The sequence below is a fragment of the Anas acuta genome, chromosome 11, assembly GCF_963932015.1.
Source record: "Anas acuta chromosome 11, bAnaAcu1.1, whole genome shotgun sequence".
Taxonomy (NCBI): Eukaryota; Metazoa; Chordata; class Aves; order Anseriformes; family Anatidae; genus Anas; species Anas acuta.
Window position 1 is genome coordinate 17,259,949 of NC_088989.1, and position 288,358 is coordinate 17,548,306.

General features: G+C 38.6%; 3 protein-coding genes and 1 long non-coding RNA gene across 22 annotated transcripts; 2 read left to right on the forward strand and 2 right to left on the reverse strand.

Moving 5' to 3' along the window:
- Nucleotides 1-7,113: 7,113 nt before the first annotated feature.
- LOC137862638 (uncharacterized) lies at nt 7,114-22,850 on the reverse strand. 2 transcript variants are annotated; one of them, XR_011100446.1, is made up of 3 exons: nt 22,490-22,850; nt 10,997-11,123; nt 7,114-7,680 (listed from the first exon to the last, which is right to left on the reverse strand). It is a non-coding gene; the product is annotated as an uncharacterized lncRNA (long non-coding RNA). The 2 variants fall into 2 exon arrangements; XR_011100445.1 differs by having other exon boundaries at nt 10,942-11,123.
- A 28,447-nt stretch (nt 22,851-51,297) lies between these two features.
- Nucleotides 51,298-70,998, forward strand: HRH1 (histamine receptor H1). 6 transcript variants are annotated; one of them, XM_068694336.1, is made up of 6 exons: nt 51,308-51,839; nt 53,199-53,445; nt 58,307-58,386; nt 63,500-63,625; nt 64,171-64,266; nt 65,789-70,998. In XM_068694336.1, the coding sequence occupies exon 6, from the start codon at nt 65,908-65,910 to the stop codon at nt 67,327-67,329; it is 1,422 nt and encodes a 473-aa protein (XP_068550437.1). In that variant the 5' UTR covers nt 51,308-51,839; nt 53,199-53,445; nt 58,307-58,386; nt 63,500-63,625; nt 64,171-64,266; nt 65,789-65,907; the 3' UTR covers nt 67,330-70,998. The 6 variants fall into 6 exon arrangements, 3 of the variants coding, with proteins under 3 accessions (XP_068550438.1, XP_068550437.1, XP_068550436.1); XM_068694335.1 differs by lacking the exon at nt 53,199-53,445; XR_011100193.1 differs by lacking the exons at nt 53,199-53,445; nt 63,500-63,625; nt 64,171-64,266; nt 65,789-70,998 and adding exons at nt 58,705-59,122; nt 59,853-61,598 and having other exon boundaries at nt 51,298-51,839.
- A 3,147-nt stretch (nt 70,999-74,145) lies between these two features.
- ATG7 (autophagy related 7) lies at nt 74,146-179,257 on the forward strand. 10 transcript variants are annotated; one of them, XR_011100122.1, is made up of 20 exons: nt 74,146-74,300; nt 77,586-77,775; nt 78,010-78,064; nt 79,577-79,694; nt 80,970-81,047; nt 81,628-81,744; nt 82,941-83,090; nt 84,029-84,117; nt 85,193-85,314; nt 86,339-86,429; nt 88,420-88,564; nt 89,138-89,296; nt 92,311-92,505; nt 96,203-96,406; nt 96,660-96,775; nt 97,505-97,580; nt 100,714-100,794; nt 115,951-116,073; nt 121,110-121,246; nt 174,396-179,257. XR_011100122.1 is itself a non-coding variant. In XM_068694044.1 (20 exons), exons 2-20 carry the CDS (start codon nt 77,598-77,600, stop codon nt 174,410-174,412), a joined length of 2,205 nt encoding a protein of 734 aa, XP_068550145.1. In that variant the 5' UTR covers nt 74,146-74,300; nt 77,586-77,597; the 3' UTR covers nt 174,413-179,257. The 10 variants fall into 10 exon arrangements, 9 of the variants coding, with proteins under 9 accessions (XP_068550145.1, XP_068550151.1, XP_068550152.1 ...); XM_068694044.1 differs by lacking the exon at nt 121,110-121,246 and adding an exon at nt 133,055-133,145; XM_068694050.1 differs by lacking the exon at nt 121,110-121,246 and adding an exon at nt 154,938-155,000.
- Nucleotides 179,258-195,883: 16,626 nt separating this feature from the next.
- Nucleotides 195,884-286,136, reverse strand: VGLL4 (vestigial like family member 4). Of its 4 annotated transcripts, XM_068695160.1 has the most exons (6): nt 285,826-286,136; nt 278,690-278,766; nt 220,464-220,653; nt 203,802-204,027; nt 200,493-200,613; nt 195,884-198,706 (listed from the first exon to the last, which is right to left on the reverse strand). In XM_068695160.1, exons 2-6 carry the CDS (start codon nt 278,751-278,753, stop codon nt 198,438-198,440), a joined length of 870 nt encoding a protein of 289 aa, XP_068551261.1. In that variant the 5' UTR covers nt 278,754-278,766; nt 285,826-286,136; the 3' UTR covers nt 195,884-198,437. The 4 variants fall into 4 exon arrangements, with proteins under 4 accessions (XP_068551261.1, XP_068551260.1, XP_068551262.1 ...); XM_068695159.1 differs by lacking the exons at nt 278,690-278,766; nt 285,826-286,136 and adding an exon at nt 242,069-242,583; XM_068695161.1 differs by lacking the exons at nt 278,690-278,766; nt 285,826-286,136 and adding an exon at nt 241,310-241,328.
- Between the last annotated feature and the right edge of the window lie 2,222 nt (nt 286,137-288,358).

Below are 288,358 nucleotides of genomic sequence, written 5' to 3' on the forward strand. Positions count from 1 at the left end.
TTTCTGGTTTGTATTCTTTTTAAATCTTTCATTCACATCCTTAGTCAATGGTTCTTATTTTAAAATAAAGGAAACAAATTAAGTTACCACAGCACCAGGCAAATGTAGGAACAAACACAGACTTCAGCCAAGCTGATACCGACACGTAGCAGCGCAACTAAAATGAACAGTCAAGGAAATACAACATTTTCACAGAATCCTCCCTTCAGATTTTTCCATGCTCAGACGCGTAAGGACTGTGTTTGGTATTTACAGTCACTAGCTTCAGATTACTTGTAACACCACTAAATCCTCACTATGGTACTGTGATATAAATAGGATGGGAATTGTAAATAGTGACACCTACGGAGAATCTCTAATTAAATATTTCCATTCTGAGGACTCTTAGTCAGCTGTTTAACGCTTTCTTCATTCTATTTTTCTCTACTGAGATTAAGCACATTGAGCCTTTGCTTAGCAATGAGTCGTCTTTAAAATAGTTTCAGAAATTTCTTTAGCTCTTTGGGAACAGAGTTAGAACTTTCTGTCCCTTAGAGAGGTGGGGGAAGAGAGAGAGCAATTTCCTCCTAATGACCAGCTCTACAAATATTTGGAGGGAGGAAATAGAAGTTTAACAGAGCTCATGGTACATGACTGCGTTTTTAGAAGCTTAGAAGTGACAAATGGTCCCATGAAAGTGGCTCAAGTTTGGAGAAACAACCTCCAGGCTTTATGTTGCTCTGAAGCAGAAAACCCAATGCTACTGCACACATGATGAACTGTTCAAAGCTTCCCCTCCTGGCTGGTTATGAAGTTTGCTACCTATCTCCCATATAGCCATATTTCCCCAGGTTAGAAGCTTATATGATTCCCTCACTCTAGGAAGAGTTCCTGACTCCCCTGAAAAAAAGAAACAGTTGGCAGAAAAACTGTTAAAAAGACGTAGCACTACCACCAGTGTCACTTCTGTATGGAAAAGGTGATCTGATCTTGCTTCTTCCATTTCCCCATCTCACCTAGCGTTACAGACATATTTCCCAGGGCTCATGCTTGCCATATTTGTAGCCAAACTGCTGTTAGCTTAGGTACACTGCCAAGAGGAAAAGAAAACAAAGTTTTTGTGATGCCTTGGCACCAAGGAGGGGACCACACAGACACAGGCTGTAGATAACCTGACCTTGAAAACGAGGCTTCATAGCGCTGCAAGTAGCACCTGAACAGAGCAATATTCTCTAAATACTGTAGCACTTTGATCTGGACAGGCACAAAAAGAAACAGATTAAAATAAATCCGAAGAAATAACATTCCTCTGATCTCCATTAGCAAAGCTATAATTAGAACTTCAGAAGCAGTCTTCTCTTCTTTGCTTCATAATTGCAGTAATCCTTGAACATCCTATTGAAAAGACTTCAAAAGTTTCTCTTTGCGGTGTTAATGCAAGCAAACTTTAAATGGAAATATAAAGAGACCTAATTTCCCAGCATGTGGGAAATATCTCACCAGAAAAAAAAAACAACAACAACAAAAAAAAACCTTTATGATACTTTACCAAGTACAGTTGAGCTGGAAAGGATACAGATGTGGATTCACATGAGAAAGTTTCTAGACATAGTATCTGTCAATCACATAAAGACAGCATTACCATACTTCATGCTACACCTTTCCTGTTTCTATTGTTATCCCATTCCAAACCCCTCTGATCTCAAACACAGACATTGTCTTGGTGTTACAGTAGGGAGCCAATAAAAATCATAAGACTTGCGCTTTCCTTCCTTTTGCTTCCCTGCTTGATGTCTCAGCAGCTACAGAACAGCCGGGAGAAGCAAATGAGAGCAGCCTCTGGCACATGGGCACTGGCTTATGCTCAGCACGGGTGGAGTCCTAAGAGATTCTGGCTGCCCAAACCTCCCCGTCTTTACTGAGGCTCTTAACTCTGCCATACTTGAGCAGATCATTGCAAGGATCTGAAAAGGTCCTGGCATCAAGGCAACCTTTGAAGTGTATGGCAAGACCTTGCACCGATAAGGTTCTAGAACTTCTCCATGAAAACAACGTACTGCTACGTTATGTAGACAAAATAATTCATTCCCCTCAGCATGTCAGACTTACAAATCACTCAATTATCCTATTTTACTTGCATTGATATTCTATAGAATTTTATTTTATTTTATTTTTTAATTCCAGGCTACTAAACAGGGTCTGACAATGGAGAAAAAAAAAAAAAGAAAAAAAAAAGAACCATCTTAACTACGCAATGCATTTTCTACCGCTTATTGACCCTTAGCAGCCAGGTAACATTGTTCTGCTTTACTTAGCACTTGTCTCATTCCTTTGTATTTCCACCAACAACTTGAACCAATTTGATACAGAGCCATCTCCATTGCTGCTTCTACATTTGTACTATTGCTTCTACAAAATTCACTGCAGAAGCCAGCTTAGGGATCAAAATCACTTTTTGCAGCTTGCTCTCCCCCTGTGTTTAGATTAAATGACAAAAAGTTTCCTCTCCTCTGTTAAAATAGTCTTCAACACTACTGCTCGAAGGGGAAAAATAGGCTGTTTGACAGAACGAAAGAGAAACTTCCGCTTTAGAGACTTCCACTTTAGAGAGAAAAAAATGTCTAAAATTGAACCAAACACTCAAGAGGAGCTGACCTTACAGTGTGCTTGGAAAGAGCAGATTGCACTGGATGGCTGTGGTCTGAGGTTGGTCCCTGCTGTGAGCCAGGAGCTGTTCTGGGTCCTACTGTACTCAGATGGCACTAGTAGGCAGGATATCCAAGTTCACTTCATGTGTGGACATCTGGGTATATCAATGCTGTACGTGTTATGCATGTTGCACACTGCTGGAACACCTCTGAAGTCCGTCTGTAAGCCTTACAAATGCCTTACAGATCTGGCTCTTCCCAAAAGCATGAGTCACGTGGGAATTTTTATCAACAAAACAGTTTCATAGCGCACAAACATCAGACAGAAGTATTTGGATGTTGGCCACCTCAAGTAGAGAAATCTTGGCTTCTTAGAAACAGGACAGGAAATAGAGCATTATCAAGGATCAGGTACACCGCACAGTAAGCTAGGTAGAGGATGTGCACTGCGCCAACTCTCAAGACTTGAATGCTTTCAAAGATAAATATATCCGAAAATTGTCACTAAGTTTGTGGTTAGGAGTCAGAAATAAAATGCCATAAAATTCAAAGCATTAACCAAGGAAGAAAGAGCCTGGTGTTTATTTGCAAAGTGTCTTTTGACATCCTTGAAAGCTGGACTCCAGCTTTTATTTTATTTTATTTTATTTAAGTATCTATAGCTGGTAATTTTGTGTATGCAAAGGCTTGGATGGTCATTCCAGGCATTCTGGAAAACCCATTGAGTTCTACCGTCCAGAGATTTTTTGGAAAAAAAAAAAAAAAAAAAAACGAAAAGGCTATATAATGATTCTCAGAGCGTTGGTGAGGAGATCATTTTTGAAAACTGGCCTGTTAATGCAACTATGAATTTATTGCTAAGGCTAGTCAGCCAGTTATTTATGTGCCCTCTAAGCACTTACCTCTCCCTTTCCTTAGCAGCCCCTTCCTTAGGATTTTACAAAGGTATTTTTGTTCTACCTTTCCATCACTGTCAGCAAATATTACCAGTAACATTCTATAGCCTTTGCAGCTGATAAATCAAGGAAAAGAGCCCCAGCAAAACATCCTGTCTTTTTCTTACTGACAAAAGGTATGACATTATATAACCGGAGAAAAATGGAAACGCATTCTGCATAGCTTGGAGAGAACAGCTCACTCATGGATTACATGTAGCACAGCAGGAAAAGAAAGGCCAGAACAATGTATGGCTTCATCTATGTGCAGGGCAGGTATGTGCATTATTCATTCTCCCATCCAGGAACCTGACATTCTTTCTGACCCTACAGTTTCTCTATTTGAGGAACCTAGGCCAAAGTGGAGCTTTTATACTACCCTGCATGATAAACATACTTCTTGCTTGGCTTCGAACAGAAGGAAAAAAATAAGGATGTAGCCACATGCCTGTTTCTATGGCCTATAAGTTAATAAGAGCTAGCTACAAAAAATAAACAAATAAATAAATAGAAAATGGGAGGGGAGGGGAGGGGAGGGAAGGGGAGGTGAGGAGAGGGGAGGGGATGCTAAGTTTATTTCTTTAAGAAGTGAAGCCTCCCTTCTGTGGACACTAATAAAATCTGAGAAAGGGTGTCCAATTTCAATTACATAACTATAATAATGCCAACTGACAATGACAGCCCACTTGTTTCTGGAGGAGAAACAAAAGACTGAATCTTCATCTTCTCAAAAGAAATTTTGCTCTGTACATAGCATTGGGACAGCACATTATTTCCATACACAGAAAACATAACATGTAAGTACATTCAAGAAGATATTATTTCTCTTCCTGGGTTTATTAGTGGAACAAAAGGCTGTGAAATATGCTCTGATCTAGTTATAATAGTATCCATTTTCCAGTTCCCACTGTTGGCTGAATCACTGCCTGGATTACAAGTGCATTGCACAAAGGTGCTTACAGTTGAAAAGAGCAGTTAGAGGGGCTGCAAGAGTCTCATCCCAGTTTTCATTCTGACACCAAGACATCTCCCTACCAACATCATCTTCCCAACTACAGTTAACGTGCTGGTATATTGTCAGGACTACATCATAGTCAACATCCTTTAACATCCTTTGCAAAATTCTGTTTCCGTTTTACAGCATGGCACATTTTAAAAGAAAACTTCGCTGAAAAAAAAAAAAAAAAGAGCTTATATTTGCAGCTTAACATTCATAATCTTAAAAGAATATATTTATTAAATGAGCCTGGATTCAGTGGAAGTTACTGAATTCTCATAGCATGAAATGATTAACATACATTTTCTAAAGCATCTAACACTGAGGCTCAGGACCCAGGAGGTTTCTAAGCACTACTGGAATAATAGTAAATGGTTAGAGCAGAGACACTTGGTTCAGTTTAATCATACAATATTTTCCTTCTCTTCAGATTTAAGAAAGCCATATATGCCAAGGAAGGTGTGTACCTCCTCTGCCAATAATAGAAGGTATCAATTTCCTGTTTCATTTCCTCATATTTTGTCAGGTTCTCTGGTCAGACATTGCCATCCAGTGGCAGGAAGAATGGTGGTGGAAATGCCATTCTTCCAGTACTACCTGGCCTCAAAAATCAGATGGGCAAATTAACAGCTTGATTTTGTTCCCTGCTACCATGTACACTTCTAATTTTAGATGTGACATATGAGTTCAGAGTGCCAAATCTCATCACAAAGATTATGTAAGAACAGCTCCTTGCTAGAAGCCCCTCATCGTGGCAAATGTTGAGAGTTGAAAGTTTTTGTTGTTGTTTCTTTTACAAATTTTTGTCATTTAAGTCCAACTAGTTTTTTCCTTGTACCAGTCTGACATGTAAGGTAGCCTAGAGCCTGTCCCTTTTTATGCTCAAGGTGAAAATAGGGAATGAAATCTGAGCACTAGAAGCATACTAAGGATTCCTCCTTAGCTATTCACATGTCATCTCAGAAAAAGATCAGGCTCAGCCTGATGTCTTAGGAAGCACAACCCTTGAAAACTCAACTGCTCTAAAATAATTAAAAGCTGCATTCAAGTCAGAAATCTCTTCCTACCACAATAGCCCTTTTCTCCCCCCGAGACTTCCTACTGTCCACACCTCTGACTACAGAAACAGCTTGCTTTGTTGTAGCTACCATCTTGATGGCACCGACCTTTACCCTAGCAGCAGCACAACTACAGTGCATCCTGGACTTCACACACCTTCCCCACCCTGTAACCCATACAATGAGATTTCTTTCTTCTGGGTCAAGTTCTAGAGTTCTGCTCCAAGTCAGCCCACCTTGCAGCTTGCCCCCGTCCAACTGCGGATGTACCCACAAGGCTAGCTCAGCATTTTCCCAACAGGAGACTTGGAACATCTCACCAGGCAGATCAGGGAGATTCAAAACAGCTTCATCAAAACAAACAAAGTCACTAGAAACCATTACAGACATCAGATCTCTCCTTCTGTTTGTTTGTTTGTTTGTTTTGCTGCTACTGCTGGTCATTTTGCTTTAGACAACATCTTTTGGAGGAGCAAGATACGCTGCTTCAGTCTAATAATTGAATCTTCATGGCTACCTGATCTTTCCTAGCTCACATCTTGTGTTTAATAACCTGAATGTATTTTAGAATGCTTAAAATTATTCTCTATTTCTGTTATATGAAAAAAAAAAAAAAAAAAATCTGATCACTTGCAGATGGAGGCCTTATTTCCTTAGTAGGATAGGATTAAATTCCCTCCATATCACAGTAAATTTACTGGAGTGTTTAACTGCTAAAATGAACACTTGAACGATGTTCAGTTTCCTTAGAAGGAAGCTGTTTTAGAGTCGCTGACAGAAAGAAAAGTGTTCAGTTTAAGCAATGAGGTGTTTGTTCTTTTGTTTACATTTTTCATGGAACTATGCTATCCATTGGGCATCCCAGCCCTGCAGGACCTTTGCTTGTTTGTTATGTCACCTCACAAAAACAGTCAGCACAAATTTAGCTGGAATTCTGCCTAGCATGTGTTCCCATTTCATCAGTAGACTTCAGCCACAGCATGGCACCCTTGTTTCACTGTCATTTGTCAAAACCTGTGCCAAAGGTGAACACCCAAATAAGAAAGATGACAACCAAATGACAAGACTAAAAATACACAATGCAGAACCAAACAGTGAAAAGTGGTTTTAAAAGTGGCCATAAAATGCAAACAAGCTTCTTAGAAGCTGGCAGAGGTAGATGCTGTCTTAGTAAAGCTCACACTTCTATGCAGCAGTATCCCAAGTGAGTTAATTGATTTTAAACACCAAAGTAACAGAATAAAAGGCAGACATATACCTCTCCCTTTGTAGAGGAAGAGGGAGGGAGGAAGAAAAAGGAAACACGAACATGCACTCTACTCCATGCTTCTGAAAAGCTTCTTTTCTTTGGCAACAGCCTGTATATAGAGTGCAGCTGCTTAACACAATGACAATTCATTTGTATATGCATAGTTTCAGACACACTAAATACATGCTGGTAGAAACAGCTTAAAAATATTTTTTCTAGAGTTTTTTTGTTTTGTTTTGTTTTTTTTTTTTTTTTTTTTTTGCCAGCAGAGGTTGCTGTTTCCTTTATTTACTTCAGAAAACATGCAACAGCTGTACAAACCCTGAAATACTGGAATACAGGGAATGCAGTATCCATGGAAAATGCTGTTTCTAAAGAAATCCATGATGTTTGGAAGTTAAGTTAACAAACAAGAAGACTATTCTAAATTCTAGACTCTTCATTCCCCAAAATTTTTTCAACAGGAGCCCATCATCTGTTTTCATTTATCTATTTAATTCAGGTACAAAAATATTGAAAGTTGCAATAAGCCTACAGCTGAACACCACTCAACAGCTGTATTACATCTCTGTAATATTTATAGCCTTTTCTGCAACCTTAATCACTGGTGCATGGGAACACAACTCGCATGGGAACTTTTGCACATCAGGGAAATAGATTAATTTCCTCAGCTCCACTGCATGGCAAGAATCCTTATGTGACTTTGCAGGTGGGGAAGGTCACAAAAACCCTAATTTGCCTGAGAAGGATGTCCAGATCTCCAGTCTTCTCTGCTAGCTCTTTAACGATGTTATTACTTGCCCTCGACTTCCATCTAAGGATGTAATGCATTGTGTTGTTTAAAAATAATAATAATAATAATAATAAAATATTTTACTTATGGCAGCAGCTTTCATTCTATTAAAAGATGTAGTTAGTCATTGAATAGCCTGACTAATCCAGCTTTAACAACTGTATTACAGCAAGACTGAAGTCCCAGTCACACGTAACAACAGGTTATACGGAAGCAAGCATTGCATAAACATGAGTATTACCTAGAAAAATGCTCATCTTAGAATATGCCAAGGCAGGCAATAAACAGATCAAAGATAAGGCACAGGAAGGAAATTAACCAATAAAGACAGTGTGTTATATTGTAATTCTACTTACACAATATCCAAATATACTTTATAATCATATTCTTAGTATTTTTACAGCCTAAAATGCCCTCCTCTAGCATAAGACTTCAGCTTGTGGGATTTTAATACCCGATGGTTTGCCTGAGCTCAAGCCCACCGATGCCAAAAAGAAGTCCTTCTCATTTTTTGATCAGGGCTAAATTTTAGCAACCAAGAACTTGATCAGCTGTGGTTCAGGTTTCAAAAATATAGTCTGCACTTAGACACACTAAAATGCAGACCTACAACATTTTCATTTCAAAAACCATTGGTCAGTCTAATGTTGGAAACCTCTTTGATCTTGGGTGGATTTTTAAGAGGCTGAGACTCATAGCACTGAAGGTATACCAGCTTGTTCTAACTACCAGGTAACTAAAACACCAGGATGGTTTATAGAGCAGAAAAACTTGACGTTCCACATTTCACTTCTTTACTTTTAATGACAGAGTGCAGTTAGCCTACAGAGAGAGAGCGGATTTCCTAACAACCAATGCTTTAACATAGTCTTTAAGTAGTTAGCAAGAGAAAGGACCCTTTTGCTTCCCTACGCAGGAATATCCAAGCCACGTCAGAATCTGTATGACTATACTTTTAAGAGAACTTGTTCTCATTAATAAAACTATCAAAGATTTGTTTGACTTCATCTTATTTGCTCTTTTCAGCTCTTGAAAGATTCCTACAGCAAAGGAGTTTGTCTATATCAGAAAGTCAAAAGCAAATATAAATAAAATGAACCCCAGTAAGATGACAAGCAGGGAGAGTTTTCAGAATGAGACCTTTTGACTACTTTTTACTGCTTTCTTATAAGGCTCTATCCGGATTCTCTACTCCCATTAGACCTTTTACATTGTGCACATTGCCAGCAGATCTTCCATATCAGTGGAGAAAACCAGCAGCAAAATAATCATATCCTCCAGCTTACAGAATTAACATCCCATGAGGAGCAAGAATTACTGCTTCTATTCCAGAAGATACATCTGGCTGTGCTCTGCAGACTAGTCCCACTCCTCATTAGCACAGACATCCATTAAGTCCACTCTTACTTCCTCTTGAAACATTTACATTGACCATTGACCTGCTCTCTAGGAGTCTGCATTGTTTGGAGTGGAAGAAAGTTGGGTTTATTTGTGCGTTTGTATTTGGTTTATGTGGCAAGATTTTGGTAGCTGGGTGGGGGGAGGCACAGGGGTGGCCTCTGTGAGCAGAGCCCAGCAGCTGCCCCATGTCCGATCAGAGCCAGCTCCAGGTGGCTCCAAAAAGGACCTGCTACTGACCAGAGCTGAGCCATGAGCAGCACTGGGTGGGCCTCTGGAAGAGGAGAGCTAAGATAGGGAAAAAAAAATACTGAGCAATAGAAGCTGGGAGAGAGGAGTGAGAAACCAGGGAGAAGCAGCCCTGCAGACAGTGAGGTCAGTGCAGCAGGAGGTGCTCCAGGCACGCAGCAGCAGTTCCCCTGTGGCTTGTGGAGAGGCCCCCGGTGGAGCAGGCTGTCCCCCTGCAGCCCATGGGTCCCACATGGAGCAGATCTCCACGCTGCAGCCCCCCCCATGGGTGGAGGAGCCCCCCGTGGAGCAGGTGGATGTGGCCTGGAGGAGGCTGCGGCCCATGGAGAGCCCCCGCAGGAGGAGGCCCTGGGCCGGAGCTGCAGCCCGTGGAGAGGAGCCCACGCAGAAGCAGGGAGGCTGGGGGAAGCTGCCACCCATGGGGGACCTGTGCTGGGGCAGTTTGCTCCCAAACAAACTGGGGGATGGACCCTGCGGTGTGGAGCCATGTGGGAGCAGTTCTTGAAGAGCTTCTGCCTGTGGGCAGCCCTTGCAGGCTCAGTTCAGGGACAGCACCCCTTCTCAGTTCGGGAAGGACGGGAGGGAGCCCACCTGGAGCAGGGGCAGAGAGGGACCGTGAGGGAGCAGCACAGACAAAGCCTTAGGGACTGACCACAGCCCCCTTCCCTGCTCCCTGTGCCGCAGGAGGGGAAGAAAAGAGGCTGGGTGGGGGGGAAGGTTATTTTAGTCTGCTTTTGGTTCTCGCTGATCATGTCTGTCAGCAACAGATAATAAATTACATTAATAACCCTCATGCTGAGTCTGTTTTGCCTGTGACAGTAATTGGTGAGTCATTTCCCTGTCCTTATCTCAACCCATAAGCTTTTCTTTAAAAAATTAAAACTAAAAATCATCTCCCCCTTTTTTGTTGAGGAATGAGAGAGAAATATGGTGGTGCTTAGCTACCCACTCATGTTAAGCCACTGCAATATTTTATTCCAAACATAAAAAGCAAACCCTCTTACTAAAATTAAAGTGGAACTGGCTCAAACCTACAGCAGTTGGTTTTCACTGAGGCAAAATTCCTTTTCAGTAGAGTGGCATTTGGGAGGTAAGCCAACTGACCTGTGCAGAGGGAGACAGTGATAGTGCACAGCACGATGTACACAGAACAGCATAGAGGAGAACTTTTCCAACAGAATCATCATCAGTTTTATCAGACTGCTTTCCTGGTTTTAGAAATGATTACAGGAAAGGCAGTAAATCAACATCCAAAGGAGAGCCAAACATCAAGAACATCTCTTATAACCCAAGAATTATGTAACAAGGAAAGGGAGTAGTGGTTATGATACTGAGCACACAGAAAAGGTTGAACATGCTTGCAGAACCTGTACAGCTAGAATTTAAAATCGGGAAAAAAAAAAATAAATCCATGGGACTTAAATCCTAAACTATCAAAGTAAGATACAACTACTTTATAGGCATCAGACAAACAGTTCAAAGGACTCAGACTGAGTGGCTGCAAATTACCAATACTCTGTCATATATGGTCTATGGTCAAATTATCATGCCAATCAACCATAACTGAGATTTCCAGGATTAGAATAACAACATTTAGTTGTTACTTTCCAATTTGAAGAAGATGCTGTGGCATACCAACCAACCAACCATTTGGGAATCGCGTGTTGCTTATCCTTTGCAACTCTCGTACCGCACTGGAGCACAGGTCTGCCTGCTCAGAGGGTTCTTGATGGTTTGGAGAACAGGCTGATGGGTTGAATGGGTTGATGAGGCTGGAACCTTATGAAGTCAGTAAGGGTAAATGCAGAGTCTTGCACCTGGAATTAAATAAACATTACACAATAATAAATGCTGCCTAGGTAGCAACTTTGCAGGAAAGGACTTTGGGCCCATCAAATGAGAAGCTAAACATGAGGCAGAACCATTTCTCTGAGACAAACGTTTACCACACACTGGCCAGTATTACCAAGAGGGAAGCCAGCAGAACAAGCAAAGAGCTACTATCTTCAATTCAGTACTTATGAGAGATTACCTCTGGAGTAGTGCCTTCAGTAGTATTTTGGTGCTTCCTATTACAGGAATAACACTGACATACCACAGCAGAGTGCCACTAAAAGCTAAAATGCTTAGGCTTTAAGGCTTTAAGATGGTAAGGGGACCGAAGAACATGACATGACACAAGTATAAGTGTGCTGGGTTTGCTTAGCCTAAGGATGAGAAGGTTAATGAAAGACCTAATTACTATTGTCAACTATCTAAAAAGTAGTTACAGAAAAGAAAGAGCAATTCTGAGAACCATCTGGCTCTACAAAAGGGTAAGAGGCAACAAACATAAGTTGCAGCAAAGTAAATTCCAGTTACAAATAAGGAAAAATATTCTTCACAGTGGCAGAGGTCAAACACTTGAACAGACTGCAGTGATATAGCAGAGTTTTGTCCTTAAAGATATTCAAAATTTGACTGGACGATAACCTGTTCTTACTTCAAAGTTCGATACAAATTCAGTGTTGGCCGTGCTTAAGGTAGGAGATCATACCAAATGACTAGTCAAGATCTCCTCCTTAAGTAATGTGTTTTTATCTTTCACATTCAGTGTGTGAAGTCAAGGCATTAACTCCCCGGTGGCAGCATTCTCCAGCAGAGCTGTTAGAAGCTAATTACTGGAAAACCTTGTACATCTTAGAAAAAAATAAAAACAGAAGGCTTTTTACAGCTTCTCAAAAAGAAAAGGAAATAGCAAGCTTTGTCAGTGTGATTTAATACTATATTGCACATAATGAATTATGTTTTGGATGATCAATACACTGCACGATCGTTGTGTAAACTTCAGAGGTGAATCAGAGGCTGTCAGAAAAATGGGAGAATTTGGCAGGCACTGTTTGGGCTTCTAGCACATGAGAAAGAGGCTGAAAGGTTATGGAACAACCATACAGGCAGCTGGTTATGGTATGATTAAAGGTGACATACGAAGCTACATGTTGAGGTAATTATTAACACAAGTTTCAAGCAATACTTCATGGTTTGCAACAGGTGATATCCATGATTGAAAACGTGATAATATATTATTGTTTGGTTAATAATGTAATGAGTTAAACCCTTACCATTTTTATTTCAGGCTGTCCCTTGTTATATAGACTTACTTGTCCACAAGCTGTAAGTGTAGACCTGTAAGCTTTCAGAAATATGCCAAGTTCAACAATGCTAAGTGTAAGAGTGCACCTAAAGCAGATCTCTCACAGTAAAATCCTCATGGGAACAAGGATCCCCATCAGTAATAACCATCAACACATTCATTGGTGTTATCAAGGGAAAAAAAAAAAGGGGGGGGGGGGATTTTTCACAAGTATTTCCATACATTTTCAAACAGAACAAAGCCGTACAGATTTCAGCCAAAATCAGGGGAAGAGAAAACAAGAAAAAGGAAAAAAAGAAAAAAAAAAAAAAGCCACTTGTTCTAATCTCAGGAAACTTGTTAGTGAATATGTTTCAGTGACAGAGGTCCCCTTCAACCTCAAGTATTCTGCAACCTTTAGGGAAAACCCACTTCTGTTTTAAGATAGCTAAAGAATAGCATTCTCTGCTTGTTTTTCTTTTTCCACGACTATTACAGGGCACAGCATTTCCACAAAAGAAAAAAATAATAATAATAAATAATGTTCCTCAGATTCATAGGAATTCTTACAATTGTATGTAATATGTCTACAGGCAATAAGAACTTCTGCTCCAAGAAACCAAATTCCTGGAAGAAGTTAAAGGGAAGGTTAAACACCAGAGGAAGACAATTCAACTGTCAAATCTGTTCTGTAGACAGTAGAAGTCTAAATTATGGTTTTAGCTAAGTCCAGGAAGTAGCTAGAAATTGAAGTGAACTATTTTCAAATAGCTCATAAAGAAAGAGCTGTTCTATTTTATTTTAGTTTAGGTTTGTTGTTGTGTTTTGTTTTGTTTTGTTTTTATGTATTGTTTGCTTTAATAAAACAGCATAGTTCATAGCACTGTTGCTGAAGTGTTCCAAATTATCCATTTAATTCCAATGCAGTTTACAACATGTCATTTTATATTAGACTACTTTCTTTTTTACTTTCAGTTTTGAGTATGTCTACATTGGAAACTTGACCCTATATAATGTGTTTCTGTCTTCTTCTGTAATTAAACATTTAAAGTGATTAAATTAAATTAAAGTAATTTCTATAACTTATTCAAATTTTCGTAAAGTCTGTCACATGTTAGGCCAGGCCACACAGTGCTTGTTTAGGCATAAGTTTGTCTATAAAAATAATAGTTCTGAAGTTTGTTCCAAATAGAACAAGTTTAAGATACTCCACAGTTAAAAACAGGATCACAGCTGTATGGAACTCAACACACTGTAAAAATGTTAAATGTCTTCATGTAATGTATAAATAACAAGCATGGACTGTAAAACCTATCATTTGCTTCTTCACTCTACTCAGTCCAAAGATTTCAGGTTAAATCCTTATTTTTGGATTAAAAAAAAAAAAAGTCAATAGGACCATCCAGAGAAGAAAAATGAGATGTGTACAAATGTCTCAAAAATACAGCCTAAGATAGTAAAATTGGGTTATTTAATGATGGAGAAGAAGCAGATGCAGAATCTCTGTTCATAGAGAGATTTTCTCATACCATCCACGATAAAACAGAGAGGTAACAAAGGGCTTAGCTCTTAGAAGAAACCCTTTTAGATCTCAAGGAACACTGTACTAGGTGATTTTGAAAACTGTCAAGACTTTTACCTGTAAAATCTTGCACATGGACAAAGACAGCCAGACTATGAGTGCTACAACAAAGTCTGTAGTCACACCACCATGGATTATTTAGCCTCCCCTTGCCAGTCTGAAAGTACTTGACAGAAATCTGAATCACAGGAGACTACTGCTGGCCTGCTAAAGCGGGGAGAACAAGGAAGGTCTGGAAGGCAACTGATGAATTCCTATTGGTATTATATCGGTATATAAGGAATTTACAAAGTGCTTTTATTTTTTATTATATTTTTTAAAAATGAACTAAGGTAAAGGGATTTGTGTAGAACAGTGTCAACAAGAACTCACTAACATGAGTTTATGATCTAAAAGCACAGGAAAAACAATTAAGTTATGACTGAACAATATCATAATCTCTGAAAAAAAGATGGAGAAATTACTAGTGTACAGAAGTCAATCTATGCCAGATTTTTCTTACAGACTATTTTACACTCAGCCCTGTCAATTCTTACAACCTAGGTTATTCAGCTGCTTCTCACTCCTCAGCCATCACTCCCTGGAATCACAACCTGTCTCCAGCCTAAGAGAGCACAACGTGAATGAGACTGGCTCATAAGATATTCCGCTATTCCCCATCCCACCCAACAGCTGACAGGGTTATGTAGTTCTGCCAGCTGGGTAAGAGGTTCTTTCCCTATTGCATTAACTTTAGGCTTTATGGCTACATCTAAATGGGGAGATGCTTCAGAAGTTCTGAACTCTGAGCACCAAACATACTCCTTATTTGCAACCCAGCCCAATGTGGGAACAAGAACAAGCAAAAACTTCATATCTTCATTTCAGCTGTAAGGAAACCTGCTCACACAGGCTGAAGGGAAAGCACAATACTTTGCTACTTTGGCTATGGTTTCCTGTCAACAGTGGGTGGATAACATAGCATCAAGGTATCCATCCAGTGTTTGGTTTAAATATTGCTTGTCTGTTCCAGAAAACACAGTTTAAGTTGTTTACTCAGCTAAGTATCCTTCTATTTTGCTGTTTTACTTGTATCTCGTAGTTTAGTGTCTTGCTGTTTTGCTATTGGGGCATCTCCAAATGCACTTATTTCAAGAAGCTTTCACTTAAAGTAATAAGGGAAAAGAGGAGAAAGGGTAGGAGCTGGAAAGCCTAATAAGAGGCTCCCATATGGTTTATATTACTAAGACCCTTTAAAGGGTAACAGTTAAGAGAGACTCTTGTGAAAGCAACCCCCAGAGGAATGCAAGGGTTATGTGGACCAGTCCTGAATGCATCTGAAATACCACAGTCCTGTTCTGGACTTTTGTAGAGCATCAGTCCATGTGCAAACCAAGACACAGAGCCAAAGTCATCTCGTAAGACAAAAAGGGTATTTGTTTTTCCATTTGAAGTATTGCTTAATAAGATTTAACTATCAAAGCACAGATTAAGCAGACTTCAAAACTGCTTTTAAATTGGCTTGTAATTTTTGCTGGATATATACATGACTTCCCAGGAAAATAACCTCTTATTAAACATCTTCTTTCTTCAGAGACAATGAACCTTATTACTCACACAACATCTGCTTTACTGCCATAAGGGAAGTTCTCCAAACCTGAAGCATACTTTTCATATGCCTGCCTGGCCAGCAAGAAGTGAAATAACTTGGAATTCACAGTCCCACTCTCTACCTGCATTAAATCGTCTTATCACCCATGTCAGTCATTTTTATACCCTTCCTTGGTGTCATAACCAGGCTCTTGATTGAATTCACCAGTACACATCTGAGAGATAAATATTTACACGTTCGATCCAAATTCTATCTCTGTTAACTTACTATTGAAAGGTAAATGTATAAGTAGCAGAAATTGACAGGGGACAAAGTGGTTCTGAAGACAGCAGAGACTTCAAAACAGTTTCTTATGGAACAGACTTCTGAATTGTTTTCCGAACTTTGGAGAACTTCATTTCAAGAACTGTTGAAAATAACATTGCAATTACTACATCAACAACTTTCAAGTAATACACAACATTTAAACCACTTTAAGAAGTATGTTCTTCAGAACTTAAAGACATGCCTCAAAACTATGCTCTGAGTTTCCTCAGAATAATGCTGGCGTTTTCCAAAGCTAACAAAATTTGAAGTTGAAGCCATATCTCATCAAAAGTTCTACATAAATAGACATCATTCTTCTTCTTGCTCATGAACAGATCTTCTAAAAGACCCTCTTTCTTTTAAACAGTAATAGCCAAACTTCTTGGCAAAAATAAATAAATAAGTAAATAAATGAATAAACCAAAGTATTACAAGATCACAGGATATATTACCAAATTTAAGGCAGCTGTGGGAAGCAGAGCTTACAGATGGGCTCTCAGGTGAGCAGCAAGAGTAGCAATGCCTGAAAGTGTCACTACAGGACTGCATGGTGCAACTACCACAGATTTTCAGAGGGATTTCAGAGCTCAGATTATCAACCAGTTCCAACTTCTCTCATGTCAATCACCAGTCACATAATGTATATCTCTCGGTAGTATAGAATTATAGAATTGTTAATGTTGGAAAAGACCTCCAAGGTCATCTGGTCCAACCATCCCCCTACCATCAATGTCACCCACTAAACTGTGTCCCTAAGTACTACATCCAACCTTTCCTTAAACACCCCAGGGATCATAGAATCATAGAATACCCTGAGTTGGAAGGGACCCTTAAGGATCATCAAGTCCAACTCTTGACACCGCACAGGTCTACCCAAAAGTTCAGACCATGTGACTAAGTGCACAGTCCAATCTCTTCTTAAATTCAGGCAGGCTCGGTGCAGTGACCACTTCCCTGGGGAGCCTGTTCCAGTGTGCAACCACCCTCTCTGTGAAGAACCCCCTCCTGATGTCAAGCCTAAATTTCCCCTGCCTCAGCTTAACCCCGTTCCCGCGGGTCCTGTCACTGGTGTTAATGGAGAAAAGGTCTCCTGCCTCTCGACACCCCCTTACGAGGAAGGTGTAGACTGCGATGAGGTCTCCCCTCAGCCTCCTCTTCTCCAGGCTGAACAGGCCCAGTGCCCTCAGCTGTTCCTCGTACGTCTTCCCCTCCAGGCCTTTCACCATCTTCGTAGCCCTCCTCTGGACACTCTCCAACAGTTTCATGTCCTTTTTATACTGTGGTGCCCAGAACTGCACACAGTACTCGAGGTGAGGCCGCACCAGCGCAGAGTAGAGCGGGACAATCACCTCCCTCGACCTACTAGCGATGCCGTGCTTGATGCACCCCAGGACACGGTTGGCCCTCCTGGCTGCCAGGGCACACTGCTGGCTCATATTCAACTTGCTGTCTACCACCACCCCCAGATCCCTCTCTTCTAGGCTGCTCTCCAGCGTCTCATCGCCCAGTCTGTACGTGCAGCCAGGGTTTCCCCATCCCAGGTGCAGGACCTGGCACTTGCTCTTATTGAACTTCATGCGGTTGGCGATCGCCCAGCTCTCCAACCTATCCAGATCCCTCTGCAAGGCCTTTCCACCCTCAACAGAGTCCACAACTCCTCCAAGTTTGGTGTCATCAGCAAACTTGCTCAAAATACCTTCTATTCCTACATCCAGATCGTTTATAAAAATATTGAAAAGTACCGGCCCTAAAATGGAGCCTTGAGGGACCCCACTAGTGACCGCCCGCCAGCCTGACACAGCGCCATTCACCATAACCCTTTGGGCCCTGCCCGTTAGCCAATTGCTCACCCATCGTATGATGTTTTTATTTAGCTGTATGGTGGACATTTTGTCCAGTAGGATCCTATGGGAAACCGTGTCAAAAGCCTTGCTGAAGTCCAAAAAAATCACATCAGCTGGTTTCCCTTGGTCCACCATACGGGTGATCTTATCATAAAAGGAAATCAGGTTAGTTAGGCAGGACCTACCCTTCACAAACCCATGCTGGCTGGGACCAATGACTGCTTTGTCCCCCAGGTGCACCTCAATAAGTTCGAGAACCATCTTCTCCATGATTTTACCAGGCACTGACGTGAGACTGACAGGCCTGTAATTGCTAGGGTCTTCTTTCTGACTCTTCTTGAAAATCGGCACAACATTTGCCAGCTTCCAGTCTACCGGGACCTCTCCAGATGGATGATGACTCCACCACCTCCCTGCGCAACCCAATGCCTGACTCCTCTTTCTGAGAAGATATTTCTCCTAATCTCCTAAACCTCCCCGGTGCAACTTGAGGCCATTCCCTCTAGTCCTATCACTAGTTACCTGGGAGACCCCCAGCTCCCCACAGCTTCCTTTCAGGCAGTTGCAGAGTGCAATGAGGTCTCCCCTGAGCCTCCTCTTCTCCAGACCAAATACCCCCAGTGCCGTCAGCTGCTCCTCACAGGACTTGTGTCCCAGGCCCTTCCCCAGCTTTGTAGCCCTTCTCTGGACATGCTCCAGGGCCTTGATGTCCTTCTTGTAGTGAGGGGCCCAAAGCTGAACACAGCACTCGAGGTGTGGCCTCACCAGAGCAGAGTGCGGGCGAGCGATCACCTGCCTGGCCCTGCTGGCTACACTGTTCCTGACACAAGCCAGGATGCCATTGGCCTTCTTGGCCACCTGGGCACACTGCTGGCTCATGTTTAGGTGAGCATCAACCAGCACCCCCAAATCCTTTTCCTCTGCACAGCTTTCCAGCCACTCTGCCCCAAGTTTGTAGCACTACATGGGGTTGTTGTGGCCAAAGTGCAGGACCCAGTACTTAGCCATGTTGAACCTCATCCCATTGCCCTCTGCCCATCGACCCAACCTGTCCAGGTCCCTCTGCGGGGTCTTCCCACCCCCTGGCAGATTGACACTTCCCCCCAACTTGGTGTCATCTGCAAACTTACTGAGGGTGTACTCAATTCCCTCATCCAAATAATCAATAAGGATATTAAAGAGGATGGGCCCCAACACCGACCCCTGGGGAACACCACTGGTGACCAGTCTCCAGCGGGATTTAACTCCATAAAACCAGGCACTGATTAACTCCATAGTAACCAGACACTAAGGAGTACAAGATACTTGCAGGTCAATAGCCCATATGTTTGTAATCACTGCACCAGAATATCAAGCCAAGAGAGTGATATCAATTCTTTGTTCTTCTGATGATGAACTTTTACATCTCATGGTCTATTAATTATGCAACGCAGTTAAAGACTATAAAAGTAATTTGGTAAACCCACAACTTCAGTGTAAAGTGATGTGAAATTTTCTTTTATTTCCAAAAGGTGTTTGTACACTTGTGAAAGAAGCCAGAAGAATGGATATGTTTACACAGCAAAATCAATCTCCTCCAAAGGACTTCTCAAAACATTCCATAAAGAAGTGAATTATAGAGTTGTCAAAATTAGTTTTCAGTAAGAGACTATATCAAAGATGAACAAGTTTATAAATAAAAGGTACCAGGAGGTGTTACTATTTACTTCAAATAAGACCAAAGGCATCAAGAGAAATAATACGCCATTGTCAACAAGTACCAGATGGTGGAATGATTTCTTGAATGCCTTGTTCAATTATGAGTAACCATGAACACAGACAAACACCATCAAACAAGAGGAGGATATGTAGTTGCATAAAACAAAGGTCAAGGTCTCAATTATATTTTTCCCCAACTATTTCCTAGGAGTACTGAGAAAAATAATAGAGCTCTTCATTTTTTAAAACAGTACTTTTAAAAGTAAGTACTGACAATTACCGGTGGCTCCTCTTCATTGTTTTCCACATTATGGGCCACGTTCCTCCATTATTATTCATCCTGAATATCATCCAACATCACTAAACTATTGTTTTTAAACTGAACACACTCACTGCTAAACTATTTATTCAAAATTCATAGCATCAAAACCTAGATTTGTTATTTCACATACTAGGAGTTCCAGAGACCGTAAACGTTGTTACTTCCGCTTCCTTTGTCCCTGGTCCAGTGGTGCCTGTAAGAGCAGTTCAGATTTCCTATTTGTACTTGTTCATAAGGGGAGGCCTTATGGTCGTCCAGGAAGGTTCCTGTTCTGTAACAGATTAGGTTAGGAAGTAAAGCAAGAACATGGCGAAGCAGGAAGGAAACGACAGCAAGGTGAACGTGTGCTATATCCACGCATACATGTTTATCTCTTAACTTCCCAACAGTAACAATGAGAAACAAATATGTTTTTCTTTATCTGTAACTTGACCTGCCTGCATATCTCAAGAGGGTTTTAAAACATCCTTCCTTATCACACACTTATTCTTAATATATATTTTTAAAAGTAGAACTATGCTTTAAACATATTTTTATATGTTTAAATGGAAAAAAAAAAAAAAGACTGTATAAGGGAGAAAAAATAATTATTTTTCCCAATTGCATGATGCTCATGCCTAGATTTAGATCAAAACAATCTCTAACAAATTGATTATGAAGCTCCAGCTGATAAAGAAGTAAGTTAAAACCCATCTTTTGCAACTTCACAATGTATTAAGTATGTTAGTTACAATCTTTGGGACTAGAATATCCAACATTATTAGCTACAAAACCCATGACTTGCTAATGTAATTCCATTAATGAGACATTTTCTAACAAGCACCTTCTCTGTCAACCTGTAATTATTAGAATGCTTAACTACTTCCTATGTTCATTCCAATACAACAACATACAAGTTTCCAAATCATGTGATTATAAATGACAACCCCTAGTTCTTAATATGCACACAAACAAAACAAGCGATATTTTGCAGCTGCATTATTTCTTTTCCTTCTCAGATTCTCCACATGCAAACTTAAAGGAATAAATAACCCTAGACAAAGTGTTTCCTATGGGAATGCTCTTAAATTTTCATTTCAGTGGCAAGCTCCCCACCCTCTTTTATTTTGTACTTTGTTGTACAAGTGTGCACATTGTCCCAAATGCTCTACGAAAGGTCATGCTCTCAGCAGTTCCTTCACCTTGGCATGTAGCACTTCTCCACAGCTGCAACACATCCTACAGTTTAATCCTATCTCAGATGCAGTTAAATCTCTGATAAAACCTTACTGGCAAAAGTGCCACATGAAAGTAATGTTTTAGAATCCAGCTATCATTCACCCAAATCTCACTTCCTGTAAGAATTCTACTGTTTCAAAAACCTCAGTGGTTGCTAATCAGTCAGCTGAAGATTAAACGTAGCAGCATGCCCAGCAGTGTCCTGGCACACAGCACCTTACTGATGCTGCCAGATCCCTTCCACAGAGCACTATTGTCTCTGAAGGTAGCTTGGAGGCCTTTGGGATTCTGTTGATAGCAAGAAGCACTTAACAGTTTCCTTATTTCTACCACTACAAAGCAATGAGAACTGCACCATCTACCTCTGCTCAAAGCACAGGAGGGCACAAAACCATCTCATCTTTGCAGGCATCCTGTCTGCACCCCTCCCCACCCCACGCACACCTTTGTAATCTGCAGTATCTTCCTAAGCAAGAGAGAACAATTCCAGTGAGAACACAAATGTCCTTTTTTATTGTTGTTTAGAACTCTCCTCCAAACAAAAATCACTTTTGTACTGAAATACAGAATATTCCATAAGCTTCTTTGGATGATTTCTCTCCTCTTTTTTTTTTTTTTTTTCCTTTGGTTAAAACTTGCAAGCTATTTGTATCTCCAGAGCCACAGCCAGCAGCTTATGAAAAATGAAACTAACACTTCTAAATAGTTTTCTTTCCGCCAGCTGCACTTCTCCAAAGAGGATGGAAAACAAATACAGTTGGTACAAGGATAGTCCTAAACTATTGCATATCAATGTCAGTGTGGCAGCACGATGGCAAATGCACTGTATACTCTAGCTGCAAAGTGCTATCAATCACTTTAAGACAATTTCCCTATCCACATCTGTAAACGTGTAATACAAATCACTGTCACTAAAGATAGAAAACAAAATGAGAAAATCTTACAGAGCTATTTTAATAGGGCATGAGCAAATCTTTCTGAATGTTCCAGAACAGCCTCATGGATTTTCAGCAAGCAACTCTACAACAAGAATGGAATGAGAAATATTGAGGGTCATTGAACACCAGACTTCATGGAATCTTATGCCAAAGTTATTTTGCTCGGACTACATCTTAATCATTCTGAACAGGAAAGCAAACAGTGCTACTTAAAGCACATATTCCATGCACGTGCCAGGAAGACCACCGTACACCATACCATACACCACAGCAAACAATAAAGCCTTGAGAAACTCTGAGACTCAAACACTCTCTGTGCCGTTAGGTTTCACTGGGACACATTTTTAGCTCATCTCATATTGCCATACCATTCATTCCCTCACTTTAGGATGCATCACTACAAAGAGCTTTAGCCCATTTTATATATACATGCAATAGTCCATGAGAAATACGCAAGTTTTTTCATAGCTGCAAGTTTTAAGAGCCTATATGAAAATTGCTTGGATTTTCAGCAAACAGTTATAGTTTCATAGTTGTAAATTTGTACTGAAAAGAAGTGGAAAAGAACTCACACAAAGAGCACAGAAGTTTGGCTGGCAGCCGGCCAGCACACAAAGGCACATACAGCTCTCTGCATTCACTTCGGAAGGCTGTATGAGTGCCCTATTGCACATTCCTCACTTGCAGGTACATTTTCTGAAGCTGGTTTTGAAAACATAATCCCATCAAGTTGCTGTGAAAATGGTTCCCTACACCAGCAACAGCCTGACAGCTACTGGTATTAATAGAAAGAAAAGAAAAAAAAAAAAAAAAAGTTACTGAAATCTGATCAGGCCATGGAAATTGCACACAAAGACATTCAGGTATCTAAAAGACAGATGGATTTATAAAAGATGTTGCAAATTGTTGAGGCAAATCAAGAACTCCAGAACCAAATTAACTCACAGGATTTTAACCACACAAAGATGCCTCAAAGTGTAGCCCAACTCCATTAATACCGATGCAGCACAGCAAAGGTTCTGACACTGCAGACTAGGCATGCCACTAAATGCCCTCAGCTGTGAGTCTATCTACAACGTGCATTTACTGCTTTCTAAGCAACACCTGGGTGCAATTTGCACATTTGCAAAAAGACAGTCTGCTCTTGGACACTGCTGGCCCACACTGCTAACCCCCTGGAAGTGGGAACTCTTAACAGAATTAATATGTAGCAGTCCTTCATAATCTACGATGTTGGCATTTTTTCCCCACATATTTCCAACTTGTTTATATTCTGTTTCATTGAGACTGAGACTCTCTTCTCCTTCATTACCTTCATGACCCAAAGCCAAAAACAAAGGGTCAGTGAATTAAGCTCAATGACTGGCTTCTCTTGTAAGGTGCTATTACTCAGATTAAATTTCAGGTCTCATTTAGAGTGTTCATTTACAATGTCCAGTGCCCCTTCTAGTCATAGCCATAGATGTGTATTTATTGGCAGCTTTATTATTTTTCTAAAACCATTTTACTAGAAAATAATTGTATTCTTGCCTTTTCTTCTAAAGCTATTTGTTAGACAATGCCTGCTCCATCCCTTCTTCATACATTCTCATTCAGTATTAGACCTTAGTTCCATTTCCCATCCACACTGCAGGATTCATCCTGAAAATAAGGCAGCTTGTCACAAAGCCAAATGCATTGACTTTATTTCAAAATATTTCCTGACCAAAATCAACAGTGTTGTGTAGATTACAAGCACTTCCCGTTAATGCCATCAGTAAGGAGATTAACACCTATTAGGACAAAGAAAGCATTCCTTGCTTTCTCAAATCAGAAACTATTTTTTTTTCCAACTTTATTCCTTCTTCAATTCTTGAACATTCCATTTAAGTTCACTGAAATATTTGTAAAACCACAACTCAGAACAGTATCTCCTATAGATTATGTTGCAGTTTATGTTAAAATGTTGTTTGTTAAAATCTGTTAGAATATTTATATTATTACAAAAAGTCAGTCTGCAGGGCAACTGAGATAGTAGCAATCATACTGCTAGTCAGGCTATGGATATCTCACTCTCTGTAACCCTATAGCTGCAAAGACCAGTTATAAAGCTATGTTCATCCATGTTGATGAATCAGAACAAAAACATCATCCTGTCTTATTATGCTCTGATCATATTTTATGTCTGAAACATAAGATTCTTATACAAACACTTCAAAGTGTAGAGTGGAAAGGTTTATTTTACACAGTGAAATATATTTAGCATCAGTGAAAAATATTTTAATATAAAAAGAGACATAAGTGTATCTTCTAGTTCTACCACCATCACTGAGAAAAAAAAAAAAATAGCATAAATCTACCTTGTCTATTACTTTGTGGGCAACCATCCAGGCAGGCGCTTAGGCATGAGGAAACTTTAACACCCACCCTGCCTACCTGCAAATGTGCTATGTCTCGCAACACCAACAGAACTGATCTATGCCAAGAGAACTGGCAACATAACACACAGAATGGAAATTTGCTTTCTGAATGGCCAGTATGGATCACCTCGTATAGAGTCCGGATAAGCAAAGCAAAATTTTTCAGTAATATTTGCCATAATTTCAAAACCAAATTTTTTTTTGCCTCATTAATGCTTTTTTATTTTTTTCTCTTCAAAAACAAACAAACAACAACAACAAAAAATAGAACAGTTAGAGCAGTTAATTTATAGGCAGGAATGTCTAACATAATCTGAAATTGTAGGCATCTATTGGAGACTAGCTTAGTAAAAGCCTTGTTGTGATTATATACTTCCAGGTAATTTATTATTCAGACAATTTAGAAGGAATCCATATTTGTCTTGCCTTGAGCCTGGGAACTTGGTTCAACTAGGATTTCTGTCCATAACAGATCAAAACAAAACAAAACAAAACAAAAAACTACCACAACAACAAAACAACAGGAACACAAACAAACAAATATTTCTTCCCAGCGTCTTTTTCCATGTAGCAGTTCCTATTTTTTTTGCTAGGAAACAGGCTCACCCTCTGTTCACACAGAGCTGCTCTTTAATCACAAATTTCCATAGCTTATCATGGGGTTCTGACCATGGGGAACCTACCATTCATCATCAGGTTTAGCCCAGGAGTACATGGGGCCAAGTTAAAATTTAGTTACCCTTGCTGGATTTGTTTTTGACCAGCCATAAACAAATGAATCTAAGACATAAAAATTACAGGAATGTTAATTTGAACTTATTATCATTTATTTATCTTGATATGCCTTCTTAGAACCGTTGTTGTTTTTAATTTGTGCTTACATTTCTGCAAAGCTAGAATTTTAATTGTTCACTCTCCGTACTACCGTGCTCTCACCTGGGAGCAGACTTACCTCCTGCACAACCTTCAGCAGATAAAGTTGGAGCTGCCTGACATTCCTGCTCCTTTCCCTTTGAGGAGCATATCTGGCCTCAAAGGTCATTTAAAGGGGATTTTCCACTCTTCTGTAAGATTAGGATCTTAAAGATCCTAATACAGACATTTCAAGGCCAGACATCAGTCCCTACACTGAGGTTTACCATCAGTGAAGCCATACTATTTTTCTCTTAGTCTTTGTCAAAGCAATATCTTACTATTTCTAACAGTATCAAGAGACTATATTCAAGAAAAAATGTTGACTTACTAAGCAATGGTTGGCAATGTGACATAGATAATAATAGCAGTAATGACAGAGTGGATTTGAAAACAAAACAGCAGTATGGAGCTGCTCTGGCAGCCAGCATTCAGCCTACCCTGCTGAAGTTCCAACCATCCCAGCTTCAACACCACCCTTATCCCTGACAGCTCCGTTACTGCCAGCGGAGTTTGCCTGCCAGTGCTACAGCTGAATCTTCAATTCGCTAACCTGCAATAATTAGCCCACTCAGAACGGGACAGCTCTTAACAGCATTGCCAAGGCTTTGTCATTGGAATAAATAAATTAGTTCCTCTGAGAAATTAGGAGTCTAAGGAGAAAATAGGAGCTGAAATAAATTTTTAGTGTACGCCCTTGTGCTATCAGTCTGAAGTCATTTTGCCCTTCAGATTGCAGCAATGAATAACTTTCACCTGAACTCTGCCACAACCTCTCAGCTCTATCTCAGCACCATGATGAGAAAACAAATCAGCAGACAAATCCATCCTCATGCAAAGCCTGGAAAATACAATACTGTTTTTGTTCTTCACTCTAGGTGGCCTCACTAAAATGGAGTTTCCTTTAGTCGTCTGAGTGGACCTTCTCTGAACACCCTGGTTGCTCCACACCTCTCTTGTACTGGGGGCACAGAACTGGACAAAGTGCTCCAAATGTGCTCTTACCTGTGCTGAGGCAGGAATTGTCTCCCTCCACTGGTCACACTCCCAGTGCAGCACAAGACAGTGCTAGTCTTCTTTGCCACAAGGCCACGTGGCTGGCTTATGGTCAATTTCCCGTCCACTGGGACCCCCAGGTCACTTTCTAGAACGCTTCTTTTTAGCTGGTCAGCCCTCAGTATATACTGATGCGCAGGGTGATTTCTTCCCATGTGCAGGATTTGGCACCTCCCTTTGTTGAACTGCTTGAGATTCTTGTCAGCCCATTTCTTCAGCCTGCTGAGGTCCCTCTTGATGGCTGCACAACCTTGTAATATACAACCACTCTTCCCAGTTTTGTGTCCTCAGCAAACTTCCTGAGGGTACTCTGCCCCATCATCCATGAAGACGTTGAACAGGACTGGAGCCAGTACTGGCACCTGGAGTACTCCAGCAGTTACTGGCCTATAACTACACTTTCTTCTACCGATCACCATCCTCTGGGACCAAGCATTCAGCCAGGTTTCAGCCCACCTCACTCTCTGCTCATCCAGCCCATAATCACCAGCTTCTCTCTAAGAATTATGGGACACACCATCAAAAGCCTTACTGAAGGCAGACAATATCTACTGCTGCCCCCTTACCAATCAAAGCAGTCATTTCATTATAGATGGCTATCAGGTTGGCTAAGGTTCCCCTTTGTGAATTGACAATGATTAATCGCAGTCACCTTCTTGTCCTTCATGTGCCTGGAAACTGTTTCCAGGATCACCTTGCCAGGAGTCGAGGATTGGCCTGTAGTTCCATGCACCTTTCCTGCACTTTTTGAAGATAGGAATGACATTTGCTTTCCTTCAGATCTCAAACACCTCTCCCAGTTGCCATGTTCATTCCAAGACTATTGAGAGAAGACTCAATTACATCAGCCAGTTTCCTCAACACTTCTGGGTGCATCCCATAGGGTTCCATGGATTTATGTACGTTCAGTTCGCTTAAGTATTCTCTAACCTGATCCTCCCTCACCAGAAGTAAGTCTTTCTTGCTCCAGACTTTCTCCCCCGTTCTCCAGTGTCTGGGTTTTCTGAAGGTGAGTTTTTCTAGCAAAGACTGAGACAAAGAAGGTACTCGGTACCTCAGCATCTTCCATGTCCCATGTCATCAGGGCTCCAGCCCCATTCAGCAGTGAGCCTGTATTTTCCCTAAACTTCCTTAGGCCAGTTATTTACTTACAGAAGCCCCTTTGTTGCCATTGACATACCTCATTAGACTCAGTTCCAGGCAGGCTTTGATTTTCCTCTCTGCATTTCTGCATTTTTGGGTACTGTCTCTATATTCATTCCAGCTTACCTGTCCTTCCTTCTACCTCCTGTATACTTCCTTTTTATGTCTGAGTTTTGCTAGGAGCTTTTTGTTCATCCATACTTGCCTCCTGACATATTTTTTGCCCAATTCCCTGATTGTTTGGGTGGACCACTTATGAGCTTGGAGGAGCTGATCCTTAAACATTAAGCTGTTTTCTTGGGCCCCTCTTCCCTTCAGATTCTTATCCCATGGGGATCTTACAGTTAGATACTTGAAGGGGCCAAAATCTGCTCTCCTGAAGTCCAGGGTTGTAATCTTGCTATTATTTGAAAGAGAGTCAACACACTTTTTTTTTTTTTTTTTTTTTTTTTTTTTTTTTTATATCAATACAAGTTATTAGGAAATTGTAAACATCAAAGTTACCACCTCTGTCACTGATTGGACTGTCTGCTCTGAAGTTGGGTGCAACTCAGCCCCAGGGTAAAGTTCTTAATCCAACAAAATATATGTTTTGCCTTTTGCTTGCCTTAAACTTGGTATATACCTCTCCTGTTGCTACTTTACTTCTCCATGTACCAAAAACTGTTAGTGGACATGTGCTTTCCTGGGCAGATCATCACCTGCCTGCAGAACCCAATGAGGTTACAATTAAGTAAGCAATCTTGCTGGCTCTCATCACTCTCTGACCCAATAGACAGAGTGGAACTAATGCACACTAAGAGATTAGAACTCCTCCTCCATGATGTGTAGATGAGATGTAATTAAGGCTGTGCATGAGCCTTTCCTAACACTTACCAAAACAGAGGCTGGAGTTCAATTTCCTCCTCATTCCAAGTGAGGGATTTTATACATTTACCTTTAATAAATTGTCATATTGTCAGCATGCCAGCAGTTCTCTCCATAGGATTAGTGGCTCTCTGAGGGGACAGTGAGAGAAGAAACTCTCACTGAAACTGTGCTAAGCGTCAGATGAATGAGAACAGAAGGGAAACATGAATATGTAGAAGGAATCTAAATTCTCCAGCCCAACATTCCAGAATTTTCTCCAGTGGATGAAGTCCTCAGTTCCAGTACTGACTCAACAAACTGTTTCCAGATTTTACCTAATGCCTGTTGTTTGCTTATAATATTACTGAAATACCATTAGATATTAAAAACAAAATATTTTTCTAAAGATACATTCTAGAGAATATGTAGAAGTCAGTCCTATTTCTCCCATGTGGGCCATTTAAACTATACTTTACCTCTGGAGTTTAAGTATTCTTATAAACAAAGAATGATAAAACATTAGGCAAGTCTGAACATTTAAAAAATGTATACATTGAAACATGAGTAATAATGTACTCCGTCTGTTTTAAGAATTCATCCAGACTTGTAATTAAGAGAATATCTACACATTTTTGTCTATTTTCACTTTTGTGAGTAAGTTTTTTCTCCATTGTTGAATTTTTGTGGAAAATTTCAGAGAAAAGGGGCTAAAACATGCAAGCTGTCATTTTTGCAACAAAATGTCTTGTTGTCTCTGAACAGTAAGCCAACCATTTCCTCCATTAGCTTACCATACCTATTTGTTGTGGTAGCCCATAGCACTTCATATGCTCAGCTTTTTATTATTATCTTTTTATAGGACGAAAGTTCGGTGCAGTTACCTCACTGCACACATGGGCTGGCTTTTTATGTACTGCCATTCTGCCAGCCTGCATATAATAAATCTTGCGACAACAACAACAACAAAAATCAAAAAAGAGATTTATTTTACCACTGGTTTCTATTTCCAACCTTTCATCAAGACCAAGCACACTCAGAGATTACAGTACTGGACCTATAACAGTTCTGCAGATTCCCTTCATTTAGTTCAAATGAAAACATCCATCACTTCTGCAGAGACTACAGTATGTTTTTGTTTCTATTTTTGATAGCCCATGATTTCCTTTTACTACTCTACTAATATCTACAAACAGCTGCAGGAACAGCATAGTTTCTTAACTTGAAATAGTCTTCTGCTACTCCTTGTTATGGACTTGTTTGTCTCCTCATTATGGCTGGTAGCTACAGAGGCTAAAATGAGAAGAGCATTTTTTAAAAAAATGATATATTTGGATGTATAAGTTCTACTAATTAAAGTAATGTAAGCCAATCTTCTCTTCTCTTTCTAAATTTAGAGTATACTGCAGATAATTCACATAAGAAGAACCATAAAAGGTGACCAACAAGGAGTCAGAAAGTCCCCTCTTCTCAGTAGTTTATATCTGGCTTTTTGAGGAGGCATTGCTTGCAGTATTAAAGCTGTGACACTTGCTAATCTTGTTAAATAGTTCTATCAGAACTGAGTACTTGCCAACCTGAAGATAGAGCACAATGGGCTAATCAGGGAATTGCGTTACAATAATATACAACACCTAGTACGTATTATGCATTCATACAAAGTCTTAGGCTCATTATGTTCAAGACATACTTCATAAGCTATTTCAAACAAGATTTTTTTCCTGCCACTGAAGAATCAAATCCAAGAGCAAGCCATCATCTTTTGCATCTGTCTCTCTGATTAAAGAGACTCTGAGTGGTGGAGATATCAACATTGCCTAGTCTGAGGACAGCCAGACACCAAATTATTATACATAACTGTACTGTCCAGAATCAAATCTTTTCATCATATCAGAAGAGTGGAAACAGAAGACATGTAGTCAGCAGACGATTAGGAAGATACTGATTTAATGTTAATCTGACTGCAATGCAGTTGAGTTTCTATCTGTTGTCTCAGATTATCAGAGAGCTGTAATTTTTCCTTGGTCTTCATTCCTTGTTTGTTTCTTTGTTTACTCTTCAAAAAGGGCACATGGGTTACTTTCCAGTCAACTACAGATGTAATTTCTAAACTAGCTTTGAAAGTTTAATGAATCATCAAGCATTAGTCAACACAAATACATTATTATATTTCTATTCCTTGAAGCTTCCTAAGAAACACATTTTCTATCTTCCACTTCCCTCTATGTTCCTATCATTCTTCCTCCGTCTAGTTGTCATTATGGCATTGTCATTATGGCAAGGCAAATGGACCTAATTTCTTTCTTTCTCCATTAAGAAGAAAAACAGAAAGCTCCTTCTTTGCTGTAACTCATAAACACTCTATCTTTTTTTTTTTTTCCTCCTTCATTACTTAGAGCAACAGATACATCCCAGAGTCACTGGAAGTTATGGTCAGTTCTGTTCCTTCAAATATGTTTATATTAAGGACATATGTTGCTCTGAGAGAGCAGACAGAGAGGGGAAAAAATACGGCCCTATCAAAAATGTTTTTTGTGAGCTGTGTCTGTGCATCTCTTTCTACCTTATACATCGAACGTTCCTTGGTAAGAAATTCAGAGACAAGACTGGACATTTTTCTGGCTGTGAATTAAAACTGAGAAACAAGACTTTCTGAGCCAGAATCACCCAAAGGATAGGACCTTGTTATAAGGGGGGGGAAAAAAAGAAAAAAAAAAAAAAAAAAAAAAAAGACCCAGAAACCCAGAAACTCATATGGAAAGGAATCAAGAAGAACACAAACTCCCGGCAAATTCCAGCAAAATCCTGGAATTTGCTTTTGGTAAAAGAAAAAACAACTCACTAAGCTTCACATTGATAAGGCCTTTGATTTTGTCAAATTTGGCACTCTGTCATATGACAGAGGCAATGATACAAGTAGAGTTGATCTTGTCTTGGTACAGAAACACACACCAGAAGACTTCAAAGCATCTTTTGACCTTACTTTCCACAATGATGATTTACAATTCTCATAAAAATATTTAATGGACATCAACACAAAATAATCTCTGTGTTCTGTGACACAGTAACACAGATTTATTTATTTATAAAAAAAAAAAATATCAAAAAAACATGTAATTGTTGAGCATACCTCCTGAAAACAGAGGCTGAAAAGAAAGAGGAAGCAGGACCAGCTCATTGGCATCTCACTAGCTGTAAACAAATTGTTTGCTCTCTGGGAGGCAAACATTTTTCCTTTCACCTGTCTGGACAATGTTAGTCCCAGTGTTAAATTATTTTGCGGCTTGCAACCGTTGTCTACATATACATGTAAATAATATTTTGTGTAATGATAGAGAAAACTCAGTAGTGCTGGCCACTTTGCACTCCCTCCACAGCTGTCCCACCTATAAATAGCTATTCAGTTAGAGCAAGCCCTGAACCTGCCAAGCAAGAGATTAAGTCAAAAAGTCATTGACCAAAAGGCACCTTCTACAGGATTAATTATCTGATGCTTCCTCTAATTAGGTAGGCAAGATGACCACTGTGCAATCCTACAATCAAATCAGCAACACAAGTTTCCTGTATTTGATGAAGTTCCATCTCTTACAGTACTGGTGCTAACACTCAGATTGCTTTACAACAAGGATTTAGAGGATATTTTTTGTTTCCTTTGAAAACAAGGATAAGAAATGATAGAATAATAAAGGGATACAATAAAACTTTTTTTTTTTTCTTTCATATTTACCATGGACTTGGTATGTTATTTCTCTGAAATTATTTTCTCTTATTTGTATGTAGTGGAAGACCGTGTTCAAATCTTTCCCTTGTTCAAAATTTGAGATGCTCTATTAAAGGGAAACAGTGTTACAACAGCAGACTGGGAGTTAGGACAGGCATGTGTTGTCAAAGAAAGCAAGCAAAGAGGCTTTGACTAAGCAGTTTGGTAGAAGGACATGGTAGAAAGTTGGTAGAAGGACCTAGACTTCTTAACGGTGTTTATGAGGGGGAGGGCAGAGATGCTACAGCTTCATTAAATTCCTTGAAAAGTTGCTCTCAAATTGTCAACTGATCTGTGCACCCAAAATTAGCTGAAAATGACCAATCTGATATATTTTGAATGTGAAGCCTTCAACATTCAACCAAGACCTCAAGTAAGCTGTTGTCACAATCACTGGACAAGTTCCAAATCAATAGCAGTTGTGAAGTAACTCAGAGATGGTGGGTTCAACTTTCACTGAACAAAGTTCCTACAAAATACAGGGATAACAGCCAAACTGTTTCTATGCAAGTCCTCATTGGGATTATCACTTAAGTTCTTCCTGATCAGTTGTATGATGTACGTTAGAAATTATTGCCTTCCACCAGTATAATTTTTATCTTTATTGTGTAAATTTTTCAAACAAGTAATTTGTTCCTACAAGTTTTATGTAATCTCAGTCAGATGCTAGAGAGAATTAACAAAGAATTATTAGTCTTGGGAAAAATTACAAATCCTTCCCATCTAGAATCAGGATTTTTCTTTAATTCTAACACAACAATTATTAACAAATTATATAACTAATTTAATTGCACTGTAAGCGATTCACCTGTGGCACTTCTTGTTTCTAACCCAAAGTTTTAAATATTTTCTGGTGATGAGCACTGTGACTGTATTAGCAAAGCAAAACAAACTACTAAGGCTCTCAGCTATGAAGCAGAAGAATAAACAACACGTTGTAGAAGATGAATACAAATGGATAAAAGTTTTCAAGGGTCATCTATATTTCCACTGAAAGGCTTACTGTCTACTTGAATCCCTCTTACACTTACTAAAGACACTTTTTACCACTTACAACTATTTATTATTTATATAGATTTTATAGCCAGGCCAACATCTTTTTTTTTTTAAGCAAACTATTAAAAACAGTGGAGCAGGATGAATTCTACAGACTCCACAGCCCTGCATAAAACAGGGTCAAAACACTTCAACAGTTTTTAGAATACAATGCATTTGTCAGTGTACTACTTTTTGCCTCTCAAGCAGGATCCAAGCTGTTTCCCACAGATTCTCCTGGGTGGCCTAATTGCTTTTCTTTCCTTCATAAAGCAGAAAACAAAGTCAGTCTAACCATCAAATCTGATTAGTGATGAAAACAATTTCCAGATATAGTCAAGATATATTGATGCTACCTATTCCTTCTTATACAATCCTAAAATTAGATTATTTATTCTAATGGAAAGTGTCTAAAATCATTTTGAGAAATAGATTTATGTCCGTAGCAAAAGGATCTGTCAGAAATTTTCTACCCAGCAATTGCATCACACATTTCAAGAATCTATGTAAGAACCAGTTAGGACATCAAATGAATCCTGATTTTAGTATCACCTTCACTCATACCAAACAGAACTGAACGCACATTGTTCAGAATATGAACCACGTGGTATCTCAGCATTCATCAACCTTCATCCCTGAAAAGCTTTAGGGACAACTAAGAGGGGCTTACTTACTGACCTTAACAGAATATTACCAAAGAAAATACTTCTAGAAGAAATACTGAAGTTTTTTGCTAAAACCAAATCTTCAAGTGATTCATGTTCTCTCTAAGACAAGACTGCTTCAAAAACAAATGGAAAATCCCTCCCCTCAGAAATTCAGAAATAACCTTCATTAAGTTCTATAAGAATAGCTGAAACTCATGCTTTTATTTGAGGTAATTTAATACTAATACGAAGGGGTTTGAAATTTTATTAAGTTTTTGTTTCAGAACACTTACACACAGCTTTACAGACTACACACGAACTACAAGGGCAAATATTTTTCAACTACATAGCTATGCTCCCCAGAACACAGATGTAGTTCATAACAGCCTAAGATGTAGTTCATACCAGCCTAACAGCTAAGGTTTCTTGAAATGTTTTTAGCACAATCACCATCCTTAGAAATTATTAAGGATAAAACATTTCAAAAGCCTTGCCTATGGGAGCACCATAGCGATTTGTTCTTTCCTCTCACTTCTGAGCATTGCTAAACCATCAGTGTGAGCTCACAATCTCATTTATTCCTCTGTCACAAATAGCATAATGGAAAATTAAATGACATTTTGTTCTGGCTGCCAGGCTTCCTCCTATTGCTTCTTCAGGACCAAGTTAATAGTTAGGAAAAAATGAATTTATGTGGGAGTGTAGATATGCAAGATCCATCTCAAAGAACTGCAGCTGAAGAGATGTAGCCTTCATTTCTTTCACAAGTAGCCTCTTCATATTTGAGTTTCGTTGTTCAACTACTGTAAAATTCTAATCAGAAAGTGAGTACTAGTTCACAAACCAAGTATTAGAACAGGCTAGGGGACTGCTACAGTACCATACTATGTCACTAGCTCCATGCTGTAATTTAAATATCTAAAAAAGCATATCACAAGGTGCTAAAAGAGTTTAAAAAAATAGAAGTCACAATCTCCAAAACCTTCCAGAAAGAAACATGACTCTAACAAGTAGATACTACATAATATTTTGCCCAGTTATTCAAGCTGGAAAAAGTTTTCTCGTGAGTCTTTCCAACATAGACTTCAGAGGTGCTCAGAAACATGTACCATGTTTCTTCTTTACATCTCAAAATAAAAAAGGTCGGATGTCTCCCAACTCAAAGTAGAGGCAAAAACAAAAATGTGCGTGTGTCACAAACTAAACACCTTCGGGATTTAATCTCTGAACTTCTCACAGTGTAAGAGCTTGATCTGATATCATTCAGAGTGCTTCTTTTCAATATGTCTTGGTGCAGCTCAGCTATTGCATCGTTTTGCATAAGCAAACATATTCAGAGTGGTATTTTATTTTATCTTTTAAGATAATCTTCCTCACAGAAAGCGTTGACTTTGTTAGGAAGACTTTGATTTGAGCAGCCATAAAGTTGTCCTGGCTGTAATGGGAAAAACGTGAACAGAAAATGTTTGCTAAAACACTGATAGAAGAAAATACCTGCCAGCCTGGGAACTTGGAGCATCCCTGAGCAGCACAGCTGGCCCCTTTGAAGTACAACTGGATACCTAACAACCAGAGATATCCTGAGGATATCATCAAGAAGGGCAAAACCAAGGAACTGTAACAGCAGTGTATCATCTGAAAAGGTGAAAATAGCCTGGAAAAGGAAAGTTTCGAGAGAATAGGAAACATCATTGTCTACTTGTTGACTAAGGCAAAACAGAAATTAGCAGTATCTATCGGCTGCTCTAAGACATAATGTCCTATGTCCTCTTATGTCTCTTAGAAGAATGACTGCTTTTCTATCAAAAAATGGAGCCAGCCTCTGAGAGCTTCCTGTGTTGCATGAACTCCTTTTCATACAGAATTTCCTAAACAAATTGAACCTTCGCTGGGGATACCTGGCTAACTCCAAACTCCATTACATGGATCATCTTCAAGGTGAGGCTTTGGTCATTATTTTGTTGGGCTCAATCCTGGGACCACTTCTGGTGGTTGTTTTCTTCTGATATACGTGTAGGTTTTCTTAATTTGAACATTTTTAGGTCATTTTGATCCCCCACTTCTGGCATCTGTTTGATGCACTTGGTACAGGCAATCTTATGAAATACATGCACACACACACACACACATATATTAACTGTAACAATTATAATCTTGATAAGAATGAACTATCATAAGTATATTCAATCTTATACATTTGTAATCCATAAGTACACTGCCATAGTACAAGTCCATTGACCCTATAATATTAATCCTCATTTATTGCTATATACTGATTCTGATTTTTGCTACCCCTAATTGCCTTTGTACCACCTCTAATTGCTGCTGCTATTAATTAGTGCTCTTTCCTCAATATATACTACATATATGCACATATATGTGTGTGTATATATACAAATATATTCACATATTTTCTTACTATTAATATCTGCAATAGCTTGTTATTCTTGACTTTTTAATCATAATATATTTTCCAGTGGTGTTTTGTGGTAGTTTCTAATAAACAGATATTTTAGATTATAAAACCTCCATATCCTTGTAAATTATGGAATCCTACAACCCCACTGTTGTGAACTCTATAGACCTGCAGGCCATGTAACATTTTAGATCATGACAGACATCTTGGCTTTAACCTTGGTTCTTAGTGCTGACAGATTTCCCACTCCCACTTTTCTACTGAAAACATCCATCAGCACTTTCAAAGAAACAAATATAAATGCAGAATTGGAGTTATTCTGGTAAGTCCAGTCAAATTTGCGTTGAGGATTTTAGAGGATTTGAGGTTGGGTCAAGTTACATTTTTAGAATGTTTTTCAAATCAAAATTCCCATCAATTTGAAAGCATATTCAATATTTGCTGTGTTACAAGAACAAGGATATCCTTCCTCCCTTTCCACCTCTGAAGTATAAAAGCTGGAAATATAGAAGGCCATTTACAAGAAAACCATCCTAATTTTAGCTGTGTTGTCTGGATCAAATATCTTCAAGGCTTAAATTACAGAAAACATATTGCTAACAAGAAAAAAATATAAATCCTAGTACTATAAGACCAGTCATGCTTACACTCTTTCATTAGGAAAAGAGGGCTACATTCAGACTCAGAATAATATTCACACAGCTTTTCAGATAAATTAAGACAAACTAATGTTTCAGTTCTTGCAAATGAAGCAATTTCAGTACATTTGCTACTTTGAAATTGAACTACCATACAAACCACAAATCTTAATAGCCATTAGCTACTGTGAAGCTCATTAAGATATCAGATACTTGCTGCATGGCCACATAGTTTTTCCCCAACATCTACTAATTTTAATGAAAAATTGTTCTTCATGATACAGATTTGTAGGTGAAGCAGTTCTCTACTCCATCTCAGAACATTTCTACATCTAGTGTTCACATCATTAAAAAGACAACAGTCAAACTAGTGACCAGTTACCAAAATACACTCGTGCTGGAGGTTCTCCATCTAGTGGCTAATTTCACTAGGTTTTGATTTTCACTCAATTACATCAGTGCAACACCAATTAAAACACTAAAATCTGTTCATCATTATTGAATATTAGAAAGACTACAGTGTACCAATAGGTAGTCTACTGAACTATTACCTTTAAAGGCATTGATAGGATGAGATGATACCTAGCCCTAGCACATAAACCCAATATTTTTGTTCAGAAAATGAAGTGTGCAATTTAACACTATCCTCAGTCTACAGTTCTCTTTCTCTCTTCCTTATTTTTTTTTTTTTTAAAAAGCAGTATAATTTGAGATTCCAAATATATTTATACATGAATGATACAGAATTACTCTTAAAAACTGGTAGAATCAACTGGAAGTCACCCTATTCACCCTATTTCTACATCATTTATCTGAAGGTTGAATTCCGGGAAAAAACAGGAATCTGTTCTTCGGCATCAAAGCTAAGACCCTTAGTCTTTAATAGGGTCAATAATAAAAACAAATTAAGATTATTAACACAGCTCATACTTGTTTTTAAATGTAGAGAAAATGCACAAGTTTGAATTAGAAATAGCTTTCAGTCATGGCACTAGCTAGGCACAGACTTGGAGCCAACAGCCAAGCATTTCCTATTCAATTCTTTCTTGATCAAGGAAATAGGATTTATGTCCTATTTACTTTACAAAAGAAGAACAATAATGTGTACCAATGTTTCCTTCTAAGATCCACACTGACACACCTACACTAACTGAAGCCAAAAAGATGTTAACATTGTACGATATTTATAGTTCCAACACCAGTGGGAAAGAGTCTTAGAGATGAAACTATATACCTGGATCTGGGAGTGAGTATTGCTATCAAAATTTCAAGGGCAAGACATTAATGTCCGACTTTCAGTTAAAAATTAGGTTTAAAGCTATGTTAAAGTCTCATTTGAGTATTTGAGCTTTTTTTTTTTTTCCACTTGGATGATAAAGAAACAAATGAAAACCTACTCTTCATAAAATCATGTAAAATTATAGCACTTTCCATGAAATACAGTAATAAAGAAGTAACAATGACAGATGGAATCAACCTTTTTTCACACAAAATGAGACCTCTCCATTGTGTAATTACAGAAGGGTTATGATGTGAAACAGGACTTACAGCCTCCTTGTATCTGATTGAGTCTCCTGTAGTCTTAAGCCCAGCTGTGCAGACCCACATAGACCCATATTTCATACAGAAATATTTTCAACATAAAAAAAAAAAAAAAGATTACACAAAAAATAATCAGAAATACATATTACATTACCTTTTCTTTATTCCTTTCCAAATGGCAGGGAAATACTTCAAACACTTTTGAAGCAATGTAAAGAAAAGTATGGATAGCAAAAAATGTACAAAAAACCCTATTAGACCTATTCTGAATGATCAAATTTATAGGACTTTTTTCGTGATGAGAAGTTACGTAGAGTGACTATGAGGCATCAAAGAGTAAACATTGACATACCAGCTCAGCTTCTGCTTTTCATATTAGAACTATAAGGTAACTTTCTTTTTTTTTTTTTTTTAATAACCTTGTGCTCCCATACTGCAGTTAAACCTATATTAATATGGGGAAGAACACCATCCTTCAAAAATATAGACCAAGATTCAGCTAAAAATGTAATACTTGGTCTAGATAGCACAACGGAAATGTTGACTAATGAATCCCGTTTGCATCTCTGTGGGGCAAGTATAGAATTATTGCTATTCCACACTTTACTGGACATTCAGCACTATCACATCTACTTTTAAACTATTTGGGTCTATTCTTCAGGTTACTAATATTCTGTGCAAGCTGATATGATAAACTGATGCAAAAGGTGGGGGGGAAGAGGGGGAAGAATGAGAAAACAAACTTAAGACCCATGATTTTTAAAATCCAATAATCATAAAAAAACATTCCTCTGACTTTCTGAAAGAAAAGATGAGCACATCTAGAAGAACTACCTTAAACGCTGTTCTACTCACCAAAATGAAGCCTCAGGCAAGCAAGAACACCCTATTAGCATTTTCCAAATACCACGCAGCACAATCCAGTTAGTTACATGATGTTCCTTAAGTTTCTCTAAAAAATACAGGAATCTTTGAAACAAGCTTTGAAGCTTAATCTATTACCCATCTGTTATGAAAAGCTGTATTTTTCTCAGCATTCTATGACATAAAATCATTCCACAAAGTATATGCAATTTACATCTCTGCAAAAGCGCTGTGAAGTATGTGCTACAATTACTATGCATTTTCATAGATTACATACATCTGTGTGAAAAGGGGGCAAAAGTTAAAATACAATTAGAGAACTATAATCAAGAGCATGAAAAATAAGTGAGATAAGTTAGCAAAGGCAAATTAAGTTAAAATTTCTGTACAATGTATTAAGTTTACTTATTTGCTATCATAAATTCATACATATAGTAGTTGCTTCCTTTTCTTCATAGAGAACTTAGAAATTTAACTAAGAGCAATAGGATGTGATTGGAAAAAATGGAAGAGTGACTACCTCACTGATTAAATTGTATTTAGAAATCAAAGTGTGATTAAATTGTAACATCACACAGATGCAAAGCCAAACATATAAGGAAACACCAACTTAACATTACATGCTAAATAGAACATTTACTAATATACATCTTCACTGATTCTTGCTCATCAGTGCTGTAAGAATTACACTTTGCAACTTCACATTGTGTTTTTCAGCATTAATAAAATGACTATCACATGTTATTGTGCTGTGTAAAGATCAGAATAACCTTCCACTGATATCAGTAAAGCTTCTCCAGACACTAAGATAAGAAACTGTGAGTACAGTTAACGACCACCATTGTGAGAATCATAGCAAAGCAAAACCAAAAACAAACAAAAGACATCTCCAAAGTCTTCACAATACTGCTCCCCCTTAACGGACACATTAGCCTAAATATTGCTGTTACAAATCCCACATGTATTCCAGTGGCTACCCTCTATCCCTGTTCTAGATGGCCTTTTAATGCATATGAAATCCGAGACAGCTTTCCCTTAGTAGGTACCACATTCTTGCTCTGAAGGTAGCAATTTTGTACCTGTTAGCCAGTGAATTAAACATAGTCCCTTCCTGAATCTATATGCAGAAACTCTCAAGCTTTAAATACAGACAGTACAGAAACTAACTCACTGTCTAGTGCAATTTTTTGCATGAAACAGAGTCCAGGCACCACTGCCACTTGATGCCCCTTGGCATCACTCTACAGGATACTGTTATACCTGTCCCTCCATTACTTTTGATAGCAGAACCATAACCTTATCACACCAGCTATATTAAACTGGGGAAGCATATAGAGGTGGGTAATAGGAGAGTGACTCCTCAACACGTACAAGTGCTCTCAGAAGTGTATTTCAGGCCACTATGCTCAAGCACCCCCCGAAGCAAGTCTCTGAGGCTTTGTGATCTGGCAATATTACACAGGAAATACCACCAGCCAGGTTCCCACCTACTGAAAACACCCTAGACTAGCATGCTGCACATTATCGACAAGTGAGCTTTCCTATCAGGGTCATATAATTAACTACATGTTTATTTCTGACATATATATGTCATATATATGAATATATATATATATATTTAGAAATATGTATTAGTACAACATTACAAGCTGAACTTCCGGTAGTGAGGACTCTCTGGAAATGTTCAACATGATGGCCTTTTCAGAAACTTCTTCCTGAAGAAAAGTGGGAGTAGGGAGGAAGCAACTGCATGGTTCTTTTCCTCCTTAACCTGTCAACAAAATTAAATTCAGCTCCCACCTCCTCCAAGCCCTTTCAGGAACTAAAATCATTTCCTTTGCTATTACTACTGGGACCCTGCCAATGGAAACCAACTGGATTTTCCCCTCTCCTACCTTTCTCCAGTACAGGGAGAGGCAAAAAGTGAGTTGTATTCCCTTATCTTGAAAATAAGAGTCTTCCTTTTTCCTCAGCAAAGCAGTTACTAAACCTCAATAACTTCCTTAAACATTTTAAGCCCATTTATTTTTTTCCTTTTCAGAAGTTCTTTCTCGAGCTTGGAAGTTCTCCCAGATTGTTTTTGTTTCCAGTGTGTAAAATATTCTCTACTGTCAATAAGAAAGAGTTATATCAATTAAAAAATGAACAAACAAACAAACAAACAAAAACCACAAGCACTAGATGGTGGCCTATGAGCACTTTCATATGATCTTATTGGTGGTTTAATGGCAAGAAGGAGTTGCTTCACACATGGAAAAGCACTTATGTATCTTCGTCTGTGGAATAATCCTCAACTTTCAGCTTAAAAATATTTTAAAACCTCCGATGAGATGTTGGACTATTGACAGTTTCACAAGTAGTCCTGAAAATAACTCTACTTATATTAGAATATAGCAAAGTCCTTACAATAGGTAGGTTATATTGATCCACAGGGGATCATCAAGTACTGCTAAAATTCATGGACGATTACCTACTTTTTAAATAAAAGCTACAGTACTGAGAGAAGAATATAGATAATATTTATGCCAATGTAAAAACAACCTTCAGCTGATGTGCATCAGGAATAAAGAAATACAATGGGAAGGAGCGCTAGGAAGACAAGCACAGCATTTCTGGAAACAGGTTTCATACAGAGCCAACAGCTCCAAGCTCAAAAGCAGAGCTACAAATTACTTCCTGCCAATGTGCTGAAACAGTTCTTAGCAGAAGCATTTTTAAGACCAATCAATTCATATGGATGACTGAACACCAGCAAGTACAAAGAAAAAGTCATTTATGTTCTCTGAAACTACAAAAAGATAGAAATGAAACAGTCACAACCAAAAAAAAAAAACATTCTGACTCGGTCTGAGTAATATTAATGTTATCTCTATTGCCAAAATAAAATGTGAATGTGTGTATGTACACCTACATATATATGTATGGAAAAATGGAAATACTTTAATTGGAAATTATAATCTGAAATTGTATTAGAAAAGTGTATTGTGGTTGATTTATTTGTCATTAATTATAGATATGATCTTTTAGTTTTGGATGGTATTCCTTAACAACAGAGAAGATGAAGAATCTGGAAATATGATTATTTTATTTTGCACCAGAAATTCAGTACCTATATTTTATATCCCTAGGCATTCTATGCAGCAAAGTTTAGAATGAGTTGAAAGTAACCAAAGACAAAGTAATGACAATAAAATTTTGGTCAGTCTTCCAAAACTGGCTTGCCTTGTGACTCACTCAATCATGTCAACAGACCATCATGATAGGCAAGTTACCCCCAAATTACACAAAGTTTTAAAACACCATTTGAAATAGTGAGCTCATGGTGAAAGTATGTTTTTGAGTGCCATATCTGAATACTTACACAATCAACTGCATAAACAAATGTCTTTCTCTTTCTCTCCAACTGATTTAAATTAACTAACACTACTTTCCAAGGTAAAAATGAGACTTATTGCCTCCTTACCAGGAAAAATATCTGCCTTGACAGCAAATAAGTTACTTGAGCGAAAAAATTATGGATATCAAGATTTCTTTACAGGTTTATAAAGTTATGATCTTTGCTGACAACCATTCAGCATTTTAGCAGAAAATTATTTTGCACCAAGCATTCACTGAGTCCAACTTAATATAATTTTTTCCAGCTGAAGTGCAGGGACTTTGGCTTATCTTAGTCTTTCAAAGAAAATTTATTAAGTGCTCACATTGCAACATTTTGAACTAAACATGGATAATGGGTTCGGTTTCCAAATGCCATGTTATTACTACAGTAGTTTTGCTTCTACTTAAAACTGACTCCAACTCTTTTCAGATGAATGTGATAAAGACAAACTATAAGAAAAGGCTGTGACACTCTCTGAATTACGCTAACATAATTTGACTACTACTTAATTCCAAAAGCAAAAATCCAGCTCTTCATAGTTAAACATAATAGACTTAATACACATTTTAAAAATAATTTGAAATGACACTCCCTTAGCCTTACAGTAAGATGTGCAAATCCTGTTAAATATATACACTGTCATAATATGTTTATCTAATGGCATTTAAAAAAAATAATGAAACTAAAATATTTCCAGGCAACTTACGTCATTCTTTTTTTTTTTTTTTCCCCTCCAATATGACCCCTTAACACAGTAACTAAATAGCCTTCCTAGAAAGCATCATAACATTTTCTGATGTCTTGCATCATCATTTCTTTTGTTAAGGGCCTGAACATTTGGTTTCTTCTGAAAGTTCTCACTGGGAGAGTAGTGCAACACAGGTGGTGGAATCTCTCCGTGCATACTTTGAAGACTTGTCTAACAAAGCTGTGACTCACCAGCCCCAGGACCAGCATTAGCTTCACTCTCTTGAGGAGGCTAGACTGTTCCACTCCACACTTCCACGAATCTCCTTCCACCCCAACTGTACAGAGCACAGAAAGAAGAAAGAAGATGTCACATCTGATTCTGACTTACAAAGCTGCTATTGAGAGACAAGGGTGTAGTATCTCAGTTCAGTCAATCTCTGCTATCCACTGGGAGATGGATGCAGGCGTACAGGGTATGAGTAGACTTTTCTGCCTCTAATAGGCTTTGGATGCCTGCAAGTCTTCATGCTGGATGATTACACAGAACCTTGAGGTCTTTCCCTATTCCAGACCACAGGGACATTTAAACATCAATGTTCCCTTTCATCCTTTTTTTTTTTTTTTCCCCTCCTGGTGATGGCTGACATGTATTCAGCCCTTGTGACATAACGCAGTCCTTTCTGGAACTAGAAGTCTGCTACTTTCCCAGATTGTTTTATCTTTACTGCTTAGTTTCTCTAACAAATTTGTCTTATCCAGTTCCAGAAAAAAATCATTCATTGTAAGCACAAAGAAAAACTGACCATATTTACAGATTTATAGAATCACTTAGGTTGGAAAAGACCTCCAAGATCATCAGATCCAACTATTAACATGCCACTGCCAGATCTACCACTAAACCATGTCCCCAAGCACCAACCATATCTACACGTCTTTTGAATACCTCCAGTGAAGAAATTTCTCCTAATATCCAACCTAAACCTCCTGTGGTGCAACTTGAGGTAATTTCCTCTTATCCTATCACTTGTTCCTTGGGAGAAGAGACTTACCCCCACTTTCCTACAACCTCCTTTGAGGTAGCTGGAGGGAGCGCTGAAGTGCCTCCTGAACCTCTACTGTAGGCTACAAAAACCCAGCTCCCTCAGCTGCTCCTCATGAGACTTGTTCTCGAGACCTTTCATCAGCTTCGCTGCCCTTCTTTGGACACAAACTTTGTTATAAAACAGAACTAATTTCTCCCGTTACAAGAAGAGCCTGTCAAAGATAGTGAATTTACAAGACAAAAAAAAAAAAGGGCAATTTCACAGTGATAGCTGCCAAGTTCTCAAGTGTTTTATGAAGAAGACTATTTTGAGAGTTCCAGGGAAATTTGTCTGCACCACAGAGCTTGAAGATTGTTAGTATCATTACTAAGCCTTACTTTTTAAAATGTATTTATTTTATTTTTAGGAACTTGAAGCTATCTTTCTGCTCCATAGCTGAAATATGCTGACCACCCATATGGGCAAGTAGGATAATGACCTATATTTAAACAGAAAATTTCCCAGGTGTACCTAGCATAAGACATCTACATTTGCACCCAAAAGTCTGTTTCTCAGAACCTAGCACTCTAATGCGGCCCAAAAATTAATCTTTATTTTAGCTTTATTAGCCAAGAGAACAGTCTCAGTTCTAGCTCTGCTTCCTGTTTTGTTACCTAGTTACCCAAGGCTACAGCCACAACTGCACCATTCAAAACTCACGCCATAGACGTAATGATAAATAGTCCTTCATGTGTCACTCCATCCAGCACTGCAAAACTAGAGTGATTCCTACGAGGCAAAAGGCAGGATGTTATTCTTGCATAAGGATAAGCTAGAATATACATTATGCCTATATACAACTGGCCACGTAGGTGGCAACAACTACAAAAAAAGCCTTATAATAAATGTTCTACATTTATATAGCACTTTCATTCTTCCACTGATACCAAATCAGCCTACTACAGATAAAAGTAACACTTAACAGATGAAGAATCTGGGAAATAGATTGGCTTGTCTAAAGTGAAAGATCAGGACAAATGGGAAAATCTGGAGTCAGAGTCTGTATCTTTTGAATCTTAACACAGAACTCCTGCTCTACCCACTATGTTAGGCTTACTATGCCTATCTATCTCATTCCCCCTCAGCTATGAGCAACCAAGCACATATGAGTGGACCCAGTGATCTTCATGGAGACACATCTATAGCTTCAAAAATGCTACAAGTATGGCAAACTCAGATTTTTCCTGCTTCAGCTATGGCTAACAAATATATGAAATTAAACAAGCATGGGCTGTGTGCGTCTAGAATTTCTCTGAGACATTGTAAGACATATTACACATCTGCTTCTGCTGTGCAGCAGATGCTTGATTTGAATTGAGACTAGGGCTTAATTGCCCAGTCTCAGAACGGCAATTCAGAATTTGTACTTTACAGGCACACTGATTCGAATTCTGGCTATTATTCACGGAGCACAACAAACTTGAAACAATGGATTCCTTTGAAGCCAAAGTTGGGCTTCATATGTCTACACGTAAAGTCCATCCACACAGACACAAAGAATGTGCAATGTGTTTTAACTACAGCTTCCATTATTTCGATCTCTGACTATTGCTCTATTTTGGGTTACAATGCACATAGTAAAATGGAGCTCTGCCTTTCAAATAGCAAGAGATGAATATGATCCCAACAAAGCAAGCAAGAACATTTCCACCCTTAAGAGAGTCATGTCTTGGTCCTTAATCACAGATGGACTAGTTAACATTAGAGCTGACACAAGTCAGTAAGCAAACATTGCAAAGGGAGCACATGTCCAGCATGGTGCAGAGCTGATCTTGTTAACAACATTTTCCAAAAGCAGAAGGATGGCTGTGGGGCTAGGTACTTGGACACGTGTAAGGAGATCCTGAGGCAGAGCCCTGGACTCAAAGCTCAACACCAAACAGAGCGACAGCTTTTTACAATTTCCTTGTTCATAGTCCATGCACACCAGCTACGGGTTGACTAAGGAAACACCTGTTCTGGATCAAAGCCAAGGGGGAAGAGCCTCCCTGTCAGGCTCATTATCAGTTCCCCAACCCACTACAAACAGACAAGGGTTTCCAAGAAAATTTATTCACAAGATAACAAGAACTTACTGACTGGTGCCACAAACAACATACAGACAACACTTTACAGCTTCTTATATCTATAAAAAGCAAACAAACAAACAAACAAAAAAACCCTTGTAATATCTGACCAAGTTGTCTGTTTACGTATAACGTCCTCCATAATCATATTTTCTCATCTGGAAATGGCTTTAGTCTAGTATCTCTCCTTCAGTTTGTTGTTACCTGTGATATTTTCACTTTCTGCTTCTGCATAAGTGCATCTGCTCATCCATTACCCATGGCAATTCAGAGCTGTAATTGCAATAGTTACAAAGGGAAACATATAAACTGATTAGAAATATGCAAGTCCTTGCTCTTGGTAACAGATAGGTGTTTGTTTCTAATTACTTGGCTTAGTTAAATGAATCTTGACAGCATTTTTTTCTTACATGTAGCTGACTCATCTTTATTAGAGTGATGCGTCTCATCAAGGATGGTCAAAACCTTCAGGATTTTGAATTCATTAAAAAAACAAAAAACAAAAACAAACAAGCAAACAAAAAACAACACCCATGTATTCAAATTAGTCAGATTTCTGGATGTTGTCAGAGCTCTTGCATCATCAGTATATTTCTCTAGAAATCCTAGGTATGTCTCTCCCACAGAGCAGCATAAATATTTTTTAATTTCATCCATTTGTAATCCAAGTCGAAGCCCAGTGTAGCATATGAAACACTACTGATCTCAACTTTACTTTTAACTTTCCCCATCTATGCAATGGAGGTATGCACAAATCAGTTAACAGTTTTCCATACAGTGGCGATACGTTGCACAGTTGTGAATAAAAAGCCATGGCTCCTGGCTGTTACATTTAATTTGAATAGAACACAGTGCATCTCCTCCAGATTTTTCTACCTTACTTCACAATAGTTGTTAAAGTTGGTTAACTCACCTGTCGTTGAATTTCAACAATGGGTAAACTACACATTGGCTAAGTCAGAATAACTAACTTCAGCTGCATAACAACTCCTACATTTTCTTCCTTGTCTAGTAAATAGATTTTCATGAAGACATGAATTTGCTGAAATCTAAAAGCACCATAGAACAATACAGACAGAATAGCAAGGAGTTGGCGACAAGCACTCTAAAAATTTAGACCACCCTTCCATGACAGCTTTTTAATTATTGGAATGTTGTTTGCCATTAACCAAACCACAAGAAACTTGAACAATCACTAAGTACTTCCAGTAGCAATTCAGTGTAAGAGGTATTTACCAATAAAACTTTGTCTGATGTAATATCACTTGGAACATAACAAGAGAATACTTCTGAATTGTAATAAGATCACTTATACTGCATTTTTTCCTAAGATATGCAAAAAGGGATTGCAATAAAATAAGTAGCATCAAAAATGCAAGGGATAATAAAATGTTTGTGAAATTCTGCAGAAAGAAAAAGTTATTCCTGCAATGCAGATGGCACAGCTTCAAGATATTCCTTGGTAAGTCAGAGGATTTTCCAGAAGAACATTCAAATGTGTAGTGATACAAAACATGAAAAAAATACACAGTAAACATTACTAGGAAGTAACGGTATTTAAGCAGAGAACAGATTACTACTGTAATATTATTTGTTAAACTTAATTTTCTTCTGAACATATTTTATTTTACTAATGAAGATCAAATTTCTTTATAGCATCACTGTTCTCTTGTTAATGATAGAGATCTGAAATCCAAGAACAGACACACAATAGGGTCAAAACATGTGAAAAAAAGTGTTCCAGGGAGATTCATGCGGTCACTGGCAAATGGAAAAATAGGAGAATCCCAATTTCTCCTGTAAAGCAGATTAAGTATTAAAGCACCGAATCCAAAGCCAAAAGCCAAGTATCTTCAGAAATAAGTATTTCTGGAATTAAAATAACAAGGACTGGTTTAATTTCTGTAGTACTTAATGGTGGGGGGGTTGCTTTTTTTTTTGTCTTTTTTTTTGTTCTTTTTTAACATCTATAGATATTAACAAATAGATTATTTTTTATAAAAAATAGATTATTTATAGATATTATATTATACCATTATTAATTTTATTATTTTTATTTTTTTATTATAATATTTATTATATTATTTATTTTATAGATTATTTATTTATAAAAATAGATTATTTTTAATATCTATAGATGTTAAAACATAGATGATTTTTTTTTAACATCTATAGATGTTATAGATGCTACACAGTTTGCATTTTCCCTTACTTGTGCCTGCACTTCCATCTGTAACGTCTGCCAGACCATTCTAGTCCTGTCTAACAAATTTGACCTTGTTGATAAACTTCAGTCAGCAATGAAAAATCTCACAGTTCTTACAAGCTTAGTGAAGCATAGGGGCTGGGTCTACACAGCTTTGAGTTGGCATTGTCAGTGAGGGGAAGACTGCAGAATATGGTCAGAAGTTTCTAGTCTAGGATGGTCTAAGCACAAGCATGCATTAGTAAGGGCACGCACCCACATGGACATTACTCTGTCTGCCCAGGCATTGACTGTAAGCATATAGGAGGGATGGAATGGGAAAAGGGGCTTATGCAACAAGGCTGTTTCTTCATCGTTTTTCTTATAATGGCACTGATGCTGAAGTTAAGATAAACACTTGAGGACAAATAAGTCTTACAGTGAAGACCGTCTCCATAGGCTGTTTATACTGTCCTTACAAGTCTTCTAAGAAAAGCTTCTCACTTACATTGGAAATCATAGAACATGGGAACACAAGTGTCAGAAGCCTATAAGCTCATATCGTGGGTATTCATTTAAGTCACCTGAAAAATGTAAGCTAAAGGGGATAAAGCAGAGCACTCAAAGGGGCACATTTGAAGGGAGGATAAAGTCAAATCTAAACGTATCTGTAGAAAGAAACACAATTCATTGTTTTTTCATGTTAAACATAAATATGAATATGAATATGTTAATAATAATTAACATATGAATATGAATGTTAAATATAAATATAAATATAAATATAAATATAAATATAAATATAAATATAAATATAAATATAAATATAAATATATTTTCAAGGATATTTTCAAGAACCAAATTGTTTTGGTTAATTTTATTCATCTTCAGGTAAACACAGCATGTGGAACCTTAATCCAAACTTTATGAATACTCACTTCTGTCCTTGGATACCTGTCGAAATTGAAATAACCTTTCCATATTTTGAAATTCATCTCTTAATAGGCTATTTTTCAATAAGAGCAGGGAAAGGGGAGGGAAGGGGAGAGGAGGGGAATCTATCACATACTACTACTTTTGAAATATATGGCATGAACAAGGAGTTGTGACGACATTTACTCATATGAGTTTACTCAAAGAGCTACAACTTCAGAAGAAATATAGAGGTATGGAGCAGATACACAGCATGACACAATAGAGGCACATGCCCCAAAGTCCTCCCCTTGGGAGTTGTAGCACTTTACACTCCCAGCCGTGGCACATCACTCAACAGCATCCCAAGTCTCAGTTTACATCTGCAGCACTACACATAACAAGGGATAATTTACATTCAGGTCCTTTCTATAGAAATGCCACCTTCTATCTTCAACAGCACAAAGCCCCAGACATTGTAAGGGAAGCTACTAATGCACTGTTCAGAACAGATGTCTTTACTTGGGGGAGGAACATCACAGCAATGCTGCAGCCCTAGTTTAAGCCTCCACAGACTTTCTGGCTTTGACGCTTTTTTTTGAAAAAGAAAAAAAAAAAAGAAAAAAAAAAAAACAGTTTGTATAGAAGAGGTCAAGTGGAATAATCACTCAGAACCATTGCAACTGGGTGCTATAAGGAAAGTTATAAACACTACTGACTTTTGATGCTTTTCCAAAGGGACCTACATCAAGCCTATTTGGATATAATGAACATGTCAAAACAAAAGCAAAGGAGACTGAACTTCGAACTGGCGCAGAAGCAAAATTAAACATTATTGGAATAGATAATAGGAAGACATAGGCTGGTAGAACACAAACTGTTCTTCAAGTCTATAACAAGCATGACGAGTATGAAAAGACTTCGATCTCTTGCAAAGCTGTTTTCCAGTGTAAAACCTCCCCTTAGGATTCAGCTGCTGCCTGATGCATGCAAGCACACATTTGTTAAGTAATGATTTTGTCATAATTTAATGGGACAGTTTATTGAAGAGCAGAAAGATTTCTCTAGCAGCACAAGAAATCAGCTTACACTTCAGCGCTGAGAGCACTTTTGGGGCAAATGGTCTTGTCCCCCGAGGGCAGGAACATGGGTATTTCCCACTATTTTGGTGATAGGCCTGGGGGAGGGAGGGCATGCAAAATTAACCGTACTGTGCAGCACTTCTACAGACAAGAACATTACTAAGTGCCTAACAATGCTGTTTGCAAAAACATCAGTGCATGAATTCTTTATGACTTGCACAAGATGTAACAAAATGTTGCTTTTAAGTCCATACACAGTTTTGTGCAATTCGTTTCTAAAAAGGAAAAGGAAAAAAAAAAAAAAAAAAAGAGAGACAATTTTAAAGCAAAGAGTGGAAATGGGTAAGTCGCTTTCTGCAAAACAAACCAACCAAACAAAAAAGCTGTGTGCATGTTTAATACAAATCAGACACAGTGGACATACGGAAATCACAACCAAAAGCCAGTTCAGCTGAGGTACGCAATGATGTGTTCGACACTGGAGCCATCTCGGGTTTCAGACTGCTCCCCTAAAAGCACCGAGCCACTCGGGAGGACACCGGTGACCCTGTGGCTAAAGCAAGCCCGGGGACGATGGCAAACCAGGATTTGAGTTCCGATGCTCCACAAACTCCTGGCGGTATCTCGGATCAAGGCGCCTCTTCACCCCACGAGCAGCTTCCCCTCTGCAGGCAGCAGGCCTCTCAGCTCCGCAGATACTCGGCACACCGGGGCTGCCACCTACCCGTGAAAGTCTTCGGGACATGTCTGGCGCCCTGTCGTGACAGTACAACTGCGGCGCTCCTTCCTCGCCGGGGGACCTTCCTCGCCCAGCACCGGGAGCTGCCGCCCGCCGGTTCCCAGCCCCGGCCGCTCCGTGCCGACGGGGGGGGTCTTGGCAGCGACCCCTGGCCGCCTGCTGGGCTGGGCCGGGCCGGGCGGGCCCGCCCCCGGGCTATTTAGTGCTCGGCACAGCCAGCCGCGCTTCGCCACCGGCGGGGCTGCACGGCACGGCTCGGCTCGGCTCGGCTCGGCTCGGGACGGGACAGCTCAGCTCGGGACGGGAGCGGGCTGCCAGCGCCCTCGAGCGGCACTGGGGTCGAGGAGGGGCAGCCAAGCCCTTGGGCACGAGCCGAGCTCTTCCTCCGGGTGCCGGGCAGGGCTGCTGCCAGCTCCTTACCGGCGGGGCGGGACGGGGCGCGCAGCCCTCGCCCTGCCCAGCCGAGGAACGCGGACACCGGCTCCGAGAGCTGGGAGAAGAGAGGCAGCAGCGGGAGCGGCCGCGGCCGGTGAGCGAGCGGGGTCCCGGCGGCTGGGCGGCGGGGCAGGGACCGGCACCGGCGGCGTCCTGGGCTCGGGAGCCGTGCGCGGCATGGGGCCGGGGATGGGGATGGAGCCGGGGCCGGGGTTGGGACTGGGACTGGGGCTGGTGCCGGGGCATCCCGGTTCTCCAGGGCTCGCTGGCAGCGCTGCCTGCCGCACCGAAACACTTAAGCAGCTCTCCTCCCGACAAAGGGGTGTGCTGAGGGAGCGGAGCAGGGAAGGGCTGGCTGGGTTGGAAAGCGACGAGGGAGATGTGCCTGGGTGTGAACTCGCACGCCTGTCTGAAAACGTCAAGCTTTTCCAGGGAAGGGTTCTAGAGCCATCAGCTTACACGCAGACCCGGGGACGTTTCTCTAATACATCCAGGTTCACCCCATCCCGAGAGGGGCAATGAAGCGGGGTGACAGCAGGGCCCAAGTCACTCTCAGCCCGTCCCGTGGCAATGGTTAACTTCGGCTCCCAGCCCTCCCCAAACAGCCACGGAGCGGGACTGATGGAGACAAGTCAGGCTTCTTGGATGAGCTGCTCTCCATCTTTTATGGCTATTTGCAAGGCACCAGGCCCCCTATCTATACGAGACCTCGGGCTCCACCAGCTCATCCTAATCATCTGTTTAAAATCCAATGAGCAAATTACATCTGCCTGGAGGAGGGCGGAGGTGGACAAACACTGCACCAGATACGTTCGCCGTCCCCAAAAAGGGAAGACTGCACATTGCTGAGTTCCTTCGTATAGTACTAAAGTAAGGTTTCCAGATGTTTAAAACGACTAATAGCTCAGTATATATTCTGAATTAGAGATCTGAATGTTGAACATTGGCTTACATAAGTGAGCTGAAACCAGAACTTACAGAAATAAGGTTTCCTTTTATTACCAGTACAAGGAGTCAGTAAATTCTCATATCCATGAGGATCTTACAAAGAAAGGTCTCTAGATAAGTTTGTGCATTTCTATGATGAAATCTTTCTCATAACTTAAAAGCACCAAAGATTCACTTGGGTTGAAATTTATGGTCATTTTGGTAAACTCCCAAATAAATTTCTTATTGATAAGAAATTCAATAACTTCAAGAACTTCAATAGCTTTTTTCTTTTTTTTTTCTTTTCTTTTTTTTTTTTTTTTTTTTTTAGGGAGGAGGAGAGTGAGGGGGGGAGTGGAGTGTAGGAGGAAGATTTGCAATTTTTATCTGATTCTTTGACCACAAGAGATCAGTCAGTCTCTTTTATAAAACCTGGCTACTATTTTGCCTACTATTGTGGCTTTTTTCTTTTTTTTTTTAATCCTAGTAAAGATTTATTTATTTATTTATTTATTTTTAATCCTAGTACGGAAGTATTATGAAGACATTTTCTATTATGAATTGCGGTATTAGTGTGATCATGGACTTGTCTGTGCTTATCCTGACCAGACACTAACTCTGGTAAAAGGGAAGCTCTGCAATTTTCCTTTAAAAAGAACAACATTGGATTCTTCATTGGGTACACTAAGAGTGAGAGAAAAGAGGATATCTTGAAGGATCTCATCCTGAGAAGTCCTCCCTTGTTAAAGTTAAGTGACTTCCTCTGTAAAACAGTAAGTTTCCTTTATATTTCTAGTGTTTCCTCAGAATTCAGAGAAGTTTATTCATAGATGAGTCTATCAGGCGTCACAAGCGACCAGCATTCTCTATCAGACAATGAAGCTTCCTTTATTCAAACCCAAATTTCTGTCGGAAACCATAAAACTGCAAACAGCAGATAGGTTATCAGGTTATACAACCTCAACATCTAAAGAACAAACTGTTTTATATATTTAGGCTGTTTTTTTGGCTAGTAATTCTCCAATATTGAGTCACTTGGAAACAGATCTCATTTGAGAGACTGGTTGAGATAAAAAAAAAAGTGGTTAACCGTACTTCTGATGCAGAAAGATTAAAATCAGCCAGTTTCACAGTCAGTCAAGTGTTGGAATAAGTAACACAAGGGGTAATCCAGGAACTCTAAAAATGTTTGGCTGTCCCTGTATGAAAGATGTCCTGGTTTGGCAAGTTGGTTTACTGTATTCCAAGAATAGAACAGATTCCCAGAAGGTGAGAAGGCACCGCTGTGGCTACTCAGCTTTAAAGGCACAACAGCATTGGAAAACTCCTGTCATCCATGAGAAACTTACAGTTGATTAGTCACTTTGTTTACTACATCAAAACACAAAGGAGTTTTCCTCTATTGCAACACTTATTAATGGTGATTAGAGTTATTAGTTTTCACTCCTACAGCAAGTCTTTACAGATAGGCAGTGGAATAGAGAGCACTTAGCTGATGAGATTTCTCCAGCACTGCAGAACTTAAACCAGTGTTTCAGTACGGTTGCCATTAAGCGATCACTTTGATACAGGTCTTTGTGTCGAACTGGACTACTCCAGCAATGTGCTTAGGCTAGAAAGACTAATTAAAGCCGTGTCTGGAAGCTTTAGAATTCCAGGCGCAATGGTCTTTCCACCCCATCGACTCATCTGCAATCTGTGGGCAAAAATAACCCATACATGGGAAACACAACCACAGAAGAAAGATCAGGTCTATCCTCATGGAAAAACTGATGTTTAAGACTTAAACTGGAATGTTGAGTTACTGGAAGAAGAGTTTAAGAGAATTCTGAGCTTACGTTTTGAAAGACCAGAAAGTACTTTGGAATATTTCTGTCTTTTGTCAGCTAGCCTGTATGAGTAATGACAACTACAGAAATAGTATCAGGGAATAAATATTAAATTTCTGTTTTTAATGCTCATAATGAAATACAGGCCCACGGCTAAAGAGGGTTGATCAAGAGTGGCAGTGAAAACAATGGAAAATGGGTACATCTATCTATCTCTGGATAAATTCAGGTTAAGATATGCAGACATTAAAATATATTTCTTCAGGAGAAAAAAAAAATAAAACATTTCGTAGTACAATAGTATCAAGAAAAAAGTATTGCTTAGACTGCTGAACACATGTATACATCAACTTATAGTTAGGAAGGTTCAATTTTGTACATAGAATTGAATGGTCAGTCATCAGCAGACAGCAACATCATACAGCTGGGGGCAGGATAAGATAGGAGCATCCCGACTTCCAGTGGTTTCCCAAGTCTCACTCCATGCGACCAGTGCTTGAAAGCTACTGAGCCACACATTCAGCTCATCTGTGCTTAAGTCGCACTGTAGGAAGTTAAAACAGGATATATGAGATCCTCATCTACAAATATTGACTCTACTAAGTACACTGTATATGAAAGACTTCTTCAATCTCCGTGTTTCTCAGTTCAAATTAGAGAGGTCTTGTCAATTAACCTTAAAAAAAAAAAAAAAAAAAAAGGCAACTTTCAAGTGGATAGGACTACACAATTTTGTTGAGGACTCTCCAGATAGGCTTCATTTTAAATTTTAATATATCAAAGAGGAAATTTTAGTAGATCTCTTAGGTTGAATAGATTCTAGTAATAACCTAGCCACACATAGCAAGATATTGACTGCAACCAGATTAAATGAGGATTTTAGGTTACTTGTTGGGTATTTGCTCATGTACTTTATTTACTGAATTGAATGATATGAATCTACTATCTCACAATTTAGATATTTGAGATGACTAATATGCTAAACATAGCTTGACCTCTTTCAATTTTACATGCCGCGCATGGAATTCACTATTCCATTTGTCAATTCAGGAACCCATCCTCCAAAGAACATTGGTGTGTTTGGGTTTCCCCAACCCCTTATTTTCAGTTAAGCAGCTACAATGTTCATTTATCTTTCCTTTTCTTAATGGGTTTTCAGGATGTTCCTAAACAAGCAGCACAGAAGCCACTGTATTCATTGGTTCTGCTGGTAAATAATGAGCCTGTGGAATGAGGAATAACTGTATTCCTGCAAATTCAGGGTCTCCAGATTATGAACCACATCCAGATTTATGTAATTATTTTTTTATTTTTAAATAAGTAGTGTTTCCCTAGCCAAGGTCAGGTCCTGTCAGTGGTTGAATACCAAGAGATATATAATAATTATTTCCTGATACTATTCCTGTAGTTCTCATTACTCATACAGGTCAGCTATTGCTTATTTCCCCCCTTCCTATGAAAGAGGAGAGGAAGGATCACGAAAAACCTGGGGAAGCTCAGGAAGCTGAAGGTAGAAAACTAAAAGAGGAGAATATCATGGCTTTGGCACAAAGCAAGATGTATAGAAATACATGGGAAGATACACTCTTATACTCTTCCTCTGCTTTCAGGTATCGAAATATGTCTCTATGCATTACAAAATATGGTTATATAAACACATCAGTACTGAAAATATGAAAATTCAGATAAGTAGAATGTGAATAAGAATATACAGACTCCAGTGTGGAGTTTGTACAAACTCCAAGGACATAGATGCTCAGTCCTTTCATGGAGAAATCATGCTTTCAAAGAATCGATCCTAAGTTGAAATCCTAGGTTTTGTTATTTAACTTCGTGTTCTGGTAGGGACTGCTCATACTTATAATAAAGCACTAATTAGCATTCAATTGTAAGCTACCTGTGGAAATTAGGAAATGCATAAGTTTTATCTGTATACAGTTGAATGCTACTATTGCCAGTACCTTCTGTTCACACAAGGATTTCTCCACACAGGGAAGTATTCCAGATGTATATCAAGCTTCACTTTTTGGCCTGTATGCCTAACTTATGTACTAAGGGAGAGCTTGCCTACTGTCTTCTTTGAGAAAAGACTTGATATATATCGCATATTATTGGTTATGCGAACACTTCCTTGAACTAACACAAGTATTTTGGATTTGGTTTCCATTTCTGACACTTGGATTGCCATTGCTCCAAGCACATGCCTTTCAGCTACCACTTTCTTAGCGTTAGGGGTTTGTGTGTTTTTCTTGGATACTGGAAACATACACTTCTGGATTCATGTACAGTTCATCATATATGAACCATACTGTAAAAGATGCTTTTTTTTTGGTCATCTGGGGAGATCAAGTAATTTACTTTATCGAAGTAGGTCTAGAACACAGAACAGAGATATACAGGAACACGGGAGGGGGGGAGAGAAGTTTTATCCTGGGAGAGATTCTCCTGTCTCAAGGAAAAGAGCTCTGACAGTTCTAGTTCCACTGATGACAGCAAGAACCTCCACAAGAGTATTTTTGTGATTAGTCTTTGCACAAGAACTGGCCCTTTCAAGTATAAGTTTTGAGACCAACCTGTTGTGCTCAGCAATGCCAAAGAGCACAAAGACAAGATCCAGATGTAAAGGACAAAATGAGTAGTGATCTAGGTTAAATAATTGGGTTGGATTTGATTTATTTCAGACTATTTCTGTTGCAAGAGATTTCCCCATATAAGTGCACTGTTGTAGTATTCCAATCAGAATTGTCTGCAGGTTTTTTTGTTTGTTTTGGAGGACAGGGGGAAGTTGTTTGTTTAGAATAACAAAGTTTTATATTAATGATATAATAGTACTATTTAATGTGAGCAATGTATTAATGGTAAATTAAGCATGTTTGTTCTCACTGCACAAAATTAAAAGCTGAGCCTTCCTTTCCTGTCTCCCTCCTACCCACCGCCAGAAGTTTAACAGCAACACACACACTTTGTAATTACCCAAGACAATAAAACAAGAGGAAGATTAAAAATAGGATCCAGTTCAGTATTCTTAATCCAGTGAATGGAATGGTACAACAGTAATGGGTTTAGGAGGGCATGGTCAAATCACCAAAAGAGATAGTTATTTCTAAAGGAGACAAAACTTTTCACAGGCAGATATGGTACAGCATTGTAATCAAGAGTTGAGCTCAGACAGCACTGTGGTGACACGTGGATTCACACACCCCACTTCCTTACACGGTTCTGTCCTCATCACAAAAGCTAAGGAATTAAGGACATCATGGCTGCACACAGAAATTTGTGCTAAAACTTTGACTATTTCCGAAGGCTATGGAAGTCTAAACTTTTTGCTGGCAGAGAGCTAGAACTGTAGTAGTTTCAGTTTGATGCCTAGTGAAGCCGGTGAAAGTATAAGGAACAGCAATCAGAAAAATCTGGGCTGACAGCAGCTACCAGTATAGGCTGCCAATTTAATTGATGCAAGTGGCTGCAGAAGCAACTGTACCAATTCCAGAGAAACTAAAGCCTGAAAACATCAAGTACAATCAAGTCAATCATCACCTACAAGATGTAAGTGGAACTTGACTTATATTTTCAAACCCCTTCTAGCCTGCCCAAACATCCTCTTGCTCTGAGGTAATATTACACTTTGTTTCCTTAAGTGATGCATTGTTCAATCAAGTAAAAGCAGAAGTATTTATTTGCGATCCTGATAGTCCATACCCTAATAATACTACCCCCCAGCCCCAATGAAAGAGTACGAAGATACTTAAAAGTTCAAAGTTCCCTTCAAGATACGCTCTGAGCTCTGTCTTTTTGTTGTTCTTAGGGTCTGCTTGCTATCCTCAGAGTATCTCTACCCAAGTTAGAGGAATAAGGATAAATCTGACATCACAGACCAGACCACAGGTAAGCCATATAGTTCCTGTATAACAGGGCAGAAGCGATGACCTCGCTCTAGTCCCCCTGCAATACTGCATTAAGTGGTGTCCCACTCACTGCGCCAAGCACGAGAGGACCCCTCACAGTGTACTGTATGTTTAGAACAAATGGATACATGAATTCCAGGAGTCTTCAGTTGCTGTAGTTTAAAAATCAGTTGTCATGTGCATTTCTATGGATGCTTGAATAAATGTATCTCAGGAGCATGGAAGTAGCTACCTTACTCCTTCTGTCCCGCTTGGTTCTTGATCTGGTATTACACAACCCACTTACTGCACTGAACAGGCAAAAGATGACTCAACCAGGAAGAGGAGGAGAAATGTAATAGTTACAACACTGGACCAGTCCAGCTCTTCAGAAGTGAAGTTGAGGAGGTCTCAGAAACAGTCTGCTTGTATTTGCCCTCACTTTCACCACTAACCACCAACATGCTAAAGGCCTGCACAGTTTTCGAGGGTGTCTGACTCCTGGGATCAATATTCAGATCACAGATCTGACAACTGACAGCACTTTCCTCTCTGCTTTCTAAGTGGTAAAGCAGCTTCAGCACAGCTGCTGTTGCATCCATTTGCTACTTTAGTTGTGCCTTCGTCTGTTTCCCAAGACATCATTTACATAAAGAGCCGCTGCAAACCCTCTGGCACCAAATGCATGTGATACGAGGTTATGCAAAACTGACAGCCAGATGTGCAAATCTTTTGTGGTAAGCAAGAGTCATAACTTAGATATGGAATGAAAGTATTTATGGCAGTCTATCTTGCTGGCTCGTGTAATGAAAGATTCACTTTTAATTGTCACTACCTTTATTTAAAAAAAAAAAAAAAAGTATGTAGGGAGAATGGGACCATTTGGGAAGACTGTTAAAGTTTCAGTGAATCACAGAATATCCTAAATTAGAAGGGACCCATGGCAACCATCAAGTCCAACTTCTGGCTCCACAGAGGACCACACAAGAATGAAACCCTATGTCCGAGAGCATCGTCCAAATGCTTCTTGAACTCTTGCAGGCTCAGTGCCATGACCACTGTCTTGGGGAGCCTGCGCCAGTGCCCAACCACCCTCTCAGTGAGGAGTCTTTTCCTAATACCCAACCTGAGTCTCCCCTATTGCAGCCTCATGCTGTTCCCTCGGGTCCAAATTTGACTGGTCCTGACATTAAGGCTATAAATTATGCTGTCTCTTCATTTCAGGCTAAATACAAGAGACAAATTAAATGTAGACACAGTCCATTATTTCCATTAATAGTGGCAGATACTTTTCTGGAAAAATCTGTCTCTTCCTGGGCTTAGGCACTAGGTCATCTGGATGGAAAAATGCCGTGCATCTTGCAGATGAAAGGCCAGCAATAACAAAATATGCTAGAGTAGCCAAATATGTATTTGAAATTATATAATTTCAGAATTATATATTCTGAAGGATTTTTTTCTCTCTAGGTAGATCAGACAGGTCACTACAACCAAAGAGAAGTCTAAAGGGAATTTCATGCGTCTTGTAAACTCAACTACCATTTTGTGCAGGTATTTGAAAAATACTAAACTGAGAACACCATTGACTGCTGTAGCAAAGGAGGCTTTTTGTTCCAACAGGAATCACTTGTAAGAAACTGAGATTCAAAACCATGATATATGTTTTTAAACACTAAGAGGTGTAAGCCACTGGAGTAACTTAACAACAGTTGTAATCAATTAGTCATCCTGCAAAGGCTTTAACATTAATAAGAACCAGACATCTAATATGCGTAGATGCAACATGGACCAAGTGTATCAACAAAACTCTAGGCCATCTCATGTAATCACAACCAGATATTCTAAACTAGAGAATTGCCAAAAATGGATTGAACATGAATCACTGCACTGCTTACTTCCTGCAAAATACGGGGAGAAAAAGGTAAAAACAAAGAACAAAAAGAGATGAAACTACAGTGATTTCAAGGTAACTCTTTGTAATTGCCAGAGAAAGCATATATATACTGAGTATGCATATAGGATGACTTTACCTCAGAAAGCTTTATCTAATAGAGAAATAAAAAAGTCTTTGAAAAGAAAGTTTATCAACCTCAAGTATGTTAATGCATTTAACGCACAAAGAAAAATATTTAAAAGGTCACTAAAACAAATGTGTTTCTTAAATGCAACACGGTCAATGTGAAATCTGACCCTACCACCTGCCTCGAACTTGGAACAAACAAGGTGATGAACAAGAATTTTATTCTAGCTTAGCCTTTTCTTGTTGTAGATAGAGCTTCTCTAAAACGCTCTTATAAGAAATATGCTAGCATCTGTTTGTAGAAACTTAATCCCATTCAGTCAGAGCTTAATAGGTTGCACCTGCACTACTGAGTCAAGTAACTACTTAGCATTTCCCAGCAGACTCTTCCTCAGAATTACCACAGTGATACAATAACAAGCAAATCTCAATTGCTGGTTTTCCACGCAGGAAAAAAACAACTCTTTAAAGACAGTAAAAGTGAACAAAGTACTTTCATGGTGAGGTCAGGGTTTAGAAATTCCAAAGAGCTGTCCAAGATGTTAGACCGATATTTTTATTACTTTTTTTAAATTTAAAATCTGTTATTTATTAGTGAGCTTTGGCCCAGTATAATGAGTTAAGCCACCCAACTATTAAAACACATTTATTTGGTATTCTTATAGCTCCTCTATTGGGAACTGAGTTCTAGATAAGGAATTAAGTTCTGCTGAACAGGGGTACGTAAACAACAAACAGCCTACGGCCACTACAAAATGGTGTGTGCCTCTAGGAAAGAGCAAGAAGTTGACATTGCAGATCACAGCGCTCTCACCATCGCTGAACGCTGACAATGCTAATATCACCACTATTGATGATGGTAGGAAGTTTAAGAAAAAAGCTTGTAGATTATAGTCTTCCCTAGAGTCCAGAAGGGGTGATCAGTGGATTACGTAATACGGAGTAGGGTATATTACTTTTTTAGTACCTTCCAGTGGACAAAGCTGTGTGGCAAAATGTGCCAATTCTAGCAAAAACTGGCAATCGTGTAGCAATTCAATGTAAGCTCAGTGGGCAAGACTGTGGTACAAGGGTCAGAGCTCCAAATAGAGGCCAGTGGGCACTGACTGATGACATTTCTTCAACTAAATACTTCTCCATTTTGCCTACAGTTACCTTCACTGCCTAGGAGAAGCTCACTGCATTCCCTCTTACAGTTCTGTAGAACTTTGTAGGAGATGGAGATACTGACCCCCTACAACTCACTCCTTATGGAAAGAGCATGGACACTGACAGGTGCAAAATGCACAGAGGTTATTGTGTTGGAGGTCTTCTTTGGGCATCTAGAAGGCTCAAGAAAGCCAGAGACTTCTGTTCCCTGTGCAAACATCAGTGTAGGATAGCAGCATGGCAGCATGTCTGATATGCTGCTGAACACCTATCATTACGTACTGTTAGGTAGAAACAGCAGCAGCATGTGGTGTTGCATGCTAGGGAATGCAAAAAGAGTCGCGATGACTAGATCATCCAAAGGTAACACTGCATTTTTCTTCCGTTCTAAGCATTTTGTGGCCAACTCAATCTCTTGTTACATCTTTCTAATGGATTCAGAGGCAAAATTTCTCCTCATATAAAAATAGGTAGGTAGGAAGTATGTGCTGGCTATACAGCTTCCATGCTGAAGATAGGGGGGCACTCTTCTAGTTACCTCTTGTAGTGGCTCCTTTTCTCATCACCACTCAACAAAACAGAAGTTGCCCAAACCTTGAGAACACTCACAAAGTCAGGGGCATTAAAAACATTATATGTAGAAAACATAAACTACTCAATAGGGAAAATGCAGTGTTACTGTAACATTCAAGCACCCTAATCCAGCCTCAAGAACTACTCACCCTAGACCAAGGCAAGTGGTTCTTGCCACCCCTCTCTAGTGATTAATTAACCCATTTGTTACTGGGTATGGTCCCACTTCAGTTATATTAGTCCCTGTCACTTAAACGGCCTTATTACAACAGAGATCAAAAGCAGATTAAGTTGCTTGCGCTGGATTAAAGTTTAAAAAATAGGCATTTAATTTCTAAATCAGTATTGCTTGCCTAGGGTGTCTGAATGAATTCAGACATAACATCTAGAAAAAAAAAAAAAAAAACAAGACAAACAAACAAAACAGTAAGCTAGTTAGAACGCTGTTTGGAGAGCCAGGGAGGTTTGGCTGTTTTTAGCTCTAACATTCCTGTATGATATGGAGCAGATCATTGTGACCTGTTCCTCAATGTCACTTTAAAATATAATAGTGTATGGCCAAGCCTCTATGAAGTACAGAACATAAAATCCAACAGGGACTTTGAACTGCTCAAATGCCATTGCCATGAAAATTATATTATCAGACAGAGAGTACATGTTGGCATGTGCATTTTGAAAAGTTTAAAAACACGTTATTCTGTATTTTCTTTGTTCTTAGCAGTCTCAGATGATTAGCATGTAATTCTTGGATTTTTATAGCCTGTACAACACTTGACAACACTTGACATTCTCCCTCCTCCAAAACAGCAAAGTAAGCAGACTTTGTCAGTTAACTAAAGATCAAGAGTGGAGCGAGAGTTGAAAAACTGGAACTTCATGCCTTCTTTGGAACAGAAGTACTCCTAAAACAAGACCTGAACAAGTTCTGTTGGCTGTTTCATAAATCCTACCCTTACGTCAACCTCATCAGCAGTACTAAAGAGACAGCTTGGAAAGCAGTCAGCACCATCTATTGTAATAAATAATTTGATTCATTCCATATACACTTGACAAGTAATTGTGGAGAGCTGTCTATCAGGTACCTTTCTTTGCTGTTATTCTTTCAGCTGAAGACTCGGTTAAGGTTGCTGTCTCTCCCTTTATTTTGTACATTTACTTGGAAGTATGAGGAAAGGAAGATCTATAATTTCTTATTGACTTGAGGCAACTGATATCAACTTCCTGACTTGACCATACCCTGTGTACTTCAGCAGAGAGATTACACCGTATAGCTGTCAAAAGAACAGTAACAGACTGGGATGTAACCATTTCCTGCCACCAGACACATTGGTTTAAGACATGTAAAGTGATATCTGTTCCCTTTCTCAAACAGGAGATGTTTGAGGCCTCTCTGATCTTCTGACACTAGCCATCACTAAAGAACGGTACACAACAGAACACAAAGGTTGTGCAGAACACAGAATTACAGAACAGAGCTCTTGAGCTCATACTCCTCAGTGTATGTATTTCCCCTGCCTATACATGCTACTGCAACCAAGCACACCTCCTTTTTCATAATGCCAGGCCTTTATGGGTAAAACTTAAGGAACAAGGAATTTGATCTCTCAGAAGAAAGCATGCAAACATTGCAGCTCCATCTTTGATTGTGAGAATAAGAACAATAAATTAACATTGAATAATGCATTACACTGCATTGTTTTGACTAATAATATTAATATGTTAGTCATTATTATTAATAATAATAATAAATAGTAATTACAAATATTGATATTTGGATTAACAAATATGAGAAATCTAATAAATATCTATCAGTGTTAGCTGTATGAATATTGTGAGCCAACATGTCTAAAATCTCAGTTTCTTTCCTCATTGCTTTAAGAGATATACCAAAACACAGACTTGGACAAACACTATAAGAGAAAAATGGCAGAAAATATTTATCACTCTTACAGATGATTTTCTTATATATCTTGGAGATAGAATTGGTCAACTGATCATATGCTCCAAGACTTACAATATTGTTAATTCTCCTTTGAACTTTAGATCAATTCACAAAGTTAGCAGCTGGGAAGTAGAAGATATCAAAGGCATAGAGAATTTGTAGATAACAGAAGAGCATATCTATTCAGCTTCAAAAAGGTACTTTTCTCTATACTCCCTCACTTTCTTTTCCTTCTTTCCCATTTTATTGCCAATATTTGAGTTACTATGCTTGTGTTAGAAAATGGAGAAGTAACATGCTTTATAATTAAGGCCTTTGATCTCAATAGAAACCTCTATTGTGAAACCATAAATGAAGTATGAACCTATATTGTTTCCCTATGTAGATCAAGTCAACATAAAGCTACACAACGCCGTGTCTGTAAAAATGAAATCTGTCACTCTGATAACACCTACAAATAGTATGTAGAAATAAATGCCACTAGAAAGCGAGATTAGTTGTGCAAATGTGACCCTCTGTGAAATAGGTTTTGTATATGTCATGGTGGATGTTTAATAGGTTTTCCCTTTTTTTTTCTACTGCAGCACATGTACTGGAATTTTGAGACACTCTAATTGTGGGAATATAGACGATCTAAATGAATTTTAACTCTGAAGGCTCTGTACGTGTCTCATGCCAAAGTTTAAGCAAATAAAAGTAGCTCATTTATTAAAGACAAATTATCAGAAAAAGATACTTAGGCATAAAGAGAAGGTTTGCTATGTGTCCAGCCTCATCTCTTCCTATTTCCAGTTTAATTTCAAATTCAATATGGCAAACAGCAACAGCAAGCATGTACAAATGATCTGGCTTCTACAACTTAATGACCAATAGCTCTTGTGTATGTTTCCTAGGCACCTGAATGACTCCTAATCTTCAGCGTATATCAGCATATTCAGGTTGTATATCAACCATAGATTGATATACATTTGAGAGTTTGCCAGATGCTTATTAATCAAAAAAATCCTATTGCTTTCCCTGAAATTGTATTAATTTGCATTTGAAATAAAATATATGCCCATCTTTATGGTTTGAATATATGTAAGCCTAAATTGGGTAGAAAGAGATTACTTGTTACATACAATTTTAGCAACAGCCTACCAATGAAAACATAGGCACTAGCTACGGCCTTAGGAATTATTTGTGACTTTATCTGTGATTATTTGTGTATCAGCCAGAGGTGTATACTGACTGGAGCTTTTTTTACTGTTTGGAATACCAAATCCAACTGCTATATTCAAACTATTGGATATAGTTTGTAAATAATCATTGTTTCGTTTCAAACTATTTAGTACAAAATATGATCATAAGTTTTTTTAAGACACTTTAAATTGGTTTGCCAGTATGTAGTTTATGTTATGGTTCATGATCATCAATTTAATGAGAAACTCAAACAATGAGGACTGAAATTTCTTCTCCATATTCCAGGGCCAGAATTACAAGGAGCCCCAAGGAGTACCTTTACAAATACTTTTTGATTGGTTCATAGAAATTGCTTCAATACTTTTCATAGAATATCCATGACATTTCACATTTGATATTACTCCTATGTAGAATGATGTAAAAATGCATTATTTAGGGAAATCCTAAAAGGGAAATTGATAAACTGAAGGACAGATTAGTTTCATTAATTTATTTTGGGATTACAGTGACTGAACATATTTCTTTTCTTTTCGATAGTTACGGAAATAAAAGTCGCAAAGCAGCCCAACAAGTTTTCATCCAGGAGTGTAAACGAAGATTGAATTTCCAAGGCCTGGGCACCTTCTCTGATTTTAATTCTCTGTACTTGAGCAAAGATGACAGAAAACGCAACAGTGAACTCAACTAACACTCACTCAGCTCTCCTAGGTCTGTTTCTGGGTAGCATTTCACTGATCACTGTTGTCATGAATATATTAGTACTGTGTGCTGTGAAAACTGAAAAGAAGCTGCAAACAGTTGGCAATTTATACATTGTCAGCCTCTCTGTTGCAGATCTTATAGTTGGTGCAGCTGTTATGCCCCTTAATATTGTTTATCTCCTAAACAGCAATGTGTGGACCCTGGGTGTAACAGCCTGTTCGTTCTGGCTGTCCATGGATTATGTGGCCAGCACTGCATCTATTTTCAATCTCTTCATATTATGCATAGATCGTTATCGCTCAGTCCAGCAACCACTGAAATATCTCAAGTATAGAACAAAAATGAGAGCATTACTAATGATTCTGGGGGCTTGGTTGTTGTCTTTCTTGTGGGTCATCCCAATACTAGGGTGGCACGTTTTTACTGGTGGTGAGAAAAAGAAAGAAATTGTAAAGTGTGAAACTGATTTCTCTAAAGTCACCTGGTTCAAAGTGCTCACAGCCTTTGTCAATTTCTACCTACCCTCTATCTTGATGTTATGTTTCTACTGCAAAATATTCATAGCTGTTCGTAAGCACTGCCAACACCGAGAGCTCATCAACAGATCATATTTGTCTTTCTCTGAAAGCAAAAGTGTACAGCCTGGTAAGACAAAGGACAAGCAAAGTATTTGTCTCCAAAAGCAAATCTTAGATGAGAACACACCTCCCAGAGACAAGCAAAGGTCCCCTCAGCCCAAAAATACAGAAGCAAAGCTTCATTTCAGTGATCCTGACAGCTCTTCAAAAGTTATCGTTAGCAGGAGTAACAGCGAAGTCCTTAAATGGAGCTGTTTCCCTCTCACCACTGCCCAGTCTGAGCCGGGCCTGGATAAAACAGGAGAGAAGAGTGTAACAAAGGACAACAAAAATGAAGAGGACCTTTTCTCACAGGACAGTGACTTGAGTGATGCATCAGACAGCCAAACTTTCACAGAGGAGGTACCTTGTGGAGAGGAGTCCAGCCCTAACCCTGAAAGAGCCTGCAGTCCTCAGGAAAAGACAGAGAACAGGGACTCCAAAGGACTGACTTACCTGAGGAAAACCTGGCAAAGACTGCATACTCGTTCCAAAAAACATCTTCGAAGACTGCATGTGAACAGGGAGAGGAAAGCAGCTAAGCAGTTAGGGGTCATAATGGCAGCCTTTATGTTGTGCTGGATTCCCTATTTTGTATTATACATGGTAATAGCTTTCCACCATGATGAACGATATAGCACGTTACAAATGGTCACTATATGGCTTGGCTATGTGAATTCCACTTTAAATCCGTTCCTGTATCCTCTTTGTAACCATAATTTCAAAAAGACATTCAAAAAGATCCTTCACATTCCCTGATAATTGTCTGATTTATTTTGAGCTAAAAAGCATCTCATAAATTCAATCAAACAAAATGTTCTGGTTTCAAAGGCTGGATAAACATAAGGCATGGATAAAGTAGAAGGTTTTGGAAAACTGTCATTTATAAACAAGTCTTTGTACAAGTGGGAAACGTGCATATAACACCTTTAAAACGTTTGAAGAAGAACTAATTCCAATCAGGAATCTGAAAAACTCAGGGGTCAATCTCAGAACTGTTACACTATTGTACATATTTTACAATTTGAGATTCTCTCTTTCATCACGTAGAACAAAACTGGAGATATGAAAAGAGATCTTCAGTGATTATAAATTATTCAGATAAGGAAAAGGCAGAAACAGAGTATGGTTTCTGTGGTTGGTCAAGGTTTTTTGTTTTTGTTTTTCTCATTTAGCTTACTGTTTTAAACATGGGAGCACACTGCTTAAGAAGAGAGATCTTCTGCAGGAAAAGGTACTTTGCATAGCCAAAAAAGAATGTTCTACTGTTTGAAAAATCGGACCTATTTATTTATATCTTCCTTCAAGTCATACACTTTTTGGAAAGCCATATTGTAACATACCGTTTCTCTTTAATAACATGCTTGCTTCATTTATACCAGTACCCGTTAACTTCACTGAAAAGAGTAGTATTTTTATGTCCTAGATACTTCCCAAACTCCTCATAGTATCACTAATCAAGAAGGATAGGCTGTTGCCTCTGAACTTACAGAATGCAGTTAATTCTGGACTACGTGTATTTTCTTCTTCCTATGCCTTGGCAAATAGCCTAAGCTTGCAGTGGCAATACCAGTTCACATATATCTTTATCTTACAATAGGAAAACTCTTCTGACTATAATGAGGGAGAGTCATGAGCAGCAACTCAAGCTTGCAAAACAGGAAATAAAATATACGAAGTATTTTTTTTTACCCTTTCTATCCTTTATATTTAATTGCTTATTATTAGTCACGCTGTAAATGCTGTTAAATATTTCAGGAGAAGCATAGAATGATACTTAATACTTCAGGTTGGAAGGAGTCTCAGGAAGACATCTAAATACAACCTACAACTCAAAGCTGTGCTAGCACTGACATTACATCAGGTTGCTCAGGGTTGTCATGTAATGTCACTGTTGTCATGTAATGTCACTGACAGTATATCAGGTTGCTCAGTTCAATCCAGAACTTCAGCGACACGCCTCTGTGAAAAGAGCTTCTTTGGAAAGGTTGGAAGATGGCACTGACAGAGGCGTTTGCAGATACACAGATTTCACACAGGTTGCAGATTTCACTCTATCAGCTCCAGGCTTTCCCTTGCTCAGCCATTGATTTAACTGTTTCTAAGTATGAACACTAATTCCCAAAAGCAGGCATGCCCTTTTATATAGCAGCAATCAATCCCCTCTCCCTATGTGCAGTGAGTTATAGGGTACTTCCCAATCATGGGAGGAAAATACAGTTCCTTAGCAAAGTACGTAGTGAACTACATTATATGAGCTAACTTACCAGGAAGCTGACAATTTAACAGAACAGTTACACCAAAATAAATGAGTCTATGGACTGGGGAGAGAGAAGGAGAACTGAGGCCAAGGAGATGTCTGGCCCTATATTACTAACTTGAGCAGCTGAAGTTTGCATATAATGGTAAGTTTGTGTATGCATTTTTCCATAAGTTTGGGGATGATTGGGGAATTCTAAGGGTTCAATGTACAATGTACAATGTTCAATATCCTCTCACTGTCATTTTGCTGTGTTGATGAATTTATCACATCCTGAATGTTAGCTTGCTTCAGAAATTGTTCAGTTAGCTTCACAATAAAGGTCTGATGGAACTGGAGCTGTTTTAACTGAGCACTGTCACGAGTTTGTTGGGAAAAGTTAAAGGGATGTTCTGTGTAATGTGTTTATTACTTCAGGAAAAAAAATGGTTGTTTAATGGTTGTAGGAAAAATTCTGAATTCTGTGTTCATAATTATGGATCTTGAGCTACTTAGTCTCTCTGTGCCACATGTGCCTATTTTGTAAAGTGACTATGACAAGATTTACAGTAACAATGCAACAGCTAAGGTGACTGCATGATGCTTATAAACTTTGGATATAATACACTAACTAAATGCAAAGTATTATTGTCCTCTGTCAGTTTTATATGTCTGAATTACATGTCTGAATGTCAATAGTTGTATTTAAAGTATTCAATATTAAATGAAGCCCTAATATCTCTGCAGTTTAATAAATTGGTACTTTGATATTTGGAAAAAAATCTGCTAAATGAATGAACTTTAACTCAGTCTATTTTAATGTATCAAACAAGGTTCCGTGATTTATTCTCTTTGGTCTTATGTGTTATGCAAGAATAGCTGCCATTAGGGAACTCTAAACTAGAAAAAACATGGCAAAATACAGAGGCATAATAATAAATATAAGTACCAAAGTTCATTACAGAATTAAGGCAACTGTTCCACTGCAGGAACAGGATCTGCACAAGTAATGAAGTACACCTTCTGTTGGGCTATAGAGAAGCATCTTTTGAAACATGCCCTTATTCAAGGTTTTTTCACAAACATTTGCTCAGATCAACATCCTTTCTGCCCTTTTTCTACTGTCATATGCAACAGCAATTCTAGTCAAAATAGAAGGTACTTTAGGTGAGCCCCGAGGAAATCAAAAAAGCAGCATCCTAATTCATACACAATTATTAGTTAACACGGCTGAAACGTGCTCACCTACGGGCTACTTAGCTTAGCAAGAAGGCTATCCTCTTGATCATGACAATTGACTTTTCTTACTTTAAAATGCTTTAATACATGAACCAGCAGCTAAAACAAAATCAGTGAAAGCTGGTCTAAAAATGACGACCATTAAAACAAAGAATACCTCTGGTAGGATTTAAAAACATTTAAACATAGAATAGCCTTTCAGAATTAGAATTGCCTAAAATTAGGCAAATACAGCTGCCTGGATGATTTTGTATCCTTTCATTTTTATCCATAATCTTAGTGTCACCGTGGCAATGACAAAAACAGGGCATTGTCACAGTAGACTTCTCAGATGCGATGCATACAATAGGTAATAATAAAACAGGAAAACGGAAGACTGCCTATTTGAAACTTTCAGGTAGCCAGGTGTGTAACAGGATTTACCAGTTTTTTTCACTAAAAAAAAATAAAAAAAAATAAAAAAAAAAGCAATCCAAATGGCTCTAGATGCAAGAGAAGCAGAGGAAGGCAAGTTAGGGTAAGGAATGGAGAAGCCTACTACCATGTGGGACCAAGCCTCAATAGAACATTCCAGGCGTGGTTTCTTATAAATATTTTCAGTGTTTTCCAGTTAATAAACAAGGTCAGAGGAGTCGTAGCTTTAAAAGAACCTAACAAACTTCTTGGAATTTCTTGGACTGGAGTTCTACTTTGTTTAAGGTGCGGTAAGAACAATCAACTTTTGAGACAGAAAAAAAAAGTCCTCTCCCAGTTTTTTCTGTTTCAGTTGTGACATCTAGCGGGCAACGAGCAGAATTCGGGGCTTCTTGTGCCGGTCCAAGTGCCGTGCGTTACTCAAGTTTATTAAGGGAGCAATGCAGTTTGGAAGTGCATCCTGCCATCTAGTACATGTTTCGTTTTCCATATTACTTTCAGGAAATGTGGAACTCAATAAAGGAAATGGTAGTGTTGGTGCACACTTTGGCTTAATTCCATAACTAAGAGGATATCCATTACATTCTCTGTGAAACCATTCTGTGATGCTCCTTGTGCTAGCACAGTAAATGAAAATGACTGAAAGATTTGCTTTAAAAATATATTTCTAATCCTAAAGGACTAATATGGAAGCACCACAGACACCTCTGGATAGAGCAGGTCCTGAATTCTGCAGATTGGTATATTTTTCCAGCACTATCAGAGATGCTAGAAGACTAGCCTCCTAACTAAAGATGAGGTGTAACAATACACCTGCAAGTTTCTGTCCATGCATTCCTTACACCAGAATAAGAAACAGCCCATTTGGAACTGCCACTTAAGTTTAAATGCTATGCACGTTTGCTTTTGTTTATTCATTACATACAATGACAAAATTATTAATTTTCATCAAATTATTTGTCTATTGAAGAATTAGAAGGGGAAAAAAATACAAATTACACTATGTGAGAAATAGCTCATGGAAATAGTTTACAATCTTTATCCCAAATTCCAAATTATCTTAAATATATACCTGACACCAGAATAAACCGTTTCTACAGTTATCTGGCAGTCTAAAACAGAAATATAAAAAAGCAAATGTGTGATGTACACTTTACACATGCTCAGACACATGACCATATGTACCAGTCTACTATAAAATTGCCATTTGAGATGTCCACCAGTTACAAAGTATCAGAGCTCCCACTGATGAGATGTATGCTTATATGTGGTAATGATTAAAATCATACGGACATCTGCTAATTCTAACAATACTTTTATTTTCAAAATTTGTTATATTCCTTCCATTGTGTTATGTTTACGGAGATATTTTGTTTAAACTGTGTTGTGTTTCAATTGAAACATTCCTTAGAAGGAATACACAGCACCCATTACTATACATTGACACCATATAATTAAAATAATATTTACTGTATAAATAAATCTAATAAAATCAAATGTATTTCACAGAATCACAGAATCACAGAATTTCTAGGTTGGAAGAGACCTCAAGATCATCGAGTCCAACCTCTGACCTAACGCTAACAGTCCCCACTAAACCATATCCCTAAGCTCTACATCTAAACGTCTTTTGAAGACTTCCAGGGATGGTGACTCCACCACCTCCCTGGGCAGCCCGTTCCAATGCCTCACAACCCTTTCAGTAAAGAAGTTCTTCCTAACATCTAACCTAAAACTCCCCTGGCGCAACTTAAGCCCATTCCCCCTCATCCTGTCACCAGGCACGTGGGAGAACAGGCCAACCCCCACCTCACTACAGCCTCCTTTAAGGTACCTGTAGAGAGCAATAAGGTCGCCCTGAGCCTCCTCTTCTCCAGACTGAACAAGCCCAGCTCCTTCAGACCTGCTCAAGCACCTCGATGTCCTTCTTGTAGCGAGGGGCCCAAAACTGAACACAGTACTCGAGGTGCGGCCTCACCAGAGCCGAGTACAGGGGGACGATCACCTCCCTAGCCCTGCTGGTCACACTGTTTCTGATACAAGCCAGGATGCCGTTGGCCTTCTTGGCCACCTGAGCACACTGCTGGCTCATATTCAGCCAACTGTCCACCATCACTCCCAGGTCCTTCTCTGCCTGGCAGCTCTCCAACCACTCATCTCCCAGCCTGTAGTTCTGCTTGGGGTTATTGCGTCCCAGGTGCAGGACCCGGCACTTGGCCTTGTTGAACTTCATGCAGTTGGCCTCAGCCCATCGGTGCAGCCTATCCAGATCCTCCTGCAGAGCCTTCCTACCCTCGAGCAGATCGACACACGCACCTAACTTGGTGTCATCTGCAAACTTACTGAGGGTGCACTCAATGCCCTCGTCCAGATCATTGATGAAGATATTATTTGTTTTGATCAGGCCTAATGCTGTCTTCAAAAGCAGCACAGTCAGACCTGGGAAAAGAGCTCAGGTCTCCTACATGGCAACCTAATTTTCTCCTCACTAGACATGGATAACCCCTCAACTCAGTCCCTTGAGGAGTAACAAATGCTGCTCTGTCTCACAGCAGAGTGCTTATAGCAGAGTCAGCAGCCTGCGCCAGAGAAATTACTGATGGTGCTCACAGGCATCTACCAACATGGCAAGTCAATACCTTTGTCAGCATATTGCTACCACTACTGTTTCTTGTATTCTTTGCTAAAACAGATTTTTCTAAGTATGCAACCTCTGCAGCAGTGAGAGGTGTACAGCGTAGGACTAGGTGACTTTTGACAGTATTTTTTTTTCAATAAATTGAGGAAATAATTTTGCTGGTGTGCCTGTACTTTGTGATCTCATTTGCTGAGAATGCTGTATAAAAATCATTTAGATCGTTAAATGATCTAAACTACATAAAAGCACTACATAAACCCAAAGATGTATTATTTTTATTAAACCATATACTAGAATCCAATCTGAACTACATAGGCCTGGAAAGTTACCATCTCCAAAACATGTTCAGTCCGTATTTAGAATTGTCTTTGTTGCAGGATGTGACTATTTCCTTCCATCGTTACTGTGTGTGTCTCTGGGAAGGATTTGCCCCCACCTTCTTTGGAACGCCCCTTTGGGTTATGTGAGACCTGAGCTCACACAACCCTTTAGCCTTGTCTCTGCACGAGGCAAACCCAGCTCTCCTAGCCTCTCATGCCATACGCTGCAGCCCTCTGACACTCTTGGCAGCCCAGCCCTGCAGTGTACCAGTTTGGGGTCATCTCTGGGCCTGAGCTGGGTTTCCTCATGCAGGTGGGTGATGGTGATTATTAATTCGTTAATTAACATCACCTGCCCTGGTACCAGCCTGAGTGGAGAGCTCCCGAGAGCAGCTGTGGGCTGTTTCACAACGCGTTGAGCACTTTCTGTGCCCCGCTGCGGGGATTTAACCCAGGTTGCGGTCCCCCTGCGCCCCTCAGGTCGCTTCCCCAGCACGGTGCTGGAGGCAGGGGCTCCATGGCAGGGGCTCCATGGCAGGGGCTCCGCACACACCCGGGCTGGGGGCGTTTGCTGACACAAACCTTCGCCATCCCCCGGTGCTCCAGCACCACACGTTTCACGGATCGCTTCCAGAACATCAGCTGCGACTGCAGCACCCTAAGACCCCCGAACGCTTCTCCACGACCACCCCCACCACCGCGCGGGTCCCTCGTTCCCCACAGAGCAGCAACACATCCCCTCCTCCCTCAGCGCCGCCCGCCCGCCCCTGCGCAAGCCCCGCCTGGCTGACGGGGAGCCCCCCCCGGTCACGTGGCCGCGGCAGGACGGCGTCACTCGGCCGGGCCGGCGGCAATGCCGGAAGTGCGGCGCGGGGCAGCGGTGAGCGGGCGCTGAGGGGCGGGAGCCGGGGCTGCGGTCGCGGCCCCTCAGCCCCGGCCCCCCGGGCCCGGCGGGGACGAGAGGCGGCGGCGGGGCCGTGCCCCGGGGGGCAGCGGGGGGCTCCCGGCCCCTCCCGAGGCAGCGGGGTCCTCGTGAGCGCCGGGGCTGCGCTGCGGGGAGGGCGTGTGGGTGTCAGGGGGCTGCGTACACCCGCTGGGTACAACCCCGTAACTCCGTGCGTGTTGTAAGGGGGTTGAGCCCCAAACCTGAGGCGTCAGTGCATCAGCAGGGATCGTCTGTGCAGCCCAGTGAGGTCCCCTGGTTTTGTGCTTCCACTTCCATGATAGCCATGATTTCGATACAGGAATAATGGCAATAAGCAGGAAGTTGAGGCTCCATCCCAGCAGGTGCTTGTAGGTGGCTGTTCTCGGTGCGTGGTGCTCCGCTGCTGCCAGGGCCTGTCGTCTGGCTCCTTGGTCGTGTGAAGTGTTTGGCAACACGCTTCAGTTGTTGTGTGTGTCGTGGACTTAATAATAGAAAAGGCTAAAGTAAAAGCTTTGCCTGTTCCAAAGGCTGAGCAAGAGCAGCACTTACATCAGGGTTAATTGTCCTGGGTATAGGCAATGCTTTTATTGCCTAGCAGGTTGTTTTCCTGCTGGTAAAAAGTTTAACGTAAAGGAAACTGAGAACGAGTAAACTTCTACTTATAACAGAGGTTGTCAGGCAAGGAAAGTAATGACTTTATGTTGCTTTCTTTGTTATTAGTTATAAAAAGTAGTAAGTGATAGCTTTCCAAACTTGCTTCAGAAAACAAAGAGAGGACGAGAGGCTTTAATGGATTAATGTTGACTAGGCAACTATTGAACCTCTGATTAAAAGTGTTATTATAGAAATCTTGGCACGATGTGCAATGTAACATGACTCAGGTATTGCTAATGTCTACGCGACACGCAATTGCCTGTTTTATTGCCTGAGCTTTCTTTGGCATTTAGTCAAAAAAAAAAAAAATCTGTAAAGCATTTGTAGAAGTTAAATGAACTGGTTACCAATACATGAATTGATGTGACTCTTACATCTTACGTACAGGAAAAAAAAGGTTTATGAAAATGGTCAGAAAATTCCATACAGTCAATTCTACTTCTTACAGTCCTTGTACATGGAAATTTTCAAGAAACTCATTTTCTTCATGCTAATAAAAGTGGCATGAGAGGGTTTTTTTATAAGTAAGCCTTCAACAGTTCATGATACCACAAATTCCAGCTGTTAAGAAAATAGGAAAAAAATGAAGTGAAAGGAAATGGCATGTTTGTAATATCCTGGTTGAAGTAGACATAATGACAGAACTGAAATATATTGTTATCTCGATGGAAAAAAGTGGAAGTCATCAAACCTATGCCAGAAAAATACATAATTTACCAGCAAGGAAGAAAAGCCTTTACGGTAGGAGAAGGCTTTTAAAATCTGTACAATTTTAGCAGAGAATGAACAGCATGGATTACCTCAAAGACTTTTTTAAAGAAAATACTGTAAAAGGAAGTACATAACTTTGACTTTCTTGGAACAATTTTAGCACATCTGAGAATCTCTTTCAGGGAAGAGGTTGGCAATGTGACAGTCACTAAGAAATTAAATGCACCTTTCATTCCCTTACCCCTGTTCCAAAAAGAAGGAGAGAGAATTGTGAAAGCTCATCCTGTTGCACAAGAGACCTCACGGAACAGTAATCTTGGAACTGTTCAGTTTAATCCAAGCTATGCTACAGCACAGGAGCCCTATCCCGATTTTTTTGTATCTAGAATCCTACCATTGATGTATGTGTAAACGTAGCAGGGCTTTTGTGAAGGGCCAGTAAGAAAAGCAATCACATGAGATTATGTTGTGCAAACTAAAATTTTAGTCAATGTGGTAATTGAAGGATTAATTTCCAAATTATTATTCCAGAGTTCAAATCATTGATTTGATAGGCATCGTGAATAAAACCAAAAAAGGTAGCAGTTGATTTCCTTTCTGCACTTAGAAAGCAGCAGTTACTAGCTTGGTAAAAGGATGTATTGGATCTTATTTTTAATATCTAGCAAGTCCTTGTTCTGCAACATTTTTGCTTAAATTACCTAGTTAGTCTAAAGCAATGCAACTCATAACGGGCAGACCTTCCCTTCCTCAGGTGTGCATTTGAATACTTTGCGCTGTTCCTCCGCGTGTCAAGGACTGTCTCTGAAACTTGCATCTTAATCTGCGTAGGCATCAGGAGGAATACTGACAGGAACTAGGAGCTTCTCAAGCAGAGAATGTCAACATTTTTATTTGATGAGTTGGGGGGGGGACGGCTGAAACACCTCATGGCAAAGTGGATGCTGGTGCTAATGTGAGCAAGGGGACCATTATGTGTGGTTGAAGTAGAGGCACGCAATTGCCCAGTTTAGCTAATATATTCCTCATTCTGGTGTGGAGTCTTTAATTCAGACAACTGTTGTGAATTGAAGACTTGGCTTATAGGAATACTGATATGGAATAGCGATTTCTGCTGATTTTTTAATTAAAAAAAAAAAAGTTCTACTTACACAAAGTCTATAGAAGGAAAAATGTGTAAGAAAATCTAGATTTGTATATCACAATGACATTCAAATGGCAAGTGAAACTATTAAGGAAGTTTTAGGTTCTGTTTCCAGCTTTGCCCTTCACTGGCTGTAAGACTTCTCTTGGTTTGTTTTCCTCTGCTAGTTTTACTGCTAATCTGTAAGCTATTTAACTCATCACAGGCTGAGAGGTGAAGACCCAGTTAAATGAAATGTATGTAATGTTGGTTTAGATTTTAAATGCCATCAGAACTTAAGTGGTACTGAGAGGTTTTTAGACTGAGTTCTTTCTGTTATATAGATAGCGGATATGGGGTGTAGCGTTTTACTATTTTTATCTGCAGCAGCAGCACTGTACAAGTTATAAATCAGAAGTACGTGATTCACGTGCAGTATCCCATGTAATAGGAGAAATCATGGAATGAGTGTCAGAAAGTCAGGTCCTGCTGGGTAGCTTGGCCAAACAGAACATAAACTTGTGTAACTTTACGTACAAGAAACTGGAAAGACTTTGTTTTGACTGTAGAGACCTCTCATGAATGGCTTGAAAAGTAGAGCTTAGATGTTCAGAGGAGTAAGGCTTTCTATACTTTAATGAAATACGATGTATTAAAGAGAAACTTTAAGTAGTCAAGAGTAATGTGGTCAGTTGAGTATATGCTTATACTGCCAGTCTGCTTTTATAAAAACTTGTTTCTTTGTTTAACAGTGAACTACAACCATGGCAACTGCTAGTAATGAGGTACACCATCCTGTAGATCCTGGCATTTCAAAGCTGCAGTTTGCTCCCTTCAGTAGTGCCTTGGATGCAGGATTCTGGCATGAACTAACCCAGAAGAAACTCAATGAGTACCGACTGGATGAGACTCCAAAAGTTATCAAAGGATATTACTACAATGGTATGCAGAAACAGAACATTGTGCTTAGAAGCTTGGGTTTCTCCTGTCGTTCCTCTAAGTAGCTGTGTAACACGTTTTAGGTATTTTGCTGAAACATTGCTAGAACTAGAAAACAGCGCTGGATGAGTTGTGAGTTCTGGTGTGTCTGTGGGTAATTGATAACTTTGATTATTCACTCTTTTTGTAAATACATGTATTTTATTTAAAAGATGCATGTTGCTGCTTTTTGTCTAGGTGATCCTTTGGGCTTGCCAGCTCGCCTGACGTTGGAATTCAGTGCCTTTGATATGTAAGTGTGTATGGGGGCTTACCTTAATTCAGATATGGAGATGCTTTCTTGTATAACAGGAATGCTTTGACATAGAATGTCACTTGGGCCAATTATACATTAAAATAAACATGTTTTTCTTGAACCTTATAACAGTGGAGATGCTGCTATGAGTCTCAAACACTAATGCCCTGGTTTTGAAGTAGTGTATTCATCTGAAGGGCCAGGTTTCAAATATGCTGGCAAGTCTCAATTTCACTCACTGTTTATGTGTGTTTATATAATGCCCTTTTTTCCCCCATTTTCACAGGCTCTTCTGTGTAAAGAAGGATATTTCAGTCATCTGATTAATTTTTTCCGTGGATCTTTATTTACTTGAATGTTCGTTGTTAGAATTAAGATCTCAAAATAGTTTTTACAATCCCTGGTTGTTACATTGTGTTATCTCTGAAAGTATTTAACTGTCTGACTGGAATTTTGTGGTTTTTTTTTTTTTTTTTTGCTTTTACTCCCAAAGTGGAAGCTAGAATAAAATTGTCCAGTGTATGCAGCAAAAGTGAGATGAGAGGGGAAGTCTCTCATGACTCTCTGAGCCTCTTTTTCTCCAGGCTGAACAAGCCCAGCTCTCTCAGCCGCTCCTCATAGGACTTGTTCTCCCGGCCCCTCACCAGCTTCGTCGCCCTTCTCTGGACCCGCTCAAGCACCTCGATGTCCTTCTTGTAGCAAGGGGCCCAAAACTGAACACAGTACTCGAGGTGCGGCCTCACCAGAGCCAAGTACAGGGGGACGATCACCTCCCTAGCCCTGCTGGCCACACTACTTCTTATGCAAGCCAGGATGGTGTTGGCCTTCTTGGCCACCTGAGCACACTGCTGGCTCATATTCAGCCGACTGTCCACCATCACTCCCAGGTCCTTCTCTGCCTGGCAGCTCTCCAACCACTCATCTCCCAGCCTGTAGCTCTGCTTGGGGTTATTGTGCCCCAGGTGCAGGACCCGGCACTTGGCCTTGTTGAACTTCATGCAGTTGGGCTCAGCCCATCGGTGCAGCCTATCCAGACCCTCCTGCAGAGCCTTCCTACCCTCGAGCAGATCGACACACGATCTGCTCAGTAGGTTTGCAGATGACACGCACCTAACTTGGTGTCATCTGCAAACCTACTGAGGGTGCACTCGATGCCCTCATCCAGGTCATTGATAAAGATATTAAAGAGGACCGGCCCCAGTACTGAGCCCTGGGGGACTCCACTAGTGACCAGACTCCAGCTGGATTTGACTCCATTCACCAGAACTCTTTGGGCCCGGCTATCCGGCCAGTTTCTAACCCAATGAAGCGTAAATCCATATCAATCCATATTCAATAAAGCATTGTGATCATAAAAATGTTTTTAGTAAAGCTTTTGTTAGCTCTTATTACTGTGCCTCATCATTTTTCAGTTTTTGGACAACCCCGCAATGTAGGATAACAACTGCTGCTTCTGCTGTGTTAAAGACCTTAGTATACAATTCCCAGAGTTTTCTTTCTTTTATTCAGGAATGCTTCAATACCAGCACGTTGCTGTCCTGCTTTTGGAACATTGTATAATACCAACACTTTTGAGACTTTCAAGTCTTGTGATAAGAAATCACTTCTGGAGAAAGAAGCAAATGAGGTAAGGTTAAAAATCAAATCAATTGGTAGAGAAATAGCGTTGAAAGTCAACAGTGAAGTGTTTTAGTTTCTGGCCTGAATATTGAATATACTGTCCATACTCACCCATATAGTAGCCTTAGGATTTAAATTAGTACAGAGACAGTAGTTTGATGCTTGTTTTTTTTTCCTTTACTGTTCATTGCAAGAGAATAGCAAATTACACTTGGAGAACTTCATTTGGTGTTCTAAGCCACAATTTAAATTTAGTGGTGCTACCAGAGGTGCCAGAGTACCTTTTATAATTTGTTTTGACACCAGAAACCAGCAAGTGTCTGGTTTAAACTGTAGGTTGCTTCAGTCCATCTGTGTGATAAAGTGATGGGAAACAGCCAGAAGATTGAGATAAAGCGAGAAAAAGTTGTCTGTCAAAGGAAGGGCTTATCTGCTTGCACTGTAACCAACTATATTAAATGTCATGGCTTAGGGACAAGAGAAAATCAGACAAAGACAGCCTTTTAATTTTGGAGACACTGTACTTTGACTAGTCTTTGATTTCGTTAAATAGATTTATTGGATGCCTGCTGGCTTCGAGTAGCAAAGTTTTCCTGTATATCTTCACTCCAGGCTTGTATTCCTGTGGTGGAGTACTTCCCTGTCAGTGGCAGATACAATGTGGTAACTTTAATTATCCTCAGAGAAACTAGGAAGGTCAGAAAGCTTAATTCACTCTTGCAGATTTTTTAATTATTTCAAAGGCAAAGATCAAACAGCTCTTCCTCGCATATGTTATAGCTTCATGTCTCACCAACATGCCGTGCATTGCATTCCTCTTTGTCTCTGTTTTTTAGTTAAATCTCATACTAGGTTATTCACAAATCTAGTATCTGCAGATCCCGTGAATGAAACAGTGAGAATAATAAAGGGCTATATTAGCATCACAGTATGTTCTGTATTATGGCAGTGCTAATAGCTCACATACATGACAGGCTTTTCCTGGTGAGGTTTATTTTGTTCGATTTAGTTCTCCACTTGGTCCCTAGCATTTGTAGTTTGTGTTAGATAGTACATGCCTATGGTACCTTTAGAGTCCTTCTAGTGTGGATAATAGTGTGGATGAGATTAGTGGGGAAAAAATCCCAGGGGATTACTGGGAGTATTAATTTCAGTATTTCTTCTGCAGCTGGATGATGGGAACGTTTCAGTTGTTCTCGTATTGTCTTTGTTCAGTTGTTCTCATATTGTCTTTGCATTTTCTGTCCTTTCTCTTCTTTCTTGGCTCCACTATCAATGACAGATATGGCAATCGATAAAATCTGGAGCTGCGCTCGAAAATCCTATGCTCTTGAACAGGTTCCTGCTGTTGACGTTTGCAGTGAGTAATGATAATGTCTTACATACATACTTACGGCATTGAAATGGAAAAGTAGTAGTTTCTTTGTAGGAGAAATAGTGGATTATTATTGCTATGTTAGTGTTATTAGGGTCATTCTCAGACATTTAGTATATCCCAGAACACTTTAAAAAACAAACAAACAAACAAAAACTCTAATAAGTCATTCACATGTACAGATATAAAAAAAAATTTAGAATGTATTCTTTAAAAAATGCTGATGCCATCTCAGCTTGTTTTCTTCAAATGTATGAGAATGACTGCCTTACAGATTTTAGTAAAACAACTTTCATGTTCAACAAATTTAAACTTCTAATGCATAGTGCTCTAACAAGAATGAAAGTATTGTACACGCATTGTCTGTTTAAATCCTAAATAAAAATGTATATGGAGAAAGGAAGTCTTCTAGTATTTTTTTCATTATTTTTTTAAAATCATGACAGTGCATTTTCAAGTAAGAACTATGGTTAGTATCATCAACTGTCAGTAATGATCAGTATTTCAAACAGTAATTTATTTCAATTTTTATATCTGTTATCTAATCTTATTTTTCTTTTTCTAGGATTTAAAAAAGTACCACTTCTATTACTGGTTTTGCTACCCTGCTCTCTGCTTTCCTGATGGAATACATATAATTCAGAAACCAGTGTGTCTTGGTGACAGGTTCTCTTTAAATCAGGTATACTTAATACCAAATGTTATGAACTCCGCATAAAGCATGAAGGGGTTTTATGGGCTGTAAAATGCAGTTTTTTGTTTTTATTTTTTAACATGTACTGAGTTAATTTGAAAACCTAATTTCTTTTAAAATCTCTCCTTATTTCTACTTGTTTCTTTTGTTGTTGTTTACCTCTTTTTATTGTATAATATCTGTCACTTTAACATTGTTTCAGCTTTATTAAGTTAAATGCAGATGTGGCAGACAATTCTTGGAGTTTCTTAATTTTTCCTATTCATCTTATTGAATATATAGCCATGTTCTTGAAATTTACTACTACTTAAAGATATGTTTTAAAAGGGACATACTCAGTGTGTGCTTAGTGATTAGCAATTACAAAATTCTTGGTAAGAAAATAATAAGAATGGGTAGTGAGTAATATTTTATGCATAATAATATGATATGATAGTGAGTAATATTTTATGCATTTTTCTTATGCATAAGAAAAAACGGGTAGTGAGTATTTTAGTAGAAAAGTTAATTTTTCATAGTTTGATTCATATTTCAGTGTAAAAGAACAAAAAAACAATTTTCCCAGATGTGCTTTGTTCTCTGACAGAAGTTAATGTGAAACCTTGAATGGCTTTTGATGTCCTAATCCATGAGAAAGTTTTGTTTTTTTTTCAGTGGAGAACACTTCTCTTATTCTCACACGACCCTTACTACTCTTACAGAAATAAACACTGAAAATATCTCTGTAATTGTCCAAAGATGGAAGAATTTTGACTGAACACTGGAAATAGATGACAAAATGGATTGAATGATTAAGCGTCTATGGTGTAGTATGGTGATCAGTGTTTACCAGTACTTAATCCTGTACTGAGTATTTTTGTAGTTTGGAAACAAATAAGACACTGTTTCCATGCTAGTAATAGAGGGGAATAGATTTATTTATCAAGTTGTTGTGACTACCGAAATGAAATTTTCTTTTTTTAAACTTTTGTTGGTAGAGCAGTTTGCAGCAGTGGTGATGGTGCTCGTTTTAAATTTGCATTGACAATTACAATTTTAGCAACTGAATTTTTGATTTCAGTTACTGTGGTAATAATAAACTTTAAAATTTCTGAACGCGCTTTATTTCCAAATGCTAAAACAATTTCAGTGTTTCTGTATAAGAGCATTACAACTGTTGGTTTCAGTTATCTTTTTGCTTTTAGATTCAAGCACTTCAGAAAGCATATGATGACCTTTGCCAGACAGAAGGGGTTACAGCCTTGCCTTATTTTTTAATCAAGTATCATGACAATTCTGTGGTGATATCTTTGCTCAAAAAGTGGGATAGTTTCTTTCAAGACCAAGAAGGGAAGGTAATGAGTATTGTGCATCTTCTAATAACCTGCACATGTTTAATTTACAAATAATTTGGAGATTGTCTATAATGCTGAACTGGGCAGCGTGGTTGGCCAATGAATGGATACGGTGAATAGCTGAAGACCACCAGCTTGGCTTGATTTCTGTGTCAAGAGCTAAGTGTCTCTAAGTTCTTACCTATAAGCCAAGTTACATTAGATTAATGGTTTGAAATCTGGGTTCTTCATGGTCTTTTTACTGTCTCGTTATCAAAACAGGAACAACATAAATTTTTGAAAGTATTATCATAATGATTAAAGTTTTCCAATCACTAACTACAATGCTATTATAATGTGGAACACTTTTTATTGTTTGTCTAATGAAATGTAGTATTCATATATTTTAAGGTTTTGTTGTATGTGGTAACAGTAATAAGAGAATACTTAATTATATAGGGTTATACAAAATAAATCTGTAAATATCTGGAATGTATTTCTTTGTTAATGCCTTTTTTTGGAGGGATATGCCAAAATTTTAGAACTATCAGATAAGATTTATTGAATCATTGATACATTGATGATACTGACTGGAGCCTGGCAGTGTTCATGGCTCCCCTGGAAGAAAAACTTTTTTTCTGTTGCTGAATTAACTTCCTGCTAGTTCATGAAACTGGAACAACTTACTAATGCCATGTTTAATGAATGAAAGGAAGGTAGACATACTGTAGTGAAATATGAGTGTCTGTAAAGAAGCTAAAATGAAAACTCTCAAAGCTCTGGCAAACGTTTGACTTAAATCTAGTGTGACCATGCAGTAAACACTTCTAAGTATGTAAAATGCATGTAGTCATTTTCTGTCCAAACGTCTTACATGAAAAATGGCAGGTAACTTTTATCATGAATGAAGTATTAGTATGCACAGATAAGTTTTCATTTAGAGCAATTTTTTTTTGCAGGTGACAGTTGGAGTTTATGACCCATGTAATTTATCCCACTATCCAGGATGGCCACTGAGAAACTTCCTGATCCTGGCAGCTCATAAATGGTATCTGTTTTATTATTTCCCAGAGATTATTTATTTGATTAGAGTCAAATTAGGCATTTTTTTCTCCATGACATTTTTTGCATCATGGGTCTGAGGCTTAACTTCATTCTTTGAAATATCCTGACGCTGAGATGACTCACCTTTAGTGGTTCTGTTTTCATGTATTAACTCCTTTTTTTTTTTTACTTCTATCTGTTACAAGTTCCTATTATTCCTTATCCTCACGTGTGCACACTTCAGACCATGTCAATACCCTCCTTTTGGGCTCTAGGTGTTTTAAATATTTTAAAAAGTATTCTGTGATATAATTAATGCCAACTGATAGTAGCCCTAAAGTTTGAATATCAGATACATTACAAGAAAACCTAGAATTACCATCTTGATTTTTTTTTGTTGGGTAATAGTTGGAGATACTCTTTTCAAATACCATAGCATAAAATTATTTAACTAAAATTGTTTTAATGTAACAAGAACATAATTAAGTTGTATTTTCATAGTTCTGGCCTTTACATTTTATTACAGAAAGCACATTAGGAAGAAGAGATCGTCAATTAGGCACAGCATTTTCTGGGCTGAAGGATGTGCAAGTACCTGGAGTGCTTTATGCATTCTAATCTACACATTCTAGGATTCAGAGGTTTTTAGGCATGAAAGCTCTAAGTCTTTCATTTGGAGCTGAATCATAAGAAGGAAAAATGATATTACATGAAGAACTATCCAGTTTTGGTTGTGCCATGGGGAAGTACAGGTGTACATCATTTCACCTGATACATGGTCTGATACTTTTCTGATTTTCATTCTTCTAAATGTGCTGTTTGTCCAGCAGCATTATATAAACAACAGAGGACAGGCTGCCAGTGTCATTTCATTGGAACAGTTTCACAACAAAGCAGTCATTTTCACATACTAAGCAAATGTGTTTTTTTTTATAGTTAATAAGAACAATAGTGTTACAGTACGAACAACAACAATAAAAAAAAAAGTAGAATCTGCAAGAGACTGAAGCTTTGTGAAGTAATGTTAAAAGAAAATTCCTTTCCTACTAAAGTTGAATGTGAGTTTTTTTAATTGTCAGGGGGAGTGTCCTTCAGACAATCGAAGTGCTCTGTTTCAGAGACAGAACCATGCAAGGGGTGAGAGACATAACACACAGCATCATCTTTGAAATAAAACTTCCACAGAGAGCTTTTGGTCAAGGTAACTAGTTTAAAAAACCAAACCTTTCCCTTTTTTCTCTATCCTTTATCACTGTGAAGAAGGAAAAAATATTACTGCAGAATCATTGCCTAAACTGACTTATTTTGAGTGAATTTAAAATCACTTGAACCTTGGTTAGATTCAATATCTGTAATGAAATGGTTTCTCATTTAAAAAAAAAAAAAAAGCTCTTTTTTGAATTAGTAACAAGATTTAAAGAGAACATTTGAGGAAAAAGTCCTGCTGGTATCATAAGAAATACAGAAATTAGATGGTAACTTACGGTATTTCATGCTATATATAGCGATTAAAAAGCAGTCTTTTCTTTAAATTTGTACACGGTCCTTGGTAAATGCATATGGTGGTGAATTTCTGTGGTATAAATTTTCTGTATATTCATGAAGAAGTAAAAGCCTGCTACAGAATGGAATTGTTTCTTCAGTCTCACATGCAACAAGCTTGTAACGTTAGAGCATAAACTCAGAGTTAATTTCTACGTACAGGACAGCATGATTTTTTTTTTTCTACCTCATCTAATCTAAGAAGTTCTAAATGCTTTATATATGATAGTTGTAATTTAATTACTGTATAATTAGGATATGTAATTCTCTACTGAACTTACAAATGAAGTCTCAGGAATATGGTGAGGAATATGATTGAACTTGGCAAAACTTATTGTAATTAATTCTGAATTTACTGAATGTTGAACGTGGCAGTCTGTTTAATGCTCAGGATCATGAGGCTTGATGAGGAATGATGCTGTCTCCATCTTAGGTTTGAAGCAAGCTAAACGGGCAAAAAACAGCACACCAGGCACCTTATAGGGAAGTGTTTCTCCAAGAAGCCATAGTTTCATTAGATATGAGCCAGCAACATTTGTATAGCCACACACACTAAGATGTGGATTATTTGTTTACAGGTTTATTTTTTTCTAAGAATTTTAAATCTAACAAAACTTTTTTCTATCCTGTGATACTAAGGCTTTAATTCTCTTTCCTTCTTTCCTTCCATCTTTGATAAACAGATTGCCCAAAAGCTGTTGGATGGGAGAAAAACCAAAAGGGAGGCATGGGCCCAAGGATGGTCAATCTTAGTGAGTGTATGGATCCAAAAAGGTTTGTTTATCATCTTCTAGATTTCTGTAGTTTCCTCCTGTTGGGCTTAAGCCATACCAACTTGAAATGTGAGGACTATCTGTCTGTTAGTTCAGAATATACAGTAAGACATATATTACCAAATAGTTTTCCAAAGAATATTCCATGCATATGTATCACTCAATCTCTGGATGGTCCTGGTGGAGGTACAGATCTTATTAGAGAAGAGTGCACGGCATCCAGCAGAAGTGTTTACAGTTTGTGACACTAGCTTAAAATTTCAAAAGCATTATGTAAAACTTAGTGGAACATGGGTCATAATGTTATAGACCTGTGTTTTTTACTGAATTCTGTAACCTGCAGGTTGTTAAATATAATGAAAATAAATATGGAGAACAGTTCAGCCTCTTGAAATTGTTAGGATGTGACAGGAAACGTGACCTTAGTAATTTTTGTCATTTTGCACATGATATATGGTAGGGGATTGAAAACAGTGTAGTTCTACAACCTTTTGGCTCATCTGCTTTCACTGACTACATGTGGGTGCCTGACTTTGAGATTGTCAGGGCATGTTGACCTAATGATTTAGGTTAACCTACTTTACCTAACAAGCTAAGCAGTTTTTGTCTTGCAATTATGTCAATTTAGGGTAGACATTAGGGAAGGCTCATATGAGGGCTTTTAATCAATTAAGTAAATGCAATTTCACCTTCTTTACTTTTACAAACAGACTTTTAATTCTCACAGAATGTTGGTAATCTGACAGCCTTGTCAGTTGTGATTTTGAACAAGTGTTCAACAAATAATGTGCTAGATACATCATGAGCATAATTTTCACTGTATAAAGGAATGAAACTGTCAGGAATCTGAGAACATACATGCCTATCTGATTTGAAGACAAGAGAGGCCAAAGAAGCTGAAGAGATTGTATGAGAGGGACAAGCGTTACTGTTCTGCGTGAAGCAATACTCCCCTTTATGAGGAGGAATCAGGAAAGTGAATGAGATAGTCATGCTCTGGATAGATTTTTTTTTTTCTTCAGATATTTTACCATGCTCTATGGATGGCTTGTAATAAACTTATTTGATGAGTGCTTTAAGACTTCCTATTTTGATGAATATGTAAAAAATGACATTAAGTTGAACCTGGATTCCTTACCTCATTTTCCTTCAGAATGTCCACAAAGAACGTACTTTCTTGAGAGAGCAAGTATAATAATTGGTGTTATTTAAAATAAATAAAAAGGAAACAAATGTATGGACAAATGGTCTGTCTTACCATTCAGCTTAACTGGAAAGGAATCTTGACTGAGACACTTTATTTTCATGCTTGCATCAATTTTGCTACTAAAATTTTATTTATTTTTTTTCAGGAGCCCTTAGAAACTTCTTTCAGTAGTGATTTCCTATGCTATTTTAAGCAGTGCAGTTGCAGCTTTGGAGAAATAGGTATAGGTATCCATTTGTATATATTTAGCAGGTTTTTTTAATGTAGATTTGTTGGTGAAAGGAAAAGCCCAATTTAAATATGTCAACCTAATCACTTCTATTTCTTATCAGGGAACTAAGGCCCTCCTCTTCTTTTGGCCCATTCATGTCTTCAGAATCCGTGTCCATAAGTAGTAGGTTCTTGCACTTGAATACCATCATATAGCAGAAAGGTAGTAGAACAATAGATCTCAGACCTAGTGAGTTGGAAAGGAGAATAAGGCAAAAAGATATAATAACTTTGGAGACCAGAAAAAACATGGGTTCATTGCTATCAATAGTAAAAACAAAGGAAAGCCAAAAGGCAGTGGAGATCAAATACAGAGGAAGGGAAGGGTGTTAGAGCTACTGGCATGTGCCTTAAGGAGGGAAAGCATAATGGTCTGTCACATTGTTTTCTCTCCTTTTTAAAAACAGTGACAACAAAACTTCCTCAGGTGAAATAATTAATTGCTCTGTTGGAAAAAAAAAAAGCACAAGAATACATTCAGAAGCATTGTTACTATTTTTTTTTTCTGTCATAGGTTAGCAGAATCATCGGTGGATCTTAATTTGAAATTGATGTGCTGGCGGTTGGTCCCTACGCTTGATTTGGAAAAAATTGTGTCTGCCAAGTGTCTGCTGCTAGGAGCTGGTACTCTAGGTTGTAGTGTTGCAAGGACCTTGATGGTAAGTCTTGAATTAATCATAAAAATCTGCTCTTCCTCTAGATTTCTGTATGATTTCTTTTGAGCAGTGGCCATGGCACACAGGGAAAAAATTCATTCCTCTGTATTAATGTACACATTTATATTATAAGTTGCAGGGAAGAGGTAAGATCTGTGGTGTATGGAAGTGACTTGAAATTCTGCAAATAGTAGCTAGTAAGAGAACCTTAACAGAATAATAACTTGTATTGAATTTACATAAGATTGAAAAATTCTGGAAAGAAATAGTAAACAAAATCAAATTCACAGTGAAGCATGTGAAATAAGTAGCTGTGCTGTTATTTGCTTTCAAGGATGTTTACCACATCCCCCTGAATTCTGTAGCTTTTGACTGATCACTGCTAAATATAGACAAACCAATTTACCTCTTCTCTAAGTTCAGAGTAAGTAAAAGGTTGTTGCTGTGAATGGCTTCAAAAGCTTCTGTAGCTTGATCTTGTAGGAAAACTGAATAAAGCTCTTCTTATTTTTTTGCCATTGGAGAGACAAAAGTATATGGCTAAGCCCATTATATACAAATTACTTTCTTGTTTAGGGTTGGGGAGTGAGGAAGATTACATTTGTTGACAACGCGAAGATCTCCTACTCCAATCCTGTGCGACAGCCACTGTACGAATTTGAGGACTGTCTTAGCGGTGGGAAGCCGAAGGCACTTGCAGCAGCAGACAGGCTACAGAAAATCTTCCCGGGGGTGGTAAGACTAGTATTTAAAAATCTCATAATAAAACCCTTAAGAGAGTACTGATGACTTTAAATAACTCTACCAAGTTCTAGTATTATTTAAGAATTATTGTCAGCACATGAGGATGGAGGAGGAATGCAAAATACATCACTTATTGATAAATTTATAAGCGTTTTAATGGATGGCAAGTCCTTGAAATAAGATGTATTGAGACAGTAAATATTTCTAATGATGAAATATAACTAAGGATCATCTGAATCATCTTGTGGCTCATGGATGGTTAAGTAATTCTTTTCCATGTCTATTATGTCCTGTGAAACTTAGGGTAGTAGTTTTTAACAGCCTGGGGAAGTTAGCAATACTTTTGGCCAAAGTACTTCCTCCTTTGAGGAACCTGGAAGTAATAACTTACTATCAAAATGAAGCAGTCGAAAGGGAACAAAATATAAGAATTATTTTTTTGTTATTTTGGAAGTGTATGATAAAAGACCCACCAATGCCAGTCTTTATCCTTTTTGACAGCAGGAGCATGCATTATATGAACATTATTCAGTGCACGGGTTTAAACACTCCTACTTTTTTCAGCACTAAAATTAGATTTAAATATATATACAGGTTTCTTCTATATCTGTACCCTTCTTTTGGGGTAGGAATTGATATTGCCTATAATTTCAGAATAGACACACTCTCAGATTGCTCTGTCATTAACAAAGTTTCTTTATACTCGCCAGGCACGTGATAGAAGTCTCCATTGAGATGTTCATATTTTTTACTTTGGAATTGGGACTGTCTTAGAGTAGGTAGCTATATTTACCAGAGCTCAACTGACAAGCAATATCTTAACCACTGAGTTTAACAACTAAAGGAGTTATGTACTGACACTGTACAATTCTGTATTTAAAATGCTTCTGTTAGTAGTCAAAATATTTGATCAATGAACAGTGAAATATAGATCAGTTATGTTGTTGATGATCAGCATTGTTAACAAGCTTTACAAGCTCCTTTCCAAACACTTTTATGCTCATTTTGATTTGATTGTTCTATGTTGTTCTGTTTTTATTTGTATTATTCCTATTATTGTCATTATTTAAGAATTTCAGTACTGGTACAAAGCAGTTACTTGATAAATACTATGTGTTCTTTGTTTCCTCATACCATGGACAGGTCATATTTGATCGCCTTCCAGTGTGACTCAAACAATTTTATAGCTATTTTTCCAGTGCTTGACTGCAGAAGTGTACCTCAACCACTGCTACTGGTGACTGCTGTCTTTTTTTTTTTTTTCCCAAGGGACAGTTATTCAAATAATGTTTAAGGTATTGAAGCTGCTAGGTTTGCGGTTATCTCTTTAGCCACTGGACAGAGCATTTCTGTGAATTCTAGTAAGATTTTAGTATTTTGTAAACCTTGTTAACAAATTTCTGCACAGCTAGTCTTCAACTTGACTTGTTCATTTTAATTTTTGAACAGCAATTACCTACTAAACCAGCACTCAAATGCCTTACAGGGCCTTGGTAAGTTGTTCATCAATACATTATTCATGTACAGCAAGGATTAAGTTCTATGCTCCTGGCACAGCTTTTCAGAGCAGGTAATGGCAATGGAAAGTAAAATACTCCACCAGTGATTGACCAGTGTCTGTACTGATGGTGCAGATTCTGGGCTGTCGTAGCGGGGACAAAGTGGAGTTACTCTGTTAAGAGCATTGTAGTGCACCTTGGACTCCACATTTTACTCCTGTATGAGATCTGAAAAAAAAGAAAGCATCCTTTTGCTATCATTGATGAAAATATTACCCAAATGAATTTCTCCAAGTTGATATATTTGTTGGTGGGTTAGCTGACAATTTTTTTTTGTTTAGGGATGAGTATGATATGTAGAATGTATATTTGTTTCTTCTGGTTGTTTAGCTCACCTGGATTTATGATTTGTGCGTGCACTTGGAGTGTAGAAAATTGCTTTCCACCAACCTTTCTTCTCTGTCCATGTGATTATTTTTTTCCATGTGATTTTGTTTGGTTCATCAAGCTTTTAAATTTTGGCTTTACAATTGTTAGTTGCTTAAGGTACAGTGATAGCCTTGGGTAAGGCCTATGCTTCTGCAACACAAATGGAGGATCAATTGTTCTCTGATACCAGATGGCTGACAGATTGTGTTAGTGTGTTTCCAAATGAGCAAGCGAGTTGTTTACATTGTATATGCTTATTTGGCTCTTTAGCTATTTTCTGCTCAATATGTTTTATCCAAATATGGAGTTGGAAGAGATGAATGTTTCTGCAATATGAATGAGCTCTTTGAGTATCTGTGCAATGCGAGCCTCCAGGCAGTCAAGGCCTGGAGTCGCAAGTCTCAGAAGTGGTTTTCTTACGTATCAAGTTCATGTATGGCTGGTGAAATTACATGAAAATCAATCAAGACTATTGATCTTCTCTGAATGAATTTAAAACATGAGAATGGATATGTTGTATCCATCTTAGTGTAACTGAATTGATATTGAATATTAAATATAAACTTAATAGTGTCCATCCTGTTAACATTGTGCGTAAAGTGGCTGCAAAGACAATCCAGGTTTTGCATAACTTCAATATGATGGTAATTGTCAGAAAGATCTATCTTCTTGCTTTTCTTGTGATGTTTGTTCTCCCTGGGACTAGAAGCAGTTTAGCTATCTTCTGGCAGTGATTTGTTAGACCTAATTAGCCTCCTGAGAGGCTGGGCTTGTTAGTTCAGGCACAGAGCCACCTGAACATCATTGGTTTGCTCTCATGATCCAAACTATCCAAACTTGTGTTGAGCAGCTCTGTTTTTGGATAAATATAGCAGCTGAGACTACCATTCACTCAAACGTTTGCACTGTGCTTTAGTTTGTAGTACTGATACACTAAGAGATACAAAGAATAAAGTTGCCATTCTGCCAAACAGTGATTAAATTTATATTCTACAATTTGTATTGCACTTAGGATTACTATAATGTGTTATTTTTTTTTTCTATTAAGTCACATGTTTATTTTTTATTTCCATGCAGAATTCAGAAGGCTATAACATGAGCATTCCTATGCCTGGCCACCCAGTGAATTTTTCTGAAGTAACGATGGCACAAGCACGGAAGGATGTGGCTACACTTGAAGAGCTTATTGATGCTCATGATGTTGTTTTCCTACTTATGGACACTAGAGAGAGTCGGTGGCTCCCAGCTGTTATTGCAGCCAGCAAGAGGAAGGTAGTGTATCACACATTGATAAACAAGAGCTGAAATATAGTGACAAGGAGGTTAGCAATCGGCTGTATATACCTAAAAGACCCATATGGGGCATTGAAACGTTTTATCAGTCTGTTGTGACTGTGCAAAGATGTTGTCTTGCTTTCTGTATCCTCAAAGGTTCTGTATAAGACAGAAAGAGAATGTTGAAGGGAGGAAATAGGTACTTCAATCACAGAAGCATATAGGTTGAAAGGGTCCTCTGGTGATGATCTGATCCAAATCCCTGTTTGATTTAGGGCCAGCTTACAGCATGTTGCTCAAGGTCTTCTCTAATCATCATCTTTTGAGCATCTCTAAGGGGAGATAGTGCATAGTAAAGTGACTAAGAGAAGTGACTTTGTATAAGAGAAACATTGTAAGGAGGACTAAATCTATTAAAATAATAAATGACTGAAAGGGGATGTGAACTGTAGCAAATTGTTTGAAACTGTATTTTCAAAATTTATCTAAAATGTGAAAAACAGAGTGTGTTCTGAACTGAAAACGCACATCTGCACTTTTGGTCAAAAGTTAAGTTTTTTTTTTCCTAATTAACTTATCTGATATATGCTGTTGTGCTGAGCTGATGCATCTAAACTCTGTACATGACTCTTAATCAGGTAATGCAGAAATAGATAAAGCAAACAACAATGTATCAGTAATATTGTCATGTTAGACATAGAAATGACATGAGAGGGCTACAGTACATGAAATTAAGATCTTGAATTCTTATATTAAAAATGAGTATCCTAAACTTTATATTCTGTATAGTTAATATTATAGGAGATTGGTAACACTATATGCATAAGCGTTAACGTAGTCAAAATGTCAAAACATCTTTGTGATAGGTGTACATGAAGCAGATTGAGAAGTTATGTATAAGCTTAACAGAAATGTTTCCAGGAGAGTCACAAAAGCATTTGGGGAGAATAGTTTGAGCCACTTTTGCCATGTTCTACAAATCAGATATCTGAATCAGATACGGATGGTGGAGCCTTTAATTTTATTTGAATATTCTTGAAGACAACATGGCATCCAAACTTTTCCTGTGAAAGAATATTCTAAATTTCACAGGAAACTGCATAGTTCTCTCAATTACTACAGTGGGAAAATAGTGTTTTGTAGAATCCAACTAATTTATCCTGAATACTTATTTCCTTTCCCACTGTGACATAGACCTTTGTAAAATAGTCTCTACTAATCCTGATATTTCTTAATTTAGGAATTGTGCAGTTTCGTGTTTGCTCAGATAAAATAGCACAATTGGAAAATACCCATGTTAAGCTTTGAAGATGTCAGCTTAACTGCAGTGCACTTCCTGTGTGTTTTGTGGCACAAATGTAATGATGTCCATAGCAATTTAAGTTGCGAACTTAACATAAGACAGTAAAAGAAAACAGTACATGTGACAGGGCTGCGTCAATGTTATTGGAGATAGATATAGATATATATCTATATAAAATTTCTTCAGTGGTTTTTCAGCTATGGCAACTCTAGTTTCCTAATCCTTAGTAGTTGTGTGTGGTTTCTTCTGTTTGTGTGTTGCACCTGGGGCACAACAACCCCAAGCAGAGCTACAGGCTGGGAGATGAGTGGTTGGAGAGCTGCCAGGCAGAGAAGGACCTGGGAGTGATGGTGGACAGTCGGCTGAATATGAGCCAGCAGTGTGCTCAGGTGGCCAAGAAGGCCAACAGCATCCTGGCTTGTATCAGAAGCAGTGTGGCCAGCAGGGCTAGGGAGGTGATCGTCCCCCTGTACTCAGCTCTGGTGAGGCCGCACCTCGAGTACTGTGTTCAGTTTTGGGCCCCTCGCTACAAGAAGGATGTGGGGGTGCTTGAGCAAGTCCCAAGAAGGGCGACGAAGCTGGTGAGGGGCCTGGAGAACAATTCCTACGAGGAGCGGCTGAGGGAGCTGGGCTTGTTCAGCCTGGAGAAGAGGAGGCTCAGGGGCAACCTTATTGCTCTTTATAAGTGCATTAAAGGAGGCTGTAGTGAGGTGGGGGTTGGCCTGTTCTCTCACGTGCCTGGTGACAGGACGAGGGGGAACGGGCTGAAGTTGCACCAGGGAGGTTTAGGTTGGATGTTAGGAAGAACTTCTTTACTGAGAGGGTTGTGAGGCATTGGAACAGGCTGCCCAGGGAGGTGGTGGAGTCACCATCCCTGGAGGGGTTTTAAAAGATGTTTAGATGTAGAGCTTAGGGATATGGTTTAGTGGAGGACTTGTTAGTGATAGGTCAGAGGTTGGACTTGGTGATCTTGGAGGTCTCTTCCAGCCTAGACGATTCTGAGATTCTGTTTTCATAAAAAGTGAAGAGTGCAAAGGAGAGAATACAGATTTTTGGTATTTGCAAATTAGTTTTATCTTGTAATTTCAAGTATATTCCCCTTTCTCCTCATGTTTGTTCTTCTGAACTTAACTGAATTTCCTCTGGTCCTGCTTTGCAAGCAAGAAAGATTTTTTTCAAATCATTTAACAAATGAAAACAGTAAGTAGAACTCTCCTTTTCAGTTTTGTTTTACAAAAGCCAAGGATATAGTTTGTTCTTTCTTAATTGACATTACTTATGGTATTTCATATGCCAAATTAAAACGTTATTCAATTTCCTCAGGTTAAGCATTACAAACAAGTAACCACTAAAGTTAGTGTATTTTCTTTAATTCTTTATCTTAAGTCAATTTAAAGAGATTTCTGATCCTAAGCAATAGCTCTGTATACCGAAGTTGTCTTTGGTACTGTACTTTGAGGCCAAATTTCTTATTTTCTTCAATAGTTCTGTGCTGTTAGCTTAGTGCCTGACTTAGTGTCTGACTGCATCACTGTTATTTCATTTTCATAAGATCACTGTGATATATGCAGATGGGATATGCACAGCACGGAAACATCAAGGCCTCCCAGCTGAAATGCTTGGCATCAGCTTTTCAATGTACTTTGTGTTAAGCATATAATGAGAGCTCTACTTCAAATGTGAATTTGTAGAGCAGCTGCAAATCTAAAGTACTGCTGAAGTTTTGACCTTAAGGTCTCAAAACAAGCATGTGGGGAAAAATGAAGAACATTATGATAATCTGTGTAAATTTATCTATGAAGGGGTACATGGGTAGAAATAAGAGTCAGTTTCCCCACGGGGTTATCATTCAGTTGCCTTAATGATCTTGCATCTACCTGCAGTCCTTCCTCCCAAAACAACTTAAGTTTAAGGACAGTTTAAGGACTGATTCTGTGATATTCTGGTCATAACAAAAACTTTATCTGCTTAACTTTATATAAACTTCAGATTACTCTCAGCACTTGTCACAAGCTGAAGGGGAAAATGATGACAAAGCAATCGTGCATCATTGCTGCTTGTGGCCCCCATGTGACTAAACAGATGCATATGAAGATCATAAGTAACAATTGCTTTCCTCTCTGAGCAGGATTTTTGGGGATAACAGAAGTCACATAGGATTGTCCCCTAATTGTGGACTTCTGAAGCAATTTAGCATTTTTGGAATTTTCCACATATCAGAGAATCTGGTTTGGGGTTTGCTGTTTTTGTGGCTAGGATGATAGATAGGCGGTGAGGTTGTCTGTATACAGATTTTTTTTTTTAAAAACTTACAGTGAACCTTGAGGCCTTTTTCCCTCCTCCCCCTTAAAGCTCAGTTCAAATTTGTTCTTCTCTCTTTATTCTTCATAGTTGGTCATCAATGCTGCATTGGGATTTGACACATTTGTTGTTATGAGACATGGACTAAAGAAACCAAAACAGCAAGAATCTGGTGATTCGTGTTTCAGCAATGCCTCCAGTTCTTCTGACCTGTTGGGATCATCACTCTTTTCAAATATCCCTGGCTATAAACTGGGTTGCTATTTCTGCAATGATGTTGTGGCACCAGGGGATGTGAGTAGAACCTTATGCAAATGGTGGTGATTATGCATCTCTTTTGTTGTGAATTGAATTCTTATTTCCTTTAAATGGTATTTTGTCAGGGATCCTTTTTATGTTGAAGTATAGATGATTAAAAAATAGTTCATATTTTATTTGGAACATCAAATAAATGAATTGCACATAACTAAAGATGTTTTGTGTAGTAGAGCAGCTAATTACTTTTGAGTTACTTTTTTCTTCTTTTTAGAATTGTCTATCTTTGTAGTCCACCAGGGATCGGACATTGGATCAGCAGTGTACAGTCAGTCGACCTGGATTGGCAATGATAGCTGGAGCTCTTGCAGTGGAATTAATGGTTTCTGTTTTACAGCATCCAGAAGGGTGAGTCATTTCTGAGACAAGGAGTGGTGTTTAAGAGATGTTCTCTGAGAAATAAGAGGTTTTTTAATATAATCTTCTGGGAGAAGGAAGAGGGAAGTACACGTTAAGTAGGGCAATTCTGTAATGTGTGATGTTGCCTGTAAGTTAATCTAATTTATAGGCCATATCTTCTGTTACTGTAATTTAACAGTATTAAGAGAACTGAATGATCAAATCTCTATATATATTTTTTTGTATTGGAGATTGGCAGTTTTCCCTCCTTCTGAGCTCAAAAGTAGAAAAGTACTGAGAATATTTCAGAAGAACAGTGTGTTTCCTGTTACTAGATCTTGGCATTCCTTTGCTGAAGAGCGTGTTTTAGTGTAATGAGGAACTGTCATAAACACTTCTGTCACACAAAGGGCTTTCAGATAAGCAAAGTGTTTCAAAATCTTAGCTAAAATTAAGTGGGCTTAATTCAGAAATGACTCTGGAATTCTCTAACCTGAAATTTAGACTTGTTTTTCTTCTTAAAAATCTTTGAAAGAAAAGGAGAGCTAGGTTTGGATATGAGTATGTTACAAGTCTCTAAGTTCTGAAAAAGGATTTTTGTATTTTCCTGCTGAAGCCTGGTTACTACTATGAAACAGACTTTCTAGGTTCTAAACTGCAACCTGTAATGAAATATATGGTAACTTACTGTTCAGTATGTTGTCATTGTTCTGACTTTGATTCTTGGATTTTTGGCAGTGGTTATGCTGTGGCCAGCAGTAGTGATGATAGAATGAATGAACCACCTACTTCTCTTGGACTTGTTCCTCATCAGGTAAGTGATCTGTGAGTAAATGTTTTCGTTTAAAAGCTGGGTACTGATATAAGACCCATATCGCAGCCTGTTTCCTTAATAGAATACACTGTATGCTGGTCTGATTCTTTTCCCACAAGGACTGAGTCTCCGTGCTTGGTTTAAAAATAAATAAGAAGCCATCATAAAAGCCAAGGCTGTAGTGTTCCTGGCAATGTTTCTGTCTACTTAGCAGGAATTTATTTGGACAGAGGAATCCCCTAACAGGCAACATTTTAATATGTAACCTTTGACTTTTCCCTATCAGAGCTGAGACTGTGAGCATCTCAAAGTTGCTCTTATTTTCTTTTTAAATTCACTCTTAGGTTGAAAAATAATGTTAAAATTCAGCCAACATCTATTATAGTTCTCTAAAATATTCCTGAATTTTGGATGCAGTACATCAGTCTTCATTTTGTTCTACTCAACCCAAACTCGAGTTACAAATTAGTGTTTAAGGTACTATTTTCACGATAACAAAGACAAGTCTATCCAGTATATCGATACGGTCTTTCAAAGTACTGCCCTGTTGATCTTACCCACTTAATCAGATATCCTGTGATGTATCACTGGGGATTTAAAGTCTTTTGCTCCTCTTGCTTTATATTGCTTATCTGAGTATCTCTTTGTTCAGATGCATCTGTTGTATAAATAATTCTTTTCTGTTTATAAATGATGTGTTTGGATTCTCTTTGTTTTTTGTGTGCTCAGAGTGAATCTTAATTCAGAAAAACACAAAGGTACTACTGTGCTTTCTTTTGTGATGTCCAGCTAATCACAGAGAAGTCTACATAAAATTAGTCTAATTTTGTTTATAGTTTTATGTAGTAACCAGTATTTACACATGGATCATGTTTTACAGTGGGGTTCCCTGGGCTTTATCTGTTTTTTTGTTTTTTTGTTTTTTTCTGTTAACTCCGGAATCTCTCCAGTTCTCTCTCAAGTGTGTGTCTCCTATGCCCTTGGAGCTTTTCTGCTTGTTACAGTGGGCACTGTCAGCTACAGCATTGGTAGAGAATATCTTGTTCTCCACAGACTTGTTTTGATCCTGTCAGAGTACCTTGTAACAACTATCTGTCCTCATTGGTGGTCATAATCCATAATCTGCTCATCTGGAAAGTTATCAACAGTTTCTGGCTTTGGTGTTAATTGATTTGTAACTTTCACAATGACAAGTTGTTTGCAGTCAGGGCACTCCATTATAAACTAAGTTACTCCCTTAACCCTCTTGTAGCTAATATGCTAATGCTGTTGTCAACAAGACCCAACCTGAGACAACTGCTGCAGTATCTTTTTGCTCTCCTATCTCAAGAGAAAGAGCCAAATCTGTCTGTCACTCATTTGATGATCCAGGATAATCTCCTGATTTAGTTCTGAATAAGATTTTGCTTTCTTAGTTGAAAACTGTATGGCATAATTAAAATCTTTCGTAGTTTTCTGTAATCATCTTGATGCTTTCCTCTGATATGAAATAATGCTGAGATGTTCATTTTTAAATGTAACGTCAATAATTTTGAAAGTTAAAACTTTGAGTCTTGTTTCACAAAGGGACTTTGTTTCAAAATTATGACTTTATTCCAAACCTCTGGAAAACAGTTCTGAACTTTCTCTTAGCATCTAAGAAAAGCAATTTTTTTTCCAAAGAAAAGCTAGAAATAGTAAGGTATTTAGCATATACTTTAGGAAGTTTACTCCTTTCTACTTGAAAAATAATTTTATATATTTCCTTATGAGAATGTTGAGACTCTAGTCAGATGTCTGCCATTTTTTTATACCCCTATGTGATTTTACATGCAGTATTTTTCTGTTTTGGGCTATACTTTTGAGATCAGATTAAAGTCCATATTTGAGATGGATCATATCTTGCTATTAAGTTATCACTTGTCAACTGTATATCTGTTTTCACACTTGTGTAGTGACTGTCATGAATGTCTTCTCTAGTTAGACATTCTAACACGTTTAGTAGATATAGATTGTAAAGCATGTTTTTGAAATATCATGACAACTAATCGTTTTACAACCGCTGATTTGTTTGAGCAGTCATCCATCAAATCAATTCAGTGAGCACGCTACTTTCTCTAGCAATCTAGAATTAATGTACTTTCCGGTGTTTGTTTGTGGTGTTCTGTGGTTATTTTATTACCAGTCCTCAGTATTGAGAACTTGTTCCTTAGTGGCTAATAAATTCTGTACACTCATAGTCTTTGTCATAAGTGAACCAAACATATTTCCAGGGAGTGTCTTGGAGTTCCCAAGATAACAGAAATACAAAACATGTGGTGTCAGAAAGACTTGATTTTCTTGTTTTCCTCTTTTCCTGGGTGTGGTTTGTGGTTGAGAATGACTGCATTTTTGCATTCTAACGTTGTGGATGGCTTGGTTTTTCTACAAAATTGTCGTGGAGTTAATGCTATTTAAGTTGCTGGTGGCTTCCAAGATGTGTGCCATTGCAACTGCATTAAATATGTAGAGTGTGTTTTGAAAGTGTTTTCTATGATAGACTTCCATGTTAATTCAAGCATTATTACTTGTATTGCAGAGCTACATAAGTTTTGTTCTTAGTGAGCGCTCTCTGTCCTAGCAGACCTTTAAAAGCACAGAGTAAAAAGGATAATCAATGTTACAGTTTCAGAGTTCAGTCAAACCAGTCACACTGTTTGCAGAGCTATCCCTGTTACAAGAAACTATGGTCTAGAATTTTAAAACTAAGTATCAGTAATATTGTATTAACAGCATAATTTAGTCATGTACAACAGTAATTTTTTCCCGTCCCTATAACATGTTTTTCAGATTGCGTTTAACTTGTTATACCATGGCTTTTTGGGGACTGGAAAATTAAGTAAAAAATACACTCAAACTGCAGGTGGTGCTGTGCCTCTATGTTTAAACAGTCTTGTGTTCAGACAGTTGTACCATTATTTATATATAGAAAAACATCAATATATGCTGTGTATAAATTCAGTACAGCTGGTGGTGGTGGTCTTCATTGTGTTAGACCATTACTACCCTAGTTACAGCTGTTCTTCATCGTTATGCTGAATGTGTCCAACTCAGAGAATTTTGGAAGTATGTTTTTTATAATTATAAAAGTGTTGTATTTTTTTTTATCTTCCAGATCCGTGGGTTTTTATCAAGATTTGATAATGTTCTGCCGGTCAGCCTGGCATTTGATAAGTGCACAGCCTGTTCCCCCAAAGTAAGTCTGAGTTTTCACTGTACTTTGTCTATATACAGAATGTTTTGCTCTAGGTCAGTCTTGTGAAGCCGAGGTCTGCTTTGTATTTAACATTTTCTTAGGGCTCGGAATCTGTGTTCTCATTTTTTGCTGAAGTTCTTTTTGCCCTCATGCTCATTTTTTAGCTGTTTTCCAATTTTCATTTTTTTGCATAACCTATCAGTATGCTATCTCCACAAACATTTTGCTCACAGCTGGATGAAAGCAGAGATGAGAGATGACACATTTCTAAAAAGTTTATCACGTATGTACTGTTAAATGCTTCTAGCTTTATAGGAAGAAATAAAATTGCCATTTTTGTTTAAGAAATTTTTTCTGATGTCCAGGGAGTAAATGTATCTGTTTAAATGTCTTGAAGTTAATATTGTTACAAATATGTGAAGTTGTCTAAATTTGTGTTTTATGGTATAAAACAATATATAAGAAATACATAAAAAAAAAAAGTACTTCCATAACGTTTCTTTATTGAAAAAAACTGTTTCATTTTGATGCTGGTGTTGACAGTCCTGAGTCACCTAATGGATTTACAGCTGTTGCTAGGATCTGAGCTATGTCTTGCCAGAACACTAGGGCAGCCCGCTAATGTGTCTGTGTGAGGCCTCCTCTTCAGTCTTGGATTGTTTTCCTGTATTGTGGCCTTAAAGTTTTTCTGGCAAGTTTTCTATGGCAGTGTAGCGCAAGCTTAAGAAGCTTTGACTGGGATATCTCAATATGAAGATTCAGAAGTTTTGACTCATGATTTGGCCTGCTTGGGAGTGCCATTAATTTAGTTAACTTTTATGTACCTAGGGACTTATTGCAAGAATTTCTTTCCATTGTTTCCACTGCAGTTATCCTTCCTGTTTCAAATAGCTATCAAAAACTCTTGAGGGACTATCATTTTTTTGAGACTTTAAGATGTCTTGCAGAAATTCTTCTTTTACAGAATTCCTGTTATTTCTCCAGGCTGTCCTGGTACATTTGACAAGTTTTGGTGGAATTTCTATGTCCATTTTCTCCTCAAAAGTTCAACCATGAAACTTAAAACTGCAGTTATTTTTTAAGCAATGTGTATCTACCCTCTTGAATAGCTAAAAGCACGGCAGTAGTTAGAAGTGATAAAAATTTTAAAACAAGCTTGCTTTCTTTTTTCGTTTTATTTCTGATTCAGGGACATATTGATATATGAAAACATACATTGATGTAGATAAATTAAATGCAGGTATCAATTTTTTGTTAGCAAATCATTTCCTCTTGGAGGTCATTTTAAGAGAGCTCTGTTTTAAATAAACAGACTTGATGATTTAATAAAAACTGACTTGGATTTTAGCAGCTGTGCTATTCCCAGAGAGATCGCTTTTCATGTGGTTTGAGTATTAAATTACTTTTGTGCTGAAAAGGTTGCTTCATTGGCGCACGTATTTCCTTACAGTAGAAACACAGCATTTGTTTACTTTGCTAACTTTCTGTTTATTAGCATAAGAGTATGTCACCCTGTATTATCTGGAAATCTGATGCTGATACTTTGAAATGACAAATCCAATTACTATTTAATTGCAGCCTGTGTGTTGTTGTTGCTTTTTTATAAGTGCATTTATGTCAGATTTGCTGTAGATTCAAACTTTTAGTAAGGAGAGAAGTAGCTTTTCTGATATAATTGAATTTGCTGGTCCCTCGTCTTTTTTCTTATGTCAGCATTCCCATTCTTGAGCTCTTGTCACTTGAACTCTTCAAACATAAAACTAATGACTAAGGCATTCTTAAAAAATGTAGCAGTGCAGCTGGATGACTTAGAAGAAGCTGCTAATGATCTGCATGTTTAGAGATTAGATTCCACTTCGTTTTGACTCACAGTCATGACTTAGTTTTTCTGTTTCTGAAACTGAACAACCCAGACATCCTAGCAGCCAGCTATTCCTTACCCAGAATTGTCCTAAACAGGCTGCACGCCAGACGAGCTTCCCACAGGCAATTGTTCAGGAATTTTGGGATGGTCGCAGCAGGAAACCAATCTATTTTTATTCCGGGCCAAATTTTCCTCGTATGATTTCCCCCTGTGTATTTTTCTGGTGCTGCACAATCGTGTGCTTGAACAAAAGTCTCTCTCGGGGCTACCAGCACTGCACGAGCCAGTTTAGTAGTAGGTGTGAGGAGCTGGATAAGCTTTGCTATTGCACTTCCCTCATCCGTGGTGAACTTGTTCTTTTAATGGGAGAGGAGAGTCCAAAGTTCTTGGTATAGATACTTGTTTTTATGACCTGTTTTTCTTAATCAATGAAGTATTACTTGGTGTGCTAATTAAGAGGCTCCTTTAGCCTGTTGGGAGCAAAATAAGGCTACTTTCTCATGATATAATGGTGAGACTCATTACAGTCCCATATGAAGGTAGGCTGGTCATGATTCATGCAGGCAACTGGCTGAAGCCTTGAAACATAGAAGTTAAAATATTTATTTTTCTCAATACAAAGCTGCTAATGTTAATATTTTATTGAGGGCAATGAAATTTTTCCTGTCCTTGCTCCTCCTCGTGCATCCTGGAATGACTCGGGAGACCTCACAGATTCACAGGGCTTAATGTCAGAAAAGGTGATTGCTACAAACCAACAAGGGTATACATGTCCCCTGTTCTCATCTATAGCTTACAGATGTTATTTCCTCCTGAGTTCAGATTTGTAGTCCACTTTTTGGAATACATCCCAATTTTCTGTAAAATATTTCTTTACTTCCATTATTAAATTTGTTCTGAGTTGGGATCATCTCCACTGTCAACTTTAAGAGCAGAGAATTACTCTTTAAACTTAAACGTTCTTAAACTTCTTATTCGGCATGCTGAAAAATTGTGCTGCTAAAGTCATAGCTTTTTAAATACTGAGGAATTTTACTGACTCTGCCTTTAAATGCTTTTCCAGTGTCATTGCATTTCATGAAAGGGTAGATACCAGGATCAGGGATGGTATTCTGGGCACTGTTACCATTTCTGTTTTCAGTCAAGATATTTCCCTGCCCTTACAGATGTTTTCCTTTTTTAACATCCCAGGAATAGTTTAAACTGTCACTTCTGCTGTGACATTTACTAAGCGCTTGCATTGCATAAATTATTTGCGAGTGTTTCAGTTTTGAAATCTATTATCGTGTAGACATAACAATGCTTTTATTGTTCTCATCTGCTATCTGCTTTGCATGCATTTTTACTGTAAAGGGCTCAGATCGGTTATGACAGTAGCTGGCATTATTCAGGAACCTACTGATTATTTTTTTCAGTTGAGATAATTTTAATTTTGATTTCAGCAAGACCCTTCATACTTGCCCTAACTGCATTGAGAAGAGACTTTCACATTTGGATTTTCTGAGTAATAACCTAGACATTTCTCAATTCAAGTATTGTGTTGATGTTAAACAGAGACATGTATATCATGGGACGGGAAAAAAAAGGTTTGTTTTTTCCTTAAAAAAAAGCCATCTTGCATGGCTTGCAGAAATGATGGAGGAAGTGGGGAGAAATGCTTGTCCTTCAGGATTGAACACTTTAAAAAAAAAAAAAAAAAAAAAAACTATTTTAAATAGTTGTTTCTATAGCTGTGCTCTAACATTGTCTTTGTAATCGAGTCTGTTTGTAACTTATTTCCTGAACTTGCAGATGTTAGCGTTTGACACTTGTATGTACAGTGCAGCCTCTGTATTAATATTGGACAGATTTCATTCAGGCTTAATGCATCATTAATATATGTAGGCATGCTTTCTGCACACTGAGTTAAATGTAACTTTTCTTACTCATAATGTAGCTTAAAAAGTTGCTTTTCGAGAAGTGACTTACAGAATTTTATTACTTTTCTTATCCTCAAAAAAAGTCATTGTAACTGGGAGGAGCAGGTATCAGGATTATTTTGCCCATAACTTAAGAAATTTCAGTCTTTACATCTGTGGATGTTTATTTTAACTTCAGTAGGAGAATTAAAATACTTATTTTTCAAAATTTGTCACCATGAGGATGGCTTTACTTTTGGTTGCCAGAAAGTTGCACATTCTTGAAATCTTATTTAAAAAATAATGATTTTTGATTACAAAATCAACAAAATATGATGTAGATTATCTCAAGGAAAAGCATACTAACAGAAAGAAGTTGTGATGCTTACTAATAATGCAACATCATACACTAAGAAATGATCACCATGGAAATGTGACCATTATAACCAAATTTTATCTTCTTAGAGAAGAGTGCTGCAAAAATCTTAAAAGTAACCTTAACTTTAAACATCTTGTGAGCAGAGGAAATGGGTGAGAAATCGGGGGGTGTATTCTAAAGTGTCTGTATAGACAGGATGGATGAGGATTAGAAAATGGAACTGAAAAGAGAAGCACTGAAATCTAATGAGTTGAGAGAGAGCTCCTTATCTCTGTCATATATTTAAAAATAAATAAATAATGATGTTAATGAAGTGTATGTAGTTTGGTGTAACAGACAAACCTCCTTGCACATAAGCTCTACAACAAAGCTGTGGGGAAAGGTAGGAAATATTTACATTCAATACTTATATTCTTAAATCATACCACTTAAAAAACTCAGAAAGCAGGTTGAGATTCCCATGTGTTAGCACTGTTATGGCTAGATTGTAAGAGTCAGAAGTGACTTATGTACTGCACCAGTTATTCAGAGTCGTGGGATGCAGGTTTGTTGATGTTTAAGAGCTAACATCGTATGGTATTAAGGAGAATTCTGGTTGTTTAAAAATTCAGGCAGATCACAAGAAGCATAGTTCAAGACTTTAATGAATCCTGCTGCTGGCAGTGACTTATTTGTTGTCTTCTCCCTTCCCCCTGACATGGTGATGCTGGAAATCTTTAACGAGCAATTGCTCTTAGCTATTCTGTTGTCTTCACTGTAACATTTAGCATGTCTGTGAAATAGCTGCTTAATCAATTTGTTTTTCATATGTTTTCTTCAACTAAGAAACTTGTAGTAAGTATAGAACAATCGAGGAGACATTTCAAGTTAAAAGCTCTTTTTGGAGAGTCTTTTAAAGTCTTTATTTTTGGAAACAATTTGCTCACTTTACTCTCCTGTACCTCCCCCCCCCCCCAAAAAAAAAAAAAAAAGAAAAAAAGAAAAATCTAACTTACAGGAGAGTCTAATTTATTTATTATTACTTATCTTAAGGAGTGGAAACTAGCGTGCCTCTTTACAACAAATCAGTATGACATTCTTCCATTTTAGCTTATGTTCGCATATTTATAAGTATGAAGAATTGGCATGGTTTGTACAAAGTTAAAGATCAGTTGGTGTCTTGAGACTAAACCACCCACCCAAATATTTTCGCATGGGTGAGGACTTGTTTTGGGTTCAGGGCTCTCAGCACTGAGAGGAGGATGCATTTTCAAAACTTCTGACTTCAGGATAAGTAAATCTTAGCATCTCAGAAGCTAGCAGCTGTATGTGCAATGTCAAAATATTTGTTTTGAGTGTGGGTGTTTGCAACTGTGTTTAAATGTTGAGAGCTGGAGGTTTGCATCTTTCATGTTTTGCTGAGCAAAACCAGTTTTTATTGCCCAGCCTACTATCCCAAGATAATTGTCTTTTTTTTTCCTAGCCAGTCCATTTGTCTTCATCACGTAAGAGTTTTTCTTCCCAGACGGCAGATACAACCGTTAGATAGCTTAGGGAGTTTAAATACGGCGTGGCGTAGAAAACATGCTTAAATAACAATGTAAAACACCATTCTTCCCCAAATCATTGTTGTCAGGGGTCTTGTCTTGGCACAAGGGAGAAGATAGCTAAGGCTTACTGTAGGGAGTGTGTAGAAGCTGCTCTCCAGTATTGGGTTCTTTGCAGTGGAAGTTTTCAACTCTGGTTATGAAGGCTTCTTGAGATGGAGGAGGAAAGAGGAAGGGAGAAAAAGGAACAAAGAACGTACAACTCTCCAGAACTTCTTATTCCCTCTTTCTTCTGCTCCAGAAAATCAGCAATTATACTGTTATTACTGTTGGTTTAGGAATAATAGAGCTGCTAGATTAAGAATCCCTTTCTAGTAATAAGTAACACACTTTTGCCCTTCAGAGAAGAAAACAAATAATCATGTTATTCCATGTTTTTTTATATGGTGAATTTAAGTGGTTCCTGATGTTTAAGTGAAATAGCATCTTGATTTTCACCGACAGAGGAGTGTAATACATTAAATAGTAGAAATAAAGCGATGTTGCAGAGGATCCCAGAATCTCTTCCAAGAAGCAGCTGGGATGACTGACTAGTTCATGGTGTTGACTAGCTTCCATGTTTTCATGTTAAATAACATTAAAACAACAACAACAAAGTCTCAGTATTTTTCAGTGATCTTAAATGGATGCAGGATATTATTCTAAGCGGCTGTAAGTGGACTTCATAAAGCATTCTCTCTCCCATCTAAAAATAGAATTTTTTTTATCTGACCCAAAAGATAAAGATGAAGTTTTACACTTTTAAGCTTAATGAGCTGTAAAATACTGTTTTTAAGGGGAAGAAGAAACCTGCTGTTATTTTTTTTTTAAAACTATTTATGACTGCTTTTGTTTCTGTTGTATTTAAAGTAAATTCTGTGAGTCTTGGAGTTCTTTTCCCAACGTTTCTTCCTCTAATTTGATTCAACTTTAATCACAATTAGTACGAAGAAAAAGGACTGTCAGCAAGCAGGAAAGAGTACCACCATAATTTTCTGGTATTGATACATTGTTCAATAACTGTCTATAATACAGTTTTAAACTATTTATTCTAATGGCTGCTGGATGTGGTCTTGTCATCTTTCTGTGACGCTGTTACAGGGTGTCAGTAAAAACAAAACTGATCTAAAGTACCTTGAGTTAAAATATGGTTTCTGAGCCTGTTACATAAGATGAAAACAAAGTTGAATAATACTGAATTGGATAAAAACTGGGAACATGCTGATACGGCGTTGATGTTGATCCTTCTACTACTGCTAAATGTAGAAGTAGTTCAAACCAGATTCTATAGGTTTTGTTCTGAAATTCAAAAGGTCAGTTGTTCATTTTGCTGGATATGAGTAGTTTGTAATTTCTTTTTTACCTCCATAAAGTTTTCTTATGATTCGTTAGTACTAATGACTATTTTAAGTCCTTTAATATGCTGACGTATTTAGTGCAATAAGCAAGACAAAATACTTGCTTGTATCAGTTATATGCAAAGTGCTAATTATCAGTTGTTGGTTCAGTTTCTTGTGTGTACCCAAACTTGAAGAATTGACAGGGTTATGTGAAGGTTTGATCACATGGATGAAAATTTTAAGGCATACAAGGTTGTCCAAAGCAGTCTTTTGCATTGACAGCTCTGATAGAGAAATACTTCAGATTTATACAGTGCAGCACTGTGCCTTTGCAGTTTGAGCCACAATTCTGTTTCCACGTAACAAAAAGTGACAGCAACACGCTTTGCTGAAAGAATAGACATAAATCCATGTTTGTCTTCCATGGCCAAGTCTTGTAACACATCTTCTAGAATTGGGTGATCACGGGAGAGTTTGATTATATTTTTCCAGTAGCCTATATACTATATTTGCTTCATTATAATCATTTAAATATGAGATTATAAAATGCATATCTTGTAATATATTGAAATACAAATGAATTATACAAGCTCATGGGATCAAAGGGGTGCATCTGTATCCTGGGTAATTATCTTTACACAGATAATTTTTTTAGCACTTTCTTGGTTTTAACAGTTGTATTTTTCCTTTATATGCTCTTCTTCATTCTTATCATTCTAGACTTTGATGGGAGGCTATTTATGTCTATACCTATTTTCTGTTGTCAAATTTAACAAGTTTTTTTAAACTTAACACTCTTGCTTTATTGGTCAAATGTTCTTTTGTTTGCAAATGGCCATTTAGGCATTTTTAAACAGTTTAAAGTTCAACCTTTTATTCAATTTTTCACAATTTTTACAGGATCGCCTATATTTGTGTCTTTGCAGAAGTGCTTCCAAGACACATTTTTCTGTTCTCTTTGAAATTGGAGAGAAGTGAAGGAAATTGAATTAAAAATGATGGTAAAATGACTGAAACTGATGAAATCCAGTAAATATGTGTGGTTTTGGTTTAAATGCTATTGTTTCTCCAGTGCTGTTTTGCATATGTATTATAGAACATCCAGATAATAAAATCTTCTACTCTTCAGTAGTCTACAAAATGCTGTTTTTCTAAGTTAAAAGAACTTTTAACTTAGAGATCTAGTTTTAGGAGCTACTGAGCAGCTACAATTTCCGCGTAAATTAGCGATAGTTTTGGGTGTTCAGTGTCGGACAGGTCAGGCCTTATTACTGGACTGTGGCTGGCAGGGTAGTTAGCTGGAATAGCTCATGTCATTCGCGTTACACAGTCAGCATTGGCTTTTTGCTTATGTCAACCCATTGAAGGTGGGGACCATTCCAATCTTTATAAAATGTTATTTGTGTAGAAAGCCAAAATGATATTCTATGTAAGTGAGTTGGCTTTTCTGTCAGAAGAACCATTTGGTCGCTTGAGGAAGTGTCCGTGTTTTACTTGCTTTTTGTGTTGTCTGGGGAAGGTGAGTGATGTTTCTGGATCTTTTCTCAAAGTTAACATTTAGGGTTGTGCTATAGATGTCTCTCCCTATGCATAACAAATAGGTTCTTCTTCCACAAATCATCAGTAACCTCAGATGTGACTAGGGCAAAAGGAGGGCTTTCTGCAGTTGCTGTACGTGAGGTAGTAGCTAATGCTAGTATGAACTGGAGCCAAAAATGTTGTAACTGCTGTTGAGTTAATCAGCATAAATTTTGGACAGGAAGCAGAACAGGGATAAATAAAGTTGTAAATATCCGTCAAACGTAAAATGTGGAGCAAGCAAGAAGTGGCTATTAGGTGACTGAAGGATATACCTATGTATTAAACCAGGTCAGGACAAATGAGCTAATGATACTGCCTACTTGAGAAACTCTTTTATTCCTCAGTTCTCAGTCTCTAAAACTGAGATGTTTTTCTACTCTTCCCCCCCACCCCTCTTTTCACTTCTGTTTGCTAATGCTTCCAGGCAGGGAGTGTATTAAATGCTGTCCAGTAGGAAGGCCTTACGCTGGCTGTAATCTGAGGGTGTCATTATGTTTCAATATAGGAAAATATCTAAGATAAAAATATAGCCATTTGTTTTTATAGTGTATTGATTCATATTGGGGGAAAATGGTATATAAAACATGCCAAGGTTATTGCAGAAAGGCTCAGAATGCCTGTAGTTCCTGGGAGCTTCATGTGGAAAAGACAGTGTTTAAACTCATATCTCTTATGTCCTGAAGAACACTCCTTCCCTCTGCATCTTTTAAAAGAAGAAAGTAACAAGACTAAGGCTTAAAAAAAAAAAATGAAAATCATCAGGGCCTTTCGGGGCATATTCTTTACTATGCTAATACTCTTATTTTCTGTCAGTTGCAATTCAACTCAGTGTAGGTAATAGCAACAGACCAAACACATCTATGCTACATTCCTACTCTAGATTAAACCAGCCATCTCTTCAACTAATTGAAGTACAGTTTTGTGTTGAAAACTTGTTTTCTACTGATCTAATTTCATTTTTAATTGTGATTATGGGAAAGTATAGGGAAAACTGTACATGCAGAAGGTGTTTCAATTATTTGAACATTAGCCAAAAATGATGTCATTTTTGCCTTGTGGTTTGTAACCTTCTAGTCTTTTCAGAATAGCCGTCTTCATCTTGAACCTGGAGTACAGCCTTCTTCAGAACTTTGGTTCATGGTCCGGATCTTAAAACTTCATTGTGTGCAAATGTACAAGCATGGGTTGTACACATTACACACTAAAATAATACTCACAGGAGTATTACCAAAATACTTTCTTTAGAGTCATTTTTGTGTTCATGTTAACGTTGTCAGATTTTACTGTTCCAATATTATGATCTGGATTCCTGAAAAATATGATCTTCAGAAAAGTTTAGTTTTATTGTGATCCATCTATGAAAATGAATACCTTAGTAGGCTAGATCTTGTTAGGCTGGATCACAAACACCTTACTGGGTTTCTCTTTACAACTTCTAAGGGCTAAATGACGACAAAAATTGAGAACTTCATGAAATGGTAAGAGTCTCAGTGTCAAGTTTTTTTTAAAGGAAAGCATAATTAAGGCTCTCATGATAAAATTTTGAAAGTTTAGCAGTGCTGCCTGTGCAACGGCCTAGACCCAAGCTCCTGGTAGCTCACGTGCTTCTTTGTATTCTCTTCCCACTGTTGAGGATTCTTCACAGCATTGTAGTCTCTCACCGAACTTCCTGTTTTAATAGTGGTTACATTCAGCTTTGAAAAGTTTAACTCTTTTACATGTGCGTCTAATTTGACAAGCAGATGTAGAAACTGAAATGCCAACACTCTCAGTAGTATTCTATTTGTTCTTCAGTGCCTGTGATAACTCGACAGCTAGCAGTGTGCAGACACGGATCAGGGTTTTTGCAGATTTTCTACGTAGGGCAGTGAATGTCTTGATTTTTATGACACTGAAATGTCAGTGAAGATGACAATATAATGACAATGAAATCAAGTCATTATCATGTTATATGGTATTCTGTTCATCTGCTATTATAGCAGGTAGTGTTTAAAGCTAAGAAGATTGTAAAACACAGAACCTCTATTATTTGGAGGTAGGCAATCCATGTACCTTATTTAGTGTAACCAGTAAATCTGGTAATACTAATCTCTAATTTTTTCCTTGTAACTAAACATTATTATTTCAAGCTCTCCACATGCAAAATACTTGAGTGAACAATAAAATTTAAATATAGGTTTAATTTTTTTAAACATTGTGACAGAAATAAGCCCTAGAATGTGAGTGGCCAGGTTGTTGTGACTAGAAGTTTCTTTTGTATTCTTATGTAGCCATATACAAACTTCTATGCTATAAAGCAGTCCTGCAGCTAGATTCCTTTTGAGTCTTTCTACCAAGCAATTCTGACTTCTTGATGAAGAATGCTATTAAAAAGAATATAATACCAACACTTTGCATCTGTTTCTCATTTCAAAACATGTTCTTTTACTTCATGCTTTCTATTTTTTTCTCCTACCATGAGATTCATTTTTTTTCTTCAGTAAGCAACTGAGAATAAAAAGATTTCTGATAAACTGAGTCAGTTTGTATCATGTACACAAAAGCTTTAGGAATGCGTTAATTTGTCCCCATTGTGATCATGTGTATCCACATTTTATAAATACTGTCACTTAAAAATAAAAATCATGGCACCCTTTGCTCTGTAAAATGAAGAATAGAACCAAGGCTGTAGCATCAATGTGAGAGGAGATTTAAATATATCAGAAAACTGTGGTTTTCAAATTTGGGTTTTCCTGACATTATTTGTACCAGACATGACATAGGGAGGGCACGCTACTTTTGAATTCTCCTCCTGAGCTCCCAAAAGTGACCTGCAAGTGAGACAAGGATACAAGTTTCTTAATAAATCTGTACTACTCCAGCCAGCCTTGCTCAGCAGAAGAATTATATCCTTTGGGTTTTCTTTGCTGCTGCTTTGCAATTTTTTCTGCTTGAGAAAATTAATTGTTACTTAGTGACATGTCTTTGTTCTGACTGATAAGTTTATTCCCAGAAAAACAGTCCTGAGGGCTATTGGTGGTGTTTTTGTTTTTTTTTAACATCTGCACTTGGTCACTTGCTTGAGATCCATAATAATCTCTCTCAAGTATTTGCCCTCTTGAAAGGGCATTATTCAGAATGATCACACTGGTAACAAGCAAAGAGAGTTGTAAGGAACAAAAAAAAAGCAACCTCCTGTCAGCGATGGGCCCTTAGAAATTTTACCTTTCCACACAGCAGCAACACGGGCAGTGATTAAATCTGGAAACCTTTTCTAGGATTTCATTGTCTGTTTGACGTCTAGCCTGGCTTTATTCCCCTTGACCTGTAGCGTGTGCCTATGTGGTCTCCTGGCATATGAATTTGATGAGAGTTTTATTTTACCTGATTCATTTTTCCCTTTGAGGTGTGTTCAGTGACTATCAAACAAACCTATGCCACATTACATTAATCAAAGGATAGTTTTTGTTGAACTTGTATACTAGATGAGGGCAAATTAATGGTATTTATCCCTTTGGGACGTGAAGTCCCTGAAGGTGACAAAATATTGTTTCAATTGCTGCCTGTGTTAAGAGTGGGCTTTCTTTGATACCACCACTGTTCAGGTACCAAACTGAGGGATGCTGCCAGGTCCTTCTTTGGTCCCTGATAGGCTTTATTCTCTGGGCCATGTTGCTGCGGTTTTTGTTTTAAAACTAGATAACAGATATTTCTATTTAGCAGACCATTCCCGTTCTGCAAATGGAAACAGCAAGTGCGCTTTTTGATAAAGTTTCTCCTTTCTCTAGGTGCTGGTACAAGAAAAATATTCTGTATTGTTTTGCCTGTGGCTTAGGTTTTGAAGATCCCATCTCTCCACAGTCAGAAGTGTTGCCTTAACCCATGTTTGCTATTGTAATGCCATGGAAAGTCTAGCAGGGTGACATGAAGGATTTTCTACAGCAGGAGAAAATAAATTTTCAAATCTTTCCATAAAACCAAATGTGGTTGTGTTAATGTGTATTACTCCTATATGATTTCTTTTAAGTAAAATAAACTTTAAAAAATGCAGTTCACTAGATCCAAAAATAATGCACCTTTGACTCATGGTTCTGTGGTCTTATTTTATCAAAAGTAATATTTTCTCAACATGCATTTTAAAACAGACTTAATGGGAGACTTCCTATTCTCTTCCATGTTATTTACAATACATGATAATTGCAATTTGATTTAATAAAAAAAAAAATCTTTGAGATGATTCATCCAAAGCTCAAGTTAGACATTCTAAATGTCAGTGTAGTCATGCAGCCTGCTCGCTGTGAGTACATAAGAATTCGTTTACAGTTACGGCCAGGACCATTGAAATGTTGTGCACATCTCTGAAATAAACCAGGGCAGTTTGTGTGGGGGACGGGGGGGGCCCTGGCGGGCTGAAGTAACAAACTTAGCAAGGAAACATTACCTGGAAATCTGCGCTTCAGCCTTGAGTCACAGTTCTTTGGAAATGAGGACCAAGGCATGTTTAGCTGAGGAACAAACCAACTCCATTTAAAGGCTATTTGTTAGACATATTTAACTGTATGTAGTGAGGCTGCACTCAGCTCCCTGTTCTGTTGTTAAGATTTGCATAGCCCAAGAGCATCGATATCTTCCACTAGTTCTACCTCTGGAAAAAGACAAACATTTTATGGTGTTGTCCTTGCATTTCTTTGATATGCTGTAATATTTTAGAATAAGGCTACTAGGCTGTGTATTGTTTTAACGCATCATGAACTATAAGCTGGCCTACATCGCTAAAAAGATGTCTCATAAGCTCTGTATTGTGGTTCCAACAAATTAAAGTAATAGCAGCGCATTTGATAATGCTGATAGCTTCGCAGATTATATGCAGGCAGGGCTGTGAACACAATCCAAGTTTATAAATTGATGTGTGTATACAGTGCTTCACAGAGAGCCAGACACAAGAGACCTCTGCACATCTGGTTGTTTTAACAGAGGTTTGGAACACAGACTAGTCATTAAAACGTGTATGTATACATCCACACTAATTTCACAATATATATAATGGCTAATATTGGGAGGACACATCTCAAATGAAATAGTGAAGTTTCCCAAATCTCTGTGTTACATTATGAACAGTTAGCTAATCTGTCTTGCTGTGTTTGTCTCGGGAATAAACAAAAAAACAACAGCCCAACCCTAAGAAATGCAACTAAGCAATCTTTTATTTTTTTTTCAGTCCTTTTTTTTTTTTTTTTTAATTTCTGATTATTTGTATGGATCATTGCAAAAATATACACACACACACACAAAAAAAAAAAAGCCTACGTATGGTGAAATGGATCTTTAAGCTATAAGGAACAATTTCTTCAGATTTAGTAAGAGCACATGAAGTGCAGTTTTTATTGTATTTTTTCAGACGTGAAGCATACATACCTATATATATATTTGTATATATATTCATGCATATTTGTATATTTCTAAACCTAAATGTGCAGTGGATAATTTTGCTGCTAAGTGGACATTTTGTATGAATATCTAAATGAAGATCCCAGTCTGTTTCACCAGTAGATGTGCAGTTCTGTCAGCTAGCTGTAAATTTTTTGAGACAAACCTGAATTCCTGTGGGACTCAATGTAGGAGCTCACTGGATGTGTTTTGCTGGAGAATGCTGTTGGGCTGTGCAAGTCCCCACAGTTTTAAGGTTCTCCTAGGCCTTTAGGAGTTGTGAAATTAGGAAGGAGTGAGAGTGTTGAGAGTAAGTTGTGATTTTGGTTGACATAGGTTAATATGTATTGAAACAATTTTCTTCCTCTCTGCCACCTCCCTCGATTTTTTTCTTATTATCTGAAGAAGGGCGACTGGATTCTTTGGGGAGAGAGAGGGCAGGGGTTGCCTGTTTGTTTTTAAGCCTCAGAATGAAGCTCACTTGGTTGAATTGCCTACTTGTGATAGAACAAAACCACAGTGCTTCCAGATTTTTTTTAATTTTATTTTTTTCCTTCTTTTCTGGAGGGAGTTTCACTGGTTGCAGGGAACTTGTCTGTCCAGCAAGAGTGGATAAGTTTAAGGAACGCGTTAACCGTGTAACTTCCTGCTTCACTCCTAAAGTAATAAAGGTGGAAAACATACTGCAAAAGAATATAGAATGTGTCTATGCCCTCTGCAGTAGTATTCTGTATAAAAGAACGCTTGGTGCTTTATTTAGAAATGTTTTGCAAGAGCTGTACCTTTCACTTAACTGATACGTTGGAGCAGTATTTTACTGTGTTTAGTGTAACTCAAATCCTTCTTTCAGGACTTTGCAACTAAGTTTTTTGTGTTGCCCTATCATCTCTTTTGTTATAAGCTTAAAAATTCGTTTGAGGCAGGAAATCTTAAACCTCACTTCCCATTTACCTCCACCTTTCCCCTTCTAGAAATCAAGATGGGAGAAATTATCATATTTTATGATCTTCACCTACTTACTATATATTAATTTTCTGAGTGTTACAAAAGTTTGTATTTTTATTTTGTGACCAAAACATGATGAATTATTTAATATTTTTTTTATTGTTATTTTATTTGACAGGTCCTCGACCAGTACGAACGAGAAGGGTTTAATTTCCTAGCTAAAGTTTTTAATTCCTCACATTCCTTCTTAGAAGACTTGACGGGTCTAACTTTATTACATCAGGAGACACAGGCTGCCGAGGTAAGAAAATAACTTTGGATGTTAAAGGAAAAATGTGATAGTTAAGGCTGCCTTAGTTGTATGTTCAGCTGTATAACCATATGAGTAAATGAATCACTGGTAGACTCAAGCATTGCTTTGTGATTTACAGGATGATTAAGGGAGCCATATGCATGTTCCATACAGTGAGATAAGAGGTATCCTCTTATTGTTACAGGATAAGAAACATTGTTGGATATGGGAGGAGTTTGTTTGTTTGTTTGTGTTTTTTTTTTTAAGCCTAGGTGATGCACAGTATGGGATACATGTTGGCAGCCAGTTAGAAATGTGTAGCACTGCTGTTAATATTCATTTTATTATTTCCACGTTTTGTGAAAGTGACAGTTGTTGCTTGAAAATTCTGGATTTACATGGAGGAAAGTTCCTGTCTGTTGTCTTTTAGGGTGTGTTTCACTGTTAGTGTAAACTGCAGTTGATGCACACATTGCCAGGCCAGCTTTAATCTACTGTATGCAAGTGCTGATGATAGTTAGCTCTGATAGTGCAGAGCCCGGTGTGGGCTAACAACCACAGCATTTACACAGGTTCCTAGGTAGGTGTTGGTATTGAATGTGACTGTACATTAGATGTTTTCTTAAATTAATTGTAATTTTTTAATATCTGAATTTTCAAGTATTTATTTTAAAGAAGAAAATTACTTGTATTACATGAGGTAAGGAAATCAGTTAACATTTTATGTCAGTCTAAAGTGTAATTATTATACAAATTTGTGGATTATAATATGTGGAAAACAATACTCTTTATTCATTTAGTGACAAAAGTTGCAACGTGGAATGAAATTGAGGTGTGTTTTGTTCTCCTGGGAGATACCCTGCATAAAGGGTTGTGATATTGAATCTGTTTCATCAAAAACAGATTCTGTCTTAATGTTGTATTTAATAATGATTTGTAATCCTTACTCCCTCTGTAAATGTCTATGGTCCTCTACATAATTCAATTATGGTATGGTAGTATCACGTGGATGTTTCCAAAGTTGGCTTTAAAAAGTGATTATTCAGTTACTGTAGCCTGTGCAAATGGTATAGCTGTTTTTGCAGCTGGAAATGGCTCAGTGGTTTTCCTAATAAGGTTTGTGAGGGTAATGCAGACTTGACTCTCTGTTTCATGTTTTAACGTTTTAAAATAATTGGAGCAGATACTGGAGACATTAAACCATAAAACACTTGATGCACTCTTAAATCAGCGTAGTGATACATCCAAAAAGTTGTGTGTATGTGAGAGGGAAAAAGCAAAGCAAAACAAATGCCCTTTACCAGGTGCTACCCATTACCAGTAAGAGTCATCGTATTCCGATTGCCATATGTCACTATTAGGCTGCTTAGAAGGCTTTAGTCTGCTAGTGACAGCATAAAAAAAGTTATGTATGTCCTAGTTAGTGATCAGTTACTTTGCCGGTATTAATTCTTGAGTTCTGCATCTTCATAATGCGTGCGGGTGTTTATTTATAAAGATTTAGATACTCTTTAGAAAAAGTAGTTTGCTGCAAGTGCATTTCAACTTCCTAAAGTTCAATGTTTAATGATAAAGGATGGGATCAGTGTGCTTCCAAAAATCTTTGAGTTCAATAACGAGGTTAATGCAATATAGTTACTGCTCATAAATAGAAAAACAATGCAGTTCTATATAGAAAAATAACATAATTCAGTTTTTCTGATAGAATAAAAAGATCTTGCTGAATAGAATGTCGATTTTTCAAAACCTAGGATATTTTCTTGTTTTCTTATGTATTTAATGTATCAAGTATGTATCAAGTGGTATTTTTAATTTCACAATTATATAATAATTCTAGCTATTAAAAATTAATTGGCGTGCAAGTTTTCACAGAAATAGATGTGTATTACAATAGTTAAGTCCAGATAAAAATATTTGCCTAGAGAAGAGACCTCCACTTTAGGAGAGATAGTTTGCACAAAGGAATGAGAAGGCCATTGTAATACAGAATTAGCCAAAGCAATAATTTTTTAATGGATCTCTTTATTTGCAGTGATGCTACTCACAGTACTGCCTTCAGTTTTCAGTTTCATTAAATCAGATTGTATATCAGGTACATAGATTTCCTTACAGAAAAACTGTTGGGTGACTTGTGGATAATGATTGTTCTGGGCTGAAAGGGATGGTGACGTACACAACAGAGGCGGTTCTGTACCCTCAGTACATAATCTGGGCCAGTTTAAGAAAATATATATGCTCAAGAGAGTGCTTATAGTACCTGTTCTATTAATTGCTCTTGTATTTTGAGCTCATTTTTCTTACACAGTATCATCGGTATAATTTATATTACCAATTTGGAAGACTTCCAGATGGCTTTTCTGACTACTTCTGAACTGCTCTTAACAGAATGTATTCTCTAAAATTTAGATGTAGTTTATTTAGGACTATGTTAAGATATTCTTGATACGTGACATTCTAAAGATTGTAGCAAAAGTAGTAAGAAACTGCCTATAAGAAGATACCACGTGTATTAAGAGTTGGAGTAGGTGCTCCTTAACCCTTAAGTGAGGGAGGTTTCGTAAGCCATGTATGGCCCAGGTTGGTGATTAGAAAATTTGGCTGTTTTGTTGAGAAGTTACTTGACTTTCCGCGCTCTTATTCTTCAAAGGGATTTTGTAAAGGAAGTTTGGGTTTGGGAGTTCATGAAAATGGCTTCTAATAACTGAAGACTTTCTTTCTGTCTGGTAAAACTTGAGCAATGCTATTGCTCCAGTGGAATGAAAATAAACTTGTAAAGTTACCTGTCATCCAACAGTAAATTTACTCCAGAGACGCCATAATTTGTTGTAATTCAATATATAAAATCACTGATATGATCAAATGATTTGTTGCTTGCATTAGACTAATAAACTTGCATTGGACAGAGAAATGTACCAAATGTTCGTATTTTTCTTAAAAGGAACACACTTAATGATCTTAATGTTATCGAGCTTTTTAATTGAATGCTTTTCTCAGGCTGCGGTCAGAGGAGTTGGAACTTTTATCACATGCTTCAGTGTATTGCATCCGAAGTTAAATCACCAAACTCTCTTTTTTAATGCGCCTAAGCAAATGCTTAGCTGCTTTCATGAAGTCAAATTTGTATAAGTGCTTTAATGAGCTAATTACTAAACTAGCTTTGTGGTGCTCAGAAGATGTTCTGGGTATGCCATGCCTGTTCTGTAAGAGGCCATCCATTCTGGGATCACCTGAAGTTTCCGCGAAAACATTGCCTTCCCTGTGCACTTAGTATAGGCTGTGTTCGCCCAGACTAAAGCAGGAACATATGCAAGACTTTTCACATACTAAATATCTTTTTAAGATATTTTATTGTTCAATTTCCTCTCCCAGTGCCGTGCTGTTGACCTAAGTATTGATAGCATGTTGAAATCCTGTATATGACTGATAGGAATATAACCCTGATTCAGTGTGCGACATGAGAAGGAATCACAATACCAATTTAGTTTGTGGTTCAAATTTGATACTAATCGCAGGATTTTTAGTTAAGAGCACCTGCTTCTTTAATATAAGATGCATCAGGAAATTATAAATGTTCTGCATGACTTCCTTAATATGACAAGTTAACCAGTAAATAATAAAATTAGCAAATGTTTCTATTCTGTCTTGAAATGACAGCAAATTTCAGACATCTGCTTTTTCTACATCTGGCTTTAATTTAGGTTCTGTGGAACACTTTATTTTTTAATACCAGTTAGATATTTATGTACAGCTTCATCAAGAGTCTCTGATGACACCCATGGCTTTGAAGGCCAAAAGAAGCTGTGGGAAACTCCCACATCAGCACTTAGGCCTTGTTTCCACTGGATGCAGTTCACGTTGGGAGCCACCCAAGCTCCCTTAAAAATTGCACTCCTGTTTTCCAGATCGCTTTGTCTTCTTGCTCCTAACCTCAACCTCTTAACGTCACCTTTGGTCAATATGCAGTCAAGTTTCATATCTGGGCTTAAAGTAAAAAGAGCTTATGCATCTCCTGAATTATTAATCAGAAAGCAGTGGCGTTGGTTTGGAGACAGAACAAAAGCCAGCTTGGTTCAGAGCTTGGCAGGGCCGCCTGCTGGTGGTGACATTTCACAGTGCCTCGCTAAAAGCTGCTGGGTTGCTTGCTGTGTGCACCAGACCTAACCCTGTGCAGTGCAGAGCCTGATGGTATGGAGAGCGCTTTCAATTTAGTCCTGTCTAAAACTGGAGCCTTTCTGGCTACTCTGTTGAGATTAATTTTTACTGATGTGGCACACTTCTGGAAGTGAAAACTGACACATTCATTAATAAATCCCACAGGCAAGTTTGTTCTATAGTTGTGGAAGAATCGTTATCACTCAAAATATTTTCTGCAAAGCTTACTTCTTAAGTGTACCCATTTTCTTGTTGCCTTTTTTCCTCAGAAATATCTGCCATTGTTCTTTAAGGCCCAATTAAGCCAATTAACCAGGCTTGTGCTTGCTTTAACACCTGTAAGTACTCTGGATTCACAGTGAGCACAGCACCTGTTGGAATGGCTGCAATGGGAGGAGTGTTTATAGCGGTGAAGTGAAATTTTTGCATGAATTCACAACCTTCAGTAAGTTATGTAGTTGAATTTCTTTACAAACTTTTTCAGCTACATCCATTTTTCAGAAGTACAGACACTTAATTTCTCTCTTTTCTTAATGTGGCTCAAGTACAGATGTCTTACGTTGGATTTCAAGCCCTGAATGAAGTGGATGCTTTAGGGAGATTTGCTTTGTGTGCTATACTCTCTGCTTCTGTCAGGATGAAAGAAAATCATATAATAAAATTTTCACTGTATTGTATGACTGATTAAAACACAAGAAGTGGTAGAACTCTTTGAGTTGAAAAGGATTGCAGAGTCTGGAAGAAATTAAACCACAACCAGAGTTTTCTGAACAAAAGGCATAGTGCTTATAAAGGTCAGACATTGATGCCAGCAGGTTGTGATGTCTGTGTTATTTTACCTTAGTCATTTTGTACTTCGATTCTTTTTTTCTCTCTCATCATGTGGTCCTTAGCACCTACAGCTTCTGTATCAGCTTTGCTGTCAGTGAGTGAGCCCCGTTTGGCACTGACAAGATGTCCTTGCTCTGCTGGCTCACCGGTATCCCAAACTGCAGCATTATGCAAAACTGAACTCTTGCCCCTTAGAAGGGTAAGTAAAAACTAAAAATAAAATGCTAGCAAATGCTCGTAAAATACATTGAGCTCCTTGGATAGGGGAAAATATAGAAAACTTTTGTTCGTCTGATTTTACACTTAATGAAGCTTGTGCCCAAGCTTTTTTCAGTCGTTTCTTGGAGAAGAGGGCTTAATTGTAGGCAGCTGGTATTCAAAGTAAAATTTGTGCTTGTCAAAATTTGGAAGAAAGTTCCCAGTTTCCAATGTACTTTGCTTCTAAACTGTCCTGCTTGCTTCTGATTCTGCATTATATTATGCAACATATTAGGCAACAAATCTGTAACGTGAGTGGTAATGGGGCTGAGCCTTCACATCCCAGCACCCTTCTGTAATGCCCGCACCATTCTGCACTGCAGTTGGAGAGGTCACAGCACAAAACATTGCCTTTCACAGCATTCTGCCTCCAATCCTGATGGAGCAGCAGTGATAAACACAAGCCAGGCAGGCTGGCAGTAAAGTCTTGTGGTTGTTTGTTTTTGGAATTGGTTGGAAACAGAAGTGCTGAGGTACTAAGAGGCAAGCTCCTGTTGTTATACCTGCAATCAGAGTGGTTCAAAAAAACATTTATTAATATGCTGATAGGTGTTTATATTTTTACATACATATGTATAAACATATACGAATATATATTCAAATATATATAATGCATATAAAGAATTTATGAATAACAATAACATATAAATAGCAAAAACAGACTAACAAAACAGAAAAACCCAACTTCAGCAAGATTATATGTAAGTTTGTTACTTTTTTGTTTTGTTTCTGTTAACCAAACAGTATTGAGAGTTAGATTTTACTTGATGTTGTAAGAATTTGCTACAAGGAATACTATGAATAGCTAGACCAAAATTAATTTTTCTGTGACCCTGGGCTTTTTAATCTGATTCATTTCATGAGATACTCAATTTGACAGATTCAGACCTGCCCTGGAATCTTTTATTGATGTGCTTTCTTTTAGGAGAAGAGTTTTTTGTTTGTTTGTTTCGAGTTTTCTCCTGTCAATTAGTGTCAGCAGCTTTCTTCATTTATCAAACAATATTTATAGATCCTCAAATAATGGTAAATTATTTTTAAAAAAAAAAATTCCTGTTGAACAGTGTCCATCTGGGAAATGTGTCTTGCTTACAGTGTACAGGTACATTTCCAGTGCATTCTGGATATTATGCTTTGCTGTTACATGCATAGAATAGATGGAATAGGTCTGTCTTTTACCACTCTGTTCTGCTGAATCTATGGTATTTCTTCTGTGTAAATTTTGCCAAGGAGAGGAAATTTTCACATCAACATGAAACAGTTCAAACTGAGTTTTATAGCCTTTGAACAGGCCCAGGAATGTTATTTATACTGATACTTTATGCTGCTGTTTGGAAACTCTTTGAAGAATTTAGAAATACCTGTGGGGTATTTCTTCTTTTTTGTACCAAAACATGATCTCCTTGTCTTTCCCCTCTCAACTCTGTGGATAACTTCAAGTTTTCTTACTAATAGTAATCAAATGCTCTTCGTGGGACTTCACTTGTGTCAGCAGGTGATGTGCACAAATACTCATGTTTCTTGATATATTTGAATGAATGTATATTTGTGCCTTCAGGACAAAGAGGCCCACGTGCAGTCATTCTACTTAGGTGACTGCCAGGAGAGAGCAAGCGGAAAGACAGGTGATTATAGGGTTGTACACGATAAAAAGATTTCTTTGAGTGTGCTGGAGGCTTCAAGGTAGATCTCATGGGTGCCAGTCATTGGAGGTAAGACTTGTGGATGACCAGAGCCTGGAGCGTTATAGTTATGAATGTACTTTCATCAGTCAAGCCATGTTAATGTTGAAGTTCCAAAGAGATTTTAAAAGCGAGGACAGTTGTAGAAATACTGTCCGTATCACTTCAAAAGAATAAATATACATTGTCATAAACATCCTCTATGACCTTGTCTCAAAACTGTGAAACAGCCTTGTAAAATATTTTTAATTGCAAATTTTGACTTGTAAATGCTGACATCCTTCAATAAAAGAAACTACCGAGCAACAGCTTGGATTGACAGATTTATTAAGCTTGTCTAGTTATTAGTCAAATTAATTGAAACTCTTTACAAATGCAAATGTAAGAATGAACACTTTGGGCAGAGATAGAGAGATGGTGAATATTCAGCATAAAGACTTTCTTACCTAAGTTGTTGTTGATATTGAGCTGTCTTTTTAGTTTAAATATATGGGAAAAAAATGAGACTAAAATCACGAAAAGGAATGGAATAGTTGATGGTTGACTCATACTGACGTGAGTTAGTAACAGCTGGTAATTTATCTTTTTCAAGGATTATACTTAAACTGTGAATTGCTGTCATAGTGCCAAACGTTGATAGAGTTTAAATCTCTCTCTCTATAAATTTTCACAGTAAATCTCGAGTAGCTATAAAATAGTATATATAGTAGCTGGAAAGTACTGCTCTGAGTAAACTTAAAATTGCATCAGTTTTTATAAAAGGGGTAAAAAGTTACATAACAAATAGCAGTTAGTGCCTTGTTTTATGTGCTATAAATAAATTAGCCTTAGTAATGTAGCACCTTTCAAGATGCTATGAAATAGCTGTGATATTAATACTTAGTCTATGTTCTTCATAATGCATGTGTAGCTTTTGAGCTCTAGCTAATAACTCAAAATTGTTTGTCCTCTTTATAAACAGTATTGATCAGTGGAGGTTAGTACTGTTCTGTGTCAGACATTTTCTGCCAAGAAGGGTGAAAGTATTTGTCTTTCTCCTGCTTCCTGTTTTAACAATATCAGCACCTCAAGTACAGTTTCAAGGGCATGCTAGTTTTCTTTTTTTATTAATTAATTGCCCTCATTAGATCAGTATGTAAACTTGCAATGAGGAATATTTGCACTGATAAAGTAACACTTCAGGATTATAGAATGGTTTTAGTTGATCGTGAATATAACACAAGATGTTCTAACGTAACTGCTATAAGGAAGCTGTAATGGAAGCTGGATGGATTTGATGTTCATAGAAACTAGTCGTGCCTCTAGAGAACTTTGTACACTTAATCATGTTTTTTCATATTATGTTTGGTAAGGCAGAAGGAGATGTACTCTCTGTTTTCGCATGTAATGGCCGATCACAATGGATTAGCATTAGTATGAACGGTTTCAGTACTCTGGCATCGTTTCTTTGCCAGGTTCTGATGTTACTAAGTGAAATATTTGTAAATGATGATCTCTTGAGGTCCCTTCCAACCCCTACAATTCTGTGATTCTGTGAAATGACTTTTGCAACTGAAACAGATAATCAGGCAAGTGGGGACTCAGTACTTCCAAAGTGAATCCAAAGTCTAGGCATATACTACTATGCCACTAAGGACTTCTGCAATTCAAAGTCTGTGAAAAATTCATGAAAATGATTAAAAAGTTCTATTAAGCTGTTAGTGAGAAAGCAATGAGGCCCCAACTGTCACGTGTGGCAGGAGAGGACTGAACAAGAGTCGTTTCTTGGAGTTAACCTGAGATAGGGCATGAAGTGTGTGCAAGTGTAGCACCACGCTATCACCGTGTTAAATTGCCTCCATCCCTCCTTTTCTTTGTCTTTGGACTTGAAGTGCAGTTTCTGTGTAGCAAAGGTAAAACCTTTTTCTTCAGGAACATTCCCACACTTCTGATACTTGATCGAGGCAGAAGTGCTGCACATCTCTGTTACATAGTGCCTTGGTCTCATTTGCTATGTTTCGACTTCACCTGCTGGTATATAGGTAAGAAAATAGGCTTGCATGTTTTGGCTGCGTCATTAGTGGACATAGACATCTACTGGTCCAGGCATAAAATCTAATCCCATGTAATAGGTGATCAGAAGAATTAAAAACTCGACTATGTTGCCCATGGAGATGGAGGTTGGCAAGTGCTTTTGCTCCATATCCCTAGAAATTACTCAAAGTTTTAAGATAAAGCAGTTCTGAACAGACATGCCTACGAGCTCATATGGGATCACTAAGTGGTGTGTCGCTTCAAAACATCCAAGTTATGTACATGAATTTCCTATAAATTCTTGTCTAATTTGCTGAGTCTGGCACCTCGAAATTTGTGGGGAGTTACCCACGGAGATTGTAAAATCTTTCTTCATAATTGGATCCAAATGTTTTTGGCTTGTAGTGTGTTCTCTCCTTGTACTCTGTTTCCTCTTCCTACCAAGAAGGGGACTAGTACTTTACAACACTCACAGTGTTTTTGAGAGATATTTGTTACGTGGCTAGTAAGAGGCACTGATAACTTTAAACCTTTAGCAGATTTTATACTCAGTCTTCTCAAAATCTTGAGTGGTAAAATAGTGGTAAAATAACTCCTCCATGTTCTCAGTGATGCACTTCAGCAGTCAGATTGCATCAAAAAGTATCAGAAATGTGGTAACAGGCTATAACAATAAAAATAATAGTGTGCATGTCTACTTTTTACCTTCCCCTATCACTCTTATTAGTTCACATATACAGACGAGAGCACCCTGATACATGTAGAAAAATAGGTCATAAAATATCTAGTAATTTATTTACATTATTCCACAATTTCTGTATTTAGTTACATTATCCCAATATTGAACTGTCCAGCTGCCTTGGTATAGAAAATACCTGGCAGATTTTGATTAGTTTTATTTGAATGTTCACCCAAACCTACATTCCCATCACCTACCTTTGTTGTCCCTCTGCATCTGCCTGAGAGAATATTTTAGCTCGTTCAAGTGACCTTTGACCAGTGCTGCAAATTCCTACACCCCTGTTCTATTAAATCAAGATACCATTTATTCCTCTTCTGAATGCTGAACATTTGGTATTTTACATGTATTTGGGGTGAGGCTGCAAGGGTCTAGGCAGTGGCAAGCTGCTGGAAGTGTGCCTAACATACTGTACCCAGTCCTTTCATCTTGCAAAGATTCAGGGTGCCCCCAACTCCCGTCATTGCTTGCCTTGCTAGATTTATAATCAAGACCTGACCGTAATCCTGATGAGATTTACTGAAAGTAAATGCCACTGAGGTCGCCCTGTTTAGTGAAGATGGTAACCATAAGATACAGATGAAAACGAAAACCTATGAATTGTCAAGAGTACTTTTTGTCTCATTACAATTGCGTTCAAGAATCCCTGGAGTAAAGTTTTGGAGAATAACTTTCTAACATTTTAGTAATCTGGACTAATTGAAGGTTCATTTTGTGATTCTATATTAAAAATAATAATAATCATAGTGAGAAACTGAAGTTCTTGAGTTAATGCTTAAAGTACTGAGCTAGTGTGTAACTGGAGAGGAAACTGTGATCATCTTGGTGCAGGGCTTTCAGCCCCCTTTCTTTCCCTTCCCAGGATGCTGACTTTTCCTTGCCCGTGCTGTAATCAGTTTTCCTTCCTTGTGGGTTTGGGGATTGGCAAGGACAAGAAGAGTTTTTTCCAAAATATCCTGCTAGTTTTTGCAGGGGAGGCTTTATTAAAACAAAACTCTCTTTTGGGCTAGGCTACAGTTTTGACCTACATATATCAAAACTAAAATAACAGTTTGCAAATTAGGAAATTAGGATTATAATCTGCATGGTTCCTTTGGGGGTGGGGGAGTACAGGGAGGAGTGATAATCCTGTTCTCGAAAGATTTTCAAACTATGTTGATTCCTTTTTTTCTAAAGGAAAAAGTCTCCGCTAAAGAAGTAAAAGAATTTAGGAATTAAATCTCTTCCATTCCAGTATGTTTTGTTACAATGAGGAATGAATAGACTGTTCAAGATGCATTCTGTTATTCTCATGTGAAGAATAAGAAATTACACAACACAGACAAACATGCTGATAAACTTTATTTTATAATTAAGAACATAAATTATACAATGTGCATCTCAGTGCAAATGAACAGTTGCAGAGTATATGGGCCCCCTGTAGATTGAGTAAAAAAGAAAAAAAAAAAAAGTTTGCTGCTGGACAAATCACTACCAGATGCAGATTTCAATAAACACATACTGTTGTAGACTTACCCAAAGGTGCTATGAATTTCTTGAAGCAAGTCTGCCTCTACATTCACTAAACCATTGAACCTTTGAATGTTACCGGAGGTACTGTATTGTGTTCACCCTTCCCCCTGTATTTATTGTACTTGTCTTGTAGATTTTTAAATGTTGTCCTTAAGAGTACTGAAATGTTAACCATGTTTGCATTCTCCTGACAACTTATATTTTCTGTAGAAACATCTCCAAAACTTCACTTATGGAGTTGTGTAAGAGAACTTGTGCTATCAATTATCACATATTCAAAACTCATTGGTATTTTATTATTGTCATCATTTAGTTTTGACAAGACCTTTCTGTACAAACAGAAGTAGCTTTTTTTTTCAAACTACTGTAAGTATAGATGGAACTTTTAATTCATAATAAATTAATAACTGTAATGCCAAGAGTTTTTGAAAGATCATGCAGGCTTCTCACATGTTAATGGCAGTGATTGCTAATTCATAGTCACATACTGACAATCAGAGAGAAAGCTAAGTATCGCAAATTTTAATAACAAACCATCAACATAAGACTTTGTCCTTTATAGAAATCTTGTATTAAATTTTCATAAGGTATTAGGGTTAGGGGTTTTATGAAGCATGAAATAATTTTACCCGCCTGATTGTTTAAACATTTGCATCCATATTGCTACTATAATGCAAATATTGTTGGCTAAAGTTGGCACTGATTTTGCAGAGATTTATGAAACAGACATGGATCAGCAACAGTGAATTTGAATAGCCCTTACAATGAGTACTAACCATAGCTCTGACCGTCCTGAGCTTTCTGTTTGTTCCTGAATAGTTTCCTGTTGTTTACCCTTTAATGAGTATCTCTACAGAATGCTGATGTTTCCTTTCCTGTATTCTAGTTCAGGTTCCAGTGAAGTTTCTTTTTTACAATCTCTTCTTCATGAACACGTAACTTGGCTTCCAGCTGAAATTTGCTTTGCAGCGTACTTGTTTTGTGTTTATGGAATTGGCTGGAGTCCTGGAGAGCCCACCTGATAGCTTAGCAGGGACAAAAATATATGAGCAGTTTCATAGTTAAAACCCAGACTTGATTCAAGGATTAGTCATTTCGTCCCTGAGAAGATACAGATCACTTCAGTGATCAAGTTTTTCTTAGCAGTGACTTCAGTCGGTTGATTTAGGTGCAAACTGGAGAAACGTCCTCTCCTGGAAAATGGAAGTCGCATCTGACCTCAGGAAGAGGCATTAAAAATGTTCATTTTTAAGTTGTGTGAAATCATGTGGGCTAATCAGGAAATGTAAAAAATACGTAGGTAATGATACAAACTGTTACTTAGATGGAGGTAACATCTAAGATGCTTATTTATTTTTCTGCAGCTGAAATAGAAAGAGAAGTCGGAGAAATAGAGAAGGGATGCAGAAATAAACCTGTGAAGTATATAGCCATTATTTTTCAACCTCTCAAGGGACAGAGGGGTTAAGAGATACCATTTTGAAAGGGTCTATGTTGTTGAAATGTTTATTTATCTAAGTGTCTACTGAAACAGCGTGCCAACAATAGCAAACCCAAAATGAAAGTTAAAAAGAGAGAAAACTACTACTGGAAGAGAATATGAAGCCATAACAGAGCTATTTAACATTATTACAGTGCAGCAGCTGTTTTCGCTAATGTTTCTTGGTTTAAAAAAAAAATCTAAGTTCTAATTCCCTTTGTCTTCTTACTTTGAGTAAGTATAGTATATGAAGTTTGCTATGACTCATTCTTCCCACAAATACTATTTCTTCGAATAGCCCTTGTAAAAACATGCCTTTCATATTAATTGTCTTAGTTGGCAACTGCACAGCCTTTTTTCTTCCTGGGTGAGTGATTTATACCTACCGATCTCTGGATCTGCCTCATGCTGCACATGGTGCATGCCAAACTAGTGGTGATATTATGCTGTACCTATGATTACTGTACTTGCATTTTGAAAGACCAGAGTTGGATGGTAGAGTATACCAATCACTGAAATTAGTTTTCTGTCGTTCTTCACAGGCAAATAACTTTATATGTAACAATTTTTTCTTATTGTAAATCTTGTACTTGTTTTCAGAAGATGACACACATTACATAGAGGCTTCATTTTTAATTCTCAGTAACATCAAAAAAGGATAGTGGACAAAGAAGGGGCAAATGCAAAATAAGATGTTATTTCCAGCCTCCAAAGGAAGCCTCGTTGCATGACTTCTGCTCACTATAAGAAATACTAAAAAGAAACGTGGAAGTTAAATGATGAAAATTCATTCAGGTAAAGAATTGAAAAGCATCTGTTGTTGCTTTCATATGTGAGTGGCTGCTGAGCAGTCTATTTTAACTTCAGCATCATAGGCAGTTGTGGCAGTACGAAGAACAGCCGTGGTTGTAGGCTTTCTAGTTGTTTTTGTAATACTTCAAATTGCTCTGATGGCACAATGTAACTGTCATGCCCTATGGGAGAATTTTATACCGAATGACATAGACTCACTAAGTTTGTCCAACTGCGCTAGCATGCGCTCATGACAGCAGCATGCATGGGTCTTGCTATGGTCATCAACTTCTCCAGCTGTCTTTGGTTGCTGGAAGAAAGGGGTGGATTATCTGGGGACAGCCTTTGGAGTGAGTCCAAACTGAAACGCAAGCTCAACCTTTTTAGAGGGGTAATGAAATCCTTTAAATGTTGCTTTTCTTGGTTGGTGTTGGGTTGGTTGGGGCTACTTTTTTGATACTTCTTTTCTCTGGATTTAATCAAGAAGTTAGAAATTGGATCAAATTGTTTAATCCATTTAGTATGTAATTTAATATTGGTTAATGTGTGCTTAATACATAAATTCATGCTTGTAGATGACTTTTTAATTACTCATTCCTCATTCTTGCTAAAGTAACAATAAAATCTTGGTTATAGCTGAAAGGTGTTGATAAGGTTCAAGGAGCTGACAGTGACTTTTCTTTTTAGACAGTGGAAATTAGAGATGGTTCTGAGGGATTTTGAGTGGGAAATGAGGTAATACTAGCTGTTTTTTTTTATTTAAATGGAGGCATAAAGGTCACAAACGTAATTGTTCCACTAAGAAAGGTAACTCAAACAAGGATGGTCATTAAAAAAGTCACTTTATAATGTAGCACATCTTCATCTTGTAAGTAATAGCTGGTGGAAGATGTTGCATCAGCTCTTAAGACAATACCGGAGAAAGGTTATTGTGTTTGGAAAATTGCAAGGATTTAAGCTTACTTATGAAAGAGGAAAGTTTGTTTTCATCAAGAAATGTATAAATAGAATGAATATTGTGACTGCTGAATGTTTTGCTTTCAGAGGAGAGTGATGTTCACCAGCACTAGCATAAAATCTGCTATCCTTTGTTCTGATTTTGAGATTTTGCTTTGCTCTCTTCTGTGCAAAAGCAAAGCAAACAACTTATGTCCCAGAGAAAATTGGTTATAGAACAGACTGCCTATTTACAAATATAATTTTAATTTGAAGAGATGAGGTAAGAGATTAAAACAGTACTCAGAAAGTTGCAATCTTTAATTCTAGTATCAAAAACAACTTTGTCTAGATCTTCATCATACTTTTTTTTTTTTTCTTAATTTCCTGTGGGACTCATTGTATCTGTTTCAAAAAGAGTATCAAGACTACTCTAATTTTGTATTTAAGTAAGGGATCTGATTAATACTTCAGGCATGCAAGAGAGCTATACCATTAATACTGTTGTTACTGCAGCGAGATGCTATTACAGACATCACAAGACTTGTTATACAAGGAAACATGATTACTCTGGATTAAAGAAGTTGCCAAAGGCTTGAAGGATTTATAAGTGCTGCTGCTTTGAGTTATATATAACTTCATTATTTTGTTGAAAATGTTTAGATTTAGAATTAATGAAGCACAATAAATGCTGATGAAATGAATCAGCAGGTTTGACAGCCTTTAGCTGATGCTGAGCAGATGATGAATTTTACTGTAGTATTCTTTAAGCCTCAAAATTGCCAGATACATACAGAAAGTAATAAATTCAGCATTTGCACAGACAAATGAAAACAATATTCTTTATAAATGGAGTAACACTGCGTCTGGTAAGACTTGAAGAAACAGTGCCAAAGTTGTGCCAGGGGAGGTTTAGACAGGGTATCGGGACCGATTTCTGCACAGAAGGGGCTGTGAGGCCAGCAACGGGCTGCCCAGGGCAGTGCTGGAGTCCCCAGACCTGGAGGTATTGCAGAGATGTGTGGAGGTGGCACTACGGGACGTGGTTTGGTGCTGGGACATGGTAGTGTTAGGATGGTTGGACTGGGTAACCTTAAAGGTCTTTTCCATCCTAAAGGATTCAGTGGTTCTCTGATGTGCTTGAGAATTGCCATGAGCAAGGCATCAATTTAAGAACGTGTCTGAACTGACTTATTGTAGGGCATGTGAGAGAAGAAACGGTGTGGTGACCTCCTGGCGGAGGTGTCTGTGGTCTGAGTCTTGGGGCAAAAGCTGGTGAGAGCAGTCACCGTCTGCAGAGGGGTGAGGATGTGAGGGGCGATGTTGGTGTGCTGGCTGCCTGTGTCTAAGCGAGACCAGGATGGAGGACCACTGAAAATTTAAGCTGTGCTGTCCTGGGAACAGAAAAAGGGATTGACAGCTGTGTGAAAGAGGTCTGGGGCTTGCTGAAAGACTAGGTAGGCTGACTGAGTTAGTTGTAAATGTTTGGAGATTAAGAGGGACAGGGAACAGGGTTTGCAAGCCTCAGGCAAAGAGGAAGTGGGAAAATGTGGCTTTTGAAACAAAGGGCTTAATGTTGGCTTTTTCTGCAGCATCTCCAAAATTTAGTCACAGTGTTAGTGTAATTAGAAGGGACAATGAAATGTAAATTCCTCGTGGCACTGCTGTGTGCTGGGTTGCCGCAAGGTCCCTGTTTGTGTGAGTAAGAGTTCAGTGAATGCATATCATGTCAGTTTGATCGCTCCATTAATCTCAGCTGCACAAAATTGGCTGTATTTTAAAATAGCTTCATTAACCCAGCCCAGAGACTAGTGCGACATACAGTAACTTGTTGCAGACAGCTGCATCCCATTCCAGTGTACGAAGTCTGCAGTACTGCCACGATGTTTCAAAACGGTTATTATTTTAACATCTGGTTAATTACAAATTATTTATTCTGATGTTAAATTTAGTAGAGCAGTCATCATTTGCTCTTGTTACCACGATGCAGAGTTGGCGTGGCATGTATTAATGTCAGTGTTAGTAAATCTGAATGAGAAACGAGCAGTAACCAATGATGAAAGGCTTTCCAACTCTGAAGTAGACTTACTGCATTTGTTTCTTACAGGCAAGACTATAAAAGGAAGATATTTAATGGCAGAAATTGTTTTGCAGTTCCATTTGCCCTGTAATGTGACTCAGGAATTCACTTCTGTAAAACTATGACTAAGTCCCTTTTGCCTTTGAGGTATAGACCTGGATGAAATCCAGTAGGAGATTGGATTTCAGCAAACTGGAGAAGTCCTTTCCCGGGCTTTTTAAATTTGCAATTAGGACAAAGCTACATCAGAAGTCAGCACAGATTTCTCATGTAACTTATTCCTTGATCAGGTGGGTTTTTTTGTTTGTTTTTTCAGATAGTGTCTGATTACTAAATTAATCTCTCAGAATTATTAAATCATTCCCCTGCCAAATCAAGTCTACAGATGTAGTACATGTTGTCTTTTGTTCCTCTGGAAATGTTAGGTTTTATAGCAGCGGAGCGAATCCCTAGACTGATAGAGCAAAGAGAGAGAGTAAAAAGGAACGCAGATAAATATTGTGTCGTTTTTTCAGGTGCCATGCTTAATATATGCCAGAGTGTTTGAAAGCAATGGATCAAGTCCTGGTAATGGTACCCTATTTGTGAGTTGTTGGGGAATTTTTGGTAAGGTTTTTGTTCGTTTGTTTTATGTAATGAGAAGATGGTGTGCTCTCGGTCACAATCTGCCCAAGCAACTGTTTTGAAAAGTCTGCTACACTCTGTGGTGCAGTGCGTTTGAGTCGCACCGCTCCATTGTGTGTTTGCAGTGACAGTAAATGTAAGCAGGTAGAGGAGCACAGAGCACGGTCATCCTGGACTGGGCAAGCCCTGCTCCGAACAAACCAGCCAACCCACCTGGCCAGCCATGAGTGCTGCTCTCGGTGGAAGTTCATACGCCTTAACGCTCAGGGAGCAAAGTGTCTACAGAGGCAGCCATGTGGGGAACATTTGCTGGTCTGGGATTTTGCATGCTGACTTGCAAAACCTACGCTCCAAATTGCATTGAATATATTAACTTCTCGTTTCTTGCTTCACGATATACAAGGCATCAAGGAGTCAAAACCTTAAGGACAGTGTATTTTCTCTGTATGTTTTTGGAGATGGAGGACAGGGAAGAACAGAAATGGTCTCCTGCCAATATTATATGTTAGTGGCAAGTAGAAAAAATCTGTTAGTCCACAAAGACCAACAGCTGGAATTTATCATGTCTTGCAAGCTTTCAGCTAATTTTTCTCAGTGTATCCCACCCAAAGGTATTTTTAAAACTGTTTGGACTAAGCTCTTTTTCTCTCCCTTGTGCTTATATTGACATAGTCACAGATGTTGTTACTATGTAAACCACTATTATTTTTTTTTTTCTTAAATACTTTCCTGGTTTCCCTTTTACTGTGACAATTTTGTTGTTGTTGGGAGATGGAACTATTTCATTCATGGGCCACAAGTGTTTTCTTTTAAGTATTCAAAGTGTCTCATCCTTCTATTGTGTTTTTCCAGTTTACTATAAAATGCCAAAGCCCTATTCCAATATAGCTTTGTTTAAACCTTCCACTCTGGTTATTTTTTTAATTTTCTCAGTATTGCTTTAGTTTTTCAAGATGTATCATCACTTTCATTTCAGCAATGAAATTATGCTTTTTCATTGACTTACTTCAGTCCCATCTGTTGTTAACTGTGCGTTTAACTATATCATAACACTTTTTTTCTCATGTCCTGTCATAGATTAATTTCTCTGATTCACTCCCCTCAGCATTAGCTTTGGATTTGAACATCTGTATGTTTTATTTTAAGTGGTCACCAGCATGATTTGAATTTAAAATATTCATCTTTTCAACTTCCAGGTTTACAAAACTGCTTTATGTATTCAGTGGTAAACTCCCTGAAAAAACACAGTTCCAGATTCCTATTATATTTGTATTATTTTGTTATTGTAATAACCAATAAGTTGGCTCAGAAATGCTTCTAAACAATTTACTTTTTAATAGGGAACTTGATTTTCTGTCAGAATGCCATACAAAAATTTTGTTCACAAATGGCTTTCTTTGCTATTTTCCTTAGTTATTTTCCTTGTCATGTTAAAAAGAAATCAGAAATTTTCTTCCATGTTTTCTTCTTTCACATTAACATGGACAATGTGACGTTTATTCTGTTTATGATCACAAACACTTTGATTTTCAACAAGTGCTCGACAACTTCAGTGAATTACGTTAGTAGTTACTGTGAAGCTGTTTACTGGTTTATATTTAAATTTATTTTGGTTTATATTTAAATATTTATTCTTTGTCTTTACAAAGGCCAAGACTTAAGATTAGGATCAAATACTGTGTTGGTATTTCATTTGTTTTTTTCATTTACTGGGTGTTTGAGATGCCAAGTATCCTGCTTTCTGGATTCACGAGAAAATTGCCTTGCCTCAGTGTTTATACTTTTGCTTTTTCTTGAACCTATAAAGTCAATTTAGTAGTCTGAAACACAGGTTGATTTCCCATTCTTGTACAAACATGCATCTTCCAATACTTGTATTCTCATTGAGCAATCAGAAATTGCAAGTACCAGTTTTTCCTGACTGTTAAGTACCGGGTGTAATTCAGCAGTCTCCGAGGGGAAATACTCCTTTAGCTTCTTGCCCCTCATCAGCAACCCAGCAACCTTCCTCACCTTTGGGACAGCTTCTGCCTAGAGCATTTTTCTAATATTCATTTGTTGCTAAGTCCTGTTAGTTTATAAAATTGACAATTTAAAATCAAAAGTTAAATTTTATACACTAATGTTCATAGAGAAAAGGCTCCCCCCACCTTTTTCTTTCTGCCTTATCTTGCTTCTCCCAGCCTAAGACTTGTATTTGATCTAACATAACTTCATGGGTTCCTAAAGCAAAAGGCAGGCTATGTGCATAACGACGTACTGCCTTAGATACGGAGCACCCTCTGTGTTTTCCTTTAAATGTTTTGTTTGCATTGTCCAAAATAGCCGTGTCTGCCCTCACATGTGGTCTAGGAGTGAGTTGCAGTGTGAGTCAGTCCCTCTGTTTCTGGCTCATACATTTTCTGTCAGCCTTCTCTGTTTGGGCTGTCTATACATTTTATTGCAGGTTTCTTTTTTACTATTTTGTCTTTCTCTCCTAAATAATGATATCATTTCACCACAATTCTGTGAAAAGAGTGAAGCACATGAAAAACCTGGACTGAATCTGCTGTATTGCAGTTAGGGATTCTTTATTAAAACTGTCGTCAGTCTCTTGGGTTTTGTTCTTCTAAGAGCCTGAGCGTGTTGTTTTTCCTAACAATTTGCACATATATATATTTTTTCACCCCCACGCATGCAGTCGGGCAGGAGGAGCCCCCCGTTGCGGCCTGTTCACGCGTTCAGCCCAGATCCCTGTCTGTTGCTACACTCTGGGCAGAACAGCCAAGTAAGTGAAATACCAGCGAGAAGTTTGACAGTGTTGTTCTCACCATTGACTTGAGCCCGTATTAAGTCTAGCTTTTATCTCTGGCACGTGAGTATCTCTTCACAGAAAAATACTGGAAGTTCTTGGAATTGCAAAGATAGCGAGCCGCTAGCCAAATTTTCCCTGGCTAAGCAGTGACAAAAGCTGCCAGTTGATCCGAGTTTTATGTGCTGTTTTTTCTGATGAGAACTACTGTTCACTGTGAGATCATCAAAACCTTGTTCAGCTAGGATTCAACATTAGATTAGAATTGCTGTTTCCAGAGTTAGAATGTGAATTCGGTTATGGAACAGCGATCAGATCATAGCTAAAGTTGTTCTCCTTGAAATTTTGCAATTAAATTAAATTGAATCCCACTATATTAGTAATTTTAGCTGAATGTTCTAATCCAAAATGAAAATCAGATGTTCTTCATGGAAATAAGGAAGTCCAGACAATGGGTATTGTATTTAGCTTACAAGACTTGTGGTCTTTATTTTTTTTCAGTTTTCATTGTTTATGTTTCAGGCAAGTTTCTGCTCAGTTTAAGGAATAAACTATTAGTTTTAAAACTTTTTTTTTTTTTTTTTTAATTTGTATCCAAAAATATTTCTCTTGAGTTGTATAAAAAAATCAGGTCCTCTGGAAATTCATTGCCCTCATGAATGGAGTCCTGGTGAGTGAGGAATTTTTATGACTCCCTTAAAAAACAATTGCAAGCATTCCACAAATAAACAATACAATGATTTGGGGCGACGTTTTTAATGTGTATTTTACATTAATTTGTTCTCCGATGTTTATTTCAGCATGGCATTTTGTAATTTTTAATTTAATTGTAATAAGAATTCTCTTAGTTGAGAGTAGAGCGTTGGACCATGACTAAATGCTGTTCATCAGCAGCTGCAGATACAGGACCAAGCATGGTGTTGGTTCATGGATTTCCACGGGTTCTGGAAGAAGAGCCAGAATAGTTCAGTTACATAGGCCAGCTGTTCTCTTTCTACTTTTTTTTTTTTCATTATTTTGCAGTTGTTTTAGCTACTTAGATCTTTTTTTCCTCAATTAGTTTTCCTTCTGTATTTTTCATTAATAATAAATTTCACATGTGATTATTTTTTTTCCTTGCTTCTTTTCTAGGGTAAAAGGGTTGCTTTAGCTGATAGTTGGCCATAATAATAGTAGTGTTGGTATTGGCTTTTGCAGCCCTATGTGTAAGCTACTGCAAGTGACAGTTCATATTGTACTGGCACAATTAACCAGTACACCATCGGTGTGACAGCAACATGTCTTGGTGCAGTAGAAACCCTGATATTGTTGATAGTTGCAGAAGAGTTTAATTTTAAAAATTTGGGGGAAGGGGGAGTTAACATCATTTGGTTGTTCATTGCCCAAGGGAGTCAGAGTCGCATGCCTATAAAAGTTTTTGCTGTTGCTTTTGGACAAGTTTTGCTTTCTACTGCACAATCTGCAAACAATCCAAGAGATCCTGTTATCACAAGTACAATTTTAATTCAGATCATGTTCAGCTGCTGCAATATTTTTTCTGATTTTGATTTGTGTCAATAATATTAAGCTAACCCCGAGTGAGCTCACAGGGGAAATTACAACACTTAGAAATGGAAAAATGTTATGCAGCCAGTATGAACCTGTTGCCTGGGGTTTCAGACAGACACTTCAACCTTAGTTTCCACTCTTCTGTCAAACCTGTGTGTTGTCATGTTCTCAGCTCCTTTAATCTGTTAAGTAGAATTGGGAACTGCAGAAAAGTTGCAGTGCTGTGCTGCTCTGGGTGTGCAAGCAGACCCTGTTCTGTAGCTGGGAGCTGGAGATGAGTTAGCAGAGATAACTAAAGCCTTCTGCTGTATTTGCACATGAATAGCAGAAGTATAAAGAGCAACTGTGGAGATCGATACAGAGACTTAGGCTGATCTGATTTTACAGTTTGTTGTTTTTTTTTTTTATTTAAGAGAGCCTGGCAGATCTTCAAAGGTTACCTCTGTCAGAAAATCAGAAAATGAAAAAATACAAATCAAAGGTACAGTGATCTCCTTCCAACTAAAACCACCTTAATTAAGCAACTGCAAAAAGTCACTCTGTCAAAAAGCAGATCGCTTTGTGGTTTTCCAGAGCCGCACAGGGATAGCATCAGCGTGCAGAGGTGACAGATCATGGTCTGCTGGTGGATATTCCCAGGGCTCAGGAAGGGAGCAAGATGCTACGAAGCGGTGCTGCTCTGTACACACTGGGATTTGCAGTGTCTCTGTTACATAGCTCCTCACAGGGGCATCCTCACTGTTTGGACTGAATCAGTTTTCTTGACTCATAACAATGCTGAAGTGATTTATATCATGGTTCAGCACTGGCTTGGCCTCAGCAGAAACATCAAAAAAGTGAGTGTAAGCTCCAGAAGTAGGTGTGCAAACTGGGTTCTCGCTTGGGTATTTTTAGTGGGTAAGAGTTGCTGGGTTTGTGTAACTTCAGGCTTTATTGAATTCTCTGATTTCTGGTTCATTAACAAATATCCTAGAGGTTTTCTTTCAACAACATAAAAAGCCTTTGCAGAAGGTATGGATTTTTATTACTGAGGAGCTGAAAAATCTTCCATGTTTACTGCTGCACTCTGGCATTCGGATGTAACCAGCAGAAGCAGAAAGAAGGCCATTAAAAAGCAATCTATTACTTCTATATTGCTGTATAAAAAGCAATACATTTACTTCTTAGTTGCTGAAGGATAATTTTAGTTTTAGGGATTTAGAAATACTCTGCGGTTTCTGGATATGAATTCTCTTGATCCCGGAGGATGCTGTCCGGTCAGGGAGAAAGGCTCCCAGCAGCCGTAGGGAAGGCAGTCCCGTTCGCCCCATCCAGCTACACGTCTGCAGGGATGAACGGTCCCATTAGAGTGGGACATATGCAAAAGAGAAAATCTCATGTCCTTTCTGCTGACTGGGAGATGAATTAGGGAAAGCTAACGTTACTAAATCGTGTGTCAGCAGTTCCAGTGAATTAAGGGAGAGGAGACCAAATTGAAACTTGGATGTCATCAGTATTAATAATACAATATTGGAACTAGGTTAAAGCCTTTTCAAGTTGCTGTTGCGGCAGCTTTAGTTTACTCAGCTGTATCTTAAAAGTACACGTATACTAATCTGAAATAATTTGTAATTCATTTAGCAAACTCCATTAAAATTTTGTTATGGAACTGCCTCAAATAAATGGCAGCGAATAAATGTCTTGCCATTAAAAAGGTTAGCGGAGAAAGTGAATTATCACAGAGGAAGCAACACATTCATATTGTATTTTCCTCAATGTTCTTTGCAATACAAAATGAACATGCAACCTCTTATATAATTAGCAGTCATTTACTGGGGGAATTTCGGTACTTTCATGTTGTACAAGCTTTTGATCAAAATTTGCCTACACTGCCTTGTTTAATTCTGGCCATCTGGATTAAAAGGTTCTCTTAATCTTAAATACAGATTATAACTCTTTCTTTTTGAGTGCACTGCCATAAAAATTTGGCAAGTTTCCAGCTTTCTTCATTAAAGCTTTCTTTATTATGGTTTTTCGGCCATTAAATGATTGCTATGCACAATGGGTACTTGATTATAATTTGCTGAAACTGGGAATCAGTTACAGCAGTAATCCAGTTCTGTAATTAAAAGAGAGCATGTTCATACCTGCTAGGATCTTCTCAGAGCTACTATGGGAGAGGAGAAACCAAATAGTTGAAAGGCAACAATTTATGCTAACAAAACATCTAAGCATTTTAATCTGACTGTATTTTGTGCTGTGTTGTGGAAGTGTGACTTTTTGCATAGTAACTTATTTTGAACCAAAATCTGTGTTCGGGACAGGCATAAAAGGACAGTTTAATTTGTCATAAACCTTCTCACATCTTTTGTTTTTCTTTTGGGTTTGGAATAGAATGTGCATTTCTAGCAGAAAAGGAGCAATCAGGGATGATCCTTGAATCCAATCCAAGTTTTGTTTCTGCTTTTGTGTGGCTTTTGTCAGGGAGTTCAAACTCACTTTCAGTGTTTTTCCACCTGTAAAGATTTGGAAAAAAAAGAGAAAATTACTAGCTTTAAAATAATTTTAAAAGTGAGTATTTCATAGATTTCATCATTTAATTTTGGTTGTTGTGAAGTCAAAACAAATGGTAAGTTGCCTTAGCTGTGTAGTTGAACTGTTTTGGATGAGGAATATAATAAAATAGCCGATGGTATAGTTAATTCTGATTCTTGGTACATTACAGATAAAGTATATACACGATAAATAGAAACAATTTAAGAAAATATTTCTTTAGAATAGTATAACTGTGTAGCAGCTTTATGCTACTTTTTCTCCCAAAGTTGTATGCCTTCTCTGCTCGCGCTCTATCTTCAAGATTCCTGTTAGAAAATCCTCACCTACAGAACTCTTCTAGAACCTGAATCTGTGCAAGTTTTTTGAGATGAAGCTGCTTAATGAAATCATTTCATTTAAAATTTTACAAGCATGAATTTGGCTGAAAACAATCTTATTCCACAGCTTAACAACTGAAGAGATGCAAACACTGTATGTGCAACAAATTCCTCTCTTGAAATTAACTTTTAGTCTTTAGTAAATCATATGGTATATCAAGACTATGGTTTTTAATCTATTCTATCTCTTGATTTTTCAAATTAAGGAAACACAGTGCTCCTTATTGGCCAAAATAGATTGTCATTTAGGCTATGCACAATGCAAGATTGAATAAAAATTAATGAAAGATGAAGACTTTAAGTGTTCGTTCTACAAAGTCTACTCAGAATTGTTGGTGGCATAATTAGGAGTTTTCAGTGTTTCTAAACAAGTGTGTAATATAGTCTTGAGTTTCTCAAATGAAACTTTAATTTTAAAAAAAGTGTAATTCATATTTTTCTGAGTTTACATAGTCTGGTGAACCATAGTATTCTGGTCAACATACGATAGAAATGTGCAAGTCTTTTAAGAATAATTAAATAACTTGGAAATTTAGAGTTACCTGAAAAATCCCTTCCTCTTTCAAACAAATCTTTTCATTCTCTTTTTATGACTTCTTTTTTTAATAATTTTGTTGATTTTGGAAAAAGTAAAAGGCGTTTCTTGTGAATCTAATCTTCTCAATGGCAAGCCCTTGCAATTCTTTTGCCAATAGTTTATTTCATATGTATTCAATCCAGTTTTCTTTTCACATACATGAAATAACAGTTTGGCATGTGGTAAACAAAATATATATACAGAGAAGAAAAAAAAAAAAAGATTTTTTTTAAATGTAAAGATTTGTTTTATGAAATAATCCTTTCATTGAAGTGAATAATTAAAGTTAAAATAAATAAGATCTTATAAGAGATTGCACAGTAATTATGTAACTTTTAAGAACCAAGAGTTCATGGTAATGAAGTATTTTCATTTTACTAGGTTTTTCTTGGAAAAGTACAATATCATGTGATGATATACCACAGTGTGTGAAAGTAGTTTGCTGGTACAAAATCCAAACATCACAAAGTAATTTCCAAAGACCAGATGTTTATCAGTTCCCTTTTAGGGAAGAGAACAGCAAGGTTCTTATTTAAAGTTTGTCTGCTGGAACCGCAGTGTGGCTCCACAGCAGGCTTCCATGCAGCAGGGCTGAGCACTCGTGTGTGACCCACAAACGAGGTCCTTTTGAAGAAAGAAAATTGCATATATGGCTGCCTCATCAATAACCAGAGCATTACCTTTTAGAAACGGCAGAAAAACTAGCTAGAGGTATTTCTGTGTTCAGTAAATATTTGGCATGGCTTTGGTTCAATATGGCTCATGCAAGGCTGCTTTAACTCTCGTAAATTGAGCCTGAATGCACCTTTGGTTTTTACAGTAACGGTGGTGAGGCCTCCTGCTTCTTCTTTCCTAACTCTGCAGAGTTAGCAGGGTTTTTAAGGGGTGTTGGAGCTGAGGACAGACGTTTGAATTATATTTTTCCAAGAAGAAAAGCACGTAGGCAATGTGGCCACAGTTAGGTCTGTGCTGTGACCCGGGGCGCATCACCTCTGTCTCATGTCTGCCTCCTTCTGGCTGCGTGTCTGTTAGCCGAGTCCTCTTCTAGTTCAGTGTTGCTCTGTGCAAGGATGCAACCAAGCTGACTAAAAGCCAATATCACAACCTTTTCTCAGTGAACATGCCCTAGAGTAACACCTCGTACGAAAAGAAAGATCTTACAGAATGACAAGGATGTTCCTTGCTGGGGAGAGTGTTCAAAGGGCTGGTGTAGAGGAGAAAAAAAAAAAAAAAAAAACAACAAACAGACTCTGATTGGAACCTGAGCTAGTACAACTCTGAAAAACACACCTACATGAAACATGGATTGCTCTGAGTTCACATTGTCAACACCCATAGTGAGAGTGCTTTCCTTCGAGCGTGCCCCATTTATATCAGGTAGGTATTGATTCAGTTGCTGCAGCGTAGGCTGTCGTAGCATAGGTAGTGAACCTCCATTTCATAAAGCTTCCATTTTCTTTTTTGTTTTAACTGATACATGACACAACCATGAGTAAAATGGAAAACAGCAGTTCCTGAGGCAAAATGAAGAAAACATCAGAAACAAGTGAGTGAAATGGCAGTGTTATGCTGAATTTTTCCAAATACTTGTCGTACATAAACCACTTCCACTTCATAGGGAGGTGACAAAGCTATGCATCCTGAAAGCTGCACACACACCTGCACACAAAAAAAAAATATATTTTAAAAGTATTAATGCTTTTTCAAGCAATCCAGCTAGTCATCTCAGTCAAAATAAGTTTTTGTTGGTTTAAGTTCTTTCTTAACTCTGGTTTATCCCTGAGTATCTGTTGTTATTAAGTTCTGTATCAGTTACTGATACTTATTGTTCACGTGAGATGTAATTGAATGTTATAGAGACACTGAACGTTAACTGTTACGCCCTAATACCTACTTGTTTAACCAGTTATAATATTTAATAATTTTTAATGCTTGAATTATATACAAATTTAGCTCACTTTTTTAATTTTTTGTGTAAAATACACCTATGTGTATTTTATTGTGTACTAACTACTTACAGACAGTAAAGCAAACAAAAGAAATGGTTTAAATTGTGTAGTATGTTTTCTGCAAGATTTATTTTATCATTTGAATTTGCGTTGCTCTTACAAGTTACATTTATTCTGGTTGTTCTTCAGCATCCACTTTTATTTAAATTTATTCAAACTTTTCTTCCTTTTTATACTTCTTAGCATTTCTTCAATAATTATGATTTGAAGAATAAAATGTTTTCTTTGTCTGACCTAGTTACTAGCATGATTGACAAACATAAATATAATCTTCACTGGGATATTGAGTTTGTATCTTCTTGTATCTCACTAGAATTTGACCCCACACTCTGGAAATTCATTTTTCCTATTATATTGAATACAAACTGAATGAAATCATAAGAAATGTCTCCAGAGTATTTGTTTGACACCCACACACATTCTCAGGTGGTGAATATTATAGTAGGTCTGGGTATAATGTACTGTTCAGCAGCACCAGCATGATGTTTGTCACTGCTTTTGATGCAACTGTATTGCTCTTGTGCTAATTTTCATTAAGGCTGCATCAGGACTTGCTGTGCCATGACTGTGTGGTGTTTTGCATTATAAATAATTTTAATCTAGCATGTACCCAAACTGCGTTCTTACTAATTAGTAGATGCATTATGGCATAATTGAAGGGCGACTTAAATTGGAAAAGTAGACTGCAATGTGTATCTCTTCATCCTGTTTGCATGCTGTTTGTCTGATTCGTTGCTGTCATGCAGTGTTCCTTGGTTCTGTGCTGTGGTTTCCTAGGATACCACGATGCTTCTGCAAAGCTTAAATCAACTATTCCTTCTTTTTAAACTATGTTAACTAGAGGGTATAGTTAAAGATATTTAATCAAGTATTTGCCTGACTGCTTTCACAGGATAACTAAAACACTAATGTGAGTTTAGACATCTGATGTTAGCAGATTGTGTGATAATTAGGGGCACTGGGGAGAAGCTAGAAAGAAAGCAGAACCTATTATAAAAAAAAAAATAAAAGGAAGAAAAGGCAAAGTGAATGCTGATTTTTATTTTCTCTATGATAGTTCTAGTTACAAAATAAAAAGCATCTGAAATTGAAACAGCACATACTTAGCTAGGCATGCAGTCATTTTTGATTTCTTTCTGTAGTCCAACAGAAAGAGATGTATTTTTCCAGTGAGTTTAGTTACCATCTATTTCATCTTTGCACTGTTTTCTGTGCCTGATTACAAATGCATATGTACTTGATTTGACATGGGTGCTTGCATTCTGACAATAACGTAACAAAATATCTATGGTGAATTAGACAATATTTGGTTTTATTTCAGTTCTGAAATATACATGTCAATCCATAAGTTTAGCAAAGAGCAGACTTTTCTTCCATACTAGCATACAGGATCTTGCTGCTAATCAAATTGTGTGAAAGCCATTCCTATGCAAATATCATGTGTTTTTATGAGGGTGTTTTGCACAAAACTTTCAGCCATAAACTCACTTCTCTAACAAAAGAGGGACTACGGCTGTCTGGAGAATGTCCATTCAAGCTTTGCTATTGTGATGCACTTATAATAAAGTAAGGTTTCTAGGCATGGTCATTTATGATTGCAACTGTAATGCTAATTTATTCCTGCAGTTCTTTCCATAGTGCAGACAGGGTTTCTCCGTTCCTGTTATTTGCATTTAGTTTAAGTATTTTTATTAACATTCAAATTAGTGGCGTTCTTGTTTCACGTCACAAATTACAGTTAGTGCAGTTACTGTACAGTTACTATGCCATTATAAGAGGTATAATTTTAATTAATAACTTTTTAAAAAATGCACATATTATCATTATTATATATATATTATAAAATATATCTTTACGAAACACAGCTCCAGATGTTTCTCTGTTGAAACGGGAAGGGAATTAGAGTAGATTACATCTGAAGTATTTGTATGATGCTTGCAGTATTACTGTGTGTTTTAGGAGATGAAGGATTGATTTAAGTGAAGCCCATGGGGAGTTTCTCAACATCTATCAGAATTTTCACATGCAGTGCTCTTCTCTGAGATCTTAAACTCCTTGAAGTTACTCAGTGCCAGTCAACATCTTCGGGTTATAAATTACTTTGTAATTAACATAATTGAATTTGAAAGAAGATCACATATTCCCTTCTTGAAAGCTGGCTCTTATGTAGCAGACTTTTCCCAGGTAACATCAGTAACTTTTCCTTGGGAAAATAACAGAAATTCAAACTTAATAAACAGGAATGCAAGTTTTACAAAACTGAGTTCCCAGTTGCATTGTCTTACCCTTGGCAGTTACCATATCTCAGATGTATCTGGTTTCATACGCTCCCTTCTTCACAGGTATAATAAATAAATTGTCCCTTCAGCAAGTGGCACCTTGCACTGCCACTGTAGCTTTAGGCCACTGACTAATGCAGTTTCTTATAGGAGTCTGACACATTCAGCTGACTAGCAGGGAAAAGAAGAAGCTTAAGCAATGAAGATGTAGGTAATAAATTAGTTTTATATTTATGTTTTGTTGTGTTTTGTTGCTAAGGAAGGGATTTAAAAGGTCTGAATATAAAAGTTGTATTGGAAGTAGCCTAAATCTATTTTTTTTTTTTCAGTGCAGCAGTCAAATTTCATTCCAGTGTATTACAATGCTCATCTTCAGATATTTGAACTATGGGATAAAAATAACACTAAGTGCAAATTTGGACAGTGGCTTTTGTATGCACTTAGCTCCTAAACTGTGCTAGTATGTAGGGCTGAGTCTGACATTTTTTGCTAGCTACTATTTGAAAGGAGCTTTTATTGTTAATACTTGAGCTGAACTGATTTGGCTTCATGTTTGTAGAGTGTTGTCTCATGATTTAAACAATGTACCGTGAGTCTTTGGAAATGTTAGGCAAATAAACTATACCTGAAAGAAGCAGGTTATCTTGCCCTCTGAGTCATTAGCTGATCCAAGAGGCTTAGCATTTTCTGGGTACTGATGGTGTTATTCATCAAATATTTGAGTAAAAGAAAAAAGAGGAGGAGTTTGGCTTGAATTTCAGGTCTTTATGCCTTCACAAATGTCTTGCAGCTCTTCAAAACACAGTAGCCCTTGCTTGTCTTTGTTTCCCTGGGTGCATCATAAGAAAGCAATTTAAAAATATCAACCAAGTTAGGACATACAACTGGAAAATAAACTTACTTGTAAGACTTGTAATTAAGTTATGAAAAATTGTCATAGATGTATCTGGCTAGCATTTCCAGAGAAGCAATGGTATTGAATAGGCATCCAAGCTAACAGGGAGCCAATGCCTCCCTCCATCTCCACTTTCTTTTCCACAGTTTGTTTCTAGGTGTGTTCTTCTAGACTGCCAGCATGTGAACAAGGCTGATTCTGTTTCGGTTTTGACTTTTTAGTTAATTTGCTAACTAACTAGGAATCAAAATTGTAGCTGAGACAATATGGTCCTTCTGAAAGTGGTATAAAGAAGGAAGGAATTCCTTGTTGGTGGGGTGGTTTTTATTTTGCATCCAGACAGCTGTAGAAATGCTTGCAATCCCTTGAGTTATGTAAGATGCTCTCTAAAATCCAGCAAATTAGAATATAGTTGCATGTGCTCTATTATATGCAATGTTTTGAAAATGAAGAAGGCGGTAAAATCTTTTTTGAGAAGTCCTAATAAGTGCTGTTTTTTTGGAAGTATTTGTACCTTCATGCTATTTTTGGTTCTGTTGTCCTAAACAGAAAAATATTTATCAGTCATGCAATAGTTGTTGACTGTGTAAGTTTTCTTTTGGGGAATTTTCCTAATGAAATGTGTTGCATATTTTAAAATTTGGAGCAAAAACTCAAATACAGTTTGGCTTTAAAGATACTGTTTTTCCTGTTTGCAGGAAAATAATCTTAAATTGAATGTGTGCCTTTCTTTATTTGGACTTGGTCTTAACTAAATAAAACAAGTGCTTAACTGTTTATTTTAACTGAATTTTTCCTTGTAGTCAAAAAAAAAAAATTATACCTGTCCATTGTTTCATTTACTATAGTGTTTGTTATGGTATTGTTTATGGGGAAGTCACTTCTTTGAATAGGTATTGAAATCTGGTTTCCAATGAAGATCAAGGTTAACTTGCAGAAAAGGGGCATGTTGTAAAACAGCTCTGATTACAAGCAGGATTCATTTGTATGAAGGTGAAGAAAAGTTCTGCTACTAATAACGTTCAGCCATAAACATTTGTAATTTTACAGAGCAATAGTTGACTGTAGTAGCCAGTTAAACAATAATATGGTGAAGCAGCAAGATTTTTACATTAAAATAGCAACAATGCAAGCAGGAGAGGTCTTTATTCTGGAACCATTCTAGAAAAACTTCTCATAATATTTGGAGTAGTTTTTTGTTTGTATGTTTGTTTTTTTTAAATAGTCCCACAAAGCTAATTAGGGCACTGCACTTGCAATACAAAATTTGTTTTCCTAAGTATGCAATTCTGGCATATGTGGGAAGGCAAAATGGTGAATTTAAGCAGTGGGACACCAAATCAATAATTTCTTACTGATAATTTACACATAAAAATGTTAATTGCACAGTAGTCAAGTAGTTAGTCTGACGTATCTATGAAGGGTGTGAAATGTTACAGCTAACATCAGCCTTTAGCCTTGGTTCATTTCTTGACGTGTCAAAAGAAGTCACAGAGCTTGCAGCTTGTTCCTTTCTAGTGGGAGTAATTCTTTAGAGAGTGAGGACAGTGACATTAGACAGTACAGGCTGAGGAGAAGGCTTAAAATGATGAGTTTCCTATACAGTTGCTTGCAAACTACTTTTGTAACACTCCAGTAAATGAGACCCCAAGAGAGAATCTTAGATTTCAGCAGACACCGGTCAATTGCCCAGGAGACTTGAAGCTGTTTGGGACTGACGAGAGGAGAGCCAGTTTTATCTGCTCTGGTGCTTTGGCAGCTCTGCCTGCTGTAACATCAGGCACTGCAGTGCTTTGGTAGCCATTCTCCTCCACCTCTGCACCTTGTTCCTCATTGGGAAAAACAGGCCCTGACAAATAGTTGACTGAAAGGCATTCTTACTGCTTTCCTCAACCTCTTTTTCACGTTACTAGTTGTTAATATTGCTCTAAACTTTCAAATGTCTGCTTGAAAATAAAGGTTGATGAGCAGCTCCTTGAACAGCAGCATGTCCATGAGGCAAGGAGAGGTAGCCACAGCTGTGCTGACAGAAGTGTAGCCAGTGGATGAGGAGGTGAGACCTCATCTGGAGTGCTGGGCCTGGGTTTAGGCTCCCCAGTGCAACACAGAGGCTGGTGGCCACCAAAGCAACTCAAGGGTAGGAGCATGTGGCATAGGAGATGTGAGACAAGCCGGTTGTTCAGCCTCGTGAAGAGAAAGGTGAGGGGGAAATCCTCCTGCCCGCTCAAGCACCTGAGGGGAACGTATGGAGAAAACAGATGGCTTCCTCCTGGAAGCACGCAGTGACAGGACAGCTGCAGCATGGGAAATTCTGATTTCTTGTGAGGAAAAAGGTTTTTCGTTTGTTTGTTTGTTACCATGAAGGTGGTTAAATACTGGGCAAAGGATGAAGTTGAGACTTCAGAGATGTTCAGAATTGGACTGAGCAAAGCCTGAGCAGCTTGGTTTAGTTGTCCGTGCTTGGTGTGTGTGTGGGGGGGGGTTACAGTAAATTTGTTCCCAAACCCAATTTGTTCTATGAATCGAAGCAAAAGGATAATAATTCTTAGAGAAGAGCATACAAGTGTTGTAGTTCATGCATAAACCTATCACTGGGCTTAGTTCTTGTTTTTCAATAAGCTTGCACTTCTGAAAGTTTTGATCACTCAAAACATTTAAGCCGCATTTAAATCTCATAACTAGCTTTCCTGTTTAGTACTTAATTATAATAGGGATCTTAATGTGTTTAGCTATGCTTTTGAGTTAGCAAAAATAAAAGTAGTCCTTGATTGTATTGCTTAATGAAATTTCTTGCTACCATCTTTATAAAAATCATTTGAACACTGATTTTAATTTGTGGATTATTCACAGCTGATGGCATGAAAGAAATGAGTAGTTTTGCTGCAGTAGGAACACGAGAGAGAAGTTTGCACATAACTAACCATGCTCAGAAACTTTCCAACTTGTTGGTTTTAAACGTAGGACATGCTATTAGAACACAAGTATTACCCATAGCAACTGTTTGTGAATACTGCTTCTGAAATTGTGGAGTATGTTGATACACACACGCAAGAAAAAAAGGCTACTTTTTGCTAGACTTCAGTTTGGTACTTATTAAGGCTTTCTCTGGTGTGAGACTACTATTTTCCCTGTAGGGAAGCTTCTGTTTCTATTTTGTCAAGACAAACAGCTTTGGGAAAAAAATGCTGTTCCAAATTAAAAATAAAAATAAAAAAAAAAATCTTACTAGACAGTGTTGTTCCCATCTCTGTCCTTCTTTCTGAAGTAATTTATGCTCACAATTCTAGTGGTTTCTTCTGCTAGGAAGTGACCAAGATTTTTTTATAGTTCTTGAATTTACTCATTAGTATAGAATGTTATGCATCAAGTTGGGGCCTATGTTCAGGCATGGTAGGGACTGCCCAGTGCTTAAATCTCTGGGAGCAGAACTGACCATAACCTTTCTGGTCATGCTTGTCTGCAATTTTTATGTAAGTTAATATCTAGTGTTATTAAGAGTGTTACCTCTTTTCCTTAAAAGTAACTGTGATACTTTTTGGATTTAGACAGCTTCTTTGCTTGTTGCTACTTTCTGTACTTGACATAATGAAGCTTGTAACTGTGTTGAACATGTCTAAACTATGTTGAAACTAGGGGTAGTAATAAACATACAAAACCAGTTTTGAAAAGCTGAAAATCTTATGAAGCCAAAGGAAGTTTTGCTATTGACTTACATAATGAGCAATAAGGTGCAAGCAAGCCTTCCTTGCTCAGTTTGAAACCTGACACATCTTCTGTGATTTGTCAGATAAACTAAGCAGAGTATCTCGACTGAGTGGCAGCAGTTTTGGTGAAGTCTGTAATTGCATAATTTCACCAGCTCCACTGTGATCTGCCTAACTAGTTTTTAGTACAAGCCATTTTCAAGAGAAGTCATATACTTCAAAACAAATATTAAGGTGTTGAGAAGCTTGTAAAAACTTCATAATTTAATGTCTACAGCTAGGTAGAAACTTTAGCAACGTATATTAGACACTCCTGACTATTTTGTGACAATGGGCTCTGTGTTCTAATACACCTTTTTAGAGCAGATGTCAGTTGGTACACTTTTGAGTTAACAGTGGTAGTTGGTGGCAATGTATCATCTAAGCAGTTAATGTACAACATTATTTTCTTCAGTAAGTAATGCAGTGTTGAGCAATTTAAATATATGAATGCTTTGGGAACATTTTTGAGTTTCCCTTTCTCAGTCTCACAACATGAATAAATGAAAATTGATTCTAGCAAAGCCTGCTGGAAATAGAATAAAGATTGGATTACTTTTTCTAGATAACCAGGGAGAGTGGACGTAATTGGAAGTAAACCACGTAAGACTTGTTTAAGTCATTGCTCTTCTAATTGTATACAAAACAGTAACAAAAAAGCATGTGTAATATGTGTTAACAGATTTTTTTGTGTGTCTGAAATGGCTTTGAGTTTACTTGTAGGACTTGTATTTGATATTCAGTTTGTGTATGTAAATGCAGTATGTACGCGTATGCTGACTTCAGTAGTGTAACTTTTATTTTAACCAAGTAAAATGGTGGAAGAATTTTAACTTTCTGAACTCATGTTCAGAATGTTTTCACACTACAGCATTGTGCATTCGTGCAATACATAAATCTTAAAAGCAGTGTAAAAATCAATTAGATATATTTTTTGTGGTCCTGCTTAACCTAGCAATGGATGCACTATTTTGTAGAAACAATTATAATTGACTTCAGCTACTTCTAACTATTTGCCTCAGGCTACGAAATTAAGTTTTCCATTCTCTGAATAGTAACCCTGACAAGAAGTCCCTGTTTCCTGTTCTTAATTCTTGCCTGACTCTGCGGATTGAACTGGGTGACTTAACTTTAAAATGAGGTGGTGTGTGTTCCTTCCCAGTCATAAGACATATCGCTCTATTCCAGGAAACACCACCCACTATTGTTTCCAAGACTTTGCAGATCTTATGTACATTAGGTAATTTAATTGTGATACAGTAATTAAGACCAGAAGTTCTTTTGCTCCCCACAAAACTGTATTATGTTTTTTATAATATATATTTAAACAATTAAAACATTCATATATTTGGCATAATTAGAAATAGACACAAATCTATTTAAAAGCTATATAGAAATTTTAACATAACTATATTGTTGATACATCAGCATAGAATACTTGGTTCTTCCTGCTGTGTGACTGGCTGTTAACACTAAGTATTCTTACATGGAATAAGCACACAGTTGTTTTTTCATTAGCAATTTCTATCTCTTATTAACACAGCCATCTCTGCAGCATTTCAGAATATTGACTATTATTCACTGATTTCTTCCTAGCCATCAACTTAGAGATGGTAAGTCATCTTTTTTTCAGAGCAGTTTACACATCCGACAAATTTTTTTAATTTTCCATTTTAAGGCAAAGCCTCACTTGGGTCATCTCTCAAAGAAAAACCCTTGCTATAATGGAACAGAAATGTTGAGATTATTTTAATGCTAAGAGTAGAGAATATATGCTGCTCTTTGTGCTTGTGATAGAGACAGCAAGATGTGGAAGTGGGTATTTGCAGAGTGCTTTCAGCACTTAAAAGACTTGAAATTCTAGAGAATCCAAGCATATAAATAGTCCAGCAAGATATAAATAAGATTACAAGGAATTCAGAACTTGTATTAGTATTTTGAAAACACGTTCAAACAAGACTACTAGGAACTATAAAGTGATTGAACCATATATCTGCATTCAGTTGATCTATGGACCTGTGCGCTTTGCAAATGTGTCTAATTGGGTATATAAGAGAAATATTTGATGCCTTTTCTCTTCTTCCTGGCAGCCTTCAGGTATCATTACACCTCAACTTCTAACTCCATTATTCTAAAAAAAAATCTGAAAATAGCAAATTATTATAATGTGTTGTGTACTGCAAATATAAGAAGATGGTGATGACAAGCCACAGTGGAAAAAAAATCTTTTTTTCCACATTCATTAGTTAGTACTTTTAGAAAGTAGTAGTAATAATAATAATACTCTCAACAGTTTTGGGGTGTCCTTGTTTCTCATTGAAGCAACAATCAATTTTTGTAGAATAAGTATTATAGCTTATCTGAAATTGAAAAAGGATTCTTTTCTAAAGGGAAAACCTTGGCAAGTTCATGAACTTTTTCCAACAGTAGGATTAAGACTTTGAAGTGTCAGATTTATCAAAGATATTACTCCATTAGTGAAGATGAGGAAAAAATGTGAATAGTATTTCAGGACTGCTAAGTTTTTACAAGCTTCTGATTCAAATGCTTGCATTAACAAGCATATTGTATAATGAAATCTGTAGAACACGTTGCAGCATTGTATCACCTCTGCCAAGCAACATCATGGTGCATTTCAACTGAAGAGACATGCTGAATACTGAGATGAGTCTGAAAATAAATGTTTTGATTGGCTGTGTCTTAAAAATGTGTTTTAATTGATTTTATTAAGACTGGCATTTTTCCAAAGCTGCTGTACAAACACTTCGGGATCTGATCATTCATCGTTTAAATAAATGCCAAAATTCCAGTTGACTTCAAAGAAAGCAGAATTAAGATCTTAGTCACTAAAAGACACATTCTGATTTTATCACATAAACAGGAGAGTCATGTGTGATAGTTTGTTTGAAAGACAGAAACAAGTACCTGAAGGGAAGTGGTGACTGAGTGAGTCTTCTTCATTTGAATTAACACCAAAGGTGTACATTAGCTTGCTCTCAGAAGACAGCCTCATGTTAAAGATGTCTCTCACGGGACATGATGTTAGGCCATCAAATACCACAAGTTTGCTCTTAACAAGTGGACTTCCTTTGGTGTTCCAATTGTCCAGATTATTCATTGGTCCTAGGTTTCAAAATTGCAGTGGTTCTCTCGTAAGTGTGTTACATGGAACAAACTCTCTTACGTTTGTTACGTGGAACAAACTTTGTTTTGCTTTGGAACAAATTCAAGATTTTTTTTTTTTTTCAAAGGCAGGTCGGTTTCCGAAGTTATTTCCTAGTGCAAGATTACTAGCTAGTGGTGATATGGCTGTGGCAGTGTAAGGAATAAACTCCAAAAAGTTTGTAGAGAAGGTAATATTTTTGTCAGACATACTGACATAGTTGGAAAAGCAAGAGTATCTTTTGATATTCAACCTTTAAATGCAAAGGAAAAGCTGTAAAATTACAGCTGTCTGAAGCTGAAGCATTTGCTCTGAGTCTGATTGAGTAGCAGAGTTTCTCCTTTGCTTCACTGTCATAATTTCCCTTTATTTATTTATTTGTTGCTTTGGAACATTTTTTAGATTTATTTTTAAAGGGAGGTCAATGCCCTATGTCATTTTGTAGTGCAAATTCATAAACAGTTGTATTGGCCACCACTGAAAGTCTGATAATCTGCAGTTGTAGGCAAGAGGGAGCAAGCAGAGAGCTTGTTAGGCTGGTTCCTCTGCCAAAGCTCACATCTCACCAAGTTTACTGCCAGGCTCTGAATTGGTTGGATTTATCAGATGATTGGAGAGAACTAAGTGGTCAGGACTACACGAGGAATGTGAGCTCAGAGATGGTTTGATTTTATGGAAAGAGATGGGTGATTTTATAAAAGCTGTTTTGTTGTTGATAACTGGGTACTTATTTCCAGATAGTTTGGGATGCTCTTCGTTGGTATATTGGCTGTAAAACGTTTTCTAGAACTTTTCTGGTAAAGAAAATGTGCCTACATATAGCTGTTTGTTAACTTCCTCCTCCCAGATTCTCTGCATCTCCTACCCCTTCCCATGTCTCACTTTCGTCTCTGGATCAATAGCAACAGCTATTTCCACAATTCTGCAGTATTCCAAGCCATGCACCAGTCATTTGTTTTTCTGTTGTACTGATTTAAAATATAATTGTTTTTCCTTCGTCATATTACTGGTCACAACTCAGTTAATATATGGTGTCTGTAAGAAGGAATTCAGTTAGGAATTATGGCTTGAAGAGGAAGTTGCAGGTAGCTGACACTTTTTGGTTGATACTCAAAATGCTCCGAATGTAGAGATGCATCTGTAAATAGGCCAGAGTATTCGGTCTGCAGGAAGGTGGGCGGCCAAGAGGAACACCAATGACAACAGTGTGGCTGTATAAGGCATGCTGGTTCCATCCGTAGGGAATACACTGGCCTTAGACTGCAGCAGGAGTTCAAGGAACAACTTTCTGGTTGGCTTCAAACAGTCCTTAGTGAATCACGACATCCCAACAGGAACCCTGGGCTGCTGCTGCACCGTAGTCACTTAATAGCAATGAGTACTGAAGAAGAATAGTTACAAGTAATGCCAATTTTATGGATTTTACTTTCTGATGACAGTTATGTGCAGTTATTTGATGGCTAGATGCAGCGCAGAGGACGGGAGCAGGCCAGTGTCTTTTGAAGACAGTCCAGCGTTTGCGGTAACGTAACTGGAAGCAGTGGGAAGTTTGATGTTACGAGGTACTAATGAAGGCTGCTCTCACAGTTGGCTACCGTGTCTCAGCTAACAGATGGTAACGTCTTACTGTGACGAGTGAGAGTCGGGATGTAAAAATGGTTGCTGGATTTGTTTTTTTATTTTTTCAGAAACCTTGGCCCGGTTCTGTGAAAGCTATTTGCATAGCAGAAGTTAGCTCCAGTAACCACCTTTTGTTGTTACAAGATGTGTAGGAGAAGGCCTAATGTTAGTAAAATAGGTAAGACAGACTCAAAACCCCGTGGTAGACAAGGTTATATTTTTTTTTTCATTTCAAAGTCAGGCTATACAGATGTTTGTGGAGAGAAGAATGTCCTTTGCATCCCAAAGCCCAGATTACAGGTAAGAATTTCTGCTTGTTGATGACTGGCTTCTTTCTAGTTAAACAAAAAAAAGAAATGTTTCTCTTTGAGCCAGAGAGCGGAATTTCATTCAGCTGTGAAGACAGCTGATTTGCCTTGGGGCAGAATGTGTGAAGAAACAGATGTCCAAAAAAGGAGAAGCACGAGGGAATAGAATAATTGAAACTGCCAAATAAGAGTTTATAAATAAAGCATGTGAAAGCTTACTGGACATAAAGTAAAATCGAATTAAGGTTACTGCATGCTATCCACTACTTTAATGGACTCTTCAAACTAACATTGTTTTTGTGTTCAGTCTTGGTTCAGGCTTTACAATACGGCAGAAAATCTGTCATTTTCAATAAATGTATACACATCATGTAAAAGTAACGTTTAAAATCTTAAACTGAGTGCTACCTGGATTTCTCTTGAAGATATGTTGCATGTATTCCTTAGAGCATGTTCTGATCTGTTCTTAAAAAAATAACGACAGCAGGAGTGAAAGCATTGAAAAATTCAAACTGACATAGCAGTGTTATGAACTGACATTGAATTTTGCAAACTCCTGAAACACTGTCTCTACAGAGCTTATAACATCTATTACAAATATTTCTTCAAAGCTCATAGAACAATTCTTCAGGATTAGATAAGTTACTGTTTGAACTTTTGATTCTTGCTTTTGGTGAATATTTACATGCGTCTCGGTGATGATTTTAAATATAATGTTTGAAAAGTCTTATTTAGCGTAGTGCAGCTATCTGACATGCTGGAATAAGCCACTACAGCCTGTTGGGGTCATAGGGAATGAATCTGTCCCTAATTCAAATTTGTGTGTTGGGGAAAAAAACGCTGTTCTACTGCTGAAGCTGAATGCTTGTTCACTGTAACTTTGCAGAACATCTCATGACAGTGTATATGTAGGTCAGCATAAAGAATAGGACTTTGGTTTCGTCTCAAAAAATTCCCTTTATTTCTTTGTGGCTTATACATTTTCACTGTTTCTGAAGAGAGAAAGTGTTCCTATTAAAAAAGCATGAATGTATGTCGAAGACATAGAATTGTTTCCAGTGGCATTTCTTCATCTTTTTGTTGTAAGAATAATTTTAATTAATTTGATTTGTAATTACTGCCAGAGCAACAATTCGGAGTCTAGTTGACACAGAGAAGGTAAAAAATACAATGGGATAAGTCTGGGCTTCCATTTGAGAGAAAAATTCTGTTCCTGCTTGCCTGGCATTAACTGCAGAGCCTTACGGAGCCTTCCCCGTGGCCCCCCAGTCCTGCTTCCTCCCCCCACCCCATAGCCATAAGCGCTTCATCATGTTGACACTGGCAATCGAACTGTCTTGCTTTGAGTATGAAAGAGCTACTTTTATCATTTCTAATATGCAGCCTAGGGCCAAAACAGACAAAGCAATTTTAAAGGACTGGGTTCAGAAGGAGGCTGGAATTCCCATTGTACAGCCCTTGGGAATATGAGTTCAGTAACCAACTCTGAAGCAGTTATTTGTCATGATGACAACTGCTGGGCTGCCCATACTTGGTCAGCTGCCTTCCACACTGTTGGATGGTAACGAGCTCCTTGCCATCCTTCCTTACAAACAAATAATAATAATAATAAGTGATTTGTTATGATTGGAGCTGTCAGGAGATCCCTATATTATTTAATCTGGATTTTAAATTCAAAGATCATTTTCTTCCATATTACTTAAAGAAGTTGGACTAGAACATTGTTTCAGCAATTCAAGGGAATTAGCTAATTCTTCTGGTAAAAATAATGTCAGGACTGAAGCCTCCTTTGTATCAGGGAGCATCTTGGCATCTCTTCCTGTCCAGGGTATTCTATTTTTTCTTATATGGTGCTGTCCCTTCAGACCATGCTCACTTTGTCCAGTGTTTGTGTTTTGTCTTCAGGAATTTTTTATTCTGGTACCTCTTTGTTGTTCATATTCTCAGTCCCTTTTAATTTTTTTTATGTGCACCCATCTGTGCATCTTGTGATCTAACTTTGTTTGTCTTAAAAAATCATTTTACTTTGTGAGTCTTTTGAGCTGCCATCACCACTGCTGTCAGCTGGCACCTTTCTTTTGCTGTAAAAGGCTCCCAGTCTGCACTGGTATTAGAGCCATTTAATGCCATTTTAATCTCTGTTTCTATAAAGCACTTCGGATAAATATCCTTAAAGTCATTTTTTTATAAAGCCATCAGCGGTGATCTTTGTTATTAACCTTGTCATATTTATCGTTAAACTGATAAAATCAAGTGTTGAGATTTAGAGGCTGCGTTTTCTTGATATGCACGTACCTGACTCTTTTGGTACGGATTATAAACCAGGGCAACAACCCCATCTTCTCAAAGCAATAAAGATTGCCTTTTTTAATTGAAGCATGTCATACAGTATATGCCAAGGAACATAACTGTGTCACCACTACTATGTTGTCCCACTCATCTGATGTTCCGTGAGTCCAGTTCACAAGCATGAGAATGCAATACTTCTCCCATTCCCCATTGTCTTTTATAAAGCCGGACTTGCCATGTAGTTTTCCGTAAGTTTTTACGGTACTTATAATCTTTGTTCATGAACTTTAATAGCTGGAACAACTTGGAACTTGTTCTGCATTTTGAATAATTTGTTGTTTTGTGATTTCTTGTTAACAGCAATTCCATCATAAGTTTTAAAAATTTCCTCTTAAAACAAACAATGTGTTTTGCTTGCCCAGCTTTGTGCTTGGTGTCCGTATGAACTTCGTTTTTCTTCTGTATGGGAAAAATACTGGTCTAGAGATAAATCCCTTTTTGATTGGCTGCTCTAGATAAAGCAAAGAGCGAGTGTTCCTAAACTAATGTCATTGATCTTATCACTGTCCAGATTAGAACTGGACTGCGGCTTGGAGACATCAATGGAGATACATCAGTTCTGTTATCAAACCTGACTTTTTTTTTCCTTACGAAAACCAAATCCCGTTTGGTTATTTAATCAGCCATGAAGCCATCAGCCTAGACATAGTTTTCTGTTCTGTAGGCTTGGAATTTAAAATATGCTTAGACCATTTATTAAATTAATTTGTATTTATTGCTTAGTATTTTGTTAAAAATGCATAACAAATACCTTAAGCTGCCACCCGAGATGGTGGTTTTCTTTTCTCCCCTGCAAGGCTGCAGACTCCCCAGAGTGCAAAATGGAGCTGCAGGGAAGGAAGAGTCTGCATTTCCATACATAAAGCACTTCCACGGCACAGTTCCTCGTGTGAGCTTGTCCTTCTCTGAACACAGCAGAATCAGCCTGCCTGTCTGCTCGGGGAGCTCTGCCACCCCAGATGAGACAGAGAGATCCTAAGCTGTGTGCTGTTCTGTGGATGGATTTATATCATCTTTTTGCTGGTTGTCTGGACCTTAATGAATTCCAGTCTTGTGGGGCAAGATTGACCCACATGGAAAAGGTCCCTGTGAAGCTGCTCTCCACAGAGCTGGCACTTCACATACCACTTCATAATCAGTGTGTTTGTGCCATCTTAAAACGCCTCTCCTTCCCCTATTGAAATGTAGGTAGAAGACGGAGTAGGTGCTGATAACTGTGGTGCCACTGCCAAAGCAGGAGAACATTTGTCTGTTTGCAGAGCACAACACTGCACTTGTTCCTCGCACAGGTGATTTACATGAGCTCCACCTCAGTGCTGTTTACAAATATCTCTTTGTGTCAGGCGCCGTGTTGTGTAGGTGAATGGCTTTCGGCTGTTTTGGAACACGGATACAAAACTTGCTGGAGGATCTCAGGGAGAATCCTGCGGTACCACCCCGTCCTTTCTAAATGAAGGAGCCAATTTGAATTTATCTCCCAGTTTCAGCTGCTCCCTGCTTGCCACACTGTGGTTCGCTGTGAGCTTTAAATATATTGTTGCTATCCTCGGCGGGCACTGAAACTTTGAATGTGCTTGTTTTGAAATTTCACTGAGGCATACTTAGACTCTTACAAAATCCCTCGCAGACGTTAGTGTAAGTGTGTTGGCACTGCATGTCTACTAGGGCTCCGAGATTGTTTCTTTGATTGCTCATTTGTGAGCTTCTATTAAAAGATGACTTGTCTGTTAGCCAGGTGTATGGCCAACCTGGGTAATGGTGTCCGTATGTGGAGTGCTTTGGCTGGAAGAAAGAGGCTTAAAAACAAGCTTGGAGAACTGATTGCCCTATGTGGAAACAGCCTGCACAGATGTGTTGTAATATCCTTCCCACTTCAGCAGACATGACTAAACAGACTTTGTCTGCTCTGAACAATTAAGATGTTTGCCAGTGTGTACAGGGCCCCGTGCATGTTCCAGCTTGTTCCTGACTGGTGGAGGAGTTTTTCACTTTGTGCAAAAACATTTTAGCTCTTTGTGTTCTCTTCATTTTATGGTTTAGTCGAGAACTTTCAACTTTTCAAGAAGCACCTTAGGCTTTGCACAAATAAAAACACTTCCAGTCTTCTGATTTTTTCTGGTCTTCATAATTCCCTGGAAGCAGTACTTAGATGGCCATGAAAGCAAACCTTGCTGTATATGAAAACAAAGTAAGAAAACCCGGTGATGTTTATTCATGACCACAGCAGTATTCCTGTCCTCGTGATCAGAAAGAATGGGAGAATCTCTGCTCAGAGCTTTGCTTTAGTGTGCAGGTTCCTGACTGTAACTTTAGAGCTCCTGAGTGGTATCCACAGCTTGCAAATGAAACTGAGGCTGATGCTGTGTACTTGGTGTCAGCGGGAACTTCTTGCCATCAAATTAAATAAGACAAGGAGCAGAAAAGTCACTAGTGTCAGGAGGCTACCAGTAAAAGCTCTGAGAGAAACAAGATCAGGTTTATCGTGCCAAATGGTGTGGTCAGCATGGGTGTTGGGTCTGGGGTTAGTTACTGAGGGTGTGTGACCGGCCCATCCGAAGCTACCTCTGAAGGTGGCACTTCCAGAGCCAGAAAATTGGGCTGTCCCGAGGGGGGCTGACGAGTGAACTATCTGCAGAGGTGGTCAGGCACACCAGGTATCTATAGCTGAGTCTTTTCTCCAAGGCAGATGCGCTTCCTTTGGGTTACCTACTCTCCTGTGTGTCTCCTATCTGTCTGGTAGGTAGGGAAGCTGAATGGAGGTAGCCAATTTGAAACGTGGAAGGCTCTGAAGAAACAGCTTTCTGATACGAAACACGTAGATCCAAGCCTGGGATTTGATTGTTAATGTATTGGTTTTAATCCCTCAGTGTTGTTGGTTAATGTTAGGGAAGGCTTTTTTTGTTCTTGAGACTTCGATTTAGCTGTATTGCTACAGTCAGGAATACAAAAGTTTCTGTGAGCGGCTACTTCCCTTACCTCACCGAAATCACCCAGAGCAACAGGACTTAGATATCAGACTGCCAGGAAATGACTGCATCAGACTGCGGGAGCTGATCATTCAGTCTTTCAGAAACCCTTTGAACTAGAAAAGAGTTCTGTGACTTTCAAAAGAATAATTGTAAAGCATGTATTTGTTAGTAAGTATAGATCGTTTGTTCTGTATTAAGATGATTAAACCATATTTGGCTAAAAGTTTGCTACTTGGGGTTTTCAGCTGGGACTAGAACTTTGCCATGGTGCATACTGAGCAACACGCAAAAACGAAATGCCCTCTCTTCTTCCCCTTAGTAGTCCCCTTTCCCACCAACAAAGAAGCCTTTAAAGCAAACAAGGAGTGGTTCAGATGCTAAACCCATTAAAGGATTTAATTGATCGCAATGGATATAACTTAGCTGAGTAACATCGTGGTGCTGATACGATTCGAATTATAACACCTAACTACAAGTTGTTCAGTATAATACGGAATCATAGGAGATTTAGTCTGAAAGGAAGCTCTGGAAGTTGTCACATCCAGCAATGCCCTCAGTGCAGGGCTGCACCTGTGGGCAGCTTGTTCCAGAGCTTAACCATTGCCACCTGGCAGTTTTGCCTTATGTCCAAACAGGATTTCTCTTGCAGCAGCTTGTGCCCATGGCCTGTTGGTCTTCCAGTATGTATCCCTCAGAGGAGCCTCGTACCTGATTCCACAATCAAATGTTTGCTAGAACAGAAATGCAACATCGAATTTTCCTGGAGGGAGTTATTGCATTGACATTTTGTGCTAGAGAAAGAAGGAATTATTTTCTAAACACGGTAGGTTATTTAGGTGAAATGTATACAGCTAGGAAGATTCTTCCTCTCCCTTGGAAGCTTGCCTTATCTGAAGAGTGGTCTAGCAAAATAGAGCACTGTTTTTAAAAAATCATTACTTGAACTATCTTGTTATCTCATATAGAGCAGGATGATTTATAAAGATTGCCTCTGCCAAGGCTACATAGTCTTATCAATGGAAGAAACAGCTTGACTTGAAGAAGGAGGAAAACTTTGACTGGATCTTTATTATATGTTATGTGAAGGACTACGAAAATAGTTCTTCTTTTTAATATTCTGTTTTAATGCCCCTCCCCACCCCCAAACAAAAATCCTGTCTTGAAACTCTACTCACAAATTCAATGTTTTATTGCAGCCCATCATTTGTTTCTTTTATTCCCAAATGTAATGAATTAAATTTTGAGGAAAAAAAATGAACAAGTTATCCATGTGATATCATACAGTTTTTGGTTGAGAATGTGTCCCTTGTGAATAGCTCAATGTGGGAGAAAGTCCCATGGTAGCTGTTAAAAGGATAAGTGGAGAACTGATGCTTTCCTGAAAGGCAGAATGATGTGCAGTCCCTTCCTTAAGGTAAGAAATGGCTTGGGCTGTTCAGGGCAGTAACGTGTAGTCAAAGGCAAGGAGTCTGTGGGAGAAAATAATACCAGTGGAAAGAGAGAAGAAGATTTGTAGTTGGAATAAGAGACCTAAATGATAGATCTGTGCTTTGAATGGGATTGAAGCAATCAGCATAACTCTCAGAACACTGAGAAAATTAAGGGAATTTAAAGCATAAGATGATGTGGGCTTTACCAAGGGCCTCTGGACAGACAGGAAGATGTTAAAAATGGTTGTGGTATGGCTTAAAGTCGTCTTGATGTGTGCCTCAAAGAAAGGCAGCATTTAATCTAATACCCAGGATGGACTGAATTACTGGGGGGAAAAAAAAAAAAAGGATTTCAAAGGCAGAAATGACTGGTGCTGAATACTTCCCCACTTACAGTTATGAAGAAACCAAACTTCGTTTATGTCTTTTGAATCTCCTTTTCTCCGTGTTGTTAGTTTTATAGTCTTAGATCCACAACCTGGATATAGTACGACTCAAATTTGGATTTAGCTCTTTTGAAAATATCTCTTGAATATCTCTTGATACGAGTAGTAAAAAAAAAAAAAAAAAAAAAAAGTGGAGGAAAACAAAACCTCAGTTCTTAGTTGAAACAGTTTTCTGTACTGTTATGAAGAGGAAAACTGTTCCCATAGAATTCTAATTCATTCATTTATCAGAAAAGAAATAGTAGGATTACATAAGAGCTTTTGAATATTTTTTGTGATAGAGTAGCAGGCATTTGAAAGTTAAATCCAATACATGTGGTCAGCTCCATAGAAAATACAAAACTCAAATTTTGAGCTTCCATTCGGGATGCTTTGGAAGAATGGTTTCCTAGGAAAATGATTTCCTAGGAAAACCATACTTTGTGTTAGATTTTTTTTTTCTTTGTCTTCTGCTGTAAACAATAGTTGAGTACAATGCTAATTCTTCTGTAAGGATATTCCAAAAATATTATTGAAGTTCAGTGTAAGTCAGAATGGTTAAGAAGGGGATGAATATATATGGATCTGTGGGCCAGAATACGGATTTGTAGTGGGCACGGTGCAGGATAGGTCTGCCAGCTTGCACAAAACAAAATTCATATTTAGGGATCAAGGTCATATGCCATCAGAATATAGAAAGATAATCAAAATAGCTCTTGTAAGGTGTTTATTTTTGATAAAATCATTGGCCTGCCTGACATCTATAATGTAGTTATTAAATACAATCTTAGATTTCTCAAGCTTAGACCCAAACATTTAAATTATTGTTTTGAGAGTGTTCCTCAGATTTTTCTTCAGTTTGAAAAGAGGAGCTTAATGTTTCAATTATTTGTAAGAGTAACTTCTGTGTTTTGGTTTATATCAAGTCTCCCCTTATCTCCTACGCAATAGCTGTAATCACCTGTTCCTTTTAGTTTCTGTTTATTGTAAGCTCTATAAGAGTTGAAGAGCTTTATAAACTGAGTAAAAGTTTAAGGATCGTTTATTACTTGAAAGGAAGATTTTTTTTTTTAATGTAACATGATCTTACATGTTCATAAATGAGAATAATTGGAATGTCATCTGAAAAGAAAGCATCACCAACAGCACATCATCACTCTGCTGCTTGAGCCTGGTCCTCTTGTAAAAGCGATGCGATGTCGGATGCGATGGCAGCGCTGCTCTCTGCTGCAGCTTCTAGGTTTGGGGTTACGGCTCAGTTGGGTGCTGCGTAGCCTGATGTCCCTTGGCTTATGCAACTTGCTGGGAATCACAGTATGAGAAGATATCTCGTTAGGCCCTGCCATGTTTTACAACTTGATGTTTGAATTCAAACACTTGATTGCTCAAAGTTATGCAGAACAACCTCCTAAGTATATTCCAGTTCTTTCTTTGGGGGAGGAGTTGGTGGTGAAATGAAAAGAGATGCTATGTTTAAGATCATGTAAACTCAGTGCTACAAAGAGGTAAAGTATGCATTCATGGTGCAGGAGACCTGTTGCTTGTTTTAAGGTGAATTTTGTGGGGAAAAAAAATCGTTTAACAGTCTTGGGTTTTACTCCCATTTTGAAAACATACTGACTGTGTTTGCTATTTGATTGCAATCAAGTTTTTAAAAGTAGCTGCTCACTCCGGCGCTCACAGTTGGATTAACGTGTTCTTTCTGTGGTCCCTGTTGATCCCATAAACTCAGTGTAATTGCATTCATATAATAGGCAAAAAGATCAAAGTAGTCGCATATGGGGTGGGGGGGGGAAGAGCATTCTGAGCCAAAACAAGCTGTTTGGCTTGTAAGCAATTGGAAACCTTTCCTGCAGCACATCTGCAATGTACTCTGCCTTAGCTCCATAGCGTGGCTCGCTGCGTCCTTCGTGTGACTGCAATCCTAGGGAAAACTTACAAGTAACAGTGCCGTGCTAGTCTTGACTTGACTAAATAGACTTGTAATCAAAGGATTATTTGGTACTACATACATTACATTGGCAGGGCAAAGGTTGGCGCTCTTCTTTTCCAGATCATTGGGTTCAAGTTAATAAAGTGCAGCAGAAGGAATTTGAGTTTTGACTTGGTGAACAAGTTGCTGTACATGAGAAGCACATCACTTGGCATGGTCATGCCATCTTTGACCAGTTTTGTGCTGTCAGGTTGAAGTAGGTACAGTTGGGAACTAGTTCAAGCATGGTTTTGTGACTGCATTCTGCAAATGGAAAAGGCCAACACTTTGTTAAAGCAAATCCAGCAGGACAGATAGGTGTAAGGAAAGGGAAAACAAGGGAATTAGATATGGAGATGTGATAGCTTGGACACATACAAGTGTTCACAAAAGATCCGTTAGCCCAAAGGATGTTGAAATTTAGTGCTCAGAAAAATCTAAAGCAATTTTGAAGAGGGTTACAGAATCTGAAGTCATGCAAGACCCTCCTAGCACAAACACTGTGTACAGTTTAATCAAGATTCTTATTGGTTCAGTTGCATACTGATGAGATCGGTTATCGTAAAATAATTCTGATGCTAGTAAAAATTTTCAGGTGAATCTAGGCTGGATTTGTGGTTTTTGAGACATTTCCTGAGTCACTAGCTAGGTTTTTAAATGAATTTAAAGCTGCCTATAGAGAAAGTTGTGTGATGCACGGGCATAGCAAATGCTGTAAGAGCGAGGCAGCATGCTTACAGAGGTCTGGTTTTGCGGATGCACTTTCTGCTTCCTTGTGTTAATTTTTTGTCCACTTGAAAGAACAGGATTCTAGCACAACTTAGCCATAAACCTTATCTGCTTGTTGTGTTTCTAGAACATCTCTGCCTTCAATATCTAAATATTTAATAATTGTGCTTTTATACTGATGTTTGCAATTTTGTATGTTATGTTCATTTTATGCTATTTGATAAACATCATGGGAAAAGTGACGTGTAAGATTTTAATAATAATCATGGGTAATAATCATGGGGAAAACTGATATGCAAGATTCTGATACTTAAGTTCTCTAAGGTTTTGGAGTGAATTACGTGAAATAAAAATCTGATTATTGCAGTATCATTTATGTGTTCTAGGACTGCAAACCATCTTCTTACATTTGCTTAGTTTCACCTGGTGTGTTCAGAAATTATTTTAGTTTCTAACAAAATGTAGAGCATTTTTCCTGCATAGGAAGAGAGAGGAGAAAGTTTTCCATCACTCCTTCATGCCTCCTCCACAAGCTAGAGATGTTGTGTATACACCACATGTATCTCCATGGAAGCAGTGATGAGATCAGTGAGGTCACTGGATAAATCAAAACTGTAGCAAGATAATATTTTGATTGTTTTTCAAGTTTTCTATTACTTATGCGTTATATACAACACACCAGAGGAAATATCTTTATACTAAAGAGGCATGCAAAATATGCATGTAAGATGACATAACGGCATGTGGGAAGTCTGTATCACTTTTTCTGCCAAATACTGTTTTCTGATAATGGGACTTGAGCTGAAAAAGATCCATAGTGTTGACTCCAGGATTATTTAGAGTAATGCATATTTGGTTTGTGTTTGCCAGCTTCAGTTTGGGAACATGGTTCTTTAGAGTGATCTATATGTCTTGCTTTTTAAGGTAAAATTCTAAAATTCGGGGTTTTTCAAGTAAGAAAATGTTCTGTATGGATGTACCCTTTAACATTTGCCTGTTTTTATGAAGGATTCCTGTTTACCATTGATTGGTGAGCTTCACAAGAAGTTTTTGAGTCTCAGATGATAGCTCAGTGAATAGATGTGACGTGCTGGAAGGAGTTGGGTGTAAGGCCACAAATATGATTAGAGGGCGCAGAGCACGTCTGCAGGCTGGGAGACCCGGATTTGTTCAGGTTTAAGAAGGCTGAGCAGAGAATGTGTAATTGTTGTCTTCAGCGACCTGATGGCAATGTACAGAGGTGCAGAATGAAAGGATGAGAGCCATCAGGCAGCAGTTGTGATGTGATAACTTCCAGTTAGAAAGGGAATAAAAAAATCAGCATGAGTGTGGTCAAACGCCAGAACAGGTTTCCTAGAGAGGTGGTGAAATCTCAGAAATAGTTAAAACTCAGCCGGACAAGGGCCTGAACAACCCCATCTAGTTGGTCGTACTTTGAGGGGAGGATTTGACAAAAACACCTGCACGGTTCCTCCAGTGCAGCTCAGTCAGTGCATCTGTGATCCCACATCGAAACACCGAGTGGACTTTAGGTATCATATTTTATAATCTCTTTAAGATTTGTCTGAATTGTTTACCTCTGAAAGTCATGTGAAGTAGCTTGTATTGTAAAACTGCTGCTCTTTTTCAATCACAGTAACTGAAATGTTTGATTTGTATGACCTGAGAACTAATTTACAGATCTTCCATAGCAGTTATATGTCACCTGTGAATTAAAAAGCCGGGGTGGAACATGGCAAGCTGCTGGTTTACAGCAAAGCAAAGTCTGTGTAGCTGGAAAGGAATAGGCTCGGGCGTGTAGATCGTGATAATTATTTTGATGCATCCATTTATGCATATAATTTGGATTTTCTGTACAAATTTGTGAAACCCTTTTCAAGTAAACATGCATTTGTATCTATGTTGCAATTTTTTTTTGGAGATGTAACTTTTTACATTTAAAACTGTAAAATCTGGGCTCATCGAATGAGGAAAAGAATTTGAGTGTATACTTTTGTGTACTCTAGTGTTTTTATTTTCAGTTCAGTCAAAGGATTTATGAGTGCTGATCATTGCTGTGACAATATTTAAATTAATTGTGGCTTCATTCAAACAACTTCTGTTTGGATAATTGCCTTTTGGTGCTAGTAAAATAAAGTTTCAAATCCCACACCAAAATATGGTAATGGAAATCATCACATCTGCTTGCTGGGGGGTGGTTGTTTGTTTTCACACTTACTTGTTTTCAGTTTTTAAGAGCCTGAGGAAAAGACTTTGTAGTAGAAAGTACCCCCATAGGTAGATGTCATCCCAACAACCCAAGTGCCATGCCCTGAAAAATTGCCTTTGCAGCTCCAAAGACCAGTCAGAGGTGATCTGACTGCGGAGGGGGATTGGTTTTCTATTTGCTTGCTTCTCTGCTTTGTTTTTTCCTGGCACAAAAAGAAACAATTGAAGGAAATGTGTCTGTGTGTCTGAGGCTTTTTTTTTGTTGTTACTATAAAACTTGTATGCACTTTGTTTGCTTTTGTTTGTTTTATTGGATTGTTAACTATCTTTTAATTGTGTAAAAAAATTAAGAATGTTTTCATATAATACAATGAAACAGCTGGGAAAACTACTATAAAAGCAGAAAGTACTAATTACTGCTGAGTGCTACTCTTTGTATATCTGATTGAAACACAGAAGATATGTAAAAGATTTTCAATCTAAAAGTTTACAGTCTAAACAACAACAATGAAATCTGCATTGTTTATTTGCCTTTTTCTACTTAAATCTACCTTTGGAAGTATTTAAAAGCTTCAGGTGCCAGTTCTGCAGGATGCTTAGACATTGGTCTGGCTTCAAGTGTGTGAGTTGGCTGAGACCCTGTGCTAAGGAGCTGGCTGAGGTGGCGGGCTGACCAACTGCTGCAGGGCATGTAGGCAGTTCAGGCTAGTGTAAAGCCCATCCTGGAAGAGGAGGTTTTCAGAAAAAGGCTGTGATCCCTCTGTCCCAGCCTCCCAGAACACTGAGTATTCAGGAAAAAGGGCTATGAGTACTGAACTAACAATAGAAGGGCGGAAAACCAAATGCTAGACACCTGTAGCTTGATAGGATAGAAGACACGAAAGGAAATCAGAAGAGATGTCCTGAAATGGTGAGCACAAGGTTCTTAACCATACTGCAGGTAGCCAGATGAAGGCAGCAGGGCGATGTGGAGAGGGGCAATGTTTCCAGTTCCTGTGAAAAGTGAGGCTGTGCGTGAGAGGTATGGATATAGTAGGGAGAATAATGGTTGCTGCAGGTTAATATCATTAGTTAGATTTTAAGCTGTGGTTATGGGCTGAAGATGCAGAATTTTGGAAAGTCTATAAAGGGAAAACAAGCATCCTTCAGGGACACCCTCATTGACAAAAGCAGAGTTGGAGGTAGGTGAATGTTATTGCGAGGCTTTAAACCATTTGGACAGGGAGGGCTGTGAAGTTTCTAGCAGAGACAGAAAAAAGGGACTTGTGTAGGTAGCAGGGGTGCCAGGAATTTGTCAGCAGTGTAAACTAGCTGGGATAGGACCATTGTGGATAGGGATCTGGAAAGAATATCCACTATTTGCACTACCTGCTATATAAATAAAGCAGCCTGGAGAAGGAAATGCAGTTTTTATAAGCCTCTGATTTTTTTTTAGGTTAATCTATTTGTGTGTGTGTGTATAAGTATGTAATTTCTGCAACAGCTGAAGCCAGAAAGATCTCTTAGTCTGTAGTTAATTCTTCAAACATGCAGCCCCAGGGTAGGAGAGCGTACCAGTATGCTTGTATCAGAAACGTGCTTAGATCTCTGGCTTGCTGTTAGAAATAGTTTCCTTTGGGATGGCTGTAATGACTCCTGACACCTGGGTATTCTCTCCTTCAGGGTTTTCTGTCCCTCCTGCAGGGACATCTCACCGTGTTAAATGTCATGTAAGGAATATCTATGGCGTAAGCTGTAAGGTAAAAAACAAAGCTGATTTGGGCTATAGTTTTGCTGGCCACAGTTCTGTTAGAGCAGGTGGACAGCCACTTCTGAAACATATAACTCTGTCCTGCTGCAGAAATAGGTACCTGTTGGAGCAGCACAGATAGGTGTGGATTGGGTGAACAGCTCTTGTGGGGGAACCGCTGCAATTACGGTAGGATAGGCTGTTTCCACTGTGAGCAAGAATGACTCCTTATTTAGGTGCATGGCCTGAGTTTCTTAGATAGCAAAGAAAATACTTCACTGTAGAAGTGCACTATGCAGGCACTGGCATGCATCTCAGTATAAATTCTAAGCAAAGCTAAATGCTCTCGCTAATGTAGAATCATGTTCATGTTGGCTGTTCGTGGACAGCTTTTCTTTTTTTCTTTTTTTTTTTTTTCCTGTGGGAAAGGGGATAAGTAAGGAGTTGTTAAATATGCAAAATGCTTGAAGTTTGTTTTCAGTTGCAGTAAGATGAAGGGTGGGGCTTAACTGTGCATCACTACCCAAGATGAAAGGAGGGTGCTGAACTTTATAATTAGCATCCCTCAGTCCGTACAGTAAAGTTTGAAAAAGTTACATGTTGGAACTTGCATACACTTAATGAATTTCAAGTTGCAATTTCATTTCTGTTGCCATTCCTGAAAGATGCAGTCACTGGACCAGGAAGAATATTGAATGAGCCACACAAGGACAGTTAATGCAGCCTGCTGTAGCTAGTTCATCTGATTGTATGTTATATTTACATACACAAATAAACATGCTTTGTCAAGTACATTATTTACATACACAAATAAACATGCTTTGTCAAGTAGGTGAGGCTGGCAGAAGCTCTGAGTGTAGAATAAAAACATGTTTAACCTAATATCTATCAAAAAGCTCACTTTTATAGATGTAAAATAATTAAATTTCTTTAAATTTAAAATGCTTGAATATATATATGTATTCATTTGTTTAGCTTTCCTGAGTAAGGGTACATTTCTAAATTGGGAAGTAAGATATGAAGAGGCTTAATTGGCCTGGAAAGCTGCCTGTTCTCAAGTGATACCCACCGGTGCTGTTTGATGCAGGTAACATCTGATTTTTAGCCTCACCTCTGCCTGCAGAATTTTACTTTTTCCTTACTCTTCACCGTCTTTGGAGCAGCTACAACATAGTAAATACTGTGGTTTTCTGAGTGGCGTGCATTTGATACATGTGTATGTAAATTTCTCTCAGGGGCGTGTGGAAAGCAGCGCGTGGGGCATGGTGTTTGTTTGCTTCGCCTCTCTTAATGAGGCAGCCAGTCCTGTGACAATTGCTGCTGGGTCCATGCTGGCAAGAAACCTTAAAAAAATCCCCTTGGGATATGCTGATATTCTTGCAGGCATGTTTATAAGGTGAACAGTAGTTCTGTATTTGAATTGCACATGTTAATTCTAAGACGTGGAGCTGTGTTTCCATATGTGAATGCTACCAGGTGTTCTTGGTGTAGGAAGAGAAATCCCACTCCTTTCAGTGGGATTATTGAAGATGCAATCAGAAACTGCTTAAAATCAGTCACTGGGAACTTGTGAACAGTTACATTAATACACTTTTTTTTCCCCATTTTTTCCTATTATGTAAGAAAATAATACTTGTCATTTCAAGAAAACAAGTGCAGGAATTCTTCTCTTATCCTGAATAGCCATAATTTCCACCTGAAATTTAACACCCTCTGCATGGCAGTTTGAAGGTAAAAGCAAGTACTTGAAAAAAACAGGTGCATTGAGGTAATCTGGCCAGATTTGGGTTTAAAAAAAAAAAAAAAAGAAAAGAAAAAAGGTTGATTTTGACAGCTAGTTTATTATCTTCCTATTTTATGACTTCTCCTGTCATTACCTGTAGCTGCATTTAGGTTGACTGAGCCAGGTGTGCTGCAGGACTGAGGAGAGGTGAGAACAAAATCCGCATTCACAGCTCAAGCGGGGTGTCAGGTTCTTGGTGTGACAGTCATTTTAGATCATTTTAGATCATTTTATATATTGTCTTTCGTGCCTTTTTGTGTTTCTTGATTTCTGCTCTGTAAAAGTTCCACAGTTTCAAAGTAATAACCAAAGTTGGCGTAGTAATAGAGCATGTCATTTAGGTGTCTTTTCATGGAAAGATGTCCTGCTATTAACTGAGAGCCCATGAAGTATTGGAATTTAGTTATCAGTACTGACATATAATACAACTTCTTCTGTGCAGTGTAGTATAGCTTGTTTTCTTTAGGTTAGCGTGCAATTTTTAGCTTTTGTGTTGAATTTTCTCCTTCTTTTCCATGTTCTCCCCTCCATGCTGCACAGGATTTATTAAGGCAGTGCTTCACTCTTCAGAGACCTGTAGGAAGCTTCATCATGCAGTGCCGGGGTTGTGCCAGCTCTGATAGGCAGACGAAGTGTAAACTGTCTTATAAAACTGTCTGGCACCTCTTGCTCAGTCACCTTGTCACTGCTGTAGAGAGAAGTCCGTCTCCTGGAAGTAAAATACGAGCAGGCTGTTCAAATGTTAAAAATAATTCTCCTCAATCCAGGATGAGATTGACATTAAACATCACATTTAAATACCTGGAACCTCAGTTTCAGCCTTTCTGCAAATATTTTTATAAGACTCCTAGAAAAGAGGTGTGCTTTAGATAGGAAACAATTGGCTTGTTCTTTTCTCTTCCCTTTCCTGCTGCTGTTAACAATGCTGTGTTTCCAGGGCCTTAGCTCTGTAGCGTCGCTGAGTAGCTGGAGTTACTCAAATACCCAGGTGCACTTTACACTCTAGTCATGTAAAGCTAGATAAAATTGGAGCTAATACTACACCTACGAGTAGTAAAGAGGCACGGCTGGTCTTTCTGATCTACCAGCTGTGTGTCAGAGCCTTGCATCGGCAGAGAGCTGCAAGGTACAAAGGCAGGAGACTCCTGTGAATGTGCCGCCCAGCCCATTCTGCACCGTTCAGGTTTTCAGAGCTGCTTTGAAGGAAGGGCCTGGGCTCGAGCATGCAGCCAGGTGCCAGGTTTTTGAAGCAATCTGAGGCTGAGCGGTGCTTCTCCCCCAGCCAGGAGCTCAGGCTGCCTTGTAGGCACTGCCGCCGGCTGTGCAATGGGCTGGAGCGCTGGAGCTGTGCTTGGGCTGTAAGTCTTCAAGTTACTTGAGGCCCTCTATGGGTTGCCTGTCCCTGGCTATTGAAGCCGAACAGAAAACTCCATTATTCTGTTATTCCCCTTTTCCTCCCAAAGCGGAGTTACAGCGTTGTCGGAGCTGCTCGTTGTGCCATACGGGGTGTTGGTGTAACGCAGGCATTGCACATCACAGGTGTAAAGCCAGAAGGCTCTGTGAGCCTCACAGGAACAATGCAACAGCTAGGCACTTTCTGAAGGGAATTGTTTCCATATCACATAATTACTAATGTAACTGGCAGCCTTACCAGCCTTTTTTTCTTTTCTTTTTTTTTTTTTTTAATTAAAAAAAAAAAGGCAAAGCAAAAACCAAGCAGAGTGTACTTGCCTTCTCACCCACACTGCTCAGATCAGAACTGATGATGGGAAAGCACGGAGCAGAGACGCTGGCTCTGCTCCCAGTGTATCTGTTTAGTAGATAAAGAAGACTTTTAGGGATCTCAGTCAGCTTCTTTCTCTTTTGCCTTTGAATCACCTCATGGCATTTTTAAAAGTATTTATTGTGTTTCTTTCTCATGGGGGAGTGGTTTTTGAGGGTTAATAACTATGGGCTTTGTTCTCAAAAATGAGAGTAGGCTAGACAAAGATGGGCTATCAGTCTGAACTTTGGATTTCTTGCTGATTGCCAGTTTGAATCATACCATAAACGCTATTTAAAGATTTTGTTTTTCGTATTTATTTTCCACATCCTTGACCCTGACTGGTGAGCTGGACATTTGTGTTTGCCTTGGCAAGCTCCAAGCTGCTCATCTAGGGCAGGATGAAAACTCTTTTTTCCTTTTGTAAACAAACTGTTCCTTCAGTATTTTCCATAAGGATTTACACCACCATTTTGCAACGCTTCTAGGAACTGAGAAAATCCTGCCATTCAGAGTTTTCATTTTACACAGCTTGTAGAAGTGCATAGAAAGCTTTGATTTTATATGAGTAATTGCTTCCTGGGGTTGGATATGAAGAGCCTTTTTCAGGATATTTTCAAATTCCAGAAATATCACATTTTATCATGCAGGGTTTTACTAAAACTGTAGGTAGGTATTCTTTGTCACCTGTCCAGAAGTGTGGTTGTGTGTAGTTATTATTTGTCTAACACCGATGTGTGCAGACCAGCCATGAACACATTTTGGTACCTTTGCACATCTTGATACTTTTTATTGGGAAGTAGAATACACAATTTTAAAGCAAGCTAATGGTACAAACAGAATTTATGTATTGGTATTAAAAAGTTTAAATCTTACCCAAACGTGACGTACCACCATTATCTCCATGTTCTCGACTGTAAAGTTTTCTGTTACACCATTTTGTTGTGTTGAACTCTGAAAGGTTTTAGAAAAGTTTGAATGATCCTGAAGAAATGTCCACATATTGGTGGCTCTTTGCTGGCAGAGATGAGCTTGCTCTATTCAGATGATCAGAACCAAGCAGGTCAGAGCCAAATCCAGCTGAAAGCTCTGTACCTGTCTTAGTCCTGATCCCAAGCTACTACAAGCCCTGCCAACTGCAAACAGGGTATTTGCCATGAACTAAACCTCAAAATAAAATAATCATAAAAACCTTTTGAGAGCACCCACATTTTTCTAGAAGAAAGTTTGTAGAACGTGTTCAGAATATGGTCATGTTTGATTTTTTCAATTAGTTTTGCTTTCAAGTCCCTGTATTTTTCTTAAGGTCATGGTAACTGGTATGAATTTGTAACCCTCACTTCAGTATGTTTGTAAGGATGCCAGATTCCTTGGTGTTCTGTGAAAATACTTTTTTCCCCCAATCTACAAATGCTCACTGAACATGGACAAGTAGCAAAATAAAAGTACAGTTATACAGAACTGCAGAAGTAATCTGTGTAAATTTTCAATTTTTTTAAACAATAAAACATGTTTTAAAACAAATAAAAAGAACAAATTTTTACTTAGCTTTTCATTTTTATGTTGCCATTTATGAGATCTAATATTTGGGTGCAAAATGGTATATTGGAGAACAACTAGTTCTTCATGAGTGTCTTCAAAATTTTCTGCAGTTTCTAGTAAAGTATGCTATTTATTTTAAGTTATTATCCAGATCAAGCATGTGCTAATGAAACAGAAAAACAATACTAAATGTTTGGTTTTTGCTCTACTGCTTACTGTAAGTGATAATAAATAGCAAATAGCCAATCTGACAGTTCAGGAACAAATGCTGAGAAGTAGGCTGAAAAACACCCCCAAAATAGTGAGTGCAATGTAGGTTGTTAACAGAAGAGAAGAGCACCAAATTGAGTGTTAAGCTCCATTGATTCTAGTCAACAGTCCATAAATGTTATTTATTTGTCCTTTTAAATAGTAATACTAATTTTATAAAGGTATATTAAAAGCATGTTTGAACTCCACAAACTAAAATTAGGCTTTATTCTGTTGCAGATCTGGGACATGAGTGATGATGAAACAGTCTGAAAATCAGCTGAATAAGGTGGAAGATGACCTACTTTGGACTGCAGTGCTGCCTTTTATCTGTTATTTGACAAGTTAACGATTGCTTACCTATTCTGACTGCTACAAATATGAACAACTATAAACCACATAGTGACATGAATATCTTCACCGTAAAAACAGTCTGTTATGGATATAACTCTCCTTATTTTCATTTTTATTATGTAAATAACCAAAGCAATGTGGTTATGTTTAAATCTGCTCTTCTTCTCGTCTTTTTTTTTTTTTTGGTTTATGTATAAAATATGCTGCTTAAGTAAAGTTTGGTGTTTTATTTGTTCCAGTTTTTATTTTCTTTGTTACCAGACATGTCTAAGCAGCATGTCTAAATGTCCTTTTTTTCATCTTTACATTTATGCCCCTTTAGCTAGAACTAGTTAGAATTTATTATTGAGATTGAGAATATTCTGCTGCTGGGAATTAAACTGCACCTTTATTTAAAGGCGAGCAGGAGTAGGTAAGAACCTACATGTACAGCCTATGCCACGTTGCTTGCTATATGGAAGTACGTAGTCATTATTTCCCTTTTCTTCGTTTCAGTATGATTGTTCTTGCCTGTGTCAATGGAGATGTTATTCTCTGTAAAGATCTCATAATTTCACGCTATGGAAAAAAACGTGGTTTGACTTATATTTACACAGGAAAGACCAAAATGTGTCTGTATCAAGATTAATCTCCTCTGAAGCTTAGAGAATGTGCTATTATGTAGTAAAACTTGCTTAAAAGGTGATTCACTAATTCAGTAAAAACTTGCAGAGAAATTCTGAACTGAAATAAGACATTGGTTCTCCAGCTGTGCCATTCTTGAGTGCTGTCATATGCTATTTTACAGGTGTTAACAGACACCAATTCTGATTTTCATTTTGGCTGGATTTTAAGTATTTCAATTTTTGCGGCATCAGGAATAGCTTTGCAAATATGATTTATCACAAAGAGTAGTATGAGGATCCTTGATGGACTCTCAAGAATTTAAAAAATAAAAATGAATTGTAAAATATCAAAGCACCTTACTACCAAATTGAATCTATTGTTTTTTATCTTGCAATGCATTTTAGAAGTATATTAGAAATCCTTTTTCTGGCTTTATTTTGTGGAGACTCTGTAGTATCTTGCTCCAAAAAAAAAATGCAAATTGCTTTATCTGGCAATCTGTATTTCCTGTATATATTATGAAAACTTGTTGGTAAATCCAATTATTTCAGTTTATTTTAGTTCCTTCCTTAACATAAGCTCCAAATACCTGGTGCAGATAATTTCACAGTTTCTCTCTTACTCCACATCAGAGGAAGTTCTGTCAGGTCAAATTCACCTAAAAGCAAGGATATCTGCAACTCCCATATTCCATTCATAAAAGAAGATTTATTGAGACGTGCTGAGGTTTGCGTTAAGTGTCTCCAATACTTATTTATTGTTTGTATTTCTTGTAACTATTATATTAATAACATTTATGTGATTACTTACATAGCTTTAAGGGAATGTCCAGTTTAGCTGACTTCATTGCAATATGTATATGAATCAATTTTTTTAAAAAGACTAATAACCATAGGAAGCTGATCTTTTGGTGGTTAGTTAATGATCAATAAGATTGATAATGTGCCATGTCTGTTTTAAAGCAGTTTGTTAATATACAGAATTACTTATGAAGTTAAATGATTTGCTGATTTGCATTTCTGTAGTTCAGCTGAAATCATCAGCAAGTATCAGGGTAGTTTAAAGGGAATCATCTCATTTTTATCTTTTGGAGTTGCTGAGTATGGAGTGTAAGAGTCTTCTGCAGTTTTTGATTACCTGAAACTTCAAAACTAGACGTCTTTCAGAAATCTGATAAGCATTAATCATTATTTTAAATATGTAAAACTTTGATTATCCTGTTAAGGTTACATTGCATCTTTACATTGAAATATCTATTTAATTGCAGAAGTATGCAAGATCTAAAAGTTCAGAACTCAGGGTTAATATGATGTTTCCTTACCTCTCTAATTTCAGTAACATACAATTCTCTGAGGCTGAGCTGCTTCCTGTACATATGCTTCCCAGATGTCTCTGATGTTCAGAAACACTTCAGTGTAACTTAGAATAACTTCCGTTGTCTAACTTTAATGTTGTTTTCTTTCTCCTCGTGGACCAAAATTGTTCTTATTTTGCTTTTATTCAATGTCTGGGCGTTTACTGAGTGAGAATGAGAATACATTCAAATGAAATACCATTAACATTTCCATTACCATTTAGATTCAAATACCATTAACAGATAAACATGTTTATTTACTGGCTTGTGTGTACTTTAATAGCAGGATTTTGGCACAGCCCCTTCAGCTGCAGATACTGCTGTTTAGTAGAAGAAGCTAAACTTTGACCTTTCTTCATGGAGGAGGCAGGAGTTGTATTTGTTCTGCCATGACTTCCTAGGCAGTGCTGAAGAGCCCAAATTCATCTTTTTGCTGTACAACCCAGCAGCCACCATGGCTCCTTAGGAGTTAACCAAATCTGTTGGGAATAGGGAGTGAACAGCCTCAGAGGGACCTACTCTTCTTTCTAAGCTATCTAACAGAAATGCAATGGCATTACATGGCAATGTGTTTGGGACCGTATCTCAGAGAAGGCAAATATGACACCTATCTCTCACATCTGGAAAGCCATTTAATACTGTTAGAATACAACAGATCTTGATGGAGAGCTGTTGACATCATTTTTGTGTTTGAATACTATAAAATCTCATGGGACAAATACCTTCCATTTTGTTTTAATGCTTTTACTGTCCAGAATTTTTGTTTTGTGCCATCTCTTCAATGTGTTTGCTGGCTGAAGTCTAGGATTTGTTATGGAATAGCACCACATTCTTAAAATGAGTAACTTGAAATTTATTTATAAGTTCTTTAAGACCGTCACTTGCTTTCATCCTTGCTTTCACAATCTGCCGTTAAATCCTCTTTGCCTGTGTCCTAGTCTGTTGATCTGGAATAAATTTCACTTAGGGCATGTCGTTTATGTTAGGTATAAATTGCCAGTAGAATTGTATCCAATAGGGGGTTTAGACCACATGAGAATGTGCTCCATGGAGCATGGGGCTAGTTTGAGTCTGAAGCCTTCAACAAGTTCTACAAGGGAGAAGGGGCACAAAAGTGTAAGCAACACTTACATGTAGATCCGTGCAGAAAGATTCGTGATGTTCCAGACATGTTGCTCTAGAAAGTCGCCAAGGAATGGAACCTTAAATGTATGCAATAGAAGTAGTAGCAAAAGTGAATATTTTTTCCACGTGTAAGTGGTTTCTTCTAGTTTCTCATTTGTCATTTGTAATTTCCCTCTTCCTTTAATTTCTTTCTTGTACTGTGGTAGAAAACTTTTACTGATACGAGTTTTGTCTGTTTCTGAACTTTTTACTCTGCTATTATTTAGTATTCTATAATTAGGATCATGTCACATTACTGTTGTTTCTCCCTCATACTGAATGTGTATAAACTATTCTTTTAATTGGAATTGCTAATATCTAGTTCATCATTGCACTACTCTGGCACAGCGTTGGGTCATGCCCAGGTCCTGACTTGCCTTTGAGTTTTCATCCTCTTTCCAAGCTGGATCATAAAGAGTCAGATCGCTGAGATGTGACTGACAGTAGGCTTTGGTCTGCAGGATTCCCAATAATGTCGATAATGTGTGAAACAATCACTAAGCTTCTGAAACCAGTTTTTGGGATCAAGAACAACTCTGCCTGCTTCTTATGGAACCGTTAAGAGCCATGACAGAATCCATGAGTGTATTTTAAATGGTTTCTCTTCAGAGTATAACCATATCTTAAGAGTTCAAGGAGAGTCCTAACTCTCCTATGGGAATAGGAAGGATAGCTCACATTCTTGAAAATCTAAATATGTCACAAGCCAACACATAATTAAAACTTTCTTGTCATTCTGCCAGTTAAAGACATCTCTGTTGTGCAGTGCAAGTCCAGCCAGTCCTCCACGTGGCACCGATAGCCGTTCTCATTCTGTCCAGTGGTTCAACGTTTGCTGTTGGAACTTTGCATTACAAGTACTCAAAAGCTGATGAGAGCATGAACAGCTGGATGGTAGGATTTTTTTCTTGCTACTTTCCCAATTTTTACACCCAAAGTTTTAGTTTTTTTCTTTTTTTGTTTGTTTTTAAATAATGATGCAATACTTTCCTTAGAAACAGATAAGCATCTATATTACAAAGACAGCCATAAAAAAAAAAATAACATTTGTGGCATGGTAAACTTCATCAGACTTCCTAAAAAACAGTCTGAAAGATGTCCTAAGCCTGTTATCATGTTTTCCCAAATCTTTTGACAAGACTTCCTAAATTGTTTTTCGTTTTATTTTATTTTATTATTTATTTTTTTAATAATTTTTCAGTGCAGATATTCTGCTTTTGTATATCCTACCAAAATGAAACTTTTCCTTCTGGAGGGCATTGTGCACCTTTTCTCTTTCAAAGCACCTGAATTAACAGTTATGAAAGACAGAAATGCCACACAGAAGAACTTTGGACTGTCTCAGTCTGTCAATATGTAAATTCCTAATCCATGAAAAACTTGCCTACCTGTCCCGTTTCAGTTCCAGATCTCTTTCCCTTCCAGTTGCCAGGACTTTCTCCAGAGCCCTAACGGTGTTTAAACATACTGTGGAACCATACAGGTTGTGCTTTAGGCTTGTGATTAATACAGACTTTACCTATTAGCACTTCAGCTCTCCGGTGTAATCATTTTTTCAAAGTTTGTTTTCTTGTTTGTCCAGTACTTAACAGGTTTTGGAATAAAAAAGAAAAGAAAACAAAAAAACTACAACACTGTTTATTGACAAAGAATGTTTTCAGTCTCCTTTGTTATCAAGAAACCACACCCTTTGGTCCACTACCACTGACAGTGGTGACTTACAGTGAGCAGTGACTGATGAATGGAGGTACTGAAGGGCTTCCTGCTTTGTGCTACTAGGTTGACACAGAGAGGTTAACAGTCCCTGCTTTTGTTTGTGTTTTTTTTTTTTTTTTTTTGATTATTATTAATTCCCCAGCTTTAAAAAATGTAAAATGTACAGAAATTGGCTATATATACACTTGGCAAAGAACAGCTGTTTTTTGTTTGCAGTTATCCTAGGTCAAAGGAACTAATCTGTTGCTCTGCCCCATTGTTTTGTTGAAGTATTGTTGAGGATTGTTTGAAGTCATGCAGTGCTAACCAAAATAGGCTGTGGCTTGGGCTAATTTGTAGCCACTTTTCTTTTAAGTACAGTAGCTGAAATTCAGCAATCCTTATTCTTCCACCAGCTAATGACTGGTGCTTTGTCCAGGTTGTAGTGAAGTCTTCTGAGTGAGTCACTTGAGGATTGTTTTAACCTGGCAAATTAAATTGGCGGTGCAAAAGGGAAACTGAAGCTACTTCTGGAAGAATAAATAGCAACACACTGAAGTAGCAATGACGTGATATATGTTAAGGTATTCTCTGTCGTAGAGCAGCAAATTTTTCCTCTTGTTTTCCAGTTTAAATGATCTCACCCCAGGATAAGGATGCAGAGGTGTGCTCCAACCATCTATAATTTCAGATACAAATAGCTGCCCTTGGTAACTGACAATACAGTGTCTGCCAATGGCAACTTCACCATAGCATTTTTTCAAAGTTCATGGAATTATTTTGGCCATTCTTTGACAAGATAGTCAAAGCTTCCATCGGCTGTTTGTCTGAATTTTGCATATGAATAGCATGTTTTTTTTCCTGTTTAGTCAGGCAATGCTCGCTCACAGTTGTACCTTCTTGCAGGCACTTCCTTGGGCTGGGGAGTAGAAGGGGGCAGTCAAGAGTTCTAACACAAATGTGTTGGTTTCCCGGCATGGAGTTTACTGGTGTTCCCATTTCCTGTAGCAGTCTAAGTGCCCGTTTCAACTTGTTTTGCCAATAGAGAGCTATGTAGTACATTGATATAATGTACAATGCTTTGCCTCTGGAACTGGAGGTCACGTGAGCACATGCATTTCATTTTAGGTGCTAGAAATTTCAGATTATTTATTAATAAAATATTTTAGCAAGCTAACAGGAAGGCAGCAGCATACACACAGTGTTTTACTGCTGCAAATAAAGGGGTGTTTTTTTAATTCATTCTTTCTAACTTCTCTCCTTTCCCATACAGTTACCTTCTGTTCTTAAAACGCTCTTTAGGCATTCAAAAATTCAGGCTTGTGTGCAACTTCAGTTTGCATTTTACCACTGGGACATTTGATTTTTTTTTGCATGATCTCAACAGAACAATTCATTTCTAGATTTGTTAGTGAACTCATATTATGCAGTATGTAAGTAAGAAATGGGAGGCATTATTCTGGTTTCTTTCATACAGAGGAGGCCACTAATGTTTTCCTCACTTTCTCTTTTGGTCAAATGTGTGCGCACTTAACAAACTTCAGTTTATGCATCCCTGCCAAGCTGAGGGAGTGCTCAAGGAGTTTGGTGCATTTCAAATGCAAGCTGTCTTCTCATTTCTGTCATAATTCTACTTTCTAAATCAAAACCAGTATGGGCTAAAACCATGTGGAGAAATGCTGCTGAAATTGTTGCCGCATCATGTCAGTATAGACTTGGAAGAACAGCGAGGGCAGTGGAGCTTCCAAGTCTGGCCCATTCTGGCTACGTTTGAACCTCTGGTTTTTGACAGCAGTAAATTGCTGCCCTCATTTTTTTTTCATCATCTCTTTTTGCTTTATTTCCTCCCCAGCCCCATTCTGCCCCTTGCTGGTAGGGGAGGGGTGTGGATGGACAAGCAAATTAATTTTCAGTGTAAAATCTCTTTTAAATTTGGATAAGAGGAAAGGAAATCTATGAAGTAGGTATAATTTTGCTTGAGGGTTTTGCTTTGTCTTTAAATGTCTCTGTTTTCATTTTGTGCTTAAAAGTCTGACTTTCATACAGTAATTCTGTAGGTGTTACCACTTCCTCAGGAACCTGTGACTCAGGCAATGTATAAATGAAATGACATCACCGGCAACTTTTGTTTGAATTGCCTGTTTCCTAAATAGGGACTGTTGTGTTTTTTTCTTTTAATACTTGCATAATTGTTTTTTGTTTTGTTTTGTTTGGGGGGAGGGGAAGGGTGAAATGAGGAGGTTTAGTTATCTAAGGCAGCCTTGCTATTACCATTAACCACACTGTTTTACCCTTTTAAATCATTGAATTTAATATATTGAAGTTAATTTAATATACTTTTGAATTTAATATACTGAAGTTTACTTAGAAGATTGGCATTTCTACACAAGGTATTTGTGAATGAAATTACTGTAATTAGGCGTTAGGAGTCTGTATAAAGCATTCTTAATTCACTGCTGATAGGTTGAGAAAGGAAGAGGGGGGAAACGGAAAAGGCCAGAGTGGGATTTTCCATTAGTATTCTGGAAGTAGTGCAAACAAAAGAAATGTTTTATACTGCTGCCTAAACTGCAGTTCTAAGTGCCTCTCCCTTGCTGCTCCCAGTAGCTTGTATTTATACCACAGGAGATTCTTGGTAGATTTCAGTGATTACGTCTGTGTAACTGATATTTTTCAATGAGATCATCATGAATATATGTAAGGAAAATAGGAGGACCTGGAGAAAGGTTTGCTTCTGAGCAGAGTGTCCACAGACAGGCAGGAGCGCTGGTTGCAGCGGGCCCGGGGGGACCCTCAGCAGCTGCATTTCTTCCTCGGACGCAGCTCCCCTGATGTCACTGCAGGAGCTGGCTGCTAACCGTGAGGAGTCATGTCAGGAATTGCTGTCATTGGAGGAATGCGGGGAGTTGGATGTCTGTCTAGGTCATTTATTCCTGGTGTTATGGGACAGGCTATAAAAGAGTTGCATTTATTTATTATTGTCACGCACAAAGGATCGCTGTTCCTTCGTTTAAATAGTAACAGCTTTGGGACTTCATAGGCACCAGTACAACAGAGGCTGCGGAGTACAGCAGAGTCATTTTGGCTCTGCTTCGGTTGTATCCGTTCTCACTGAGTAGACAATGTCATTGTGTCTGCACTTTAAAGGAAAACGCAGAGAAAGCCCATGTGTTCAGGGAGGTGGTGTTAGTGGCTACTGTAGGTTATGGTCTTTCTTCTGATTATCTCAGTCCATCTCAAACTTTGGCACTGTTAAGAACCGCATCACTAAAGTTATTTTTTAAATAAGATGTTAAACCAAAGTCCTTAAAAAAAAAAACACAGGTTATACATGTCTTCTTTGGATTTTTGTTTTTAATAGTATAGATGGCTTGGTGGTGTTTTTTGTTTTTTGTTTTTTTTTTTTTTTTAATTATTATTTCATCCTCTATTCCTGAAGTTACTGTTCAATTTCCTTTGGATCCTTCATTTTCTAAATGACCCTTGCCCAGGGTCCTGCATGCTGTTATTGAAAAAGTCCCACTCAAGTTCCACCCGGTGGCTATCAGAGCAGTAGTTATGTATTATTATTGGTACTAAGTCAGAATGCTTTGAGATGATGGATGGTATAAATGTAATAACATTACAATTACTTGGTCACTCAGACATAACATAAAAACAGTTTTTCTCCACTTTAATTCAAATGTTTGCTGCTGTATGTCTCTTGCATGCTGAACTAGACAGTATATGTGACACTATATCTATTGTAATACTAGGACTGAGTGAGCTGTGCATGTTCTGCCCCATGAACCCTGCTGGGCAGCAGCTCATGTGTGGAACGTAGCTGGATCATATGCTTTTGAGAGACTAGTGCTCTCAAAAACCACAGTAGTAAGGCATTTCAGTTCCTTGCTAACTGTATTTGGTTGAATAGGAATTCGGCAGTGTTCAGCAGTGAAACATTGCAAACCAAGACTGGCTTTTTGTAGCTGCTTGCTCAGATTTGCAAGGGAGAAGGAGGGAGCAAATCAACGTGTGTGCACAGTGTTTCTCTGTTGCTGGAGACATTAAGGTTTCATTTCCAACAACAGTATCCATTACTTAATTTAGCTTCCTGCTGTTGGTATTTGGAAATGTCATTAAGAGATTCTTATGGATAATGTCAAGATACACAATGCTTAAAAATCAGCTAGGAACAGTGAATAATAACATACCTGTTGATCTGAGTGCATGAAAAAGAAAGTGATTTAAAAGTCAGTGGTATAGATTATATACTTGAGCATCAGGAGGAGGCTGTCTTTTTGGCTATAAGGGCATTTAGTGGTATGCTGTTTCAGAATATGACCAAATTACTGTTTTTAAATCATTCTGCTGCTATAATAGTAAGTGATTGTGGCTTCATAAATTTTTGAAGCCAAAATGTTATGTTCCAGCTTTCACAGTATGAAGTGAGTTTTAAAAGCACTTCTTTATTTAAAGAAACTTTGTCCTCTCCATAATTGTCATAAACATGGAAAGAAGGATTGAGACAGGACACGGGCTGTACCACAGACCTCCAGTGAAGTCACAGTAAGTCACGTCATCTTTGCCTCCCATCCATTGTCTGAGCTTGTTTATTGGTAGAGTCTCTTTTGTTGGGTCAAAAGAGACTCAACCAATCCGATCAAGACCGATCAAGACCAATCTTGATCGAGTCAGCTAGGCAGTAGAAGAGCAGAAATGTACATACAGGTATATCGCATCTCTAGCATAGTCAAATAATGCCTTTTAATTTAAGCACCGTGGTCAAGGATTTAGTGAAATTCATTTGTCTAAATTTTTGGATGCCTGATTTTGGATGCTCTAAGCCAGACTTTCGATGATGTCTTAAAGTGGGTTTCAGAGTTCTGAAAGGAGTCTGATTTCAAATGTATAGACAATCATACATTAAGCATGTATTTTAAAATTTTTATGTGTGTAAAGGATTAATAAATAAATCTGTTGTTAACTTTTAAATGATTGCTGTGTCAGTTTGACTCTTTATGTGTATATGTGCTGAAAAGTATGCTTACCAGAGTGAACATCAGGTTTTGTATAACAATTCAACTGAAATATTGAGGAGAAAAGCTTTGTTATTCTGTGTAAAAGAAATAAGGAAAAGGAAGGAGTTAGCTGGATGCACTTTTTAAAAATGACTTTCTGATTTTGAGGTTTGTGTTTATCAATGTGATGACTAGAAGCTTAACGGTTTCTCAGCAAGTGCACCCTATCCACATTATGCCTGGTTTCTTAGCATAGTTGGCGAGGAGGGTAATACAACTTAGCAATTCAGTCTGAGAGTGGTCAGAAATAACATCAGTTTTGTTCTCCAAGGTCTGCACTCCCTTTTAAAGTCTCTGTCCTCTGTACTTAGAGGTTTGAGTTAATTTGCAAAAGGAAGGTGTGGATTGACTTCGGTAATGGAACAGAAAAATTAAGAAGCAAGAATAGATCTTAAAATGGAGAACTGGGGTAAGAATTTGACTTTTTTTTTTTCATTGGCTTTCTTAACAAACATCTCTTAATTAGTTCTGATCATTTAATGTAAAGATACTCCAGAGGAGAAAAAAACCTTTTTAATCCATTCCCAGGATAAAAGGTATAAACAAGTTGCCATCACCTGTAGTTTGTTGGACTATATAGTAGTGGTGGTGATGTGTTTGCATTTTACTAAATTTTCACAGTGTTGTCATTGGCTGTTTTCCCCTGTTAATCTTTTCATGAATGAAGTACAAAATAAATCTAGCCTTACATATACAATCACTTACTTCATAAAAGAGCAAAGAAAACTTCAGTTGTGAAAGAAGAACAAATAAGCTGAAATCCTTTGAAGTCATTCCCCACAGCCCCAAATCTCTATTGTAATGAAGCTCCTGTCATTCGTTTGTCTGGCCATGTTATTTTTTCCTTTTCTTCCCATTTCCATTCTAGCTGGGAGATACGAAGGGGCAGAAGAAAAGCACAAGTGCCAGAAGAAGAGGAACCTGGAGGAGAGCCAGGAAAGACAGCTATAAAGATATTTCTGTTTGAGGCTTTAGAAGCAACGGATCAAGAATGACCCAGTTTAGGAGCTTTCCCGTCAGAGGTATTCTCATTGGCTTTGAGTAGCTTACATTCCTCCCAAGAGCTTCAGTTCATTTTCTGGTCAGGGTCTGTCTATGGGAAAGTCTCTAGACACTTAGCATCAATTCTCTTCTATATTGGGGCTTCCACGTGAGTTGCTCTAACTATAAGGTTTCAAAGATTTACAGGGAGTACAGGTTAGCCAGGCAACTTTCTGCCCTTTCATTCTGTTGAAAAAATTCAGTGCTGCTTCTGTCACCCAACTTTCAAGCACTCTCAGGGAAGAGAACATTCTTAATTTGTGATTATAGAGGAATTAGACTGATACGCTTGCTCAAGTAGACTTCTCACCCACAAACAAAGGGTCTTTATGCCTGGAAGCTTCATGATCTGATCCTGCACCTTAACAAATGTTCCTTACACTCTCTAAACACCATCATATGTGGGAATTCTTAAAATGTTTTTGTTTGAGGTTATAGTGTAGCTAATTCCCATGTCAGGTTTGCAAAGCTAAGCAATGGATGTTTCCTGAGGAGAGAATCTCTACTTTTCATCAGTCTCGTTGTCTACTCATTGAGTAGACAATAGTTTTTGCAACTCTCAAAATGTTGTTGCTGGTCTCCCAGCACTGTTGTTTTTTTCTTCTTGGGGGAGGGGGAGAGTGTAGGGGGGTGTTTTTGGTATTCCTTCAAGTCCCAAGAATCTGTTTTCTTTAGTTTTGAAAAGGACACATCTGTTTTGTGGCTGTGTAGAAAGACTTCAAATGTGAAGCTAAATGGTTCAAGAACAGAATTAATTCCAAATGTAATTATTTATAATAACCTGATTTTAACTTTAATTTTGCTTCTGAAAGATCCCAGTGAAATATTTTCTCATGCAGTGATTTCAGTAAGTTCTAGAGTAAATAACGTGGTTGTGGTGGGCTATCAGTGTTACTACCTTTCCACCTTACAATTATTCATGTAAGTTAAAACCAAAATAACTGCATGGCAAGAAAGCTTTCTAGTCGCTGAAACACTTCGGTATTGTTCTCTTCGTTATACTTTGGTATCTGTGCAGGACAAACGCCCCACAAATCAACTGAGATTTGTACAAGTACTACAAAAGCAGTGGTCTATATCCTTTCCTCAGTACCACAGAGCAGAATACCAATTTTTGAATCACAATGGAGCAGTGTAAAGAAATCCTGAAGTCCAAATCCCGTTGATTCTCTAGAAGCAAGATTATATATTTGGCAGCTGTGGTGTATTATTTCCTCTGTATACCAGCATTAAATATTAAATTCTGGGCAGCTAATCAAATTGGATGCACTCACAGTTTTCTTTCTGTTGAGCTCTGGAAATCAGCATTCTGAGTATGGAGTGCTAGTCTATTAATAGCTCACGGGAAGAAATTCTTCTCTTATCGTTTAAGTCAGTTCAAAGGACTCTGCACAGTGGCAGATTTTGGAGCCTTGGGCAGATTTCACTTTCATAGTGACTGGGAGGTTGCTGTAGGTATTGCTGTAGATAACTAACTCATGGGTTGGTACCCAACTGTGACCAAAATCATCCTGGTTTGATTTTGTTTCGTTCTAAAATACAATTGGTATCAGGAGAAATTTCTTTACGGAAGGGTTGTGCGACACTGGAACAGGCTGCCCGGGGAAGTGGCTGAGTCACCAGCCCCGTGGTCTTCAAGAAATGTGGAGATGTAGAACTTGGTAGCGTGGTTTGGTGGTGGACTTCAGTACCAGGTTACGGGTTGGACTAGGTGATCTTAGAGGGCTTTTCCAACCTGAACGACTCTGGGATATCTATACCAGCCAGAAGAGTTGTGTGATGTGAAGAGGGTCTTGTGCTCTTCCCGAGTGCTGAACTTTTTATGGATGGGAAGGGCGGGATCAGGTAGAAGACAAAATACAGGAAAACAGTGGATTGATGTCAGAGCTAGATTTACCTGTGCTGATAAAACTAACACTTCTCTCAGGGGAAAATGTACGTGGTCTGCTCTGGGAGTGTGCCGAAGGACAGAATGTGGAGAGTCTGGCATGGGGCAACAGTTCAAAGGAACAAACTATTCATATAAATAAAAGAATATTTTTTCTTGCCTCCATTAGCTTCTCTTTCTTTAATGATGTATTATGGGTGGATCTAGTGTTGACTTTAATCCTCAGCCTTTGCCCAGGCATTTTTCAAATGTCCTGTGAGAATTGGTAGGACCAAAACTGCCTCCAGAGTTCAGCTATAACTGGACAGAGCAGGAGGAGAATCCCACACTCTTTCCTGTATTTCCAGGCAGAAATTGTTTATTTGTTGGATTAATCACTAAAGTTACAGACATGTCAGCAAAGTCACAGCTTGATTTATTACTGCTGATCTTGCATCATCCTGAAAGGTCATAGCCTGACTCACAGAGTACATTTATAAGCCTGGAAACAACAAAAGCATTATTTTTTCTTATGAGGGGAACTCATAAAAAATTTTCAGAATGAGAGCCCCAGAATCTTGCCGTGTTCTTTGTGCTGCTGATTTTTTTTTCCCCAAAAACTCAATGTTTGACCTAATAGCATCACGCTAGAGTAGAGCAGCTTTGAAGGGAAGCTGAAGGCTAAATCAGCATATTTATGGAATGGCAGAGGAGTGGTTTCAAAGTAAAGGTGTCAGAAACGGTGTTTTATATGTCTGTAGTGCAGTCTGTAAAAATGGGAGTTCCTTTTGCATTTATATGTTTGATTATTCTGAATCCTGTTCTTAGCCTATATTCAGACAGGCACACTTTTATTACAATTACAAAGATGTCTTTTGTGCTCCTATATGTTATTTTGTTATTTTCCCCTGGACTACTCTGCTTTCCTGATTTGTGAAGAAAGTTTTCTTAAAGCAAAAGGGAAATTATATGGGGGGGGAAGGGGCAAGGGGCAAAATGAGAATATTGCCTGCTCTTGAAAAAAAAGATTTACTTGTTTCAGTTGCTACTTTTCTAAGCTGGCTCTGCAGGTTAAGAAATGACTTCTGTGTGTCTTGATTTTGCAATTCCTGGGGGAGGTATGGAAGCCACTAGAAAAGGCTTACAAAAAGCGGCAGCAGGTTACTGTTCAGGTGACAAGGTCTCTGAGTAGTGGGCAGAGATGTGCTTCTTCGGGTAGATATTTGTTCTGGTTAATTTCTTTCTACCATGCTCATTAGTAGGAGAAATCAGATTGGTGGTAGGAGGTTTTCACCGGGGCTCTTGCCCATTTGAACCGTCAGAGTTTGTAACATCTCCAAAAGCAGCCACCTCATTCAGAGTGAGGCTGGCTGGGCCCTGGGGCACCGTGGAGGGAGCAGAGCAGGGGGTTCCCTCGAACACTGCTGAGATTTGTGCCTGGGAAAGGTGGCAGTGGAGGTGGCCTCCGCCCAGGCACTGGTTTGCATGGGGCCTTGCCAAGGGAATTGTCCGGGGGCTGCTCTGGGAAGCCAGGGTAGATCTGGTGGCTGCCTGTATGGCAGGAGTGTCAAGCGGTGAGGGTTTAAGTTTTAATTTAATTTTTTTTCTGTTTTTAATTTAAGTTTTCTTAACTCTCCTCAGCGCTATTACCCTGGTTTAATTTTTAAATTAGGTGTGTTAGCATCAGTATATAAATCAAAACAAGCCCCAGCAGCAAGACCAATATCAGTAACCATTAATGACATGAGAAAATGTTTGATCAATAAAAGTAATGTTAAGTTAAATAAAGGTGCAACACTGAAAGTAGGAGAAAAGCATTTTGCTGCTGTAAACCCCATAACAATGCTGTATTACCCATGGTGCCTCTTGAATACATGTGTTTTCTTCTCAAGTTAATAGTCTGACTCTTTCTGTAGCTTTACCAGGAGCCCAGGAAGTTGCCTTTTGGAAGGGAAAGGAAAAGGAAAGGCCCTTGCTTTAATCTCTAAGTATTGTTAGTACTTTCCACTATTTTCATCCCTACACCCTGCCGCTTACCCTGCCCATTCTCCTCCCATCCCCCGCAAAAAAAAAAAAAAAAAAAAAAAAAAAAGACATCTTTTTTTTTAACTACTTAAAGCATTTCTTTTCTGAAAATGAAAAAAAAAATGTTTTAACTAACTAGAAATAATACAACTGAAATAGTTTATCACTGGTACATTTGCAGGGCACTTGCAGGGCAAGCGGGCGATCAGGCTCAGTCAGCATGGGTTTATGAAAGGCAGGTAATGCTTGACGAACCCAATCTGCTTCTGTGACAAAGTGACGCGTTTGGTGGATAAGGGACGGGCTGTGAATGTGGTCTACCTTGACTTCAGGTGCCTTTGACACCATTACCCACAACATTCTCCTCAAGAAACTGGCTGCTCATGGCTTGGACTGGTGCACGCTTTGTTGGGTTAGAAACTGGCTGGATAGTCAGGCCCAAAGAGTCGTGGTAAATGGAGTCAAGTCCAGTTGGAGGCCGGTCGCTAGTCGCGTTCCCCAGGGCTCGGTGCTGGAGCCCTCTACTCTTTAATATCTTTATCGATGATCTGGACGAGGGCATTGAGTGCACCCTCAGTAAGTTTGCAGATGACACCAAGTTAGGTGCGTGTGTCGATCTGCTCGAGGGTAGGAAGGCTCTGCAGGAGGATCTGGATAGGCTGCGCCGATGGGCTGAGGTCAACTGCATGAAGTTCAACAAGGCCAAGTGCCGGGTCCTGCACCTGGGGCGCAATAACCCCAAGCAGAGCTACAGGCTGGGAGATGAGTGGTTGGAGAGCTGCCAGGCAGAGAAGGACCTGGGAGTGATGGTGGACAGTCAGCTGAATATGAGCCAGCAGTGTGCTCAGGTGGCCAAGAAGGCCAACAGCATCCTGGCTTGTATCAGAAACAGTGTGACCAGCAGGGCTAGGGAGGTGATCGTCCCCCTGTACTCGGCTCTGGTGAGGCCGCACCTTGAGTACTGTGTTGAGTTTTGGGCCCCTCGCTACAAGAAGGACATCGAGGTGTTTGAGCGGGTCCAAAGAAGGGCGACGAAGCTGGTGAGGGGCCTGGAGAACAAGTCCTACGAGGAGCGGCTGAGGGAGCTGGGCTTGTTCAGCCTGGAGAAAAGGAGGCTCAGGGGCGACCTTATTGCTCTCTACAGATACTTTAAAGGAGGCTGTAGTGAGGTGGGGGTTGGCCTGTTCTCCCACGTGCCTGGTGACAGGACGAGGGGGAATGGGCTAAAGTTGCGCCAGGGGAGTTTTAGGTTGGATCTTAGGAAGAACACTATGGAAAGTGTTGTGAGGCACTGGAACAGGCTGCCCAGGGAAGTGGTGGAGTCACCATCCCTGGAGGTCTTTAAAAGACATTTAGATGTAGAGCTTAGGGATATGGTTTAGTGGGGACTGTTAGTGTTAGGTCAGAGGTTGGACTTGGTGATCTTGGAGGTCTCTTCCAACCTAGATGATTCTGTGATTTTAAATGTAACACACAAGCCGTACGTCATTAAGAGAATCACGGTATTTTACTGTCTCAGGAAGCAGGAGATTTGAGCTTTGTGTTTTCCTGAATTAGAAAAGGTAATGCTGATTGCAGCATGAATAGCAGGACACTATCAGAAGCATTCTGCTTGCATAGTATTTGCTCAAACTGAGTAAACAGTTTAAAGATAAGCAGCTTTTTGACTATTAAATGTAGCTGGCATCTGGCTGACACGGCTTCATGTTGACAGATGCCTTTGTGTCTGTCTTTGTGATGGAGAGCACACAGATGTTCTCCTTAGCATTTAAGGAAGCTGCTGCTTAGCAAAATAAAATGTAAAATTAGAATGAACAGCACAACCATGAGTAGTGTAACTGCTTAGCCTCCCAGGAAAAAGAAATGGAAGAGCCTCCTGCAGTAAGTGTTCTTACTGGAACTCAGTAGCTGCTTGCTCATTTTTTAAAAATAGCCTACAGAAAAAAAATCTGGTTTTGCGCCTGTTCAAATATAAACGCATGTCAATCTGAATGTCCATGTATGACTAATCCCATGCCAAGCATTTTTAACAGAGAAGCGTGTCAGTCAGATGTAAATGCTTAATACACCAATTAGCAGTTAGAAAACCCCTTAAGTGAGTGTGCATTGTTGGCTCTTGAATTGGGCTCCTGATTGTGTCACAAAGGAAAGTACGGGAAATCCGTATTTAGTATTTTTGAGGGTGCTGGTGGCACCTGGGGATGGAGGCTGCCTTCAGTACAACCTTGTCCTCTGGCACCAGAGGAAGGAGCAGTGCAGGAGGTGCTCGGGCTGGGAGCAGCGTGGCGCTGCGGCACCATGCCCACTGCACAGCAGCTCTTTGGGCACGTACCTTGGTCCCATCCCGAGGTGGTGCATCTGGAGAGCTGCTGCTCTGCTTTCTCTTTGCACATTCAGGAGCCCTGAACAAAGCCTGAGAGCTGTGCCCAGGGTGATGATGTTGCCTGGGCACAGCCCCGAGAGTGTGCACAGGTGGCCTGCACAGGGGTCCCAGCCTCCCACTAGCGGGGGGTGGCTGTGGTGCTCTGCTCCCTGGAACATGCCTTGGTATATCTGGGGGTTCGAAAATGGGATGGTCAGATTTGCTGGGAATTACACGGGAAAATTTGAAACATTTCTGCAAATAAAAAGCCTGCTGTCAAGCTAATTAGCCTAGGTTAAAACACAGAGAAACATCTCTGTGTTTTAAACAAAGTGCATCTCCTTATTAGAACTGTGTGGCAGACCAAGGACGAAGAAACTCAGACTGTACTTTTGAACTAAAAGCTCCAGGGCTCTTCAGAAGATTCTCAACTAGTGCAAGGTGCTCCTCCTACCGCTTGCAAGTCAAGTAAAATGTATAAACACCAGATTTGTCCTTAGATTTAATTAAAAAATAAAGTTTAATTTATTGTATTGCAGTTTAGTCATTGATTTTGCAAATGCTGTTCTATTCTGGATTTAGTCTTCTGCAGCTTGCTTCAGCCTGTGCTGGGGGAGCGAGACCTGAGTTTGCTGAGATACTATTAAATTATTAAATGCCTCAGAGAAAATTTCAAATTAGAGAACAGGAGAAAAAAGCAGTGCCTGCAGCTTTCGATCCAGAATGAAATTACTTGCTGTCCTTTACCTTTTCTACAGAAATGGTTGGTTGATGACAGCGTCTCCCTGGGATGATGCTTGGTCAGGATTAAGCCTGAATGCACTCAGGAAATCCGCTGCAATCCAGATGGCTTAATGCTGAGGGATGAGCACCGCTGGGAATGCCACGTACTGAAGTCAATCAGGGACTGGCACTCAGGAGACTATGGTTATATTCCCGGTTTTGCACGTGTGTAGAGGTAAGTGGTATTACACAGTTTTGCTGGCTCTAGCCTGAATCATTTCAGCTCCCTGGGCCTCAGTCCCCCTCCATCACTAAAGCGAGATAACTGAGTCTCGTTTTCAAGGCTTATGCCCTGCTGATGGAGGAAAAAACATGTATTAAATATCACTCTTGGTGAGCAGCACTGCCCCTGCGAGCCTCCCAGCACCTCTCAGGGGTGTACAAGCCTCTCCCATGGGAGGTGAATGTACTCCTTAGAGTGTCTGCTTGGAGGAGCATTCCCTCGGGCACCTCTGGAGCCGCACGGTGCTGTTGCTTTGCATGCTGCACTGGGAGAGCACCAAGTGAAACTAGGGCAGCTGACTGAAGAACAAACCAGCTGCTCTGGAACTATATGTAACTATAATTTAAAATAAGCAATTAAAATATCTACCCTGGCTGTCTTATAACCAAGTAATGCACTTGAGATAGCTGTTCCACAGAGAGGGGCAAAACGTTCCCATTACAGCAGAGATAAAAAATTATTGTTATTAAATCGGTATATTTCTGGAATATATTTCCTGGTCTTTCAGGAATAAAGTGTGCTTCAACACACAGCATAGTCCAGCTGCGTAATAACTGCCTGGTAAGGAAAAAGAGAGGAGACACCCTTAGTATGCTATGTGCAATACATTCTTGTATCTTGTATCCGTGCCAGATGCAATGGAAGCTTTCGTGCATCATGAAGATGCAGACTAGTTTCTTATTTCACTGTTCCTCAAGAAGGATTTAAAGGTAGTAAATATTCTCCTCAGCCAAGCATCAGCGTGACAAAGCATCTGGTGAGCAGAGCTGTTACACAACATTTCAAATACTTCTGATGCGTTTTGCTAGGATCACGTTAAGCAACATCACATATTGGTGTGGTGGTTGGATACTGGAGCCATCCTCGTTCACATGGCCATTGTGGGTCATCTCTTTTGTAATGTAAGAAGTTATTACAACATATATGGTGGGTTATAACCAATTGCTGTTGTCCGAAGGCTTCTGAATAAGGCAGAAATATAATTTTACATCTTTTCTCTCTCAACTGATTTGGCCTCCTAGGAATATCTGGATTTGTTGCCACCCCTATCAGCCCCTGCACCCTTCTGGGAGCAGTCAGCCCAGCCGTGACAGTTCAGCTGCCGCTTGTGAAGCAGCTTCCGAACCGGTGGTTACGACTCAAACGCACGATGGTGAACTGGTTACAATTTTGAGTTTTGTGCATTTGCCAGTTTTGAAGCCTAGCCATTCAGTTACACAGTGCAGTAGTGTAGCTGCTTTATGAGCAGCTGAGCAGTTGCAGTAGTTCCCTGCTGAGTTCTCTGCAGCAGTGGCAGGAACCTCTACAGCCATATGACTTCAAGATGCTTGCATTCAGCACAGACCATGGAAGGAGCAAAACTTGAGTTTGTTACTGTCTTTAAGCTCCCTTTACTGTGTCAGATATTTTTTGTTTTAAAGGAACTAAACATTGCGCTAGGTCCTTTCTGTCCTACGGGGTAAGTACAACCTGCTGGATAGGTTCAGTCGTTGTTTTCCAGTGATTAGGGAAGTACAAGGTCAGCAACTAAGCACAGTGCATGTGTCCGTATACACAGTTATGTACACCTCTTGTACAGTTATTGTGCCAGTTTAGCTTCTACATGTATTTGCATATAAAGTTCATTTTCAGACCTAAAGCAGCTTGAAATACATAAACCCTGCATTCAGGAGAGGTGCAAGATCTCTATGCAGCAAGATCTCAACACAGTCTATTGTATATGTGTGATTTCAGATCTGTCGTCTGAAATTAATTCAAAACAATTTTAAAGTAGCAAAAAGAATTGGGGGGTGGTGGTGGTGTTTAACAGCACAGCTGGATGGTGCCTTTAATTTTGCTCACAGGGAAAGATAAGCTATTACAAATAGTATTACTATGAAGTGTATGTGTACAGACCAGTTTTCTGAGCTGTGGTGCTATGCTTTTGTATAAAATGTATACATGCTGCTAATGAGAAAAATAATGTGTTAAGAAACCAAATTCCTGTATTTTTCCTTTTGCCATGTGGAAAGTAGAACACACTATAAGCTACTGACCTGAAAGATAGCAATGCTGCTTATGCTGTTTCATGTAGTCCCCAAAATGTTGATGTAGGGATGTCTTTTTCCTAAAAGGAAACCAGCTCCCTTCAGAAAGCAGACTGAGAGGCGTGTGAGGCTTGTTGTAGTTGGCCTCTCTCCCAAAAACTCTTAAAGCATATATTTAGGCTTCTTTCCACCGATAGTTAGCGAGGGATGGTTTTTCAGATGTGTTAAACTAATCATTCTTGATGTGTTCTCATGGAATGTCCCACACCCCAAAATAGCCATTTACTTCAACAATGTATATGCACGTAATGCCTGCTTTGTTTTTCAAGGCACTTAGTCATTTCAACTACAATACAACAGTAACTTTGTCTCTTGATATTTTTAGGGGCTCCCTTTGGAAATTTGGTGACACATCTGCTGTATTCAGAGTTGAAATTCTTCTGAATTCTTGCCTGGTTCAGCCTGATTCACCTGAACTTTCCCTAGATCAGGTAAGAAGAACATTAATCCTTAAAAACAATTAATTGGTCTCTTGTCAGATGAATGATCTGTTGAAATGCTGCTTATCCAAAACACAAGACCATGGCTATCTCCATTTATAATACAGCTGTTTTGAGGGAATAACTTCTGTTCTCTAGATAAAACTTGAAGACTTTGAGAGACAAAACAAAATGAAAGGAAACAAACACATTGGTCTTCTCACAAACAGTACAGAAATGCTTGACTAGCTGCTATTTTCCAAAACAGAAACTGTTCAGGAGCTGCTACTGGTGAGCTACATTAGGAGGATGAACAGCTGCCTCAGCCCTGCATGGAAAGCAATACTGGGCAACCGCTCAAAGACCTGAGCAGTGGGAGTTCTGCCAGTGGCCTGGGATGTGCTCCTAAAGCTGGTGGTATTTCTGTCCATCACGGCAGTGGCAGCAACAGGTTGTCTTTGTAGTTTGAAAGCCTATTACTTGGCGAATGCCTTAGCTGGGGAGGAAGAAACGAATATAGCTATCTCCAGTCACATCAACAGGGTAACAGAGTCCCAAAATGAGATGGGTTTCCTCAGAAGAAAAAAAACAGGACATGAACAGTAGTTTGTTTCTGCTTCCAGCTCATGAAGTACAGAAATCAGTTTCCTTTCTTACCAAACAATACAGAAGAGTATGTACACACCTGTGATTTAAGAGCACTTTATTGTTCTTTAAGGCTACTTTTAAGTACAAAAAAAAAGATGGCCTGCCAAACCTTTTTTTTTTCCAGGTGAAACAAGGCCACAAAAGAATGGTATATTACAGATTTACAAACACAGAGAGAATCTTTCCAACTGAACTGTAGATAACCTGGCTCTGTGAAGAAACTTCACCACGTCATGATGGTGAGTTCAGTTTAGTTTCCTTCCACCTCCCCCCAACCCTTTGGCTTTCATGGCATTATTGTCTTTAATATATGTTTTACTGGACATATCACATTAAATCTTTATTGCCCTCAAATCCATTTACCTATCTCAGATAAGTAAATGTAACCTTGTAAAACAGCTATTATTGAAAATATTAGCTTTAAAAACATTATCTTATTTGTGTTTACAAAGAAATATAGGAGTCACATTTTCCACAGAGTCCATCTACAGTATTAGTATTTTACTGTTATAATGCTCAGTAGCCTGTAGCAATAACAAACTAGTGGCTATTAATGCTAATGCAGTGTTCTCATAGAATAACTGTGTTCCTGCACTTTTACTGTATTACAGACAAATCTACAACAAAAAAAAGATCAACTTTTTTCTCCAAACAAAAAAATGAATGATTACAATAAAGGAAAGGGAAAAATTAAATAGCTACATATCATTAACAAATTAATTGTTCCTCAAAAAATACCTACAAATTTCTCTGTACATTCTTTACGCACAGCGTAACGATGGTCTTAAAGTTACCTATATAAAAAAGTGTTTTTTTAACAATCTTCCTACAGAGAGTAGGGTACTGAATGCCAAAGCAAGTAAGCGTTGACTACCCAGTAAGATGGTAGTGAAATGTGTAAAACTGGGGGCTTAGGGTTTTTTTTTTTGCCTTTTTTTTTTTTTTGATTTTTTAAAGAAAATTGAGCAGCCACCTTCTCAACAAGAGTAAGAGCCAATCTCCTGATCTTTCTACCCTGCACCTTTTCCAAATTAAATAGCTTAACTTTAAAAAACCCATAAAATAAAAGCCACAATGGACCCAATACTGTAACACAGTCCATAATACATCACATGTAGTTTATCTTCCAACTAGTTCTAACTTTCTACACTGAACCAATCATTTCAGGTAACCCAGTATAAAAAAAAAGCCCTAGTTGCAACTGTACTGGGAAGATGGAATGTATGGGGGAGAGTAGTTATACTTAACAAGAAGAAGAGAAGCTCTTAGTACTAGCACAGCTGTGGTTTTTATGCCTGCCTCTATTGCCTAATTTCTAGTTAGTAGCTATTAATATAGCAAATGATAATAAATGCAGTAATACCTGTATAAAGTTTTCTAATGGAGGAATGTATGCTGCAACTTGGCATAGGTTTATGAATAAGCTTACAAAAATTAAAGATCATATTTCACAAACTGTAACAATCTGTTGTCCAGCCAAGATACGTAACGGTAGCAGTTTCTGCAGCTAGTTAAAGGTGGATTACACAGACTTAGTTTTAGGAAGCAAATTCCTGTTAAGCAGACAGTGCTGCAGACAGAAACAATTACTTAGTCATGCGCAAAGCTATAGCATCCTGTACCACGCATCATATATTTCTAAACTGCGTCATTTGAGGCCTGTCCTGAGGCTGTCCTCTTTTGCTGGCTGCTACTAAAGTGAATATCAAATACAAATATCATAGAGTACAACTGTACCAGCAGTAAGTATATCTAGGATTGTTACTGACAAAAATAAACTAATTCTGAAGAAAAGCTAATAAGTATTATGATTCTTACTGTCTATACATTAATAGATACCAGCTATTTTTCATAAAACATGCATCGTTAAGCACTATTGAACCCTCCAACCTCAGCTCTATTCTAACAAACTGCAGTGTTTAGGAAAAAATGCCCGTGTTCTGTAAATTATGCAGTCCAGTTGCAAGCACTAAGCACCTGAAATCTAAAGAGAGAAAGACCTATAACCTGTATGAGACTTCCCCTTCCAAAGCTGTTTTGCTTTAAGAAAAATCAAACTGATAGAAATGTCATCCTTAAACCCTTTTTTCAGCAGTTTGCCCTCAAAATATTAGCATCTTACCAGAAAGTTGCTATGCAACTTCAGTCCTCCTCCAATAGTGCAAATCATACATGACAGTTCTTTTCAAGTATATACATACAAAAGTACTTCACAGAGGGAAAAAAAAAAAAAAAAAAAAGCAATGTAAGCAAACCAGACAAATTCTAGTCTCAAGAAGCTAGTACAAGCAAAAAGCTTTTGGGTCAACCAACTATGTGTAATGGCTTTTGTGGATTAGCGTGCATTTTTTAAGGGGCAGCAGATTTGCATCAGAGGTTTCTTTGGTAATTGAGGCAGGAAAAAAGGATGCTACATCATATGAATCTTTATGAAATAGTTCCTGCTATCATCTTTAAAGGGCACCCTTTTACAAATAAAAAGTGAGTACACAAAAAACGTGTTGAAAACTAATCTCCCCTCCCCCAACACTATTTTAAGCACTGTTCAAAGCTCAGTCAAACCATGCAAATTCACAAATGTAACGGTCCTCTCTTCATGAGACTACGGAGGGCGAGTGATTATGATTGACCATATGGGAGGAAGGGGAAGACTGGCCCCGCCGTGAAGCAGACTCAGGACTGCTGGACACTCCGTCCTTCGCAGCTTTAATTTGAAGCCATGTATCCCCAAGTGCTTTGGCAAAGTGGTCATCAACTGATCCTGTGATGGACACAGAGTTTGCCACTGGCTCAGGCTCCTTGTAATTCTTGCCAAGGCTTCGGCGGAAGTGCTCTTCCACCACTGGGTCACAGGCAGTGGTAGCTAGGCAGGGAAAGAAGATAAAAAAATGCATTATTTCAGTGCAGGCAGGAATTCTTTACATCATTATAGAACTGGTAGCGAAAGTGGGGGTGGAGGGGGAGGGAAGAAGATGGAAGGATATAAAATGAAAACAAAAAATTGAGCTTTCTCTCTTGTGTGAGTGACCTGCACCAGGTAAGTATTTTCTATATAACTACTGTTCTCCCTTAAATTAGTAACAGGATTTTTACACAGCTGCAGTTCTGATTCTGTGCAAACTCTCTCCCAAAGTAATCACATAGAACTTATATTTAGGCTTAAACAGAATTAAAGATGGGAACAGTTTTTGAAGTCAGCTCCCGAGCCTTCTGGAATCAGTCAGTTGGGAGCAGGACCCTGTCCTAATTTACTGCATGCCAAAAGCTGATGTCAGGGTTTCATCCTGCTTGATGCGCTTGTTACAAGAGCCAGACAGAAAACAGCATGAATCGTTACCTCTGTATCAGGTACTACTAGCGTTAAAATGGTGTTATACAAGAGGAACAAAGAACCTTAAAAATCAGATTTTGAATAATAGCAATAAATAGTTCCTCAGACTAAATATTAGAGTGTTGCAAAATTACAACTTAGAAACAAAATCTGTGCCTAAATTATCTTTCAAAAACACTTAAAAGCATGGGATCTGTGCCATTGTCCTTCATGCTACAAAAAAAGGTTTGATGTGTCCTACAGTAAATCAGTATCATGCACAAACACCTCGTCAAGTGACGAGAGAGAAATATTTTCTGGAAACATTTTTAACTATTCCAAATCCCGTACAACTTCAGCTAGGGTCTCAGTGAAGAAGCTTTCCTTAGACAAGTAACAGCAGTTTTCTAGAAAACTTCTGTCTTAGATCTCTAACTGCCGCTGTCTCCAGGTGTAATGCATCCCCCAGGGTCTCACTTCAGCTTCTAATTCCAGTTTTCAACACTACATCAATCTTTTAAAAGAACTAAATAAATCCTATCATGGTCTTTTAGGTCCCCATGCATGTCATACTGGTGCTCTTACACTGCCACATTCTGGCTGATGAAGCTGCCAAGGAGTTGAACCAACCCAGGGTATTCTGTCTGAAAGGCTGCGTGCCGAATCTCGGCATCAGTAGCTACAACCCGATAGGAAGAAGACTGTGCTCTTCCCCTAGTCACACACACAGAGAAATTGAACACAAATTTTCCAAGGTTCGCCAGCATGCACTGCATGTATTGCATGGAAGGCAGAAAATGCCATCCCTGGGTTGCTATAGGAACTGCCCTCCAAAACATGTTGTGTTATCCATGCAGAGGAAGGTGGAGGGTATGTATGTTGGAAGAGTATTTGTATGTACAGGAAAAAATGTTTCTGACTGCAGCTGAATCATAAATATCCACTGACTACTGAAAGGCTGGGGAAACTAAAACATGGTTGGATTTGCTGGTCCTGTCTGCTTGCTGTTTGTCAGCTAGAGTAAAATAAATAGAATGACTTATTTGGCTGTGTGCTTGCTTGTCTTTTGTTGTTGTTTAAAAAAAATAAAAACTTAGCAAATTAAGAAAAAAGAACACCTCTCCCTGCCTTCTGCTGTGGCATGGCACTGATGGTTAGAAATACTGCAGAGGGCACCTGTGCTGGTACGCCTCTGGGTAGAGAAAAAGACTTGCCTATTCTTTCACCTCCTTTTATTCTTGGTAATACGCCAGTGCCTACACAGTTAAAGTTAGTGAATGATTTTGCTGGCCTCCACATGTAATCAGGCAGGCAGTTCGAATGCTGACAGGTAACTTACTGCTAGAGGGTCTTCTGTAGGCAGGCACAGCCGAACCGCAGCCGCTGTGAGCAATGGGGCAGTGGGAGAGGTTGCAGTTCCGGTTGTTGGCAGAAGCACACGTAATGACAGATGGACGGTTCTAACGTGGAAGAAGAAATTACACTGTCACTCAGTGAGACAGTTAGACAAACCCGTATAGGAGCACAACCCTGCAGAATCAGTTGATACGTACATAACCGAACTGAATCCCAGCACTGAAGTAACTCATAGAATATCCAGTTCAATAAAGTGCATTAATATCCCAAATATTCAGCTGTTATTTCCGTCTGTCTCATTAAAAAATACATTACGTTTCCATAATGGTTCTTAGTTATTTAAGTGGCAAGCCACCATACAAAAAAACAGATGGTATAAAAGCATTAAGGTGATTTTTGTAAGGACAGTTTCAATTTTGTATGCATTACATATGCAGCACTAAATGCTTATTTCATTATTTATCCACATCCTTGTGATTACAGGACAAATTTTAAAGGTATGCACCTTCTGAGTGTTAACCAAGTTTTAATGGCATCATTTTTCATTCAGAAGTTAGCCTAATTCTGTACTTCAGCCACAAAACAAGAAGCCAAGAAGTATAAAATATTAAAAGCTCCTGAGCAAGTTTTGACTGTAAGTACTTTCCTGTTGAAATTAATCTGCCTCTCTAGCACTAATTAATGATCATCATCCTTTTTCATTCAATGAAATACATGCAAATTAATCAAAATATGTATTCACATGATTTTAATTCCACTATGTATACTTTCTACAAAGCGTAAATACAAACTGCTCTCCTTACAGCTCTTTAGCATGTAAATGTCATATTGAAACAATGCCTTAGGAAAAGAAATGTCCCAGTTTCACCAGATGGCTAAAGGGAAATAATGCAGGTATTGAACTATTTTTGCTTTGCATCTTTGGTATATTTTGTTACATAAGGAGTCCCTTCTGCTTTACTCTATTCAAGTTAATTGTTCAGTGTGCAAAAGACTAACAGAATCGATGTAATTAACACAGTTTTAATTTCTTGTCCATTTTATAAATCTCCACAGCAAACCTGCAAAAATCACGATTTTACCTAACACCATACAAAGTAAATGATGAAGGCAAGAGTTTTCATTGTTTAGTGGTCCTCCAGTCTAGACAGAGTAAGAGCAAGACCAAAGTAAGCAAGATGAGCTTTCAAGTGAAGATTTAACTCTATCAAATTATTATTGTCTGGACACAATCGGAACAAATGCTATTCACATCTTACTGCACTAACAGAAAAGTCAAAAAGTAAAGAAAAAATAGTGAGTTCTTTGATTTTTCTGTAAGAAGTTTATGTATGGCAGGTTTTTTTTATTTTTTTATTTTTATAAGGGATGAAATTTTGTGCCTCTAAGAAGCTGTTTGGGCACTGTATGCATGCATTTTTAGATATGCAAGGCGTGAGAAGTAGAGAGAAGTAACAAGAGAGCTTGTTTCAGGAATGCATGTACCAATACCATTAACAATTTGAGAGGGAGGGATAAAGCATCTTACAGAATCCCCTGGTATGATTCTGGGTGTACAGGTGCACTGAGCAGACTGTACCTATTTATATATAAATACTGAGATGAGAAGCTGAGAACTTAGCAACAGTGACTACAGCACCTGTAGACCGCCTAAAATTGGAAGGTATTTTTTCCTGTTCTCTGTCAGAAACATACAGTAAAATGAAATTTCATTCAAGGTGCTAAAGTAAAAATAAATAAATAAATAAAAACAAATGTAGGGTTTCTTATTGTTCAATACATTTTTCTTCTTTTTATGATTTCTACTCTGTGATCTTGGCAAGGTATTACCTCAACATCCTACTTCCTCAAGAAAATAGATTGTAATCTAGCTCAAAATGTCAAAGATAACAAAATAGAGAGGAATCTGGTAATAGGCAATAGGAGTGAGCCCAAGTCAAACACTAAAATAGAAGAGTGTCAGCGGTGTGAGCTGCCAAGCTGAGGAGCAGCAGTAACACTATCAAAGGGCACCAGTGTCGTCAGTGGAAGCCTGTCCCTTCCTCTTCTGTCATCACTGAATGCTGAGAGCAAAGAGGAGCTGTTCTGCACAGAACAATAACTCTGTGACCTGGTGCCAACTGATGCAAGATATCAGTGACACTAGTGTAAAGCTAGGCATTTTGGCACAGCAAAATATAAAAGATTAGTGTATGTAGCCAACCATGTTAAAACGTATGCAGTAGATGTAAAGTATATGCTCCAGTGGAAAAAGGCTTTCAACAAATTGCTTATAAAAAAAGACAACCTCCAAAAGACCATCCACTCCAAGTGCTTACCCTTTGCAATACATCATTGTAGGTGAGGAAGGAGGGAAGGAAGGAAGGAAGAGCTTGGGTACATGGGCCAATTTAATTTCTCATCACAACTCAATTATCTTACTTCACCTCCCCACTTGTGAGAAGGATAAAAGCACGTCTGGCACATAAGAAAACTGTTTTTGTATAACTTGCACAGAGATGGCTCATCTTCAGCAGTTCTCAAGGAAAACAAATACAATGTATATGATGGCAAGCAAAATAAAAATAAAAAATAAATAATAAAAACACACACACACACACACACACAAAAAAAAAAAAAAACAAGCAACCAGCCAGCCAGCCAAAAGCAAAACAAAAGCCATTCCTGCATATGGAAATGAAGTGTAACATTATCAAAGATCATTACACTTTGCTTTAGGAAAAGTCATCATGAAATAGTGATCCAACATTGGTCTGGAACAACACAGTGAATGCTTTTGGCTGGCTGAGACAACTGATGTCACTCCACCTTCTTTCACTTGAAAAATTCAGTGCAAAATTGTATTTAATGCCTTTTCTGTCACCTCTTCCTCAGCAGTCCTGGCAGGGTAAAGGGTAGAAATGCACTCATGGATTGCCAGTGGAAGCACAAATAAAAACCCTTTTTACCTCTGAATTGCATCAGTTATTGCCTAACAGGTACTGGAACCTTGCTTATCCACAGAGTAACTCAGACTTTGCATTCCAAATTCAAACCCATGGGTTCAAAAGCTTAGTAAAGCATCAGAAGCAGCAGGGCGGCTAGGAACTCTCTGACATACATTTAAACACCAAAACTTACTCACACAGAACACACTATGGCATTCGCTGTGCATTTTTAAAATGCACGTTGCCTGCAGAATTGTATCGCCTATTATTGTAGCTCACAGTATGTTCTGCTTACGTCTGGGAAGTCCTCCCTGTGCCTACAGCAAGGATTTCTACAACCACCCAGAGGTTCTAGAAGCCCGTACCTGCTGCCGTTCCACAGAAGTCAGTGTAGGTGTGATGCCGACTGTTCGGGTTGCATCCATGCTGTTTTTGGTCAGTGCTAGAGGTTGATCCATGGTCAAGCTTGGGATTGAGGCGTACATGGCGTGATTGGCGTGAAGGCTCATCGTTGGGGCAGCAGCCCTCTCTATTGGGCTGCGACTCCTCTCTCTGTGCTCCTTCCGGTAATCTCCGTTGGCAGTCTTGTTTCTGATACATGAAAGAGAAAAAAGTCAGAGGACTTACTGATTTTTTACAAGCTGTAACGACATACGCAGCATTCAATCCCTTTAAGAAAGGTGAGGAAGGGCACGTTGCTTGGCCTGGGGGGGTGCAGCATCCCTCATTACGGTACCCCCGGTCTATCCAGTCACCCCCCAGCAAAGACAAGCACATGATTCACACCTGCAAGCTCCAGCAACCAACTTGTTTTTTTTCAGAATTCTTCAGAATTTTTTAAAATAATTTCTTAAGATATTTATCTAAATGCACTGAGCTAAAACAACAACTGATAATAACTGATCTGTTAAGATCAGACACCCCCACATTTAAAATACCATTAGTCCAGCTCTGCCCCCTAACACTGCAGTATTCTCTAAGCACTGCTGAAGCCCAAAAGTGTATTTTACTCAAAAGATATGGATTGATACCAACAAATACAGTGAGTAAAGCAGGAAGCACAATTTTCAGAGCAGCAAATGGAAGAAGCACACTACACTGCACATCTAATTATTACAGCAGCCTTTAGAAGAGTCATTTCAAACTCCTGCTGAACGATGAAACTCAGTGGCAGTACTCGCGCAGTTAGGCTGTCACTCATTGCAATTAACAAAATCTGATCTTGTACTCATGAGATATTTCAGTTTCCATACGCCCATGAAGTATGGTGTCAAGTGTTCACCCCTTCTTGAAAGGGAAAGCAGCACGTCAGGAACGGTGCTTCCTCCGCCTTGCTGAGGGCAGCCACTCGCAGCTGCCGGCAAATGCCGAGGTAAGGATGGGTACGGCTGGCAGCCGGGCACAGCCCCCAGCTGCACGCTGCTACAGCCACTGCCTTGGTGGGAAATACAAACCTCAGCCCGTCCTTCACATAAGGAAGAACTAGAGGAGAAAGCTGGTTCCTTGGAAGACATGATCTGTCTTCAGCAGCTCTTGCTGAAGTTCCCTGAATGTCTATCGCAGAAATGGGTGAAATCCATTTACAAGCTTTTCCCCCAATTTTTAAGTGCATCACAGCAAATTAATACGCAGGAACAATCTTAAAAAGTGCTCTGATGAATGTTAGGCAGAGACAGAAAAGAAATAGAAAAACGCTTTCTCTGATAATGGAAGTATGGGTGTACGAATAGTATCCAATATTGGAACAAGTTACAAATCCAAGAAGACACTGCCTATTGCAACGCCCAAGAGCCTCAGAAAAAGAATGCTAAGGGCTGAAGGGGGGGGAAGCCATGCAAACAGAGGAAAATGTGGAACCCCAGGGTTATTAAAAAAATGCTATAGAAATACAGAAATCTTGCAGAGTTCTATGGGGAACAGTCACCAGAATAAGGATACAATCTGTAGCCGTTCAGCCCCCTGCCCCCTGGCTATCACTTGTCCCGTAACTGAGAAGCTGCAGATCAGCAGAACCAACCATCAAACCTCACCTTTAAGGTTTCACAGCTGGTGCCCAAGATGTTCTCTGAAAATCATGTGTGTCTTGAATATAGGCCTTTATAGGCCAGATTTAGATGCTACAAAGCAGCACGCAAACCACAAGGAAATACATTCTCAGTGTTACATTTAGGTCTTTTGCCAGCTTTGGTACCATTTCAGAACACAAGACTACTTTACAGTATCAGCATTCAGAAGAGAGAAAGCTCAGCATTGCGTTGCTCTGAGCCAATGACTGATGCAAGCGTGTGACTTAGTGGCAGCAAAACAGACTATATTTAAAGTACAGTAGCCTCATCTTAAGTTACAGTGCAGAAGACTTCCGATGAACACTCAACAAGCTGTAATCCTTCACTACCCTCTGAGAAGCAGGCTGACAAACAGTACGCCTTTACGGATTGCTTTCGTACCTGGGCAGCAGCCGTCAGAGAGCCTGGTATGTAACATGTGGAAAGGCAGCACCAAAATTGCTGTTCAAGTGAGAAGGGCGGAGATGCTGTGTAGGGATGGCTCATTCTTCTCACTGCAACGCACTATCTTTGGTGTCTGCAAGCCAAAACCTTGATTTTCGACTAAATATTACTGGTCTACTGCAATTTAAATAACAAGTCGGAGGCATTTCACCCCTCCTTCAAACATGTAGTCATGGCCCTGAATACTGGTGGCTGCCAGTTTTGCTGCCGAAAAGAATGAACTTTCCTGCAAACATTTTTGAAGAAGAAGGGACCAAGAAACTGGGCAATGGGATCAGCATGAAGGCAGGGAGTAGCACAGACCTTCCTGCAAGGTACCTAAAAGTAAAGAGTTATCTCTGTAACCTCAGCAGGCCCCACCCCAATCCTTTCTGCAGGCAAGTAACTCCCTCCTCCTCCATCACAGCAACAACTCCCAGACTGAGAACAATTTATACTCAAAAATCTGCTCAACATCTACCTTAAGATAAATAGTCCTGGCAAAAATGAGAAATACCTGAAGTTCCTACACCCACATCAGGTATTTTTTCTGAGCCCTGCTCAGAATTGGACAGCACTACGTAGTGTAGGAACGTGATAGCTCTGCCCCTGTGAAAGCACACCAGCAGTCCGCAGTCCCTCCTGTTCTGCTATAAATAGCAAATCCCACAGACATCTGACTCCACTTGTAAAACTACTGTATGTAAAATTCATTATTTTCACATTACTAAGTTTTAAATATATCTTTAAAAATAATTTTCTATTAAAAATGCCTTTATTCAACTGATTTTTTTTCTCTTTATTATTGAGAAAAGTAATCTGAAAAATGTAGGAAGTGCAAATTTGGCTATCTATAAAAGAGGCACCCAACTTGTAAATTAGAAATAGTTCTGTTCTTGCTAAAAAGCCAGACCACAGGAGCAGCATGAAAACTATTACTCTATTAACTTCTGTGAAAACAGAATTCGATGTAAATATTTCATTACAATATTTTGTATATTTTTCTTCTGACTACAGCGATGAGACTTCTGTTTTGGAAAACCGCTCTGTTCTTGTTCTGCTTTTAGATGCTTTGACTGAAGAGGCCATCAGAACTGCATGTGTTTCACCATCATTGTGTTTCACCACAGTGAATTAGCTTCAAAATTCCTCACGTGCTGAACGAGTACAGAGATGCATCTCTTAGTTCAAATGCAGGGTCAGAAAGTTACAAAGGAGGATTTCGGGCCACGTTTGGAAAATAATTTGAAAATTCCAAACAGCTTTACCAACCCCCAACTCCACTTTGTCTTAAAAGCCATCAGTTATCTAACTTGGACCCCGCCTTCAGAGGTGCATCCGCCAGTGCATCTCCACGGGCTGGAACACGGCTCTCAGTGTCAGGGGGAGCTGAGCCAGCATCAGGCAGTGGGACAGCACTGCCGCAGCCTTACATGTCACCCTTACCTCCCTTCTAATGGAGTTATCCAAGCTACTTGCAGGTTTATTTTAGCAAAATTATACAACTCCAGCCTTAAATTCATTTCTCCAGCACTTGAAAAACAGACGCTGTTTTCCATGTTTCTCCCCAATGAATCATAACCGAGGCTCCAGCACTTACCAAGCATCATGTGCTCAGATGCATGTCATACCAAAACCACACACATCCTGACTCCTAGCTCAAAGCCTGCTTCAGTTCACTTCTCAACGTTTGGTAATTGAAAGCAATGTTTCAGTCCTCTGCCGGAAGCAGTTCAGAAGTAGCTAAAATGCATTGTTCTTAGATATTTTCTGTACAACCTTTAAACGCAGCTGTTCTGTCCACTGGCACCAAGCGGCGGTAATTCACGCTCGTCCTGGAGGAACAGGCTAACTCTGCCAACTGCTTAAGGAAAAGGAAAAAAAGAGGCCCACCGAAGGGGACAGTTTTGCTTACACTCACTTCCAGCCTTAGATTGCTAAGGAACAGATGCCAAAAGTATTACTGTACCTCCAAGTGAAGAAATCACAGACGTTTCACACTCCCTTTGGCAGAAACAGAGCTCTAACTTGAAATGGTTGTATTGTAGGAGTGTGTTTCTCTTGCAGAAAGAACAAGTATCCACTTACATTGCTTCTTAATTAGCATGTAAGATGTTTTTCTTCACACAAACACAATGCATGCTATGCTATTGCTAAATGAAAGCTATTTCATTTGTGTAACTTAATTCAAATATTATTATTTTTGGCATCCTTTATAATGTTCATTTTCTGACATCATCTACTGTACTTACTCACTAACACTCAGGCTTGAAAGAGGACAGCTGCTTTTGTTCCAGACCACTTAAGGATTTATAGGCCACTGATACAAAGTGTCTCCTCCATCACTTCCTGCAGACCCAGCCATTCATACGCATTGCTTCTGTTATTGTGAGGTGGCAAAACAAGAACAGAAGATATTGCAAAATACAATGATATATATCCAGAGGGGGAAAATCCTAAATTGTCCTTACGCATATTTTTTTTAAGCAATCTAAATTTCCTTAAAAAAAGAAACAAACAACAAAAACCTGAAAATATTAGCTTTTTGCTTTCCATCTGTCAGCCAATTACCTGAAGCATTCAGGACATGAAATCCAGCCCAAACAGCTCTTCAAACCCGGTCTCCCTTGACTGATGGCCACCTAAGTACAGGACCCTTTTTCCTTCCCTTCTGTAAGCTCTGTGCCTCCCTCTTACGTTGAGTAGCCCTTCCTTTTTATGGCTTAGCACTCCATCCCAAAAAGCTTCCATGTAGGCGATTTGCAACAGATGATTGTTTTTGCAGGAATCGCTTCCTCTACAGAACATGGGCATGTTCTCTGGACATCCGATATGGTTTCCTAACAAAGATAAAGAACACCTCCCCCTTTTTTTTTTTTTCTGCCACCACTGCCATTTCAGTGTTGCTTGTTTGGTGCATCCCCCCCTGCAGGGGAACTTCTGCCCTACCTAAAACTCTGGTCTGCCTAAGGCAGATAAAAGGGGTGGCTGAGCTCTGCTAATGCCCTGCTCACAGCACTGCTACAGCAGCTCTAGGCTGTGGCTCTGGAGGATGTGTTAGGACTGCTGGAGCCCTGCAGCACAGCAGCTCCCGATCCAGCTGGCGGCCCAGTGATCTTTAACCAAGGTCTGCATCTGACAAATCTGCCAGTTTGTCCCCCATTCTAGTGGATAAGCAGGTGGCAAAGTTTTCACTGACCATCTCTGGCTAGAAACAACTCAGCAAAGGCACCCAGGAAGTTAAGCACTGCCTCAAAGCTTCTCCAGCCACCTATAATTAAACTTCACTCTTCCCTGAAAAGAGCTTTTGTTCTTTTGAATTTTTCTTGACCATCAGGCTGTTTGGAGAGTTAAGCATCATACTTACACAAGTTCTTTAAGCTCAGAGGTATGCATGCACTACTGATTTCCCCCCTGCTCTCTCCACCCTCTGTAATCAGAAGGTTGCAGTTCCTTCCCATAAAACTTCAAATCATGATTTTTTTTTTTCAGCTTACTGCTATAGCCAGTGGAAAACCCGTTGAGATGAGAAGTCAACTTAAATAAAACAATCAAAACATATTAACAAGAAATAGGATAACCTTACATATAAATATAGGCCAGACTTTCTAAATTTATCCTTGCTAAACCAAGATTTTTCAGAGTTTAAACCTTGGAGTGGATAGTTACTTCCAAAATGTAATCAGACAGGAGACAATAAATCACAGTAAAAGAAATAAATACGGAATAAGCTGTAAAACACATAAAGGAGCATCCCATCACTGCCTGCCTGCAGCAAGCGACACACAAGTGCTTCCTGAAAGTGTAATACTCACAAGTATGAAAGAATGCAAGAGAACCACATGATGTAAGACCTTAGTCAAAAGCCAAACCCACAAAACTGAAATCTAAATCTAATGTACAGTAAAATCAATTAACGCAATCCCAGATCCTACTTACATCAAAAAAGGAAAAGGAAATCACCCAAATCTCTGCTCACCCACTGCTATCTCTGCTCTGCTCTTCCACTGGCTGCTCACTCATCTCCAAACCTCCTCAAGTCAGCACCTGATGCCAGCCTGATGGCTTATTTTGAAGTACCGTAACTTTTTGAAGAGGTCTTATGTGAGGTTATGCCTGAGCTGTCAATAGCAAATTGTAATATACAGTAAATATCTGCAAAAAATCTAAAATGGTAAGCGAGCTATTTTGTTCTGCTGAGGTTAACAGTACAGATGAATTAGCCTGTTGACAAATTCAATTAAAAAAAGACAAATCCCTAACATCTGAAAAAGGAGAATGACAGAAAGTTCCAGCATTTCAGTATTACCGCAATAACAACTGTCCAAGTATAACAGGACATTGCAGTAATGATAAAAAAAAAGTTTCTTAAAATGCACCATTGTGGCTACGATTTCAGGAATGTAAACATGAGCCATTTCATCTCTTCAACATGTTGTTAAACATTGGGATCTAGGTGGAAACCAACATCTGACTACAGCTCTCATCTGCTCTGGGTTTTTAGCGATTTGGGGATAAAAAAAAAAAAAGTACTCAGCCAGTCTCATTAGCCAAAGAGAAAAATCCTTCTGGTTCTTTAAACTGTGACATGACATCCCTGGCTTCCCTGCTCTAATTATTTTATCACAGTGTCACAGAAAGGCATGTTTCTTGGAGGGGCGACAGGAGAAATAACCGAACCTTTAAGATTTACCTGATGCAGCCACCTCCCCATAACTCTACTCAAAGAGCAACAACAAAGTAGCTCTGGTTTCGTTTGAAAAAAACACACAATATCCTAAAAAATACATAAGGGAAGAACCATTTCTGCCAACTGCGAAGACCAGAAGACAGAAGATGTGGATGCTACAGAGCTGGAAAAGGCTCTGCAGAGGCTGCAGTCTGTCCTTACAAGACACGGGTACTGAAATTAGAGTAGTTTCTTTTTTTTTTTTGGAAGATATTTGCAGTAAAACTACAAACCTCATACAGATCAATGCAGACCTGACACTCAACCCTAGGCTTGCCAGTCAGGACCCAGAACTAAGGTCTCATTTCTGTCTCAAAAGCGAATTATAGACAAGTCACCATAGTACCTGGGTGCTTGAAGGCACAATAATCTAATTCTGAGAAAGTCAAATTAAGCTGATGAAAGAGAGGGAAGCCAGCCAATGTTGACATCTGGAGTGCAAGTCAGGCTACCGCATATATTGGGACGAAAAGGACCTGATCTAGAAAGGGAAGTCACCACCGGCATAGAAACTAGAACTATCTGTGCAAAAGTCTGAGCTGTTTCGCATCCATAAGGCACTTTGAATTGCTCAGAGGTGAAAAACATCCAGAAAAGCAAGCGATAAAAGATGAGGCTACAGAGACACTTCAAACTTTCCCTAAAATTTCTAACAAACAGGAAGGAAAATCCAGCAGTTTAAGGAAAGAGTGAAGAGGCTTCGAGGAGAGAAGGTCAGAGGGGCTACTGGAAAGATTCAGAGACGGGTACAAATTAATCATTTTATAGCTAACTGCAATGCCCACCCAAGAACTTCTGGCAGGCAATTCCTCTTACATTCTGCTCATTCATGTGCTGGGTCACGTGCAGCTTTTATACTTCAGCCATGTTAACATCCTTTTGAAGTCAAACTTGGCACATGCAACAAACCTTTCATACCGAGTCACTGGAAAATACTGTAAAAACTATTTATGATCACACAGAGAAAACTATGGGCCAATGTCAGGAGAAAGCTTGCATATAAAATACACACGGCAGCGGGTCATGCCCTAGTGCAACGAGATTAGCCACATACATGTGTGCTCAATATTGCCAGGGTACATCAGTCTGTTCTGCAGGCTCTGGGAAAACTTGGTGGTGTTGAAACTCAATGGTGAAACTGTGCAGAACTGTTAGAGGAAATAAAAAATGGCAGTTAAATTTTCTTACAATATTTTCTACTTTTTGATTTGAAAAAATAAAATAAAATACTTGCATTCATTACTTAACACCTGTCATGCAATGATTTTTGCAAAAGTTGAAACCAGTTTATGTCAATCCAAGAACCCCAAATTTGCAAAAGCATATGGATTTTAGTTAGTTCAATCACACAGAAGATTTCAACAGATGGACTCATAGGGCTGAGGAGCAGATTAATCATTTTCTTCAAATACACGAAGTGCAAAGTAAAAGATGTCAACATGAGAATGGAAAGTTTACTTAGGAAGAGCTTTAACAACACAAGCCATTCTGGAAATAAGGTCAGAGTGCTGGAATTAACTGTGTCAAATTGTCAGGAGATAGGATTATAGAGATTTGTTTTCCAGCTTGAACAATTCTTAAGAGAAAAAGGAAAACGGGCCTGGATCATTAATGCCTAGAAATTACGGTCTCTCTCCATCAGATGCACAATGTAATGTTAGCAGATGTGAAGCAGGGAAAGCTGAGAATGCACATTCATTCAATTTCAGACAGAGATTTCAAAAAATATCCAAAAACCAGGCTTTAGACCTTTAGACAAAAAATGGTGTTTAAATAATTTTTATTTTTTTTTTTTTAAGATTTTTCATGGGCTGTTTTATAAAAGGAATAAACATTTCATTAAAACTTTATTGAAACTGTTTGTAATTGCTAATAAAATCCGAACTACTGAAACCTCTCGAAGCACTATAAATGTACTAACAGCTTCATTACGTTTTGCACAACTACTCCTAGCAATATAGTAAAATAGTTCCTGTGAGAAGCTGATAACCAAAGCGGCCACAGCAGCAGCACCTCACATCAGTTACTCCTGCGTTCGAAGTGCCCAAGCCAAAGGTTGTCAAATTCTGCAGTCAACAGCTTCACCTCGCTTCTGGCTTAGGGGAACCTTCAGTCAGAAAAAAACAGATCACATGGAAAAGCATCTGGGGTTTCTGTTTCCACCCTTCCGAAAAGACTGATTTGTGAATATTAAACGTTACTGATGTGAAACCTGTGACAGCAAGCGTCAGGAAGCATCACTCCTTCTCTCAGACGGGTTGAAGCAATGCGTGCCCACAGAGGCCATGAGCAGCGGCGAGGAGCACAATGGCAGGACTTTGATAGGAGCAGGGGAACCTTAACTTGACTGCAATGAGCGACTGCCCCGTTACTTGCAGCAACTGTACATCTGTGCCACATTAAAGGCTACATGAAGCAGTAATTAGCGTGTTCTGAGACTTCTCCCAGATGTTTTGGAAAGTTTTTCTCATGGCTTGTAGAAACCATCCCGCCTCCCCCCTCTCCTATCCTAACCAGGCGCTCCGCACTCTGGCGGTGTGACGGGACGCGTGAAGCCCAGCTCCGGGCTCAGGCCCGTGGGCAGTGGGCAAATGGAGCTTTGGGCTCGTGTTTGGGGCATTTTATTTACCTAGCTGGGCACCACAGGTACCTTGTGGACAAGTGTACCTTGTGCTGCAGCCTCAGTGTGCGGTGCTGGGGGAGCCCTGTGAGCACTGTGCAGCCTGCCGGGCTTCAAGCAGGCAGCGTGGCCACGGCGATCTCGTTTATTCAACAGCACGGCAACTACAAAGCGGGGCGGCTTCCAGCAGAATTTTCCAGCGGGGGAAGCGGCCAAACGGCTGAGGTCAAAGCCTCCGCACTTCAATCGCGGCGAGCCCCTTCGCCTCCCCGGCGCTGCTCTGTCGGGATAAGCCCTCGCCGACAGGCGGCCCGGCGGGGCTCAGGGCCCGCCCCGTGCCCGGCACCGCCCGCGGCCGGCAGCGCCGCGCCCCCCCCGGCCCGCCCGGGGCCTCACGGACTTGGCGAGCGGCGGCGGCGCGGGGCCCGCCCCTCGTCACGATAAGAGTCCCGGCACGGCGGGAGGGAAAACGAAAGGAGGCTGGGCCGGCCAGCGCCGTCAGCCCGGGGGGGGGGGGGGAAAAACGTCCTTCTTCGAGTAGAAATTAATGTAGCGTTTTATTCCGATTCTTCCCCTTCCCGAGTCATTGTCTATAGCAACCGTGTCCATAACACTCTAATTCTCCAGAGCGCAACTTTCTAGTAAATGGTACATCTGTCAAACTGCAGGAAACATCTGGGAAAATGGTTAAATAAAAATGTGAGATTAAACCTTTGTTTCCATATGGTTATGATATACATCTAGAATATGTTTGTAAATGTTACTGGGTCTTCTCTTGCCTCTCACTGGATATCAGGCTTTTGGCCCGGTGTTGAATTTCACCCCGGTGTAGATACATAACTTCTGCGATGTAAAATTTCCCATTAATGAAAACAAAGAACGGCCCCTTGGGATAAGAAACCAAGAGCAGGGCTCGAGGGATTCGTGCTGTGTTCCCGCACACACACAGCCTGCCCTGCTGCTCCGGTGAGCGGGTTGGGCCCTGTACTGGGGCCTCCGAAACCAGGACCCAGCTCTTCACCTCACAGGGCAGCCTGCGCACCCAACGTACAAATGCCTATGGAAGCTTCATGCTACTTTACGAAAAGAAGGAAAGTTAACGTGGAAAACATTATACAGAAGTAGGGTTCTGGAACTAGCTAACAAAACCTTTCCACTTGCAATGGGAGACACATGACAAGTGGAGAGACCTAAACTAATCCTGCCTGTTTTATTTTGGTTTTGTTTGTTTTCTTCTCTCCAAGTACGTAAAAATTGCTCAAAATTTTGACAGATCAGATCTTTCTGTGCACAACTGATAGGCTCTCAATCAATTTTTAATCCTGAAACCATGCATACCCAGCCTTTCACTGTGTTTGGCTACGGGCTCCTGAACTGAAAGGGACTCGAGTATTTTCTGAAATGCCCCCTTGGTAAAGAACTTCTGCAAAACTCAGCGTTAAATATTAACTCAGACACATTAGCTATTTTAACTCAGTCTATGAAGGTTCAATTTAATCTACATTTGTTGAAAATAAGAATTTTGTGTAGTGAGTGATCTCCATTAATAATTAGGAAAATACATCCAGTTGATTTTGGTTTGGTCCATCATTCAAAGAATGCATTGGAGAAAGGACAAAAGAAGACAAAAGAAAAAACTTGGAAAAGCAACTTGAAACCTGCTATGTAATCCTTTGACCACTGTAATCAACAACAGCCACATTGTACCAGTTCCACTAAAAATACAGAGAATTTCAGGTTCAGCAGAATATCTTTTAAAACACCAGGTTAATCCCTAAAATACTTTAAAGGCATATATGTTCATGCCAGAAGAAGTGAGTGAAGATGCCTGCAAGCAAATGAGAGACATTGGGTGTTCTGAGTTGTTTTGTTTTGTTTTCCTAATTCCAATTTGTCACAATAAAATGACAGTGTAAACATACTTCTTAATATCCCATGAATTTTGGAAACAAAAAGGGGTAGTTAGCAGCAAAGACCATTTCTGAAAACTACCACAGTACCTCTGCAACCCAGTTCTAAATCTTTTCAAGCCCTGCTTGGAGCTGAAGCCAGCCACTTCCACCACAGGGACCTGATTTTCTGCAGAGCATTTCCACCATGTATTCTCAGCCCAGCTCAGAAAACAGTATGGAGGAAAGTAATGGGGTCCTCCTATTAAAAGGAATATTGTTTATTAAGTACTTCAGATCTTACACAAAATTCCTTGCCTTAAGCTACTACACGCTTGGAGAGAAGACAGCTGAGCCTGCTTCGAGCAGGAGGCTGGATGAAATGATTTCCTGAGGCCTAACCTGAATTTTTCTGTGATTTGCAAATCCAGGTAACTTCTAGGACAGCTTAAAACAGATTTAAAAAAAAAAAAAATGGCACCAAGGTAATTTCTGCTATAGTGTTATATTATAGTATAATCCATTGGATATTCATGGTAAGAAACTTGTGTTACACAATGGCAGCTTCCAAACTCCAGGAAATTAGCCTGGCTTTATGAATCAGATTTGCCATGGTTCTTCATTGTAACAAAAGTGAAGACACAACCTATAATTTGAAACAGAAGTGTCTGGGTCTGCTTGGCTAGGTCTAAAACTAAACATTATCTTAAGCGATACACATTAAAATAAATTATTCATGTGTAGATCTTTCTTTTAGAATAGAACAGAGCAGTTCAGTCAGAAGGAACCTTCAAAGATCATCGAGTCCAACCGCCTGGCCACTGCAGAGCTAACCAGAAGTTGAGGTTATCACTCAGGGCATCACCAAATGCCTCGAGTGCCACCAGGCCTGGGGCATCTGTTGGCCACCTCCCCAGCAGCCTGCGCCAGCGCCTGCCACCCCGTGCTGAAGAACCCCTTCCTCAGGCCCAGCCCGAGCCTCCCCTGGCGCTGCCTTTGCCTTCTAATTTAATGGCTGCAAAATTTTGTAATGGTAATTTTCATATAGAAATTAGTATTGCGATCCTATGCCACCATGCCAAATAGCAATTGAGACCAACCGATCAAGAGAAATATTTCATTCATAGTACTGTATGTACTGTACACAGCCCCAAACCAAAAATGCTAACATTCAGCACAACGTGCTGTACGAGCAAAGAACAAAAATACTAGTATTCTTCCAAAACACATTCAAATGGTCAGTTTTACAATTTCACCAGTGACACAAAATCGGAATGCTTTTGAAGATGTCTGTGACAAATTCATTTCAACTGTAAATACACTGATTTGAAACCACAATTTGCTAGCATACAAACTATTTTAAAATTGCCACACCACAGCTATAAACTATTACCCATAACTGTCCCTTGTCCAAATGCAGTTAAGTTACTAATTCCTAGTTCCTAGTAAAAGCCAGAGAAGCAAAACCAGCTTGGTGTCATTTCTTTTAAAAAAGAAAGAAAGAAGAAAAAAAATGAGAGAAAAGAAAAATTATATGAAAAGAAGAAAAAGAAAAAAGAAAAAAAGAAAAAAGAAAAAAGAAAAAAGAAAAAGAAAAAAAGAAAAAAGAAAAAAAGAAAAAAGAAAAAAAGATTTTTGTGCTGTTGGCATTTGCTGGTGTTATTTGCTCCTTGGCAAACAAAGTGCCATGAGCAGAAACTTATCAGCCCTCAGCTCCCCGCGAGGACTCTTAAGGCAGAGATGATGCCTGCTGGGAAAAGGCTGATGTCAGCTCTCAGAGCTCCCTGCAAGGATAAGGAGGCCTTTGTTTTCAGCTGAACTGTGAAAATGAGAAAATGCCTCCAGCCTGACAAACAAGAAACCCACATAACATAGGTCAGGCCTGAGACCTTCACTTAAAGGTACAACACGCTTCACTCGCGCTCCGCTTCCATCACAAAGCCCAGATATGGTTAATTTTACACAGGGCTTGCCATGAAATGCTAAATACACCTTGGAAATGTAACAAAGAAGCTTCATCTGTTAGGGAGGACTGGTATAGCTCCAGCCACTTTACCCATACTTGTAATTCTTACATAAATCAAGTTCCTAATTACTCTTCTGTAAATCAAGGTGAATTTGGTGAGGTCATACAAAAACAGAGGCATGTTCCAACTTGGGGATTAAATAAACTCGCCTCTCCTTTACAAAGCAGCAGAAAATAAAGTACGGTACAAAGCACATTTTAGTTCAGCAGGATTATACTTTAGTGAGTGCATTTTAAAAAAAGCATTTGAGAGACAAGAAAGCACGCAATGCAAATAAAGGAATTTCATATTACAGTGCCTGGGTTTTATTTTGAGGTGGGAGTATTCATTTTTCCCAAGTGAGGAGTTAATGGGTGTAATCTCTACAACCACAAAAATACAAAAGCTGTATAAATACAGTCCAGTACACAGCCACAAAGTATAGACTTTTAAAAATTAGTCTTGCAAGGTCTTGAGTGTATTTTGATATCCGAAAGCCAAAAATTATCTCCTCTGAAAAACAGAGACTTTGATAAATGTGTTTTGTGCACAGGAGTTACGTTACATAGTTTAGAAACATAAGAAGTTTGCCAGGGCATGTGATTTGCCCTACTCCAGAAGTTGTGTTTTTCCACAGTAAATGTAAACCCGGGTACAACTCTGAAAGAACCTAATCAAAGAAAATACAGAGGGCAGTTATACCTGAGCAGGGAATAACTCAAAGCTTTAAATTTCAGAACAAAAGGTTGGAATTGTTTAATAACCAAAGCATGTAAATGGATTCATTCCCATTGACGCACAGCGACTGAGATGCTAGGGTACCGGTACCTAAGAGTTAACATCAAATTGCTAACATTCTGCCATCTATAATGAACCACAGCACACAGTTCTTGTCCTGTTTAATTACATTTCCACCCACAATATGCTGGTGTTAAGAGGATGAATATTCAACTGCTTCACAGTTCCACCAAGATGATCACAAAGACCCAGATGTCTGAACAAGAGATGCTTGTGGTTTTAAAGACTTTGGCTTCCAAGCACTGCCTTCCAGATGAAAAAGATCTGTCCATTCTGGACAGTTAGAATAACCGAAGACATTCAGCTAAAGGAGTAAGGACTCAAACAGCACTATGTGGCAAAGATGCACAGCCTGCAGCCCTGATATTGGGTGAGGCTGCTATGCCCAGAAACAGGGTTTGTGTCACCAACTCCTTCCTCCTGTGCATTCAGGAGACTTCACACTGAAAAGCTCAAAATACAGACGCTAAACCTCATCTTTGTGACTGCAAGTCACAAAAATGCATTTGTTGCCGCCAAAGATACTGTGCCATCTAGTCTCCAGATTACACTATATAAGTGATAAGGGCATCTCTTACGGATTTGCTTTTCTAAATTGAACATTATCAAAACTGAACTTTAGAAGCTTGAAGTCACTACAATTGGACCACCATTATTTGTGCTCCATTAAATAATTCTTTCTCCAAATTAACTTTTGGTTAGTGCAAGCAAATCAAGCTTCTACAACACACTTCCCATCTCCAGAATTTTTAGGAAAGTTTCACAAAGTTTGAATAATTCACTTCTATAATTAAACCAGAACGGAAAAAAACAAAAAAAAAAACAAAAAAAAAAACTGAAAAACATTAGAAAAGGCAACTTTATTGGTGGTGGTGTTAGAGAAACAGCAGTAAAATTCAGAGAACATTTGCGATCTTTTCTGAAAAATATTCGGCAATTTCAGATATACTGTAAAAGTTCAAGATTTTGTAATACTCAGTTGAAAGAGCTGCAGCCAAATTGAACTTATAAAATACGGTGGAAAAAAAGATGGCCTGTGTACGCCATGTTAGATTGTGGTTCCTATGCAGTTGAAGGTTTAATTGAAATAGATTAAGACTCATCACACAAATACTAGGCAGACCACCACTGCCTTCTATTGTCAGAAGACAAACATTTCATATATGAAGTAATCTATTGAGTAAAAATGCACCACACTGGAAAAGAGTATGCAGCTTTAAAATCTAAGGGATCACGTGAAATAACTGCCTGCATCTTTTAGTTTAGAGCTATGGTTGCACACGAGTCTGTTGGTTCAGACTTCATTATTTTTATGGCCTCCACTGTATAAAGTGTTATAATGTATGTAACTGCCAGCTGTGTTTTATTTCATCACCAGCATATGAATTTTTATAAATCACATCTTTTCCCACCAAGTTACATCATAATACAAAAATGCCATAAAATTCTTCAGTTCTGTCATGTATGTATGCCACAGAAATAGAGCATATGGTTCTTTCCAGTACCACCATTTTCAGCGCCAAGAAAAGACTATAAATAGTTAAGTTTTTTAGGAGAGAGAAGAAGGTATCTTGTAAATGAGAAGTCTCTCCCTGCTTGTGAGCTTTTATTGTTTTGCATTACTTCAGTGCTGGATTCCTGATTTGTAACAAATTCCAAGACTGCAGACTACAGGCCCAGCCTCTGACTAACACTATGGTGATTTATTTGAGGATAAATACCTCTGTCCGCATCTTATGACTGAACACAACAGTCCACAGCAGAGAGGAATGTAAGGAATGCAGAGGCTGTACGAGCTGAGGCAGCAGGGAACAGTGCTCAGCTATCAGGCTGCCCTGGACTGCTGAACTGCTCTGATCACTTCCTCCAGTCAAGAATGAAAGGAATTTTTTAAGCCTGTACTTCATGCCAACCAGACCTGCATTCCCAGGAATGAGCACACAGCAAGAATGGCATTTGATGATTACCCAACACATGCACCTAACTCATCAACACCTTACCTGTATGAAACATTCCACATCCAACTGTCAGAGCTGGAGTGCAATCACGCAAGTAATGTTTAGCAACAACTGCAGCTTGCCCAGTTGTCAAGGCAGACTACAGAGCAGCTGGCTCACAATCTCCTGGCCTCTGAAAAATGCAAACCACTTCTGTTTCTCCTCCTCCTGCTTCCCCACCCCCAGAGCACAGACTGCTCAGAATCTGGGGAAGTGAAACGAGCAGATTACAAAGAACAAATGAACAATGCTTTAAAAATTCAAGGTGAGAACTTCTGTTTTGTTACAAATAGTTACATTAAACTAATTCCTGTTTCTTTCTGTTGTATGCAAACAAAACAAAACGAGTCATCACCCATCTAATCACAACAGCCTTTGTGCAGATTTTCCGTACAATCTGGAACAAAGGAAAAATCTAGCACAAAGTTTAGCATGCACAGAGATTCAGAGGATAGCATTAGATTCTGTGAACCAGAGGTAATAAAAGCAAGACACTTACAGATGTGGATTGAACATTCGACTCATTTTAGAAACATGTTCATTTTCACAGTCTAGCTCCTCATCCCCTTGGTCCATGCTGAGCTTTCTCTTGCTGGGGCTGATAGGAGGAGGGCCTGTTCGATGGTTGGTTAGAGCAGAGGATACTGGAAGAGACTGCATTCTGGGCTCACCTCTTAGAGCTGCTTCACCTACAGGAAGAAGACAAGTGAGGATGAACACAACAGGGAAAACAAGTAAAATAGTAGGGGTTTTTTTTGAAAACATTATTGTATAAAAATTTCCCAAACAGATGTCAGCTGTGCACAGTCATATTTGAGACATGGTTGGAGGAGGCAAGGCATCATAAGCCATACCTTAGTGCTTCATACTGGAACAAAGCAGCCGTTGAAAAAAGGTAATATAAGAGGGTTCAGCTCACCCCCAGATAATCTGAAAGGCTAAGCTAACACATCATTCTAACAGTATTTTTATTCAGAAGCATTCCTTCTTACAAGCTGCCATTCCAACATTGAACTTTCATTACCTCATTCTGCAAAGCACGACTATTTGCAATGAAATGCGCTTTGTTCCTTTTCTTATGGTTGTGGTATAAATTCCAGGACTACAGCTCACATTTATGCCAAATATGCAAGATCTAAAACTGAATAAGCGTTCAAATTCTCAAATTATTCTTTTTATAAAAAGCTGTCCAAAACAAGCTTCTCTGGTATATAACTATGCAAGGTAAAAATTAGGGGGAAAAATGGAACTTGCTGATGCAAGTGTAAATTTGTCCTTAAATGTCCTTCTCCATACTTTTAAACTATGTTTGGTGCAATATACAGATGAGCACACTTTTTCAGCAGAAGAATCATAACATTTCAATTCTAAGAAAGCTGTTTTTCCACCGGGCAGACTGGTGTTAGAGTACTCAGTAGTTTATAAATTTTATATATTTTCTGATAACACTAATCAGAAAATGCCATTCACAGCATGTGGGAGTTACATATAAATAATTCCAGAAATGATACAATTAGCTTGCGTATAAACACGTCCACATAATGTTACTAAGCATGCATTAAATGTGACCATAGTATTTTTCCCATTTCAATTAAATGTCTCACTAAATGTGTAGCCTGAAGCACAGTGCTGCATTTCATCAACAGTTATGGACTTTACTGGAACTCACATCCTTACAGCCACAGGTCATATTTAGACTTCATAGGGATGTAGAAATGTTTAAAAAAAAAAAAAAAAAAAAAAAAGTTTGGGGGCTCTGAAGGGGGACTTGAAGATGAATTAAACTGAACAGCGTTCCCTATTCTGGTAATATCCCTGAAACAGCTACTTTTGCTAGAGTTTAAAATTTGTATTTTTCCTATGCTGCCAGAAGCATTTTGTTTTTTACATGGCCATAATTTCCAAAACTAAAATTAGGATAAAGTTAACTTCATCTACAGTCCTGAGGTACCTGAGAATAGTAACCTTTGTATGCCACCACACATTTTCACATCATCACTGAAGCAGACGATTTATAAAACGTTGACCTAATTCCACACACAACAAATACTATTTTGTTGGAAAAAGAACGAGTGAGGAGAAAACCTCCTGAATGTTTACCAGTAAAAATAAGCATTTTGCCAATTTAGTCAGCATAATATAAACTAGCAAATATACACTGACCTATAATACACCACAAGTCATGATTTCTATTAAAGACTCTGGCACCAGACCTAAATTGGAACTTTCCATCTCAGCTCTAAATAGTAAAAACTGTGCCCTAGTGCAGATGCTCTCAGACAGGCATCCAGACCCCTTCAGTTTGAAACAACTGAAGGGTTAGTTGGGAAGACCCCCACACTCCCCAAGCACTGACCTATCTCGAGAGAAGCTTTTATCAAAAAGACCTCTCGTTTGAAATAATCTTCCTATCAATACAATTTCTGTATTTTTTTCTTCAGCCTTTACATTTTGCCTAGATAGCGATCATATTCTGACACAAACTTCTTCAACTTCAGAAGTAAACCGCATCATACCAATTTGTCTCGGTGAAATCAAGGAATCTATCTCAAGTCTCTCCTTGATAAGAAAGTTAATACCCATGTCAAAAGATAAAACTTCTATCAATTAAGGTTTGTGATGCTTTCATCCCGCCCATATACAGTCACTCTCTCTGCAGTGTCCCAGATCACTTCTGAGGACTTGAACACAGAATTCCAGTAGAGAAGTCGCAAATTCCACGTCGGCACCTATTTCCTACTGACCTCCTAGGCTGCTCCTGGCAAGAGCGCAGCCATCCTAAATGCCATGTGAGGCTGACTCTGGGGTTTACAAAAAAGACAAAATTTTCTAAGACATCGAATTCTTCAAATGAACAGAGCTGCAGCTTAATGAGGCCAGGGGGCAGCAAGCAGCGGGGGGCAGGAGGAGCTCTGATCACCTCGGCCTCTTCCAGGAGCGGCCAGAGCTGTGCAGCTCCTCCTCAGCAGACCCAAGGGGCTGGTGCTGAGCACTTTACGCAGCCCACCCTGAGGCACAAGGCAAGCAGGGAACAACACCAAACACAAGAGTCCAGATAACTGGGTGAGATCCAGAGGGAAAATATCCATACATTGCACATGGGGGTAAATCACACACACACATACTGCATTTGTACTGCACCGGGAGTTCTCCTGTGGCCTGTAATTTTGATTAGGGCTAGAACTGCTTTATATTTAAATAAAAGACGACTTCTTCCCCCACTACTTTCCTCCTTCCCAAACTTGAATTTAAACCAGAGAGGGAAAAACCACAGCAGAGTCTGTGACACAAAATGCTGCTTTTCTGACTGGATTTGTCTCCCCCAGCTGACCACACTCCATGGTAACCAGACTCACATCATACAACTGGCAAAACAACACTCTGATAAAACAACTGTGTTTTATAAAATTCCCCAAGTCTAAACTCCAGTCTTCAAAATTCATTATTGTGAAGGGTTGTGTCTGCACTGCAACCAAAAGCATAGATAGCAAACACATTTATTGTGCCTCTCATAATACTTGCTTTGTTTCAGTAAGCAGCTGGTGTAAGGCACTCTAGATCTGCTGCTTTCAGATACTTCTGTGTACAACTGTTCATACCAGTCTCTCTTTTTTTCTTAAAGTTAGGCAACATGATAAAACACAAACAAGCAAAACCCAGATAACAACGTGACGTCGTGTCTGCCTATATCCCAGTACTGCAGTAGCACACTCACTTGACAGAAGTTCATGCAGTCAGCAAGAATGTTCTTTATTTTAACCACTTAGGAGCCTAAACTGAAAGTGATTCAAACCAACACAAGCAAACTAAATGACTGTAAAAACAGCATGTCTCTTTTCAGACATAAACACCACCAGGACAGCTGAATCTTTAACATTATTTGTGTTTCTCTTGTAGTTCAGTCAGCAGTATCTGCGTCCCTACTGAAACATCCATGCAATACAAACATCACAACAGCAAAAGTCATGTTTTCACAAGTGTGGATTTGACAGCAAGACACCAGAGAAGTCTTGAAGTATGTCTGAGAACTCCGGGAGTTACCAAAGAGTGGGGAAAAAAAATACGCTATTTTGGCAGCTAGCTTCCTTCCTCTCTGACCTAGCAGCTCTGCACTAAGAAATGGCTACCATATCCTATTCCCCCTCCCAGTTTCCTCTCTCCTGCTGGCTACCATTCATCCATAAAATCTGAGCATTAGTTACAATCCAGAAATGAAAGGCTTCATCTTTCCAGCTGAAGATTGACGTGATACAGACCTTGAAACAGAAGGGAAAAAAAAGAAAAAAAAATTGAAAGAAAATCCAAGCACTGCCCTTGGCCATTTTACTTAGGATCTGACAAACAAATTTGTCCCAAGAGTAAGTTCCTGACTCACTAACTTTGCAAAAAAGCCATGAGTTGTGTGTATCAGCAGGGTCTTTACCTTTAAGAACTTGGACTGAATTACCATGACCTCAGGCCACTCTACTAATTAATAAAATCATAGGCATGAGTGTTTAAAAGACTTTAATTAACACGCATTACACTTTTAATTACGTTTTCCAATATCTTCATGCAGACAAACTCTCATTACTAAAAGGAGTTACCTCATGTTCTTAAAGCCAGACATTCCCAGGATTCAATAGTACATGAAGATCTTCAAGGGCAGTTTTCTGTACTGGTCCAAGACCAAAATTTAGCATCAGGATGTATGAAATATTTCTTCTGAAAGGCCAGGACATTCACAAAAGCTATATATATATGTGAAAAGGGTACTATATAATGAAACTTGTTTCATCTTCCACTCCTACAATCACAATGAGATTTAATTGTAAATAAACGAATTCATGAACTATTGCATATCTTCTTCCATTATCTCAAACACAGAAGTCAGTCTGTGCCAACATGAATTGAGAAAAATGACATTAAATTTTTGATTCATGGACAAAAATCACTTGATTTGAGATACCAAATATCAAGCACTGCAGATTACTCAATTCACTAAGTTATCAAAACCACTAAGAATCACAATGTAGTACCACTGAATTAATAGGCTGATTTTGTCAACTGCCTAGGTTAGGCATTATCACAGCATATTATACATTGTAAAAGGAGCGTTATCTTTGAAATTGTGCAATTCCCCAGAAATTAAGTACGCGTGAAATATTTAGGCTGTTGTCTTAGAAGACTGTAACTTAAGGCAGATTTACTTCACTTGCATGACCAAAGCAAATTAATTAATCCTTTCGGACTCCTCAGCAGTAGATCTTTGTTTCATGATAAAAGATACCCTAAGAAGCAGCCACAAATAATATTACTTTTATAACTGCAGAACATTTCTATAACCCTATGCAAACAAAAGTAGTAAAAATATGATGTTGAATCACTACATTATTTCTGGATTGCAGTTTTGATAAAAGGTATGATTTAGCTTAAGGAAGAATTGATAATGAGAAATGCTCTGCCAAACGCTGTAAACAAGTCACAGTAGCTTGTATTTGCTTTGAAGTATATAAAACCAGGCCCACCTGGAGAACATAATAAACCAGCAAACTACAGGAAAAACAAAAAATTAAGTATTAATGAGAACAGCCTAATCGTAAAACACTTGCTATGAAACCAGATCTTGGAAATATATTTTTTTATTACACTTGATAGACTTCTTTCAGCAGCAAACTCACTAATGCACATATTTGACACACATTTTAACAGACTTTCTTGCAAGATGACAAAAAGCTAATTTAGGAAACCAAAAAAATCACATACACATTTACAGAAAAATTGGTAAAAGCCTGCTCTCATCAGCTTACAAAACATATGAAAGGCACTTATTACTCCTGGAACCACGCTCTGGCTACCACTGTGCAGAGATGTGTATGCCAGAAAACCCATGGCCAAAAACAAAATACAGTGATTAAACTGACTGTTCTATTCTGGCTCCTCCATCTGACCGTGCTTGCCAGTGAGGGACACGTTATGCTTGACATTGCAAGCAAGAACATAAAATAGTGACCTCTGCATTCAATCACCTCCACCCAGTTTTTCCTCCTCTCTTGTCCAAAAGACTGCACAATGTAAGGAGTCAGAATTTAAGTGCTATGAAAGCACTTGCAAAGCACAGGCATGGTTGCTTGAGGATCTGCATCTTTGTTCGTCATTGCTAAGTAGCACAGGCTAAAGTAAATTTCAACTTAATTGGCCTTGAAAATGCTGAACTGTATACAAAACACTAAATCGTAATAGAATGGAAAAATGGACTCCCCAAACCTAACTGTAACTGCTCCTTCAAATGTACTATGAAAAACTGACTGCATCATCTTACATTCTGTCTCATGAGACTGTAACAGCACAGCTGAACAAAAATAGCACATACTCTCTCTATATAAATAGACTTATATGGATAGGTGATTCAATTCTACAAATTAATTCATAAGCGTAAGAGAAGTAAAAAGTCTCTGCTGGCCACTCAGTCTAAGGCTGAAACAAATTCTTTTCATGCTAACCAGGTACCTACTGTAAGAACTTCCTTTTAATACACTTTTGGATGTGAGTAAAATAAGAATAATAATAACTATAAAGATATATCTCAGTAAATAGGCATGAAGCTGATGGTATGGAAAGGAGAAGGGTGGCAGATATGCCATAAGGAAGGCAGGCTGGAGCAAATTCTAACGCTCCAGTCTGGCAGAGCTCCCTGATGTCATAACACTAATCCCCAAGTACGCTTATTTCCTCTGTCAAATTTCAATTTTCACACCTCAACAGTTGTGACTGTGGGGCTGTGTTGAGATCCAACACAACAATGAACTCAGGCTTAGGTCTAATTATAGAGCATGAGACTACCTGAGATTTCTGAAAATCTCCCTTGAAGATAACAGCCCACCTAGCTAACTCTTGCAGCACCTCTCTGAGCTAGCAGTCTAAACGATTGTCCTGTCTTCTGCTTAGAGTGCCTGCATTCGTGTCAACTGTGGCTAAAAAAGACACCAGTTATCTGGCAGACAAGATTGAAATGCAATCAATGCTAATTTACACTAATCTCCAAATAACTAGTCCCAATAATGTCCACAATACTTGTCACCATCAGTATCACAAAAAGATTTCCCTCGGTTGACTGATTATTTTTTTTGGCTCAGAAAACAAGGTTGATCCCAAAGAACACTCCTTTCTTGACCTTTTTGCCAGCTTTCCTGTATCAAACATTTAAAGTCAATTACGAGGGACTAAAAGTTAACACAAGTTACCATTTTATGTTTGCTCGACGCATTACAGAGGAACATAAAAGAAAGGTGAGCCACTGTGCTAAGTAGAGCCACCAAGTAAGAGCGGGCACAGAAAGGCACACCTGCCTTAGCACGGCCCTGAACACGGGCCACCCAGCCCTGCTCAGCAGCACAGCCCCAGGTATGCATCAAGAACAAGGTAGGGGATAGAAGAGAAGTGAAGACAAAGGGACAAGCATCACTTGCATTTTCTGCAGCAAGCTGTGCATTTCACCTTCTGTATTTGCGTTGAGATCATGAGATTAGTATTTACTGGTCAGCAGAAAGACACATGATCCATTGAATTCCCTGGCAAAACATACTGCGTCCTAAGTGCTAGAAGTTCTGGTGAATCCCAACACATACTCATGTACAGAAATAGTGAAATTTCTTCGGTGCTCAGTACTTTCTCCTTCCTGCAGTTTTAATCTCTTATGATCCCAGGTAAGTCCCTCTGGGCCAGACCCACAAGGGGAGGTGACTGTCCTCCACCCTTGGTGGCTCAAGGTAGGACACAGGCACCTTCACTTGTGGCCTCACGGGAAGGCTTACTGGGGCACGTGCACTTGAGAAAGTGAAAAACAAAGGCCATGTTGATGGGTACAGTAATTCCTAACGTAGAAAGGAAGTCCAGAATATGTAATTAAAGTGCCACTATATTATTTACACAAAGCCTAAATAATAAACACATCATCAGGATTCAGTTTCCTTTAAACTATTTGAAAAACTGTTACAGGGCATTCTCTCACATTTCTGATATGCCAATTTTAAAATATGCCTGATAGACAGACTTTTGTCAACATTAAAGTATTTTTATTAAAAGACTAGTGTAAAACAGCCAATAAAAATGTGAATGAATATAACCACATATCAACACGTTGAAAATGTTGCTTTCCAATATGACAGTCAGTTTCCAGACCTAGGTGTTCTTTCTTTTGTCACTCAGCTAAATGCCTTACTGTGTAACATAAAAGACGGGAAAGCTGAACGGATCAAAGACTAGCCTGTCTTTCAGCAGAAACAATCAAAGCTCCAAGATCTGCCATCTACTTCAAAAGTAAATTTCAAAAGTCACAGCAAGGTCACAACAGGAAAAAAAAAAAAAAACTGTTAGGTGCTTAAGCAGTATTTCAACATCCTAAATACCTCATAACTATGTGTTTGCACACACTGGCAAAGAGCAACAAATAGGAAAGTCAATTTGTGAAAACACAGATTTGAATAATTCTTCCTAAACAGGCAGAAAACATTTGCTGACCCTCCCCCCTCACACACCTTACTAACAGAAATGACATCTAAGAAAAGATGACAGCAACGTAGATACTCAGGTCTGAAGCAACACATTTTGCTCAGAATATTTTTGACTGCCATATCTACATAGGCTCTGCCTAACTGGTTTTCCTTGGGCATAGCACACCTAAGTTTTCCCAGCATCCTGTCCTACTTAAAATCGACAAAATGATTGAATATATTTGAGACCAGAATGCAAGAATGTGATACGACTTCTCAACAGATTATGCACCTTGCTTTTCTTGAAATTCCTTAAGCAATGCTTAGAGGGGTATGATCTTGTAATGTAAGTTGAACTCCAGACTATTGCACTGGGTGTCCCTTGCAGTCAGTATCTTTTACGGCAACTGTTTTTCAGACATCAATTTTGTGATGTTTTCCTGTAACATGGCCACATTAAATCCAATAAACCATACATTGTTTCTTTCATGAGTATTTGAAGCAAAATCAGCTATGCAAATGTAGTATCTATATATCCACTTATTGAAATTGGAGAGTATTATTAGATATACGGCAAAATTTTATTGTAGTTTACTTTAAGCATACTCCAAACACCTTTTCTCACATTATTCTCCTTTGCTACATGTGCAAAAAAATCAAGAGCATTACTAAAAATGAGCTTTCCAAAGGAAGTTTGATATCTGATACTGCACTTCAAAGCACTGCTTCTTTTATTGCTATTTGATTTTTCTGCAAATTGCCTGGAAGGTAGAAGGACCTTGAGAGGGATCTTTAAAATAAAAACACAAAAGCAAACATATTCAAAATATGTTACTAAAAGATACATATGCACAGGTGGCTCCCTCCAGAAAGGATCTGGAGAAAAGTAGGGGCACTGCTTAGAATCCTGCATTGTGCGCAACTCCCGCAAAGCTTAGTGCCAAGTTCCCAGACTGGATTCCCATTTGTAGCACACAAGTGACCTTGGAATGGTTAAAAAAAAAAAGAAGCCCAGACTACTGCATTTTTTGCATATGGCACGTGGCCAAACAATCGAATGGCAGAAGCTGCTCCTGCCACAGGACTGGAGGGGAGAGGTTTGGAGAGAAATGCCTTTATCACACATGTATAGACAGACACACGACTAGGAACTGCTCCTGCCCTCATGGTCACCAGTGTGATAATCTCTTCCTGAGGTGGCATCTCTTCTTGAGGAAGACTACCTTTGGCCTAATGAAAAACAGAGGAAAAACTTCAATTCCAATTTTGTTTTTCTGCTACATGACTGCAGCCCGTCTGAAATGGACTCATTTAAGAAACACAGAGCTCCTTCAATCACGCTGGACAGAATATTGCAGACTGCACTCCACAGTGGCAGAACAATTCCAAGCCATCTCCACAAAGAATCCTTTGTATGGTACAAAATCCCTTTGTCCTTCAAAATGGGCTCCAAAATCCCTTCTACAGAAGGAAAGGGAGAGTGAAACGACAACTGTGTAGAGCAGTCAAGCACTCTGAGTCCAACAGCAAACTACACGAGCCGTTCAGATAAAAAAAGATAAGGTCTTCTGATCATGCTATTTACATAGAAAAAAAAAAGAGGATGTGTCAGCTTGCCAATTCTTTGTGCACAGAGGTTTACTGTAACTGATGGTAGTCACTCAGTAGACTGGGCTACAGCCAGTGTCTCTGCCTGTAAGAGGATAGATTTAAGTTCATCATAAACACTACAAGGTTGATTAATACAGAACATTCAACCCACTGGCTTTGTCTTCTTCTCAGACATAATGCAATAGATTTCCTCAGATGTTGCTCACATGCAGTGTTTTAATAACCAAAAATTGTGAAGGCTTCATCTGCTAGAAAAGCCCAGCCAGCAGTGTGACTCATGAGATGGAGAGGAAAGGATGTCATACAATTTCTCTGGGGGTAGCAGAGCTGATATAAAGAACACACATAAGAAAATCCCCAATATTACCATTCTTTCTTAAAGGACAGCCCTTCAAAACAAGCAACCCCACCACTACTACCCCTGAGGATAACAGATTTGAAAGTGCCATTGATAAATTCACTTACTGCAATAATCAAGCTTGAGTTAATAGCTCAGTGCTTCAGTTATCAATATTTTCCTGGTAACATCCAACACAGTCAGAGGCGAGAATCTTACCAGAGAGGCATCCCTACTGGGAAGGAGAGCTCCAGGCCCATTGACCTGTCTGATAATTGGACTTCTCATCCTCAAAATAGAGGCTTCTGAATACCAGATTTGTGTTTTGGGCAAGGTGTGACTAAGCCATTTATCGCGTGCCGATCGGCTCTCAGCAAGGGTTGTTGCACCGTTGGTCTGGAAGAAAAGAGCTGAGGCCGACGTTTGGTGCAGCCAGGTTGCTTTCCTGCCTTCGCTTGAAACAACACCGGGCTGTGGGCTTTCTGCCTCACCCCAAGCCCCGTGTAACTGCTGGAGTTGCAGGCCTCAAATATGCTGCAGATCCAACTGCAAACCTCCAGCACCTGTCCTGCTTTGGCCAGATGGGCAAGATAAGCATGTCAGTTACCTCTCATGCCAGTTACCTCTCATGCCTGGCTAAAGCCCGGTCTCAGCAATATTCTGCTGATTTATGGTCACTCCGTATTTCAACGCCAACAAGCCTGGCAATATTCCACTAAGAAAAAAGACAAAACTAATTTTATTCCTCTGACACAGCAGTTTTTAACATGTCTTGGGCCCATGACACATAACTAAGATAAGTGATTTATTGAAAAAAAATCAAAATGAAGAGATCCACAGGAAAATTTTAGGTAACCACAGAGTTCAAGAGCTTGAAAACTGCTGTTCTGCTTGAAGACTCAATTGTCTAAAACCTCGTACCAGAGAACGTTATTCTTTCATTTGCTTCCCAAAGGGGAAAATGGGTCTGAATTCATGCTCACAGCCACTCCAACAGTCAGCACTACTACGTGGTGACTGAGCTTGTCAGATTCCGAGAGAAAACAGAAGACAGCCCTGTGGCACTAAGGGATAGATGGGAGCACAGTCTAAGTCATAGCTGGCCTGTTTATCTCACAAGGAGGAGGAGGACAGTTTATGGGGCCAAGTTGCAGGGTCACTTATAATACGTGTTCTCTTCAAGGGAAGCTGAGATGGAGGGAGGGATTGTGTTTGCTACCAAGAAATTACGTGCTGACTGGGCAGCCTTTCTCACAGATTTCTGGGCACTGAAGGCTGGTTTTCCAGGACTCTTAGAAAAGCAGGGCATGAACATATATTCACATATTTGAAGTTATCTTCACAGTCACAGGACTGGAATTGGTGACCAGTGCCAAAGGTACTCATCTTAAATTGAATCTCCCTTTTGATGAACTTAGCTCCAGGCTCCTTGTTTATTTATTTCAAAGCTGCAGAAGACAACTTATTCCTGAAAAAACATGGCGGGGGGGGACGACAGGGGAACGAAGTGCAGATGGGCTGACAAAAGAAGGTAACAAAAAAAATCATCTGTAAGTCTATCCACAGGATCCACAAATTAAATCTCCCGGTTTAGTAGTATGATTATCGCTCCCCAGTTAATTATCCAATAAAACCTTCCCCGTTTACTTACATGATATACATCTGCAGATCTCTAACCTCCATCACATATTAAAGATGTTCCACCCCATATACACTCTATTGAATACCACTGTGACATGTTTGGGTTTTAATGAAACCAAATAGCCACTTCAGGTGCAGCGGGACAGTGTATTAATTTAATATGTTTTGAACTACTGCTTTAGGTCATAAACGGTTTATCAGCTTGCCTTTCGCTGAGCCTTGCGTTGCATGGCCACAGTTGGACAGTTATTCAGCTATTTAACAGAAGTTTCTTGCACCAGCTCATCTTGTGAAGAGGTGAAGCTAACCGCTGGCATCAGTGGACACATTCTTTTTATGCAACTCGACAGGGCTGAGTTAAAAGAACAGACCTGTAGAGGTCTTTGAGCCTTGTGGCTCAAAGAAGGGAACTTACAATCCTTCTATCCCCCAGTTCTTTGTAAGAACTCGCTCCTGGCATCAGCTGGAAAGTCTTGACTACTTTCACTGAAACAGCTTTCATCATCTCAGTTTAGAAGGACACCACAGTAGATGAACCACAGTCACAGTAATATTAGCCCCAAATCTCCTGTTCCCTCCATGACTGCTATCCAGAAAGCAAGAATCTAGTCTACAGTCAGTTGATTAATTATATATATGTATTACACATCTCAAACAGCCCAAAGCACTGTTTGATTGCTAAGAAATCAAAGTAAGACTTAGTGGTTATGGCAAAGTATTACAATCAAGGCACTGTGATTGTTGCTGTCAGCTTTATTCCTGAGTTATGTGAATTTAACCAATTACAACTCCTTTTTCCCCCTCTGTAAATAAAAATACACACTATTTTGTGGGGGCAGCTGAAGGTTGAAGTAATTAGACTCCTGTGAGAGGATTAAAAAAAAAAGTACAATACATCACAGTGACTATTAAAATGTTTGTTATCACACTTATTTCTAAACAGACTCATTACAAAATACTTGAAGCCAAACAGAGTACTGTTGAATTTACTGTACTACAAAGAAACTCTCAGTACTTCCACTAATTAGCTTCTAAAGTAAGCATTCTGTACCTCCAAGTAGTTAGTCTTAGAAATTACGACTTAAGTATTTTTGAAGGGAGAGGAGTTTTTTTTTTTTTCTTTTCTGATAAGCTAAATTACATACAAAAACATAGATAAGAGAAGCTTTTTCTAAAAGACAGAAACTAGTTAGCATTCTCTAAATATCACTGCTAATGCTGGAATTCCTATTTTTGACACTTTTGGTAAATAGCTTGGTATGATGCCTACAGCAAGACAAGAGCAAAGTGTTCACCTCTTTAACTGTAGCCACCAGTTTTAGAGTATTCAGCAGGAAAAGTGTGCACGTCAGCATTCTCCCAGCTGGCTCTATGAGATTTAATTTACGCCGACCACAGAGTGACTGCGATAGCTCTCTGAGATGCCACAGCATGAAAACTGAAGGGTGGGGGTTAAACAAGCAGCAATGCACACCAGATGTCTGAGGAGGACATCTAAAAGATCAGGAGCACAAGGAAGCATATTTAAAAAAAATCCCCTTCAATGCCATAAATATTTATACTAAATCCAAGAAACTGGCTGAGTTCAAACTTGTCCTATATGAATCACACAGCACTTCCCTCGCCCCATCTTCATTTAATGCATTCTGGATAAAACCACCACAAAGGAGGTGTCATAGTTATATCAACTTTTTTTTTTTTAATATATATACTAAAGAGTATTTTTTGTAAAGCTACTGCTTCTGAACAGATTACTTTCCAAAGAATATAACCAGAACAACTACAGAGTCTTATTTTACTTGGCCAGCTCTTGTGTAGTATTTACCAGTCTTCCTAGATAATTTAGATTCATAGAACTAGTTTCCTTTTGACTAGACAACACTAATTTTCTTCATATGACCATACAATAACAATTAGGAATACATCACACAGAAGATGAATCCAATAGAGTAACCTGAAAGCAAGCAATAATAATTTTCTGAAAGATTCTGCCCTGGAAGTGTCAAAACCTGCTGATTTTACAAATTTCTAAATCTACTCTCAGAGGCGAGACATACAAAACATTAACAACTATGCAACAGTCACAGTATCATCTCTAGAATGCAAGCAGAGCGCACTAGTGCCATTTTAATACATGTAAATACCCATTCCCAAAAAGACAACAATACTTCCAAAATCTCCAATGACTTCGCAGCTTTGGTTTTCACTTTTCTTACACAAAGAACTGCTGTGCTTGGCACTTAGTAGGTGGTAACTACAAAGACTATCAGCAATCTGGGGTTCTGTGATTTCTCATTAAAATAAAAACAGTATTTCAATATTGGCTTATATTACCCTACTGCAATGCCATTCACATGCTGGTGTGCTAATAGACAGGCCAATCTACTGAACTTCTCTTACTTGTAACTACAGCTCACGTTTAGAGACCCAAAATCCATTATTTTTGTATGGTGAGGAATAAATAATAAACCTTGTGAACCTGGGAAGCGTAACGCTGAGTGATTTCCATGCCTGCCCTGTCAAAATGGGTTTCCAAGAAAAACTACTGTTTTTTAAACACAACAGGTTCCAAACTTTTCCTGGGAGAGCAAAGATATTTCCTGGAACCTGCTAGCAATGTTTGGAAGAAGAGGAGGAAAGTTACACACTACAGAGCTCGATTCTCACAGCTGACAAAGAATACTCCAAAATGATGAGGAGTGAAAAAGTCTTTAAATAATCAAAGATAGACTCCTGCAACAATGTGAACCCTGAAAAGACAGGAGACATTTTCTGTGATGGAGCTAAATCCGTACTTAACAGTTGAAATCCTACTTTTCCCCCTCCTCCTATGCCCCAAAGGCTCTAGCAACTTTCCACTTTATCCTGATTACCTACCGTCATCAATGCACACTACGTTGTAAATGTTCTTTTCCTTCAAAGACAAAATGAGGTAGAGTTTCACATAAAATGTTTGAAGGAAGAAGATGGCCTTTACAATGCACTATATTAAACAGGGTTTTCTTTTCTACACTAGCAATGGCAAAGTTAAAAGGCAAAGATAAAAGCAATTAGTGTTAATTTAAAAAATAATAATAATCCAATTCCAAACAGTGCCACAAAACTTGCATAAAGCAAACATTCTAAAGCTGCACTTCATGCCTTTCCCCTGCACAAATGCACTCCTATCACTTGTATTACTCTTTACCAAGAGTCTTTCAGTAACTAAACTCCTGTTAAAATGAGATATCTACATACTTTGATGAAGACTCATAGCCTCATTATTGAAGTTTCTGGATGACTTTTTCTTTAGCTAGAACCAATACTGCAGTGGTCCCAGGAACATCCTTCCTTTGCTATCACCAAGGCCATACCAGAAAAGCGGTATGGAGCTCTTTCCAACAAACCAGGACACGCCAAGCTTGCCTTATCTCAGAATCACTACCAAACTATTATCAATATTCAAAATAAAACTCTTCCCACCCCATCCGTCTGTAGCACTAAGTTCACAAGTTGACAGAAATAACCCCAATTGAGACCTTGGCCGCCTGTTCAAGGCTGCACTTCTGCGAGATGACGTACAGCCTCCCTTGCTTTCCCACTGAGGCTCCTGAGATAGGTGCCAGCACACCCCAAGACACGTGTGCCACTGCATCAACCTGCAGGGAGAAGCTGAGCGTGTTGGGTCTTTCTTAAAAAAGTCCTTAGACGAAGCACCAAGGGAAACCTGCCTCCAGGAAATAAAAGCTGTGCATCATGGCACTCGTGGTGTGTGTTACTGCACCCACAGACTTGGCGCAGTGCTTATACAACATCTAGCAGCGCCCTATCACACAGCCCATTATCTTCCAAAGCGTGCGGCTTTTACCGAAAGGGAAAGGCAACAATGACTCTTTGTGTGTCAAGCAACCGTTCCGTGCTGAATTGTAAAGTAATTTTGAGGGAGATGATACAGACTGCACAATGAAGAAAAAATTGGCTGGTTTTAAAATTAATATTAAAAACAAAAACACTTGTGATTCTTCAACACTGAAAAAGTGTAATACGATTTTTGTAAACACTCCTCCAGAAACTTGTATTCATCTCTACCTCATGCTATTATCAGTGAAGAATTATAGGCTCTGTTCTGCTGGATTATTGTTAGTGTAAACAACTTTGCTAAATTGCTTGGCACACTGTCTGCATGCAGCATGTTAAAGCTCTGTAGTCTATTCAGCCAAAATCAAATATAAAGGCCCATCTGTATTAATCCTCAAGAAGAAATTAATAGACAACTATTTTCATGCAAAGCAGATATTTAAAAAAAGGCAAAACCAATACATATGGATGAACTTTTTCATTCATAATTTTAGATGCCACACAATGAAGACTGTTGTTTAAGCTTTTAGTTTTTCTCTAACAGTTCTCCATACAATACAGCACATTGTTCAAACTCTGGAGCAATTTAAGCTTTTTCAATGTCTCCTAAAATCCCTGGATTTATATCCAAAGAGACCTGGCACTGTAACAAATCTGACTTGTGAGTAACAAGTTACAGCCTTTAAGCAAATTGCTCATTAACAGAGAATTCAAGTTACTGCTACAAACCTCACTACCTTTTATCGCAGGGAAAAAAATAATGCTATCTCATCCACTTGAAAGTTGTGGGATAAGGCTATTCTTAAGTGTTTTTTGTTTTGTTTTGTTTTAATTTCCTTGCTTGAATTCCCAGTACATATGCTGAACTAGCATCAAGGGTGAGAAAAACAAGAGAACTCCAGGGAAAAATGCTTAAATATGACCTAAATCTATCTTGCCTTTGCTAAATGAGGAAAATACACTTTTTTTTTCTTTTTTATGTCAGTACTGAAAAGGATATTCCCAACTTCATGCTAGGAGGAAATGAGTAAGAAAAGCCAAACTGTGAAGTTGGAGCTCTTTGTTTTTTCCTCAAGATAAAAGACACTGAAAAAGAAAAAACCTACAGAATGTTCTATAAATGGGGGACATTCAGTAGGTGCCTCTTAATTTACATGACTTTGAACAGAAATTTTACACTTCATTACAAACAACTACACTTAATTCAGTATGAAGATTTCTAGCCCATTTATTATTTCACTAATTCTTAATAGTATAGTGTTAAAGTCATTTTATATATTTAGAAACTAAACTAAACTTTGGAGTTAATAGCAGAAACTGATGTTACAACCCCAGAGTAAAATGCAAGGTCAGCAAAGAAACCTGATGGAAAGTATTCTTTAGAACTTAAGAAAACAAGTTATATTTCATTAAAAAGTAAATGAAGTTACCAGAAACTGTTTCATGCTCCACATTTGATATCAAACATCTAACCTGGCCTTTCTGGGAAGATATATATTCAAAATGGCTTGCAGTGCCCTAAGAAAATACATAGCTCTGTAAGTTCAGTACTGTAGCCAACTAATGCTTCATTGTTACAGGAAGTCAGTGAAATAATTATGTAATATGCCACTAACTAATGTAAGCTGTCCTGAAACCAAAAAGGGGTGTTTTTCTTTAAATCTGGATCCAATTTTCTTCATTAAAAAAAAAAAATAATCCAGTCTTCTGGACTGTCCAGAGAACCCTGTATAACTATTTTGAGTGCTCCAAGTCTCATAGCATGCCTGGGGGATTTCTTAGCATCTTATTGCATTTCTTTATACCTTTCCCAGCACAGCCGTTCAAGCCTTGAGAATGCAGTAATAACACAAGGCATTTGAAAATGCGAGAGAGGAAGGAAGACAAATCTGCCTTCCAACACACACCATCTGTACACTCCCTCAGATAAACAACAAAATGAAACAAATCTTTGACTTGGAGACTGCACCTTCTCATACATATTCTATTTAAAAAGGGGAGCCTAAACTTGCCAGACTGCCCCTGCATTAGTCAAAGCGCAGGATCACCTGTGATTTGTTTTTGTTTAACCCAGAGCCCTCCTGCCATTACCTCACACACAAGGCTTTCAGAGAAAGAATATTAAGCTGAAGTTAAGCGAGTTTCCATTGCAAAACAAGATGCAGATGTTCTACCTCTGAATACATGCCCGGATCAAGTGCTTGTCATTTGATATGAAGCGCTGGGAATGCCAGACTGGTACAGAATGGTTCTGCTTCGTGGCCTTTTCACCTCAGTGAGGACAACTGTCTCCCAAGAGTTTTCTGTTGTCTCTGAGCTCATTAGGAAGAAAACAGTGATATGAAAGCACTACTCATTAAACTGGCCACTGCTGGTAACTGGCAACAAGTGTTTAGAAGGAGAATATCAGATGTGTTTACACTAAGAATCAGTATCACAATGCTGAGTCAACAAGTCTCTGCAATTATTTCCTCTTTTCTTTTCTAGTACACCAAAAACATTACAATTAATTGCTTGAAATGCTAATATAGTTGTCATTTTTCCATTGTTGAAGACTGAGCAGTCTCATTTCAGTGGTTTAGAAAGTTCTGCCTTCACTGGTGAAGGAGAAACCATTCAAATATCCGTTTTTATGAACTTGTTTAAAAGACTATGTTGTTAAAATTAAGATTTTCCCCAAAAGCATCACTTAAAACTGAGATTTTATCATGGAGCATCATGAGGAGCTCAAAACTACTAATTATATTAAGACAATGCTCAAAAGGACACAAGTTAGCCATATGAAACAAAGCTCCCTGAGGAAAGGAAATGGCTTATTCTGTGGTTCAAAGTTATGGACTCCCATTCAAAAATCCTCTCACCTCATTCTTGGTTATAATCTTTTCGCTGGTCGGGGTTGTCTTAATTATACACGTGTGCAAACCTTTCCATCACATTACAGCATCACAGAGGAGTGGAGGCTGGAAGGCACGTCTGGAGATAATCTTGTCCAAACCTCCTGCTCAAAGCCAGGGTCAACTAGGAGAGGTTGCTCAGGGCCATGTCCAGGTGGGTTTTGTGTTATCTCCAAAGACAAAGAGATTCCACAACCTCTCTGGGCAACACGTGCTAGGATTTGACCACCCTCACAGTTACAAATAAATAAATAAATAAATAAACAAATAAATAAATAAATAAAAGTATTTTCCTTATGTTCATGAGAACTGTTAACTTCAGTTAAGGCTTCATACTACAAAGCGCTCTTAGCTGTACCTGCACCACAGCACTCCTCTGGGGTTAATGGAAGAACTTCTAGGTCTCCCATTTTGCCCCCAACCTCACAAAATGCCAATTTTCTGTCCATATGCAGATCCCATTCATATTAGTCATCATTCTGCCCTATTCCCATAAACATCCACTGAGTAAGGCAAAATGAGAAATTTGTTTCATGAACTGAACAGCACTGTCAATAAATGTTCTCACACTCACTGGAGCGTGATCGTGACACTGCTTTTTAGGAACAGAATAAGATTAAGACAAATCTGAGGGTTCTTGCACCTACCAGTCAAGGAAGACTAACCAAGTGATGGCATTAAATCTGCACCTGGAAGCTTCCTATCAACTGTTTGCTGTCTGTAACTCTTGCTGGACAAAACCAAAGACTCTTCTTACAATGCAAACTATGCACTTTTACTTCATATCCATCTGAAGAGCTGCCAAAAGGCATGTGATGGAAGAACTTTTCCCATTTCTTACGTACCACAGTACATCTCTTAACCATAAACTGCACCTATAAGTCAATAGCATGTAATTCCAGTGGCTTGTGCCAGAGGTTAAAGATTAGAACAGCTCGTAAAAACCTTAGAAAATGATAATGGTACATTTCACCAGCATACAAATTCTCTCAGTAAACAACAGCAAGTGCTTCAAGAGAAAATCTAAAGGAATAAGGAATCCATCTCATTCATTTCCTGTAGGATATAGGTCCATAATTATTTCAGCTGAAATTTCAAACCTATTTTCACATCATCCAATGCATTTGTGTCTATGTCTGCAAAAAGTACTTTTCAGGAAGACATCTATTTATAAGTAGTTTAAGTATGACCTTCAATAATTCCTAATTAATTGAGTTTGAAAGGGCACTTTGTCTTCAATATACTTACTACCATAGCAGTATCTTTGAAAAGACAAGATCCATCACTGCTGACACAACTCTCTTATAAAATAAATACTATGGCAGAGGCATGGAAGATCTGTAGGCATCTCAAAAACACCCTTAGAGTTCAGTGCAGATGTTGTCAGTGTTTATACTTTTTAAACCACTAGGATATAAACACCTCACTATAAACACCACTGAAGTTTTGCTTTTTTCCCCTTCGTTTTTTGTGTGTTTATTTTAGTGTTAAAAATGTTAACTTCCATAATAAGGAAAATAGCAGCAGATGTTTAAGCTAAACAAAGACTGCTATAGTAGAGTGTATTCCTTAAGCTGTCCTTTTGCTTTTGAACTACTAAAGGAAAGATCTGTTCAAATAACAATTAATGGAGAAGAGGGTTGGAAAAAAAAAGGGCTGGAAAGAATCATCCATAAATATTAGGCATAATTTTAATGAATTGAACTAGTAAGCCAAAACTACAGTTTTTCTGCCTTAATCAACAAAACACTCAGAAACATGCACATAAGTAGAATTTTATGCCAAATTTTGTGGCCTCCAACAGAAGCTGTCACTTGCTTACGAACAAAGCCCTGGTTACTACAGAGAGCAACAACAAAGTTGAAGGACCCTGCAAGTTGTCTTTCATTAACCAGCCCTGTTGATATAAAGAAGAAAGCATGGGATAGGAAAGAGATTGGAAGTTCAACTAATCTCACACTATCCCAGCTCTGAATTATTCAGTACTGGAGGGCAAGCTCAAGCTTCTCTAAAAAGCTTTCTTCAAGCAAACATCTTTGTTATTTGTATAGGAAAGAAAAAGAAAGGAAGGAAAAGAATGAAACAGATATGTACAGTTCTCCACACTTCTCACAGGAAGGAAGTGTGGCCATTCTGATTTAATGGTAAAAAAGACGGTATTTTCCAAAGTGAGGTTCAGCTCCCTGCCTTATTTCTTATTTCTTTTTATAAATGTAGGAATAGCTCCTATTCCTATGTGTACTACTTATTGTTTCTCCCCTGACAACTACAGCAAGTTTATTTTCCAAATGAACATGGAAAATGTTCCTGCTGAATCAGAAAAAAGATTTCTGCAAGGCTTGTGTGTGGCTACAGCAAAAACAGTTCTACTGCCAAGCTGAATTAGCTCAGTGGTGCCTTTCTTTCCAGTCAAAGCCAAGCCATAACCACTTCTTCAAACTGCACGTAGATAAAACTCCACTAAGATTAAGAAACTGATTTTACCCTATTACCTCAGGCAACTTCAAAACAAGACTATTAATGCTTACAAAATGAAGAGCAAATGCCAACCTACATTAGCCGAAGAAGACATAAGTAAGACTCAGAGTCCAGCAAAGAGAAAAAAAAAATTACGTTTTCCAGCTAGTTGTGTAATTCTTTCCACAGGGGACTGGAGCGTGGGGTGGTTCTTGGGAAAGGAGGGGTGTGCACGGTGGAGGAGGGGGAGGCATCGCGCAGCCAGGGCTTTCTCTGAGCTGTGCAGGAAATGAGAAGTCAAACAATGGGCCGCTCTGTGCTCCGTACGCTGCGCCTCGGCAAGCCCCATGGCTGCGCACTGAGGCTCCTCATTGTTCGGCACCTCGCTGCTGCACCGACACGAAATGAGTCCAAGGCGCACTGTCTAAAAGCGTCTCTCACGTCTAAAAGTGGCAGTGTCCGACGGCGAGGTTGGATCACAAGGAGAAATATGAATTAATACTTGCACCCATGTTACAAACTATTTCCTTCACAGCAGCAGAAATTACCAACAAAAACTCTACCTGGCAGTCACAAAAGCAACACGGTCCTTTAAACTAATCTAATGTTAGCTTTAAGAAAAAGAAAGAAAAAAGAAAGAAAGAACACTAGAAATATTCTTTGTAAAACAAACAAACAAACCAGAAAAATTATATAGAAAAAAAAATCCTTCCTTAAACAGAGCCTTAGCAACAACACAGACTGCAAGGCATCTTACAACCAACAGCACCGATCTCCTTTCGGGAGGCACATTTCATGCTTAGAAACAACAGAAAACACACCCGACAACAGACGCTTTGTGAAACGAAAGCATTACCTTCATAGCACAGAATGCCAATATTGTTGTTCATCTTGTCCAAGTATTGGTAGTTCAACAGGTCCATCTTCATAAATAGCATTTATCGGGCTAGCAAAAAAGACCAGCTTGTTTGCTTTCGCCCAGGTTCAGGGAGAAGTAAGCCAGGCAAATGGTGCCGAGTAAGCTCCCGGCTCCCTAAACTTCACTAGCACAAGGCCCAGCCTTCAGCTAATCAAAACAAAGTATATTAAAGGAAAGTTGGAGGGATTAAAACACACACGCTCCCTTCCAAACTTCTGCAAACTACAAGTATATTGTGTCCTTCAGTACAAAGAAGACTGTCTGAAAACTTTTCAAGTCTTTTTCCAAATTAAAAAAAAAAGAGGGGTGGGGGGAGGGGGGAAGAAAGAAAACAGAAACAAGGGAAATTTCCTAGGACAAAGACACACTAGTTCTCCTCACAGCCCGCTGCAAGTTAACTGCACTGACATGCAGGCTATGCTTGGTATGACTCGTATGTAAACCAGCTTCCTCTCTCTATCAGGCGGGGAGGACTGAGCATGCTCAGTGAATCCCTGGAGCTCTTCAAATGTCAGGGATATTTTCTGCACAAGATCAGGCTCTAAATGCACTAAGTGTTTGAAAGAAAGCGAAGGAGGAGGTGGAGAGCCTGCACAGAAGGGGCCTGTACAGAAGGGGCCATGTCGGAGCGGCTCCTGACAGGAAGCAGCGCTGCGGCTGCTGCGAGCCGTGCGGGGCTGGAGCCCGGGGAGCAGAGGCCTCAGCGCGGGCAGGGGCCCGGCGGGCTGCTCAGCAACACAACTGCGTTAAATCAACCCTGCAAAAGGCATTGTTCCTCCTAAACCTTTGCTCAGTTTCCCAGCACGGCCTCGGACAGGGCCTGGTATTGCTGCAGTGAAAATAACGCCATTTGCCAGGGGCAGAGGAGAACAGCTGCCCTGTTACGATACAGACAGACAACTGCAGCTACGGGACCGAGACCCAGCGCGTGTACCTGTCTGCACACACACCCTGCCATGATTCAGTCACACCGTTACGTGTGGTTACTATAAGGAGTATTAGCAGTTAAAATTCTCTGTTCTGGATTTTCGATGATTGCCACAGCTCCACTTTACATGACACAAATATTGGAGATTTTTACAGCAGTTGCTGTCATCCCAGGATGTGGTCTGCCCTTCTGCAGCTCAAACCTCGATCATAAAGGCTCCAGCCGCTTCTACAGATGTGTGTGACTCATCAGGAGAGGGCAGGACATCTGTAAGCATGTGCTAACCTAATGGGCATCAGCCTGCACTTCCTGTGGCTGATCAACACCTGAAGTCTGATCTGACAGAAAAAGATAAATGAATATTGAGGAAGTTTGGCCTAAGACGAACAACAACAACAAAAAAGCTAATGGAGTCCTACTCTTGCCGCGGCCTCTCTCTCCTCTTTGGCTTGGACCATAATTCTTCCCTGCCTTGCTGGGAAAGAGAATTTCATTGGTACACAAAGGAGCATGCATTCATTGAGAATCAATAACACACTTTCATTTCCACCTTAGGAATTTCTCCACTTTGTTAGACAAGGGGAAGATAGTACTTTACAGAAGCATTTGTGGAATGACATTTTGTCAAAGCACGTTGAAAACTGCTGCTTTAAAATGTTCTGGATATTTCAATGAGACTAGGTAATTTAGATAAAGTTACTACTAATAAAAAGGAGTAAGAAATTTACCTCCAAGGAAGATTCTCCAGACCCCAAATAAAGTTTATTCTCCCTTCAAAACCAAGTAGTAGTCATGTGCATTACTTATATGCTTCATTTCAAAGATAATATCCACTGAACAACAATGAATTTAATACAGCACGAAACAAACTACCTGAAAGGAACCATTACCAGGAAAATGAAGGCCTAGAAGTCTTTTATTCATTATTTACATGCAAAAAGGGCCCTCTCCTTACCAGAAGCATTATTAATCTTTAAGACTTTAATATAGTACGAAGACTTAATGGTTAAATGACAATATATTTCTCAGATAGTATCTAATAACAAGTGTGGGTTTTTTGTTTGTTTTTGTTTTGTTTTGTTTTGCCTCACAGGATTCATTACTGCTAAAGTTGCAATCACTCATCTCCAGACTAAAATAGTACTTTCTAGAAAGAGAAGAAATACTAAAATAGTACCTTCTAGAAAGAGATTTTTAATAGCAAGAAGAAAATTATGATTTTCAAGCATGGGGACCAGAAGTTTTAAGTAGCAGATCATGTTGTCCATAAGAAAAATTCAAAGCTGCTATACATCAATTTTATAGATTAAAACAACCACTTAATAAAAGGCAACACTTTTCTTGATGCTTTTGTAGTGCAAACCGAGATTAAAAATCCATACCTAGAACTTAACAAAAAGAGGCAAGTTCCTTTAGCATGAAATGCAGGCTTTTTTTATGTAAGATATGCCAATGCTTTCGGGGAAAATATTTTTAACATGTGAAGTTTTTAATAAACAGAGCACCCCTGAATTTACATTACTACAACACATTTTATGGATCCTTGGGAGGGATAAGAAGAGGCAAGCATTGAATTTTTCCAGTTTAAAATACTTAATTTTTTACAAGAAGTGCAGGTGATGAGGAAGAAAAAAAGTACTATTCTAAACTTCTTTAGAGTAGTGGTCTACACAACAGGGCGTGCAAATAATGTGTTAGCTATACAAGGACATTATAGCTCCACATCCAATATAAATTCCCCTCTACATGCAAAGATACATTTTTCTTCAAATTGTTTGGAAAAGAAGTATTGGGTATTGTCTACAAATCACTCAGTCTTCAGTATTGTTGTCCACACAATAATTAAGAAGCTGTCCTCATTAGACCAGTAGTCACAGCTCTGCTGGTTTTTACACAATAGTTATCATTTTATTATATGAATGACTTCAGTACACACAATGAAATGTTACAGAATGAACCTAGATGCTACATGTTTAACAATAACAACCTGTTACCTGGAAGCTTTACTGATACCTAAATTAAAATATCAATACCGAAAGTAGAGGAATGACTGGTTAAAGAATAGAAAAGAAAAATTATCAATATTAATAAAAATTATCAACACATCTCAAGCATTCCAAAGCCCAAATCCACTCATACGAAATGAGTTTTCTTTGAAAGAAAACTTTCAAACGCTCAACAACGAGAAGACGTTAACTTTTAAATAGTCATAGGTTTTCTGTAAAGTACTCAGTCTGCTCTTGAAAGCACAGAATTACCAACTGCTTCATCCAAACTGCTGTTCATCAAACTCTTCACCAGTTTGAGATACCTTCCACTGAACTGAAAAAAATCACTACATCAGCAGATTCTATGCAACATACATAGAAAAACAAGCTGTTAACATCACCCCAGGACATTTGTTAGTTCTTACCTGTTCTTCTGTACATTGATGGTTGCAGTTATATGCTGTACTATCTCTGTTTTATATTAGCTAGAGTACTTCCCATAGCATTACACACACTTTTCTTTTGTAAGGCAGATAAATACCCAAATCTATATATAAAATGTTTAATACACTGGAACTTTTGACACAACAGCATCCCCTAGAGGTAATTGAAAATCCACATCTTTCTGAATCGCTCTGGACTTCACATCAATGTCCATTAAATTTGAATCTAATTAGCACACATAGCAGATGAGGTAGTTCAACTTCTTAGTGATCTTTGGATTCACTTTAATAGGAAAAGCAAATTCAGTCTTCACAGAAGAATGTCTTATTGAAGTCTTCTAAGACAAGGAAAGCAAAACAAAACAAAAAAGCAGTTCTAAGAAGTAGGTAAATCACCATTGTCAAAACCAGGGGACCATATGCATACTTAGACAGGTAGTGCCTACATTAAGGAAGAAGTCAAACTTGGAGTTTGACAAGATTTTTGTGTTACTTTTCTACAATTCTCATGATAAAAAAAATAACAAATCTGTCCCTCTTAGATAATAGAGTGGTATGTCTTCAAAAGTTGTGTGAAGCAAATGGTACAGTGGCCTCAACATCTACAGTCCATATGCTTTCTCTTGACTAGCTTATGTCTAGTCAGATGGACCAATGCACTTTAGTAGCTGAAGCACATCAGGAGCACTCTTGGTGAACCTCCTTCAGCTTCTTCTCATCTGAACAGAATCTGATTTATGACCAAGACCACCCTGTGACAATGAAAGGAGGGCAGTTAGGAGATGCACTGTGGAAGCAAACACCTGACCCAGTAAGAACACTGGTGCCAATATACCCAGTGCAACTAGCCAAGAGCTGATGAGCAGAACAGAGTATTTTTCAGATTTAAAAAAATCTTGACGAACTTGTCTTTTCAAAGAGTTACAGTGCACACTACAAATGTTGTATGTTACTTATCAATTACTAGTTCCTAAATGCTGGTGGAACTCTTCCACTATAAAAAAAAACCTGGCTTATTTGAGCAATAATAGGAATTTAATTTAAAAAATAAATCCTTATACTTGTGTGTTGTCTATCTGAATTTCTGTAGGAAATAACGGAAAAAAAAATCCTGGATATATTAAATCTGTAACACTGGATTTGACAGGAAGAATTTACATGATTCTTACAGCTCTTAAACATATAGTGCACTGCTTCAGAGCAAACTGTTTCAAATAAGCTGCCACGGAGCATTCTTTTCTACCTTCTCTCTGATGTCCTTAAGCCTGTCCAGTCCTCCTACCTCTGTCCTCACATCATGTTTTCATACTCTCCCCCAGAGTGAGTACTTTTCTCTCACAGAATCATAGAACGGCTCAGGTTGGAAGGGACCTCAAAGATCATCTAGTTCCAGCCCCCTGCCATAGGCAGGGATGCCACCTACTAGATCAGGCTGGCCAAGGCCCCTTCCAACCTGGTCTTGAACACCTCCAAGGATGGGTCATCTCAGTCCTGCTGCCTTAGGCAGTAGCACTGAAGGGTCTGCAAAAATGGAATTGGCGCAGTTCTACTAGTTTGGTCACACTCCACACCACACACGATCTTTCAGTGGGAAGATGTATGGCACTAGCTGAGAATCAACACTAGAAGAAAGATCTGCAATCCACTCACTTGGATGTGACTCAAATTTTATTCTTGATGATCATCAGCACAGAGGAGCTATTTCAACAGTGATCAGTTTTGCAACTAAGAAAAAATACAGTCTTTATAGAGGTGTAATACACCAATGTCAAACACCTTAGAGTATTACCCCATATAACTCCCATTCCTGAACAGACAGAAATATGTTACAGCTCTTGAGGTCCGGCAGGCGTTTATGATCCATGATCTAGCTGATACATCAATATCCTTAATGAAAGAGGCAGAGGAGTACTTCAGATACAGGTTTTACCTTTTACTACTTCAACCAAAAGAAGAGCAAATTTTAGCTAGCAGCTGCTAGGTGGCGATGTGCCTGAAGGAAAAATACTGCTTGTCCTTTTCCTGATACTCAACTGCACAGTTGCTGTACTTACCACCTACTTTATTTAAAAAAAGAAAAATCAGTTAGAATACATTTCACAGAAAAAACAACAAAAAAAAGAAAATATAAAAACTTCTCATTTGAGCAAGATGATTTGCTTTTAAATACACTCAGATATGATAAGGAAATATAGTTAACGTGTGAAACACTCAGGAAATTCAGAGATACATTATAAGGAAAATGATGTTTAATGTTTCCCACAAATGGCCATCTCCTACCCTAGACTAAACTCACCCCACTATCGTACCATTGACCTAAGTAAAGAAAAAGTTAGAGGACAGAAGACGGGGGAAAACATAGGCAGATGACAACAACGTATTTTAGTGAACAGTGAGTAGGAGGAACATGCAAAACACACATTCTGCACATCTTTCTAAAACTAAATAACTGATCCACAACTGTGGAAAACTGCAGGGCAGTGGAGGCAGTGAGCCAGGTGATCGCTTCCATGTTCCACAAGGTGAAATACAAAGGAGAAGAGCGTTCATTAGCGCATGATTTTTCTTGACTCAATTCTTTGACTGTTTGCTGAAACAGAACAGCAGGCAATGGAGATCAGTTTTACCAAAAAATATTATTCGTTTCACGTTAATACCTTACAATTTACAACTCGTTGGTGTTTTTCTCTTTTTATTCTCTTAAGCCAGGTTAAAAACAGTTTAAAAATGCAGCTACAATCTGTAACAGATAAATCTTGTTTATCTGGGTTGAAAAATTGTTATTTGCTGATTAAAATCTTGATATTCTTTCTCGTTATTTGCATACTATTTTGAATTTCTGAAGGGTTGATGATAATCAGAAACATAATTTATCTTGAGCTACAAGAATCTCATACACCATCATGGTCTCCAGATGCACACAGTGAAGTGTTAAGTTCACCATGTTCTAAAAGCTAAAATATAAAGTCATAAGGAGAAAAAATAAATAAATAAACAAACAAGAAGAAAACCTGAAAAGAGTGCATTAAAGAAAACAGCTAGTCAGCTTGATGTGAACAGCTCATGCATCTGAAACACTTTTTACTTAGAAATGTTAGGAGCCAGACCACGTTTAGAGGCTAGATTTCAAAATTACTGTGCGTATCCCTCATCTTTGGGAAGAAGCAAATCCAGTTTCCAGAAACCACTAATTACAGGGTTTAGAATAAAGCAAAGGGCTCTATGATTGCTAAAGTCTTTGAAAAGATTTCCCCTTTATTGCTAGCTTGGCGAGACATCAGATATACTCACAGGGCCTAACTCGACTTACATGTCAACGTATGTAAATCTACTTAAGTGTGTGGAGTTGACCTTGTTTGCACAAAGACTGAATGAATATATTATAGGCAGCACAGGTAACAATCTTATAAATTAGATTTAAAAATGAATTCCAATGCTATCTTACAGATGACCACGTAGCACGATCAGCTATAACTTTTGTCACAGAAGAAATTAATTTTGTCTTTTGAACATCAAAAGAATTACTTAGCCTTGACATTTGGATGAAAATGTTAATAAGCATTTATTACAGGATCCAACTATATAACTTGCAAGGTATTACTTCATTAACTGAAAAAGACATTTCATTCAAATTTTAAGACTATTCTGTTCCAGTTGAGGGTCTTGTTCTCTACAATTAAAAAAGTATTTGGTCTTAATAAATCATTCTACCATCTACCCTCCAAACAAACAAACAAGCAAACAGTCCAAAATTAATAATAATAATAAAAAAAATACACTCATTTATCCCAAAATGTAGTGTTCTCAAAAACAAACCAGCCACCCAGGGAACAGTGCCTTTTCTCGAGATGCTGGTGATCTGTTGTCCTCTGCATCAAGCAAAAGAAACCAAGAAATAAGAAGCACCACATACTAGCTATCAGTGCTGCACTTTAAATAATATAAGTAGTAATACAAGGAAGAATACATTTTAATATGTTTGTGTACAACACACACATCCATATGCATGTGTATAGTATTATGTATCGTACATGTAGAACGTCAAAAAAAAATCTTCATTCCTCTAGCTACTAGGGAGAATGCCCATGTTGCCCAAAAGTACAACTTCGCAGGACTCAGAAGTAACAAAATAACACTCCCAACAACCCTTTTTTATGAGAAGACCTTTCAGAAATAGTCAGCCCTCCTTGTTCCAAAATATTTTTATAAGTTTCAAAGGTTCATAGTGTCAGAACCTTTTCAAGCACTGACAATGAATGATGTGGCATTTATGAGGAAGCTGAAAAAGTTTTTTCCAGTGGATCAAAATTATCATTTCCGGTCCTCCAGGTACACAAGATGAGACATTTTCCCTTCCAGAAAGTCCAATTTCAGTCTCAAAATCAGATGTAGATATTGCTGAAAACTCTCTATTTTCCAGTGGAGAAACAGCTAGCTTTTCTTACTTGGCTTTTGCTTTCCCCCTCACCTCTAAAAAAATGGCAACAAGAGGTTTTAAATAAAGTTTTTCACATTTTAAACAAAAGATACTTGTCTTTATTATTTGTTATTAATTTTCAGATTTCTGACAAAACAGCAAAGTATTGGGAATTTGTATGCATCTCATATTGTGTCTCTTCTCTGCACAGCTGACACCAGCCCCATCACACAGGGGTCACAACTACCACTCACCAGCTTAATAGGAGAGCCTATAGTACAGCAGGGAAAGTAACAACAGGAGGCTTCCAAACTGCAATGCTAAAAATTGCATTTTAAAACCAAACGTTAGCATTTGATTTACCACAAAGAAGTCCAAATTTCCCTTTGATGAATCCTGCCCACGGCAAAAATTTTACTCAACAGTCTGTGGGACTACAGACAAATGCTGCTGTAATTTGAGAGTGAAGACTATCAGAGCACAAAGCTTTGACTTGGTTTTGTCACTTGCTTGGCTTCAATCCAGTTGTCAAGGAAAACATGCATTGTACAGCCATATGTCCTGCCACTCTCCTTACCCCAAATTTGGGAATGGTGGGCAAGTGTCAATGATACTTCAAAGAGAGCTATAGCCCTCAAAGATAACCGTGCTCCTGTCCTTCCTGTGAAAACAGTGGCAGGGAGAGAAGACTGACCACAGTTATGTCACCACTCTGGGAAAAGCCACAACTCAACTGTTGTCCCTTCTGGAGCGTTAGCAGGAAGAAGCAAGCTAGCCCTGACTATGGAGGAGGGAAAACAGAGGTAGGGAATAAAGGATAAAAACTACCAAATTTGTAACAGCAAATATGGGCACATGTCAGGTAACCTTGTGCGGGACCTGGTCAGTGTTTGCCTGTCAGCACACCGAGGTGTCACTGATAGATGCAAAGCTGAAACTAATACTTTATGCTAATTCCAGTTCCCTTCAAAAAAAAAAGTGCTTTTAAACTGTAAAAACCCTCTTTCCCTTTTCACTACACCATAGGTTTGTTTCAGTGACACTACTTCATACTCTTTGCACAAAACTCATATCCAGGAACCCCTTCACTTCCTGATATTCAGTACTTCCCAAACAAGAAAAATATTCCCAGACATCCACAAAATTTCCTCAGCTTTTTAAAGTGTTTCCCATCTTAACATCCCTTCTCACTTGTCTCAAAGCTTCTCTCTCTTTCTTTCCAACTATCCCAAACACCCTTTCAGGACGCATTCTCCAACTGCCCTGAATTCCCCCACACTTTCTCCCTGCACTAAGCAGCAACTTGTCTCTTCAACTTCTGCTTACCAATCATCCCAGAGCTTTCTGTCCTCTCACACCACATTTTTGCAGCCCTTCTGAACCCAAGTGTAATACTCTATATCAGACCCTGAAGTTCACTCTGAGTTCTCACCTCTATAGCAGCAATGGCTGCTGCGCTTCTCTAGCTCTGGGTGCCACCAACCCTGGAGTAACAGGCCTGAGCACACAGTACTAAAAGATGTATCATCCCCAAAATGAAACGAAATGGCAGATCTCACTTCCAGCTTTATACCAACTTATCCTACTCTGACTTGGTCATTTCCCTCTCGATGTTCCATTTCCTTTCTCCGAGCCACAGCTATAGGAACAGAGACTCAGTATACACAGCAGTTACTTCTGTTAACCTGGTAATACAACAAAGTACTGAAGTGTGAGAAAAAGGCAGAGTCATTCTGGTATAATGGAATCTACATACATACTGCTTCGAGGGTTTTACTCTCAGAGGGTAAAAACAACATACTTTTGTAACAGGACTGGTGGCTAGAGTATGAGGTCCTAACAGTCCCAGCATATTCTTCTGATAGACTCCACTATGAAGAAAATTCCCCTTGAGATAGATCCCAACTCCCATGCAAGAAAAAAAACCAACAGCTGTAGAAGGTGAGCCGAGGGTAGCAGAGACTTACTGTCACTAAGCCAATCCAGCTCTCACACATTTCTCGCTCAATAGACTGAGTATCACAACATACACTTTTGGTTTTGGTATCAGGAATCCAAAATTACTTCCTATTATTACTGCTGCTATTCGATTCACTCAGCTCTCACCCATTAGGCTGCTGATGTGTAGGTCACTCCTGTTATCTGCTATGGTCAACAAAACCCTGTCTTTATACAGCTTATCCTACAGAAATAAGCCCAGTGTACCTTCTCAGGGATTTAAAAAACACAGGCACAAACCGTGCTTATCAAAAATTTGTGTTGACATGTACCTTGAGGGCCAGATTAAAAAAAAAAAAAAAAAGAGAAAAATAATAAGGCAGCTCCAGTTCAACAGCACATAAAAATACAATATATCACTTCAGCATGCACAGTGTTACTCAGAGAGCAAACTTACTTCACTTTTGTTAAAAGCTCAACTTGTGAATGTGAGAGTCAAAACCACTAGCCTAATGGAGACTGACATCCACAAAAATATAATGAGACGTTGCATGAATCTGAGTTGCTTTTAAAATGCTGCCTAAATATATCTAGATTGACATAATACAGGTCATCAGTCTGGGTTGACTACACTTTAGACAGACTTAGTACAAAGCATTCATTGTATATACTGAATCTCCCCTGGCAGAGAAGTTTGTAATACCTGAATGTTATCGTTCTCTTTCCTTTTTATGCATATTACTCATATAAAAGATGATGCATTTCTGAAACAAGCCTTTTCTTTCAGAGATGCAGAATATTAAATTTATTAACATCGCAATGCAGTTTGCATGTGCAAAGGTCATTAGTGTACCTTGAAATTAAATAACTGTATAGGCAAAAGCTAGCCTATCACTAATTTAACCCCACATTTTTCACACATGGCCTATAAATCAGAAGATTATATATAAATATTGCATTCTTGAAGTTTATGTTGATTAGGACAAGTACCAGTGGCCTCCTTATTTTCCATAAAGCAATGAATAGATTGCACAAAGACAACAGTATACATCGTGAATGAAAATATTATCTTAGTGCAACCATATTTATACTAATAGAACAGGCACTTATCTCAGGTCTCCATTCAGAAACTTAAGGAAAAAAAGAAACTTTAAAAAATACCAAGGAAACAATTACAGTTAGCACTTGGCAGAAGATTTATCTCTGTAGCAAACAAAACAAATTCATTTTTTTTCAAATTATATCACTCCAACCCTAAATGAGGAAAGTCATACCACTGATGCTGCCATACTGAAACCTTATTAGCAAAATTTAACTAAGAATATGAATGTATTAATTAAAAGCTAGGTAATCACCATATGCTAGTGCAGAACTGGAATTGTCCAGATATCCACTGCAGAATTTATTTCGCTCTGCCCTTTCACAGACCTAGGATTTGGCAGGACAGAAAGAACATTGTACTTAACTCTTCAGTTTAGCCTTCCACCCACAACATAAAATTATGGCTCACGCTTACTGTATCAAATTCCATTTGGGGACATGGTTAGAAACAAAAACAATCTGACCCCATTGTGAAATAAGGCAGTAGAAAATTACTAAGCTTTACGACAAGGCTAAACTATTGCTAACCATATTTCAGCAGAAATACCCTGTTAGTATGACACCACTCAATGTAGCAAGCATACATAGGGATACAATATGCAAATTAATTTACTATACAAAGTACTATTTGCCTACCAATGATTCTTTGAAAAAGGAAACACATAAAATCATAGAATATCCCATTTTGTAAGGGACCCACAAGGATCATCAACTCCAGCTCCTGGCTCCACACAGGAGCTGGAAAAATGGCTAAAAATTAAGCCATATGTCTCGAAGCATTCTCCAAACATTTCTTGAACTCTGGCAGGCTCAGTGCAATGACGATTACCGTGGGGAGCCTGTCCCAGTGCCTGACCACCCTCTCGGTGAAGAGCCTTTTCCTAAAATCCAAGCTGAACCTGAGTATTCTTTTTATCAACTTATTTGGAGGTTGCCAATAATATAATTCTCCAACTAACTTAAGAATATCATTTACTTATCCTTAAATAACAAGGAAGAAAATCATTAGAACTGATTAGTACATGTAGAAGGAGAACAGGAGTCTATAAGTGATTTCTTTAAGTGATTCTTTTGAGACAAGATAGGGAACCCCATTTAAGTGAAGTTACTGCACTTTCAGCATAGACTACACTTTCAATTATTCACAAATACATTTTTTTGGAGCAAAATGGTAGGGCAAAAACTTAATTACATAAGTCATATTATTGCCAAAAATTCTGGGCTTGCTGCTTCCAGAAGTTAGAGAAATTTAACTGTCACATGAAAGCAATTGCTCTGGCTGGGGAAGAACAACTAAATAAGGAGTCGTATCATTGGTCTGAATTACCAATTTGTTGAAACAATGACAAATGAAGAGATAAATAGACATAACGTGTACTAAGAAAAGCGTTTAGACTATGCATGAAAGCATGCTTTATATCCCCCAAATTAAAAGCTCTCAATTTACAACCTTAATATTCAGCATAACTGAGTTTATGTCAGCCTTGGTAATCAGTCTAGAAGCCAGACTCCAACAGACGCAAGCCACCCTGACTAAACTGCTCTACGAAGTACACGGCCCTGAAATGCATGTGCACATACCTGAGCTAAGTCTGGTTTTGCTGGTAGTCTTAGCTGTGCAGGTTTTCTTCGTGTTTGTTTTTAAAGGTAGAACTGGTATACAGGTTATAAAACACAAATAAAAAAAGCTGAAAATCCTGACCTAAAGGTGTTCTGTCCTTCCCTCTGTATGTCTTAAGAAGCTGTTTTCAGGATAAATACTGTTATATGTATTTTTTACTGTGGAGAAATGTTTAAAGAGTATTACTATGATTGAAAAATCTAACACTCTCAAGTTAAAAAATGACAGAAAAATGATTTTGGGGGGGTAATCCTGGTTTGCCATCCTTACAGTTTTATTGTATAATCATATTTGATTACCTCACAGGCTACTATATTCCCACAGGACCTCACCTCATTTTGTGTAAAGAAAGATTTACTGGCTCTGGTCCTGAATAATGATTGAATTGAATCATATCAAAGAGGTGTTGTAAAGATTAATTAAAGGTTTATGAAGCTTTGTGACAGTACAGTGGTAAGTGTCATACAAAATCCTACAAGGAATTGAATAATCCTGCCTGTTGAGCCTTGTTTGAATAGAGGGCAGAAAATGAAGTTTTGGCTCCACACGAAGCAATGAGGAAAAAAAAATAAATTAGATAGTACTCTCAGTAAGCACTGTGCCTCTCACTAAATGAGACTAAGGCCTTATGTAAAAAATACCTTGTGATGAGGAATGCTCTATAACATACAATTTTAACACAGAAGCTGACATTAAGCACTAACTTCAAAATGTCTTTCCAACACAGTATTCGGGTATATATTATTTTCCTCACAGGGCAAGTGAAAAACAAAAGAACAACCCTGCAGCTACTCCACAATACTAGCCACCAGAAGAACTAACAGGGAGGCTGAAATACTTCTATCTGCCAAAAAGGCAAAATGCTTACCAGCCTCTTTTTTATTGTCCCTTTTCCAACTGCTCATATTGCCCTCTTTCTCATACCTGACCTCCTATACCCGTCTCAGTGCCCTCCTGCAGCTAGTCCTATTATCTGAGTCTCAGACTCCCATGTTCATTCCCAATACCCTTTTACTAGTACCTACTTGTTCCAAACTCTTGCCCAACCAGTCCCAATTCCCATATTCTCCTGCCAAAATCCATTCTTGCTTTCCAAACCACGCCTTCCTCCTCAGACACCTCACCTCAGCCTGCTCGCCCCTGAGCCTTCAGCATGGGAGGCATCATCCCAAGCAGCAGCTCCCTCTTGGGCACCGCCAGACCTGCGACTGGACAAATGCTGCCAGTTCTCACTCTGCCTTGCACATCAGCAGCCCCACTCACTGTAAGAAGTACAACATCCATCGTAGGCAGAAACATTCACATTTTTAGGGGCAACCAACTTCAAGTTTCTTGTTACCTTAAACAGATTTTTACATGGTAGTAGGAAGTATGTGTGTGACACGAAGGTCAGACTTCAACACCTCCTCCAGAACAGAAGCTCACCAGAATGAACGTTCTCCTAAACACACAGAAAATAGTGCATTATTTCCTTTCTGAGCTTTGCTTTTGAAAATTGGTAACTCATTCTAAAAAGTTACCAAAAACCAAATTGGTCATTTTGCATGTGTGTTTTTTTTTGCTTTGTTTTTTTAAACAATCACACATAAAAGGTAAGGTGAAAAAACACCACCCTATTTAGACCTTTATTATGAAAAATCACATCCAAGGCTGTTAAAATACAATTTAATATTAATTAGAATATTAATCAAGAATGGGATTTTAAGAAGCCTCTTGTCACTAGAAAAAAAGCATGAAAACAATCAGTGCTACCTATTCCAGCTATGTATACACACACGTAGTAATTTCTAAAAAAAAATAAAATAAAATAAACCCAACAAACATTAAATCATTAAAACAGAACTGAAGGGAAATACATTTTCCCATGCATGCTATTGACTGTATTACAATTAAAAAAAAATAAAAATATAAGCAATATTCAGCTTAGCTAGAGAGAGTAGACCTATTTTCTTTCCTTTTTTTTTTTTTTCTTAATTATTTCATTTTATTTATCACATTATGTAGATTACTAAATCACTTCATGTTCTCAAGAGTATTAAAAATTATGCTTTGGACAATGCCACTCACTGATATAAAAAATAGTAGATTACATTACTGTTATTACATACTGTATTATATACTTAAAAAAAAAAAGTCAACTTATTACTCTTTTCCATTTTTTGATTTAAATATCCATAAATCAAATCCTCCATTAAATGACGGTTAGATCCTTTATCAAAGAAAGCAGAGTAAATACTGCCACCAAAATTAATCCTACAGGCTATAGAGGAAGAGGATTAGTGAAACAATTCACTGCATCTCTTGTAAGTCAGAAAGTATTTGTCACACCAGGTAATAAAACACTGTGATGCCTATGCACACGTTACAGCCTACAAAGTACAATGACAACTATTTGCAATTAAGAGAGAAATGCAACAAAACCAGTAAATACAGTCACCATTTCCCAGCGTTTTACCCAAGTCTTTCCTGTACTAGTCATTTTGGTTGCGGATTTAAACATCTAAATGGTGAAATTGTGTCTAGGAAAAAAAAAAAAGTAATCCAAATAAATAAATAAAGAGATCAGTACACAAAGACAAACTGCGTTTCAGCTTTCCTCTGCTCAGCTGCATAACCAGCCCAAGCTTCAACTCCCGACACGTTTTCATTGGCTTGTATGTTGCTCTGCCAAAACTCATTGACAGCATGCACTTACCAAACAGCCTCTAGGGCAGGGCGAGAGAGCTTCTCTACAGCTGGGGAAAGCAGTTAAACCGTTCTCCTCTGTGGTGATATCACACACTCTTGTCCACACTTGCAGTCACATGAAATGCAAATCACAAGATATGTGGATGAATAACTAACAATTTAAACCCACGGCACTGGAGTTGAAGAAGGATAGGGCCCAGAACAGAAAGCATTTCCAAGTATTTCATATATGTCTTCAGAAAAATTAAATATAGCAGAGAGATGACAGCACTGGGGTCAAAGAGAACAAAATCCTGATGTGCCTGGAACAGTATTCATGTTTCACATTTCCAACTACGATCACAGACTGCGTAAAAAAATGAAATAAGAAGACTCCAGTTCTGACAAACTAGAACCCAGCAGTGACCTTGCCCCCTTTTCCCCCATGTTCTTTATGTTGCAACTCCATAATGTTGCAAAGTTTTGCAAGACTTATGTTTTTCTTAAAGCTCCATTTCTCCCAAGGGCATCTGAAGAAATTACACTTAATTTATTTTACCTTTTAAGCTTTTAATTCTAAAGGGTAAACAAAGAATCTGCTAAATTATAGCTCAAAGTGAGTCCAAAAGCTCAAAACTAGAAAGCAGTGAAGACTTATTAATTGAATAATTTTGAAGGCCGATCCTGAAATGCTAAAATGTTTGGGTTTGGCAGAGCACAAAACTTTAAAAACAACATAGATGGATAAATACTCTTAAAAGTTTTTTTTTTTTTTTTTTTTTATTACAGGTCTCATTCATCAAATACACTTAATCCTTTCAATACTCTCTTCTGTCTCAGGGCGAGTTTGCTATCATAAGCTTTCTCTGAAGTCAGATATTCAGGAAACTCATAACACAAAATTGAAGAATTATCATTTTGGAGATATTTACAATAGACATCTTGAGAGAAATTTTCCAGTTACTTTCCACAAAAAGAATGCAACTAAACCAAACTGAAGCCACGTGATCAATGTTTTTATTAAAACACATTTATTAAAGAGACTTAATTTTCTAACATCTAATACATACAACATATTAGAAATATTATGCGCATAACAATTTCTATCTCCAAGGAACCTAACAAACATGAATATATCCAGTTTCCTCCTGAGGCAAGTATCACGCCTATATCACAGCTGGAGAAATCAAGGCAGGAAGATGAGATTTACCTGGAGGCACAGAAGCTAGTCAGTTCCTGACTCTCTACACCGGGCCAAAGACCACACCTTGCTTTCATCCACTCTAGTAATTAAAAATAAAAGAATTCTTGGTCTGTATATTCTTTTCAGGCAGAACCTGTCTGACCTGCTAATTTACTGACAATGTATTTAAAAAAATCACAAGACAGCCAGCCAGTGGAGAACCCTGATTAAAAGAATCTTGGCACTACATGTTTCTTGTAGAACACCTACCTCCTTTTCCTTACTCGGCACTGTGGTTGTTCCATATACCACCCTCTGCAAAAAACTCAGCTGGGGCTGATGCAGGACGTAAATTATACCAGATTATTCCCTCCTAGGGAGGGAATGCCTTCTCTAAACAATGCTTACAGGAAAACAGAGAAATTAATTCAGTCATTTGGAAAAAAAAATAAATAAGGGACTTTATTTTTTTCAGATCAAGGCAGAATGAACTATAAAGAAACTGCAAAGCGGTAGAAATTCACAGAAGGGATGCTGATGGAGCTCAGATTCTTCCAGGGACTGCAAGGGAGAGGATTTGATCTGCTCACAAGAAAGTGTAGCCTGCATTTGCCCTCTGCGAAGTCAACTGCTTTCATAAAAGTGAGTGAAGGCAGCTAATTCTTGCCTCTAAGTCCTGATTTGCAAGCCTGGCGTTGCATTAACCAAAATGTTGCTGCGGACAGCCCTTGGGTAGGCAGCTGGTCGAATTGCACATCAGCTGACATAATTGGATTCTTGTAAATCTTTCTACACCCAGGTGAGCATAATCTGTTTCTTAACTAGAAAAAACAGTCCAATGATGGTCTGAGAAAGCCTTCATTTCAGAGTTTCTTTGGGTTTAAATTGGGATATGTCTGACTCCACCAGAATGTATAGGAAATATAGCAAAACTAGTCAAAAATGAGGACTTTATATCCACATATATTACATTAATTAGAATTTCACAATACCGTTCATGGGAATAAGCAATGGCAAGATTGCAGCCCTGGTTTAAAAAATAAAAAAATAAAAAAATCTGCAGTACAGATGATCCCAAGATCAAAGTTCACCTTACAGACTTACCAGTGGGGTTTAGCTACAAAGGGAAACATACCATCAGAATTATATCACATATCCATACCAACACAGCTCACCATGTGTACGCATCATTTCCTTGGGGAAAAGTACCTTCCTGGGGTGGCCTGAAGAATACAAACACGGTGCTGAAGGCGTGCCTGTGACTTTTTCCTAAATGAATAATCCTACCCAACTCAGAAGGTGCTTTATATTTTGTCAGACTGCAGCAGATATGCAACAAGTAAATGAACGTCGTTAATACCATAGCAGACCAGCTGGACTGCCAGCCTAAAAGGCATACATTATTCCCTGTCAAAACTACTGTCTGATCTTTAGATTCTGTGCCACCAAGAAAATCAGGAGAGCGATACGCAGTCTTTACACCCCTCTTCTTCTCTGAACATAAACACGTATATGTGGAACAGGAATTTTCAAAGTTTAGCACAATTTTTACAGAGTAGTAATTTTGCAAGCAGTGCAATACTTGCACTGCAGGCACTAATCTCATGTAACTCTTTTACTGATAGGCAGTAACAGCTTCCTTTTTAGATACCACTTTCTCCTACAGTTTTCCATGTACTTACTGAAAACGGAAAACTCCTACAGCTTCAGAAGTCTGTGAACTGTCTGTGCTGACTGACGCGTCTCTCCAGTTAGACTAACACAAGAGACAGCCATCACATTATAGAATAGTATTTGGGTAGTGTCTGTATTACACGAGTTGTGACAATTTATGCTTTTTTTTCCTATAATCCCGAACAGGCCAACCAACTTGGGCTGAAGCCTGTCTGATGAAGCTTTCCTTTGCTTGCTGGAAGACAGAATTTTTGTCAGGAATGTCTGTGAAATTAATTCAATCCTAAAAAAAACCCCAACAATTAGCCACACTGACCACCACAGCAGTTGGCTTGGGATTAAATATCAGGAATACTACCTGGGGACTGTCGGAGATTATATAACAAATAACTTGTTACATTTAAATGAAAAAAAGGACTATTAAAAAGTGATACAATTCAGTGAACCGTGTTGCATAACAAGATTTCAAAATAAATTCTGAATCTCTGAATGTCACTGCAAAAACTTGTGCAATATCATTTACCATAAACTTAGTAAGACAGCGATTCCAGATAAACAGCTGTAGTTGCAGAATTTCAGTAGATGACAGTGAGGTCTCCTAACTTAAAAAACACATAAGAAATTAACAGAAACATCAAGTTCTTGTCTTCACACACTGACATATATACCACCTCTTACATTCCAGTTAAGAAGTTTAAGAATAAACATATTTAGTTTAACTGCACTAAGCTCTAATAAGATGTGAGTCATTTTAAAAGGTTGTATATTGACGAATGGTATGTTAATTACAGGAATAAACTCCAAATTAGATACTATTTTGTCATCATAAGGGTCTGCACCAGTTACACTAAGTTGATTCTTTGCATTAGTTTCCAAGTAAAGTTGCTGTAACTTCTGTACATAGCCTAAAACTGAGAAAGTATGATACCAGTATCTAACTGTTTAAAAAAATAAATTCTGATTCCTTTGCAGTTGTGGAGAATCCTGCTTTCCAATTCTCAGTGTGCACAGTGGAAAGGAATCAAAAACAAGACAAACAAACAAACAAAAAACACACCAACACACTCAGCAGAAATGTTGGCTTGGTTTCAGAGACTAAACTGCAGAAAACTCAGTAGCACCTCTGGGAAGTCAGTGGCAGGCAAGCATCTCTGACCCAAGCCAGGGAAGGAGCCTAACTGATCCAGGTGCATGCAGTGATTCCTGTGCCAGCAGAAAATCCGGAGGAGTAAGTCGAGAGGCACAACCCATCCACTACTTTCCACAGAAATCAGACAGAAAATCAACAACATCACCTCAGCCACCCTCAGCTCCTGCAGATTTCTGAACTCATCCGGAGCTAAGCACTCTGCTCAGTGCTGCTTACATCAGAAATACGAGCACACAGCACACTGAGCATCGCCCATAACCTCTTTAGAAAATGCAAGACTGGTTTTATGAAAAAGAAAAAAGCCAAAACAGCTTTTAATGAAGAAATACACTGATCAGCCATGCAAATTGTCTACTAAGTTAGGAATTAAGCCTGATGTCATGAGCATTACATACACAGTATAGCATGGCTTCAAGAAGACTGTGATGGTCCTTAAATACACCCAACCATCAGAACAAAACTATCTGTAGCCTGACAATCTAGAAAGCAAGGAAATCAGTTTATGTCTCAGATTCAGAGGAAACTGGAACGGTTACGATTTTGCACTGTGATAATTTTATTCCTCATACTTGTCTAACGTAGCACCAGTAAAGTTAGACTTTTGCCATTTATTTAAATCATGACAGATTCAATGCCTACTTCACAGTATAGTGACAAAACCAAATCCTATAGCTTGAAAAAATCATTACCAGCTAAAATACGACTGTAACAGACTTTAAGAAATAACTTTGCAGCTTTTAAAGGATCTTTTAAGGCATCAATTCCTCCTCTCCCTCCCCCCCAGCTTAATTCCCAGTAGAACTTGCTAAGCTTTTCCAGCTTTCTTCTTACACATTTGCTACAGAATGACTTGGATACTATGGCTTATAAAAATGTTTATATAGCCAGACTTATGAATTACAGGCTAAAACAGCCCGTCAAAAATTCACACCACTGCAAAGAAATTGCGCTAAATGTGCTAAGAATGTACGATCGTGGGACAGCCATAATCAACCATCTCATAATTCCTGCACCCCTATATTCCTACATTTCTCACCCCATTTTTCACTCACTGTTAGCAATATACTTTCAGAAGAACAAATCTCAAATTGCAGTGAGGTACGTCTCAGTTGAAGCTGATGGCCTAAACCTCTCTGTTCCACTGTTCTAGGCATACACTTTCACCTCAAACCAAGTATCTTCAAATTATTTCTTGCTATTTCACCAAAAGGCAAAAGAAACTCACATTACAAAAAATAATCAAAAAATCAAGACTGAAGTATTACTTAGTTATTGGATAAAAGCATCTAATAGTTTAAGTATCTTATTACATTATTTTAATTTCAAGAAATTGCACTGAAATTAATTGTATTAATCTGTTAACTTACAAATGACATTAAGTGGATTTTCCAACAGACGTACAAACACCAGAAGTGTGATGACACCAATTCACAATGAACATTTAATTAAACAGTTAGCCTATGGAACTTAATTCCGACAATAACTTGTAGATTCATTTTCAGCCTGCAATCTATTACCCCTATGCACAAAGCACAGAACTACAAGCAATCACACAATGCTGCTGCCATGGTGGCAGGTAAAAAAGCAAATTAAACAAAAGACCTCAGAGCATGCAGAGGACTAATTTTGAAAAAAAAAAAGGAAAAGAAAAAACGAAAAAAAGATCTGATTTACTTATCACAAATACCAGAACTTATTTGCATGTTCTGCAGGGCATAAAACAATTGTCACAGGGATTAGGAACAAACACAGCTCTCTCACACGTGCATACCTCATGTGAAGAATTATGCAAAAATTACCGAAATGCGTGCAACCTTTAACATGTGGCTGCCTCCTGCAGCTGCCAGGACATGGGGTTATCAGCAGCTAAGCTGCTGTCCTGCTTGGTATCCAAAGACATCCTTTGGGTGATTACACACATACGCTACTACACATGTCCCCAGTCCCTCTCAGGATTAAAACTGTGATAAGCCATTTATCAGCATTGACTCATTTTGCTGTACTTGCAACAATTCTCATTTTGAAACAGCTGGTAGTTGCCCCTAAATACAAGAATTTAAGCATTATTTTCCCCACAACCTCAGACTGAACGCACATGCATATTTGCCTATCTCACTTTTACAGACAAGTACATATTCTCTAAAAGCTGTTTGTGGGCCACCAATAACAAATCCTTTTTGCTCTGTTTTATCTTTTCTTTGTTTTAAATGAATGCATGTGTGTAACTACTTTTCTTCATATGTTTGTTTTTAAGTATTGGCTTAAAAAACAAGAAACAAAACACAGCTCAAAGCAAAGATCTACTCCCAGGAACATGAGCATAAATACAGAATACGTGCAGAAAACCAATTCAATTTTGAATGATCCAGATCAAAACTTAGACATAACTAGTCTAAGGGAAAACAAAGGAAAAAGGAAATAATTACAAAATAGAGATCAGCATATACTCTGTCTGAAGCTCCCATATCTGTCACATCTTTTCATAAAATAATGGTTAGAAGAAATACAAGCAAAGGTCTGAAGAAGAAAAATTATAATCTGCTTTAAGCCATAACAGTACCACTGGAAAATATGATCTCACATGAGTGCATTTGATGCTACCTCTACATTTACCATTATTGCAGAGGTTTGTCACTTCCAGAACAGGGCATGACAAAAAGAGAAGTCAGGGGCTAAGATGGACTCTGACTGACCCAAAGAAGCTGGGGAGCAGTTGATATTCCTAGCCAAACCCCCCAAAACGCTGTACAGAATTTCTAATACTATTCTATAGCTAATGCCAGTTCCTCAACAGTAAGAAATCATGAAAACATGCAACACTTCATCGCACCTTTTGGGTGTTTTTTCAAACCCCTTTTCCTTTAGGGGGAAAAATACAAAATTGTTTGTACTCACTCTGCACATCACACCAGAAAATAAAAAAGCACCTCCCCCTTTTTCTACCAGTTTAGAATCACCGTGTAACAATTAACAAGCTTAAAACGAAGTGTATAGTATAGACTCATTCATTTTTATTGTTTCATGATAACAGAACCTTGAGTGGAATACATGGAATAGCAAGCAAGCACCCAACCTGTCTGCCAGCAGTGACCTTCGCTGCAAGAGGATCCTGGCAGAGAAACTGCAGTGCTGGGTTCGAAGAGTGAAAGAACACAAGACCAGAGTGGAAACTGTAATATCCATAAGGGAACTCCCCACTGAAACATGATTTTTATTTTCATTTGTTAAGATTTCAAATGTTGAGATGCTGTAGTTTTCAGGAATATAGTAAAAAAACAAAACAAAACAAAACAAAAAAACACTCAGCTAAGTTTTTTCCCCCAGTATGGGAGACACAGAGAACCTGAAGTACCTTTAAAAGAAGACATAGCTCTACTGGAGTTCTGACACATCAAGAAGTAATTCAAATAACAATAAGAAAGTTGACCAAGAAGAGACACATGCTAGCAACATAAGCTCATCCTTTTTTTTGGACATTTGAGTGTCTGTGTGAGCTATAGATACTTGCACAAAGGAAATTACCAAGCCTTTTCAGAAAAAAAAGATAAAGCAGATTTATCCTCTGGCAGAAAGGCACTTGTGGCTATTTGTACTCTGTTAGAAATTCCAAGCAGTTATCAAAGCATAGCATCAAGCACAGGCAACAACAATAGGAAAAATCCTGGACATAAGAAGTTGGTAACCTATAACACTTGGAAGAAGATAACAGACAGATAACAAATCAAGGCCATGTACTGATGAATTCCTACCTTTAACATTAACAAGCAGCATCTGCAGCTTGCAACAATATGTAAACGAAAGAGTTTTTGAAACACTGCTCATCTGTACTGAAGTTTCTTTTTCTGATACGCAATAACAAGCGTTCTATACCTACTGGAGAAATTCTTCATCTATTTTAGGTAACAGATGTCAAAGGAAAAGTCAAAGTAGCATTATGTTTAGAAACATGTCCACTTACTTCATTGAACATGCAAATTTCAGCCATAAAATGAAAATTATAACCTCCTAATAGCTTCGTGGAGAGCATGCACCTATTCTGCTTTAAAAGTGACTTGGAAAGACTTGAGTGCTACCAGAAAGAACAGAACACTACTGTTGTTAATAACTGAACTAAACAGCTAAAAAAATATAAACAGGAGAGCATAAGCGCACATGTTCAAACAGATCACTGCATTGCCAGGAGTGAATAGCCAAAAGTGGCAGTGAAAACCTACATTTTTCTATTGTCACAATCTTCCCCTCATTACTATTAACTTTTGGGTACGATTGAAAACAGAAAGACAGCAGCATTAGCGTTCTTGTATTAAGGTCAGTGGAACAGCATATACCACCACTAATGCCATATATCTGAGAAATAAAAAAGAATTGTAAAGTAGACCTGTGAGATTATCAAAAGATCAGGCAGACACCTGAGCAGATCACCATGAAAAAATAATAGTCTCTACAGTAAGAATTATGAAGTACTAGACAGCTAAATAAGATTGAAGTTATTATTTCAGCATGGCACTGTAGCTGTCATGTGGACCTACCAATTTGTTTGGTTCTTCTCTGCCTATAGAAAAGGAGATCTTGAACTTTCGAGGGAGAATTAAGTGAAGAAACATCATTTTTTTCCTCCCTCTCCTGAATACAGGAGAATTCCTGAACCCTTCAGCAAAGCTGCTGGTTGGAAACCCAATATTGCGTGTGATTATTTTATCAATGAAAATTATTTTATTGGTGGTGGTAAAATACTGAAATTTTCACACAGCAGATATACACAAAAGATATACATGTGTGCCAAATGATGTTTTCAGTTACATCATGGAGTAAAAAGTCACATTACTGAGCACCATAATAAGCACAGTAATAATTCACACATGTAAATCTGCTGCATGTTTATTCCCACAGCCCGTGGCCAATCTATGAAACAATGTCACAAAATATTAGCAGGAATCCCAACACAGATTCAATCTCCCTATTGCATTCCAGCACAGTTACGTTAGACAGGCCAACCTGACATGCTTCAGGTGTGAGCCAACAAGTAACTGTCCATGGTTGAGAAGAACTTTTCTTTGAAATACCTCCTGCAGACTTCTGCCAGTCACACGATGCACAACTCTGCTTCAGCAAAACACATCTCCCCTTCCAACAGAGAAGCAAATTATGACTCTCCCTAAAAATACGTTAGGATACAATTGTATCTCCTTTTAAAAGCCAAGTTTCCTGCTGAGAGCTTATGATTTACTTTAACTTCATTGCTTTCTCTGGTCTTCCGTGGGGCACCTTTTCCTTACCACTTCCACTGTTAAGAATGGTGCTGAAGTCCATTAACTGCATGCATTTTGTTTTAGTATCAAACACGGATATTCACAGCATACATTTTGGATGGGAATTTAATTATGCCTATGTTTTAATGCCTAGCACAACCATGCTGCAATATACTATTATAATACAGGCAAACCTTACCAAAATACACTAGAATGATTATGCCTTACAACTTAAAGCTATTCGCAGTAACAACATAACATGAGGAATTAGATCATCTTCTTCTTCTGACATTGTATTTTCTTTTTAAAACATGCTCTGCAGTTGTTATGAAAGTGGGTATCATATGAGATTTGGTTGAATAACTAAGGAAGTGAAAAAGAAATTCATGAGATTTCATTCCTGATGTCAAACTACATTCCAGTTCTTAACTATGTTGGCATGCTCTGGGAAGCAAGGAGCTAGTCTGTTCAGAAAGTTAAACTGACCTTTAAAGGCAAAACATCTGTTGAGAGTCATGAGAAGTTCAGTCAAATGGATTAAGGCAGCTGACCCACTGCCTGATGGAACCACAAGACAACATAACCAGTTATTGCTGTTAACTCATGGAAAGCCTATCGATATCAAGTACTTTGGACAAGAAGAGTCCGATAGTGCAGAGGTTTCTACTGAGACCAGTTAACTATTATTAGACTTTAAAAAAAATAATTATAGATTTTTACAAACAGGATGGATTGAAAATTCACAAATTGTTTTTTCTTTACACAGAAAAAGACAGTATGAATATCGTCACATTTTCAAGGCTTTAATATTAAAGAAAGTAGTCTTAAGTTTTTTGCATATTTAAAAGAGCAATAATATTACCAATTTCAAATTATTTTACTAAGGACTACTATAAATGTTAATACAGCTAATAACTTTAGAGCTAATTAGCTATTCAACTATACTTCTAATAATACAGCTCATCATTTTCATATATAAGGATAGTTTGGTCAGGCAAACATGACAAAAGAAAGCAATATAACTATGGTAAGCGCTGGCATTATGCAATACTCACATTCTGAAATTCTCACAAAGACCAAGGCCCTTGCACAGTAAGATCATGAATTTCCATCAGAGGCCAACACTGCTGAACTTCAATGTATTTGAAATCTAGACCTTGTTGGAAAACCATGATGCAGTTCACTGATGCGGTAACTCTAAGGATAAGAACTACTGAAAGAGGTTCTCCATTCATGTCATTATTTGGATGTAAGTTCGGGGGGGGGGAGTAAAATTCTTGCATGCTTAGAGAGCCAAATTCATTCCAGGTCATGCTAAGCAAGAGGTACATTAGGATACAAAAACTGGGAGAGGAGACAGATGGAGCCATAGAATAACCGTTGCTCTTTTGCTATTATGAACCAGATATATCCTGGCTCTAAAGAAAGCAAATAAAGGCCAGAGATTTATAGTAGTAAAGTTACAACTGCAGTAAACAGCTGTTCTCACAGGAACCAAACAGACAACATGGGCATGACCCAGAAAACAAGAGCAGTTACTGCTATGGCCGCTTTTTCAGGAAAATTTAAGCCTAGTGCATGAGATAAAATGAATTAATTTAAAACAAAAACACAAGAACACAAAGACAATTTCTGTCCAGCTACCCTTTAGAATTATCTTTCTTACAAAACAATAAATCTATTTAAACAAATTTAGTTCCTGTGTTATCAAGGTATTATCACCTAATACAGTATCGTTGTAACAGATGGACTAAAATACTCTTTGTTATACAGTTTAGGGTGTTTTTTCTAGACCCATTTTAATGTGTGTATCATTGAATTTAAAATCAGAACAGAAGTAAAAACAACAACAACAAAAAAAGAGTAATTTATCGCTTCACAATTTGCTAAACAAGAAGAGTTTCTCCTTTTAAGCTTATGGATGATAGACAATTCTGCAGTGACACTGTTTATAGCTGCATGGAAGATTTGTAGCAAGTGTGCTTACACAAGTAATTGATTTTTGTTCAGCAGCAACAGAGGGGAATATTTAAAAGCAAGTCAAAAGTTGGTTTTTGCATCTTAGGGGAGAAATATGCTCTCTTCAGCCTGTTCAGCCTGAAGCAAAGCATTGCAGGGTTTTTTTGTTTGGTCGTTTTTTTTATTAACAACAAAAGGAATGAGTTGTAAAGCAGAGTGGGATAGCTGCCTCTATCCTCCCTTTATTTCATTAGCCATTAACACTCATCTTGGACTGGAAAAACCCATGTTCAGCTCCCTCCTCCTTCAGGTCAGAATCTCAGTGGCATGCCATAAATGAAGTCCGGGCTCCCAGCAAGGGAAAAGAAAACACCAAACATATGTTCATTAACTAAGCACTTACATATTTCTGTTTACAACAGAACTGCAAATACTCAACAATCATTTCAGTGAAGACTGTACAACAGAAAAAGGAGTCGAGATTGCATAAGACCACTTCAATTTTAACACCGCAGGGCTTCTAAAAGAATCGACTTCACAACTTTAATACTGTTTTAACAGTGTGTGTATAAAAACAATGTATTTAAATAAAACCATCCTTTTATTTCAGCATAAGGTCTTTAAATCATAACAGAACACAAAGCTTTCTGAGTTCTTCTTTCTTAAATACAATCTTGTAATTTACTTACAGAAAAAGGTAGTTTCATATCTGCTTGCCTGCATAAACAAAGTGAAGAATTGTTACACTGCACCAAAGACATTATCTTTCCCCAAAAGCCAAGCTTTCCCATCTGGAAGATGAATTACACTCATTGCAGAATGCATGGCATCTGGTGCATAGAACCTGAGCGACGGGAGGGGCAGCACGCCTAGCGGCAACCAGCCAGCCGGGAAGTTGTAAAGCACTCCTACTCCTAACGTTTCCAGACGCATGGATAAAACTTTGCAGTAATTATAAAAATATTAAACAAGGAAAGGGATAGACAACAGAAAATATATTGAATCCAAAGTATTTCTGTGACATTCCAACTCCTTTCTCTCAAATTCTGCCCTAAATGAGAGCAGTAGCCTTGCACGTGTGACACAGATTTCCAAGCACGTCCTGACTCTCTGTGCTATTACAGATGTGGGAAGAACATCCTGGGAAAGCACCCTGCATTTCACAGCACAGCCTGTTGCATTCCTAAGTAAGGTAGAACTTTATTTTATTTATATTTTAATTTTTTAGTGAAATAAGCTGAATAATGTTCACTACATTAAGAATGGCCAGATTTCCACATGCTACTATATTCTGCCTACCAGGAAGAAAAGACAACATCCATTTGTGTAGTTGTGTAATTGCAAATTACCCACCATAAAACAGAAAAAAACACAATGACCAAATATTTTTCTCCATTTTTTTTCCCCAAATGCAGAATACAACAAATGCTACTGAGCACAAAACTCCAGGTATTGTGTTTCAGGGAATACAACCATTCAGAAGCACGTGCACTGACAAGTTGCACATGGTGGTGTATGTGCTATCACACTCACAATATGGCATTCACTCAGCTGCAATTTTCTGAGCAGTGGTTGGTATCTGATGACAAATTCCATTCTCGTAAGAAGATTCTTCTCCCTCCCTGTGCCAAACAACACTTAAAGAGATTGTGTTTCAGTAAACATAATTTCCTTGGAGGTAATGCCACCAATCACTGCAAATGTTTTATCACCAATTAGCTAAAAGGGATTCACAAAGAAACAACACAGGAACTCTGAGCAGCCTGACTCTGAGCCAATGCAGCTTGGGCAGAAACATCTGGTACGTTGAAGGATGCTACATGTTTACAAACTATAGGCAGATGAATGTCTTGATTTTTTTTTAAATTAATTTGAAAAAAAATACATTTAGACAGTTTGTTCCTGAAGGCATTACCATCACTCCACTGGCTATGCTAATGGTGTTCTACTCCTATTAAAATACATGTAGGCGCCATGCAGACAATAGCCCCATTTTCCAGCCTATTTAACAAGTTGAAAACATAACTCTACTCATTCTTTATCTCCTTGCTACAATAAACTTGGGGGAAGGGCATGGAGTGAAGCTTTCTAGAGGTAAGAATATTTGATGGAGGGAAGAGGAGAGGAGAACACAACAAGCAATGAGTTTTCCCATTTAACACTCCTACTTTCAAGAAAATCCTAAAAACGATTATATGGCCCTGATATCATTTTACAGAAAGCTCCTCTGTGAAAGTGTTGAGTAATAAAAACAGCTGAAGTGTTTCTGAAAAACAAAGAGTTGAAGGCCGGGAATTCATCCATTTGAGTATTTTATTAATAATATTAATAATAATAAAAAAAAACTCTGATATTTAAAACAGGGAAGATATTAGCATTTTCCTGGTTTGTATGGTTCATAAATCTAAAAGCAGAACACTACGCATGTTATTACTCAGAGTTTTATTATTTAAGGCTTTTGGTATTCATGCAGCAACAACAGATGATTCAGGCTGCATTTCAATGATTGAACCACATATGTTTTTCCATCACACGATTACCAAACTGAAACATCACACTTCAATACTTTTCCTCCTTTCAGTACTAACAGATGAGTTATGCCACAAATTCTACTCCAAAACTAGTAGGACTCCTGTTCTTCTCCTATTATTGATTAAATGTTCAGTAAATGACTAGCTAACAAATTTATTTTAACACCTCCAATAGCTGTTGAGGGTTCATAAACGTAAATCTTTGCTGATACTGCTGCTTAGAAATTGTATTTGCCTCCAGAAAACTTAAGTTTCTGTTTTGCTAGACATCACATATAAGTTCTGACCATATAGTTTCTAATTCTTAAAAGCTGTTCAATAACTTAATTGCTCATTAATTTATGTAATTAAAGAATTCAGTATGTTAAACTGAGTTGCAGAACACTGAAGTCAAACCTTACATCTCATTTTCATAATTTAACTCTTTGTCTTTAGTATGTATCTGCCTTTTCTCTAAACCTACAAACATATTCATCCAATCATCAAACTGGTAGAAAGATAACAAAATAGTTATTTTAATTTACCATGAAAGAGGAAATAACAATTCACTTACTTTCATAGGAGAAACAATTGTGAAGCATGTCATTTTCCCTCCTTTCACAGTAAGGGAAAAGTCTTCTGAAGAAGTCAAGCTCTACATGAAAGATTAGGCTGGATTGATTAGTAAGAGACATCTAAGAAGAGCTGACAAATCCTGATTAAAAATCCTCAGACTTTGAAAGTAGTGAAGAACAATGTGCATACAAACTACTGTGAAATCTATTTACAGAGTGCAAAAGAAATAGCCTGGTTTGGATGGTTGTGTTGTCCTCAACTTAGCCCAGTGGGGTTTCAGCAAGCATTGTCAGCAAAACAAAAAGTAGGACATTCAGATTAAAAGAAAGACTTTCATTTACTGATCTTGAAAGTAACAAGAAGCAAGATTTTCAGTAGAATTACATAAAAGTTTTTTCTTATAAGGGAGAAATTTATCTACTCTAAACTGGGGAAAAACAAGACACTGATTTAGTCAGTACCCAGTGGCAATGGTATCTTAAGATTATCTATGATGACTGATCGCTTGCTCAGGTAAAGGAACAGAAACTTGCACAATATTCTTCAAAGCAAAGGATTTTTAAAGGACAGTTTCCCTATGCACAATTTTATGGTGCTACTATGAGCTACTGTAAAAGACAATAGCAAATTTATTTCCTGAATATTCCAAAATCAACAGGCAGAAAAGGGTAAGTACTGCCACCCACCTACTGAATTCCACTTCTACGGTAGCAAAAATTTTTGTGGCATCAAACGCTTGTAGGATTTTTTGCCAGACTAAGAACTCAGGCTTTAAATGAAGTTAGGGTGTTAGCAGCATAGTGAATAAAATGCTACAACCAGGTAGCAGGAAATGCAAATTTCCATCTCTGCTTTTGACATCCTACCTAAGCAGATGTAGCCCCATCTCACCATAGCAGTGCTCTGCTTTCTGCCCTTGACGGCCTTGAGAACAGGGACTACATTTTCCCCTGTATATGCACAGCAGCAGGTATTACAGATAACATTAACATTCTCAACAATTACATTAAAAAAAATTAAAATAAAAAAGATCAACTACAGAAGTATTGGCAAAACAATTAAAAGAAAACATAAAACTGGTGATATACTAAATTATTAGAGAATTATACCTATTACTGGGGTCATAAAATGAAGGATTTTAGCATAAGAGGAAAATAGTTTACCATCAATATAGTCTGTATGAGAATTAATGTTTAAAGAACTCAAACTATGTTCTAGGTTGCCCTTATTGAATCAATTTGATTCCCTTCTACCCCTAAAACAACCACTCCATAAGTGATAAATGATAGTGAATTCTCTCTTACCTACAATATACAGCTGTAACTGTTGCCTTGTCTTGCTTTCTTACAAGACTTGTTTTGGACATATATATATGTAAATCAAAATACAAAAAGCAAGTCACATTACAGACTATACTCTATTAGAAATTTATCATCTCGTATTAAGTACTGCACTGCTGTAGAATGTTTATCACCCTTACTGTTAACATTACTCCCCTCAGCCAGGAATGGGCTGAATTTGTGACTAGAAAACGAACAAAGACTGTGACTTGATGCCTCTGTTTCACTGCTTGTAAAAATGCTATTACTCTTTCTCATTTTTCTAAAGCAGATAAATCTCTTTAACAAAGAAATAAAATAAATAAATAAATGAAACTGATCTTTAAGGCTGCCCTCGTGCAAACTTAATTCATATACCAAGTTCCATGCTATTACTCACTTTTAGTCAGCCACAAAATTTTCAGGATCTTGAATATTTTCATTGCTGATTTGAATTGTTCACACAGTAGGATGGAAGATATTTAAGATTCTGCAAAGATTGCTAAGAAAACCTGCCCTTAGTCTCATTGTCTGTAATTTGCTATAAATTTACAAAACAGACAGAAAAGTACAGAAGAGTGCTAGTGATGCTAGAAACACACTGTCATTATTATGTTCAGCACAAATAACAACACTCAAGTCCAATTCTATCGCAAATATTATCCACTTTGTATTTTAAAGTAATACGCTTACAGTCACTATCTTCAACAGTGTCAAAAAAAAAAAACGAGTTGTTCTCATCTCATCCTGAATGTATTCTTTTTTAGGATCAGCTTTCAAAAACAACAAATTACTGTATATTAATTAAGAGATGGTAGACAGCACAAAGTTCCTTCTCCTAGCTGAACTGATTGACCTAAATGAAGGAAAGTAAAAACTGATTTGCAGGTATTGTCTACATGAGAAATTTATTGCAAAATATATTAGGGTAGGGATTTTAAAGCACAGCAGTTCTTCTGCACTAGAAATACCGACTACACAGTCTAGCTTAATTATTTGAAGTGAATTAAACTAAGCCACATAAAAGGAACCATTGCCAAAGAATAATAGTCTTCATAGGCAAGAAGTATAAAATAGCAGTTCCAGGTTTACTTACATACAAATACGGCACACACAACTGCAGTACACATGCAAGAAGCATGACTTGATCAAAGCTTTTTTATTATCATTATTATTTTAAATGCCCTTCTCTATCACAGAGTTTCAAAATATAAAGCAAGACTCGATAGGTATGGACTTGGTACACTGTATTAGAATCCAAAGCTATTACCCTGGACTTTGTTGTGCCATTTATTAGCTGTTTCTAAAACTTTCATTTCCTCATGGAAATATATTATCTTCTGTCTGCCAACAACACACTTTTCACTATAATATCCTGAGAGAGTAAGAAACAACATGTAGTTTTCCTCATTCATTCCCATTCTTAAACTGGAATTGCATACTGGAGGGAAGCACAACTGAAATGTTACTACAAAATCAGCACATGACAAGAACACAGTGCTTTTAATGCATTCTGCAAGTACAAGTCCTCATTTTCTGTCAAACATCTCAAAATAAACTTGACTTTTGCAATTATACATTAATCCACATTTGATAAGGTTTCTACCAGCTCTGATAACAATCAATAGACAGCACACATACACAGATCTTACAGATGGTCACTTCATACAAAACCCACTTCCCAGGCTCTGAAAAACAAACAAACAAAAAAAAAAACAACACAGCAAAACCTTACAGGTGCCACTTACAGATGAATAGTTGCTCATCACCTACTCTTGCACTGAACAGTCACTCATAAACAGCACAGACTTCCTACATCCTATCCCTTTCACTGTTGAAAACTGAGTGATTAAGAGACAAGCCTTCAAGATGACAGGCATCCTTGTATGCTTTCTTTCCAGTGAAACAAGAAATCAAGTGTGGACAGCAAGTAAAAATTGCTTAACCCATCCCTGGCAGTGCCCAAGGCCAGGCTGGATGGGGCCTTGAGCAACCTGGCCTGGTGAGAGGTGTCCTGGCCCATGGCAGGGGGTTGGGATTCGATGGGCTTTAGGGTCCCTTCCAGCACAAACCATTCTGTGATTCTATGAAAAACAAACTCTATTAGAAAATATCTTTGTCCTCTGCTTTAACTGTTAGCATGTCCAAAGCAGTGTCAACTTACCTTCTTTCATAAAGTATAGATCTACTACAACTTAAGCTTAAATTACATCACTCTGGTAAGAGTGACAAATAGAAAATTACATTAATAATTTATTTTCTGTAATTAATCATTTCCATGAAACAGTAGTTAACCAAATGTTTTGTAAATTTTCTTTCATAACAAGTGCAGCATGATTTATACTGGGAGTTGTTGAAATAACTGCCAACATAGTTCATGAAATAAAAAAAAGAGATGCCATTGAAAGCAACATACCGTGCAAACATATCACCAAAGGTCAACCTCACTGACATAGATGAAAAAGAAAAAAAGAAAAAAAAAAAACACACCGTCCTCAAGGTCATATTTGTTTAAAAAAAAAAAAAAAAAAAAAAAAAAACACACTAACAATTCCAGGAAATCTAATAGCCATACATCACATTCATTTTTTATTTGTTTAAGTACTGGTACAGTTAAAAAGATATTTGTTTTCAACTGAATGTAACCTATGCACACACAAAGACACTTCTACATTACTTGGCATTTTGTTGAGTGTCCCACAGAGATAAAAGAGGATACTTCATGTTAGAAAGAATTAAATTTATAAATAATGGTAATATTCTTCCTGAGAATATAGTTAGACAACCAAGAATAAAATGAAATAACGTAGCAGCTTCAGGAAATAAGCCTTGCTATTAACAGGAACCTGTATGTGCACTGCTTAGGTACAGTAAATGCACTTGAAAGCTGCTGATTTGTGCAAGTTAGTTTGAAGTTGAGGTTGAGATAGAATTAAAGCATATCAGGGTGCTAAAGTTTGTAATTTGTCTGCAAGAGGATCAATGTCTTGTATACAAACAGTACTAACACTTTCAGGAAAAGTAGCAGCTAAATCAGTGATATGCATGAACAAGAGCACCAACAACTTAAGCTAGCTTTATATCTTATGAAGGAGTATACGTAGTTTAACTTCAAAAACATTTTATACACGTTATGTACTCTTATATACAGCATATGCTTCCTTCCTTATACTGCAAGACAGAATTGGAAAGGTCACGTTCGTTTTTATTTTAAAAGCTTTAATATTAAAATACTTTGAAGAGGAATAATTTTCAGTGATTATAGTTAAAATGGATGATATCTTAATTGCTTCAGCTGGTCTTGAGAAGACAGATTAGCTGTTTTTAATTCTTACACTCTATGTGGCTTAGATGAGCCTAATCATCCTTACAAGGAGATTTATTGTTTCGCTGGAACCTAACCACTATTTTCTTCATAGCACTTTGATGTCAGAAAAGTTTATGGCTTCATTTTCTTCTGGTCCCCATTGGAAAAAGAAAAAAAAAAAAAAGATAAAATTTCAAATTTGAAATGTGCAAAGGGCATCAGGAATTATCTGGTAGATAAATTTCTATTCCAGAAAAAAAAAAAAAAAAAAAAAGAGAGACTTCAGGTAAGACAGAAATGTTCCAGAAGCTAAACGTATCTGAAATCCTTATTCAAAAGTCAGGAAGCAGGAAAGTTCACATTATCATTGTCAATGTCAAGAAGAACCTATTGTTTTTGTCATTCCTGTCACTGTCCATCCCCGCCCCTGCAATGAATGAACAATAAAATGACCTGCATAGTATTACCTAAATACAATCAACATCACTGAAATAATGCAATACCTTGTTCAGATACCAAGTATCTAAGAATAATGTGATTTAAGGAGGAAAAACAAAACAAAACAAAACAAAAAAAAAAGAAATGACTGGAGTACAGGTCATGACTGGAATATGAGGAAGTCCACAGAATTCCATTTGTTACATAAAGTCAGCATGGGATATACAAGTCCAGAGACGAACTGCTGCTAAAGCTTCAGGAGCAGCCTGCCAGGCACTTTACTGGAAAGCTCAAGGATAATCACTAAACTTAAGATTAAGGCTAATTTCAACCTATTAGTATACATTAGGCAACACCACTTGCTGGTGCAGTTTCCAAAAAAAATGCAACACAAAAAAGTACGGGTTCAGAGCCTGGTCTGCACTCCTTAGATCTTCCTTTTCGCAGCTTTACATATGATAGCGTGCTTGGTGTGCAGCACACTCAGCAACAGGACAAACTTAGAGAGAGTATAAGTTAGAAGCTGCAGAGTGGCATAAATCTAATTAAGTCTAAGTGGTAAAACTAAAGGAATGTAAATTAGAACCAGACACATATCAGCTTCCTCACATGCGAGCTGCACTGATTCAGACTTCCTCTGGATTCTCTAAACACAGCCCAACATTCCTACCCTATGGAACTCAGAATCAAAATCAAACTAGAATCTCAGGCAGTGTATATACACACACACACACACACACACACACATGTAGTCAAAAGAAAATAAGCTAAGCTTTTGCCATTTCAGTAAACATGCAAGTTAATTTACAAGAGAAATTGCCAGGCCAAAATCACAGTTAGAACAATTTCCTTGAGGACTTTCACTGCTGTTCTTTTTACCAGTAATAGTCAACAACTATAGCATTCAACTAAGTCATCCCATTACAGAGGGATCAGTACAAACTTAGTCCTTAGTCCTTATCTAGCAGTAAGGTGAACGTGAAATAGCAACAAAAGCAATATTCATTATAAAGCTAAGACACAGTAACACAGAAGTATGAAACTTTGATTTTGCAAACTTCTTCAACAGTGAGCTACTGTTATCTTGACTATTTGAACATACACAAAAAGTCTGGAACTTGATCTCCAAATACACAGTGTTTGTTTCGTATTTCAATTAATTCAATATGTTGATTAGCAGCAGCAGTAAATCAATTACTTAATTCAACAATCGAAACCTTCACTTTTCAAAAAAAGTCAACTTAAAAGGCAACTTTATGCACAGATGCTACATACAGACACACAAAAAGCGCAGTTTAAAATCCAGAATACCATTTTCCTAGTTAGTATCTATTTAGGTTGATAACCATGATGCATACATTACTCAGAAAAAAAAAAAAAAAAAAAAAAAGGAAAGAAAGTTATTACTAACATGCCATTCTACACAGTAGCACTACAATTTGGCAGAAGTGAAAACATTCTTCTAATATCGGCTAACCCATCTTAGACAATTTTTCTGAATGGTAAGAGAAGTAAAAATATTACCCAAATGCCTGGCAATGAGATACTCTGTAGCTGCAACTGACATCATTTATAATGTTAACATCCTGTACTTGTCTTTTACTAGCACTGAAAGGAAAATGAAGTTCTCATTACTAATTGTAACTGTCTACCTCTAAGTTTTTATGAGCTGGAAAGGAATCTTTGCCCATCTATCCGTGCACACCTAGTTACATGTTCTTAAAAGGGAACAGGCCTCCCTGATGTAAAACGCCTCCTTAGTTTGACAGTGATTCCAATACAAGCTGTTGTCTGCTAACAATCCAAAAGTAATTGGGAAAAGAAGGGCACCTTTCTATGGATCGCTAAGTACATTTTAAAAATAACAGAAACAATTGTCTTGCATCTTGCATACTAACCAATTTAAAAGCAATGTCGTAGTTTTTTTTTTTCCCTATCTTAAGATGACAACCTTAAGAGCTTCTGAAGACATTTTCCTATGTCTTAGACTCAGTAAACTGGAAAGATGGGTAAAGCCAGCAACTAGACTGATGCACAGTACAAACATAAAGCATCTGGATCCAACAAAGAGAACCAAGTTTCAGACTTACGTTTCTCGTCATCAGCATGTAGTAGAGACGCCGCTCTTGATAAAACATCCAACGGAGTCTCCATTCCTCTCTGGATCCTGGAAAATTCGGAAAGGAAATCTTGAATTTTACAATGTTTCAGTAGTACACAGCTAGTTGGTCACTGAATTACAAATGCTAAAAATCCTTTCATCTTGCCTGCAAGTACTACAGGGTCATCTTGCACAGTTCACCTTCTTTTGCATTGAAACATTTCAGTATTAAAAAAAATATTTGTTTCTCCTGTTTGTTTTGTCTGTTGTTTTTCCCCTGTGGTAATCTTCTGCTCTTTGCAAAGAGTAAACTTAGAGATTCAGTACCAAACCATGCTAGGCAGCATGCCACTCATTCACAGAGTACACACATTAGGTATTACAGAAGGAAGAAGAAACAAACAAGAGCACGACAGCAGGAAGAATCAAAAACCCAGTTTTCTGCTGTTGTCACGTTACAACAGCACAGGATTTGTTAAAACCAAGTCACTGCTGAAAACAAGGAAACATTAAATATTAGCTTTCCCACCAACTACTCATCCAAAACAAACCAGAAGACCAAGTTCTCAAACACTTGACTGAAACTGACAACCACTGCACATGTACATTGCAAGTGTTATCTGCTATATATTTTAAGGTTTTTTTTTTTTCCTTCTCACATGCATTCCTTCCATCCAAATAGCTACTTGAGACAGTATCCAAAGGTGCAACTCATTTGAAGAAGACAGCTGGTCTGATTCCCCACAGCAGCAAAGGACTGCTTTAGACCTACAATCTTCAGTAAACATGCACTCCATATTCTCCCATGTCCACAGCAGAATCACCCAAAGCTTTAAGTCATTAAGAGATTTTCTTACTCATGGATCAAATGCTCATCTATATGGTGCAGACTGAAAACTGTAACTCCTACAGTTAGCATCACACCTCATTAGTTGCTTGTCTGTTTTTTTCCCCTACAACTCATAATTGCAATACAGGAAAAATTCACCCCATCCCAAAACAATGTACACTTCAGGAATATAGCAAGCGATATTCTCTCAATAAATAAATAGATAAATAAAATAATTGTTTTATAGCTTACATAAACCTGTAAAAGTTTCACATATATGGCTTCAAAACTATAAAGAAGCTCCAATGTAAGAAGATATGAAAACGAAAGTAAGGAAGAGAATAGCATGTTGTCAAGGTGCTTGCATTGAAAGGCCAACAACTTATAGCTGCTTTTAAATAAAGCAACAGCATAGACAGAACTGGTAAGAAAACAGAGGAAAAGAGAAAATACAAAATTGCTAACAATTTCTTTCATTGTTTTGTTTTGTTTTTTTCCCAAAAAATGTTGCATGCTATTCTGTCATAAGAACTGTTTACTGTAACTTACTTTCCAGTGTGACTTAAAAAAATAAAAATAAAAAAATTAGTATCAACCCCAGAAATCTCAAAACTTATACACTTATATAGATTTAACAAGCTCGTGCTTGGGTAGCAATTTCCTTGACTTTGCACAATGAATAATGAATAATTAATAATAAACCTCACTATTAAAATTCAATAAAGATTGTAAAGCATAAGAGAAAGGATTTTTAAGCATATTTAGTTTTCCATTATTTTTTTATGATTGGAATCCAGTCTTGTTACTGTAGGATTGAATGAGGAGAGGAGATATATTTGCAATAACTAAATATAGCACTCAAGGATAAAGACACACATTCTCCCTCCCTGTCAGGATCACCTTTTGCTCAAGAGCAGTATTTTAATCAAACTGATAAATATCAATTAACTTTTTTTTTCTTTTTAAGACTGTATGGGTGGGCAACAGGTTTTAGAAAATAAGATCTTAGGCTCTTTTTTCTAAGTCTATCGTCATTAAATATTTCTTTATGCCATATTCAGCCTCTCTTTCTTCCAAACCAAACGGTGTCCTCTACAGAAGGCTTCCCCACTCCACTCCAATTCCCTAGACCATGATGCTTGGTTCTCTTCTGATTTTTGTTTTATTGGCATTTAAAACAGCACCACTTTACTTCTCAGTGTTGATTAGGTCAGTGTTGACTGGTCCTCTCACACAAACTCTTCTGCCACAGTAAAAGCTCAGCTGGAACCAGACTGCAGTACCTGGGATCAGAAGAGGCAGCGACACCGAACTGACCGACGGCTGCCCGTGACTTAGCCCTAACCAGCCTTGTCCTCAGTTTCACGGTACTTCAAAGCTTTTTGGACAACTCTTTAGAAAAACCTCTCTTGACTAAGAACAATGTAAAGGATATTATGATCTGCCTTTTACTGAAAACAAATTGCTGTTCCCCTCAAGTCCGCCAGTAATATCCAAATAATGGGAGCAGCAGATGCCCAGTCCCTTTCCGGAACACGCTCCTAGTAAGAGAATTAGCTGGTGACAGAGGTTCACGTTGACAGAAGGAAACATGAACCAAATCTTAATTCTATTCAGGAAATCAGACACTTTTAAAACAATTTCAGTAAAATTGGCCTCCATGTAGTTTCGGAGCTTTGCATATTCCTGAAGCTTACATCATAGGAGAGCTGCAGAAGTGTTTCGCTAGCAGTTAATGTCTTGTTGTGTCCATTCAGCAGCTTCTTGAAAGAGATGCTGCTAATACAGAGATCTGCAAATCCCAGGGTGTGATTCCACATATGCTGCACACATTTACAGTTATAAAAATTACCTTCAAAGAGCAATAAACTCCCAGGTTATTTTTCAAACGATATGAAAAAACCCTCTATCCCTAAATTAAGCTAACAAGTCAGGAATAGCAGCTCAGAAAGGAAACAAAGATTGCCTACAAGAATGAGAGGAGGAATCTTCTGAAGATAGTTCAAAGCTTAAAATTCTCTTTTAATCTTGGCAAGGACAGCAAGTGCTGCAGCTACTCCAACACAGCCTTCAGAGAACAGCCCAGTCATCCTCATAAGGAGTCACACTTCAAAACTGAAGATTTCAGTTTCCAGGGTTCTGATGAAAAACCAGTGAAAAGCAGGCTTCGATAAGTTAGTTAATTCTGTGTTGTGCCTAAATTTGTCTATGTTGTAGAAACAAACTTAAACCATATCTAAAGTTATAAATGAAAGTATCCCATAAAAACAAAGAAACAACAACAACTTTGCCTCTGTACAAGTATTGCTCTACACCCAGGCCTCAAAAGGGAAACCAAATTACTAACGAAACGTAGGTGCACAAATTTAACTTCCTCTGGCTAGGCTCGATCTAAACATGACGGAAACAGTCTTACAGGTCTCCTAGCTGATACAAACTCTGAACTCCTCGATTTAAAGCAATACGAACCAAAAGCACTTTTACAAGAATTTAAGGTAATTGTATCTACAGTAATTTCAGATATTAGTTTAATATCTTAGTGCTCTTACTTATCAATTGCTGTTCCCACTCAGTATTTCCCTAGTCTGCCATTTCTCCTGCATGGCAGCAGAGAAACATTCAGGAACGTAGTAAACACACAGAATGTTAAAGACTGTCAGACTGTCTGAACCACAAATGAATTACTAAACATCTCAATGACACTGATCCCCTAGCAGGTTTTTATGCAGCATCTGCACTTCAGGAACATAACACCCTTCAGTTTAATGAAACAACGCATTTCTCCCCTTCTCTTCAAACTTCTGCAAATGCCATGCACATGTGGAGTACTCTCAGCAAATACCTCACAGTTAACATTTTTGAAGACCATAGCAACAGAGAAATTAGAGCGTTTGCAAACGAACCGTTAAGTGTTTTCATGAATTTATAGAGCACCTTCTGAGCATCAGGGAAAGCTCGCAGGGAAAGCCCTAAACTTGCTTATTTGAAGCTTAAGTAAACAGGCAGCAGAGAAACTGACACCAAAGACTAACTGCAGACTGGACAACGAGACATTCATTCAATCCCACGTAAATTATTATTCACAGTGGGGTACGCCAGGAGAGAGTTCAAATAAGAGATTAATTTCATATTTGATTAAAGGAAAAGGGAATAAGGAAGGAATAGAACAGAGAAATACACAAGGTAATATTTGCAGCAGTAATCGGCATGGAACTACGATGGCTTTTGTCTAGAAGGAATCTTAACTAGGACCAAAGTAATGAGGCAGATAACAGAAATAAGGGATACATTGATGAGAACAAAGATATGCTGGGCAGATGAAAAATTCAGGAGGATTTAGACATAGTTTGGACGTGAAGATTTAAAGAAAGGTCACTGTCATAACGACAGCTGGATCACAGGTCTGACTGACACACAGAACAGCAGCCCAGCCAACGGCTATTGCAAACAAGCTAATGAGAAACGTCTGAAAGCAGACACTACTACGGGGTCTCCTTTGAACTTACTGAGTGTGAACTACTGATAGACATCTACACGATGCCAAGGAGAAAGACTGAACCTTTCAGCAATGTGGAGAAAAGTCTGGCATTTGAATTCGTATGTCTGGTAAAATTACAGGGATAATGTTGGAGGGAGAGAAATGAATAAGCCAAGCCCATTGTAACAACAAAAATGTGAGACAAGAATGACAGGAGACTCAAGAAACTATCAAGAGTGAGGACGAAAGTGAAGTAAGCATAGATAAACAGAAGCATAGGAAAACAAGATTAACTAAAGAGCACTGACAGATAGTCAAAAGCACCTGACTTCTAGGAAGATGCAGGCAAAGTATGTACTAGTCAGGTGTCATACCCCACAGTCAGAGGTGTTTCAGTTCATTTCAATGGAACAAAGCAAAAGTGAAGAGGGAATCCAGACACAGCCTACCAGAACAATTAGTAAGGCTGCAGAGGAAGGAAATATAAAGTAAAAATCTGATGCAAACCAAGTCGGGAGTGTTTTTGAGACAGGAGAGAGCAAAGCATATTAGTGCTGAAATGAGAAAAAGGATAAGCACACTGTATTCAATGTATGCCCTCAAAAGCTGCAACATGTTTAAATTCCTTCAACTGCACCTACATCGCAGCCTCTATTTGTGGGTACATAAATCCTGTGCTGAGATAGATACCCGTATGAAACATTAACTGTTAAGTGTTCAATTTAGATTGTGATAACCACGTAGCACTGATCACCTTCCTGCATTTATGACAGACAGGCTTTCATAGTGAGTTCAGGCTCCTTGGCCAATGGAATCATCAAAATACTACTTTTTTTTTTTATTTTTTTTAAAAGTCTTTCCTCCGTACCTTGTTTTCTTACCGTACTTGTTTTATATGTGAAAGTGTGTTTGAACAGGCAAACCTCCAAACAGAAACAACTTAATGATTTGACTTATCACACATAAAAATAAAGCTTAAAGCAAAACTTTGGCATTTAACCATGTGTTTTTGTTTTCTGTTGCATAAATCCTCTTTAACAAGGAAACATTCTAAAAAGAAAGCTCTTAGAAACAGTGCTTGAAGAAAAATCTAACAAAGGTAAGAATTTAAAGGTGGAGAAGTCTAACCTGACCATGTCTTCCTTTGAAAAGATCATTTAATCCATCATGTAATAATTTCTGATGCAAAAACAGTATGCAACATCTAAATATAATAAAAGGACCTGAAGAGAAGCTACCTTTTACAACAGAAAACATAGCTGAGAACAAATCAGCCTTCTCAGTGTCTCTAAATTGTGTTAGTTACTGAAGTTAAATATATTTAAACAAGAATTTCCTGTTGCTTTAAAATATGCTTCTTCAGTTAAAACACCCAGAAGGTCTATACCAACTAGTTTCTACCATGTCTTAGCTACCAGCTGTGTTTTATACCACTAGACTGTCAGATCCACACCTTTCAGCACCAGTTCTGGGTGCCACCACTTGCAGAGCTGGCCTAATTCCTACTCGAAGGTGTAAAAGCGAGGTGGCAGCAGTCACGGTACCGAGTCCTTCCCGAGCAGAGGTAAGGAGGGCTAGCAGCACAGCACCCTGCACAGTACACCCAGCCCCGTTCCCCACAGCACAGTGGGGGTACTGGTGGTTCTGCAGCAAGGGTTTCAGCCCAGAGGTTTGCTTCAAAAACTAAAAACAAACAAACAAACAAACAAAAAAAAAGTGCAAATGTACAGCACAGACACTGCCAAGTTCTACCAGGAGTCTACCAGACCAGATCTATCTTTTCTGTATGACTTTAGGCAGTTTTTTTAAGGCATGATTGTAACTGCTGCATCAACCAGACGACACGGAAACGTAAGGGATTAAGCAAAGCATGGTCTACATCAGAAATATGCGTAAGTATTTCTTACAAGTAGGCAGATGGGAAAAACACAAAGAACAAGAATTCTGTAGAAAAGCCCTAAAAATATTATGTATGAAGGTAGGAAGGGAAGACTACTGCCAGATTTTACGCTGTTCTAGATGTACGGGTTCTCAGTCTCACCATCTGCAAAGAGAACGCTACTCCCTACCTGCAGCCGCTTCCCCTGCGGGGAACGTTCCTTAAACAACTGCCTAAACTCTAAGAAAGCCTTATCAGAAAAGTTACGCTCCAGGAGGAGCCCTGCAGCTCTAGATCAGTTGCTTGCCTTTGGTTTAATTAAAGAATTCCCATCGTTTCTGATTCCCAATAACCCTGCGGAGCAACAGAGCGAAAGGAAAGCGAGCCGGCCCCACGGCTCCCCTGTCAGCAGAGCAGTTGTTGGGTTTCCACTCGCTGCACTTGCAGGAAAGCGGAGCGCTGCTGTCACGTGCTGTCAGTTTGACTCAGAAACTTAATTACTTCTGATTACATCTGGGCAACACAAACCCAGCTTGACTGCAGAGCCTGAAATTGCTCTGCTCCAGACTAAACCCTGCACGTATGTACAAGCGGAGCATGCTCGATGCAGGATCCGAAGCTTTAACAGCCCCCTCGGGGCTCGTTCGCGAAGATTTGCACCACGGGACCCCTCCCAAACGAGCTCCCCGCCGGGCCCGGGCCCGGCCCGCTTCCCCCCGGCCCCCGGGGCAGCCCGGCGGCTGCAGGCTCCTCGCCTCGCCTCGCCTCCTCCCCGCCCGGCCGCTCCTCAAAAGCCCCGCGGCGGCGGCCGGGGCTGGCGCTGGGGCGGCTCCGCCAACGGCCGCGGCGCGCAGGGCCCGGGGGGGCCCCGGCAGTGCCCTGGGGAAAGCCCCGCGGCAAGGAGCGGGCCGGGGCTTCCCCTCCCCTCCCCTCACTCACCAGCGTGCTCCCGGCCGGGCGGCTGCGGCGAGCGGCGGCGGCGACAGCGTGGCTGCGGGGCGGGCGGCTCGCTGCAGCGGCCGGGCCGGGCCGGGGGGCTGCGGGCGGCGCCTTCACTGCCCGCCCGGGGCTGGGGCCGGGGCCGGGGCCGGGGCGGCGGGGCCGGGAGCGGAGCGGAGCGGGCGCGGGGAGCCCCGGCGCCGCTGGCCCCGGCGCCGCTCGCTGCACGGGCCCGGGGAGGAATCCCAGGAATGATGGAATCCGGCTCCGAGCAGGTGGGGACGGCCGGGCCGCCCCATTGGCCGCGGCGGGCTATGAGCTCAGCATAATTAGGCTAATGAGGCGCTGACGTCACGGCCCGCAGGTAGGCTGAGCGCGGCGCCGAGGAAGCGGGAGCCGCGCAGGGAGGGCCCCGCCCGCAGCGCCCCCGCCGCGGGGGAGGAAGAGGAGGAGGAGGAGGGACCGCGGCGGGACGGGACGGGACGGGACGGGGCAGCGGCGCCCTCCTCTCCCTTCCCTTCCCCTCCCCTCCCTGCCCAGCCCGGGCCCGCAGCTCCCGCAGGCGGCGCTGGGCAGCGCGGGGGCAGCGGGGCCGGGCCCCGGGGCAGGGCCGGGGAAGGCGGCTCCGCGCTGCTGTGCCCTCACCGAGCCTGTCTGAAACTGAGGGAGAACAGAAAGCTTCTCTTAAAACCGATTTGCTCTTAAGAAGAGGATTATACAGCATTAGAGGATATATATATATATATATATATATATCGTGGCCTAATAGACACAGAGATAAATACAACACAACGGAAAGCCAGGTCTTCAGCTCCTACGGTAACCCTACAAGTAGGGCTGAGGATGAAGGAGGTCGCTATGAAGACGTTATGGCTGAAGAGGTCCAGGCAGAGCACCACAGGCCCTCGAGGCTGGGTTACTGCACGAGGCAGGGTGCAGCACCGCTCTCAGCCGCCGTGCTTGGGTACCACCCAGCCTCTGCCCTTCCCCATGACCTGCAGAGCTGTTCATTCCTAATCCCAAATTTTCAAGACTCAGGCAGTTCAGAAGCACAGCGCAGTAAATATTTTTGCCTGTTTTCAGTTCATTGCATGAAATTAAGCAAACAGACTTGTACAGGATCAAAGCAAGCATAAGCTTTTCACACTAATTAAAATCTTGCATGATAAAACAACAACTACAAGACAAGAAAGTCCCCAGAAGATATTCTACCAGAGCCATGCAGGCTACAGGTGAAACCCAGACCACCTGCCTTCTGACCCAACCATAGTTTTTGGGGGAGCAAGGCGCTGCAGTACCTCCAGATTACACCAAGGTGCTCTGAAGGAGCTGGCAGTGCTGGTTTCTGCAGCAGGCCTTTCAGCTTGCACGAGTTGCAGGAAGGGAGGAGGTGCAGAAAAGCACCAGGCTCCTGCTGTGTTGCCCATTGCCAACATCAGCCACCCTCCAAAGAATTAGGTCCATTAATGCTAGACTTTCACCTTCACAATGCCGGAAGGAACTGAGGTTTCTTCACATGGCTCTTACAGCCCATGGCAAAGGGAAAGGCAAGGACAAATCGACCCGGGCCCACCACAGGATGAGTTCCGGCTGCAGATTTGTGGTGGGCCCTGAGAAGAACACAGGAGAGCAGAAATACAAAACGTCTCAATATAATGCTCTTACTGCTATCTTACTCAGCTCCTCCTCCCTTCTCTCAGCATGACAAACACTTGTGCTAATACACGCATAAATATATAAATGGCAGCACAGCTGTGCTTCCTCACTGAAGGAAAAAAGTACTAAGGCACACCAAGGTTTATTTTAGATCCTGAAACTGGGATTTATGTCTGGAGTGGAGGGAGCACAGCTCCCACATTTACACAGGGAAGCAGCCAAAGCAGAAGGCCAGCCAAGTGATGTGGGGAGGCTGCATGGAGGGGAACAGGCAGAGGTGAATCCCCATGCCCTGTGTCTCAATTCCCTGAAGGATTCAGAGTCCATGACAGGTCTGTGCTCTCCAATTCTAATTTTAAAATTTATCAAAATCATGCAAGAATAACTGATATTGAAGTATTTTCATATCCTTGCAAGGACAGGTCATGCAATCTCAGGGCCATCCAAAGGCAGCCAGAAATGCATTCCAAATGCTAAATGAAATCCAGACTCAGACTCAACACACATAGTGTATGTAACAGAATGGCTTCAGTTGCTAAAAAAGTGAAAGGCAAAATGCCTAACAACATCATCATAAACATTATTTTATACATTTCTTAAACTCTTAATCTACAGTATCTATAACAATATAGGGAAATATTTATAGTGTTTTTATTTATTTATTTTTACAAAAAGTTGGTATTTTGTTAATGGACTGGAAAATATTTTCTTTACCAGGAAGAACAGGAGTTTGATGATCTAATTTCTGGAAAAATGGTACTCAAGATAGCAATGTGAAAATTATTAGAGAAAACACTAAACAAGAAAAACACTTTGAAGTAGGGAAAACAAAACCACAGGCACTGAGAAAAGATCTGAAATAGACATTAAGCATCAC

What these genes read in the sequence shown, in the direction of transcription:
- HRH1 (XM_068694337.1), top strand. Translation starts at nt 65,908, where the DNA reads ATGACAGAAAACGCAACAGTGAACTCAACTAACACTCACTCAGCTCTC.
- ATG7 (XM_068694044.1), top strand. Translation starts at nt 77,598, where the DNA reads ATGGCAACTGCTAGTAATGAGGTACACCATCCTGTAGATCCTGGCATT. An exon ending in GTTTTACAGCATCCAGAAGG is followed by an intron (nt 96,776 to 97,504) that starts GTGAGTCATTTC and finishes GATTTTTGGCAG; the next exon opens with TGGTTATGCTGTGGCCAGCA. An exon ending in AGGAGACACAGGCTGCCGAG is followed by an intron (nt 116,074 to 133,054) that starts GTAAGAAAATAA and finishes TCGTTTTTTCAG; the next exon opens with GTGCCATGCTTAATATATGC.
- VGLL4 (XM_068695159.1), bottom strand. Translation starts at nt 242,150, where the DNA reads ATGCTATTTATGAAGATGGACCTGTTGAACTACCAATACTTGGACAAG. An exon ending in CTTCTGTGGAACGGCAGCAG is followed by an intron (nt 200,614 to 203,801) that starts GTACGGGCTTCT and finishes CTTCCACGTTAG; the next exon opens with AACCGTCCATCTGTCATTAC. An exon ending in CTACAGAAGACCCTCTAGCA is followed by an intron (nt 198,707 to 200,492) that starts GTAAGTTACCTG and finishes TTCCCTGCCTAG; the next exon opens with CTACCACTGCCTGTGACCCA.